This window comes from Taudactylus pleione, unplaced genomic scaffold, assembly GCF_031769625.1.
Source record: "Taudactylus pleione unplaced genomic scaffold, aTauple2 ptg000386l, whole genome shotgun sequence".
NCBI classification, from domain to species: Eukaryota; Metazoa; Chordata; class Amphibia; order Anura; family Myobatrachidae; genus Taudactylus; species Taudactylus pleione.
The window spans coordinates 8684592-8972949 of NW_028284787.1; the positions used below are offsets into that span (position 1 = coordinate 8684592).

The 288358-nt window shown below is 44.8% G+C and overlaps 3 protein-coding genes and 1 long non-coding RNA gene across 4 annotated transcripts; 1 reads left to right on the forward strand and 3 right to left on the reverse strand.

Annotated features, from left to right (window-relative positions):
* Window positions 1-552: 552 nt before the first annotated feature.
* On the reverse strand, window positions 553-19230 carry LOC148507723 (protein kinase C theta type-like). The gene is made up of 7 exons (XM_088445646.1): window positions 19172-19230; window positions 13562-13700; window positions 12070-12213; window positions 11636-11764; window positions 8779-8995; window positions 7916-8198; window positions 553-634 (listed from the first exon to the last, which is right to left on the reverse strand). Exons 2-5 carry the CDS (start codon window positions 13619-13621, stop codon window positions 8834-8836), a joined length of 495 nt encoding a protein of 164 aa, XP_088301772.1. The 5' UTR covers window positions 13622-13700; window positions 19172-19230; the 3' UTR covers window positions 553-634; window positions 7916-8198; window positions 8779-8833.
* Window positions 19231-25712: 6482 nt separating this feature from the next.
* LOC148507724 (uncharacterized) lies at window positions 25713-46288 on the reverse strand. Its single transcript, XR_015869667.1, has 3 exons — window positions 46244-46288; window positions 29309-29482; window positions 25713-25797 (listed from the first exon to the last, which is right to left on the reverse strand). It is a non-coding gene; the product is annotated as an uncharacterized LOC148507724 (long non-coding RNA).
* Window positions 46289-104090: 57802 nt separating this feature from the next.
* Window positions 104091-231434, forward strand: SACM1L (SAC1 like phosphatidylinositide phosphatase). Its single transcript, XM_088445703.1, has 20 exons — window positions 104091-104359; window positions 123254-123351; window positions 125360-125434; window positions 127124-127251; window positions 127488-127637; window positions 159838-159897; window positions 162637-162670; window positions 166089-166190; window positions 171855-171940; window positions 175240-175326; window positions 187411-187479; window positions 188284-188363; window positions 197275-197373; window positions 200534-200672; window positions 213203-213272; window positions 222181-222253; window positions 226893-226986; window positions 228397-228489; window positions 230612-230669; window positions 230806-231434. Exons 1-20 carry the CDS (start codon window positions 104331-104333, stop codon window positions 230940-230942), a joined length of 1761 nt encoding a protein of 586 aa, XP_088301829.1. The 5' UTR covers window positions 104091-104330; the 3' UTR covers window positions 230943-231434.
* Window positions 231435-261804: 30370 nt separating this feature from the next.
* On the reverse strand, window positions 261805-276206 carry SNRPD1 (small nuclear ribonucleoprotein D1 polypeptide). Its single transcript, XM_088445647.1, has 4 exons — window positions 276025-276206; window positions 273498-273574; window positions 264651-264842; window positions 261805-262021 (listed from the first exon to the last, which is right to left on the reverse strand). Exons 1-4 carry the CDS (start codon window positions 276036-276038, stop codon window positions 261945-261947), a joined length of 360 nt encoding a protein of 119 aa, XP_088301773.1. The 5' UTR covers window positions 276039-276206; the 3' UTR covers window positions 261805-261944.
* Window positions 276207-288358: the final 12152 nt, after the last annotated feature.

A 288358-nucleotide genomic window follows, 5' to 3' on the forward strand; every position in this document is an offset into this window, starting at 1 on the left:
ACTGGACACGTTCACCGGTACTTAGGTGGCCGCCTGGACTTAACTCAAGATAGTAGAAACTTACACGGTTATCCTAGGGCCACAAGATATTTTGCGACTGTTGAATCTCAGGAAAGGGTGAGATATACAAGGAGCAGCTTAAAGAGTTTATAAATACAGTATATAATGACTTATATTAAGCACAGTGTAACGGCCGTGAGGTGAAGCAGTGGTCTACCTGCTCTAGCCTGGTGGGAAATTAGAATGAAATAGAGAATATTACACATGTGAGAGGTTATGTTACCGTACTTATTGAACCATCCTAGTATTACAATCCATTCACTTTTATATCAATTTATTTTATTTATATCCGGCCTCCAAACCACCCCTTCCAGCCGGCCAGCACACACCACTGATGTTATTATCTCTTATCTATTAAATATATACTAAAGTGCTATAAAAATTAAAATATAAATGTAAATAAATAAATTTAAAAGTAAATAAGGTAAAACATATAAATAACAATCTATATAGAAAAAAACATTTTTCATAAAATATAACAAATATAATTCAGAAAATATAAAAATTCTTAGTATTCTATTGGTTACAATCTTCGATCTTCTACAGACTTGATAACTATGTTGTCTTCGATGTGCTGTATAATTACAAATGAATATCAGATCAGTATACCTATTACACATGTGCACTCTGGTAACATGTACAACTAGATACTGTATAACATTATATACATCTTTATTTACATTTGTACCCTTTGTTTATTCCCTGTTACTCACCAACAGCTGACACCATGCAGTAATATAGCCGGGTTATATAACAGAGTGTAATATTACGCCCCTGCAGAGCATATGCTGCCTTGTGACATCTCTTCTTGCACTAATGTGCACACTTATACAGTAATCACCTGGATCTGCACACCTAGGGGTGGTGCAACATGTTAGTGGGAGAAGTTGGGATAATCAGTGTTTGTAGCTAAATATTGGGGGCTACACTTGCAGGATATGATATGTAACTGAGACTGAAGGGAAGGAGATTAGGCATTTATAGGGGCATTCGCTGGTTAGTGTGTGGTCGCAGAGGCTCTTCTCTGTTAAAGGATCTTGGAAGGTGTCTGTAATAAGGAGTTGAAATACCAAATAACAGAACAATTTTTGTTCAAATCTCCTGCGCTCCTGGACTGCAGCCTAGTTCACGCTCTGGAGCACCACACCTTCAGATACACAGAAAAAGAAAAATGATCGATTCCACTGGCGCTGTCCTTTTGAAGGGATCACGTCTAGATGTGGCTCTTAAATTACACCAGACCCATAAAGAAAAGGAGACTAATTAGTCATAGATGATCCATAATTTAAATGTATAGGTGGAGGTGATGATCTCCACTCACCTAGTAACCAATAAATGCGTTCCCTGAAAGGTATCTTTATGTATTAAAGATGATAATCAGATAAACTTCTTTCCATAGGAGAAATACCACAATTGGAACCACGCTCACCTTAATTCAGATATAGACGTTCCTAGAAAGGTTTCTTTAGACTTCAGTATGAAGAAAGTTTACTATACACATGGGTATCCTTTTATGTAAATTTATTCCAAAAAGTCTTTAAAAACAATATAAAAATTCCAACATGATAACAAAACAGAAAAGTTCCTTAGGTTAAACCACTATCAGTCCATAGGGGTAGTTTCTCAGTCATGCATCTGTATCCCACCCGGAATGAGTCACAAAAACGAATGACTGGACCATATAAGTGTGGAAAATATGGGTCGATGTTTTCCCCCTGTGCATATGCCGCTTTTGGCGTGTGCATGCGCGAGACCCAGCCAGCGACGGGTGCTCCGTAACTACGGGTCTCGCACCAAAAAGGGGCGGCTGTCGACTGTGATTGACAGCTCACCCCGTTTTGGAGGCGGGCAGGGGGGATGTCTACACAAACGGAGGAGTTCCCGAAGGAACGCCTGCCGTTTGTGGAAGGCACCACTGACATCACCAGTTATGTCAGTGGTGAGCTTCCGGTTCTATTTAGAGCCGGAAGCTCACTGGGGCTTGCGGGAACGAGACCCTAATATATGACTGGTGATGCTTGTTTTAGGAGAAAGCGTAATATGGGAGACTAATGAATAGGGTGATGGTGCAATAATAGGAGGCATTGTATAGAGGGGTGGGGCCAAAAGGAAACATGGCCATGCCCCCCGCTCCACCCGCAAATGCTGGGTAAGCTGTTCAGCCCTTGCCACCCTATGCCGGCCACAGAACACACAGTGAATGTCATCATATGTTGCAGTTAGTAAATGAGCTTTTATTTTATACTTAAGTCTTATTAATTATTAAGGCATGGGGGCTGATTACTAAGATAAATCATACGATGTAGTCCATAGCAACCATGTAGTCATTTTCTATCATACATCTATCCACTAGACTGATGAACTGGTAATTTCTGTTGTTATAGCACATTGTCATATTTATATTATTTCATGACTGTCCAACACCCAGCCCACAAGGGGTCCTCATAGAGCCTGAAGTGTAATTAGAGGAAAAGGCATCTAATCATTATCATAATCCTTCCAAAGAATAAGGATTATAGTTAATAAAGTGAGAGTTTCTAAAAGTGGACATGTTGCCCACAGCAACCAATCAGATTCTACTTAACATTTAACTAGCACCTTCTAGAAGATAATACCTGGAATCTGATTGGTTGCTATCCTCAATTCTAAAAACTCTCACTTTAGTAAATATACCCCTAAGAGTGTGCACCAGTGGCGGTTCTTACCTTTTCCCAGCCGAGGGGGCTGCCCGGGCTCCTAATCTTGTATTGCACATGTGCAAAAGCCGGGCTCGGGGGAAAAAAAACGTGCATGCGCAGCTGTAGTATAAAAGCATCTGGGCTGTTATACTACACTGCCAGTGCCAACATGCAGGGCAGGTCTACACAGGGAGACTGTCTCCTGCTCCCTGCTGTGCCTGCCCTGCTATTGATTATCACACCAGTGAGTGGGCGGTGCCGGAGTCAGAGCAGAGATCACTGGTGGGGACTCACAGTGGCAGATTTTTACTGGGGGGGCTGCAGTCCCACTGCCCCTAGTTAGAATCCTCCACTGGTGTGCAAATTAGGGTGTGTAGTCCAGTATTTGTGTATATAAAGAAGATAGCCACTTCCTTCTGGTAGGTACCAGCACCCCTCCCATCTGCCCTTAGGTGTTTATAACCAGCACAGGTTCCTGCATTGCTAGCTATATATTACCAGGCATTGTAAAAATATACAATAATAATAATAATCTGTAACTAGAAAATATAAATGGAGTTTTGGTAAATGACTCTTAATGAAAGCAGGGGATTGGGTGCCGGTATACATGGCCGTAGCTAGGGAGGTGCGGTTGGTGCATCCGCACAGAGCGCACTTGCTCTGTGGGCGGAACCGGCCGCCTCCACCAACGATCATGGCTACTACTGCCCGCTACAACCATTAATAGTAGCTGTGTGCTTGGGTCTTTAACTGCCGGGCACACCGCTACTTATATACTTTACAGTGGACCGGGCAGCGTTGCAGCGCCCCCTCTCTGTTTCTGGTAGTATCACTTGTGGACTGAGAGAGACGTCATGACGTCTCCCAGTCAGTCCCAAGGTGGCCTGCGATGAGGAGCCGCTGGCCTGCTGCCATTCCCCCTACTGCGGCAGATACAGAGACTGCAGCTCCCTAATGCCTCCACCCCCGACTCGTTATAAAGCTAAGTGCTGCTTTATGTGCGGGGATGGGGGATTTTAATGACATACTGTGTGAGGGGGAGGGGGGATTTTTACTGTTTGGCCTAATGTGTAAGGCGGGGGAAATTTACTGTGTTGGCATAATGTGTAAGGGGTATTACTACTGTGGGCATAATGTGTAAGGGGCATTACTACTGTGGGCATAATGTGTAAGGGGCATTACTACTGAGGGCATATTGTGTAAGGAGCACTACTACTGTGGGCAAAATGTGTAATTGGCATTACTATTGTGCGGTCATAATTTGTAAGGGTTATTACTAACGTGTATAAGGGACACTATTATGTAGTGTAATGTGCATAAGGGGAACTACTATGTCTCGTAATGTGAATTGGGGGGTAGTATAGTGTGACCACACCCTTTTTTCGGATGCGGGAGGGAGCTGTATGCCTGCACACAGCGGGGGGCGTGGCTGGGCGTTGACTCTGCATGGGGGTGGGGCCAGGGGCATATCCGTGTGATCGCGCCATCATGGCCCTGCCCCCTCTTCAGAATGCCGAAAATAAAGGCATTGTAAAGCAGGGGGCGGAGCCACGATGACGCGATTTACCGCGAATGGCGTCATTGGGCCCCTTGCTGCAGGGGGGTTTCTAGTTGTAGTCGGGGGGCTTGCCTGCCTTTCCGGGGGTTGGGAGCAGCACCCGATAATCTTGAGGCTTCCGAACAAATCGGGAGGGTAGGCAAGTCTGCCCTGTTTACAACATGGGGGGGGCACCGATGTAAATTCTGGCACAGGGCACCAAAATGTCTAGCTACGGCTCTGCCGGTATACCATAGACGCCTACTCTCCCAGGAGTCGCGGGAGGCTCACGATTTTTGAGGTAAGCCCCGCACCCCCGGTAGAGTAGGCATATTTCTCCCGCATTCTTACCCACTTCCTAGTGAAGTGGGCAGAATAGGGAAAATTTCTGCGGCGATTGCGGGTCCCCGTGTAGGGGACAGGGTTTTGTGACGCGATTCTGCAAGAATCGCGTCATTTGGCTCCACCCCTATTTAAAGCTGTGTGAATCATGGCAACTTACCATGAGGGGGCGGGGCTTAATTACTTGGACCATCATGTCCCACCCCCTCCCATTGCCATCCAGCTGCTTCTCCTCCCAGGATTTCTCCCGGGGAGGTGAAAAAATTAGTCGGCAAGTATGCGGTATACCAAACCATTTGGAGTAATGCTGGAGGATGGGAAATAAATAAAACAAAGGGACATTACTCTGTACAAACACTGAACCCTTCTGTAGATAAGAACATGTATTAGTTCTGCGCGGTACTCTATGTGTAGCTAAGTATATAAGGCTGTGTTTTTTGGGAATGGTATTGAAATATCAACAGCTCTTTAGCCACCGGTTCAAATACCATCTCTGGAAGCCAAACATCAGGAGATCCCGACGCTACTAGGTAAGTAATCTAACCCTCCCCTACCCCCCCCAACCCTAACCCACCCTTAGTGGTGCCTAACCCTAACCTCGCCTAACCCTAAGTCCCCAACCAGTGGTGTCTAACCCTATCCCCCCCTCCTGGCACCCTAAACCTTAGTCTCCTGGGGGGGTGCCTAACCCTAACCCCCCCTCCCGCACGCTAACACTACCGGGGGGGGTGCCTAACTCTTATGCTGCCCATCCACTAGGCGATTCAATCAAGCGATTGAGCAATAACGACCGTCGCTATCGCTCAATCGCTTGGTAATTGCCCGCAAACCATGCAGTTTAATATCTAATACGACCAGCGATGCGTGTGCATGCTGGTTGTACTGGACATCTATCATTGGGCAAACATGCTGGTCAACCTGACGATAATGTCAGGTTCAGCATGTTACCAGATGATTGATGAGCTTGCACTGAACGACTGCTCGTTCAGTGTAGGCACATCACAGACATAGAAACGACAGCATGAACACAATGTCGTAATCGTGCTATTGTTTCTATGTTATGTAGTGATTGGGCAGCATTAGTTCCCCGGGGGGTGCCTAATAGTAACCACCCCTTCCCCGCATACCTTCATACTTATCCGCCGTCTGGACATTCAGGATTCCGGCGATCGGGATGCCGACACCGGTATCCTGATGGCCATTGGGATAGCGGCATCATGCCCGTGCGTCCGGATTGCGGCGGCAGTATTTCGACTGACCATATGCAGCACGCCTATATTGTGTGTGCAACTGCTGGTGTATCTGCATGCAAAATGCAGGGGGTAGCATGTGAGAATACATGGAAATGTGTATGAAGTCAGTGGTTTTGCTTTATTTAGCTTGTTATTTATTATAATGCCCACAGACACCATTTTAGAACAAAACAACAATGAAGTAGCAATGACCAGATGACAGTGGGGTCACTCTAACCCCAGAGATCTTACTTTTCTGGACACATGTCAGGACCTCCAATTTGCATATAAGAGAAAAAGTTGGTTGGTAGTAAGTGATATGTGAGAGAAAATCTGGTGGAATGGGGCGGAATGAGAGAGAATGGGGGTGTGAGATAAAAGCTGATAGGTGGCATATGATAGAACAGACTGTGGGGCATGTGAGGTAGGAGCTGGTGAGTAGGGTTTGGAATGTTAGAGAAGTTGGTGGGTAGGGTTGGCATGTTATAGAAAACTTGCCATTCAGGAGACATTTGGGAGCAAAGTTATTGGGTAGGACGTGTATATGATAGAAAAGCTGGTGGGCTGATTGTGGTATGTGATAGAAATGTACATGTTTATCAAGTCATTTGTTTTGCTTTAGTTACCTTGTTTTTTATGATAAAGCCTCCAACCGCAGAGTATTTGTGTGGCCAGTCACCATTTTAGAAGCAAAATAACAGTAAAGAAATAGTGCCCAGCAGAATAGAGGGTCCTGTGTGGGAAAAGCTCTTGTGCAGGAGTGTCATTTATGAGAAAAAGCTGGTTGGGCAAGGGTGGCATGTGTGAGAAGATCTGTATATTAGGCTGGCAATGTGCATATGAGGCTTGCAATGTGGTCCCTGTAACAGGCTGGATATTAGACTGAACATCTATGAAGCTGACAGAGTATGATACCTGTTATAGCCTTGGTATTGGTATATAAGTCTGGCATGGAATCAGGGCAGAGTGTGGTCCCTGTAATGTGCTGGGTATTAGGTACTGTACATAAATGAGGCTGGTATAGAATCAGGGCAGAGTGTGATCCATATAATATGCTAACTGTACAGTATGTACTATACATATATGAGGCTGGAATCTTGTCAGCATAAAGTGTGGTATGTATAATGTAATTGTATCAGTACTGTACATGTCAGGCTGGCAAAGTGTCAGGACAATGGGTCTCATTCAGACCCAGTCGCAAGCACCGATGTGCGCGCAACCGGGTCGATGGGTAGTCCTACACACACGCAGCGGCCGCACTGCGCAAGCCCCGGAGCGAGAGAGAAACTCTCTTGATCTGGAGCTCGCTACAAAAGGGGCGGCTGTAGATGTTGATCGACAGCTCGCTCCTCTTTGTAGGCGGGCCGGGGGGGGTTGTTTCCAAAACGGAAGCGTTCCTTAAGGAATGCCTACCATTTTGTGGGTGGCCACACTGACATCATCAGTGATGTCAGTGGGGAGCTTCCTGGTCGGTCGTTAAGCTGTTCAAAAATGAAGCAGCCACCCTCATTCAGAGAGAGCGATTGCTTCTTGCGACAGCCTCTGAATGAGGGCCAATGTGTGGTCTGTGTAATGTACATTGTGTGACTTGTGTGAGAACTTCTGTTGGGCAAGGTATGACAGGGGTGAGAAAATTTGGTAGGCAAGGGTTGGCATATGGGATAAACATTGGTGGGCAGAGGGTGTCATGGGCGATAAGACATGGTGGCTGTGGGAGCATGTGAGAGTACAGCTGGTAGGGAGTGTGTGGCATGTGACAGAAATCTGGTGAGCATGGGGGCATGTGAGGGAAAAGTTGGTGACCAGATGGAATATGAACAAAAAGCTGGTAGAGAGGACATGAAATGTGAGATAGAAGCTGGTAAGCAAAGGGTGACATATGATAGAAAAGTGTGGTGAGCAGAGAATGGCTAGTGATTGAATAAAAACAGGACTAGGGCTGGTACGGGCGGTGTTGGGCACTCCCTGGTCCTAATATACTATAGATGATCCTGCCCACTATGCCAATAAGTAAGGGTGTGTAGAGCTAGATAGTAAGAGAGAGACACCTCAAATTCCTGACTCACCATGATGTGATCCAGCCGTATTCGGAGAATGTAACTCAGGCCTCACTGACGGGCGCAGCACTGATGCGGGAGAAGAGGATCCCTGCCTTGTATACCGGCCTTGGATTTCTGTAAAAGAAAAAGAAAGGGCATTTCTGCGAGAGCAGCACCATTCATGTCCCTGACCAAACAATTCTCACCAAGTATCGAGTTCATCTGACGACCTCGGTGGAATCCTTGCTCCTTCTCTTCATGTGCATGACGGTGTTCCACTAGCTGGCTCTCACTGATGTTACCAGATGATCTGTGGACAGAACACACCTTATTACTTATCCTGTCCCTATTCCATCTCTGGTGATACACTCTACAACCATTTACATGCAGCCCTGGCTGTTACGCTCTACATGACATACAATAACCCAATCATCCACTGCACTGATCAGTTCCATTTTGGGTACATACCAGCTAGAGTACATTACTAGCGTCTTTCATGAGCGCTGTAATACATTCTCCAGCATTTGTTGCCCCTGGATCATGCACCATAAGGCCCCGTGAAAGAACTGATTTTGCATGGTTCTCTTGCTTCTTCTGCGGTGTCCATCCTCTGCTAACATCCCCTGATAGGCCTTTTCCCCTCCACCCTGCCCTCCATTTCCCCCATTTTATTATATCTCTTATGCGTAACTCAAGCTGTATATCAGTTTAGTTAATAATCTCAAGACTGCTATTGTTTCTCCATTTAGTCTTTACTATTGTACACCTTTCATCATGAATATTGATTATTACTGCTCCTTACTGTACATTATTGTTACTAGCTCTAGCTCCCTTTTTTTTTCTTTATCCTTGTTTACAAATAATAACACATAAATATATTATGTACATACATGCAGAGACCTCCATTGGTGTAACCAGCAGTGCTGCTGCCTGAGCACTGTGTACTTATAGGCAGGGTGGCTTTGGCAGGGTTCTCCAGGTGGAGTTGGCAAATGAGAACCCATGAAATACTGCCTGGTCCTTGGATGTTATTGGCTGTTTGCTGGCCTCTGCTGCTTCCAGACTTTCCAGGTGGTTCTTTCTGCATCCAGAGTGAGGAATGGTTGGCTACAGAAAGAAGAAATTAATGATTATTGCATCTTTCATTTCAATGTGTAAAGCTGCATACACACATAAAGATTTTCTGTTCAACCGTCCAACTAGTTGATTGGTTAGATTGAAAATCTGGTAACGTATGGGAGTAACTGATGATCAGTGATGACCACTTTATTTCCCCCATTCATTAACATAAACATAAAGGGCTCTATTTACTATAATCCGCATTGGTAATGCAGATTGTAGTATGATATTACTGACTGATGCATAGCACTTGCAAGTGGGTCGATGGTGGGGTACTGCGCTCACGCGGCGTGTGCATGTGCAAGCCCCGGAGCGAGAGAGAAATTCTCTCACTCTGGGACTCACTACAAAAGGGGCAGCTGTCGCTGTTGATCGACAGCTCGCCCCGTTTTGTAGGTGGGGCGGGGGGGTGGCTACACAAACGGAGGCGTTCCCGAAGGAACGCCTGTCGTTTGTGGGAGGCACCACTGACATCACCAGTGATGCCAGTGGAGAGCTTCCTGCTCTGTTAGAGCAGGAAGCTCTCTGGGGCTTGCGACGGACGAGACCCTACCACAAGGGCCTCGTCGCAAACCCCGATGGTCAAAAAAAAAAACGCCCTGATTCAGAGCGAACGCTCTTAAAGAGCGTCCGGCTCTGAATCAGACCGTGAATTCGCATTGCGAATTCAGGCAATATCACAGGGATTAACTTCAAATCCCTTGCAGGGATAGAGTTTGTGTGAAAGCTCTGTCCCTGCGAATCCCGTCCGCACACCAGTCACTGTTTTTTCGTAAAAAAAATAAAGTGACCAGTGCCCCGCTCATGCACCAACCGGCCGCCGCTGCTACCCCCCCCGGCGCTAAGCCCCGCCTTTCTCCCCCAAAGTGCAATATGAAGGCTTAGAAGAGCCCCATTAATAGTGGAAATGTTCCCTTTGCACAAAAGGAAATGCACCATGTCCACCCTTATCTCCTTTCCAAAATATCACTCTGAGAATGTAAATCTCAGACCTTACTGGTCTGGAAATATAGGAGTGCCGGTATACCTGCTCCCTGCTTCATAATGAGCTCCCTTATTCTGCCCAGCATCTTTGCTTGTGCTAACTTGTGGTCTTCCACAGATGCCGACATCTTGCCTTGATGGAAATGTTGGTGCACTGGTTGCTCATAGCTGATTTTACTCAGTGCAGCGTCTGTGTTATGTTTTGCCAATGATCCAGAGCAGGAAATCTCTTTGTGACCTGGACCAGCATTTATGAGAATGAAGTCTGCCAATTCATTAGGAAAGAGTGACACCACTCAGGCACAAGGCACTGTGGGGTTTATTTAGTAAATGAAATAAAGGCTTTTGTCCAGCATTATTTTTCTAATAACAATGCTGCAGACCCCATAGGTTTTAATAGGGACTGCACACAAAACTCTGTTTAAGAAATGATAGAAGCAAAGCTTCTCACTACAATAAAACACCATATAAGGATGGCATTATGTGCACCCTCAGGGGAGATAAGCAGGAAGAGACCAATCTCTTCCTGCTTTCTCCCATACTGCATTGCACCCCAGGCTACTTTGGGGCAGAAGGGTGAAAGATGGCAGTGGACTCTGTTATCTCCTCACTAGGTCTGTCCCGGCACCCAAAAATATAAATATGGAGATAAAAGACAAGAGAAAAGAGGTGATGCTGTTATGCCGCTTTTCACTTTCCTTTTTAAATAGAGCCCTGTGTGTCCTTATAAACTTATTATGAGGGTCAGGGTAATCCATAGTTGCCGACATTCAGCTCCCTCCTTCCGGGAGGGAGCTGAATGCCTGCACACAGCGGGGGGCGTGGCCGGGAACTGATGCCTAATGGGCGCGGGGCCAGGGGCGTGTCTACACGATTGCGTCATCGTGGCCCCGCCCCCTCTTCACAATGCCGAAAATAAAGGCATTCTGAAGCAGGGGGCGGAGCCATGATAACTCGATTTAGCGCTAATCGCGTCATCGGGACCCCCACTGCGGGGGTTTCTACTTGTAGTCGGGGGGGTCAGGCGGCAGCCGGGAGGCTTGCCTGCCTTTCCGGGGGGTCGGGAGCGGCACCCGATATTCGGGAGGCTCCCGACCAAATCGGGAGGGTAGGCAAGCCTGGGGTAATCACACCTGAAATTGGTCACAGATGTGAATTCAGCTATAGGAAAGTATTGTCAAAGTAATAAAAGTCCTTTCTTATATACTGTATGTCCACTTGTAGAAAGAAAACTCTTATAAATGTGTCTTGTCAGTAATTACTGTATAGACCTGATCACAAGAATATCTTATTTAAAAATTTCCATTTATAATTATGTAAAAGTAGCCAGGTGGCATATTAGTCACATTGTAGCCTCCTGGCACTGGGGTCATGAGCTAAATTTTCAGCCAAGGCCCTATATGCATGGAGTTTGTATGTTTTCCCCATGTTGGTGTGGGTTTCCTTCCAGACTCCAAAAACACATTGATAGGTTAATTGTCTTCTGATTGCAATGTACATGTGTGAGTGTATTAGAGAGAGCTGGTAGAAGTGACAGGTGCACATCTCCTTAGATCTATGTGACTGACACTTATACATCATCTGCTGATCTGCATTTAGTTACAGGCTGTCCAGGAGCTCATACAAGTTCTGTGTTATACTTACTGGAGCGGGTATGTACGGGGGGGCAATTTTAAGAGCTTCAATTGAGACCCAGTCAACATGCTGGAAAAATGGATGCTGGCGGATCTTTCCATGCACTCCGAGACGTCTGGTCGGATCTTTATCGCGCAGCTGAAAAAGTGATTTGTATTTAATTTAGTGACTTTAATACAGCAGAAGTGCTCAGCACAATCATTTTATACACATTTCTGCTGCCTGGCACAGAGGAATATAAAGTGATCTGTCCATGGCCACAGTATGATAACACTGAGATTCTATCTGGGGTCTGTAGCATGTCTCACATTGGGCCTGATGCAGAGGAGGATGCATTTCATACATCAGACAATTATGCTGTATATAATGTTGTATAACATTATCTATAGCCATTAGAATTGTATAAGTTACAGAAATACTTCTAAATGTAATATCTAGGTTACCTTTACAATGATGTCTCTGGCTGCTGCGCCTGGTGCTTTAAATAGCTTACGTTGGAAGGTAAGTCTGCTGGTGATCATTTGGGTTAGGATGACACCAAACGAATACCAGTCAGCACCAGCGTTGTAGTTCTTGCCAGACCGCATCTACCAGAAGAGAGCTAATAGTTATTATGGCTGTCACCAATCCCTCTCTAATTTACATTCTTTTATCTCACTGCCCCAGTCCATCACTCTATATAATAAGTGTTTATGTGGTGATAGAATACATGAAGGTAGAATAACAATACAATGTAATGCTCCAATTCAGAACACTGATGAGTGACTGTGCAAGTTTGTAATCATATTGGCCTGTGCTCGGTTATATGGGGAAGGTTGCATGTATACTATACAGGCATTACTATTACTCAGCTCCTTATTTCATTATTTATAAATGATGGATATTTCCCTGACCTGGGATATCAGAAATATAATAATAGTTACTGTCTTGTCTCCTACCCTTACTCACCTTTTCTTACTATTTACGTAGTAACATCTCAAGACAACGTTATAAATCACGTGACGATGATGGCCATCATTATAAAAAACTCCTTGTCATCCCCTCATAATGTGTAACTAGCACCAGTGCTATAGCCAGGACTTGGTACAGCTAAAGCAGAGGGACCACCAGGGGGTGTGGGGATTAGCTCTCTGCAGTGTTGGGTCACCAGTGATCTTGCAGATACAACTGTAACAACGTAATCACATGTGAGAGCCTGACGTCTCACTAAGAGATCTCTGACAATGGCTAATGGGCCTGATACAGAGATGTACACAATGCCAATGTTTCCATAAGTGGAGCGATTATTTGCCACTGCACAAGCATCACGGTACATTACCGTAGTCGGTATACAATCGGGAAGCCGGCTGCTGGAGTCCCGGCAGCCGGCTCCCCGACTGCTTTATCCCGCCGTGGGATAAATGACCGGCGTCTATATCTAGACGCCGCTCATTTCCCCGACGCCGGGAGACAGACGCCTGGCATCCCGATTGAGCGGATGTCGGGTACCGCGAGCGGACAGCCGTGGGTGGGGAGGGTTAGGGCACCCAGGGGGGGGACTTAGGGTTAGGCACCCCCCCGGGAGGATTAGGCAGCGGGGAAGGGGGGGGTTAGGGTTAGGCACAGGGGGGGAGGTTAGGGTTAGGCACCCCTAAGGAGGGTTAGGGGTTTAGGTTAGATTAGTTCATACTTACCTTACCACGATCGGGATTTCCAGCGCTGTCGGGCTTCCACTGCCGGGCTCTGCTGTTTTGTCAGCCTGCCGCTGCCGGGATTCGAATTCCCGGCCGTGCGGCAGCCGGGATATCATACCGATTCCCCGTAGTCACAAACTGTGCAGGTAATGTACAGGTGTTCTTAAAGTGTGCATTTTATAGCCATATTGCCTTATACCAGGCTCCTCTATGAAATGTGAGTAGTTACATGAGTAACAGTAGGAAATCCTGTGCACCTCACCTCAGGAGCGATGTAGCCAGGTGTTCCTGCGTATCCATTGGCTGTTCTGTCTCCCAGCATGTTTTCAATTGCAAGACCGAAGTCTGCAATCTTCAGATGACCCGTTTCAGCAACTAGAATGTTTTCAGGCTTGAGGTCTCTGTGAAGAAAAAAAAATCTTTGTATGCACTATGCAAATATTATTTTGATACATTAAATGATGTGTACATTCTAAATATTAGTAGTTTTGAATGTAGGTTTAGGAGCATTGACTAGAGTGCCAGCACCTTATATTGTCATTATGAAATTAGTGTCCATATGATCCCACTATTTTATGTACATTTATATGGGTTCAGCAGAATTCTTTTAACCATTTTGCAGCTAAGGACGAGTAGGACCCATCCTAAGCAATGTAAGGTTCAAATTGGGATGGGGAAGTTACCTAACAGTCCCCTCTTATAGTTGATGTTGCTTGGACCTGGAACGGAGTGGGGCTTGATGATGTCATCTTTTCGGCCCCGTGATGTCATTAATCATCATTACCCTTCCAGATTAAACATTGAAGAACTTTTTAAAAGCTAGAAAATAGGGGAAAGAGCATTCTGAGTGCTCTATCTGCTCTATCCTGGCATCCACAGATTAAGGGAGACCCTCATATGAAAGAAGAGAATCTCCCCTTTCAAATGATTTGATCCCTGAGAAGTTATTCTGTGGTGAATATCGGTGATCACCAGAGAACACATCTGAGCTCCAGAGATTATTATAAAGTCCAGGGATAGGGAGTCCCCTCTTTCAAATAATGTGGCCTCTTTGTGGTTATTATCTAGTGATCACCAGGCAATATCAACTTGCACTGCAGAAATACTAGTAGACCTGGCAGATAGGGAAGGGTACTTAAACATAATTAATTTCCCCCATCCAGTGGCGCTGAGAGGGGGGGCAGGTATTAATTACCTGGGCTTGTTGGAGGGTCCCGGGTCCGATGCTGCCCCCCTCTCTCTTATCTGTCAGCAGCCCAGCTGCAGTCTCCTCTCCTCTGCCATGCCCCCCTTGGCAACCTCATGTAAAAGAGGAATTTTCTTAGGGTAACCTCATGTAAAGGAGGAATTTCCCCTCTTTCAAAAATGTGCCCTCTTAGTAGTTTTTTACTTGGGATCACCTGACAATATCATCCTATGCTATAGAAATGCAAGAAGTCAGGGCTGGTGTGCTTCTAATCCCCAGATCTCCCACATGCTGGAATCAATTAATACAAAGGTCCCCTCATTTGATGCAATAGATTGTCTATGTATCAGAGTGCTATGCCTTGTTGAGCTGCCATATTATTCCTGCACATTTGGGCCTGAATTGTGTTGCCCGCAGCTCTGTATATGGCTGCATCTAGTGAATTATAGCAAACCGCATATGTACGCCACCATATTTGCCTATAATTCTTAGTCAGACAGACCTCTGCTGTTTCTCTCTGTATGTGGAACGGGGGGATGTACGGAAGAATAATGGGAGAGATAGAATGCCATGGGCATGTAGCCAGAGGTACCATCCTGTTCTGAGTCCTGCAGATGGATCTCTTGCATGGGATAGCGTAAGTACCAATACCAGAGATGACGGCTGTGACTGCGTATGGAAAATCAATGGGTGGCGCAATGTGCACACAGGATGACGTGCGCTTACTCGCAATAACATCCTGTTACCAAAATCTGTGCATTGGAATGTGGCCGCATACAGAGCTGCTTGTGACACAGAATCAGGCCCTTTATGTGTTTCATTCATACATGTAATAGAGAAAATGCATTACAGGTTGAGTCTCCCATATCCAAATATTCCGAAATACGGAATATTCCGAAATACGGAATAATTTTGGCATGACTGAGATAATGAAACCTTTGATTTTTGATGGTTCAATGTACACAAAGTTTGTCTAAGGCACAAATTATTATTAATATTGTATAAAATAACCTTCAGGCTCTGTGTATAGGGTGTATATGAAACATAAATGAAATTCATGTATGCACACACACTTTTTTTGAGCCACAAAATTATTGAAAATATTGTATAAAATTACCTGCAGGCTGTGTGTATAAGGTGTATATAACACATAAATGCATTCTGTGTGTATATTGGGGTCCCATTCCCAAGATATCTCATTATGATATGCAAAATATTCCAAAATATGGAATAATCCATTATCCAAAATACCCCTGGTCCCAAGCATTTTGGATATGGGAGACTCAACCTGTATCACTTTCTGTGCAGCTTCTGTTTTGGATACCTGTGTAGAATGCATTATGATGCTGGTCTGGAAAGGTGGATTAATGGTTGCAAAATAATGCATACATTTTATTTTGGTTCACACTGTTTTGCAATTACAATAAAAAAAACATTTTATGCCGTTATTGTCTTTTGCCTTGGTATGAGAAATAAGCAAACCAGGGGCGGATTGGGATAGAAAACCAGCCCGGGAAATTTCTGGAAGCAGCTGCTGCTGGAGCCCGAACGGGGAACGCTGCTGATCGGAGCTGGGCTCCGATCACACGGCAGCCGGCCCCGCAGCAATGTCAGACAGCCTGGCAGCAAGCCACATAAGGGAGGAAGGAGCCGGCCCAGCGGGAACTCTCCCGAGTTCCCGGCGGCCCGATCTGCCCCTGAAGCAAACTAATGCTATTTCCAGGAAAGTCAGAGTCTTCAGAAAAAACTAGGTATGATTTGTGTGTACACCATAAACAATGACTGATGTTAGATGTTGGAATGTGACCATTACAAAAGTGCCAAAACTGGATCAGCAGTAAAGGGGTTAAAAACCTGTGTGCGATTAATATTCTCCACAAAGGATTCCAATTATTGCTGCAAGCAAAGGTGGAAAAAAAAATCTGTTTTGACACTGAAAGTAAATTTAGTATAATGCCTCTGCCATGCCACAAGCCTAATTCACAGAATTTATTTTCCCCTCCACTTGGTCACATTTTCTCTTTTCTTCATTAACAGATCTATGGGCCCAGGTCCCATTTGTATAAAACACCATTACCATTAATGATGCATACACAGTATGTGAAATAAATTACATAAATGTGCTGTGATAATAGAACAGTGGCCGGTATGTCACTCTTGTATATCTTTTGCCTTTGGGCCGGCCTATCTTATACTACTTACACACTGAAAATGAAAACCCTGTGTAATTCACTTTTACCCGGTAATTTGCTAAACAACCCGGGATTTTTCCCTGTGTGAAAGGGTCATCCCGAGACTAAATTCCCAGGTCTCCGACCCTGGTTTTTTGCAGGGTCGTAGACTTGGGAATTAAGTCCCGGGTTGACCCTTTCACACAGGGAAATAACCCGGGTTGTTTAGCAAATTACCGGGTAAAAGTGAATTACCCAGAGAGCTTCTGGCTCTAATATAGCCGGAAGCTCTCCCACTGACATCACTGGTGATGTCAGTGGGGCCGCCCTCAAACGGTAGGCGTTCCTTCGGGAACACCTCTGTTTGGCCAGCCACCCCCCCTGCCCGCCTACCAAATGGGGCGAGCTGTCAAGCACCATCGACAGCTTGCCCCCTTTGGTGCGAAACCCGGAGCGACGGAGCAACTGTCGCTAGCCGGGTCTCGCGCATGCGCATGACGGAGCCGGCTCCGTCGTGCGCATGCCCAGTGGGCAAACATCGACCCTGTTGCGAGCGCTCAGCGCTTGCTAACGAGTTTGAATCAGGCTCTATGTTCTAACTCACAAACTTTTTACTGGATCTTAGAGCTGCTGTCAGCCTCTAATTTTACTGGCTAAGAGCTATTAGCTATTGCTATTTCCTCACTGAAGTTTGGTAGCAGTTTGGTATAGGAGAAGAAATATAACACTATTAGCTAATGTTAGGTAATATTCAGTTTCCTGTCTTGCAATGGATTGCCCAAGTTTGATGGCATAGAGAAAGCACAGCAGCTACCAGGCAGTAATCACAGTTACTGGTACTATAGCTGCTCCCAGACCAGGGGGGAGGTTTCTCTGCTGAGTTTTGCTGCAATTGTTGGCAGAGAACTAATCTGCTAGAAGAGTAAATAATGGATGTTATTATGAACGTCTCCTTAATATTAACTGCTGTCTGGTTCTCCTTCTCTTGTTATATGAACAACTCATGAAAGGTAAATTGGTAATATCCTAACAAGGTATTTCTGTACAAGTGTTTTAATCTTTTAATTTAATGTAAAGATGAAGGGGCTTGAATAATGTTTTATTACTCCTCCTCAGAGGTCCTCTCCAGTAGTGTTGGACATGTGCAGTAAGAGTGTGATATCCCTGTCGTCCTTAAGTAGACAGAAAGGATGTCCTATACTCAGCATGTAGACTGCTATGGAGTTACCCTGACAATGCCTGATGTGAGGGGGCCACAACATACTTGCCTACTTTTGAAAAGGCATTTCAGGAAGATTGTGAGAGCAGCACCTACAGTATGAGCGCGCAGTAAAGTGAGCGTGTACTGCTACATCTGAGAGGCGTGTCATAGAACTGACTTACACCCAAATGTAAATGCACCCAAAGCAGTTAGTAGGATCTACTTGTTGATGAAAACACACTGATACTTTTTAGAAAATGCATGTAGCCATAGGGATCATGGGGCCAGATTCAGACCCACTCGCGAGCGGCTGTCCGCTCGCAAGTGGGTCGATGTTCTGGACTGAGCATGCGCACTACGGAGGGAGCTCCGTCGTGCGCATGCGCCAGACGCGATGAGCGAAGGAAAGTCCTTCGCTCGTTGTGTCTGATCAAAGGGGGCGTGCTGTCGATGTTGATTGACAGCATGCCCCCTTTGGTAGGCGTGCCAGGGGCGTGCCTCCCATCAGAAGCCGGCCCACTGACATCACTAGTGATGTCAGTGGGAGTGATTTTGGCTCTGATAGAGCCAAAATCACTCCGGAGCTTGCGGTTGAAAACCTCAACCGCAGGCTCCGGCTCGCAGTTTCGATGGTCGCGATGGTCACGACCATCGCGGCCATCAAAATGCACGCTCGCATAGCCTGTGGGTGGTGACCCACAGCTATACGAGCGTCCAGGAGGACGCTCCATTTTCATGGAGGCCGGCCCTCATTCAGAGCGTGCGCTCTGCTCAGAGCGTACGGCTCTGAATGAGGGCCATTGTGTCTTATAACCAATGCAGGGAAATTATACTAATGATCACATTTGAATGTATATATCTCTGTTTTTATTTTAATATAACAGCTACATAATGGGGGTAAGGTGCAATCAGGGAGATTTCTAGACTCTTCAGGGAGACAGGGAGATTACTACTATTTCAGGGAGTCTCCCTGACAATGAGGGAGAGTAGGCAAGTATGGGCCACAAGTAATACATCCCCATATCAGGCAGCTGAGAAGCTTCTGGATAGAACCTCCGAATAATGTGAGTACAAATTTTTCAAAACTCTCCTCACCCACAAATCCCAGTAACAGAATAAATGACTTATGCAGAGAGATCCTATATGTGTTCTGAGAATACAGAGTGAGCATTACTGTGTAAGGGAAGCAGTGTGTAAGATGTAGGTGGAAATATCGGCAATGAATAAATGTATAACACGTAAATATTCTGCAAAATACAATCCATACTTCTATAACGTCATTATACTATTGTTATGTTGTAGCTATATACTTACCGATGGACTATGCCCTTGGAATGGAGGTATTGTACCCCACATACAATCTCCGCTCCATAGAACCTGGTAGAAAGAGAATAAATCAATGTGTCATTGTTAGGATGGTTACATATTGGCAACACATTTTCTGACAATGTCTCCAATATTTGTTTTATTTAATATCTCTTTGGTGATACCTATCACTAATCTAACTGTGGTCTCGATTCAGACCCGGTCGCTAAGAAGCGTTCGCTTGTAGCTGCCGATGGTTTGCATTGTGCGCGAAAGCATATGCATCGCAGTGCGCGTGTGCAAACCACTGCGAAAGATCGGGAAGGGTACGCTTGCCGAACATAGACAGCCCAGCAGAGTTGAGTGACAGGAGAAGCCGTTGTGGGTGGTAACAGGGGCTGGCCACTAGAAACAGGGGAGTGTAGATGTGAACGCAGGCGTGCCTGACTGAAATAACGCCGTTTCAGAGGCGTACATAGTTAAAAGGAAGCATCATTGTACACATCATCTGGCTGTTTTTTACCCTCAAGTGATCGCAGTGCTTGAGGTAGGGTATAGACTACCTCAAGCGCTGCGTTCGCTTTCGATGGTACCCAATGTACCGATGCTTGCATACACTTCCTGGAGATGGGATTGCATTAGGGGGCGTCTTAAGACAAGCTGGTGGGGACGTCTGCATACACGAAGTGATCGCATGCCAAGACATAGAGGGCGTGCTTATGCCTTGCCGTGCGATCGCCTGCCGTGCTGTCACTTAGCTGAATTTGCATACACTGGGAGCGAAAGAACGCATCCAGTGAGTGGATCTGAATGAGCTCCAGTGTTCATAAGATTGGCCAACTTGCATGCCCAAAGGCAAATAGCACATTTCTATGTGATAAGCTCCACCCAGCTCTATCCTAATTGGATGGGGTTATACCCATGTGTCCTTCTCCCTGCATCTGACAGCTGCCTCCTTTCCTATATAAAGCTGACTCGCCCCGCTGTTCTCTCTGACCTGCCTAATGGAGCCCAGCCTGAGATCTGGCAACAAGAGTGAGAGCAGAATCTCCTCCAAACACATGTGGTGAGTAATATATGTATACATTACTATAGGGACATTCCTCATCAAGTGACCAATGCAACTTACTTTACTGATTACTTTTATTCTCAGCACACATTTATTACTATAAGAGTGTGTCCCAAATATACATCTCATTTAGCTTCTGCTTTCTAAGTGTTTGACAATGTAAAAATGTGGCTAATATTGGCATTGGTGAGCATATGATTCTGAGTGGGACCCAGCCACATCCGTGTGTGCGTCTTTTGGTGGTCACCAATCGGTGACTTTATGCCAATGATGTTGCAAAGTCCTTCCCTGGTGTACTCTTGTGCCTACGAATGTGCAAGGACTGAGACACCCACTGTCAGCGCCCATAGTTGCTGAAATACCAATTGGTCGTACCACTGACACTGGCACCAGCCCTATGGCAGATGCAGTTTCCCCATCTGAGTACGGCCCCCTATATGAGCGGCTGAGCTGGCAATTTATTACTTTTAAGGCCCATCGACAGCCTGTCTGAATACTTATTTTGATATTATTCCTGGGAGTTTTTCTATATGTATAAGTGTAATTATTATTAATATAATTAAAAATATATTTATACTATCCAAGTGTTTTCCTGTGTGATACACCAGCGCCTGGCATAATTCTCCTGGTATAAGTGGTTGAGAGTCTGTGTACACATTTTCAATGACACGCCCATGGTACACAAACAACATGCCCATGACACACCCATGACATGCCCATGACACACCCACAACACATCATGACATGCCCATGGAACACCCATAATACACCCATGACACGCCCATGAGAAGGGCCATCTCTCTGTATGCTCTAAGCCACCTCCCTGTCACTGCCCAGGAACACCCACTACATTGTCAGCACATTTCTGAGGGAATCAGTATGATTTACCGCCAGCCGACAGCAGCAGGCCGACAGAGGAGGAAATCCCGATCGTCTAGAGAGGTAAGTATAACTAATCTAACCCTCTAACCCTCCTTTACCTTCCTGCCTAACCCTAACCTTCCCCACAGTGCCTAACCCTAACCTTCCCCACAGTGCCTAACCCTAACCTCCCCTTCTCCTAGCCTAACTCTAACCTCCCGGGGGGGTGCCTAACCCTAAGTCCTCCCCGGGAGCCCTAAACCTAACCCTCCCCCCCTGCGGCTGTCCGCGGCTGTAGCCAGGCATCCCTTCGATCAGAATGCCGGGCGTCGGTCTTTCGACGTAGGTAAAATGACGCGCGTCGAGATTTCGATGCCTGTCATTTAACCCTTGCCGGGATTAAGCAGTCGGGAAGCTGGCGGTCGGCATTGCGTCCGCCTGCTTCCCGACTGCTTCCTTTTCTGAGACTGTGTCTCCCGTGCGCCTCAATTGCAGCTCTGACCCTGTGCGCATGCTATATGGGCACATGCGCAGTGTGACATAGATTCATGCACAGCATAAAGAAATCGGCAGTGCGTGTGACTCAGAGTCAGACCCTTCATTTTCTCAGGCTGGGATCAAGATATTAAAAAAAAAAAAAAACATTTGTCTCAGAGCATATTATCATTTTCATGGTCACAGATGCAAACATTAAAAAGCAGATTTCCCAAAAACAATGTTTTAAAATCTCCAAAAACCTTGATGTTTTAAGATTGTAAACACAAAATTTCAAGGATCTCAATGCAATCTTATATTTTTAACCATGTTTGTTAATATTAGCACATGAACATGTCTGATGTTGCACTATATTGCATACAAGCCGACGTTGCACTCCCACCTTCCAGGAGGGAGCTGCCGGGCTTTCTTTGCGGGGGGCGGGTTGCGGCAAAAAGGGGGCGTGGCCCGGCGCTGACATGCATTTTGGGGCGGAGCATGGGGGCGTGTCATCGCGATCACGTCATCGCGGCTCCGCCCCCTCTTTACAATGCCGTTTTTAAAGGCACTGTGAGGCAGGGGGCGGGGCCGTGATGACGCGATTCAGCACGAATCGCGTCACTGGCCCCTCCGCTGCCGGGATTTTTATAGTAAGTGCAGGGGGGGGGCGGACGTGTCGCTGATCGCGGGAGGCTTGCCTGCTTTCCCGGGAGGTCGGGAGCGACACCTGATTTTCGGGAGGCTCCCGACCAAATCAGGAGGGTAGGCAAGTATGCTATATTGCAGTCACTTATCAAACATTTCTAAGAAACATTGACAATTTGTATGCAAATGCAGTGAGAACTGGAGCAAGGCCCTACCTGTCCTCCCCTCACAGCTCTCACTGGCTGCCACGGACTCAGCCTCTCACCCCCTCCAGCATTGTGAATAGAGGGAGGGAGGTGAGAATGAGAGGGAAGTAAGATATAGAGGGAGGAGGGAGAGAGAGGGAGGAGGAGAAGAGAGGGCCTGATTCAGACCCACTTGCAAGCGCTAAGCGCTCACAAGCGGGTTGATGGCCGGGCAGTGCACACGCTGCACGTGCACAAGCCCCGGAGCGAGAGAGAAATTCTCTCGCTCCGGGGCTCGCTACAAAAGGGGCGGCTGTCGATGTTGATCGACAGCTCGCCCCGTTTTGTAGGCGGGAGGGGTGTGGCTGGCCAAACGGAGGCGTTCCCGAAGGAATGCCGGCCATTTGGGGGAGGCCCTACTGACATCACAAGTGATGTCAGTAGTGAGCTTCCGGCTCTATTAGAGTCGGAAGCTCACTGGGGCTTGCGGCAGACGAGACCCCACCACAAAGGTCTCGTCGCAAGCCCTGATGGTCACGACCATCGCGACCATCACCTGGCTGCTCGCTAAAGCTGAGGGTGGTCACCCACAGCTTAGCGAGCGACCAGGAGGCCAGACACATAAAAAAAAGAATAACGCCCTTCAGATCTGTGAGCTGCCTCCGTCAGCGAGCCGGTCTGAATCAGGGCCAGAGTGTGGTGGGGGAAAGAGGGAGGTGGGAATGAGAGTGAGAGAAAATAGATATAGTGGTAGGAGGGGGGGAGAGAGGGAGGAGAAGAGAGAAAGTGGGGGGGAGAGAGAGAGATAGAAAGCAGAAGGGGAGTGGGAGAGGAGTGTAATAGAGAGAGTAAGGAGGGCAAGAGAGAGAGGGAAATGGAGGAGAGGGAGAGAGGAGGAGAAGAGAGAGAGGAGGGAGGCAGAGGGAGAAAGAGAGAGAGAGGAGAGAGCTGCCCTAGCCATGGTTATATTATTAGCAGTACCAACCAGATACATATAATTGGTGAAGGTGAGACTCAGGGCCTGATTCAGACCCGCTCGCGAGCGTAGGACGCTCGCAAGCGGGTCGATGGTGCCCTACTGCGCATGCGCACGACAGAGGGAGCTCCGTCGTGCGCATGTGCGAGACCCGGCTAGCTACGGGGTAGCCGTCGCTCCGGGTCTCGCACCAAAGGGGGCGTGCTGTCGATGTTGATGGACAGCACGCCCCCTTTGGTGGGCGTGCCGGGGGTGTTTCTGCCAGATGGAGGCGTTCCCATGGGAACGCCTACCATCTGAAGCCGGCCCCACTGACATCAGTAGTGATGTCAGTGGGAGTGATTTTGGCTCTGATAGAGCCAAAATCACTCCAGGGCTTGCGGCAGTGAGACCCTACCGCAGGGTCTCCGTCGCAAGCCCGATGGTCGCGATGGTCTTGACCATCGCAACCATCATCATGGACGCTCGCTATAGCTGTGGGTGGTCACCCACAGCTATGCGAGCGTCCAAGAGGCCGCTCCATTTTCAGGTAAGAGGGCCCTGATTCAGAGCAAGCGCTCTGGTCAGAGCGCTCGGCTCTGAATCAGGCCCTCAGTGCAAGCAGCCAAGCTCTACCCTGAGGTAGGCTGGGGTAAAACCGTATGTGGTTTAGGGGTTTACAAATTGCTAAACACTGGATGTGGATTGAGTTTCAAACCATGGAATACTAAATGCAACAGTTTGCTTCTAAAAACCACATCTGATGAGTGGTGGTTTGAAAACCACATACTAAACCACACCTTATTAACTGGAGTGATATCGGCCCGAAATGTAGTTTCAAGCAGAATCGGAATGACATATCGGTAGGATCGTTGAGTGTGTACAGATGTGTCTTCATACATATTAGTTCTATGTACTATGTAAGGCGCTGCGGAACACTTGTGGCGCCATATAAATAGAGGATAATAATATTAATACATCTAGCCTCCTTGCACATTAAACAGCCCTTTTAATCGCGCCATGCCGTAGCATACCTTGGTAGCGCCAAGCATCTTTTTGTGCAACTTTTTACCTTCAAATGCATCTTATTCCCACAGTGATTCTGCTGATTAAAATTATATGCAGCATGCCTATATTCTCTGTGCGTCTCCAGATGTATCTGCATGCAAAACACTACATTACAGTGTTACAGAGGCTGACACAAACGCTACATTACAACACTGTAATGCTGCATATCATTTTAATCAGCAGAAGCTGCTTGTGCTAGCTATTTGTATCACTATGTGAATAGGACGCATTTGAAGGTAAAAAGTTGCACGAAAGACGCTCAGCGCTACCGAGGCACACGATGCTCCTGCATTATTTGTGACGCGACTTGTAGAGCATGGAGGATAGATGTATGTGGACACATCTTTATGGCCAATCTGCATGCACCCGCGGTTGTCAATGGTATCTTATAGTCGGCCGTACTGTACGGCTAACTGGATGATATCGCATGTGACTCAGTGCAAGGTAATGAAGAACGGAACAAGGAATCATTCCATCCTTCATGACATCAATCTGATGTGTACCACGGATATGATATGTCATCCACCATATTATCCGGGTATGCAACACTCCAGTGTGAAAGACTTAGCTGTGATCGGTGACATGTTTGCACACTTTGATAAAACAGCTTTACAGTTATGTCACATCTGTTTTTCCCTGATAATATTACTGATATCCCAATTCTAAGATATAACAAAGATGTATGCTTTTAAACACTGTGGGGGCCTATTCATCAAACGATAAATGGCCCGGTAACCATGTGGAAATGCTAGTTTAGGTTACCGGGCCATTCATCATCAGGGGTCCGGTAGGACCACCTTATATTCAGCAAACTTCAAAAACTGAAAGTTTTCAGAGTTTGCTTTCGAGAACAAGCGCCATCTTCAGATGGTGCTTGTTCTTGGATCCCCGCTCCTTCCTATGGGAAGAAGTTCTGGGGATGTGAAGAGGGATCCGAGTGGATCCTCCACCACCTCCTCACTACCTCCCTGGTGGCTTTGCGCATGCGTGATCTCTGAGAAGAGGTACGTAATGCAGCTACTTCTGTAGCTGTGATACCAACCGAGGGGGCAGCTGTCCCCACACCGGAGCAATAATGAATTGCTCCTGTGTCAAGTTTCCCGCTGCTGCGAGTTGGATAGTTTAGTATCCCTCGCAGAGAGACCATTCCTTAATCATCGGGGCCCATACGGCCTCCGATGATGAATAGGCCGCTGTGTTATCTATTTCTATACATCAGAAGAAAACGTTCATTAAGTCCATCCTCTATCTAGTTGCTTTTACAATATATCATTCTATATCCTCACCTTGCATTGGGGATGTCAAGGCGGCCTTCCCTTGTGAGGAGCTGATGGAAATCCCCACCACATGCGTACTCCATGCCAAGAAGCACATGCTCCTGTTTATGGAAGAAGCAGTAGTATCATTACACATGTCGGGGAAGCCAGGAGGGAACAAATGGGATCTAAAGCAAAACATCTCAATGAATTAATAATTGCAGAAGGGCTACATAACTACATTAGCATTAGAAGCTATTATCTAAGGCATTGATCCCCTATCCTGTGTTGGACTGTAGGGCATGAAGGGCCCACTGGGGGAAGGCAGCGGTAGGGGCCCATACTTAAGGGTTGTGGCCAGCCAAAATGGATGCTTGGCCAGCCATTATAGAGGAGATAGCCTGCGGACAACATGGATACTACAGTGCATGGTCTGTTCATCCATGGTCCTGCTCTACCAGATAACTGACCCTATAATAAAGTAACAATGTATAATTCAAGTGCACTGTCTGAAACTTGACATTAGAAGGGGAGGGGGGCCCTCAGGCAGTGTGGCCCACTGGAGATTTCCCCTGTACCCCCGTGGGCCAGTCTGACCCTGTCTCTATCTATGGGCCACATAACACAGGCAAAGCCACTCTTTTCTTCATGCAGGAAGCAGGACAGATGCATGGATACCCGGTACAGAATTACTGCTGTCTCCCTGTAACTGTCCTTTTTTGCATTGTCCTGAGTCTGAGTTTGGCTTTCTGCAATCACCCACACAGCTGCAATGGGGCCTCTTATAAGTAATGTCAGTCAAACAGCAAGAATGAATGAGCTACACTGTGATATGCCACCAGACCATTACTGTCCTATAGTAGAGCATGGTCTCACAAGAGTATTACTGCATGGGAGCAGGGGCATAGGGAGGGCGGTTTCGGAGCTCCAGGTGCCTTAGTTACCAGAGGGTGCCCTGAAGTCGGACTCCGGAAGCAGCTGTCAAGTAGGTGACAGCTTTCCAGATGCTGTGATACAGAGCAGCAGCAGCAGCATCCTGTCCTGCCTTCCTGCTGCTCTAGTGAGAGACTCTGTGGTCAGAGGAGCTTGTACTGAGCCCTGATTGGTGAAGCTCAGCACATGTTCATCTGACCTCATCAGAGGGCGGGGCTACAGCAGAATGTCGATGAGGAAGAAGCTGCAGGGTCCACATTAAGGTGAGAGAGGTACCCCAGTTATGTCTATCACCCTCCCTGCCTGTATGTATGTGTAACCCTTCATGCCTGTATTTATGTATGTGTGTGTCCCTGCCTGCATGTGTGTCCCTGCCTGCATGGGACTTGCTTACTCTTCCGGAACCCGTGGGAGGCTCCCGAATTTTCAGGCAGTTCACCCCCCCGGAAGAGTAGGCACTAGTGGGCAGAATGGTAGGAACCTTACCGAGAATTCACAGTCTGTCAGGAGGGACGGGGCTTAAAGTCACAATTCTATGATAATTACATCATTTGGCCCTGCCCCCTATTCAAATGTGCACTAGTAGTCCGGACCCACCCCCCTCACTGCCCACCTTCATCTCCTTTCTGGCTTCTCCCAAAGAGGACAACTTAAAAGTAGGTAAGTTGGGAAGGATGGGGAAGATATACAGCATGTTTTTGCAGTGGGGGAGGAATGTGTTATAGCAGTGATGGTGGTATAATAAATAATACATCCAAACTAAATATTTAAACCAAGTAAACAGCCAGGTCCCAGCACTAAGTAAATGTGGCAGGAGATACAAAATAGCTGTGTACATGAATATAAAACTGCAGCACTGAGGGGTCTATTTACTAAGCAGTGTTAGGAGACAAGAGTGAAAAGTGATAAGAAAGTGATAAGGTACCAGCCAATCAGCTCCCAACTGTTATCTCACAGGCTGTTTGAAAAATGACAGTTGGGAGCTGATTGCCTGGCACCTTATCACTTTCTCATCACTTTTCACTGTCTCCTAACACTGCTTAGTAAATAGACCTCTTAGTCTGACCAGTGGCGGATACAGGGAGGGGGAAAGGGATAAGGGTGATCACACAGCCTGAAGCCCTGACCACTTATTTACACTGCCAGTGTCAGACAGTGCAGCTGGGCAGGCCTGCAGCACCGACAATGACAGACAGACGACTCAGATTTGCTGCTGATGGTGACACTGCTGCTGCTGGGCTGCCAGTGTAGCGTCTCTCTCTCTGGGCCTTCTCCTCTCGGCAACTCCTTTGCGCATGAGCTCAGAGATTTCTGACATGAATAGTAGGAATCTGAGGACACTGAAGTGTCCGTCTACTGGCGCCATCTTCAGCAGCAGAGCAGTGCAGGAGTAATGTGGCCGGATCATGGATGGAGTGTAGAGGGCGGGTTCTGTCCCTTTTTTGCAGACTGTCACTCTGACTGTGTGAGTGAAGCATATTTTTATGGGGGCCCGGGGACACACATACACACCATGTGGTGCAGTGCACATGTGTGTGGGGAGGTGGGCGGGGTCTGGAGCATATTAATATATAATTTTGTGGGGAGGGTGTCTGGAGCATATTATTGGGAGAGTTGGAACATGTTATTGGGGGTGGTGGGCGTGTGGAGCATATTATTACAAGGGGGTCTGGAGCATATTAATATAATTTTGTGGGGAGGGGATCTGGAGCATATTATTACTGCGGAGGTGGGGCTGGTGTGTGTGGAGCATATTATTACAAGTGGGGTCTGGAGCATATTATTACAAGGGGGGTGTGGAGCATATTATATTATGTCATGTGGGGATGGGGTCTGGATCAAATTATTGGGGGGGTGGGCGTATGTTGGGCATATTATTGGGTGTATCTGGAGCATATTATTACAAGGGGGGCTCTGGAGCATAGGATAATGGGGGGGATGCATTAAAGGCAAAAATTCTGTAAAATCCACGAAAATGCAGTTTTGGGAGTTTTACCGCATTCCCCAAATGTAATGTACTAAGCACTGGAATACGATGCATTCTGGTGCTTTGTCCTGATGGGTAATGCCACCATCAGGTGGCATTACCCAATATAAGCCTATGGCCTTCTTATTGGGAAGCTTCCCCTTGGGAGCGGATCCCTTCCATCACCCTCCGTGGCCTGGAGGGTGTTAAACCCGGAAGTTCCTCTGTCTGGAGCCATCACAAAAGACAGCTCTTATCAGGAGAGCTGTCCTTTGTGATATTCTTGGTACATACGGTGGTAATGAAACATGGTATGTACTCAAAGACATGAGGGATGTGCCACATCCCATAAGCGATGCTTTGTACAGCGCATCGTATGTTTGTTTTTTTCAAAACTTGTTACAAATGGGAGTAGTAGAACTGTAAGTAGGAGGAATAATGAATAGAGAGGGGAGGAGTAGGTATTATCTCTTAAATAGTCCCTCCTAAAAGAAAAGTCTAGATCCGCCACTGAGTCTGATGTGACAGACATATACTCAGGTACAACATTCAATTCTGTTGTCTATTTTCATTAACCTCTATATCACCAAGTGTTGTAGATACAGAATGCCAGGATTTCTGGAAATTATTAGATGAGATTTGCTTTCTAGGAAAGATAAGCCACAGCAGAGGAAATTGAGGATATATGGTATATGTGTATATATTGAGCAATAAAGCGATAATGACAGCAGTACCTTGGTCTGGAAAGCAAAGTACCCATGGATAAGGAAGGCACTTCCCGATGCAAGTTCTAATATCCTCCTCTCCACAAACACCATATCCTCCTCGCCCTCCGCTAGCAGCTCTCTCTTGCTCATGACTTTAACGGCCAAATGGTGACTGCCATAGGAATCTGCAGCCAGCAGGACCTAGAGGAAATATTACAGAGTCAGCCTCATAAGCAGCACAGGAACATAAAGGCAAATGCATTGCTGTATCACAGTGATTGTGTATTACCTGCTGGATTACTGAATAGGAAAAGACCAATAAGAAGCTTTTGTTCTGCAGTCACCTTCCCTCACCCATAATCCAATTTATCTGGGACCATGGATGGGAGGATAAGGGTCTGATCACCAGTTTAAGGTCTCCAAGTGGGCCCCGAGATAGGAATCTTAAAGTATACACCACCCTCCTCCCCCTCTCAGCACCTTAATTGTTGGAAGTAAAAGTTTGCAGATACTGATGAGAGGAGCATTTGCTAAGTGTGCATTAGACAAAGAATTGCACCTATTTTTCCACTTTGCAGAAAGAGACTTGAAATATTTGGGATATGCAGCTGGTCTAATGTGTGATTGGCTGACAGTGTAAGAGACAGCTCCTGATTGGCTACCCAGCTATTAACTATCCATCTGCACAGAAGCGCGCGCCAGCGCCACCGGACATACTGCAGGAATGGGATATGGTTGAAGTGAAGCCAGCGCCTTCTACCAGCCTGGTCCACACTGGAGCGCTGTATAAGGCCTAGCATTGCTTCCAGGTATATAAATTACATCCCCAATAGTGAGTGGTGGGTCAGCCCTTTTAAAGGGGGCAACTAATTTGCAGCCCACAAAAACGCTACATGAAGCGTCATGGCAAAAAACCTAATTGAAACAGCAAGTATACAAAGCTGAAAATAAAACAAACTGAAGAGACCGCAGCCAGCAAGGAAAGCAATCAGCATGGACATATCAATGGAACACCTGCAGTCAATCGCTTTAGGGGTCGACCTGGACCAACCACTGCACGCCCCTGAAATTATGAAGGACCTGAAGGGGCCAGGCCCGTCATACAACGCAGAGAAAATAGACACGCCTTCAAATTAAGCCGTACTACAGTGAGCGAGCGCCCTTGCAAATACAGATCCCAAATAAATTTCAGCATGACTCTGCAAGCTCTTACGTGCCTGAGCCCACGAAAAACAGAAAAAAACGCTCCCATTCCAGCCAACCCACCTACCTAAAATGCCGGCATGCTGAACTGCCAAACATAAGGAGGACACAGGGCGGGTTTCGGATAGCACCCCGCAAATATAATGAAATAACCCGCCTCCCAATTATGATAGGAGCAGTAGGCCGCCTCACCCGGCGCCCAAGCCCCAACCCCCCGGTGCAACAAGCACTGGCCAACAAATGGGCCCAGCTGCATCTGAACATGAGGAAGCAATGGGGAAGCAGCAACTGCTGATGACTGATCAATTGATGACCCAGGCGTGGAAGACTGGGATGCTAGCAAAGGGTCAAAAAATGCTGGCCCGAGATGACAGCGTATGGAGGGCAGCAATAGTAGCAGTTGGGTCAGAGGGTGTGTGGGGGGTGCGCCACAGCCACAGGAGACAATCCATCCGGCGTGGGTGTAACAAACCAGGCGAGTGGCAAAGGTGGGTACAGAGGAGCATGAAATGGACAGAGGGCGCCACCCAGGGTTCCGGAATGCATGGGGCGCTACCTAGTATGACGGCCGCCTGTTTTATCTTGGTTAGTTTGCACTATACCCTAAATAAGTTACGGATATTTTAGGAGACCTGAAATAATGGTGGTAGACAGAACATAATTAGAAGTACTCACATTAATATAGGTGCAATGTATATTTGCGAAGTAGGAGCATAGCTGAGAATGGAGCTTCCTATAGGAGTTTCCACTCCAGTGACAGCTGCTTGGGGCAGTAATTGTAGTAATAATCTGTGCACCCTGTGGGATCTCACCGTAGAACATATATTCTGAGCACTTCACTTAAATTTACAGAATACATCATACAATCTCCTCTATTGACTGATAATGATTCAAAGTAGATAAAAGTCAGATCCTAGGTGCTATACATAAATAAGGCAGTATCAAAGCAGCTACCCATTAATGTCAGATAGTGCATCACTAAAGCATTCTATTACACCAATAGGACCTCAATGCCCAGCAGAAAAAACTGCCACTGTTTGCTGTTTCAACTCTTCACTCCAGTATTCCCCCGCAGGCTTGCCATACCACACTAGCTCAGTTAGGTACAAGAAGTGTGTGTGAAGGGGGGGGGTGGGGCGCTACACTTTTCCCGAGTGCCATGGTCCCAACTCTGGTAACAACTGACGCAGTGTTGGGCAGCCGACCAGTTAGCTCTCTGGGTCATCAGAGCCAGGACTGCCTAGCTCTATGCCTGGGAGACTAAATAACTGCTGGCGTAACTGCGTACTGCGGTAGTGGGGAGCCCACCGCTACTGGTCATACACGTGACCTCTGCAATATATAAATATATATACACAGGAGGGGCCTGCCTGTGCCTCCCGCTTGGGAAAACCTAACAGCTCTTGTCTGTAAAGGGGACAGGGCTCAGAGGCAAATGCGGAATTTCTACAGATGGACTTTCAAATGCCTGATTTTTAACATGTTACCAGTAAGCGGGCATAATCAGCACTGAAAATCAGCTATAACAGACATCATATGAATGTACAGAATGAAATAATTCTGGCCTATACAACCAGTACAAGCAGACACGGTAAGTAATTATATGTAAAAGTAGAGCCATCCGGTCTGAGCTGAATCCTTTTATTTCATATGCGGGCTCCATTACCGATCATCTGAGCAAGTTGGGGAATCTGAGGGAGGGCAGAAAAAGAAACCGTGCACTGCCCTGGACATAGATGTACAGATTGGTCTCTTTTTGTACTTGATAGGGTATTATTCAGTATTAATAATGAATCCTATAGATGGGCTATATCATTGCACCCCGAACAGTACATGTTTTCCAGGTCACCCTGTCGGTGCACAACTATATTCATTACTGTCTTTCCAATTTATTTACTACTTGCTGCACCACTACATTCATTACATGTTTTTCAGATCTCCTAGTCGGTGCACCACATTATTCATTACTGGCTTTGCAATTTATTTACTACTGGCTGCACAACTATATTCATTGTTTTCCAGATGTCATAGTGACATATGTTAAAAGATCAACAGGAACTGAAGTTAGTTAATAGGTGACACTACCAAGAGGATACTAAGAATTTGTATGGCCCTTTACAATATGGGGCACTAATAGGGCAGACTGTGGTACCTGGGAGGGCCTCCTGCCGCGCCTAGAGCAGGCAGCAGCAGCACCCCCAGTATTAAAATGGCGGCCACACTCGGGTCCTCGCCCCCTTTGCGGCCCTAATCGCGGGCGCGCAAGAGCCCGCAGGCCGCTCATTGAATCAACCAGCGGGGCAGCCACCGCTGCCTGCCACTGGTTAAAAACTATAGAGACGGAGCCAGCGGCAACATGCTGAGCCGTGCTCTGTCTCACTGCTCAGTCGGGGCCGAAGCTTCCGGCCTCGGCTGTGCTAAGGCACGCGGCTGCGCCGAGCACCACGTGTAGGCACGATTGGAGGCGGCGTATACCACCGGCCGCCTCCGTACAGCAAATATAAAAGGGCAAGGCTGAGAGCTGCGGCCATAGCTGTTCTACTCGCTTCAGGCCCTTTCCGCAATAAGCGCGGCGGCCTGCAGGGGAGGGAGAGGAAGGAGAGTGATGGGCAGCACGGGAGGCCGCTGTGTTCGCCCCACATACAGCTGGCAGTGACACAGAGGAGCGATGGGGGACATTAGGAAGGCAAGAGGGAGAGACCAGGAACAGTGGGATAGAAGATTGAGGGAAAGCATGAAAGAATAAGGGAATAGAATCAAAGTATAGGGGAACAGAACAGGAGAAAGAGAAAAGCAAAGGAGATTTATATAGGAGATTCACAAAACATTATACTTCCCTGTCCTGGAAAAAAAAAACTGTAACAAAGAGGCAGATTTGCATACATCACCCCATTATATACTCTTAGACCTCTCCCCATGAAACATTCATTGGCTGCATAAGACCAGCTAAACTTAAAGGGGCAATATCCAACACGTTATTAAACTGTCAACACTCAAAACACTTGTGGTTTAATGTCCCTTAGGCTTAAATTGACAGCCTTCGATCTTACATCTCTCAGACCGATCGGTATGGAATACCGTTGGAGGCATATCTGGCGGTTCTAATCCCGACAGCAGAAGACCGGCAGTGAAGATCCCAACAGGTAAGTATTTTCTCTATTTGCCAACCTAACCCTCCCTTAGGGGTGCCTAACCTCCACCCCAAATGCCTAACCCCCCCTGTAAGTGCCTAAATCTAACCCTTCCTTCCCTGCAGCCTAAACCTAAATCTCCCGGGGTGGGGGGGGTCTAACCCTAACCTCCCCCTGGCGGTGCCTAACCCTAACTCCCCCTTCCCCTAGCCTAATCCTCCCAGGGGGGTGCCTAACCCTAAGTTCCCCCAGGAGCCCCTAACCTTACCCTCTCCCCCCGTGGCTGTCCGCGCCCGCCGTCCAGCTTACCTTCGATCGGCATGCCGGGCGTCAGACTCCCGCCGTAGGTAAATTGACAGGCGTCGGGATTTCTGCGCTTCTCGTTAGACCCGTGCCGGGATTAGACAGTCGGGATGACGACGGTCGGCATTTGGACTGTCGGCTTCCCGACTGCCACAGTTGTATGCCTCATTGTAGTACCAATTAAAATAATTAAATCATTTATATCAAATAAAATAAATGACAATAAATTACTACAAATATGCTCTTTGATAAAGCCTCCAATAGAGAAGCGAAACGCCATATATTTCCATATATTTTGTAGTAACAAGTTTCTAGCCTTTTTGTGAGCTTACACAGGCTCACAGGTGTTTGCTGCTATAAAGTATGTAATAATTCTATTGATGGATTAGCGCCCTGCTTATGCTGGCCATACACTATACAATTATCGGGGCGATCCTGCCGATATCCGCGGATCGCCCCAATAATTGTACTGTGTGTGGGGGCGACCAAGATCAAAATATCGATCGGTCTGGCATGCCGAATCGACCAGCATGTCGGACTGATGCGATATTTGCAAGTTTGTAGTCGGCCGCATCGGGCAGTGTATGCGGTCACTGCCCGAGCGACCAACTTTTCCCCCAGTTCTCTGCATGTGCATTGACTCACCTTCCTATCCCCAGGGACTGCAGAGCTATGCGCTGAGCCGACGAACTTCCGGGTAGCTGCTGTTCACTTCCGGCGTCATAGATTAGTTGAAGTCTAGGCAGTGAGTAGTTTGGTAAGACAGCGCTGTTCTGACATTGCAGTCCCGTGAGCCAATCAGCGGTCGCGCTGACTGTAGAGCGCCTGCTGATTGGCTCCGGCTACTGACAGTTCCCACGTGGAGTCACACCACGTGGGAACTGTCAGTTGCCGGAGCAAATCAGCGGGCGATCTACAGTGAGCGCGACCGCTGATTTGCTCACGGGACTGCAATGCCCCGTGAAGAGCCGAGAGCTGCCATTCGGGAGCTATCTGTATGTGTGACAACACACATACAGATAGCTGTGTTCCGTGGATCGGGTAAGGACGTTTTTTTGTTTTTAAACACCCATGGATTACTGCGGAGACCAGCGCTGGATGTAGGTGAGTATGAAATCTTTCTTTGCAGGCCCATTTTTTTTGGATATTCTACGTGGAGAAGGGGACAGAACATCTGGTATAGGTAAGTATCTGTGAATGGGTAGGTGTGCGTAATTACACGTGCCGCATGTCTGCTGGCACTTGTAGTTCCACAAGTGCAAAATGGCAGGCATGCTGGCACTTGTAGTTCCACTGTAAAGTACAATAGTGCTACATTATTTGGCCCCCCTATTACCCCCATACCCACCGCTCCACGGGTATGGGGATGAGCCCCAGGCTTCAGCGTAAGCATGTGGTGCTCGGGAGAGGGGGGACCCTTTTTTGGGGGGTACCCGACTCCCCCGAGATCTCCGGCTTGCGCTGACCGACTTGGGGTGTAATGCTTTGGACCTGGAGCCCCGGTGATTGGGTCTCCTGGCTGTGGCATTACACCCCGGTCGGTTGGGTCTGGTGCTGGCCTTAAATATAGGGGGTACCCCACGTCTTTTTTGCACCCTATATTTAAAACCAGCACTAGTCCCTGCAGCCTGGTGTTGGTTTCTAAAATATGGTGGAACCCTACACATTTTGTTCCCCGTATTTTTAGAAACCACCACTGGCTGGCAAGCCTGGGGCTGGTTTGCCTTTTGGGGGGGGACCTTATGTAATTTTTTTTGTTAATTTTTGCTACTTTTTTTACAGGTTCAACAAAAACGGGAATTATCGGGAAATATTCTAGGGACCCCCCTAAAGATGTGTAGACATTTATAACTACTGAACGAAGTCGTGGTTTATAATTGCCGCGGAAAGTGCATAAATGCGACTTTGAAGAAAGTGATGCAGAAGAGCATTTAGAATTTTTGGGGGGCGAAAATAACTATGCCCAGCAAATTTGGGGTACTTGAAAATGGGGGTCAGCATATTTTATAGTTGCTAAAGTGCAAATTCTTTTGTCTCTCCCCTGTGAGGGAACAAAAATATGACAGAGCCTGGCAGATTTTTGTTTGAAAAAATCTGTTGGTAGTGTTAAAATATCTGTCAGTGTATGGGCAAGATATCTGTTGCTTTTAAATTGGTCTGTTGGTCAGACAGATATTTTTATCTGTCAGTGTATGGGCAAGATATCTGTTGCTTTTAAATTGGTCTGTCGGTCAGACAGATATTTTTATCTGACAGTGTATGGCCAGCATTAGTGTTCTTCACATCTTATGCTGGGCATACACGGCAAGATCTGGCCGGCTGCCAGCCGCAGATGTCCGCGGCATACACAGTGAGAGAAATCTCACAGTGTATAGCCCGACATCTGCGCTCCGCCCCCGGGGGAGGAGACATTTCCCTGTTCCTTCCATAGGAAGGAACACAGGAAATGTCTGTCTGTCGGCCGCGCTGGGCATACACTGCCCGATGCGGTCGACAGTTACCGGGTAAATATCGCATCGGACGGGCATGCTGGACAATCCAGCATGCCCGACCGAGCAATATTTAACCCTCGGTCGCCCCCCCCACGCTATAATTATCGCGGCGATCCGCCGATACCGGGCGGATCGTCCCGATAATTGCAGTGTGTATGGCCAGCATTATATGGGCTAGTGTATACAATATAGAGTATTGATTACACTAGTATCATGGTGGGAATCGGTATGGGATGCCGGCAGTCGGGATCCCGGCTGTCATAATCCTGACACCGGCATCCAGACAGGGCTAGCATACAGACACTCACTACCCTAACCGTCCCTCTTTGGTGCCTAACCCTAACCTCCCCCCCAGTAACTGACCTAATCCCTTCCGCCCCGCACCCTAACCCTCCCACCTTAGTGCCTAACCCTTCCTCTAGTGCCTAACCCTCCCCCCCACCCCGCTACTTACCTTGTCATCACTTGGATTGTGATAAATGACAGGAAGCCGGAGGTGGTAACATCAGTGTCGGCATCGCGCCCACCGGGATACTGACTGTATCCCTCATGGCGAGTAGGCCCGGCAACAGGGGCGGTCCAGGGGTACTAGTGTACCGGGCCCCAAGATCCTAGGGGGCCCCGGAGTGTACCGCTGCCTGCGCTGCTGCAGTGATCAGCAGGGTGCAGGCATGTACGGGCTGTGCTGATCAGTGCAGCAGCAAATCCAGTGGTGAGCAGTGAGCAGGGCCACAGGGGGGCAGGGTGCCATCTTCCTAATTACCTGCTGCTGGCCGCACGCTACATACACATTTGCAGCAGGGCTGGCCCGGTCTGAGTCACTCACTGCTGGCCACGCTGGGGCTTGGAGAAGCTCAGCACTGGGGTGGGGGCGGGACTGCTGCTTAATGACTGCTTCTATCTACCAGCCAGTGATCTGAGGAGTCTGATGTAAACTGAACTATCTCCTCAGATCACTGGCTGAGAGAAAGAAGCAGTCATTAGGCAGCCCCGCCCCCACCCCCAGTGCTGAGCTTCTCCACTGTCTCCAGTCCCGCCCAGCAGCAGTCTGGACTCAGCACTGCAGAAGATAGACAGGAAGCTTCAGCAGGTAGGTGCAGCCTGGGGGGAGGGGAGAACACCAAATGTGGGATAGGGTTGGGAAGCATAGTGGGGGATGGGAGAGCACAGTGTGAGAGGGGGGATGAGAGAGCACAGTGATGGATGGGAGAGCACAGTGGGGGATGGGAGAGCACCACGCTTTGGGTATGGTGGCTCACTTCACTCGCCACAGGTTTATATTCCCCCCTATGTCCACATAGATAGCACGGAATTACGTTGGACAGTAACTGATGACATCAAGGTACAAATACTGTAATCTATCCACTTCAGATGGGGAGAGCACAGTGGGATGGGAGAGCACCGTGGGGGATAGGAAAGCACAGCGTGGGGCAGGGAATGGGAGAGCACAGTGGGGGATAGGAGAGCACAGTGTGGGGCGGGGAATGGGAGAGTACAGTGGGGGATAGGAGAGCACAGTGTGGGGCAGGGAATGGGAGAGCATAGTGGGGGATAGGAGAGCACAGTGTGGGGCGGGGCATAGGAGAGCACAGTGTGGGGCGGGGAATGGGAGAGTACAGTGGGATAGGAGAGCACAGTGTGGGGCAGGGAATGGGAGAGCATAGTGGGGGATAGGAGAGCACAGTGTGGGATGGGGATAGGTGGAGCACATTGAGGGATGAGCTATGCGAGAGTATAGTGTTAGATGGGGGAGCACATTGGTATATGGAAGCACAGTCTGGGATGGGGAGCTTATGTGTTATATATAAAATATGCTTATGCAAAGGAGCTAATACCAGTCCCCATGCTGCTTAGGTTAAGTACGTCGAGAATCAAGTAGCCGGCGGAGTCAAGCCAGCACCGAGAGTTAAGGGAGGATCCAGCACATGGGGAGCTGAGGAGTGGAGCTGACCCAAAGAAACCCAAGCAGAGATGCTCTGGCAGGTAGACATAGAAATAGGTAAGTGTGGGGCATGGAGAGACACTGTGGCTCAGAGGTTCCCCAGAGAAACTACATTTAGGTAAGGCACACTCTCAGGTGGCTAGCCTGTACCTGCCAGGCAACCTGGGATGGGATCCCCTAAAAAATGTGTGTCCCGGGCCCCATGATTTCTGTTGCCAGCCCTGATAGTGAGTATATTATAGACTGTCCATATCTGTATTCAATACTGTGTCAGCTGTTCTTACTGCACTGTTCAGCACTGAGGCCTATATTAGCTGGGTGCAGGGCTGGCTGGCCCCCTAAGGCTCCAGACGACATAGAATTAGCACCCCATGCACCCACTATAGCTAAGCCCCTGCAGTCGGGTGCTCCATAGAGTAGGACCATTCATTCCATTAGTGGTCTGCTCCCCAGGAATAGTACCCAGAGCTATTCAATTACAGAACCAAGAGCAGCCCAGACACCACAAATGATGCTCATTTCTGCTCACACCTCTGGGGAGAGCAAACATAAATAAGCATTAACTTCATTGCTGCTCGTGGGTTTGTAATTAAATAACTGCGAGCACTTTACCAGTGGAAACAGATTGCGCGACTCAATCCGAGACTAATTGAATTTGCCCCCATGTGTTTTTATTCCTTCCCATATGGATTACCACCCTCCCCCTGAATTTGATCAGACCAAGAAAGAATAAAGATGTTAAGTAACTATATATAATGGGAGCAGCATTTTTTTCTTCAGCGGCGGTAAAACCTAATTTCTACTGCAGGGTCCATAGGGGGTCCACAGGGTTGACCTTGGGGTATAGCTGGATCTGGATCCACGGGCGCCACGCAGTTAAAGCTTTGCTGCTCCCAGGAGCCACTTGGGTCCATCCTCCTCTATACCCCGCCCCCGAGCCCAGGCACCTCAGTTTTAGTTAGTGCGGCTGGAGTCGGGTCACCCTGGGCAGTGGGGCTGCATAAGCAGCCCCTAAGCTTTATTTTTTATTCTTTTTAAGAAAGATTTTATTTATTTATTTTTACTTTCTTCAGAGCGGCAGCATCAGACTGTCCATCTGAACGTCCACGCTGCCGCTCCAACAGCCCCGCTGGCGCTGCGACGCCAGTACTGATCTGGGGATTGCAGCGGGACCCCAGAGTCAGTACTAGCGTGGCTCCGGGACCTCCCACTGACTGCTGCTGGATGCACGGGGCCAGGTAAGCCGCTTGCAGCGCTTCGCGCTATGCGCGGGGGTAGAAATGCAGTCTTCAGCCGCTGGTCTCTGGGGACAGACCGGCGGCGCTAGTAGCAGCGGCGGGCTCCCCCTTCACAGGCATACCCCGCGTGACCACTGGACCACCATGGAGTAATTGCTGGAAGGGAACCAGCGTCCCTGGGGTTAATTGCTAGCCAGGGGAGGCAGCCTTCCCTGGTTTAGCGGCTCCTCCCCTCAGCCCAGCGCGCCTTCTCTCATGCGTGCTGGCATCGCTGGGCTGTTCCTCTTACGGCCACTCCTCCTCAGAGCTCTCTGGCGGCCATCTTCTCAGTGGCAATGCAGAGATCTCCCAGGCGGTGCGTGGACGGTCCCCCTGCGTACCTCTCCCCTGCAAAGGACAGTGTTTGCAGCGCTATAGCCCTCCCAGACACTGAATCTGGGAGGTTGATTGTAGCGAAAGGTGCTGTGAGTATAACTTCCTGCATGGTATGTGACTTTTGCTAGTGCTGCTGTTTGTGCCAATTTTCTGCTGACTGTCATCTTATACCTATCCCTTTCCTTCTCCTACGGCCCGCAGGTGCGTTGGGGAGGGGTGTTCTTTCTGTGTACCTCACTTATATAGATCTACATATTTGTGAGGTCCGTCACATACAGTGGTGTGCTACACAGTGCCATATTGTGGGCTGTTTGTGTTGCATACTTGGGAGTGTGCAGGTGTTATTCGCCTCACCTCTTTTCGGTGATACATAGTTATTGCAAAGTTATTGTGTCATGTCTGATGAGGAGAATGAGCGCTCCGTGGCTACTGTGTTTTCCTGCCGGCGCTGTTCGGCAGGGGTTGATGGGGTGGATTTGTCTCAGGTCTGTGCGGGCGGTGCCAGCTGGTACCCGGTCCCTCTAAACCCCCGGTGGCGCAGGATCCTCCTTGGGCGATGTTTACTCAAGTGCTGGCGTCGATAGCGGACCGGTTTGCGGTCCCGACTGCGGTCCCTTCTAGGGCGTTGCCCCAGCCTACCATCCCCCGTTCCCTGGGTGTTACGCATCTGGTGCAGTCTCCGCCCGGGTCTCAGACTGTGGGTCCTTATGCAGGATTGCCTGTGTACGTGCAGTCTCCCACGGTGACGCAGCAGTCAATGGTACCCTTTCAGGGGTATCCTCAGGCGGTACCCCCTCCCTGGGTGGATGTCCTCTCCAGCTCTGTTCAGAGCCTGGCGGCCTCGTCATTGGCTTTTCAGTCGATGTTACAGAGTGATTTGCCCCCAAAGGCGTCCAAGCGACCCGTTCCGGCTTCACTGGCAGTGCAGTTCATGGACACAGACGTGTCTTTGGATGACGGAGAGGTCCATGAGGACTCTGACTCAGATGCCGGGAGGTGAAGACTAAGTCCTCCATTAATGTGCCGGCATTGGTTAGGGCGGTGCGGGCCATCCTTCATATAGAGGAGGATGCGTCGGCTCCCAGGTCGAAGTATCCTAATTTTAAAAAGGCCAAAGTAGCTTCGACTGTTTTTCCCCTGTCCGACCAGTTGACGGATCATATGACGGGGGCCTGGCAGTTGCCCAGCAAGAGATTCCAACCGCATCCAACTATCCTTTTCCTGAGGCTCATTGCAGGAAATGGGAAACTCCGCCTGCGGTGGATTCCCATGTCACCTGCTTAATTAAAAGCGCTACGTTGCCTTTACCGTCTAACTCCTCCCTGAAGGATCCCATGGACAGGAAAGTGGAGACTTGTTTAAAGTCTATCTACTCTCTCTCTGGGGCAGTGGCCCGTCCATCCATGGCCATCTCTTGGGAGGCTAAGGCCATCGAGAGCTGGACCAATGCTTTGGAGGATACCTTTCCGGATGATGCTCTGGATATCCAGAGAGCATTGATAGGACAAATGAGAGATGCGGCTTCCTACATTGGGGAAGCATCGTTAGATGCAAGCCTGCTGACCTCTAGGGTGTCGGCTGCAGCTGTGTCGGCGCGTCGGTCTTTGTGGCTGCGGTCCTGGAGAGCTGACGCAGACTCCAAAAAGGGCCTGGAGGCTTTACCTTTTAATGGAGAGTTGCTTTTTGGTCCAGACTTGGACAAAATAGTGGATACTCTGGCTAAGTCTAAATCAGCCTTCCTCCCTTTGGCTTCAGCACCTGCCAAAGTACGAAGCTCCGCCTTTTGGTCCTTTCGGGTTCAGGGCAAGGCCAAAGGTCAGTCCTTCCCATGGCAGTCGGCGACCAAGACCGCCTCTAAGCCCAAGAAGCAGGCCTGGAGTGCCAGGCGACCTTCTTCCAAGCAGGAGGATAAACCTTCTGCCTGATGGGACGGGCCTCCCTCTGGGGGACCCCAGAGTGGGAGGCCGACTTCTTCAATTTGCCCAGTGCTGGAACAATACCACCACGGATGCCTGGGTTCGAGAAGTGGTCACCCAGGGGTACGCCCTGTCTTTTCGGCACAGACCGCCCCACCAGTTTTTCTGCACGAGTCCTTCTCAGGACAAAACCAAGGCTTTACAGATTCAGGAGGCTATAGAGTCCTTGCTGAAAGCAGGGGTCATTGTTCCCGTTCCTCATTCACAATGAGGGACAGGGTACTACTCTACTCTGTTTCTGGTGCAGAAACCCAATGGTTCTCATCACCCTATCCTCAAATTGGTCTCTGAACAAATTCCTCAGGGTTCCCAAATTCAGGATGGAAATGTTACGTTCCATCATTCTGGCGATGGAACCTGGGGATTACATGGTGTCCCTGGATATCCAGGATGCCTACCTCCATGTTCCGATAGCACCTTCGCACCAACGGTATCTGAGGTTCACTATCCTTCAGCATCATTATCAGTTCCGGGCGCTACCCTTTGGCCTCTCCACGGCACCGAGGGTATTCACAAAGGTTATGGCAGTCATGGCCGCACATCTTCGGAACCAGAATATACGGCTGCTGCCATATCTGGACGACCTCCTGTTGCTGGCGAGCTCCCCGAGGTACTGCTTCAACATCTCCACCTGACGATCGCCTGCCTGAAAGCGCACGGGTGGTTGATAAATTGGAGAAAGTCCTCCCTGATTCCATCACAGCGGATGGTTCATTTGGGAGCCCTGCTGGATTCTCGTCAGCAAAGGATCTTCCTGACTCCGGACAAGGTCTCCTCCCTACAGCTGCGGATACACAGTTGCCTGAGCAGTTGCCGTCTGTCGGTCCATTCGGCTATGAGAGTTCTGGGGTCCATGGTGTTGACATTCGACATGGTGGAATTTGCCCAGTTCCATTCACGGCCCCTGCAGGGGCTGATTCTATCGGAATGGAATGGGTTACCTCACCGGATCCGCTCTCAGATGCTGGTGTTGTCTTTGGAGGTTCGTCAGTCTTGGCTTGGTGGCTTCAGACAGCTCATCTGGTCGAGGGGCGCCCCTTTTGGATCCCGGACTGGGTACTGATCACGACGGATGCCAGTCTCGGGGGGTTGGGGGGCAGTGACCGGCTCGTTGTCACTTCAGGGTCGTTGGTCTGCGGAAGCAGCACTTCTCCCCATCAACATCCTGGAACTGCGGTATACAGGGTCCTGCAGTTGTCCGGCTCCGCTCTTCACGGAAGGGTGGTTCAGGTGCAGTCCAACAATGCCACCACGGTGGCGTATATCAACCACCAGGGAGGAACTCGCAGTCGGGCTGCGATGTCGGAGGTGTCTCACATCCTTGCTTGGGCTGAGTGCCACATTCCAGGGATCTCGGCGGTCTTCATCCCCGGAGTCCTCAGTTGGGAGGCGGACTTCCTCAGCCGTCACCACGTGCATCCCGGGGAATGGTCGCTTCACCCAGAGGTGTTTCAGCTACTCGTGGACAGATGGGGGCTGCCGGAGCTGGACTTGATGGCCTCCCGTCACAATCACAAGTTGCCCGTTTACGGGTCAAGGACAAGAGACGCAGGCGCATGTCTGGTGGACGCGCTGTCGGTGAAATGGATGTTTCACCTGGCGCATCTATTTCCTCCGATATCCCTGCTACCTCGGGTCCTGCGGAAATTCAAGCAGGACGGCGGCACGCTCATGCTGGTGGCTCCGGCGTGGCCCAGATGTCCTTGGTACTCCGATCTGAGGAGCCTCTCCATTGATGCTCCGTACCTTCTTCCTCAGCGTCCGGACCTATTGTCTCAAGGGCCCTGCCTTTACCCGGATCTGGGTCGGCTGTCTTTGACGTGGCTCTTGAGACAGCCGTCTTAAGGTCTCGGGGCTTCTCGGGTTCGGCTATTAGTACCATGCTCAGGGCACGCAAGCCTGCTTCCGCACGGATTTACCACAGGGTGTGGCGCACTTACTTTCAGTGGTGGTGTGAGTCCAGAAGCTATGACCCTCAGGTGTTCCGAGTTTCTAGGATCTTGGAATTTCTTCAATCAGGTTTGGACCTCGGCTTACGCCTTGCCTCTCTGAAGGTTCATGTGTCTGCTTTGTTCGTGTGGTTCCAACGACGGATTGCTACACTGCCAGATGTTCACACCTTTTTCCAAGGGATTCTCCGAATCCCGCCTCCCTTCGTGCCTTCTGTGGCTCCGTGGGACTTGGCGGTGGTTCTACGGGTCCTGCAGGGTCCTCCTTTAGAGCCTCTTGAGTCAGTGGAGCTCAAGTGGTTGATTTTAAAGACCGTTTTTCTCCTGGCAATTGCTTCTTCCAGGAGGGTGTCAGAGTTGGTGGGCGCTTTCTTGTCGCCCTCCTTCTCTGATTTTTCACCAGGACAGAGCAGTGCTCCGCACTCGTCCTGAGTTTTCACCTAAATTGGTTTCAAAGTTCCACATCAATCAGGAACTTGTTGTGCCAGCTTTTCAGTCACCTGATCTTTCCGCTGGTGAGGCTTCCTTAGATGTAGTCTGTGCGCTTAGAATCTATGTGGACCGGACTGCTTCTGTTAGGAAGTCTGATTCATTGTTTGTCCTCTTTGGTTTTCACAGGAGGGGTTGGCCTGCCAACAAACAAACGTTAGCATGTTGGCTTTGTTCCGTTATTTGTGAGGCTTATGCACAGGAGGGTTTACCTGTGCCAACCTCTGTTAAGGCTCATTCCACTCGTTCTGTGGGTCCCTCTTGGGCTGCTAGACGTGGCGCCTCTGCTGTTCAGCTGTGTAAGGCGGCCACCTGGTCTTCCATTCAGACGTTTTTGAGGTTCTATGCGTTTGACACCTTCGCCTCTCAGGATTCTCCTTTCTGCACAGGAGCGTCCCCGCCCTTAGTTGAACTGCTTTGGGACATCCCCAAGGTCAACCCTGTGGACCCCCTAAGGACCCTGAAGTAGAAAACAAGAGATATGGTAAGAACTTACCTTTGTTATCTCTGTTTCTACGAAGTCCATAGGGTCCACAGGGCACCCGCCCTGACACACCTGGCTTCATATGGGCTGTGTGGCTGGTCACTGGTTTTCTGTCTCCCATTTCTGTGAGTATGGTTTCTTGTGTGTTCCAGTCTTCCTTCTCTCTGTTTAGTCTCCTCCTCCGGCCTTGGCTGCTTACCAACTGAGGTGCCTGGGCTCGGGGGCGGGGTATAGAGGAGGATGGACCCAAGTGCATCCTGGGAGCAGCAAAGCTTTAACTGCGTGGTGCCCGTGGATCCAGATCCAGCTATACCCCAAGGTCAACCCTGTGGACCCTATGGACTTCGTAGAAACAGAGATAACAAAGGTAAGTTCTTACCATATCTCTTGTTTTTTAGTCACAGGGAAGATTTATTTCTTTAGGATCAGGTGAATCAATTCTTTAAAATCAGGGAAAATATTAAGGGGCCTAGTCATCATCACTTAATTTTCACAAAAGCAGGTGAGAATGCACATTTTCATCTGCAATTGTAAATATTAAGTTATCAGGTCATTCATCAAGCAGGTTAAGCAGGAGATATTGCAGATATCTCCTACTTACCTTCCTCTAGCGGAATGGCCCGCTGTCCCCATACACTAGTACAGGGACAGACTTCATCAAGCTCCGAAAATATTATATTTTCGGAGCTTGACTGCGGGATCATTCACCTTCTTCAGATGGCGAATGCTGCTGCTTCGGCATCGCAACCCGCTCCTTCCCTATAGGAAGGTCTGGTTTGCGAAGAGGGATCCTTTTGGATCCCTCCCCCCCTATCCAGCTCCTACCGCCAATCGTCGGGGAGCTTGTGCGCATGCGTGACCTGTAGAACAGGGTTGCCTACCTTTAATATTCTCTTCCCGGGAGAAGCCCGGGTAAGAGAAGCAGCAGGGGGCCGACGGGGGCGGGGCTTGACGATTCGCGTCATTAAGCCCCGCCCCCTAGCGGTTAAATTGCCGCGATTGGGCACAATTTACATAGGGGGCGGGGCCAAATGCTGTGATTCATGCAGAATCACAGCTTAAGCCCCGCCCCCTTCACAGAGACCCGCGATTGCCGTGGGTATTCTCCTAATTCTGCCCACTTCACTAGGAAGTGGGCAGAATGCGGGAGAAATGCCTACCCTTCCGGGGGTGCGGGGGGTTTCCCGAAAAATCGGGAGCCTCCCGCGAAAACCGGGAGGGTAGGCATGTATGCTGTAGAATATCATTACATGGAATGTTTATACAAAATCAAAACTGACAGATTGAATGGAATTGTGCTGCAGCTTTGCTCATTTCTAATAGCATCCAAACTCAGACATACAGTAACTCCCCTGTGACTATTGGAACTTCATTGCTTACCTTTCCAAAACTACCCTGGCCTAACTGGTGGTAAAATGTAAGTCTCTGGATGGTTTCAGAGGCTCTATGGCAGGATGACTGAGCACTTCTGGTTCCTAATGGAGACATAAAAGAACATGTCAATATCTACCATATATTATAGATCATTAACTGAGGGGTTTATTACAGCAAAAAATCACATAAAGACCTGGGCATTCAAGTGACATGAAGATTTGTATTCCTGTATCCTACTACCTACTGAGTGCCAAGTGCAGTAAAAATATTAATTAATACTATTCATAGAGGCATATTCAATTGGGTGTGAGAATAGCAAAAAAATGCACCTGCAAGGTTTTTCCTGCAGGTGCTGTTTTTTTGCTATTCAAATATAGTAGGTGCAGATTTTTTCTATTTTTACTCGCTGGGAGATTATAGTTCTCGCACCTCCCGAGCAAGTGTGATTTTTTCTTAAAATTGATAATTTTAGGAAGAATCAGCGGGACTTGCTCTGGCACCCCGGCGGACCCCCCATGTGGACTAATTAAGCAATTGGAAGTTTCTAATTAGTTTAATTAGTCAGTAATTACTCACCTTCCGAAGTGCTGTCTTGTTCATCCAGCATCGGCTCCCGGACTACTGCAGCAGCGGTGTATGTCAGTGTGAGTGTGTATGAGTGAGTGTGTGTGACCCACGGTATATGTGTGTGTCCCAGGGTCCGTGTGGCCCCCCCAAAATGGGTGCTGGGAGAACTACATCTCCCAGCAGCCCTTGCCCCTCCCTCCAGCCCCTGGAGCCTCCCAGCAGCCCCCTCTCCAGTGAGAAGACAGAGGGGAGGCCACTAGGAGCCATGGAGACCACCACGGCACAGAGTTTTCAGAGCTGAAAACCCAGAAATTACTTTTTTTTAATTGGATACTGCAGGTATCGGGAGAGAGCATACCCGTGGTATTCCAAAATTGGGCGCAAGGTGTTTTACCTCGCTAAACCTCGCATCCAATTGAATATGCCTCATAGTAATAATATACACATACATATCAAAACTCTTGCATACATATCAAAACTCTTTATTTTGTTTAAAGATTGCCCTTTGTGAAATACAGGACTGCCTACAACATTTATGTTTCCATATGTGGTCACATGACAGTGCTTCTAGTGTAAGCCAATCATAAGTCAGCGTCTGATCATAAGTGCCGCACACTCTCATATACACGTGCCCAGCTCTTGAGGGAGATGCAGACTTTATTAAAGAGGTTATCAGGGCAGCTGACAGTAAAAAAAAGCCTAGTCTTCTCTTGTCAGCAAGAAAAATATATTAATCGCAGTTGCAGCAGGACCCATTGCAGTGCCACAATAATAATGAGGAAGTCAGAGTGGGACTGTGGGACAGTCACTGAAAAGCGGGACTGTCCCGCCGAAAGTAGGACAGTAGGGAAGTATGCCCGAGCTGTGCCAGAGCCAGGCACTTCAACCATCAAGTAAATATCTGGTATATTTATAAACATGTACTACTGCCATATACTATATCAGTGATACAGTATACTGTATTTGCAGTGATAACTTAAATAAATAAGAGTTTAGATTTATGTTTTGTATAAACTTGTCATTCACAATTCTGAAATGTAAAGTGCAATGAAAAGATAATAAATATAAAGTGACCAGGGCCGGATTTACAATGAAGAAACCTAGGCACCCACCTAGGGCCAGTTGGGTTCTAAGGGGCCCGTGCCGCCTCCCCCTCTGAAATCCAGCCCTGGGGATAACCTGCTGCAGCTGGCACCGGACAGAGGAGAAGTCACACACTTACACAGTAAGTATATCAGCAGTAGCATGGTCCTTCAGCTGGCAGCCCGAGGACACAGTAAGTTACTAAGCCAGTCTCCTCTGCTGCGGCTCTCCTCCCTCCCCCCATTGTAGCCAGCCTTCCTCTCCGCAGAATGCCCAGCCCACTCCGAACCTCCCGTCTCCCTCAGCCGGCGCTGCAGTCACAGTGGTGTTGCCTCCCTCCACCATTGTAGCCGCCACCCCCCTCCACCGCTGCATGCGCTGATTGTCAGCCTACTACCACCAACCCCCCCTCCACTGCAGCCTGTGCTTCTGTAGCCAGCCAGTGTGAGTGCTGCCAGCCCCCCCTCCCCTGCACAGTGTAGCCAGCATAATCCGATTTCCCCCCCCTCCCTCCGGACAACTCTACCTCCCCTGTGCTCTACCGTGGGAGACTTCCCAGTCTGGGGATGTTTAACTTTAGCTCTGTTAGACAATGCTGCTATCTATATATTTATTTATTTGCTGAGTCACTACTTATTGTGAAGGAGTTTTACTCTTGTGTTCCCCCACCTCCCCTCTCCCTCTGTTCTTCCCCCTATCCTTCTGTCTCACCATGTTCTTTCCCCTCTCCTCCCATCTCCCTCTGTTTATCCCACTCTCCTCCCACCTCACCCTATTTTTCCCCCCTTTCCTCCTATCTTCCTCTGTCCAGTCATCCCCCTGTCCTACCGTCTTGTTTATCACCCAGTGTGTGTATATATTTATATAATTATATATATATATATATATATATATATATACACATACAATCCTGTCAAACATACAGTATATGTGTGTATACACAGTTGGCTACATATATATTTATTACAGGATTATATATATATTTGGATATATATATATATATATATATATATATATAGTAACACTGTAGTAACTGTGCATATATTAACGTAGGTGTCGCTGGAGCAAGATGCATCACTTTATATAAATATATATATATATATGCTGAAAAATAAGAAGACGTGCGCCTAATAGTGTAGTATTTAAATAAAAAGCTGATAGTGCTCAATATAATAAATGTGCGTACCAAACAATAACTTTAAATAGAGCTTATCTGATGTCCAGGTCAACTTCCTATGGTCAGGAAACAAAACTGCCAATAGATTCCGGATATCAATCCAAGGACGGGTACCCTCTTATAAGGACCTTTAAATAAAAGGGCTCACGCCAAGCCCATAAACAAGATATAGTGTAGTATTTTCTTTAACTATTAGAGTGGAAAAATAATAATAATTTCTGCGTACCAGATAGAGCAAAATGTAATGCATATAACACAAGGCTTCTTCATGTGCTGTAAACTGCCAGAAGTCACCTTCTAATTCATATATCCGGGGTAGCCAGCCTTGAATCATACAAGGAGATAAACCTCCGTAAATAATTTTATTATCCAGACAAACATCAATAACAGAAATAAAAAATGTAGAATTTGCTTATCTTAAGTATAAAGCAGAATAGAGTCCACTCTGTTGGAAGTACAGGAGAACCAGTTCTGGCCCAACGCGTTTCGTCCTAATTGGACTTCCTCAAGGGTAGTGCCCAGATGGTGGAGTGCCTCCTTATATACCCCTTAATAGGGGTGTGCCCAAATTTCACATAGGAATCATTAGAAACGCCGTCTGCGCGTGTTCCGTTTCGCGGCGGCTATCTTGATGATGTCATCAACCTGCGTCATCTATCCCATTCACTAATAAACAACACACCGCTTCTATCCATAGTATTTATTTCAATAGACCTGCGGCACCTGCATATCTGCCTTAGATCCACATAAACCTTAGGCTTCTAAGTCCTTATTTGATCCAATAAATTGTAATCCGTACACCGGAAGTGTGGCAACACACTTCCGGTTTAGGCGCCATCTTGGTAGAGGATGGTGTATTATCCTCTTGTCCCGGACTCGCGACCGCGCACTTTCGGGTTTCATCGCCATACTAGTGGAGGCTTGATGAATACCTAAGCCCCGGCCATCTTGCGTGGGGTAGGGATTAACTCCACTTACAGTATGACAAATAGCGGCACTCGTTCAGCCTTATAAATTGCTCATGGCGGCCATTTTAATGGTGTGTAAATCCCAAAACGGCAACTATATAACATCATCCACCATTATTAGGTGAAATACATAAATGAAAAACCGGCAGCCATCTTTTTTAACAATATCACTAAATAATAACATCAAACTGCATATAACCAGTACAGAGCATACCTACATGTTAAAAAGCTCAATTAAAAACTTTTACTGTAGGATAAAAACAATCACAAGGATAAAAAATAGATTAAAACCGTAATGTTAATAAAAGGAAGAGATGCAAATAAAAAGGATAATTAAAAATTGGAAAAAAGGGGGATGATTTAAAATATTGAATAAACGAGGATAAGTTCAAAAGTCATGAGTAATATAGGTGTAGTCACATTATAGAAATGGAGCTAGTTCATAATAATCATTTAGACCGTTAGGCAACATAGTATTAAGCTCAAATATCCAATACATTTCTCTCTGTGATAATTTAACAGCTAAATCCCCTCCCCTAGGTCCCAAGCTAACCAACTCAATTCCTTTAAATGTGAAGAATTCTGGGTTGGAGTCATGATGTAACTTAAAATGTCTTGAAATAGAGTGACTTTCCACCTTGTTTTTAATATTCCTCACATGCTCTTGAATACGGAGTTTTAAATTCCTCTTTGTCTTGCCAACGTATTTTAAACCGCATGTGCATTCTAATAGATAAATTACCGAACACGTATTATAATTGATAAAATGTTTGATTGAAAAAGTAGCAGAACCATTAAAATTCGAGAACATCTTTCTATTAGGATGAAGGTATTTACACATATTACATCTCCCACATTTAAAAGAACCCACACATTTGTTGAAGAAATTACTTTGTTGATCTTTTTCCTTTAACAGACTGGGTGCTAACATATCTTTCAAATTTTTTTTGCTTTCCTGAATTAAATTGTAAAGTTCTCAGGCAGAATACCCTTCAAAATCGGGTCTAATTTTAAAATATCCCAGTGTTTATTCATCACCTGTTTGATTCTTTTGTCATCAGTGTTAAATTGTGTTACAAAGGGAACCAAATCCCCTTTCTCTTTTTTAACTTTATATTGCATCAAATCCTTTCTTTGAAGTATCTCAGTTTTATTCCTAGCTTGGATGATTAGATTTTTTTAAAGTTATTGTTTGGTACGCACATTTATTATATTGAGCACTATCAAGCACTATCAGCTTTTTATTTAAATACTACACTATTAGGCGCACGTCTTCTTATTTTTCAGCACCTTTGTCTCTCCGTTTGCCATACGGATTTTTAGAAGATTGCAGCCACCTGTCATCATCAGGAGTGTTGCTTCACATTCACAAGTGCCACAAAGAATTTATTAATGACAATTTTGTTATAAGACTATTCACAGAAGGTTTTAAAAAGGTTGTGCGCTAGTATCCCTCCTTTTTTTGCAACACATATATATATATATATATATCTCCATGGTTCCTATTCAAAGAATGAGGTGGCACTCCCAAGCGATGAGAAACAAGAACTGTATTTAAATCATTGTAGTGATATCAAATATATCATGATATAACTGATGTCACTACAATGATTTAAATACAGTTCTTGTTTCACATCGCTTGGGAGTGCCACCTCATTCTTTGAATAGGAACAATGGAGATTACATTCGTTTTAAGGAAGGCACCCCACTTATGACCTTTTTTCCAGAGTCCCAGGCCTTTTGGAATATATATATATATATATATATATACACGTGTATATAATATGATGTATGTATCTTGCTCCAGCGACACCTACTGTTACATATGCACAGGATTGTTTGAGGAAGTGGAGTCCCAAACCAGTATCTTGCCTAGGGCCCCATGAGGTCTAAATCCAGCTCTGAAAGTCACTTAATGCTGAGAACTGTCCTTACTAAATCAATGTGAGTGGATCTAAATTTATTTCCAATGTTTAGTACTGTTAAATAAGAACGTTTCCTGTATTTACAAGTGAAATGGAATACGTCCACTCGGCCTGAGATTGTTCCCAACAATAAAATAGAGGAATTTTACTTTGGGAAACAAAAATGACAGTGCTGGCCCGAAGCAGTAACATACATAACCTAGCAATGGCTAAAAGCAGCCTTTATGTCTCACAAGGAGCAACCTTAAAAAAAAAATAATGTTAAAGAGACCTGTTTACTAACACATCACTCATTTCCTGATTTGCTCTGTGCTGCTAGGGACCCTGTTGCTTACACTATATAAGTCTGTGGCTTCCTGCTGCCTCCATTATCCCTCCTCTCATCATGACACTCCCACACAGCACTGGCCATACCCATAAGGTGCCTACACACTTGGCGATGTGATGCCGATCCGACAATATGTACGATTTCCCTTAAAACTCCCCTGGCAGTTCCCCGGCAGTCCTGCTCACAATTTGGTGTATGTACAAAAGATACATCGTGCATCCTTTCTTTTTTTTCAGTGCATCGTGTTCCAGATTGTCAGATCTGCCCTACAGCACGGCAAATCTGACGATGCAATGTGCGACCAGCGGGGACACGCATCACATCGTGATCGTGAGTGGGGACTCACTATTTGAGCATATTTTACACGATCTGTCGTTCTGATGCGTCGGAATCGGCCAAATCTGGTAAAATATCTCCAAGTGTGTAGGCACCTATACTGTGTCTCACAATAGGCCATTGATTATTTTTAGCCCCAGGTGGCCCTTAATCTTACCCAGAATACAACTTAAATACAGTAGACACAGAAAGGTCACCCCAGTGATTATGAGATTGTCTAGGACTGCATTTTTCTTACAAAAATCGGGGTATACATGATATATATACATACATATATGAGAATTATACATCAAAGGGATCATTAGTGTAATTTCCCTGCATTGGTTATAAGGCACAATGGCCCTCATTCAGACCCACTCGCAAGCGGGCGCACGTACGTTAGGCGTACGTACAAAAATATTTAAATTCAATGGCTCGCTCGTATTTTCGTTCGCATCTAAAATTCCTCCCAAAACTCTGACGACCCCTCCTCTAACTAACGAGCGTATGAAATAGCGAGCGTACATCCCCGAAATGGCTTGAAAGGAACGCACGCACAAGTATAAACAGGAAGTGGCCTTGTCAGATGTCGATTACCTGCTCCTTTATTCTGCCTACCTCCATCAATCGTATCATGCCAATCAATGTATCAATTAGCTTAATTGTTTGTTTTTTTCAACACAATGCAAGAAACTTTACTCTTGTCCGTGTTTGTGTTTACCCGCAGAATACGTACGGATGAAACATTCGCTTTTATTGTTCAAAAAACATGTGAACCACAATTAAACAATTGTACTATTGCTGTGGATCCCCGCATATTTCCCTGGGTTCATTTCTTTATTTAAATTTGCTTACGCATGTCACTGCATCAAGCCTATCATAACTCTCCAGAGATTTCTGGCCCTGTCGAACACATGACTCATACACTAACCAATAAAATTGCTCCTGTTAATTTCCAAAATACATTAGCCAATCAGAAAATTTTTACACACTTTATCAAAAATGATTTTTAAGAAAAACACCATTGCCATCATGAGAGCCTCCGCATTCACCAGGCGCGAGCTGCTGGTGCTTACGGAGGTCATGGATCGCCGGATCACCAGCCAGCCTCAACCCATGACCAACCGGCAGAAGCGCTCCGCGTATGCGGAGGCACGGTCCCGCCTGCGGTCCTTCGGCTCACGCCGCAACATTGGGCAGCTGGAGCGCAGGTGGTCCGACCTGCAACGGCGAACGCCCCGCTTGCTGGCATGCTTTCGCATGCAGATCCTGGCAAGTAAGTGTTATGTATTGTGGTTTTAATGTTTGTGTTTGTGGGGCAAACTGCGTGTGCATGTTTTCCTGTCTGTTCTATTTATTATTTGTACTCATATCTGCGTGTGCATGTTTTCCTGTCTGTTCTATTTTTTATTTGTACTCATATCTGCGTGTGCATGTTTTCCTGTCTGTTCTATTTATTATTTGTACTCATATCTGCGTGTGCATGTTTTCCTGTCTGTTCTATTTATTATTTGTACTCATATCTGCGTGTGCATGTTTTCCTGTCTGTTCTATTTATTATTTGTACTCATATCTGCGTGTGCATGTTTTCCTGTCTGTTCTATTTATTATTTGTACTCATATCTGCGTGTGCATGTTTTCCTGTCTGTTCTATTTATTATTTGTACTCATATCTGCGTGTGCATGTTTCCCCTCTATTTCTGATTTATTAATTCTACTGCTATTTGGCTTATTTGTTGTTGTTTTTTTTTTTTTTTTAGTTTGGTTGCCCGGATTTGTCCATAAACTAAACGCAATTTCTTTGACATATTTTAGGGGGACAGCCAAGACTCCGCCGTCACCGTCCGTCCAGACGGCGTTCCCGGCCACTATCCCCAACCCCCAGCCAACACTCCACCCCAAATCTTTCCCCTATTCCCCACTCCTCCCCATCCTTCCCAGACCCTCTCCCGGAAATGTCGGGCCTCCTTCCCCTCCGTCCCACTTCCCCCTCTCCTCCACCCACCCCTCTTCCAATTACCCCCTCCCCGGAGTCCATCATAACTCCTCCCCATTCTTTGGGTAATGACGGATCCTCCGAGGAGGATCATGGAGGTTTTCCCGGAGCTCCCGTTTTGTCTCCCGGTATGTTTTTTTTTTTTTTTTTTTTAAAGCACAAACTGTTTGTATGTAATCATGTGTCGTGCCTTTCTTCGTGTTTTTGTGGCTTGACTTTTGGTGATTGTGAAGGTTTGCCTTTACCTCTTCCTGGTGATTTAAACATACACATATCATACCTGTGGGAATTTGTACCTAGGCCTTGTATTTTTGCCAGCCCCCCCTTTTTTTTTTTTGGTTTGGGTTTAGGAGTGATTTGGTTGTGTTTTTTTTTTTTTATGTGGATTCCCTATTGTTGTATTAACCCACACACTTTTCTCACCCACAGAGGAACAGAGGCGTCGGCAAGAGGTGGCGGATGTTGTGGGGCAGATGCGCCAACATGTCATCGGCATTCTGGTGGCCCTCGACCGGCTGTCTGGCCTCCTTCGGCAGTAGTTTTTTTATTTTTGTTATATTTTCCAATTAAATTTATTAAGACAAATATACGTTGTGGCTCATTTTTAAAAACCCAAACCAAGATAGTTTAGCATGACATAAGTAGACTGTTCCTGCAAGGATTTCCCTTTTTTAAAAGTTAGATTGTGTTTTGTCTTTGTATGTCAAACAGACACAAGAAACACATAACAGTAACAATGTCATTTCCCTTTTTGGGTGTAGTGTCAATTACATATTTCTAAATTTTCCAGGTTCCTACTTGGTGCGCAAGCTGCTTAGGCCAATCTTACAAATCCCAAGGTTGGGCCAGGCTTCCTTTTGGTGTGGATTGGGAAGCTGAAAACATATTTCAGTTTAGCTCAACTGGCGTCAGTACTGGTTTACCCCTTAGTCAAATGTAACTTGTGTTAACCTGGTTACACTTGCTGTTAACGTCCCAAAAAAGGAAGACCATTTCACTCTCCAAACATTTATTCACAACATAACAGAGAAAACAAAGTGGTCACTCCCAAAAAAAAAACACAGTGATAAATTCAAATACAACACATACCAAGAAATAATTAAATAAAAACACAAAATCAAGAACTGGTTGACGAAGGACCATGCCAACATGATTCCACAAACATGGCGTTGCGATATGGGTTCCAGAATATATGCCCACAAGGACCAGATCCAGGTTTGGTAAGGGTAGCAGGAAGTAGTGAGCGTTGGAGTGCCAAAGATTATGTGAACAAACAGAAGATGGTGAGAAAAATAAAAATAAATTAGATGTTCGCAAACAAACACAAACACATTAGGTATAAACACTGGAGTTTTGTTCAAACTTACCTAAAAAATCTGGCCACCACATCATCGCGTATGGCCCCCCCACATACTGACCTTCGACCAACCTCGGGGGGGCCATCCTCAGGTAAGGCATCCTCTGGCTGCATTGGGACACCACTCCTTATGGCAATGTTGTGAAATATCCCACACAGGACCACAATTTTAGACACCATATCCGGCACATACATGAGCTCGCCACCAGAGCGGTGGAGGCATCTGAATCGGCCTTTTAAAAGGCCGATACAGCGCTCCACCACTTGCCTGGTGGCTGTAAGTGCGGAATTATACGCACTTTGTGGCCCTGGTGTGGGAGCCAAATAAGGAGTGAGCAGCCAGGACATGCAAGGGTATCTACTGTCTCCTGTGAACAAAAATAGACCACATCAGGAACACTGTGTATCAAGCTTAACATTGTTATGTACTAAAGGTCTCCACTTACCCAGAAGCCACGCATCACCAGCTTGTAGGTTGGTTAATTTCTGCCATATCCCTGATTGCCGGATGACGAAGGAGTCATGAGCACTTCCGGGTAATTTAGCATTCAGGGACAGGATCTGGAGGGAGGCATCACATACCACCATTACATTCAGGGAGTGATAGTGTTTCCTGTTTCTAAATATTGCCTCCAGCCGTGCTGGAGGCTGAAGTGGTATGTGAGTACCATCCACAACCCCTATGATGTGTGGGAAGCCAGCTATTTGGTAAAAATTGGCCTTGGCCACACTAAGGGCACCCATATCCAAAGGCATTTTAATAAAATGATGGAGGTGCTTGAAAAGTGCCTCCATCACTGCCCTCAGGATCCGGGAAAAGGAGGATTGGGAGATGCCCGCCACTATTCCCACCGTTGTTTGAAACGATCCTGAGGCACAGAAATGTAACACCGCCATAAATTGCGTCAGTGGTGGTATTGCTGTTGGACTGTCAATTTGCCGCTCAAGATCACTTTCTATTAATGAGAGAGTGTCTATGATGATTTTGGGAGGTAGACGGTAGCGTCTTAAAACCTCATCATCGGGCATTCCAAAAAGGGTGACACGTGTTCGAAATATCTGGGGCCTTGCATGCCTACGATGCCTACGCCTGGGACGAGTTTGAGGTTGGTCGTCTTCCGGGAGCAGGGCCAGAACAATTCGCCCCAGATCTACCTGAAATTCAAAGTTTACAATGTAAGGCTTTTGAGCGACCCCAAAAGTAACAAAAAACAACTTAGCTTTCTGATACCATCCATAGCTGCTTACATGCCGGGGTATTGTCATGATACGTATAAACTGTAAAAAAGCCAAAAATGAGACATCAAAAATTTAGAGGGTGAATTTTTGTTTTTCAAATTGTTGCAAGCCAACACAGAAAATAGCCGAAACACACATTTGGCCATCGATGAAAACGACATTGCACACCGTACGTCAAATAGGGTTCAAATGGACCCCAAAAAGGGAAAAGCAAAACTGGTTTACATGATGAATAAGCCGCCAAAAATGCGTTAATTAGTTCGCAAATGCAAGTCACTACACCAACAGTCAAAAATGCGGTAATTAATTCGCAAATGCAAGTCACTACACCAACAGTCAAAAATGCGGTAATTAATTCGCAAATGCAAGTCACTACACCAACAGTCAAAAATGCGGTAATTAATTCGCAAATGCAAGTCACTACACCAACAGTCAAAAATGCGGTAATTAATTTGCAAATGCAAGACAAAAAATGGACTTACCCAACTCGAATATATAAGATTTCCAAAAAAAGGTCTTTGGGTCCGAAAGCCAAAACAAACTAAAAAAGATGAAATTAGTGTTAAAAAAATTAGCTAACCGAAAAACAGAAGTAGACACCAATTGGCCACAAATTAGACTGCACAAAACTTACCAAATCAGGAAAGGATGTGGAAAAAAGGAAAAAAATGCGAACGGAAAAACAAAAGAACTGTAGCAAAACCAAACAAAAAACCAACTCTGCCAAATCCTCCAACCGCAAACAACCAAATCCAAACAACTTAACCGCCAACAATCCAACAACCCCACCTCGACTCCACACACACCAAGCCATAAATAGTGTTTATTTTCCCGCACAAATTAAGGATGAATCATAGGGACGCACAATCAATGATGCGGCCGCAAACAAAGGACGCATGTATAAATACGTCACGAAATCACATTGAATTTCTGGTTGATTTCATTCTGGAAGCAGAGACATGGCTTCAGACCAGGGAAACAATGGCCAAAAATCCGGCGGTAAGGCCTTCATGCATTTTGTCTCCATGATTATTTTAAAACAAATATATTGGTCAAGTTGTGAAGTGGCTAAATCTGCATATTTACCCAAATAGGTGAGGAGGATGACATGGAAGAGACTGCTGGCCCCAGTCAACCCGCCAAAGCTGCCAAAAAAAAAAGGCAGCCACATTTCACAAGCAAGGAGATGGAGGTTTTGATCCAGAAGTGCGTTGACATCCTGCCCCAGGCAGCCAGGAATATGAGCCAAAGCCAGAAGTGGAGAATGTGGGAGGAGGTCGCCGTTGCTGTCAATAGGGTGGGTGATTATGTCCGTCTAGCCCGGGATGTCAAACGGCGGTAAGTAAACACTTTCCCATCCTATAAACAAACCCCATTGTAAAAAAAAGGATAATGGTTCCAATTTCATTCCACAGATGGGCAGACTTCAAATATCGTCTCAAGCAAAAACTTGCCGACAGGGCTAGGCATGCAAGGGGGACAGGTGGGGGTCCCACCCCTGTGTCATTGGAGTTGACAGACTTAGAAGAGCTGGCACAGGGGTGTGTGCAGGCTGTGGAGGTGTTTGGCGTGTCCAACATGGATACGGACATGCCAGACTTTGCGGCTCCTCATGTTGGCCAAGGTAAGTCTTGTGATGTCACCAACTCTGAAATGCTATTGTGCCAATATGTAGATTCTAATGTGAGTCTTTTCGCAATTTTCCTAACAGAGACAGAGGCGGATGAGTCTGCTCCAGAGGGGAGCCTTGGCCGCAGAATTTCTGCTGGCTCTGCAGGGGAGGAACCAGTACATCCGGCTGAGGACCCTGCAGAAGCCAGTCCAGGGCGTGCCCCCTCGCAGGCAGTGGGCCTCCTCACAGAACTCAATTTTAAATCGGATTTCCATACGGAGATTCTGCAGAGGATGGACGCCAGTCTGATACGGGTGGCTGAGGCCCTGGAGCAAAATGCTGCGGCCAACGTGACCATTGGTCAGGCCCTGGCGGAAAATACCAGGGCCAACATCCGCATCGCCGATGCCCTGGAGCAGCTCGTTCGCCAGCACATGGTGGAGCCGACCTCCCTTCCTGCCGGAACATCCGGATCCTCCACCTCTGGCACAACATCAGCCAATCCTCCAAATGTGCCTAGCCCTGTGCCTAGTCCAGAGGCCACAACATCTGCCTCTGGACAGGCCAGCCCGATGGCATCCCGGACCCGGTCTGGCGCCCACCCTCACCCAGCCAAACGGGCGAGAAAACGGTGACAGCAATGGCGACTTTTCCCACACTCCTTCTGTGCTTGGCTCATATTCCTTTCTGGTCAAAACTTCCCTCTCCTTTCTTGTGAAATGTTTTTAAATTTTGTATTTACGCTTATGTTAGCAGTTATGGTTTTTTTTTTTTAACAAATATCTTTGCCACAAAAAAAGGCAACAAAATATTAGGCCAATTTGTTTGTGTTTAAACAATAAATTAAAAACAAAAAAATGAGATTGTATTGTGACATTATTGTACAAATGGGTTACATTTAATCCTGGCCCTAAAGGCAAAAACTGACCCTCTTAAAAAAAAAAAAAGGCCTCTTTAAGGAACGTTTAAAAAATCACATAGCGATGCAAATTCCACAGTAAACCAAAAAAAAGGGGAGCTAATTAAAAGATGATGACATTATTGTTACAATAGGCCATAACCAACAAATTGTGGCCAAAATAAAACCCCAAAAATGTACGCTAATTGATTGTGTAATCATGACATTAGCAGCTCTGATTTCCACCTGCGTACGCTTTTGTGCTATCCCAATAAACTGCTTTCCAAACACATACCAAGCCGGTTTTCAATCCAACACTAATTACTTTACTGACCAGCCGCGATTAATCGCAGCACCATCGTTGAGTCCCGGGACGGAGGAGAAGGCCATCGCCAATGTGGTCGAGTAATCCTGACCCTAAGCTGTGCGAGCATTTTGAAGGGAAAGCGGATGTTCCAGTGATGTATGAGACGGTCCGAACACATTTGACGTTCGCATCTGCTAATGTATGTACGCCCCAAAAACGCCTCGCCACGCCTGCGTTTTTTCATGTCCACCCCCGTCAACACCCAAAAACGCCCTGTTCTGTCAATCACATTTGACATGTCACTTCCTGTACGCTATTTTAGGAACGAGAGAAAAAAAACTCGCAATCTGCCGTACGCACATGCGCAGTGTAACACCGACGCATGCGCGGTTAGTCAACATCGGAACGCAACGAGCGTACTGTTGTTAACGTGCGGCTCTGAATGAGGGCCAATGATCCCTATGGCTACATGCATTTTTTATATGGCTACATGCATTTTTTATATGGCTACATGCATTTTTTTAAAACTATCAGTGTTTTCATCAACAAGTAGATCTTACTAACTGCTTTGTGGCTCAGTTACATTTCAAAAGTAGGGCCCATCAGTGGTTACCATCGATAGCACACAAACCATCTATAGTGAACCATTGATGGTTTGCACCCTTTTGATGGCCACCGCTGCTGGGAGATGCCGAGCCATAATCCAATCAAAAATGGGGGCGGCACTTAGTTGGCCGCCAGTGGGCTAGGCCGAGCTCTGTTCTGTAAAAAAATGTATAAAAACATTGGCTCCCAGTAGTCCATCGATGGCAGAGAACCATCGATGGTTGATGGCCATCCCTATTCAAAACAGCAGTTCCATGGGAATCGGTATGATTTACCGCCGGAACCCTGGCCAAATCCCGACAGCGGCAGCCCGACAAGGATGAAATTCCCGATCGTCCCTAGGTAAGTAGTCACTAACCTAATTCTACCCCCTAACTCTAACCCTCCCTTAGGGGTGCCTAACCCTAACCCTAATCCCCCCTCTAAGTGCCTAAACATAACCCCCCCTTCCCCGCCGCCTAAACCTAAGTCTCCTGGGGGGGTGCCTTACCCTAAGTCCCCCCCGGGGGTGCCTAACCCTCCCTTCCCCTAGCCTAACCCTAACCTCCTGGGGGTGTGCCTAACCCTAAATCCCCCCGGGAGCCCTAAACCTAACTCCCCTACCCCCGCGGCTGTCCGCGCTCGGTTCCCAGCATCACTTCGGTCGGGATTCCGGGCGCCGGTCTCCTGGCATCGGTAAAATGACAGGCATCTAGATTTAGACGCCTGTCATTTAACCCTCGCCGGGATTAAGCAGTCGGGAAGCCGGCTGTCGGGATTAGGTACGCCGGTTTCCCGACTGCATACCGCTCCAAGGCACAGACAGATAGCACAGTCATTGTATTACATATTAGCGATACTTGTGGAGAAGATACAGGAGCTGATCCTGAGTTGGGAGCAAAGCAAGTAACTGTGCACCTTGGTAAAACCATGCTGCACTGCATGTTAGGCAGATTTAAATGTGCATAGATTTAAATGTGCATGTGCATGGGCGTGTACACACTCAAATCTAAATTGCAGTGTAAATAATATAAAGCTGTCCAGTATTTTTGGGCTACATGCAATACAAGCCAGTATTTACCCTGCATGCATCCAAATATACTAATGTATTCCCACCCCTTGCATTGCAACATGGTTTGTTCAAGATACAAAGATACTTGCTTTTTTTTTTTTCTTTACTCCCAACTCAGAATCATTAAATATTGGGATTTATAAGCATTCTCAGATTGACCAGCAAGGCAAATAACAGTAATTTAGATTTTGATGCAGGTAATTTAGCATTTTGCAAATAAATTCTAATAAATGTATTTTTAAATATTAGTAGATGATATAGAGGCCTCAGCACTTCTCTAATGTGGTACAGCGACCAAAAGACATTCACAGTGTTTATATGAATATAGTTTGTATGTGTGAGTTTCTCTTACTTCTTCTCTCTGCATCTGCGTCATGTACTTTGCTCATCTTCCTCTCAGCTCCGCTCTCACTCTTCTCGTCCGAGCTAGATGGTAACTTTCTCCATTTCTTCTTATCCTTTCTCTTGATGGATCCCTTCTCCTCTTCCTCATCAGATGAGCTGGAAACCATCCTCTTTCTGGCTTCTCCAGCCCCGCTCCTCTCCTCCTTTGAACTAGATGGTAACTTTCTCCATCTCTTCTTAGTCTTCCTCATGATGGATCCCTTCACATCTTCCTCATCAGAGGAGCTGAAAACAATCCGTCTCTTCATTGCCTCTCGAGCCCCACTCCTCTCCTCCTCTGAGCTAGATAACTTTCTCCATCTCTTCTTATTCCTCCTCATGATGGACCCCTTCACATCTTCCTCATCAGATGAGTTGGAAACCATCCTTCTCTTCATGGCAGCTTTCTCCATCTCTGCATCCACAGCTGACATCCAACTGTCATTGATCCACCAGGGGTTTGAAAGTAAACAGCTCAGCTGTCCTGGCGGTAGCCGCATGCCTCAAAAACAACATGTGGCAGTTACCTGCCCATATCACTGTGCTGTATATGGTGTATGCTGGATGTGTCTATGTGCATGTAACATCCATTGTGAGGCATGGGTGAAATGACCACTGGATAACTTGGGGGTTTCCTAATTTATGGTGTGGAAGTAATTATATCAATGTAGACTTTTCACATTAAAATGTAACTATACAAGAACATATGAAAAGATGTTTATTTGTTTTTATTTATAACAATAGCAACTAGTTATTGGAAGAATAAACAAACAGGTGTCAGTACAAATAATGTTATATAGCAGCAGGGGTGTTTCAAGAGAGGAGGGGCCCATGTGCACTCTCCATCTGGGGCCCCCTCCTCTACGGTGGTCGGCAGGGCACTGAGCACAGCGTTGCAGCGGTAGACTCTGGTCACTAGTCTCTACCCAGAGTCTACAGCGAATGAGCCGGTCACCAGGCAAATGGCGCGGCAGCCATTATCCTGGTGCTTTTAATATTACACATGCTCAAAATGCCGGGATAATAGCCACATTGACCAATTTCCACATGGTTTTTGCAGCACTGACACCGGCGCCGATGTGGGACTCCGGAGTGGTAAGTATAATATAGGGTCAGGTGTGCGGTGTAGGCCCCCTTGGACTCAGAGGCCCGTGTGCACTGCACCCATTATAAATATGCCCCAAAATAGCAGGTAAGCTCAGTAGGTAATTCTTATAGCTTAGGGAGGAATTCATTTAACCACAAAAAGATACTTTTCGGCTAAAAAGCGGCTTATCATGCAAATTCGTACTTATCGCGCAATCCTATTAGCCATGACTTTTTATAGGTGTGAATTCTCCATATCACTTGCAGCAAAAAGTGTTTCACCACCTCCTGAGTAGTAAAATTTGTACAAAACCCCTATTTTTAGCTAAATTATGGGGACCACTAGGACACATTAATGACTAATTAGACAAAAATAATTATGGCGACCCCTTAATGACTAGACAAAAATACTTTTTTAATTAGCTTCATTTGGCCAATAATTACATCATTTTTGGGGTGAAAAGAGCAAGGTGCAGGAAGATGGGTTAATTGATGAGGGACAGGTATATGGGGATGCTGTATGAATAGGACAGGTATATGGGGGTGCTGTATGAATAGGACAGGTATATGGGGGTGATGTATGAATAGGACAGGTATATGGGGGTGCTGTATGAATAGAACAGGTATATGGGGGTGCTGTATGAATAGGACAGGTATATGGGGGTGCTGTATGAATAGGACAGGTATATGGGGGTGATGTATGAATAGGACAGGTATATGGGGGTGCTGTATGAATAGGACAGGTATATGGGGGTGATGTGTGAATAGGACAGGTATATGGGGGTGCTGTATGAATAGGACAGGTATATGGGGGTGATGTATGAATAGGACAGGTATATGGGATGCTGTATGAATAGGACAGGTATATGGGGGTGATGTATGAATAGGACAGGTATATGGGATGCTGTATGAATAGGACAGGTATATGGGGTGATGTACAGGGCCGCATTATAGGCAGGGCGACAGGGGCGGTCGTCCCTGGGCCCCCACACATAGGGGGCCCCCACACCCTGTCCCCTGCCACTATTACTGAGACCGGCGGAGTACAGCATTTAGCTGTCTCCGCTGCGGTCCTCTGTCACTTCAACCGGGCAGCGCTCGCTGAGCACTTGGGCTCAGAGCGCGGCGCTGCTCTGGCCGGCTGGCAGGCTGTGCAGTGGGGCTGTACAGCAATGCAGACATGACATCAGAGGTCACGCTGCGCAACCCCACGCCAGCCCACCCCTCAACAGCCGCGTCTGGAGCCCACGGAGATGAATCGAAGATAGGAGCTGCAGGTGCTGCCTTGGGTTACTGGCTGCTGTTGCTGTGTTATTGCCTCGGCCAGGAGGGTGAGTCAGTTAATGTTTTTTTTTCTTAAAATGTGGTGCTGCTGGTGGGCTGGTTGTGGGGTTGGGGGGGGGCACACTGTGTGTGTGTGTCTATATATATATATATATATATATATACACTCGGATCACTGATAGGGGGCCCCACAAGTTTGTTGCCCAGGGGCCCCCACAGACCTTAATCCGGCCCTGGTGATGTATGAATAGGACAGGTATATGGGGGTGCTGTATGAATGGGGCAGGTGTTTTTAACATTGCAGAATTGTGTTAGAGACGTATTTTGATTGTTTTTTTTAGTTAAAGTGTCTTTAAATGACACAGATATATACTTACAGGCATTTTTATGCACTTCCAATTTAAAAAAACACTTGCTTTCTATCATTATTTGAATATATGAGAAATATGTATAATACAGCCATTTGACACAATTTAAGAACCCCAAATACTTTTATTAGGACCACTAATACACTCCTATTTTGTTATCCTATATCACTTTGCCTTTTTTGGGGGGTACAGGCAGAATGACGCTTTGCGCTTTTGGAATTCAACTGCGCAAAAAGTGATAATCGGAATTCGCATGTGAAGGGTGCGAGAATGTAGTGTGCGAAAAGTTAGTGCATTATTATGGCTAATTGAATTCCCCCCTAAGTCTGTAAAAGGCCCTCGGTCATGGAATTTTCACCGCTCACTCAGGGGCCTATTCATCATAACTTAAAAATGGAGTTCTAACTAATTACCGGAGGAATTCATAATTCCTCCTCTGCATAAGTATCTATAACACAGTCTGTGTCAGAGCAGGAGCAGGAGGAGGGACCAGGGAGTGATGGAGGGAGCCGAGGAGGACCTGCTCACGCTGAAAGCAAGTATAACCCGCTATACGCCATCTGAGAGTGGCGTATAGCAACACCACCAAGTTATGAAATTACATAATTTTTGGAATTTGATGAATAGCCTAATTTCTACATCCCCACTAAGGGAGGTTTAGGGTTAAGGGAGGGGAGAGGGGAGGGTTAGGATACTTACCAGCCCCATTCAGGAATTAGGTCCGTCGGGCATCTGCTGTCGGTATTTCATCCGGTGGCTATTCAGCCGCCAGCATTAAATACTGATTCCCTTACTACTAGTCATTGCACACGGCTGATCATGGATATGGAGGATGAGTATGGAGGAGTACGCATATTGTCATCTTTCACATTTATTCAACTTCTACAATCAGCACTGGTGAGTACTGTTTGGTCATCGCCTTTTGGAAATAAAATGTTCTTGTTTAGAGTGAGCAATGTGCCTGGAATAATACTTGGGCACATATAAGTAGGGAGCAGATTGATACTAAGGGATCTATTCATCATCACTTAATTTTCACAAAACCAAGTGAAAATTAACATTTTCACCTGCAATTGTAAAAATTAAGCTTTCGGTCATTCATCAAGAAGGTAAAGCAGGAGATATCACAGGTATCTCCTAGTTACCTTCCTTTTGCAGAATGGCCCGTTATCCCCATACACTAGTATGGGGACAGAGGCCCTGATTCAGAGCCGGACGCTCTGACAGAGCGCTCGCTCTGAATCAGGGCCAGCCCTCTTACTGTTTGGAGCGGCCAGGTGACCACCCACAGCTATAGCGAGCGGCCAAAATGATGGTCGCGATGGTCAAGGCCATCGCGACCATCGGGCTTGCAACGAGACCCTTGCATTAGGGTCTCGCTGCCGCAAGCCCTGGAGTGCTTTTGGCTCTATCTATCCCATGGGAACGCCTCCGTCTGGGCAGCCACGCCCCCAGCACGCCCACCGAAGGGGGCGTGCTGTCAATCACCATCGACAGCACGCCCCCTTTGGTGCGAGACCCATAACAACAGCTTGGCCGTTGTTATTCGGGTCTCGTGCATGCGCACGATGGAGCCGCCTCCGTCGTGCGCATGCGCACTTGGGCAACATCGACCTGCTTGCAAGCGCTCGCGAGCGGGTCTGAATCAGGCCCAGAATTCGTCAAGCTCCGAAAATATAATATTTTCAGAGCTTGACTGCGGGAGCATTCGCCATCTTCAGATCGAACACTACCACCATATATAATGGGCGTAAGTATATATATACATGCGCCGTGGATTTCAGAAATTTTTGCGCATACACAGTTGCAAAAAATTGGTCAACTAAGTAAACATCAGGACCAGTATGTGGAAATACAATTGGCATTACATTATCGATTAATGATATGACAAAAAAACATACAAAATGACAAATCCCTATACAAAATACTAAGACAAAAAGATAAAAAAACATAAACGTGGCACTAAAGATTACTGAAATTAATCATATTAACCACAAATTTTATGTTCTAAAAACCGCTAAGAAATGTAGGGTTTAGTGACATGTATTTTAACTTATCCAAAAACAATTTCATTTAAAAAAATTTAAATATGTAATATTTGTAAAAAATGTTTTTTTCAGACATCGGACCACCACGATCAGGAACTTCGCAACCATTGTGACTTTTCGTTTACCAGTTGCTGCAGCCACCAGGTACACTCTAGAGGGCTGAGTGGGGGTTAATTTACTTTTCCCCAGCGGCTGCTAATCTCTGCATCCACTGGGTAAGGGGTCCTGCTGTGCTGACCAATCAGCAGTGATCTGCAGCACAGCAGACACTGGGGGAGGGTGCAGGAAACCAGAGGGAATAGAAGGTCCCTCTGAGAGCAGCAGCTGCGGGAAGATTCTCTTCCTGCAGCCGCCCACAGTGTGTATCTGACTGGTCGCATCTTTTGTGACCAGATCAAATAACAGACAGCCTGGTGTGGGCGCAAACAATGCGACCATGCCAGACAAGTGGTTAAGCATTCATAATAGGGATACTATGACAATTACACAAAGTGGGCAGGCAGAAGGTATATACCGTAAGAAGGGTTATTGAGAAGTAATTCTAGTCATAAAAGAATTGATTACTGATTAAAAAAGAAACAAATTTGAGTACTGCTGAAGTGACACTACAAGTCCCAGCAACTACAGGTGACAAGGTACATACCTCCCAACTGTCCCGCTTTGGTCTGGACAGTCTCGTGTTTCTGGGACTGTCCCACCATCCCTACCGCGGGCTGCAGTGTCCTGCGGTGTGGGGGGAAGTTGGGGAGAGCACACGTAGCTGCTCTGCATAACAGAGCAACGGTTGAGTAGATGGCATCTATACTGTGCAGGCAGAGTCTCTGGGGGCAGCCCAGCATCTCTGGGAGTGCTGGGCATGCCCTCAGAGTGACAAAGTGGAGGTGAGCATTGAGGCCCCGCCCACCTGCAATAAGCCTCGTCCCTCTATACTAGGCCCACACCCCCTTTTAGGCTCTTTTAATGTTGGGAGGTATGAAGGTATGCTGGGACACACGTAGACTCTTAGTTATACAGGACACCCCCACTCATGTAGAACCCCAGCCTGCTCACCTCTGGAAGATGATCTCCAGGAGCAGCACTAACTGTAGCTACATGGGGAGGAGCAGACGAATAGGAGGAACATGGGATGCTCATGCCGGGAAGTGCACTGAATCTGTGTCAGGGCAGCCCCATATCTGAGCCCTGGCCGTAGATGACCCCATGAATATGACACTGCCACCCAGAAAAGTTACTTTCATCTTGCAGCTCCCAGTACAGGTCATCTTATCTGGGAGGTGAAGCTATTTTATTCCTGGTTGGGAGGGAAGAAAGGGGAGGAGGCAGCAGGGCAGAATGGGAGTCGGGCTGGCTGCGAAGTGACAGCTTGGGATGACCATCGGTGTATGACCATCGATGGTACAATCTGTTGTTATCGTTGTTGGTATAAAACCATTCAAAGGGAAACCATTGATGGTTTCATCCACCGATGGTCATCCTTGTCTCTTTCAGAGACATCCTTCATTCTTATGGTAGGCGGTATCAACAACACCCTAGGTATCTGCCTAAGGTAGAGATGCGAAAGTGTTCAAAGAAGAAAGAAAGACTCTGGTGGTGCACTCTTAAAGAAAAAGAATAATATAAAACAACATTTCTTTATTTAATCTAGTTAAAATATTGTGTGCTTTGCACATCTAGGACAGGGTAAACACAAAATAACACAATACACAATTTAGCTACCGGTAGATACATCACAGAAATCCATTCATAATTTCCAGAGTCTATTGAACATCTGGATGGAATATAGAATCATCATTTGGTATATATCGAGTTCCCATGTACAACTCCTATGGAGCGGTTCGTGCACAGACCTGCTCCATACTGCAGAAGAAACTCCAAAACACCTCCATTGATTACTGATATCATCTCTATTAGAGGATTATTTTCTTGATAGATGTCCTAAAAAATATTTTTGCCCAAAACCCATATGGGCCATAATACTCCTAGACAGGCCCAGTGACAAGGGGGTCCAGGGGTACTAGTGTACCGGGCCCCGAGGTCCTAGGGGGCCCCGAAGTGTACCGCTGCCTGTGCTGCTGCAGTGATCAGCAGGGTGCAGGCATGTACGGGCTGTGCTGATCAGTGCAGCAGCAAATCCAGTGGTGAGCACTGAGCAGGGACAGGGTGCCAACTTCCTAATTACCTGCTGCTGACCGCACGCTACATACACATTTGCAGCAGGGCCAACCCGGTCTGAGTCACTCACTGCTGGCAACGCTGGGGCTTGGAGAAGCTCAGCACTGGGGTGGGGGCGGGCAGGGCCGGTTCCATGGTTACGCATGGTACGCGGCCGCGTAATGCGCCACATGGTGAAGTGCGCCGCGGCCGCGACCATGCAGAATTACCGCGTGCAGACTGTGTCTCTGTGACACAGCTGCACCGCGCGTGTAGCGCTGACCAGACGGAGTTCGGTCAGCGCTACACAGTGCCAAACACACAGCCGCCGGTGCCGGCAGCTGTGTGTTTGCTTCAGCAGCTGATGAGAGTCTGTCAGACTCTCATCGGCTGCTGCTGCTTCCACTGCGGGAGCCATCTTCCGGCTTCCGCAGTGGGTAATGGGAGAGACTTCATGACGTCATGAAGTCTCTCCCATAATGCAAAGCGGCCCTGGAGAATGGTCGGGAGTAGCTGATAGCGGCGGCGGGAGCAGGAGCGGGGGGTTCAGGTAAGTGTTTTTTTATTTTTTCTTTATGACGTGTGTCTCTACTGGGGGGGGCTACAAGGGGGATTACTACTGGGGGCACTACAAGGGAGGATTACTACTGGGGGCACTAGAAGGGAGGATTACTACTGGGGGCACTTGAAGGGGGATTACTACTGGGGGCACTTGAAGGGGGGATTACTACTGGGGGCACTTGAAGGGGGGATTACTACTGGGGGCAGTTTAAGGGGGGATTACTACTGGGGGCACTTGAAGGGGGATTACTACAGGGGGCACTAGAAGAGAGGATTACTACTGGGGGCAGTTGAAGGGGGATTACTACAGGGGGCACTAGAAGGGAGGATTACTACTTGGGCACTTGAAGGGGGGATTACTACTGGGGGCACTTGAAGGGGGGATTACTACTGGTGGCACTAGAAGGGAGGATTACTACTGGTGGCACTAGAAGGGAGGATTACTACTGCGGGCACTAGAAGGGAGGATTACATGACGTCATGAAGTCTCTTCCATAATGCAAAGCGGCCCTGGAGAATGGTCGGGAGTAGCTGATAGCGGCGGCGGGAGCAGGAGCGGGGGGTTCAGGTAAGTGTTTTTTTCTTTTATCTTTATTACTTGTGTCTCTACTGGGGGGGCTACAAGGGGGGATTACTACTGGGGGCACTACAAGGGAGGATTACTACTGGGGGCACTAGAAGGGAGGATTACTACTGGGGGCATTTGAAGGGGATTACTACTGGGGGCACTTGAAGGGGGGATTACTACTGGGGGTACTTGAAGGGGGGATTACTACTGGGGGCAGTTGAAGGGGGGATTACTACTGGGGGCACTTGAAGGGGGATTACTACAGGGGGCACTAGAAGGGAGGATTACTACTGGGGGCAGTTGAAGGGGGATTACTACAGGGGGCACTAGAAGGGAGGATTACTACTGGGGGCACTTGAAGGGGGGATCACTAATGGGGACACTAGAAGGGAGGATTACTACTGGGGGCACTGCATAGGGGGACTACTACTGGGGGCACTATATAAGCTTACTAATGGTGGCACAAGGGGCACTGCACAGGGGGGACCACTACCGCGGGCACTGCATAGGGGGGTGCCAAAAAACCTACTCGCTTACCAAAAAAATTTGGGCTGGGGGCGGGACTGCTGCCTAATTACTGCTTCTATCTACCAGCCAGTGATCTGAGGAGTCTGATGTAAGCTGCACTGTCTCCTCCGATCACTGGCTGAGAGAAAGAAGCAGTCATTAGGCAAACCCCGCCCCCACCCCAGTGCTCTGCCTCTCCACTGTCTCCAGTCCCGCCCAGCAGAAGCAGCAGTCTGGACTCAGCAGAAGACAGACAGGCAGCTCCAGCGTTTAAGTGCAGCCTGGGGAGAGGAGGGGAACACATAATGTGGTTGGGGGTTGGGAAGCATAGTAGGGGATCGGAAAGCACAGTGTGAGAGGGGGGATGGGAGAGCACAGTGTAGGATGGGGTTGGGAAGCATAGTGGGGGATGGGAGAGCACAGTGTGAGAGGGGGGATGGGAGAGCACAGTGTAGGATGGGAGTTGGGATAGCACAGTGTAGGATGGGGTTGGGATAGCACAGTAGGGGATGGGAGAGCACAGTGTGAGAGGGGGGATGAGAGACCACAGTGTAGGATGGGGTTGGGATAGCACAGTGGGGAATGGGAGAGGGAAAGGTATAGAACCCCTTCAGTATTTGTACCTGGTAGTGATGTGAAGGTGGTAGTGCATTTCCCTGACCATACAGTCCACCAAAGAAAGAAACTTGTCCCCTCACGGGCTCACTTTGCTCCCCACACTTCGGGTACTGTGGCTCGCTTGGCTCGCCACAGGTTTATATTCCCCCCTATGTCCACGTAGATAGCACGGAATGACGTTGGACAGCAACTGATGACATCGGTACAATTACTGGGATCTATCCGATGGGGAGGGCACAGTGGGATAGGAGAGCACAGTGTGGGGTTGGGGAATGGGAGAGCACAGTGTGGGGTTGGGGAATGGGAGAGCACAGTGGGTGATAGGAGAGCACAGTGTGGGGCGGGGAATGGGAGAGTACAGTTGGGGATAGGAGAGCACAGTGTGGGGCGGGGAATGGGAGAGTACAGTAGGGGATAGGAGAGCACAGTGTGGGGCGGGGAATGGGAGAGTACAGTGGGGGATAGGAGAGCACAGTGTGGGGTGGGGAATGGGAGAGCACAGTGGGTGATAGGAAAGCACAGTGTGGTGTTGGGGAATAGGAGAGTACAGTGGGGGACAGGAGAGCACAGTGTGGGGTGGGGAATGGGAGAGCACAGTGGGGGATAGGAGAGCACAGTGTGGGGTGGGGAATGGGAGAGCACAGTGGGGGATAGGAGAGCACAGTGTGGTATGGGGATAGGAGAGCACAGTGGGGGATAGGAGAGCACAGTGTGGGATGGGGGATGGGAGAGCACAGTGGGGGATAGGAGAGCACAGTGTGGGGCGGGGAATGGGAGAGCACAGTGGGGGATAGGAGAGCACAGTGTGGGGTGGGGAATGGGAGAGCACAGTGGGGGATAGGAGAGCACAGTGTGGGATGGGGATAGGAGAGCACATTGAGTGATGAGCTATGAGAGAGTATAGTGTTAGTATAGCATTAGATGGGGGAGCACATTGGGATATGGAAGCACAGTCTGGGATGTGGAGCTTATGTGTTATATGTGTATGTATATATGCTCTAATGTGCTCTAATATATATATATATATATTAGAGCACAAAATATATATATACATATATATAATATATATATGTATGTGCAAAGGAGCTAATACCAGTCCCCATCCTGCTTAGGTTAAGTACGTTGAGAATCAAGTAGCCGGCGGAGAAAAGCCAGCACCGAGAGGAAAGAGAGGATCCAGCACATGGGGAGCTGAGGAGTGGAGCTGACCCAAAGAGAAGACACCCAAGCACAGATGCTCTGGCAGGTAGACATAGAAATAGGTAAGTGTGGGGCATGGAGAGACACTGTGGCTCAGAGGTTCCCCAGAGAAACTACATTTAGGTAAGGCACACTCTCAGGCGGCTAGCCTGTACCTGCCAGGCAACCTGGGATAGGGGGCCCCTAAAAAATGTGTGTACTGGGCCCCATGATTTCTGTTGCTGGCCCTGCTCCTAGATATGTATATTTTATTATTAGATACCTTATATAGGATAAATAATATTTGGCTCTGTCAGGTATAGATATATACCAAAAGATGATTCTATATTCCATCCAGATGTTCACTAGACTGGAAATTATGAATGGATTTCTATGATGTAGCTAGATTGTGTATTGTGTTATTTTGTGTTTACCCTGTCCTAGATGTGTAAAGCACGTGATATTTTAACTAGATTAAATAAAGATATATTGTTTTTTATTATTATTTTTCTTTAAGAGTGCACCACCAGAGTCTTTACTTTCTTCTTCTGTGAAGACTTTGGTAACTGCTTATTGACTCTGGTGCACCACCAACATTATGAAAACTAGGTAACGCTAATGCGTCTATATATTTGGTCTATTTGTTGGTTGAATTTAGATCACAGGTTCTCACTCTCGGTCCTCAGGACCCCAAACAGTGCATGTTTTCCAGGTCTCCTCACAGGTTCGCAAGTGAAATAATTATCTTCACCTGTGGATCTTTTAAAATGTGTCAGTGAGCAATGAATACACCTGTGCACCTGCTGGGTGACCTGGAAAACATGAACTGGGTGGGGTCCTGAGGACCAAGTTTGAGAACCTTTGGTTTAGATTATTTCTGATTGTAGTTACTCTTGTGCGGACTCACAATTTTTCTTGCTGTTTAAGGCAGAGATGCGCTAAGCATTGGAGAGTGATAAAGTAGAGAATGATAAAGTACAAACCAATCAGCTCCTAACTGTCCTTTTTCAAACACATTCTGTAATTTGACAGTTAGGAGCTGATTGATTGGTACTTTATCTCTTTCCATGGCAGTGGCGTCTCTTCCAGCGGTGTCACCTGGTGCGGGGAGGGATGCTGTGCTTGTGGCGTAGCCATGCGCCGCCAAAAAGGGGGTGTGTCCTTGCGGACAGGGGGCGCAGCCACAGGACAAAAGGGTGTGGCCTCACGGTCTGAACCCCGTAGTCCCGACTCCTGTGCTTTTTACTGGGGGGCCCAGGGGGGTGCAGGAGGTGCGGACTGCTCTGTGTGCAGTGTCGGCTCCCTCACAGTGTCAGGAGCTGAGTGCTGCACTTAGTGACAGGAGCTGGGTGCTGCACTGTAGTATTAAGTGCAGCACCCAGCTCCTGTCACTGAGAGGGAGTATGCACCTTGGTGTCACCCCTTGGCGGGTGACACCCGGGTGCAGCCTGCACCCCCTTGTAATGCCACTGCTCCAAGGCATAGTGCATCTCCCCCCCAGGTGCCGTGTCTTGCCGTGTTCTTGCCAGTAGCAGTGAAGATGTTTCATGTAGAATAGCTGTTGTTGGTACACTTTCTGTTTAAAAAGACACAGTATTTATTTTATTATTTATTAACAATGTCTTATATAGAGCAGCATTTTCCGTTGCGCTTTACAATTGGAAACAACATTAATAGAACAAAACTTGGTAGTAACAAACAGACATAAAGGTAAGAGGGCCCTGCTCGCAAGCTTACAATCTATAGGGAAATAGGTGTTGATACACAAGGATAGGCGCTACATATTGCAAATTGCAAATTGGTTCTAGCCAGGTTCTTGGTAGGCCATATGATCCAGTCACACAGGAATGCTGGCCTAGGGTTAGGAGGATGTGAGAGTGAAGAAATAGGTTATGTGTGGACTGTAAGAAGGGATTTAGGGCCTGATTCAGAGCCGCTCGTAAGCGGCCGCTCGTTCGTTCCGAGCGATGTTTGCACAACTGCGCATGCGTACGGATCGTAATACGCATGCGTGAACCAGTCAGTGCGGCCGAAAATCGGTTGTTCGCTAAATAGCGAATGCCTGCTATTTTGAGTGACAGGAGGAGGCGTATGTGGGTGGTAACAGGGGAAGGTGCTTGAAAACGGGGAGTGGAGATCCAAACGCAGGCGTGCTTAAAGGTCAAAATGGGCGTTTTATTGGTGTGCATAATTAATACAGCAGCGTCATTGACCACGTCACTGGGTTATTTTATAGTCAGTACTGCTCGCAAGGTTGCGGTAGGAAAAACCAACCACAAGAATAGCGAGCTGGTTGATGTACTCGATTAATCTAATAAATAGCGGACATGACGTAGGATGCGAGCGGCCAGGGGGCGTAGTTTTCCAAAAAACTACCGCATGTTTTGTACGCTCGTTCAGACCTAGAGGCGTGAACAGACCGCAAAGAGCGAACGGTTCATTTGAATAGCCACCCCTTTTTTCTGAACGATCGAGCGCAAATAGCGTCCGGCTCTGAATCAGGCCCTTAATTAGATAGGGAAGCTATGAAGGTTATGTGGGCAGTTCTGGAATCTGAAAAGCTTGTCTGAAGAGGTCAGTTTTCAGGGAATACATGAATGTTTGGAGACTAGAGGAAAGTCTTATTGTGTGTGGAGGGGCATTCTACAGGGTGGATACAGCCCGAAAAAGTCCTGTAACCGTGCACGGGAACAAGTAATGCGTGTGGATGAGGGAAGCAGATCTTGTGCAGAGCAAAGATGACGGGTTGGGAGATATTTTGAGATGAGTGAAGAGATGTATGTTAGTGTGGTTTGGTTAATAGCTTTATGTGTAAGTAAAAGTATTTTATATTGAATACGGTAGAAAACCGGTAACCAATGGAGGGACTGACAGAGTGGAGCAACAAACGATGAACGTTTGGCGAGAAAGATCAGCCTCGCAGTTGTATTCAAAATGGATTGTAGCGGCAAGAGTCTGTTTTTGGTAAGACCAGTAAGGAGACTATTGCAATAGTCAATGCAGGAAATAATGAGTGCATGGATTAGAGTTTTTGCAGTGTCTTTTGAAAGCTATGGTTGAATTTTGGATGTTTTTTAGATGTATGTAACATGATTTTGAGACAGATTGAATGTAGGGAACACTGGACAGTTCAGACTCAAAGATGATACCTAGGCAGCGGGCTTATGACATTTGCAATATATGCATATTATTTAGAGGTAAATACATTGAACCAAGTAATTAGATTGATATATTATGCTTAGGTGATAACTGTGTAGAGTATACTAAGATTAAGGTTAATATTTGTTAAAGGCTAATCCCCGTTATGGTGCATACACACATTCAGATCTGTCAGATGAACGAAGAACTACGAACGATTTGAATGATTTTACCAACGATTTCATGAACTACGAAGTACGAATTATTTTTTACAGTATTAAAATGAATGAAAATCGACCAAATCTGACTGCAAACACATCAGATGTCAGATATCGTTATCTGACAAACGGGAACACGCATCGTTCATCGTTGCAGGGACACGTGTCAGATTTTCTTTCATATATGAAAGATTGAACGATTTTTAAAATCGTTATTGTAAAAATCTGAAGGAAAAACTGACCGTGTGTATGTACCATTACAATATAAAATGGTAAGGATCTCTCCCCGGAACCATTACTGTTAACGCCAAGTCACTGATAGTGAGACGAAAGATGTTTAATTAAAGAGGGATTTCCATGAAGGCTGGGCTTGATTAGACAAGTGTGTGGACATATACAGTCTCTAAAACCATCATCTGAACTTTTGAAGGTCTGTATGATATCAACAATCTTTTGTATGTAGTGCTTTAACTGCATGGTGGATGATAGATATGATTTAGGGTTACCTGGGACATAGGCGTATTTATAATGGGTGCAGGGTGTGAGGTGCATGTATCCAGGAGGGCACTGCACACCCTGCACCCGAAGTATGCCGCACACTGCCCACAATTGGCATTGTGTATTTGTACCTGTATGGATCATGGCTGCTTGTGTGAAGTCCGAGCAGTGGCCGCGGCACTGGTGTAGCCAGCTGCAGCCACCGCTCTGTCAGTGAATGAGACAGTGTACACTGGCAGTGTCTCCTCACTCCCTGCAGTGTCTGTCTGCTATGACATCTTGCACTGGCCCTGGGGGCCCGCTGCTCAGTTGAGCGGGTCCACTGCACACAGGCCCACTCAGGCTTTAATGTGCCTCTATATAAGGGTATACCCATAAGAAAAAAAATGGATAAATATGGGGTTCTTCATGAATACCATGTTTTAAATATCTACATTAAACAGCATGTATTAAGTAAATAAATATTTTATGACTACCATTTTCCTGTGTTGTGGGTTCTATTTTTAAGGACAGCATGACTTTAGCAACAAAATGAGTGTAACAAAAAAGGAAAGCAGGATGGTTAATACTTTAAGAGCATGAATTACACACTATATATATATATATATATATATATATATATATATAATTTCACAAGGTCCTTCAAGGTTTCTAGATGAGAATTTGTTAAATCAGGTTGAGAATGCACAGGTGAGCCTGACTGATGAGGATGCAGACATAGAGCTGTTTGAGCAGGAGGAATTTGCACAGCTCCTCACTGAATCAGCATTAAGGAGGCCATACATCTGCAACAGATCGTTGCGATGCAGGGATGTGTTTGGAAATTTCTGATCACCCATCGAAAACTTCCGATCGCCCACCATCGATGTTCTGTGATCCGTCGTCGGATCGCAGACATTTGTCATGTTAAATGTTGGCGATGTGACGATTGCGATAATTTTTTGATGGATTTCTACGATGCCGGGTTGCGGCATCGCGGGATTGTGGCAATCCATCATAGATGGATGGGGCCCATTAGATCTGTATCACAAATTGTTGCGTTTAAGCAAAAAAAGAGGTTGATCTAGTCCTTCAAGGACAATTTTTGTCTGACTACTACCGGCAGAAGAAAATTCCAAGGGGCTTTCGGGTTCACAATGTACCCACGATAGGACGCACCAATCCTGAGTTCTGTAGTAAATGCTGCGGTATTTTTTTAATAAGTGCTCCTGGGATTTGCTTCTGCTGGTAGTAGAAGAAGTGGGAGTGGAATTAAAGAAAACAAGGGCCGACCTAGAGTACGTACGCTCTTCTTCGTTAAATGTTTTAACAGAAGACAAATCCAATAAATGGTTAGAGAAATTGGGACTAGGGCCCGTATTCAATTTGAGGCGAGTTTTCACGTGTTTTTGTCGGAAACCTTTCGCCGATTACGTCATTTTCGCCTGTTTTGATTTTACTCGTTATTGAATTTGGAAGACTTTTCGCCTAGGCAGAAAGTCAATGCAATGTAATAGGCAGATAAGTTTTGCCTATGATTAGCAGGCGGAAAAAAGTGCAGAATTGGGGTTTTGGGGTGCAATGTTGCGGGAACCACCGTGCAACCTTCAGACAGTCCCCCAAAGGTAAACTGTGTCAATATTTTTTTTTAAAAAGACTTAAGAACACTCCAAAAAATCACTTTGAATTTGGGGGCGAAAAAAAAAAGTTGGGGGACAAAGTTAAAAACTAGTGAACTTGACTCTGGGGGGGGGGGGGGGCCCCGAGTATGCCCCAGTTGTTTTTTTCATTTCAGGGGCTTGTGGTAGGTGGATTTTTCACAATTTTTTTCAAGTTAACTTTAGCAACTTTAAAATATGCTGACCCCATTTTCAAGTATGCCAAATTTGCTGGGATAAGTTATTTTCTGCAAAAAAAACTCCTGAATACTATTCTGCACCACTTATACAAAAACGCTATTTAGCAGCTATTGAGCCTGTTTAAAAACGCCAAATACCTTCAGCAAGCCAAATTGGGGGGTATCATAGGGAACCCCCATGTCAGAGTATCTTTTGGGGGGTGTCAGGCTGATTTCCCCAAATCTGTCAGTACTTTCCGCTTGTTTACGTTTCGCCGGGTCCCTTTTTCGCCTACTTTCAAATTGAATACGGCGATATGCGGGCGCACGCGCGATTCTTATCTGCCTGCAAAACACGCGATGTAGGCGAAAAGTCCGGGAGACGAAAAAGTATCTCGGCTCAGCTAAAATTGAATACGGGCCTAAGTGTTGACCGCTATAAAAAGGACTTAATAGTGTTTAAAAGAAACAAGTTAGAAATTGTCCATCAAGACTATAAAAATCATATGGTCTACAGATGGTTAACAGGGGATAGGTCCCAATTCCCAAGACATCCTATTAAATTAAATGGAAGGCGACTTAGTCTACACTGTTGATTCCTCCTATTCTTCTTCTGATATTGAGACTAATGAGAGATTGCCACCAACTGGATCCCAGGGAGAGCCTTTTTTAGGTGTAACACAATTGACACACCACCCTGGTGATAACAGGGACGACAGAGATTCCACACGCGGAGGAGGGGTTACAAAAAGAGGCCGAAAAAAGCGTTGATTGATAATGTGTATAATCTTTAATCTTACACACTCACAGAATATGAGACTTCAATTTTGGCACTCGGAATTACATTTGTTCCTACATTTACTAGGAATGATTTTGAGTTCCAAATTGATCATTATAAATTGGGTCGCAAGTTAAGGTTGAAATAATTTTTTCATGAGCAATCTGATTCCCAGAATAGAGAGGTTTGAATCTTAGAAATCCAAGCACTTTCGACCCACAGTCATCCAGTCTGAGTGTCAAGACATTTTTCAGAATGTTTGAACAGGATTACAATACTTTGACACATAACCATCGGGTGTATCATAACTTGAATACACATCAACGCCTTGCACTAAAATCCCTACGCACAATGACAACATTGTGATACACTTAGTACAATGCTGACATTTTGCAACAATTAAGCTAAACTGATACTGTACTTATACCAAATTGGACTATAACCCGATGTATGAAAGATTAAAAGCAAAATTGATGCTCTACAGGCTATGGGAACAACACGTATGTGGCTTGATGAGTCTTTGGCTAGGTTGTTGGCAGTGGAGCACCCAGTGTGCCCCATTTTCTACAGCATCCCAAAGATTCACAAGTCTTTCAAACAGCTGCCTGGGCGACCGATAGTTGCAAGAAATTCGGTTCTACAACCCATAGTACAATATGTGTATTTCTTATTACAGCCCTTGGTGACCAAGTCTAAGAGCTATATAAGAGATTTTTAAATGAAGTTGAAGAACATAAAATCACTTCCATCTGGTGTACTCTTGGCTATTATGGACGCCTCCTTGCTCTACAAGGAAATACCACACAAAGAGGGTGTACAGGTGGTAAGAGATACTCTATTACAATATGACTTGTTGGTCCACCGCACACCCTGCACCCATTATAAATATGCCCCTAAATAGAGGGTAAGCACAGTAGGTAAATCTTATAGCTTAGGGAGGAATTCAATTAGCCACAAAAAGATACTTTTCGGCTAAAAAGCGGCTAATCATGCAAATTCGTACTTATCACGCAATCCTATTAGCCATGACTTATTACAGGTGTGAATTCTCCATATCATTTGCAGCAAAAAGTGTTTCACCACCTCCTGAGTAGTAAAATTTGTGCAAAACCCCTATTTTTAGCTAAACCTATGGTGACCACTAGGACACATTAATGACTAATTAGGCAAAAATAAGTTTTTAATTAGCTTCATTTGGCCAATAATGACATCATTTTTGGGGTGAACAGTGCAAAGTACAGGAAGATGGGTTAATTGATGAGGGACAGGTATATGGGAGTGCTGTATGAATAGGACAGGTATATGGGGGGCTGTATGAATAGGACAGGTATATGGGGGTGATGTATGAATAGGACAGGTATATGGGGGTGCTGTATGAATAGGACAGGTATATGGGGGTGATGTATGAATAGGACAGGTATATGGGGGTGCTGTATGAATAGGACAGGTATATGGGGATGATGCATGAATAGAACAGGTATATGGGGTGCTGTATGAATAGGACAGGTATATGGGGGTGATGTATGAATAGGACAGGTATATGGGGGTGATGTATGAATAGGACAGGTATATGGGGGTGATGTATGAATAGGACAGGTATATGGGGATGATGTATGAATGGGACAGGTATATGGGGGTGCTGTATGAATAGGACAGGTATATGGGGGTGATGTATGAATAGGACAGGTATATGGGGGTGCTGTATGAATAGGACAGGTATATGGGGGTGAAATATGAATGGGACAGGTATATGGGGGTGCTGTATGAATGGGACAGGTGTTTTCAAGATTGCAGATGGGTGTTAGAGACTTATTTTGATTGTTTTTTGTTAAAGTGTCTTTAAATGACACAGATATATACTTCCAGGCATTTTTATGCACCTCCAATTTAAAAAGAACATTTATTTTGCCAAAAAAAACACTTGCTTTCTATCATTATTTGAATGTTTGAGAAATATGTATAATACAGCCATTTGACACAATTTAAGAACCCCAACTACTTTTATTAGGACCACTAATACACTCCTATTTTGTTATCCTATATCACTTTTTGGGGGTAGAGGCAGAATGCCGCTTTGCACTTTTGGAATTCAACTGCCCAAAACGTGGATGTGAAGGGTGCGAAAATGTAGTGTGCAAAAAGTTAGCGCATTATCGTGGCTAATTGTATTCCCCTCTAAAGGTGCATACACACGGAACGATCTGTACCACCAACGACATGAAGGATATCTTTCAGTGAAGTCATCCTGCCACATCTCTGAACATGCAAAGTTGACGATATCGTCCAGATTGGCCTGCATGTACGGACGATCATAGATATCGTTATCGTTCATGTGGGAACGCGCATCGTTGTTCGTTCACTGCATAAAAATGAACGATATGAACGATAAATTAAATCGTTAAATTATATCGTTATCGTTCAAATCGTAATGATATATCTGTCTGTGTGTACGCACCTTAAGTCTGTAAAAGGCACCCAGTCATGGAAGTTTCACCTCTCACTCAGGGGCCTATTTATCATAACTTAAAAATCGAGTTCTACCTAATTACCGGAGGCATTCATCATTCCTTCTCTCCATAAATATCTATTCTGAAAAGCTGTCATTTGTGCGATGACTTTTCCCTGTCTGTTCCTACCTTATCGCAGATGGAATCAGTGCTGCGCATGTGCCGTTACATTCACAAAAGCGGCACATGTGCAGCACTGACTACAGCTGCTGTAATTCTGTGTCTCCCCCAACCTCCCCCCTTGCTATTTTGGAAATAAAATACCCTTGCTTAGAGTGAGCAATGTGCCTGGAATAATACTTGGGCACATATAAGTAGGGAGTAGATTGATACTAAGGGATCTATTCATCATCACTTAATTTTCACAAAACCAGGTGAAAATTAACATTTTCACCTGCAATTGTAAAAAAAAAAAAAGTTATCGGGCCATTCATCAAGAAGGTAAAGCAGGAGATATCACAGGTATCTCCTACTTACCTTCCTTTTGCAGAATGGCCCGCTGTCCCCATACACTAGTACGGGGACAAAATTCATAAGACAAAAAGATAAAAAAACATAAACGTGGCACTAAAGATTACTAAATATTCATATTAACCACAAATTTTATGTTCTAAAAACTGCTAAGAAATTTAGGGTTTAGTGACATGTATTTACCTTATCCAAAACAATTTCATTTTAAACAATAAAAACATGTAATGTTTGTTAAAAAAAATTTTTTTCAGACATCGGACCACCACGATCAGGAACATCGCGACCATTGCAACTTTTCTTTTCACAGTTGCTGCAGCCACCAGGTACACTCTAGAGGGCTGAGTGGGGGTTAATTTACTTTTCCCCAGCGGCTGCTAATCTCTGCATCCACTGGGTAAGGGGTCCTGCTGTGCTGACCAATCAGCAGTGATCTGCAGCACAGCAGACACTGGGGGAGGGTGCAGGAAAGCAGAGGGAATAGAAGGTCCCTCTGAGAGCAGCAGCTGCGGGAAGATTCTCTTCCTGCAGCCGCCCACACTGTGTATCTGACTGGTCGCATCTTTTGTGACCAGATCAAATAACAGACAGCCTGGTGTGGGCGCAAACAATGCGACCATGCCAGACAAGTGGTTAAGCATTCATAATAGGGATACTATGACAATTACACAAAGTGGGCAGGCAGAAGGTATATACCGTAAGAAGGGTTATTGAGAAGTAATTCTAGTCATAAAAGAATTGATTACTGATTAAAAAAGAAACAAATTTGAGTACTGCTGAAGTGACACTACAAGTCCCAGCAACTACAGGTGACAAGGTACATACCTCCCAACTGTCCCGCTTTGGTCTGGACAGTCTCGTGTTTCTGGGACTGTCCCACCATCCCTACCGCGGGCTGCAGTGTCCTGCGGTGTGGGGGGAAGTTGGGGAGAGCACACGTAGCTGCTCTGCATAACAGAGCAACGGTTGAGTAGATGGCATCTATACTGTGCAGGCAGAGTCTCTGGGGGCAGCCCAGCATCTCTGGGAGTGCTGGGCATGCCCTCAGAGTGACAAAGTGGAGGTGAGCATTGAGGCCCCGCCCACCTGCACTAAGCCTCGTCCCTCTATACTAGGCCCACACCCCCTTTTAGGCTCTTTTAATGTTGGGAGGTATGAAGGTATGCTGGGACACACGTAGACTCTTAGTTATACAGGACACCCCCACTCATGTAGAACCCCAGCCTGCTCACCTCTGGAAGATGATCTCCAGGAGCAGCACTAACTGTAGCTACATGGGGAGGAGCAGACGAATAGGAGGAACATGGGATGCTCATGCCGGGAAGTGCACTGAATCTGTGTCAGGGCAGCCCCATATCTGAGCCCTGGCCGTAGATGACCCCATGAATATGACACTGCCACCCAGAAAAGTTACTTTCATCTTGCAGCTCCCAGTACAGGTCATCTTATCTGGGAGGTGAAGCTATTTTATTCCTGGTTGGGAGGGAAGAAAGGGGAGGAGGCAGCAGGGCAGAATGGGAGTCGGGCTGGCTGCGCAGTGACAGCTTGGGATGACCATCGGTGTATGACCATCGATGGTACAATCTGTTGTTATCATCAATGGTATAAAACCATTCAAAGGGAAACCATTGATGGTTTCATCCACCGATGGTCATCCTTGTCTCTTTCAGAGACATCCTTCATTCTTATGGTAGGTAGTATCAACAGCACCCTAGGTATCTGCCTAAGGTAGAGATGCGAAAGTGTTCAAAGAAGAAAGGAAGAAAAACTCTGGTGGTGCACTCTTAAAGAAAAAGAATAATATAAAACAACATTTCTTTATTTAATCTAGTTAAAATATTGTGTGCTTTGCACATCTAGGACAGGGTAAACACAAAATAACACAATACACAATTTAGCTACCGCTAGATACATCACAGAAATCCATTCATAATTTCCAGACCTGCTCCATACTGCAGAAGAAACTCCAAAACACCTCCATTGATTACTGATATCATCTCTATTAGAGGATTATTTTCTTGATAGATGTCCTAAAAAATATTTTTGCCCAAAACCCATATAGGCCATAATACTCCTAGACAGGCCCAGTGACAGGGGGGTCCAGGGGTACTAGTGTAACGGGCCCCGAGATCCTAGGGGGCCCCGGAGTGTACCGCTGCCTGTGCTGCTGCAGTGATCAGCAGGGTGCAGGCATGTACAGGCTGTGCTGATCAGTGCAGCAGCAAATCCAGTGGTGAGCACTGAGCAGGGCCACGGGGGGCAGGGTGCCATCTTCCTAATTACCTGCTGCTGGCCGCACATTACATACACATTTGCAGCAGGGCTGGCCCGGTCTGAGTCTCTCACTGCTGGCCACGCTGGGGCTTGGAGAAGCTCAGCACTGTGGTGGGGGCGGGACTGCTGCCTAATGACTGCTTCTATCTACCAGCCAGTGATCTGAGGAGTTTGATGTAAGCTGAACTGTCTCCTCAGATCACTGGCTGATAGATAGAAGCAGTCATTAGGCAGCCCCGCCCCCACTCTAGTGCTGAGCTTCTCCACTGTCTCCAGTCCCGCCCAGCAGCAGCAGCAGTCTGGACTCAGCAGAAGATAGACAGGAAGCTCCAGCGTTTAAGTGCAGTCTGGGGAGAGGGGGGGAACACAAAACGTGGGATAGGGTTGGGAAGCATAGTGGGGGATCGGAGAGCACAGTGTGAGAGGGGGGATGGGAGAGCACAGTGTAGGATGTGGTTGGGATAGCACAGTGGGGGATGGGAGAGCACAGTGTAGGATGGGGTTGGGATAGCACAGTGGGGGATGGGAGAGCACAGTGTGAGAGGGGGGATGGGAGAGTACAGTGTAGGATGGGGTTGGGATAGCACAGTGGGGGATGGGAGAGCACAGTGTGAGAGGGGGGATGGGAGAGTACAGTGTAGGATGGGGTTGGGATAGCACGGTGGAGGATGGGAGAGCACAGTGTGAGAGGGGGGACGGGAGAGCACAGTGTAGGATGGGGTTGGGATAACACAGTGGGGGATGGGAGAGCACAGTGTAGAGGGGGGATGGGAGAGTACAGTGTAGGATGGGGTTGGGATAGCACAGTGTTAGAGGGGGGACGGGAGAGCACAGTGTAGGATGGGGTTGGGATAGCACAGTGGGGGATGGGAGAGCACAGTGTGAGAGGTGGGATGGGAGAGTACAGTGTAGGATGGGGGTTGCATACCCTCCAACATTTCATAGTGAAAACCTGGTACAGGGGCGTGGCCATGTTCAAAAGGTGGCGTGGTTACATTTAAAGGGGCGTGTCCACGGGGCTGTACATGGGGGCTGGCACTGGCTGGGTTCTGACTTCTGATCACCGGTGCTGGAGTGATTACGTCAGCGTCAGTGCTGACTGCACTACAGACCACCAGGGAGGACGGAGTGGCGTCGCCTGTCACTCAGCAGTGCTGCGGGAGCCCTGTGTCCCAGCAGCGCTGCTAAAGAATTCAGGAGATTGTGCCCCACCGGTACAAAACGGTACAGCCCCTGTTGCCGGTACAGACCTTTTAAAAACGGTACTGTACCGGCTAAATCGGTATAATTGGAGGCTATGGGGTTGGGATAGCACAGTGGGAGATGGGAGAGCACAGTGGGGGATGGGAGAGCACAGTGTGGGGCAGGGAATGCTAGAGCACAGTGGGGGATAGGAGAGCACAGTGTGGGGCAGGGAATGCTAGAGCACAGTGGGGGATAGGAGAGCACAGTGTGGGGCGGGGAATGGGAGAGTACAGTGGGGGATGGGAGAGCACAGTGTGGGGCAGGAAATGGGAGAGCACAGTGGGGGATAGGAGAGCACAGCGTGGGATGGGGATAGTGGAGCACATTGAGTGATGAGCTATGAGAGAGTATAGTGTTAGATGGGGGAGCATATTGGGATATGGAAGACAGAGTCTGGGATGGGGAGCTTATGTGTAATATATATACTTCTGCATATATACTTCTGTATGTGTGTGTATATATATATATATATATAATATAATATAATATAATATGCTTGTGCAAAGAAGCTAATACCAGTCCCCATGCTGCTTAGGTTAAGTACGTCGAGAATCAAATAGCCGGCGGAGAGAAGCCAGCACCGAGAGGAAAGAGAGGATCCAGCACATGGGGAGCTGAGGAGTGGCGCTGACCCAAAGAGAAGACACCCAAGCAGAGATGCTGTGGCAGGTAGACAGAATAAGGTAAGTGTGGGGCATGGAGAGACACTGTGGCTCAGAGGTTCCCCAGAGAAACTACATTTAGGTAAGGCACACTCTCAGGCGGCTAGCCTGTACCTGCCAGGCAACCTGGGATAGGGGGCCCCTAAAAAATGTGTGTACCGGGCCCCATGATTTCTGTTGCCGGCCCTGCTCCTAGATATGTATATTTTATTATTAGATACCTTATATAGGATAAATAATATTTGGCTCTGTCAGGTATAGATATATACCAAAAGATGATTCTATATTCCATCCAGATGTTCAATAGACTGGAAATTATGAATGGATTTCTATGATGTAGCTAGATTGTGTATTGTGTTATTTTGTGTTTACCCTGTCCTAGATGTGTAAAGCACGTGATATTTTAACTAGATTAAATAAAGATATATTGTTTTATATTATTATTTTTCTTTAAGAGTGCACCACCAGAGTCTTTTCTTTCTTCTTCTTCTTTGAAGACTTTGGTAACTGCTTATTGACTCTGGTGCACCACCAACATTATGAAAACTAGGTAACGCTAATGCGTCTATATATTTGGTCTATTTGTTGGTTGAGTTTAGATCACAGGTTCTCAAGCTCGGACCTCAGGATCCCAAACAGTGCATGTTTTCCAGGTCTTCTCACAGAATCGCAAGTGAAATAATTATCTTCACCTGTGGATCTTTTAAAATGTGTTAGTGAGCAATGAATACACCTGTGCACCTGCTGGGTGACCTGGAAAACATGAACTGGGTGGGGTCCTGAGGACCGAGTTTGAGAATCTGTGGTTTAGATTATTTCTGATTGTAGTTGCTCTTGTGCGGACTCACAACTTTTCTTGCTGTTTAAGGCAGAGATGCGCTAAGCCTTGCAGAGTGATAAAGTGAAGAATGATAAAGTACCAACCAATCAGCTCCTGTCCTTTTTCAAACACATTCTGTAAATTGACAGGAGCTGATTGATTGGTACTTTATCTCTTTTCAAGGCAGTGGCGTCTCTCCCCGCGGTGTCACCTGGTGCGGGGAGGAATGCTGTGCTTGTGGCGTAGCCGTGCGCCGTCAATAAGGGGGTGTGGCCTTGCGGACAGGGGGCGAGGTCACACGAGAAGAGGCCTGAACCCCGTAGTCCCGACTCCTGTGCTTTTTACTGGGAGGCCCGGGAGGGTGCAGGAGGTGCAGACTGCCCTGTGTGCTGTGACGGCTCCCTCATAGTGTCAGGAGCCAAGTGCTGCACTTAATACTACAGTGCAGGACCCGGCTCCTGTCTCTGAGGTGCATTCTGCACCTTGGTGTCACCCCTCGGCAGGTGACACCAAGGTGCAGCCCACGCCCCCCTTGTGATGCCACTGCTCCAAGGCATAGTGCATCTCCCCCCCCCCCAGGTGCCATGTCTTGCCGTGCTCTTGCCAGTAGCATTGAAGATGTTTCATGTAGAATAGCTGTTGTTGGTACACATTCTGTTTAAAAGGACACAGTATTTATTATTTATTAACAGTATCTTATATAGCGCAGTATTTTCCGTTGCGCTTTACAATTGGAAACAACATTAATAGTAAATAACAAAACTTGGTAGTGACAAACAGACATAAAGGTAAGAGGGCCCTGCTCGCAAACTTACAATTTATAGGGAAATAGGTGTTGATACACAAGGATAGGCGCTACATATTGCAAATTGGTTCTAGCCAGATTGCAGAGGTTCTTGGTAGGCCATATGATCCAGTCACACAGGAATGCTGGCCTAGGGTTAGGAGGATGTGAGAGTGAAGAAATATGGGAGGTTATGTGTGGACTGTAAGAAGGGATGTAATTAGATAGGGAAGCTATGAAGGTTATGTGGGCAGTTCTGGAATCTGATAAGCTTGTCTGAAGAGGTGAGTTTTCAGGGAATACATGACTGTTTGGAGACTAGAGGTAAGTCTCATTGTGTGTGTGTGTGTGGGGGGGCATTCTGCAGGGTGTATGCAGTCCGAAAAAAGTCCTATAACTGTGTATGGGAACAAGTAATGCGTGTGGATGAGGGAAGCAGATCTTGTGCAGAGCAGAGATGACGGGTTGGGATATATTTTGAGATGAGTGAAGAGATGTATGTTAGTGTGGTTTGGTTAATAGCTTTATGTGTAAGTAAAAGTATTTTATATTGAATACGGTAGAAAACCGGTAACCGATGGAGGGACTGACAGAGCGGAGCAACAAACGATGAACGTTTGGCGAGGAAGATCAGCCTAGCAGCTGTATTCAAAATGGATTGTAGCGGTAAGAGTCTGTTTTTGGCAAGACCAGTAAGGAGACAATTGCAATAGTCAATGCAGGAAATAATGAGTGCATAGATTAGAGATTTTGCAGTGTCTTTTGAAAGCTATGGTAGAATTTTGGATGTTTTTTAGATGTATGTAACATGATTTTGAGACAGATTGAATGTGGGAAACATTGGACAGTTCAGACTCAAAGATGACACCTAGGCAGCGGGGAATCGGTATGAATTACCGCCGGATGCAAATCCCGACAGAGGCTGCCCGACATGGGTGAAAATCCTGATCGTCCCCAGGTAAGTATTTACTAACCTAACCTCCCCCCTAACCCTAACCTTCCTTAGGGGTGCCTAAACCTAACCTTCCCCCCAGTGCCTAACCCTAATCCCCCCTCTAAGTGCCTAAACCTGCTACACTGCATCTTCCCAGTGATATCTTAGGGAAGACAGTGCTACGCAGTGACAGTAAATACTCTAGCACAGTGCCGGAGCCTTTGCTCTCTAGTACGTGTGTGCCATATTCCCGAAGAGGAGGATGGATCCGCTTGCTGTAGCGAGCTAAAATTCCTGTTTGGGGGGAGGGCCGGAGCCACCATTAGGCAGCTTTAGGCAGCTGCCTAGGGGTGCCGGCCACTGGAGGGTGTCACACACCGCCCATAATTGGCATTGTGTATTTGTACCTATATAGATCATGGCTGCTTGTGTGAAGTCCAAGCAGTGGCCGCGGCACTGGTGTAGCCAGCCGTAGCCACCGCTCTGTCAGTGACTGAGACAGTGTGCACTGGCAGTGTCTCCTCACTCCCTGCAGTGTCTGTCTGCTATGACCGGAGCTGGGCACATGATGCTTGTGTCAGCGCTGCGGCTGACGTGCCTCTTGTTGATTGTGAAAGCAAGGCATGCCAATCATGAAGCAATCACCCGCCCCTTTGCTCTATACTTCCCCTCTGCTCCTCCTCTTCCCTCTCTCAGAGAGGCGAGGAGCAAGAATGGTTGCTCCCCGGGCAGAGAGCCTGGGAGTTGGAATGAACGAGTCTTCACTATGAGTAGTAAGTGTAATAATGCTGCTGCTGTGGACTGTCAGTATCATATTATATATATTAAAATAAATGTACAGTATGTTGTGTGTGTGTCAGTAATTGTTATGTACTGATACAACATACATTTCTTGTTTTATATATTTATATAGATATATATATATATATATATATATATAAAACGAAGTCCAGCACAAACTGCACAAAGGACGAAATGCGTTGAGGACTGTGGGTGTACCCCGATAGCCAATACCAGCGAGTATCAGATAAGCTAATTTGAAGCTTTTTTAATGCAAATATGAATTTTTATTAGGGATGTGCAAGCTCGGATAGGTTCGAGTTTGCATGCCGAGTTCGGATTTTTCCCTCCAAAAAAACGTAACTCAGAAAGAGGCAAAACGTCATCTTGCATGGACAAACATCATCATTCCTGGACTTTTGTCCACCCTCTTATTTTTCATATATATATATATATATATATATATATATATATATATATATATAGATATAGATATATATATATAACAGCACATGTATTTTGAGTGTCAGTAAGTGTAATGGGGAGAGGGGGGCATAGGCTGCAGTACTGCCTCGGGTGCCAGGAAATCTTGCACTGGCCCTGGGGGGCTGCTCAGTTGAGGGGGTCCACTGCACACAGGTCCACTCGGGCTTTAATGTGCCTCTATATAAGGGTATACCCATAAGAAAAAAATTGAGAAATATGGGGTTCTTCACGAATACCATGTTTTAAATATCTACATTAAACAGGATATATTTTGTAAATACATATAACTACCATTTTCCTGTCTTATGGGTTCTATTTTTAAGGACAGCATGACTTTAGCAACATAGATAGTGTAACAAAAAAAGGACGGTTAATACTTTAATTGCATGAATTACACATGATATATATAGTTTTAAACCAAACTGACTGTTGGGTGTGCTCTCACGTGCCTCAAGGACAGCATAATGTAGGGTTAGTGCCATTCCCATTAAATGTCTATGAGGTCTTAGAATTGCGAAGAGGGGATGCATTAGATGAAAAATTTCTTATGTCCAAACCACCTCATTTTAAACTTTTTTACATTTTAAACTCCACCAGTACCAAGTAGATAGATCACTTTTATGTTTGAACATCACCAACTTCAATAAACCAGGAATTTGGGAGGTGACTGGGAATAACCAGCCGATGACCTTCTCACTAAGACCTAAGCCTGACTGAGGCAGCGCACGGTCTGACTCACTTGGGAAAGCAAGGTATGTGCAAATTGGTGAGAGCATACTGGTGCGCACTGGGTTTATCTTCTCAAGCGGAAAAGAGAGCAATGTCCTGTCTGACCTGCTTGAGGAAAAACATTGGGAAAATGATCCCTACCGAGCCATCCCACATTCCTCCGACTGACGGACCTTTTCAGGTAATACAAATTGATTTCATCCAATTACCACCCTGCAGGAATCTCAAGTATGTATTAGTGTGCACTGATGTGTTTTCTAATTGGGTTGAGGCATACCCAGCTGCCACTAATACTGCTGCGTTTACTGCCAAGAAAATTGTTCAGCAGTTTGTATGCAGATACGGTATCCCTAGAATTATTGAGAGTTATAGGGGTACTCATTTCACAGGTGATGTTTTTCAAAATATGTGTAAGCTGATGGGTATTAATAGTAGACTTCATACCCCCTACCGACCGCAAGCCAGTGCCAAGGTGGAGAGGATGAACGGGACTATTAAAAACAAATTAAGTAAAATCATGTTGGAAACTGGACTGGGTTGGCCAGAAGCACTACCACTTGTCCTTCATAGTATCAGGACAACTCCTAGACCCCCTCTCAATCTGTCCCCCATTGAAATAATGTTTGGTAGACAACCTCATTTGATTAGAAGTCCGCAGGAAGATTTGAAAGGTAACAACGAGGTAACTGTAAGGTATCTTATAACAATGAGTAAACAGTTAAAACAGCAACAGCAGAAACTGAAATTGCTGTCACATGATATGATTGGTGGGAAGGTCCGTACCAGGTGTTGCTGATGAGTACAACTTCATTGAAGGTGGCGGAGAGAGATACCTGGGTCCATTCCACTCACTGCAAGAAGGTCAACCAACCAGTGGAGAAACAAGGCGGAATCGAGGCAGATAACGTAGACCTGTCAGTTGCGAGTCTGTTCCGGGAAGGTTAAAGGTTACAGTGAGATACCTGAGCTAAAGAAATTTGTAGATCAGTGTTTACAGCAATGGATTGGTCTGCTATGGTTATCTTTGTGTTTTCTCCCAGAGTTCTCATTATCTTGGGTTGTTTCGGGATCTCTGGTTTCTGTGACGGAGGACAGAGGAGGAGAGGGGAACTGATGGTGATATCAATGGAGTGGAGTCGGGAGGAGCAATACAGTCACAAGGGCAGTATCTAACCAAACCCAGTACAGTAATTGTTAAGAGATCTGCTATTCTGGATACTCGGAGACAGTGTGAAGGTCTATCGTCTGAGGATTATTGTATGTGTGAGTTCTGTGGGTCCAAAGTCAACGAGAGATGCATCCAACAGTGCCAACCTAAGTATAACCAGTATTGGGGTGGGTATCCTCTAGAGGATTATCATTCCATGGTGGGCAAAATTTTGAACCAAACCGACTGTTGGGTGTGCGCTCACGTGCCCCAAGACAGCATAATGTAGGATTAGTGCCATTCCCATTAAATGTCTCTGAAATTTTAGAATTACAAAAAGGGCAGACACTGGATGGAAAATTTCTTAACACCAAACCACCCCATTTTAAACTCCACCAGTACCAGGTAGATAAAACACTTTTATGTTTAAACATCATCAACTCCAATGAACCAGGAAGTCGGGAAGTAACACCAAATAAATGGTTGGCAGAATACCAGAAGGATACTGTGCTAGGGTTATACAACCAGAAACATGTATTAGCCAGATGGGAGAACCTGAGATAGGATCATTTGTGAGGGAAATGTGTTGGATGATCATGATGCATTCTATTCCTTATGTTCTCCCCGATGATGTATATTTTATATGTGGAAGGAAAGCGTATAAGTAGCTCTCTCCGAGTTCCGAAGGTTTGTGTTACTTGGGAAGAGTAGTTCCAGAAGTTATGACCCTTACACATGGTGAAATGCTTGGTATTCATAAAAACACACCATCACCATATCTTCACACACAGTATGAATACAGAGACAAAAGAAATATGATACCTGGTGACGTGCATAAAGCCAGTGGCGTCACAAGGAGGGGTGCGGGTCGCACCCGGGTGTCACCTGCCGAGGGGTGACACCAAGGTGCAGGCTCCCCCTCAGTGACAGGAGCCGAGTGCTGCACTGTAACATCACGTGCAGCACTCGGCTCCTGTCACAGAGATTGAGCCTGCACTGCCCGCATCTCCGGCACTCCCTATTGATAACAAAATACTGGCGGTATCTGGATGCAAAGCCACGCCCCCTTTCCCAGAGGCCACACCTCAGACGAGGCCACGCCCCTTTTCAGCGGAGCGCACGGCTCAGACGCACTCAAGGCATCCCTCCCCGCACCAGGTGTCACTGCGGGGAGGGACACCACTGCATAAAGCCATACAGTTAATTAGTGAGACAACTGGCTTTCAAGTTCTGGTAGCATTGGATCCCACCAGGATCGCTCGGGGTACACTAAATTTTAAATATATCCAAGATCTTGCTAAATTAATAGATATCACCGAAATGTATGATGACACATTTAGGTATACAGGTAAGGAGTTGCAAGCTTACAAGAAAGAACTCGTGCAACTATAATACAAAATGTTGAAGAAACAACTGAGGCCCTTTGGATGACTATAGAAACAGGGAACAAGGACATAATTCACACTGCGGTGATCTATAGACCACCTGGACAGGGTCGGGAACTGGATAAGTACCTATTGCAGGAAATTACTAGATTGGCTTTAAAAGGAGAGGTCATAATCATGGGTGACTTTAATTTACCTGATGTAAACTGGGAGGTGTCTGCTGCAAGTTCTTCTAGAAGTGGCCACTTTCTAAATTCTCTGCAGGGAGCATCTCTCAAACAATTAGTGAGGGAGCCCACTCGCAAAATGCTATTCTGGACATGATACTCACAAACTGTGACAGAATATCGGATGTAAATGTGGGTGAGAACCTAGGATCCAGTGATCACCAAGCAGTATGGTTTAGTATAAAGACAGGGTCCAATTCATGCCATACACAAACAAAAGTGTTAGATTTTAGGAAGGCTGACTTTGCAGAGATGGAAAGATGTGTTACTGAGTCAGTGGCAGTTTGGAAGAACTTGGAAGAAGTGCAGGAGAGGTGGGTAAAAATAAAAAATGCAATACTGAAGGCTCTGTATTAAAAGGGTTAGGAAAAGTACCAGGAAAAGGAAACCAGTGTGGTTTACAAAACAGGTATCAACTAGTGTGAAATTAAAAAAGATGGCTTTTAGGAAATATAAGCAGACCCAAAATAATAACGACAAAGAGGTGTATCTTGCCAGAAGGAAGGAGGCTAAGAAGGTGGTTAGGCGTGCAAAGGCAGAAGCTGAGGAAAAAATGGCCCAGTCAGTAGATAAAGGGAGCAAAACTTTTTTTAAGTATATAAGTGAAAGGAAGAAGTCAAATGGAGGAATAATAAGACTTAAGACAGAGAGTGAGTACATGATCGAGGGAGACAAAGAAATAGCAGATCATCTAAATAATTATTTTTATTCAGTTTTCACTACAGAAAAAGAGGGGAAGGGGCCACAGTTAAGTTGCAGAGGCATTCATAAAAATTAAGTACATAAAATTTAATTTACAGAAGAGAGGGTCCTAACATAACTCTCTAAACTGAAAGTGGACAAATCAATGGGGCCATATGGGATACATCCAAGGATACTAAAAGAGCTTAAAGGGGTCCTGGTAACACCATTAACAGCATTATTCAACCAGTCGCTAGTATCAGGAGTGATTCCAGAGGACTGGAAAAGATCAAATGTAATACCACTGTACAAAACTGGCAGCAAAGAAGAAGCAAGTAACTACAGACCAGTAAGCCTTACATCCAGGGTTGGACTGGCCCACAAGGGTACAGGGGAAATCCCCAGTGAGCCCCACTACCTGAGGGCCCTACCTCTTCTTCTAATGCCAAGTTTCAGACACTTGAATTATACATTGTTAATCTATTACAGAGTCAGTTACCTGGTAGAGCAAGAACATGGATGAACAGACCATGCACTTTTCTATCATGGTTGTGTGTAGGCCATGTCCTCTACAATGGTTGGCCAATTCTCTGTGGTGGCTGGCCACACATTTTAAGCATAGGCCCCTACCAATGCCTTCCCCCCGGTGGGCCCTTCATGCCCCAGTCCGACACTGCTTACATCAGTAGTGGGAAAAATTATGGAAACACTATTAAAAGAAAGAGTGATGGAATATCTCAAATCCAACAATTTACAGGATGACAAACAGCATGGATTTACTCAGGGAAGATCATGCCAAACAAATCTAATTGATTTTTTTGACTGGGTGACCAAAGTAATAGATCAAGGGGGGGCCGTAGATGTAGCTTATCTAGACTTTAGTAAGGCTTTTGACATGGTCCCACATCGCAGAATGATAAACAAACTGGAAAGCTTGGGATTGGATTCTATGACTGTCGAATGGATAAGATTTTGGTTGCAGGATAGGAAACAGAGAGTTGTAGTAGATGGAGCGAATTCACAGGAGGGAAAGGTAACCAGTGGAGTACCCCAGGGATCAGTACTTGGGCTAATGCTTTTTAATATCTATGTTGGTGATATTGCAAATAATATTAAAGAGAAAGTATGCCTTTTTGCAGATGACACAAGAGTATGCAACCGGGTAGACACACCAGGAGGGGTAAAACAAATGACTGAGGATCTGGGTAGACTAGAGGAATGGGCAAGAACATGGCAACTACAGTTTAATGTAAAAAAATGCTAAATCATGCACTTGGGTCCCAATAACCTAATGGCTAAATATAGTATCAAGGACACTATAATAGAAAATACAGAGGAGGAAAGGGATTTAGGAGTCACCATTTCAGAAAACTTGAAGGCAGGCAAGCAATGCACCAAAGCAATGAGGGAGGCAAATCAGATGCTTGGTTGCATAGGGAGAGGAATCAGTAGCAGGAAAAACGAAGTGATAATGCCACTGTATAGGTCCTTGGTACGGCCTCATCTAGAATACTGTGTTCAGTTCTGGAGGTCATATCTCCAGAAGGATATAAACACATTAGAGACGGTACAAAGAAGGGCAACTAAAATGCTGCATGGCCTACAGCACAGAACTTACCTAGAAAGACTAAAATATCTTAATATGTATAGTTTGGAGCAGAGAAGGGAAAGGGACATGATAAAAACTTTCAAATACATGAAGGGTTTTAACAAGGGACAGGAGGGAAGCATTCTTCAAAGGAAGAGATGTACAAGAACACGAGGACATGCACTGAAACTAGAGGGAGGTAGGCTCAGATGAAATTTGAGGAAAAATTACTTCACAGAAAGGGTAGTGGATAAGTGGAATAGCCTCCCATCAGAGGTGGTTGGAGCTAAAACAGTGGAACAATTTAAACACGCATAAATGGGATAGGCATAAGAATATCCTTGAGAGACGTAAGGAGTAAATAGGGTTGAAGTTTCCTAAAGGATACATGAAAAGGGGCAGACTAGATGGGCCAAGTGGTTCTTATCTGCCGTCAAATTCTATGTTTCTATGTAACATAGATTAGTGTTAAATTATTTAACAGCTGTCACTGGAGGGTATTGCGTAACTTTGGCCACCCAATTTGGTGTAAAATGTTGCACTTACATTACAAACGATACCAGCAATCCCAAGGAGGTGATAAACCGGAAGATGGATGAAATTCTGCAGCTGAAATGGGAATTTCGAAAGAATCAAGGCTTCAGTGGCTGAAGTAGAGGAAAAGGTAGAGGAATGGGTTTCTTGGTTGAACCCTGTGAAATGGTTCTCAGGTCTAGGAGAGTGGGTCCAGGAAATGATTGCGAGTATAGGTAAACTCCTGATCCTCATACTGGTTGTCATCATAGTAATTGGCTTATGTGTCAGGTGTGTTCCTACTGTGTTGAAATGTGGAAAATGTAAAGATAAGGTGAACCAAAAGAATGAAATTATGATGGTGGTCAGTAGTAACAATATGAATACCGAGGTAAATGTAGGACTGCATTCCAACCCTGAACTAGCAGGTACCATCATATGATGTATAACATTTAGAAATGCATGAAATGTGTTATTAAAATGTTATTTTAAAACATCTTAAATAATGTAAGTCCCTATTCCCCCTCAAGACTTCCATTATAGGACTGGTGCATCCCCACATCTTTCCCATGATCTTCCAAAATGCGCGGTGTGCGTATAAGGGTAGTTTTATGTCCCCTCCTAGAGACACATTATTGATGGATTAAGAACCACCTTGTGCCGTCCCATAATATAACATTAAATATGTCATAATGTAAGCCTAAATTAATTTTAAAATCAGAGTGTGATAGCATTTTGTTTGCTATCAAAGGGTGGACTGTCGAAGCCGGATAATTGGCTGAGACAGGATCGGTTTAAAATTAAATCTGCACAACACCATTTTGCAAATGGCAATGAGACGCCATTTTGTGACTGGCCGCCCAGCGCCATTTTAGTGAATCTCGCCCATTATAAGTACATACGGCGATGCTATTATTTAGCGTCGTGCGATTCCCATGCAATGGAAAGAAGTTAAAAGTCCTCACCATACAAATACAGTCACTAAAACATATAAAATGATTAACCCTGCAAAACACGTACCATGGTGTACTCCACAAACACGTAGTCGCACAACACTAACTAGCATCTTTTCCCAAAACCCCAATACTTACACGCTGCACACTTACATAGGTTCCCTAGCATTAAAGTGTAATATTCCACGTTTATTCAGTATTATTAATGTTGTGAGATAAATGTAATTTGATATCTAAGGTTTAGTACATGGTAAGCAGACCGTGTTTGGTGTTGTACTGATCCACTGTGTCTTTGCAGATTTCCGGTACCATTGGTGAGAAGATCGTAACATGTGTCTGCAAACTATGGACCAAAGAGAGTTAAACATTAAAATATACTCTGTAATGTAACCAGCTTAGATTTATTATGCAGCGGGAAACAGAACACAAAGAGCTGTTGGAGGCTGGATTGTGTCCATACGAATTGACCTATGAACTGTACTGTAACAGAAGAACCAATTGAATCATGCCAAACTGTTCTATTGTATTGCCTATCTCTGCTAGAGTATATATGTGGGCTCTCTAAACCTGGATGCCAGTCTGCTTGCTTTGCTGTTGACGGAGGTTTCTACTTTGATGCCGGTATCTGGGTCCAGAGCGCGTGCGTATGTAACAACTGTACCTTGGGTCTGTATAATTTATTTGCGCTAATTGTATTTAGATCACAGCGTGTAACCATCTGTTTTTATATTGAATAATAACTTTTTGTACTTTGGAACCACACTCAAAGTCTGAAAACATTTATTTCTTGTGCGACTCATAACGCTAAATAGCGACAGTTTTAGAAGATATAGACAGGCAGGAATCGATACTGGTCAGTATCGACCAGGTTGGCCTGCATGTTCGGTCGATAGACGATATCTTTATCATCCATACGTGCCGTGCATTGCAGGTCATTGGTGGGTTGGAGGCACCGAAAAATGAACGATAATATGAGATATGGTAAGAACTTACCTTTGTTTTCTCTTTTTCTACGAAGTCCATAGGGTTCCACAGGATACCTTGGGGTATAGGTGATGACGTCAGGCATCGGGCACCATAGAGTTAAGTCTTCAGCCTTCCAGGATGCACTAGGGTCCCCCTCCTATACCCCGCCCCCGAGCCAAGGCATCTCAATTACGTAAAAAAGCCATAGGCCGGAGAAGGAAGAGAGAGAAAAAAGATCTGGACACACACAAGAATCACATTTTCACCAGAGGGAGACAGAAAAACCTGTGACCAGAGCAAAGCCCATCTACAGCACAGGTGCGACAGGGCGGGAGTCCTGTGGAACCCTATGGACTTTGTAGAAATAGAGATAACAAAGGTAAGTTCTTACCATATCTCATATTTTCTACTTCAGGGTCCATAGGGTATCCACAGGATACCTTGGGGATGTCCCAAAGCAGTATCCTTCAAGGGTGGGGACGCTCCTGTGCTGAAAGGAGAATCCGCCGCCCGAAGGAAGCATCCTGAGAGGCAAAGGTGTCAAACGCGTAGTACCTCACAAAGTTATGGACAGAGGACCACGCGGCAGCCTTGCAGATCTGGACTGCAGAGGCACCACATCGAGCTGCCCACGAAGGACCCACAGACCTAGTGGAATGAGCCCTCACCGAGGATGGAACCGGCAGTCCTTCATGAAGGTAAGCTTCTGAAATCGCCATACGGATCCAACCTGCCATAGTTTGCTTTGAAGCAGGCCAACCCTTCTTAGGGAAGCCATAGAGGACAAACAAGGCGTCCGACTTCCTACACGAAGAAGTAGGTCAACATAAATCCTTAAGGCCCGCACAACGTCCAAAGTGGCCTCACCCACTGAAAGGTCAGGTTAGTTAAAAGCCGGCACAACGATTTCCTCATTGATATGAAAACGGGAAACAACTTTGGGAAGAAATTCAGGACAAGTGCGCAGCACCACCCTGTTCCCATGAAAAATCAAGAAAGGGGGTCTACAAGAGAGAGCCCCTAAATCAGAAAACGTCTGGCCGAAGCGATGGCCAGAAGGAAAATTGTTTTAGCTGTCAGCCATTTAAGATCCACTGAGCCCAGTGGTTCAAACGGCGGTCCCTGGAGAGCCCTCAGGACCACAGCTAAATCCCATGGCGCCACCGGTGGAACAAATGGCGGCTGAATTCGAAGAACACCTTGCATAAAGGTGCGCACATCAGGGATTGTAGCAATCCTACGATGGAACCAGACAGACAGGGCAGATACCTGCACCTTCAAAGAAGCAAGGCGAAGCCCATGGTCTAGTCCCGCCTGTAGGAAGGCTAGCACTCTAGACAGACGGAACTTCCGAGGTGCATAACCTCTCGGTCGACACCATTGGAAGAACGTATGCCACACATGATGGTATATTCTTGCCGAAGACGGTTTTCAAGCTCTCAGCATAGTGCGTACTACAGAGCTGGAAAACCCCCGGACCTTAACATGGCCGTCTCAACAGCCACGCCGTCAAAGACAGCCGAGTCAGGTCCGGGTGAAGACAAGGACCCTGTGACAGTAGGTCCGGTCATAGCGGCAACCGCAGAGGAATGTCCACGGACAGACCCTGAAGGTCTGAGAACCAGTGCCGTCTGGGCCACGCAGGAGCTATCAACAGGAGCGTCCCTCCTTCCTATTTGAATTTCCGGATTACCCGTGGAAGAAGGGAAAACGGAGGAAAGAGATAAGCAAACCGGAACGTCCACCGGACGGACAGAGCATCCACCAGAGACGCCTTTTCGTCTCTTGTGCGAGACCCGTACACCGGCACCTTGTTGTTGTGCCGTGACGCTATGAGGTCGATCTCTGGAAGACCCCACCTGTCCACCAGAAGTTGAAAGACGTCCTGGTGCAGAGACCATTCCCCCGGATGAACGTCCTGGCGACTGAGAAAGTCGGCCTCCCAGTTGAGGACTCCCGGGATGAATACCGCTGATATGGCCGGGAGATTGCACTCCGCCCAGACCAGAATGCGGGACACCTCTACGAGTGCCGCCCGACTTCGGGTTCCTCCTTGCCGATATATGTAGGCCACGGTGGTGTCGTTGTCCGACTGGACCTGCACGGGATAACCCCTGGAGGACCCGATGGGCCTGCTGGAGAACATTGAAAACGGCGCGGAGTTCCAAGATGTTTATCGGAAGCTCCTTTTCCGCCTGAGTCCATCTGCCCTGGAACAAGTGTGGACCCGTGACTGCTCCTCAGCCCCGCAGACTGGCGTCCGTTGTCAACAGGACCCAGTTCGCCACCCAAAACGGACGACCCTTGTTGAGATGGGTCGTCTGCAACCACCAGGCAAGGGACAGGTGAACCTCCGGAGTGAGCACCATCGTCTGGGATTTGAGACTCTGAGGTAGTCCATTCGATTTGGACAGGATCAATTGCTGCAGAGGTCTGGAGTGAAACTGGGCATATTCCACCATGTCGAATATGGACACCATGGAGCCCAGTAACCTCATTGCCGAATGAAGAGACACACGGCGACTCTGCAGACAGCTGCGCACCCTCAACTGCAAGGCAGAGATCTTTTCCCCCGTCACAAAGATCCTCTGCTGACTGGAGTCCAACAAGGCTCTGAGGTGCAGAATCCTCTGAGACGGGATCAGGGTGGACTTTTGCCAGTTTATAAACCAGCCGTGCCGTTGCAGTACTGCAATCGTCAGATCCAAATGGTGTAGAAGGAGCTCCTGCTACCAACAGGTCGTCTAGGTACGGCAACATGCGGACTCCCTGCAGCCGCAGGGAAGCCGCCATGACCACCATAACCTTGGTGAACACGAGTGGTGCTGTCGCCAGGCCAAAAGGTAACGCCCGGAACTGGAAGTGATCGTTGCGGATTGCAAACCCGAGGAACTGTTGATGGCGCGAAAGAATAGGGACATGCAGGTAAGCGTCCTGTATGTCCAACGACACCATGTAATCCCCAGGTTCCAGCGCCAGAATGATGGACCGTAGGGTCTCCATCCGAAACCTCGCTACCCGCAAGGACTTGTTGAGTGCTTTGAGGTTGAGGATCGGACGGTACGACCCATTGGGTTTCTGCACCAAAAACAGATTGGAATAGAAACTAAGGCCCCTCTGGGAGAAAGGAACAGGCACTATAATTCCAGCCTGGAGCATAGTGTGCAAAACCTTTCGCAGTTCCGTGGCTTTGTTCCGGTCTGATGGAAGACCCGTGGTGAAGAATCGGGATGGACCCGGTCTGTGCCGAAAGGAGAGGGCATACCCGTGGGAAACCACCTGTCTGTCGTGGTTACCGACCAACACTGGGCAAACCGTAGCAGGCGGCCTCCCACTTTGGGATCCCCTAAAGGGAGGCCCGGACCGTCAGGCCGCAGGTTTGTCATCGGACTTAGGGGCCGGACGTCTGGTACTCCAGGCTTGGCCGATTTCTTGGGGCCAGCCTGTCGGGGAAAGGACTGTGCTTTAGGCCTACCCTGGGCCCTGTAAGGCCGACGTACCTGAACTGGAAGGAACTGCAGCAGACGGGAGACATGCCGATTTAGCTGCCGCCAGCGTGGCTACAATTTTGTCCAGATCCGGACCAAATAGGACTTCTCCATTAAAAGGCAAAGCTTCCAAGCCCTTTTTGGAATCAGCGTCCGCCTTCCAAGATCGCAACCATAAGGTGCGACGAGCCGCCACCGCTGCCGAAGAAATCCGAGAAGTCAGTACTGATATCTAAAGCCGCTTCATTAATGTAAGTGGCCGAATCCCGGAGATTGCCTATCAACTCGGTCTGTTCAGCCGAACAGTCGGAATCGAAAGACGCCTCTAAACTATCTGCCCAGGGCTCCATAGCTCTGGCTACCCAACAAATGGCCATAGCCGGCCTGGCTACCCCCCCCGCGAGGGAATAAACGGACTTTAGGCAGATTTCCACCTTACGGTCCATGGCATCCTTTAAGGAGGACATGGAGGGCATGGGCAACGTGGCACTTCGGACCAGGCGTGTCACATGGGAATCCACCTGTGGCGGGGATTCCCACTTAGCAAAATAATTGTCCGCAAACGAATAAGCCACTGCTAAACATCTTTGAGGCTGATACCGTTTGCCAGGATGTTTCCACGCCTCCTCTAAGTGGTCCAACAATTGACCCGAACTGTGGCGTCACCCTTAACATCCTTGAAAAAGGCATATTTGGATTTTGATAAAAGGTTCGTCATCCTCAATAACTAAAGCTGTGCGGACTGCACGAATAAGGCCAGGAATATAAACCTTAGACTTCGCGTCCGACTCTTTAGTACGGAGAGGTTCTTGGTCCGAAAGATCCAGAATCTCCCTATCATCGGTCGTCCCCCTCATAAGGAGTGGACAGAGACGCCACTGGCCGCTTAAGCAACGCAGACTCCCCTTGTAACACGTCTGACAAATGCTGCACAGAACTTGTCAGAGAATTAACCCACACAGGCTCCTGAGAGACCTGAGGAGGGGAAATAGGGAGACTGTGGGGTACCATCAGTTGTCTCGGGAACCCCTGCATTGGTGACGACACCACTGACTGCTGGGACAATCCCTTCTGAGGGAACGCAGGTTGCGGAGCTAACTGGCCCACTAGGGTTGTAAGCGCTTTAGCAAAACAAGCCCAGGGCGGGTCCTGAACCGGAGCCGTGACAGTAATTAGCCGCGTCAATAAGAAACACTGCCGACATAGCCCCTCCGCGCTACCCTCCCCCTCCGCTATAGGTACCTTACACGTAGTACACAGAAGCTGGAGAGGAAAATCACTCTCAGACATGATGGCAAATATGTGACCCCTCTCACTGATACGTGTTAGTATAGTGGGAGAACCGCCCTGCAATCACCGCAAGGGCTTTAGCAGAAGAAGAGCAGGGACAGTGAAAAGGCTGACCGTAGAAAGTGAAAGTACAGGCAGCAGACGCTAGCAGCAGTCACATACAATGCAAAGAAATCAATACCTGCACTATCAGCGCTGATCCTCAACTACACAGACAGAGTCTGGTAGGACACAGCGCTGCATACACAGACCTGTTCCAACGGAGGAGAGGTATGCCGGGGGACCCAGACCACGATGCCACCGATCAGCAGCGTCCACGATGCTTCAGGAAAGATGGCCACCGAGGAGCAGAGAGGAGTCCGGCCTGGGGGAGGAGCCCTGCCACAGGGCCAATCGGGAAGTACAGAGAGGCTGTGTGCAGCGGGGGAGGCGCCGGCTGTGTACAGGGAAGGCGCGCTCCCCTGGCATGCAATTAACACCTGGGACGCCACAGCGCTACCGCTCAGCTGCGGTCCGCTGTCCCAGGGGTGTAGTGGAAGCGCAGGTCCGTAACCTGGCTCCATGCTGCAGCCAGTCCCAGGGAGCCCCCTGCCTGGGGACTCCGGACCATGTTCCAGCGGGGACCCATCGCGTGACCCCGCTGCTTACCTGCTGTCCCCCTTAAATCCAGCCATGGTCCCAAACATCTGGGGTCACCGCTAGTTGTGACCCCAGATGCCTACCAGCATCCCCGGATCAAGAATGACTGTCCATGCTGTACTTCTAGATGTGCAGCCACAGCTGCCTTGTAGAAAACTTCAGGGGCTATCCTTAGCCCCCCTCTAAACAGGTGCATCCGACTCCGAGCCCGGCACCAACAAAACTGAGATGCCTTGGCTCGGGGGCGGGGTATAGGAGGGGGACCCTAGTGCATCCTGGGAGGCTGAAAACTTAACTCTATGGTGCCCGACGTCATCACCTATACCCCAAGGTATCCTGTGGATACCCTATGGACCCTGAAGTAGAAAACGATATGATCAATATCGTTCATATCATGCATTTTCATCGTACCGTGTGTACACACCATAAGCATGTAATACTACATCGGTTGGAGGGTCTGCAAATACAATCGGACGCTACACTTGACACTTAATTGAATATATATTCACTATATGGGCGTGTGTTGAAGTTTCTCTGCAGCATACTGGGGTTATGGAACACGAGCTGCTTTACTTCTAGTCGACTTAATTGTCCGCTGGTCACTTTTCCATTTTTTGATCGCATATTTTAGAATCTTGAGGCCAGCAGCGCGCCAGCTGCTGTACATGTATGTCCTTCAGCGGCTGGGGCACTGCAGTAAGTGACTGTGCCGGCCCGGCCGCCGTAGTGCTGTAGATGTTACGTAGGAGGAAGTGGCTGTACAGCATAATGTGACTTGCGCTGTGTATACAGGGCCTGGTGCTGCTGCTACAGCCATAGAGAGACAGAGCACAGGCCGGGTTTATGTCTGACTTTCAGTGCTGCTGAGTTACACACATCACTCCCAGCCTGCGGCCATGGCGCTGGTCTATGAGAACCTCAAACTGTGAGTAATCCTGCAGAGTCTCCTGTATTGCTGGTGTCACCTGTACCTCAGAGTGTATGTCAGGGTGTACATTTAATGCTCATTGCTTGATGCTTTTTTTTATTTTACCTAAATCCGTTCCTCCAGCTGACCTCCAGGAGATCGATACATGGGAAGCTGGTTTCCCTATTTGCTGCTTAAAATATTGTTTCTCTTTATCAGCCAGCTCTTTTACAGTGTACTGGTATATGCATCATGTGCTGCCACACCTTATTACTCTACGTGGTATGTTTGCTCTATTTACCCTTTTGTACAGCAGCATTTGTAATCTGGTGACATATGCACTAACACACATACACATCTTTCTACTCTAAAGCCACATTCTTATCTGTTCAGAGTCAGACTGACTGCTCACAGCTTTTATTTTCTAAGTGTCAGGATTTTGATTACTATACCCACTCTCCAATGTTAAACTTTTGTGCCTATTTGCATAGGTCACCATTTTGACACATTTCACCTACTGTAGTATACCTTTAATGCTGTAACACACACCCATGCCTCAAGCCCTTTCCAAAGTACTGTCCAAGGGTGGCAAATGATGATACAAATCAATTAAGTGAATGTAATCAAAATTATTTGTTTGTGATCATCTTTATTGTAATAAAACAAGGTAGAAATAAAGCAATAATGTATGTATTTTCCTGTTCCTATAAATAAACCCATAAAGAATAAAATCGCATTCTACTATGTAAAAAAAAAAAATTGGCAGCACACAACACAGGATTTGCCTTTAGAGGGGTATTCAATATGAAACGTAAACTTCGCTGTTGAAGTTTACGCTTCATATCGGAGCTTTAACCTGGGATAAAGTATCGGGCGCTCGCCCGCTTATCCCCGTATTCAATATGAAACCTACGAAAACGGGAGCCTGCGAAGTGGGATTTGCATTAAACTACGAAATTTTCCTTAAAAAAATTGTAGGACCCCCCCTAAAGCTGTAAAAACATGGGGGATCACTATGGGTACCCCCGCTTTAGCCTGCAAATGGAAGTCGGGGATTTAAATAGCCGTAGCAGGTGTTTTTTTCCCGACATTGAAGAAGTGTCACAGAAGAGCACTTAGGTTATTTTTTTCGTTTTTTTAAGTGGTCCCATCAAATTTGGGTTACATGAAAATGGGTACTAGCATATTTTTATGTCCCTAAAGTAAGTTTTTAAAAATTCTGTATCTATGCACCTGCCGCTAATAGCCTATTCTAGAAAACACCTGCCGCATACTTGCAGAATAGCCCTGAACCTATTTCCCTATTTTTAAACACTTTTTTCCCATATTTTTTTTTTTTCACCCCAATTTTTAAATTAATTTTTTGGGGTGTCCCTATATATATATTTTTTTTACACAGTTCTTTTTAAAATGTCATTCTCAGGGGTGCAGGCATTTTTTTTTAAGCCTGCACCCCAAACCCCAATTCTGCACTTTTTTTCGCCACCCATTAAGTGGTGAAAAGTTATCCCCATTTTTTTACAAAGAATTTTCGAACCTGCGAAAAGTCTTTAAAATTGAATACAGTGTAAAACTAAAACCTGCGATAATGACGTCATAGGTGCGATATTAACGCAGAAAACTGACTTATCGCTCCATATTGAATTCCCCTATTAGAGAGGTCTGTATCATTGACCTCCTTATAGCAACTTTTTACCACTATAATGCCATAATCTTGTTCTTCTATAACCTCACACCTGACTGTCATGCATTGTGTGAACATTCTGCATTTTGCATATTTCACAGACTAACTGAATAATGTTTGAATGGCTCATCCAACCTCATATTTGGAAACCATAATATTAGTATACGTTAGGAAATCATATTGCTTGAAAGAGTGAACTCCACTTCAAATGAGGGTGCACCAGAGTGGGTACTTTCAGCATGGTCGGCGATAGGGCACTTTAAGTGTCCTCACCATATCACTGGAAAACATAATGTTTTCGCATTACAGGATTTTATTGTCGGGTGGTCGAGGGGGACTTGTCTTTAGCATTTCTAATGTACATGCTGCAGACAAGTCAGACTGGTCCTTAGCATTCTAGAAGTTAATTGGCATCTATGGTTATCTACTATTCTTTCCACAGTGCAGGCAGCTACTTATTTAGGCCCTCTTAACACTATTAATAACCTTTGCCATAGTGCCATGTACTTTATTTGAAGCTTAGATTCATTATGTGAAACATAATTAATTTGATATGCTCAGGATGGGATGTAGTCAGCAACCAGTCTGACGGGATGCCGAATGGTATTAATACCAGCGCCGGACTACCGACAACAGTCAGGATCTCTGCTCCAGTATACCGACCGCCGGCATTCCGAAGGTAAGTATCAGGGGTTAGGGGATGATTAAGTTAGGGGTTAGGCACTAAGGGGGGAAGGTTAGGTTTAGGATGGGAGGGGGAAGTTAGGTTTAGGCACTAGGACGGTAGGTTAGGTTCAGGCATCGGGGATGTAGGGTAAGAGTTAGTGGTAGAGAATTTATCTTTTACTGTTGGGATTCTTCTGTCTGTATTTTGGCAGCCGGCATCCCAACAGCCAGGATCCTGTACCCAACCCGCTTAGGATAGCAATTTGCCTTATAATTCTTTCAATCGAGTTTGAAATGCTTTTCTTAAATATCTTAAAACAAAAGATTTGTACATATATATTCCCATTTGTTAAGACTTATTCTGTTACTAATGTTCCTAAGTTTAGCATGTTGTTGCATGACATCCAGAGTAGTCATGTAGCATAGATTAAACACCGAAAACCTTGCATACTGATATGATTAAGTGTGCAGCTACAGAAACACTGCCTTGCATTCTGCCGTCTCACCATATCTGCACCATCACTTCCTGAAAAAGTGTCAATAGATCAGTGGAGAAAGTAACTTTCTCAGCCTTCCTATTGTTGTTCCTATCTTACAATGAGCACATGACATTTTGATGGTACAAAGGGAAAAATAACTTGGGAATGCAAACACTATTATGCCTCACTGCAACTTTTTAAAGTTACAAAATATGACTTGTGCAGGAAAACTTTTTTTTTGCGCTAGAGTTATGCACACCTATACTGCCACCTGGGAGCATACAATATGTAAATTTTTTTTTCTTCTGTGCTCTATATCGCATGGAAGGAGCATGTCCTCCAGACGGGATTTAGTCAGCATCCCGGTTGACTGGATGCCGACGGCATCCCGACAGCAGTCGGGATTCTGGCGCCAGAATACCGACTGTCTGCATCCCGAAGGCCAGTATCAGGGGTTAGAGGGAGGGTTAGGAACTTAGGGGAGAGGGTTAGGTTTAGGGGGCGGGTTAAGGTTAGGCACTAGGAACGGAGGGTTAAGGTTGGGGGAAGGTTAGCATACCAACCAACAAGTGTCCGGTATGTTAACACTATCGGGATTCTGACCACCGTTATTCCAACTGCCGGGAACCCATATCCAACCCCTCCAGAAATAATACACATGGAGAAGGGGTAGGGTTAAAACTGAAGCATTCTACTAAATCTAGAATTAATTTTTTCTTCTATTCAGAACACCCTCCCAATATAAAAAATTTTTTGGGGGGGAGCGACGTTGGCCATGATGTGCTGATGTTCTGATCATTTGCCTGCACCCTGCAACCACCAGAGATGTGCGGGAAAATTTTGTGATGTTGGGTTGCTGTATTAAGTAGTAATGTGGTCATGTATTTTAGGCACCCTTTTCAAAGTTAATAAATTATGTTCTCGTTTAAATATTTTCTTAGGGGGGAATGCAGTTTTTATCGCAGCTTTAGCTAATGGGCGCCTGTTCGGAAGTTAGTGCAGCAGGTGCACACATTTTTGCTCACAGCCTTCTGAGGTGGCGAGCGATGTGCAATGTCTGTGGTTTGGGTTCTCTAACCAGTACTTTAGAATGGTTTAGCTACTAAAGCAGAGCTTTTGGGGATGACCAGCTAAATAATGGGCGCCCAAAACAATTGAATTGTTTCGTCAGGCGCTCATTAATTATCGCCACCGAAAAACAATTGAATCTACCCCTAAAGCACACATCCACTAAAAGACCTCAAAACGACTGCACGATTACGACATTGTAATCGTGCAGTTGTTTGTGATGTGCCTACACTGAACGAGCAGTCGTTCATTGTAGGCACATCAATCATCTGTAAACATGTTGAACCTGACGTTATCGTCAGGTTGTACAACATATTTGTACAATGATAGATGTCTAAATGACCAGCGGGAGCGCGCATCACTGGTCGTTTTAGACTTTTTTTTTTAAACAATCTGCAAACTATTTTCAAACGATGATTGAACGATATCGTTATCGTTCAATCGCTCAATTTAATCATCTAGTGAATGTGTCCCTTTAGTGTACCCAAATTATTTTGTGTTATTGAGATCATTATGGTTATTGTTTTAGAACTGGGAATAAATATTCTAGTAGGATGTTCCAAATGGGGGAAAACTAAAATTGCATATTTATTCTGCAATCTCTGGCTATGCTATGGCAGTGCTGGTAGTGTTCACTCTAAGTTCGGCAGCAGGCAGGGCACTGAACCTTTAGATAGGACACTTCTGCGCGCGCCGCCAAAGTATAGTGTCTTTATGATGCGTCCCCTTTTCGTCACTCCTGGGGTCCTACTCGGCACTTACGGACATGCCGGGCAGCCCCCAAGCGCTGCAGTCACTGTGAACGGCATCCCTTCACCGGTGTTGATCACTGCGCTGCCGTTTTCACAACCTACGGGACACTGCAACCCGCGGGTGGAGACAGAACCCGCAGGCTGTCTCAGTGGGGCGACACGCTGGAGAGCAGGGTGTTTTCTACCCTTCAGAAACAGGGCAGGGTGTGGCGCCCCGCTGAAACAGCCTAGCGGGAACGCTAGCCAGAATGAGCAGATGAAAAGGGAAACTATGATTTAATACAATTTTTGCTGTGTGCCAAAAAACTATTGTCTGAGTATTTGATTTATTGCACATTTATTGCTCTTTAGAATTATTTTTGTTTAGTTCATGCAAAGGTGCTTTATTCCAACAGAACAGTTGATTGTGCCAGGATATATTAAGCACTAGTAATCCTAATTACCATACAAAAACAAACTTGTTGCAGGACCTTCAAACTTGTGTATAAAACGACCCAGTTCATCATTGGGTTAAAATACAATTACATCAGAAATTAAAGTGTACTTACTATAGGGTTGTCTCTGTGGGGTAAGACACTTTCCTTTGCACAGCAGACGTGTCGGAAGTTATGGTAAAGGACAATGTCGTCAGCAGGGGAAACTTACTGAAGTGCATTAATCAAAACAAAGAACAGTCCTGAGTTTTACAAATGGAAAGCACACTGATTGACAAAACCATTGCTTTATACATTTTCCAAACGACATGATCCTCTAGGAGTAATATAGAGTACTGACCCAAGTACGTTGCCGTCGTGGTTCGAGTATAGCTCCCCACCAAAAACCACACTTGCCATTTTCTTAATTCTCCCCTTCAGGAGGTAAGCATTGAAACACTGGAATTCAATTAGAGGCGAAATTGGACGATTTCGCCGTTGTCGAAATCTGCTGTCTGATTTCGCCGTTGTCGAAATCTGCTGTCTGATTTCGCCAACGACGATAAAAAAAGGCTGATTTTCACCTAAAAAGTGGTTACAACTTTTTTCCTGCCTAGGGTGGGTGAAAAAAATGTGAAAAACCCCTATTTTGGGGTAAAAATGTGGGGATTTCTTTCAGAACCCTTTGGACAGCCCACCCTAATGATACTTTAGTGAAAGTTTTTTTTTCGTAAGTTGCGTACTTTGGCGAAAAACGACCGCTGAAATTTTGGTCAAATTGTATTTTTTTAAAAAAAATGCATTTAACGTATTGGGTCTGGTATATTGGAGGGCCATCAGGATGCGTCAAGTGTTTTATTCATCACACACGGTTGGCGCAGGTAGTTTCTACTTCAGGGTCCATAGGGTATCCACAGGATACCTTGGGGTATAGGTGTGACGTCAGTCGCAGGGCACCAAAGAGTTAAGCTTTCAGCCTCCCAGGATGCACTAGGTCCCCCTCCTATACCCCGCCCCCGGGCCAAGGCACCTCAGTTTAGTTTGGTGCCCGGCCGGAGTCGGGTGCACCTGTTGGAGTGGGGGCTAGAAGAGCCCCTGAAGCTTATTCTTCATGCAGCTGTGGCTGCACAACTGGATGAACAGCATGGACAGTCAGTCATGACGTCCATGCTGTCTTCCCTACACCCCGCCGGTACCAGAACGCCGGTACTGATCCGGGGATGCTGGTGGGCGTCTGGGGGTCACAGCTAGCGGTGACCCCAGATGCTCCGGACCATGGCCGGATTCAAGGGGGACAGAGGTAAGCAGCGGGGTCCCGCGGTGGGTCCCCGCTGATCACATGGTCCTAAGTCCCCAGGCAGGGGGCTCCCTGGGGACTGGCTGCAGCGTGGAGCCAGGCGACCAACCTGCGCTTCCACTACCCCCTGGGACAGCGGACCGCAGCAGAGCGGTAGCGCTGCGGCGTCCCAGGGGTTAAATGCATGCCAGGGGAGCGCGCCTTCCCTGTCTCACAGCCGGCGCCTCCCCCGCTGCACACAGCCCTCTCTGCATGCTGCCGACTGGTCCTGTGGCAGCGCTCCTCCCCCAGGCCAGCCTCCTCTCTGCTCCTCGGCGGCCATCTTCTCCAGAACGCATGGTGAACGCTGCTGGAAGCGCTGGACGGAAGCATCGTGGTCTGGGTCCCCCCGCATACCTCTCCTCCGCTGTGGTCAGGTCTGTGTATGCAGCGCTGTGTCCTACCAGGCCCTGTGTCTGTGTAGTTGAGTGATCAGCGCTGTTAGTGCAGGAATTGTTATTTTTCTGCATTGTATGTGACTGTGCTAGCGCTGCTGCCTGTAATCTTTTCTTCTCTAAACTGTCAGCTTTATTACTGTCCCTGTTCTTTCTGCTAAAGCCCTTGCGGTGCGGTGCTGCAGGGTGGTTTCTCGCCTATTTAATACTTAATTGGTGAGAGAGGTCACATACGTGGTGCCATCATGTCTGAAAGTGATTTTCCCCTCCGGCTACAGTGTACCACGTGCAAAGTACCGTTAGCGGAGGGGGAGGGTTAGCGGAGGGCCTTTGCTGGCAGTGTTTGTCCATGGCGCGGCCTATTACGGTTACAGCACCGGTACAGGAGCCGCCCTGGGCTTGTTTCGCTCAGGCGTTAACAGCTTTAGTGGGCCAGTTAGCTCCGCAGCCCGCGTTTACTCCGATGGGTTTGTCCCAGCAATCTGTGGTGTCGTCACCCATGCAGGGGTTCCCACGACAATTGGTGGTACCCCACAGTCTCCCTATTTCCCCGCTCCCGGGTTCTCAGGAGCCAGCGTGGGTTAACTCCCTGACGAGTTCTGTACAGCACTTGTCGGATGTGTTGCAAGGGGAGTCTGTGATGCGGTCTCATAAAAGGCCGGTGGCGTCTCTGTCCGCTCCTTATGAGGATGACGAAGGGACGTCTGATGATGGGGAGATTCTAGATCCTTACGATCAGGAACCTCTCCATACTAAGGACGCTGATGCTAAGTCCAAAGTATATATTCCTGGACTTATTCGGGCGGTCCGCACAGCCTTGGTGATTGAGGACGAAGTTCCCCCAGCGGCTAAATCTAAGTATGCCTTTTTCAAAGATGTGAAGGGCGATGCCACAGTCTTTCCTCTTTCGGGTCAGTTGGTGGACCATTTAGAGGAGGCGTGGAAACAACCTGGCAAAAGATACCAGCCGCAGAGACGCCTGGCGGTGGCTTATCCGTTCGCGGATAATTATTTTGCGAAGTGGGAATCCCCTCCACAGGTGGTTTCTCACGTGACCCGTCTTGTCCATAGTGCCACATTGCCGATGCCATCCATGTCCTCCCTTAAGGATGCTACGGACCGCAAGGTAGAAATCTGCCTGAAGTCCGCTTATTCCCTTGCAGGGGGGGCAGCACGGCCGGCTATGGCCATTTGCTGGGTTGCCAGAGCGATGGAGCGCTGGGCGGATTCATTAGAGGCTTCTTTTGAATCCGACTGTCCGGCCGATCATGCGGAGTTGATTGGCATTCTCCGTGATTCGGCCACCTACATCAACGAGGCGGCTCTAGACATTAGTACTCTGGTGTCTAGAATTTCTTCAGCAGCGGTAGCTGCTCGTCGCACCTTGTGGCTGCGATCCTGGAAGGCGGACGCAGATTCCAAGAAAGGTCTGGAAGCGTTGCCGTTTACCGGAGAAGTTCTCTTCGGTCCGGATCTGGATAAGATTGTGGCCACGCTGGCGGCAGCCAAATCTGCCTGTCTCCCGTCGGCCGCTGCTCCTTCTGGTTCGGGACCATCGTCCTTTCGGTCATCTAGGGCCCAGGGCAGGCCCAAACCACAGTCGTTTCCTCGACAGGCTGGCCCTAAGAAATCGGTCAAGCCCCGGAAGCAGGCATGGAGTACCAGACGTCCGGCCCCCAAGCCAGATGACAAGCCTGCGGCCTGACGGTCCGGGCCTCCCTTTGGGGGATCCCAGGGTGGGAGGCCGCCTGCTACAGTTCGCCCAGTGTTGGTCGACCACTACGACAGACACTTGGGTTCTGGAGGTGGTTTCCCACGGATACGCCCTCTCCTTCCGGCACAGACCCCCGGCTCGCTTCTTCACCACGGGTCTCCCATCAGACCGGAACAAGGCTACGGAGCTGCGGAAGGTATTGCACACTATGCTCCAGGCTGGAGTTATAGTGGCGGTTCCATTCTCCCAGAGGGGCCAGGGTTTCTATTCAAATCTATTTTTGGTACAGAAACCCAATGGGTCATATCGTCCGATTCTCAACCTCAAAGCACTCAACAAGTCTTTGCGGGTCCCGAAGTTTCGGATGGAGACCCTACGGTCCATCATTCTGGCGCTGGAACCTGGGGACTACTTGGTGTCATTGGACATACAGGACGCTTACCTGCATGTCCCTATTCTTTGGCGCCATCAACAGTTCCTCAGGTTTGCAATCAGCAGCGACCACTTCCAGTTTCGGGCGTTACCTTTTGGCCTGGCAACAGCACCACGTGTTTTCACCAAGGTGATGGCGGTCATGGCGGCTTCTCTGCGGCTGCAGGGAGTCCGCATGTTGCCGTATTTGGACGACCTGTTATTGGTGGCAGGATCTCCAGAGCTCCTGTTACGCCACTTGGACCTGACCATTGCACTGCTGCAACGGCACGGCTGGCTAATCAACTGGCAGAAGTCCACTCTAATCCCGTCTCGGAGGATTCTGCATCTTGGAGCCTTATTGGACTCGGGACAGCAAAGGATCTTCGTGACGGAGGACAAGATCTCTGCTTTACAGTCAAGGGTGCGCAGTTGTCTGCACAGCCGCCGGGTGTCCTTACACTCGGCGATGAGGTTACTGGGCTCCATGGTGTCGGTGTTCGACATGGTGGAATACGCCCAGTTTCACTCCAGACCTCTGCAGCACCTGATCCTGTCCAAGTGGAACGGGCTGACTCAGTGTCTGAAGTCCCAGACGATTGTGCTCACCCAGGAGGTTCGCCTGTCCCTTACGTGGTGGTTACAGACGACCCACCTCAACAAGGGACGTCCGTTCTGGGTTCCAAATTGGGTCCTGTTGACAACGGACGCCAGTCTTCGGGGCTGGGGAGCAGTTTTGGGTCCACACTTGTTCCAGGGCAGGTGGACGCCGACAGAAGCGGAGCTTCCAATAAATATCTTGGAACTCCGTGCGGTCTTCAATGCTCTCCAGCAGGCACAGCGGTTTCTCCAGGGTCGCCCGGTGCAGGTCCAGTCGGACAACGCTACCACCGTGGCCTACATAAACAGGCAAGGAGGAACTCGCAGTCGGGCGGCTCTCGTAGAGGTCTCTCGGATCCTGGTTTGGGCGGAGCGCAATCTTCCGGCCATATCAGCGGTCTTCATCCCGGGAGTGCTCAATTGGGAGGCGGACTTTCTAAGTCGCCAGGACGTTCATCCGGGGGAATGGTCCCTGCACCCGGACGTTTTTCAACTACTGGTGGACAGGTGGGGTCTTCCAGAAATCGACCTCATGGCGTCCCGGCACAACAACAAGTTGCCGGTGTACGGGTCTCGCACAAGAGACGAAGGGGCGTCTCTGGTGGATGCTCTGTCCGTCCGGTGGACGTTCCGGTTCGCATACCTGTTCCCTCCGGTCTCCCTTCTTCCACGGGTAATCCGGAAATTCAAACAGGAAGGAGGGACGCTCCTGTTGATAGCTCCCGCGTGGCCCAGACGGCACTGGTTCTCAGACCTTCAGGGTCTGTCCGTGGACATTCCTCTGCGGTTGCCGCTACGACCGGACCTTCTGTCTCAGGGTCCTTGCCTTCACCCGGACCTGACTCGGCTGTCTTTGACGGCGTGGCTGTTGAGACGGCCATGCTGAGGTCCCGGGGGTTTTCCAGCTCTGTGGTGCGTACCATGTTACGAGCTCGGAAACCGTCTTCCGCGAGGATATACCATCGCGTGTGGCATACGTTCTTCCAGTGGTGTTGACCGAGAGGTTATGCACCGCGGGAGTTTCGTCTGTCTCGGATTCTCGCCTTCCTGCAAGCGGGACTAGATCATGGGCTTCGCCTTGCTTCTTTGAAGGTACAAGTTTCGGCCCTATCTGTCTGGTTTCACCGTAGGATTGCTACAATCCCGGATGTGCGCACCTTTATGCAGGGTGTTCTCCGCATTCAGCCGCCCTTTGTTCCACCTGTGGCGCCTTGGGATTTGGCTGTGGTCCTGAGGGCTCTCCAAGGACCGCCGTTTGAACCACTGGGCTCAGTGGATCTTAAATGGCTAACAGCTAAGACTGTTTTCCTTCTGGCCATTGCTTCGGCCAGACGTGTTTCTGAGTTAGGGGCTCTTTCTTGTAGACCCCCTTTCTTGGTTTTTTATGGGAACAGGGCAGTGCTCCGCACTCGGCCCGAGTTTCTTCCCAAAGTTGTTTCCCAGTTTCATATTAACGAGGAAATAGTTGTTCCGGCCTTTAACTCACCGGGTCTTTCCGTGGGTGAGGCCTCTTTGGATGTTGTGCGGGCCTTAAGGACTTATGTTGACCGCACTTCTTCGTTTAGGAAGTCGGACGCTTTGTTTGTCCTCTTTGGCTTCCGTAAAAAGGGTTGGCCTGCTTCAAAGCAAACTTTGGCAGCCTGGATCCGTATGGCTATTTCTGAAGCTTATCTTCATGAAGGCCTACCGGTCCCTTCTTCTCTGAAGGCTCATTCCACTAGGTCTGTGGGTCCTTCGTGGGCAGCTCGACGTGGTGCCTCGGCAGTTCAGATCTGCAAGGCTGCTACGTGGTCTTCTGTCCATACCTTCGTGAGGTATTACAGGTTTGACACCTTCGCCTCTCAGGATGCTTCCTTCGGGCGGCGGATTCTCCTTTCTGCACAGGAGCGTCCCCACCCTTAAAGGATACTGCTTTGGGACATCCCCAAGGTATCCTGTGGATACCCTATGGACCCTGAAGTAGAAAATATGAGATATGGTAAGAACTTACCCTTGTTATCTCTATTTCTACGAAGTCCATAGGGTTCCACAGGACTCCCGCCCTGTCGCACCTGTGCTGCAGATGGGCTTTGCTCTGGTCACCGGTTTTCCGTCTCCCTCTGGTGAGAATGTGATTCTTGTATGTGTCCAGATCTTTGTTCTCTCTCTTCCTTCTCCTCCTCCGGCCTATGGCTTGGTAACTAACTGAGGTGCCTTGGCCCGGGGCGGGGTATAGGAGGGGGACCTAGTGCATCCTGGGAGGCTGAAAGCTTAACTCTTTGGTGCCCTGCGACTGACGTCACACCTATACCCCAAGGTATCCTGTGGAACCCTATGGACTTCGTAGAAATAGAGATAACAAGGGTAAGTTCTTACCATATCTCATATTTTTTTTTTAAAACCGCTAAGAAATTGCCTGCGCTAGCCACGTGCGATGTTTAAAACACTTGACGCATCCTTACGACCCTCCGAAATACCATACCCAATACATTAAACGCATTTGCCATGGAAAAAAAAAAAATTACCAAAATTTCAGTGGTCGTTTTTCGCCAAAGTACGCAATTTACGAAAAAACTTCTTGCCGAAGTATCATTAGTAGGGCTGTCCAAGGGGGTCTGAAAGAAATTCCCACACTTTTACCCAAAAATAGGGATTTTGCTAATTTTTTCCAGTTTCTTAAACTGGAGAAAGGTTTTCTCCATTTTTCGATGAAAAATTGGCGATAAATTATCACGGGTGTGATAATATCGCCAGTAATTGAATCCGGCCCTATAATGCATATTACCCTTGTGTATTAAACCAAACACTTGCTTAACCTTACATACACAGCCAAAGAGGGTAATGAAATCGAAAGGTGGGGTCTGGACTTCTTTTGCACCATCAATTTATCTTCTCCACTTTTCACCATGTCTGACTTTTTTTGTATGCTAGGCCCTATGTTTCTAGATTTGTAGCTTTAATGTCATGCTCCTTACTCGCCTCCATTACATAATTCATGTATTGGAACATTTTCACATTTTATATATAATTATACAAATTGCTTAAAAATTACTTTCTGATGCAGCAGTTGGTAGTTAAAGATTCAGACCGATATGCTCTTTTAATTATCGACTAACAAGCTTATTGCTCCGAAACGTTAACTATCAACTGCTGCATCAGTCTGTAATTTCTCTAGTAGTCTGAGTGCCGTCCACCCGCCTGATATGTATTTGTGTGTGTGTGTGTGTATATATATATATGTATATACAGTCAGGTCCATAAATATTGGGACATTGACAGAATTTTCATATTTTGGCATCTGTTCACCACCACAATGGCTTTGAAATGAAACAAACAAGATGTGTTTTAACTGCAGACTTTCAGATTTAATTTGAGGGTAATTACATCCAAATCAGGTGAACGGTGTAGGAATTACAACGGTTTCTATATGTGCCTCCCACTTTTTAAGGGGCCAAAAGTAATGGGACAAACTAAACAATCCTAAATCTAACTTTCACTTTTTAATACTTTGTTGCAAATCCTTTGCAGGCAATTACAGCCTGAAGTCTGGAACGCATAGACATCACCAGACGCTGGGTTTCATCCCTGTGATGCTCTGCCAGGCCTGTACTGCAAATGTCTTCAGTTCCTGCTTGTTTTTGGGGCATTTTCCCTTCAGTTTTGTCTTCATCAAGTGAAATGCATGCTCAGTCGGATTCAGGTCAGGGGATTGACTTGGTCATTGCATAACATTCCACTTTTGAGCCTTAAAAAAACTCTTTAGTTGCTTTTGCAGTATGCTTCGGGTCATTGTCCATCTGCACTGTGAAGCGCCGTCCAATGAGTTCTGAAGCCTTTGACTGAATATGAGCATATAATACTGCCCGAAACACTTCAGAATTCATTCTGCTGCTTTTGTCAGCAGTCACATCAACAATAAATACAAGGGAACCAGTTCCATTGGCAGCCATACATGCCCACGCCATGACATTACAACCACCATGCTTCACTGATGAGGTGGTATGTTTTGGATCATGAGCATTTCCTTTCCTTTCCTTCTCCATACTCTTCTCTTCCCATCACTGTGGTACAGGTTGAGTCTCCCATATCCAAAATGCTTGGGACCAGGGGTATTTTGGATATCGGAATATTCCATATTTTGGAATATTTGCATTCCATATTGAAATGTCTTAAGAATAGGGCCCAAATCTAAACACAGTTAGCATTTATGTGTTATATACACCTTATAAACACATTTAGAAGGTAATTTTATACAATATTTTCAATAATTTTGTGGCTCAAACAAAGATGGTGTACATACATGAAATTCATTTATATTTCATATACACCTTATACACACAGCCTATAGGTAGTTTTATACTTTGTCTAAGGCACAAAATTATTTAAAAAAAAGTTTGTGTCCATTGAACCATCTAAAAGCAAAGGTTTCACTATCTCATTCATGCTAATAATATTCCGTATTTCGGAAAATGTGGATATGGGAGACTCAACCTGTACAAGTTGATCTTTGTCTCATCTGTCCATAGGATGTTGTTCCAGAATTGTAATGGCTTTTTTAGATGTTGTTTGGCAAACTCTAATCTGGTCTTTCTGTTTTTGTGGCTCACCAATGGTTTACATCTTGTGGTGAACCCTCTATATTCACTCTTGTGAAGTCTTCTCTTGATTGTTGACTTTGACACATATACACCTACCTCCTGGAGAGTGTTCTTGATTTGGCCAACTGTTGTGAAGGGGTTTTTCTTCACCAGGGAAATAATTCTTTTGTCATCCACCACAGTTGTTTTCCGTGGTCTTCCGGGTCTTTTGGTGTTGCTGAGCTCTCCGGTGCGTTCTTTCTTTTTAAGAATGTTCCAAACAGTTGATTTGGCCACACCTAATGTTTTTGCTATCTCTCTGATGGGTTTGTTTTGATTTTTCAGCCTAATGATGGCTTGCTTCACTGATAGTGACAGCTCTTTGGATCTCATATTGAGAGTCGACAGCAACTGATTCCAAATGCAAATGTCACACCTAGAATCAACTCCAGACCTTTTACCTGCTTATTTGATTATGAAATAACGAGGGAATAGCCCACACCTGTCCATGAAATAGCTTTTGAGTTGATAGTCCCATTACTTTTGGCCCCTTAAAAAGTGGGAGGCACATATAGAAACCGTTGTAATTACTACACCGTTCACCTGATATGGATGTAATTACCCTCAAATTAAATCGGAAAGTCTGCAGTTAAAGCACATCTTGTTTGGTTCATTTCAAAGCCATTGTGGTGGTGAATAGAGGCCAAAATATGAAAATTCTGTCAATGTCCCAATATTTATGGACCTGACTGTGTGTATGTATATATATATATATATATATATGTATATATATATATATATATATATATTTGTGGGCATTCTAGCACCCTGCACGTAATCAAAATTTTATACATGGATTTTCATACATCACAGCCCTCCTTACTTATTACATGCAGGGGTCTAGAATGAACTCTATGGAGGGGATTCAATTAGACACGAAAATGTATTTCACACACTTCGCCTGAATGTGTCACTTTTCGCAGCTATCACGTATGCGGGTTTTCGGGCAATCCTATTACAAAAGACTAGATGCGGCATTCGCTCCCCAAAAATATGGCTAAAAGTGCGCATGAAAATGGGGAAATGTACCTGTACCCCCCCAAAAAAGGTAAACTAAATTTGGGTAATAGTTTAGAAGGACATTATTGGGCAAAATCAAAGTGTTTGGGGTTTTTAAATTGTGTGAAATTACTGTTTATATGCATTTTTCTTTAAAAGTGGAAAAATGTTAGAAAACAAATTTTTTTGGGTGCCAAAATAGATGCTGCAATTAAATTTGGGGTACATATAACTGGGTGCAAGTATATTTTTGTATTGTGTGGTTTTTTTTAGGGTACGTTTAAAAATTAAAAATACACCTGCTGCAGCCACCTGCAATTCCCAAAACACTTGTCCCATCCGTACAGCCCCCAGAATACATACCACACTACTTTTTAAACCCATTTTTGCTAATTTTTTAAACTTTGACCCCAAAGATGAGATGTCATTATTAGTGGGAATTAAGTTAAATAAAATTAGTAATTAGGGGGGGATGTCCATGGGGTTCTGAATCAAGTCCCCACATTTTTTGCCCAAAATAGGGGTTTTGCACACTTTTTTTTTTTCACCTGCTCTGAGATGGTGAAAACTTTTAGCTGTGAAATTTTGCATATGCGAAAAGCCGCAGCTAATAGGATAGTACAATACGCATTTTTGCTGAAAAGTTCGCACAAGTGTAAACTTTGCGTCAAAACGCGGCTTTTCACTGCTAATTGAATCTGTCCATATATAGTAGTCTCTGAGTGCTGTCCACATGCCTGCTGTGGTATTTCTCTGTCTATATCTCTATGATCCCTAAGCATGTAGTGTATTGTTCTAAGTATCTATCTATATACATATTACAGTATATGTATGTTCTCTATCTTTAAGTTGGCTGCCTATGTATCAATTTCATCTCTGCATATTCATTTGTATAGTCTTCTTATATCTTATAGATATATTGCTAATATACTCAGCTGGTAAATAAAACGCACTTATGTTGGTACAGTATTCGGTTTTCTCTTTTCAGTATCACTTTGATATATGTCCTGCTTTTTATTTGACCCACTCTGTAGCCCTAGATGTTGGACCTACTGGGTATTTACCCGTTTGTGTGTACCCTGACTGCTGCTGTTTCGTGTATTTGCCCTTTCATGTACTCTGGATGTCTGCCCTGTTGTCTCTCTCTACATAGATCACGTTGCGAGGCCTAGGAAAACCATGACACTCTTCCAGATCACCTGACAGAGGAAATATAGCATTGTTATCTCATCTCTCTCATATATTGCCTATATAAGTAAAGAAAATAATTACGCACCTATCAGTCCCCCAAAAATCAATTTAAAATTTGCAATAGTCCCATAAAAATGAGTTATTATTTGTGAAATAATTCTGCATATAAATGTAGGTACATTTACCCCAGCCCCCAACCCCTCATGTCAAAGGTTTTCTTCTCCTATAATGTTGTATGTACTGGTCTTCATATACAACACACTTATGAGGTTATGCAGACATACAAACTAAGCAGTGTTGGCATTATAGGTTATGATCTGAAGGAAAAGCTTAATGGACAATTTGTAGGTTTTGGATTTTTTTTATCTTGCTATTTTTATTGTTATTAATAACATATCCAATAAAGAAATATTAATAACAACAACAACTGGTTTAAAGCCCTGTATCAATGTGTCTGTTGGATACCTTTTAGATTGGAGTCCCAAAAAACTGGATCTCAAATACTGAGTGGAATTCAATTGATTACATGGTCCGGATCTCCCGTCTAAAGTAACAGGAGATTGCGGGCTGCTATTTAATTGATGCCATTTTTCGTGCTAATCGCGCCCATAGAGGTCAGGTTTAGCCATGTAAAGTAGTTAAACCCGACCAAAGTGCTGGGCGCGACCGCGAAAAGTGCTGTTTGGGCACCCAAACAGGTCACTTTTCGCATGTTTCAGCTCTCATCCCCCTGGGGCTGCGAGCTGAAATGTAGCGCTGGCAGCTGATCACGCCCGACATGAGCAAGAATTGAATAGCTCCGTCGGGCGCGATAGGGGCTGGAATCAATTGAATTCCGCCCATTGAGTGTTATAAACACCTCATACTTCACAGTTTAAACGTTACACCAAAATACTCTTATCTGCCCATGCCATATACATTTTTTATCAAGGCTATTCACAATTTGTGCTCTGAAAATCAAGTCTGTCCTATGAAATGTTGTTATTTTGCTGTGAATTATGTATTGTGGTGTTCTCCAACAGATGCCACAGCTGGGATCCTGTTTTGGCTTGGATTAAGGTGATAGCAGAGCATTTTATTTAGCACTGTGCATGGGAGCACTTATTGGTTGTAATGTTACCAGCCATAGTAAGTGCAGAGGAGGGTAGGGGCCAGAGTACAAATAGGCAGCTTGTACAATATGTCGGTCATGTGCAGTGTAATTCTAACCTATTAGCTGATTATAGCTTGGCCATTATTTGGTATGGCAAATGTAAATGTAACTAGTGGCTCTTTTCAAAGCTACCACGTCTTTGCCGGTTTCAGCCGCTGGATTTAAAAGGGACATCGAATTAAATACAAAACCAGGCATGTTTTGTGTCTAATATTATTGCCCCTTCAAACCCAACGGCCAAAAGGGTCAAAGACATGGTGGCTTTGAAAGCATTATTTAGCAAATGTACCCCCCTGTCTCTTACAATATGTTTCACACTTCGTATATTGTATTCTTAATCACTCTCTCCATAAAAAGTAATTTAGATATACTGTCCCCCCACACACGCATACATATTTTGTGCAGGTTGCCTCCCTCACCCTGGTCACCCCCAATTATACTGAAAACTAGTCATCAATGGCACAGCCTTTATTTAAATTGCACTTACCTTGATCAATTTCACGAGCACTTCATCTGGGTTTTTTTTTTACATGCCACTCGTGACTTTCCTGCTGCAGTTATGGTGGACAAATATCAAGTCACACTGCACTTTCCTTACTATGAGAGGCACAGTGACAGAGACTCCTAACCATCTTTAAGAGGCAAGGCATGGTATGGATGACAGAAACATTGCAGACATGCATTGTGTCTCAGTGTGCCTTGCTGGAAGCAATTATTATATGTGTCCAGCCAGTAAGTGGGTAATATCTGCAAGAGTCTTTAAAAATATCTGTGTCCAGCCAGATTACGCTGCCCCAATCCAACTACTTCATACTGCCACCCGGCTGGCAAAATATTCTGAGGAGAACACTGCACTGCCCTGAATTTGTTACTATGGAGTCTAAAACTTTTGTTTAGGAAAATATTTAGCATTCTGTGAAATACTTTTTAGACAAGTTAATTTAATGTTTAATCTCAGCCATATATGTCCCATATTGCATTTGTATTGTTACAAAATTGTAGCTAACGCCGGGTACACACTATGCAATCTGTCTCACGGTATATCGTTCCGACGCGGATCGGCGGTTGTTCACTACATCGACTCATCTGCTGTGCTGCACAGCAAATAAGACGATACAATGAACGATGCCATTCTGCTAAATGCAGCATGGAATGATATATTGCATGGTAGCACACAGGATTGTGTACTGTGTACTGTCGACACGACATGTATCGTCCCATTGCGTCATGCCATCGCTGCGTACACACATCGTATAGTGTGTAGCCATCTTTAGTTGCATTTCTTGATATGTTTCTGTAATAATTTAAGGTTTGTGTAGATTGGTATTATTTGTATATGTTTTCCAGCGTAATGTTTGCTATTTACTGTACTAAAGGTTTGGATGTTTTATAACACACACATGTATTTTATCTTTGTTCTAAAATGTATCTTTAGACATACAACACCAGAAAAGTTTTTTGTGGAAGCATGTGATGACGGAGTTGATGATGTTCTTACGATCGATAGAGTGTCAACAGAAGTTGCTCTTGCAGGTATTATTTTCCCTATAATATCCAGTACAGTTCTTTAATTTAAATTTCTTAACTGACACTTGCATGAATGTTGCAGTCTGGTTTTGTGCCACTGTATAATAGCGCCTTACCCTAATTTTGCTTTACGTCAAGTGCATTTATGTTACACTAGATGGTTAACTGGTTTATATAACCAAACTGAATAATCCTAATCAAACCTTGTATACCCACCCTGGCTTTATCTCCACCAAAAAGTGTTGAGGGGGATAGCCACACGAAGTACTTTCTATAGTGGTTACATTTGTACTTAGCAAGCAATTTATTTTTCTAATTTAGAGGTTGATTCAATCAGATCAAAGTATTGTCGAAATGCCATTGCAATGAGGTGGAAACGCTGACAACCGTACCACATCTCACCCCCATCTCACTTCGGACTCGCAGATTTTTGTATGCAGCACTAAGGAGCAAAGTGACTAGCCCCCTAGAGTCCTAAGAAATACTTAATTTTCAAAGTATCAGTTATCTTAATAGTGAGATGCTCATCTCTTTGCAGTTATGGTTGCTGGGCCAATTTTCAGCCTATATATGAGCATAAAAGTGCCACATGATCACGATGTCTCCAGAGCTGGTTCCCCAAGAGAGATGGGAATAAGGCTGAGGATGCATTATCCCAAAGCTTTCCCCTAATGTGTTTTATGATTATTGCTCTTGACACACAGGAGACAATTTGCAGATATCGAGAAGTGAAGTGAAATTGTGCAGTGAAATAAACAGAATTATATACTAAAGGGGAATTAAATTTGGTGTCAGAAGACCTGTGTTGAAAATCATGCATCCATTTCAGAGGTGGAAGCAAAAATTAGCCATATTAAGCTCTATATCCATACACAATACTCACTGCAGGTTTTCGGCACATTACACCCATTAAAATGGGGTGTAAGGCAACCTAATTGAATTGACCACTAAAATTATAGCACGTACACATAACAAGTGTTATGCAGTCTCTCTGCAGTTATGACAGAGAATATTCACTGGCCACCAGAGTGCTACTAAACAAAACAACTGCAGGGCTTACCCAGTTCTGTAATATTTTCCTTTAGCTATAATTACTTACACATGTACAGTATATATAAAAATTCTTAGGGGGTCCTGTTATAGACTCCTGTTCTCCTCTTTGGAATAATTTTGCTTTTCCTAAATTTGTGGGATTGAAGGTAGTTCTTTATGGTTGTCTTATCTATTGGTCAACTATATCATGAAGGGGCTCTCTACACACTATTGCCTACTTATCCTCCACCTATGGTCTTGCTCTTGAAGAGGTCTCCATCTGACCTTCTTTATGGGCCCTAAGGTTTCTTTATATTTGTTTCTTTTATACCTCCGCCAGCAGACACTTCTCTTACTTTTATAGTTTGCTAGTACTACTGACTGATTTTATAGTATCCGTGATTTCAGACACGTATTGTTTTACTCTATTTGCATAATTTATTCAGACTAACTTTTTTGTTATTGCACATTTACTGTCTGTATGTTTTTACCATGCTCACATGCTCTTGAGCTCTGAACTTTGTACTTCATTGTTCTTTTGATTTTTCTCTGTTGTTGTTGTTCCTGTTTTAAAGGAAACGTTAAAAATACTTGATTAAAAAAAAAAGCCTATGCTATACAGCCTATTAAATCATTGAGGTCCATACTCCTTCCACTATCTAACACCACTGCGGTCAATGCACATTGCTCCTGAAGCACTCTGTGCTGCTGCAAACTGTTGTTCAAATGATATTTCATGGTTTCTTTCCTAGAGAATTTAAAAGCAGCATTCGTGCCTCTAGTAGACTTCACGGTAACTGCATAGAAGAGTGTGTATGTACATTGACTACTATTGGTATATAGGTGCTATTGAAAGTATTATAATCTTAACTAGAGTACAGGAAAATGTTGTTGGGGAAATGTACTGTATATGGAGTTTTGATGTGCTTATTTATAGTGGCATTATTGGAATATTTATTTTTTAATGCGTACTCTCTTTCAGCAAAGAAGGACATCCCTCCATCAGCGATCACAAGACCTATATGTGGTATATTAGGCACAATTCGGCTAGTTGCCGGTGAGTCAAATTATTACAGTTTTTAGTGTTGTAATGTTTCGTTTTACTGACTTGTTAATAATTGCTGTATAATAAATTTTTAGTGTCCACTCTAGGTCCGCTCCCGGCAGGCTGCTTAGAAAACACCCGGCAGGCTGTTTTAGCGGGGAGCTGCCAAAAGGGGCAGGGCGCATTCTGCCCTTATGAAATTGGGCAGGGTGCGGCGCCCCGTTAAAACGGCCTGGCGGGAACGCTTCATTTTGATGGGGATATCACAATCTTAAAAACATTAATGGCTTATACAGATAAATCCCTTTTTTACATTTATATCTAAATCTGAATGGCTTGACTTTAGTGGCCAATGAAGCCAATGCAGAGTTGGATGCAATTTGGCCGTATTTGCATCACCATTGCATGCATAGTGAAATATGCGGATAGTCACTTGTGTGCACAACTGTGCAAATTTTTACAACCGCACTGCCCCTATATGAATTCTTCATTAAGTAGAGATGTGGCTAAGTTGCTAGTAGATGTGTATGCTTTGTTTTCCGGAATCTGCACTGTGCAAAAATACACCGTATCCAATCACAAAACTCACTTGTGTTCTTTTAACTATTCACCAGCTCCTCTGTATCTCCATACATGGAACTTGGCTGTCAGTAACAGCTTTGTGTTCTAGTAATGTGGCCAGGAACTATCATACTGAGTTACATCTCTTCCAGTTTTCCAAGAAATTGTCCTCATAGGATCTGGACACACACAAATCATATCCATTCATCCTGCATTACAGCAATGTTGAAGCCACACAAACCTTTCATGCAACTGCAATTGTCATAGAAATTTGATATTGAAACTACAATTGCTGCACTTCTATTATTAAAAAACTTATTCACTAAAGATATGGATGGAGCAATTAAATTGTTGCTCCGATCGGCCGCGGAAGCCCACATTTCTGCTCGCGGCATTGTGTGGTGGCAAATTTCTCCATCTGACGCCCATTATTTACTGCCACCCAAATAGCGACTGGATTGCCGCCACTGTGTTATCAGGTTAATACTGTGATGCATTGGGGTAGATATCTGTAGGAAACTGCGTTTTCCCATGTGTTTAACTGTCACCTGCCCCGCTATTGCAGAAATGTTTTTTGAACATCGCCATGCTCTGTCTTTAGAATCTAGAAGCGCATGCAAACCGTGTTCTAAAGAATAAGTGCAATACTGATTTAATTGTATGCTTTTTTTAAGGGCGCAGTGCTTTGGCAGCCTCAAAAAATTACCTTGGTGAACATTCCCCAAGTATTTTTCTAAAAACCTGAACCGATGCATGGATTTGATGTATCTCTAATTTCAGCTACTTAGCAATTTGTATTGTCTTAAGGCACCACTACAATTACGTGATTGTCCTCACAAACCCCACATTCTAATACTGCTATATGAAGGGAAACAGAACATACCCAAATGTACACTGCTCCTTTTTAAAGAGTATTATGTTTTTGTAGTTCCATGTCCAGGGCATCTTTAGGGAGTGTTCCCAGAAACCCTGAACCACATGTATGTGAACAATTTCACTACACTGTAGAAATCCTGTGTTTACCCCTTCATGTAGTTCGTTTATTTCATTATTTTGTATATAGTTTCAGATGCAATTCCCAGTTTTAATAATTTTATACGGTAAAAACATTGAATGATTCTCTCCAATTTAATTTACCAGGAATGTACCTGATTGTGATTACTCGAAAGAAGAAAATAGGAGATCTTCTTAATCATTCCATTTGGAAAGCCACAGATTTTGACATCATTTCCTATAAAAAGACAATTTTACATTTAACTGATACTCAGGTGAGTTTTTGTAGACAATGTGTTAGATATCTATCTATCTATCTATCTATCTATCTATCTATCTATCTATCTATCTATCTCATTTGAAATACGCATGCTTTAATGGTTTGACTTGAATAGAAATTAGTGCAACTCAAGAAACAGAGGGTACATCAGCTCCAGAGGTTTTTCGGGTTGAATTTCAAACTAAGCGCCTGTGTTCTAGAAGATAAATACTAACAGTGGCTGTTACTCAGTTGCAGGATAATAAAGCCTTCCTTGCCATGATCAGCCATAGTCTCAGTGTTGATGGATTTTACTTTTCCACATCTTATGATCTGACCCATACTCTTCAGAGATTATCCAACACAAGTCCTGAATTCCAAGAGATGAGCCTACTGGAAAGGGTAAGAGAAATAACATGTATTTATAAAGATATATGTAAATGAATATATCCTTCTACTTTAAGATTTAATATATAAAAATGCACCGTGGTTGCACTACAATTTGTTAGGCAATAAAAATATTCCAATTCACATTTATAATGGGAATTTTGTCCAAAGAGGGGAGCATTGTGTGAACTTGTACATATTGAGTCTCCCATATCCAAAATGCTTGGGACCAGGAGTATTTTGGATAACAGAATATTCTGTTTCTACTTCAGGGTCCATAGGGTATCCACAGGATACCTTGGGGTATAGGTGTGACGTCAGTCGCAGGGCACCAAAGAGTTAAGCTTTCAGCCTCCCAGGATGCACTAGGTCCCCCTCCTATACCCCGCCCCCGAGCCAAGGCATCTCAATTTAGTTTGGTGCCCGGCCGGAGTCGGGTGCACCTGTTGGAGTGGGGGCTAGAAGAGCCCCTGAAGCTTTTTCTTCATGCAGCTGTGGCTGCACATCTGGATGAACAGCATGGACAGTCAGTCCTGACGTCCATGCTGTCTTCCCTACACCCCGCCGGTACCAGAACGCCGGTACTGATCCGGGGATGCTGGTGGGCATCTGGGGTCACAGGTAGCGGTGACCCCAGATGTTCCGGACCATGGCCGGATTCAAGGGGGACAGAGGTAAGCAGCGGGGTCCCGCGGTGGGTCCCCGCTGATCACATGGTCCTAAGTCCCCAGGCAGGGGGCTCCCTGGGGACTGGCTGCAGCGTGGAGCCAGGCGACCAACCTGCGCTTCCACTACCCCCTGGGACAGCGGACTGCAGCAGAGCGGTAGCGCTGCGGCGTCCCAGGGGTTAAATGCATGGAGCGCTGGGCGGATTCATTAGAGGCTTCTTTTGATTCCGACTGTCCGGCCGAACAGGCGGAGTTGATTGGCAATCTCCGTGATTCGGCTACCTACATCAACGAGGCGGCTCTAGACATTAGTACTCTGGTGTCTAGGATTTCTTCAGCAGCGGTAGCTGCTCGTCGCACCTTGTGGCTGCGATCCTGGAAGGCGGACGCAGATTCCAAGAAGGGTCTGGAAGCGTTGCCGTTTACCGGAGAAGTTCTCTTCGGTCCGAATCTGGATAAGATTGTGGCCACGCTGGCCGCAGCCAAATCGGCTTGTCTCCCGTCGGCCGCTGCTCCTTCTGGTTCTGGACCATCGTCCTTTCGGTCATCTAGGGCCCAGGGCAGGCCCAAACCACAGTCGTTTCCTCGTCAGGCTGGCCCTAGGAAATCGGTCAAGCCCCGGAAGCAGGCATGGAGTACCAGACGTCCGGCCCCCAAGCCAGATGACAAGCCTGCGGCCTGACGGTCTGGGCCTCCCTTTGGGGGATCCCAGGGTGGGAGGCCGCCTGCGGCAGTTCGCCCAGTGTTGGTCGGTCACTACGACAGACACTTGGGTTCTGGAGGTGGTCTCCCACGGGTACGCCCTCTCCTTCCGGCACAGACCCCCGGCTCGATTCTTCACCACGGGTCTACCATCAGACCGGAACAAGGCTACGGAGCTGCGGAAGGTATTGCACACTATGCTCCAGGCTGGAGTTATAGTGCCTGTTCCATTCTCCCAGAGGGGCCAGGGTTTCTTTTCAAATCTTTTTTTGGTACAGAAACCCAATGGGTCGTATCGTCCGATTCTCAACCTCAAAGCACTCAACAAGTCTTTGCGGGTACCGAAGTTTCGGATGGAGACCCTACGGTCCATCATTCTGGCGCTGGAACCCGGGGACTACATGGTGTCATTGGACATACAGGACGCTTACCTGCATGTCCCTATTCTTTTGCGCCATCAACAGTTCCTCAGGTTTGCAATCCGCAGCGACCACTTCCAGTTTCGGGCGTTACCTTTTGGCCTGGCGACAGCACCGCGTGTTTTCACCAAGGTGATGGCGGTCATGGCGGCTTCTCTGCGGCTGCAGGGAGTCCGCATGTTGCCGTACTTGGACGACCTGTTATTGGTGGCGGGATCTCCAGAGCTCCTGTTACGCCACTTGGACCTGACCATTGCCCTGCTGCAACGGCACGGCTGGCTAATCAGCTGGCAGAAGTACACTCTAATCCCGTCTCGGAGGATTCTGCATCTTGGAGCCTTATTGGACTCGGGACAGCAAAAGATCTTCGTGACGGAGGAAAAGATCTCTGCTTTACAGTCAAGGGTGCGCAGTTGTCTGCACAGCCGCCGGGTGTCTCTGCACTCGGCGATGAGGTTACTGGACTCCATGGTGTCGGTGTTCGACATGGTGGAATATGCCCAGTTTCACTCCAGACCTCTGCAGCACCTGATCCTGTCAAAGTGGAACGGGCTGCCTCAGTCTCTGAAGTCCCAGACGATTGTGTTCACCCCGGAGGTTCGCCTGTCCCTTGCTTGGTGGTTACAGACGACCCACCTCAGCGAGGGACGTCCGTTCTGGGTTCCAAATTGGGTCCTGTTGACAGTGGACGCCAGTCTTCGGGGCTGGGGAGCAGTTTCGGGTCCACATCTGTTCCAGGGCAGGTGGACGCCGACAGAAGCGGAGCTTCCAATCAATATCTTGGAACTCCGTGCGGTCTTCAATGCTCTCCAGCAGGCACATCGGTTTCTCCAGGGTCACCCGGTACAGGTCCAGTCGGACAACGCTACCACCGTGGCCTACATAAACAGGCAAGGAGGAACCCGAAGCCGGGCGGCTCTCGTAGAGGTGTCTCGGATCCTGGTTTGGGCGGAGCGCAATCTTCCGGCCATATCAGCGGTCTTCATCCCGGGAGTGCTCAATTGGGAGGCGGACTTTCTAAGTCGCCAGGACGTTCATCCGGGGGAATGGTCCCTGCACCCGGACGTTTTTCAACTACTGGTGGACAGATGGGGTCTTCCAGAGATCGACCTCATGGCGTCCCGGCACAACAACAAGTTGCCGGTGTACGGGTCTCGCACAAGAGACGAAGGGGCGTCTCTGGTGGATGCTCTGTCCGTCCGGTGGACGTTCCGGTTCACATACCTGTTCCCTCCGGTCTCCCTTCTTCGACGGGTAATCCGGAAATTCAAACAGGAAGGAGGGACGCTCCTGTTGATAGCTCCCGCGTGGCCCAGACGGCACTGGTTCTCAGACCTTCAGGGTCTGTCCGTGGACGGTCTTCTGCGGTTGCTGCTACGACCGGACCTTCTGTCTCAGGGTCCTTGTCGTCACCCGGACCTGACTCTGCTGTCTTTGACGGCGTGGCTGTTGAGACGGCCATGCTGAGGTCCCGGGGGTTTTCCAGCTCTGTGGTGCGTACCATGTTGCGAGCTCGGAAACCGTCTTCCGCGAGGATATACCATCGCGTGTGGCATACGTTCTTCCAGTGGTGTCGACCGAGAGGTTATGCACCGCGGGAGTTTCGTCTGTCTCGGATTCTCGCCTTCCTGCAAGCGGGACTAGATCATGGGCTTCGCCTTGCTTCTTTGAAGGTACAGGTTTCGGCCCTGTCTGTCTGGTTTCACCGTAGGATTGCTACAATCCCGGATGTGCGCACCTTTATGCAAGGTGTTGTCCGCATTCAGCCGCCCTTTGTTCCACCTGTGGCGCCTTGGGATTTGGCTGTGGTCCTGAGGGCTCTCCAAGGACCGCCGTTTGAACCACTGGGATCAGTGGATCTTAAATGGCTAACAGCTAAGACTGTTTTCCTTCTGGCTATTGCTTCGGCCAGACGTGTTTCTGAGTTAGGGGCTCTTTCTTGTAGACCCCCTTTCTTGGTTTTTCATGGGAACAGGGCAGTACTCCGCACTCGGCCCGAGTTTCTTCCCAAAGTTGTTTCCCAGTTTCATGTTAACAAGGAAATCGTTGTTCCGGCCTTTAACTCACCGGGTCTTTCCGTGGGTGAGGCCTCTTTGGATGTTGTGCAGGCCTTAAGGACTTATGTTGACCGCACTTCTTCGTTTAGGAAGTCGGACGCTTTGTTTGTCCTCTATTGCTTCCGTAAAAAGGGTTGGCCTGCTTCAAAGCAAACTTTGGCAGCCTGGATCCGTATGGCTATTTCTGAAGCTTATCTTCATGAAGGCCTACCGGTTCCTCCTTCTCTGAAGGCTCATTCCACTAGGTCTGTGGGTCCTTCGTGGGCAGCTCGACGTGGTGCCTCTGCAGTCCAGATCTGCAAGGCTGCTACGTGGTCTTCTGTCCATACCTTCGTGAGGTATTACAGGTTTGACACCTTCGCCTCTCAGGATGCTTCCTTCGGGCGGTGGATTCTCCTTTCTGCACAGGAGCGTCCCCACCCTTAAAGGATACTGCTTTGGGACATCCCCAAGGTATCCTGTGGATACCCTATGGACCCTGAAGTAGAAAATATGAGATATGGTAAGAACTTACCCTTGTTACCTCTATTTCTACGAAGTCCATAGGGTTCCACAGGACTCCCGCCCTGTCGCACCTGTGCTGCAGATGGGCTTTGTTCTGGTCACCGGTTTTTCCGTCTCCCTCTGGTGAGAATGTGATTCTTGTATGTGTCCAGATCTTTGTTCTCTCTCTTCCTTCTCCTCCTCCGGCCTATGGCTTGGTAACTAACTGAGATGCCTTGGCTCGGGGGCGGGGTATAGGAGGGGGACCTAGTGCATCCTTGGTAGGCTGAAAGCTTAACTCTTTGGTGCCCTGCGACTGACGTCACACCTATACCCCAAGGTATCCTGTGGAACCCTATGGACTTCGTAGAAATAGAGATAACAAGGGTAAGTTCTTACCATATCTCATATTATTTTGGAACAATTGCATACCATAATTAGATATTTTGGGAAGACCCAAATCTAAACACAGAATGCATTTATGTTTCATACACACCTTATATACAGTCAGAAGGTAATTTTATATAATTTTCAATAATTTTGTGGCTCAAACAGTTTGTGTACATACATGAAATGTATTTGTTTCATATACACCTTACCTTATATACACAGTGTAAAGGTGAGTTTTATACAATATCTTTTTTAATTTTGTGCTTTAAACCATTTGTGTACATTAAACCATCAAAAAACAAAGGTTTTACTATCTCAGTCATGGTAAAAAAAAATTTCAATTTATATTTCGGAATGTTTGTATATGGGAGACTCAACCTGTACCTCATTCAGCCAAAGTCGTGGGCAGTAATGGTCAGGAACAACTAACTAACAGACACCATGGTCACAGCAACACTACATTCCCTTGTACTACTTCTACTGCAGATATTCCCCTCACAGGCCAAGTATCTCATTCTTCAAGTTCTGGATCAAGTTCAACACAGTCCTGTAATGTAATAGTAGCAGTGTCACCATGTCCTATCTACTTGATTTTTCGACTCTCACGTGTGCAATGCGGCTTTAGTGAAGTACTTGGACTAGTTTAAATGTTTGTTTTATTTATAACCTACTTCATTGTCTGTCAAAAAGCCTAGACCCAAACAGTTAAATACAATGCTATGATAATCATTTGTGCTCCATTAACACCAGGTGTACTCTGTGCCAAAGTGCTAGCCAGGTGTTAGTAGATGCGAATTCATAATGCAATGCTGATGGAAAAACAATAAAAATAAAACCGTTTAAAAACGCAGTGATATCTACTGTGCCACCAATGCTTATGCTCTTTAGTGACAGTTTAGGGAATTGGCTGGTGTTTGATACCAGAGTCCGCATGAAGTGGTGCCTTGCTCGATGTTGAGGAGTTTTCTACTAACTATGCTTATTCCTACCTTCTCCTCTGGCATTGGTCACACTCTTCAGATTTTCTTGCGGCGTCTTCTCCGCCGTACTGTCTGTCCGACCGGAAGTTTGCCAATGACATCCCTTCCGGAGGATAGCGTCACCAATCCGAGTAGCCAACGCGTTTCGTGCAGTTGCACTTTGTCAAGGATACATGTGGTTTTTGTTTGTCCATGTTTAAAGGAAGGTCTCTCAATAAACTTTAGTATAGTGATTAAAAACAGGAAGTCCGGGAGGGCGTGGCTTGACAGCCATCTCGGTGAGACGTGCTTCTGGGGAGCTCCAGTATCTGGGGCTTTGTTTGGATTATTTTCAGCACCCCGCACCTCCTGCCTGGCCGAGCCTCGGACTTGTGCCTTCCATCCCTGCTGAGCCAACCCACCAGTTGCGACACACGTGAACGGGGCCCTACCCGGCATCTGTCGGCAAGTGACGTGCACCTCCTTACCTATGTCCGGTCCCTGGAGATCACCTCTGTGCTTCCCACTCGTCCTGGCCACTGGTTAGAGGAGCTGCTGCCTCACTCTGCCGGGCGGCAGTGTTTACGCTGTCAAGCGGCTTCAGCAGGGCGTCTTGCTCTAGACTCTAGAAGCCACACACTATCTCTCTCCCTCCCCGGATTCTGTTGCCTGCTGTCGTGTTCTGGTCCCCGAGCAGGAGAACACTGATCAGCCCCATACGTTGTCCTATGGGAGCTGTGTGGATTCCAGGCCTGTTGGAGCTGCGCTGCAGGCACTGATCCGCCCCGCTACACTTCCCTGGGTTTGCCTGCGTATTTCATGTGGTGCTTCTCCCCGGCCCCTACAGTGCAAAGACCCCTATAGTGCAGACATTGCTAATTTCTGCATTGTTTGAGGAGCCCTCTGTCCTGGTGAAGTCCTTCTCCCCTGTGGTGCCAATTTTTCTCTAGACTCTGGCAGTCCTCTGCGGATGGAACTTTGAATACATATATATGTGGCTCTAGCACCCTCTTGTAGCTGTAACATACACCATGGGCTCTATATTCATTTTAGTTTCTGTTCTATCTAATTCTTACTGCTGCAATATTGTCCTAAGCTGCCAGGACATTCCCTTTGCACTATACCAAGATGGGGTCAGCCTCTGGGCTCCACCGTTGTTTAAGGCCTATGGCTGCCTAGGCTGCTTTTTCTGGGGAATGTGTCCTGCGACAGTGTGAATATCCCTATTTACCCAAACAGTCTACGTCTCAATACGATCACTTATTTAAATATTCCCGCAAGTGGACTTGCCAATGCCTCTAGGTTCTAGAGCAGTATTGTCAAACTCTGGCCTTTCAGCTTTTGTGAGGCTACATATCCCAGCATGCCCTGCCACAGTTTTAGCATACCCTAATAGCAAAACTGTGGCACTGCATGCTGGTATGTATAGTTCAACTGCAGCTGGAGGGACCGAGTTTGACACCACTGTTCTAGAAGAAAGAATAAAAAGGGATACTCCAAGGCAACCACCCCCAAATCATCGGGTTCCTCTCTCCACCCTGACCTACGCCAATTTCTGCAAACTTCATCCTCGTCTTCCGAGGTTATGGATACAACATCCCAACCTATATCGCCGGGCTCACCATCATCATTGGCCTTGTCACGGGCAGATGAATCTGCAGATACAAACCCTCCGGAGCCCTCTGATCTTTGTACCATTATGCAGCTCCTTAAGTCTTTACCAACTAAGCAGGAGCTACTGTCTAAAAGGGACTTTGAGCTACTTGAAGTTAGACTCCAAGAGACAGTTCGTAAAGTAGTGGCTGTTCTTCAGGCAGATCTCTCCCAGCTGACAACCAGAGTGGTGTCTCTAGAGGAGTCTAAGGAGTCTATGGCCGAGTATTTACAAAGCCTGTGTGATACTGTCCAAGCTCATGCTAAGGGTATGCTCCTTTTACAGCAAAAGATGGATGACTTGGATAATAGGGGCCGCCGCAACAACCTAGGGGTTTGATGTATTCCCGAAGATTTGCCCACACAAGGACTGATAGATGTGCTGACAAGTTTTCTAATGAAATTTTGGGTATTGAACCCAGTGCACTTGTCACATTCGATAGGGCGCATAGAGCCTTAAAGCCTTGTGAAGTTTCTACCGATAAACAAAGGGATGTTATTTGTAGATTGCATTATTACACCCAAAAGGAAGAGATCCTGCGGAAACTGCGCAACGTGGAGGGAGTGGACTTTAATGGCAATCGTATCCAGGTTTTTCAAGACCTCTCTTGGCACACTCTCCAACAGCGCAGTTGACTACGGCCCCTTGCTGAAGTCCTACGTTCCAATGATCAGAAATATAAGTGGCTCTTTCCATTCTGCCTCCAGTCAACACATAATGGCAAGTCTGCTGTGTTTCGGGACCTACCTGACCTTGATTGTTTTTGCTCTTGTCTACGCCTGCTTTGCCAGGTTGGGAGGATTCCTATATAGTTTCTCAGTTCCTGGAGATCGCTTCCCAGGATGGGGCCTTCCAACCGGTGGGGAACGCTAGACGGCGTCATAAGGACATGATGGGATCCTAGTGGTTTTCTACTTCTCATTTCACACCTTAGTGGAGTTGAGTGAAGATCTAACCAGTTTTTCAGCTGTTCTTTGACTGACTGGACATTTTCAGTAAGGTTTTGGTACTAAGGTACCTTTTTTTTTTTTTTTTTAACAAAATTCACTTTTATGTTTGTGTGTGTGTGTATGTGCGTATACATATATATGCATATATTATGTTACCAATTACCTATAAGCTGTTTATAGATTCAGATGCTGAATGTGACTTTTTTTTCTCCTTTCATATTTGAGAGCTGTTTCGATACCTCTTCGAGGGTTATGCTATATCTAGGTTTTTGTGATTGTGTTTCTATTGAAATATTATAATATCTCAGACTGTTTGTTGTTTACTGTATTTTTTTAGATACAATGTCTTATATTTAATGCTGTTTACTTATGTATATTTTTGACTTGATAAGATATATATGCGATATGTTTTTTAGTGCTGTTGCTGGCACTGCCCCCCCCAGTGCCCCTATACCGCTGTCATTTTTCCTGCTCATGGAGAGGGTGATTTTCTCTCTTTCCATGATAGTCAGGAGCGTTATTGTTTTGTTTGTAATTTGTATGATGTTTCTATGTGTTTTTTTTTCCTCTGGGTGCTGGACTTGAGAACTGGACAGTCCACTAACATTTATCTCATATTCGATTTCATTATCATGGGTTGTATAGTAAGTCTCTCTCTCTGTCTGCTCCGATGACCTTAAGTCTTAAGATACTTTCAATAAACTTCAAGGGTTTGAATATTCCAGAGAAAAGATCTCGCCTTTTTCGGGAACTCCAGGCAGACAGAGCAGATGTGGCCTTTATCCTGGAAACTCATTTTCAGGAGGGCAGAGCTCCCCCTCTCCGTAATCATGATTACCCACAGACATTTTTTAGTGATAATTCTTTGGGCAAGACTCTATGAATAACTATTCTTTTCGATCGTCTCCTTCCCTAGTCTAATGGTGAAACTCATGTTCTTATTGAGGGTAGAGGATTGTTGATTAATTGAATGATCCACAATCAGATTTTCACTTTGTCAACATTTATGCCCCAAATTTAAATCAACCTATGTTTTTAGAGGGTATATTTGAACAAATTTATGCTTTAAAATCGGGTATGGTAAATTGTGGGAGGTGATATCAACTGGGTCCTGATCCTTCCCTAGACTCGTCCTCCGCATCCTCAAGTCGCCCTGACAGATGGCATCGTAGAGTTTGTCGCTTGCTTCACGAGCATCAATTAGTGATACTTGGAGACTCAGACATCCTGTGGATCGAGATTACACCTTTTTTTTTTTTCTCACCCCTCACAATGCCTATTCCAGGATTATTTATTTATAGAACATAGACATCTTCATATGATTGAGGATGTGGAGATCGGGAATCTCACATGGTCAGATCATGCGTCCATACCCCTTACAGTTAAAATTTCTCACCCCCCTGCCTGTTATACGTTCGTGGAGGCTAAGTGAGCTTCTTCATGATTCGTATTGTAGAGACCAACTGAAGCAGTGTATTGGGTATATCTCTTTGAATGAAAGCCCAGATATATCGGCTATTACGCTGTGGGAGGCACATAAATGTGTCCTGAGAGGTAAGCTGATTCAGTTGAGCTCTTATATGAGAAACCAGAAGGAAGGTGTTGCTTTTACAGAAGATTCAAAAACTTGAATTACTTCATAAATCTTCCTTGTCTGGAGATGCTCTTGCCGAGCTCACTGAAGCTAGACGATCCTTGAATAAGCTCATGTCGGATAAAATTAAATTAGAATATTGTAAATGTAGGAGATGTTTTTTTCAATGGGGCAACAAGCCCATTAAGATGTTGGCACGGGCACTGCGCGCACAACGAGCCTCCACGCATATTCAGACGATAGTGGATGATTCTGGCCGACTTTGTAATATAACTTCTGAGATTGCAAAAGCTTTCCACTCCTATTATTCTAGGCAAAATAATTTGGCAGAGAGCTCCTTGAACCCTGTTAATAGAACAGGTGCAAAGTAAAAAGGTACAGCATGTAATAGGATTGGCGCTAGTTGATGTCTTGCTTCAGCTAAAATTTCCCACAAATCAATGGGAATAAAATTCCATTTTTATTACACAAAACATCAATTGAGAACCATTACAATTGATAATTTACAGACATGGGAGTGTGGTGCCCAAAAATAAACCCTTCTCACCAAGAAATGATACTGCGGTGGGCTGGTGCTAGAAATCAGCGTGTAGTCCCGGGCTCAATAGCTCGACACCGCCGCAGTAAGCTTTTTGAAGTACAAGGTGGGCTCTGGTTCCATACACTCCCCCAGGTCTCACATGCAAATAAGTCCTGCAACGCGTTTCTAATCCACCGGGATTCTTCCTCAGGCATTAGTGAGCATGTGAAGAGAAATGGTTCCTATTTATACCTTCCCAGGTCCACTGATTGGAGAGTCTTTTCCCGCTTCTCAGTGTTGCACTAACCCCGTTAAGTCACTTCCGGTCGCGGCAGGAAGTTACTTTTGTGTTCCACCATTTCCAGGAACCGGAACTCCATGCGTTCCATCTGGCGGCCATCTTGTTTTTTACGAACCACCTCATATGGTAGAGAATGAGCATCGGGCTTCGATTGCGGCCATTTTGTTGTGGTTTTTTTAAATGGTGTATCTTTATGCGCATTTGTGGGTAAAGGTATTATATTCTGCCGAAATCAACTATACCGTACTTAGTATTCCGGTAACGTCCATCCCTCAGTCAGCAGAATATATGAGGAGAAGTGTCCCAAGATTTATTATATGAAAGATAAAGAAGAGAGAGATCATTAATAACACATTTTGGTGGTTCTTAAAAGAGAATAAGCACAAAATGAGATAAAAACTTTATACAGCCAATAAAACTCTATACAAACAATACAGAATGTTCACTAATCTACAAACCACTTCAACTCAAAGTCAAGATTTAGACCTTTGGGTGATAAAGTATCTAAGTTGAAGATCCATCTAATTTCATTTGTGGCTAAACGTTTATCTTCATTTTTTGATCTCCAATGTGGTTTGATTAGTTGGATACCTAAAAAGCTTTTGTTATGATTTTCGTTTTTATTATGCACAGACAAAAAGTGCTCTGAAGAGGAGTGTGTTTTTAGGCCTTTTCTGACATTATATACATGTTCAGCCATACGTATTCGAAGGGTCCTTGAAGTTCTACCTACATAAAAAAGCCCACATGTACATTCCAGTAGATACACTACATTTTTGGAATGACTGGATGAATTATCTAATTTTGTAGGATTTTCCTTTTACTATAAAGTATGTAATTTTCTTTTCCTATATTTTTTGACACTAGTTTTGCACATCAAACATGTATGGAAACCCACATTTCTCACTGTGGATTTTTTTCCGAAAGGGTGCTTTTAACTAGTTTGTCCTTCAAGGATGGAGCCTTTCTATAAATATATGTTGGCTTTTGGGGCAATACTTCCCCTAGAATTGGATCATTCTTCAAGATCATTCTTCAAAATGTTCCTTTTTTTTTTTGTATGATCTTCTCAATTTGTTTATAATGTCCTCCGTATTGTGTTATGAATGCCCATTCATAACCACTATTTTTACTTTCATTAATTTTAGTTTTTTCTTGTAGAAGGTCTTCTCAAGTTCACTTAGTTTTTTTCTTTGCATTCCCAAGAGAGGTATTTGAATAACGTTTTACTTTAAACCTTTGACTCATTTCTTCTATTTGGATATTTAAAGTGCTTTCTTCTGTGCAATTTCGCTTAAGTCTTTTAAATTGACCAAGTGGTATGTTTTCTAACCATTGTGAATGGTGCTCACTATAGGAGTTGGAATCGGTACATTTTTTTTGTGCGTTTTTAGTGTAAATATTACCATTTTCTAAGTAGATAACCAAGTCTAAAAAACTACTGTCTGGTTGATGGTAAAAACTAGATTAATAGTAAAAGAGTTGCTATTTAAAACATCACAAAAAGTACTTAAAAAATATCATCAATAAAATGCCACCAGGCTACCAGGTTTGCCCCTTTTTGTTTTCTATGGGATCAATGGTTATGGTTTCCCAATACGCCATAAACAAATTTACGTAACTATGGGCAAACCTGGTGCCCATGGCTGTACCTAAAATTTGTAGATAAACGTTCCCATTGAAGTAAAAATAGTTATTGTTTAAAGTGAAGGAAATTGCTTCTAAAATAAAATCTTTCAAGTCATTTTGATTACTTTGTTCCAAAAAATATTTGACAGCTAGTATACCCTTTTCTTCCTCAATTATGGTGTACAAGGTACTAACGTCAGCAGTTGCTAGAAAACATATATCATCTAATTTCCTTAGAGTGTCTCCAATATCTTTAACACATGCATTAGTTGTCACTACAGCCGACAAATTTGAAGTTAAGCGGTTTGTTTCCGATATTATCGGGCGACCGGGAGGTTTTGTCATTTGCTTATGCATTTTTGGCAAAACATAAATTGTTGCAATATTAGGATTTTCAATATTAATGAAATCCATTTCATTTTTGTTCAGTACACCCTTATCAAAGTATTTTTCCATCAGAATAGACAATTTTTTTATCAATTCCCTTTTTTTTTAATAGAACAGGTGCAGCAGCAATTGTGGAGTATCTCGGGTATATTGACTTCCCTAGGATAAGTGAGGCAGAGGCACTTGATCTAGACAGGCCTTTTACACAGGAGCAGTTGGGTGAGGCGATCAGGACTTCTCCATCTGGAAAATGTCATGGACTCTTACTGATGAGCTGATGCCCATGATGCTTCAAGCTTTCAATGCGATTAATGATAAAGAATACTTCTCAGTCCTTGGAAGCTCATATCACTATTATACCTATAGAGGGGAAAGATCCATCCTGCTGTCCTAGTTCTAGGCCATTTCCATTTTAAATGTGGATTTAAAACTATATGCAAAACTTATTGCAAACAGGCTTAAGCTTCTCTTACCAGCCTTAACTCACACTGACCAAGTGGGTTTTGTTTTGGGTCGAGAGGCCCTGGATAACACCACCAAACTGCTTAATTTGATTCATATAGCTTCCCAGTCTAATGTACCTACTATTCTTTTTGTCAACTGATGCCGAAAAGGCTTTTAACCATGTCAACTGGGGATTTATGCAAGGCTTGTTGGAGCACATGGGTTTGAAATTCACCTCTTTACATAGGATACTAGTGTTATATAAGAATCCCTCTGCCAGGGTTAAAGTCAATGGAGATTTTTCAAATCCTGTTCAGTTTTCGAACGGAACCAGGGTTGTCCACTGGTATTCGTATTATGCATGGAGGCTCTGGCAAGAGCCATACGGGCTAACCTCAATATTACTGGTTTGCGGGTTGCAAATTCAGAATGCAAACTCTCTCTCTTCGCAGATGACCTTTTGGCGATTATTACCTTTTATTTATTTATTTATTTATTATTACTACGTTTTCCCTCCCTAACCTAATGCAGGAATTTCAAACATTTGGTGATTTTGTCTTTTTTTTTTTTTAAATTAATTATTCAAAATCAGTGGCACTAAATATCAATGTATCCCCAACGGTTACTGGGTTACAACAGGCTTTCTCATTTAAATGGCACCCATCATATTTGAAATATCTTGGTGTTCTTCTCCCCAGAAACCTTTCCAAAAGTCACTCGCTTAATTTAATTTCTATTCTATGATGCAGAAATGTTGAGTAAGATATGATTGGTCTCGGCCGAACTCCTCAAAGCAATGGATATCCATTGAGGGCTCCTTTTTACAGTGTTCACTATCTACCTTGCCTTGGTTATCCAGTTTGCCTAGGGTTTCACATCCAACTGTAGGCCTGACTCTTGCTGTATGGAGGGGTCTAGGTTACGTTTCCTTGTCCTACTCCCCTTTAACTCCTTTATTTAACAATCCCAAATTCCCTCTTGGTAACTCGAACCAGACCTTTAAATTTTGGACCAGGGCAGGTATTTCACGAGTTTTACAGCTATATGGCTCCTCCGGAATATTACCCTTTACTGACGTCCAGGCTAAATGGTCCCTCCCTAATAACGAGATATGGCGGTATCTCCAGATTAAACATTTCCTTTTGTCAAATGATCTTTGTTCGGCGGGACCTCGAGACTTAATGCCTTTCGAGAAGCTTGTGTTGTCTCAGTCCCTGTCATGGATATCTGTACTCCTCAGTGGAGGTCTGTTTGAGAAGTCATAGAGAAGCTCCACCAATATCCTTACCCTTGAGACCCACTTTAAAGTCTTGTCCAGATGGTATAGATGTCCATCCACCTTAGTCAAAATGTACTCTGGGGTGTCAGCATGTTGTTGGCGATGTGGGGCAGATTTGGGGACCCCCCTCCACATATGGTGGTCCTGTCCTGTCTTAAGGGTTTTTTGGGATGAGGTAATTTCGTTAGCTCCTGACTTATTGGGCTCAGATTTTCCTGGCCCAGAGTTTTGGCTTCTAAACCTTCATAATTCACCATTATCTGTATACAAAAAAATGGTTATTGACTTATTTTAATAGTGCAGCCAAGGCTGTTATTCCTGTGCGCTGGAAATCTAACTCCATGCGCCCAGCGTGTATTCACCGGCGGTGACCGGGTCACCGCACATTTCCCCACCCGCAGGACACTGCGACCCGCGGGTGAAGATGGCACCCGCAGGCTGTGAGGGCAGGGCACTTTTTGCCTTCCTTCTTGCCCTCCTTCCCTCCTATTTTTTTTTTTTTTTTTGGGGGGGGGGGGTTCGACTTCTTGTGTCCTAGTCCCCAGAGGCACCCCCTCTCTTTATCCTTCTTAGGTCTTTTCTTTTTCTTCCTTGCTTAGTTTTCTATTACTTTATGACTCTAGCATATTTTTTATTTTATTTTTTTTTCTTTTCTTTTCTCTTTCCCCTTTCTTTGCCCTGTCTAATATATTATAGTTATGCTTAGGTCTTCAATTTTATGTGATATTCTCTTTTTTTGAAGATATTTTTGCCTGTGTGACCTATACTTTATATTTTATATTCTATATATTGTTTTTGCTATATTTTTTTTTTCATATGTCAATATATTCAAAAAATGTTTCAATAAAATTTTACTTGCAAAAAAACAACAACTGATCTCTATATGAGGCGGCAAGCACGTTTATGCACATGTTTGTGCTCAATTCAGCATTGCATATGTCCTACTTAAATGAGTTTGTCAATGAGTATATGTCAATGTAAGTTATGCTGTAATAACTATAAGATATGAAATTATGAAAATATAAATGTATAAAAAGTGAATATAAATAACTATAGGTGTATGTATTATTAGCCTACTTGTTCTTTTGTCATGTGGAAGGGAATTGAACTACCAGTAAAATTTATCTAAAAACATGGTGGGAAGTGTGTGTGTGTGTGTTTATATCTATCTATCTATCTATCTATCTATCTATCTATCTATCTATCTATCTATCTATCTATCTATCTATCAATATAAGAGAAATATAAATAACCTTAAAAGTCTAAAATCCTGATGGTTTGTATCTCATAAGAAGGTGTTTAATCACTGTCTATGTTGAGACCTTTTGGTGTTAACGTCATTAAATTGTAAATCCACTTTGTTTCGGTAAGTTTCAATCCTGTTACTATGTCTTCTCTCCAATATGGGGATACTTTTTTGTATAATGGTCGCCTTCAGTCCATCTGGTTCCTTCTTATGGGACTTTTATATTGTATATGTGTTCCGCTAGTCGTATTTTGAACTTTCTTTTTGTTTGTCTGATGTTTAGGAGTCTGCACGGACACTCTAGGATATTGATTACTCCCCCTGTTTCGCATGACACGTTGTTTTATTTTAAATGATTTGTTCATTTGATTTGTAGGTTGTTATTGGTTTGGTGCTTCTATGTTTTTTTTCTGGTTTTTGCAACCCACACACTTGAGACATTTTAAAAAAAAATACTCCTTCTTCTGCTCGTGTGTAGATTTTTACCATGGTGGTTGGGATAGGATTGTTTTCAGATCTTAATCTAACTTTAATATATGCCTTTGGTGGCACAGTAGATATCACTGCATTTTTAAACTGTTTTATTTTTTTTATTGTTTTTCATCAGTATTGCATTACGAAGCTTAATCAGTATTTTTAACATCTACCTATATATTTAATATCTGCTTACTGATCACACTTGGTTTTTATATATTTAAAAAAACAAAAAAAACACCTTCATCCTGAGCACTCTGACGTTAATACTAAAAAGCAGCACTCTTAGTTCGTCATACCTAATCCAAACTATTAATGTCTCCTTTGAGCTCCCCATATATAATGAACAGCAATTTTCAGAATGTGTGCTCTGACGAATAAAAATAAAATAAAAGTATTCAGATTTCCCTAAAGATGTTGTGCACCAAGGTTACAGGCAGTCCTCAGATTGCAGAGATTTTCAAATCAAATCAATTCCTCCCATGAGCCTCCTGTGGTGCCCTAAACAACAGACAGCCTGTAGTAAGCAGGAGTAAAATAAAGATGCTGCTGCTCTCTCAGCAATTAGATAGCATAACAGGCTGTAATTGCCACAAGGGTGCTGCAGCACCTTACAAAGTACATAAACAAATGAGCAAAGAAGAAAACAGCAGTTTACAGTACAAAACAATGCAGGACACCGACATTGCTGCAGTAGCGATCATAACACTGAAATAAGCAGCAGGGTATTGGCAACCAAGTGTTAGGTGCCCTTGTGGGGAGTTTGGAGTAGACGATCGAATGAGTGCGGGAAGGAGAAGCACATCAGGGAAGAGGGCCCTGCTCATGAGAGTTTACATTCTAAAGGGGAGGGCACACAGACAAGGGTGGCAGATGGTGTAGACAGTGAGGAAGAAGCATGTAGCAGCGGGTTAGGATGAGTGCTGGAATGCTTTGATGAAGTTGTGTGTCTTGAGAACCCCTTTGAACATTTATAGAGAGGAGGAGGGAGAGCATTCCAGAGGTAGGTAGCAGCACGGGTAAAATCTTGGAGGCAGGAGTGGGAGGAAGTAATCAGTTGGCAAGTGAGGTGGCATGCATTTGTTGATTGAAGTGGGCGGGTTAGAAGTGTGAAGTGAGATAAGATCCGAGATGTAAATGGGATAGGATTGAGTGAGGGCTTTGTAAGTGAGTGTAAGAACCTTGAATTGGGTTCTGAAGGGGAAGGGGAGGCAGATGTAGAACGTTCGAAGAGGAAGATGATTAGAAGATTAGACCATGCCTCATATCAGTCATGCTGTACCAACATCAGTTATAAGGTGGTGGGGCTGGCAGAAACATGGTCAAAAATTGAGGTGCGTAATGTGATCAGATTTCTGCATCTAAAGGGCACCTCAGGAGCTGAAATTTAGTGCCAACTTGTCAAGGTGTACGGTGATAACGTCATATCGCTGAAACAGGTTTGGGTTTGCTGTACTGCCTTTGATAACAGCAGGACAGACTGGCAAGATGAGCAGGGATCCGGCCGAGCAAGCACGACTGTTTTGTGCTGCATTGAAGGCCTGATTTAGGAGGACAGACCCATTCGAGTTAGTGATATTGCTGACAAACTCAACATATCACTTGGTACTGGGCACAACATCAGTCATGAGCAACTGAGGTACAGGAAAAAGTGTTCATGCTTGAGAAACTCACAGAAGTTCACAAACCCAACAAGATTATCTCTCATGCAATTGACGCTGTACCATAAGGAGGGAGTGCAGTTCCTGCAGTGGATGCATCATGTGACACCAGTGATGAAGCAAGCATCCATGACATGGAAACATGCATTGTACTCTCCTTCAAAGAAGTTAAAACAACTCCATAAACAAGGTCATGGTGACCGTGTTTTGGCATCACAAGGACGTGCTTCTTGTTGATTTTCTCACCAAGGAAGGTACTGTGATTGCTGCCCACTATTATGACTCATTGAGTCGGTTGTGGATGGCAATTTGTCAAAAACATCCTGGGTTGCTGCGAACAGGTGTTTTATTGCTGCACGATAATACGAGGCCACACTCAGCCAACCGCGTGTGTGAGCTGCTATGGCGCTAACATTGGGAGGTACTGGACCATTCTCCCTACAGTCCTGACCTGGCACTGAGTGATTTCCATCTCTTTGGATCATTGAAGAAGCAACTGGGTGGAAGGCGATTTGCAACCGACAGTGAAGTACAGCAAGCATGTCCCGGCTTCAGGTGCTTGACACTGATTTTTTTTCTATGCCGGGATAGATGACTTGGTGTATGGGGACCATGTAGAAAAATAATTTGTATGAAGGCAATACTATTGATTATACGTATATGTACGAGTTAAATAAATTTACACAATGAGAGGTGCTGTTAACTTATTTATTGAACCACCGTCATACTGTAAGTTTGTCATTTACAGAATATTTGCATCTTACTAGCACTCTTAAAACAAGATCATTTACCTGGATGTCCCGACTATGTGCACATAATAATAATAGCTGAAGAAAGCAAGACTTGTGCTATGAAATATGGCCTAAAATGTAAAATATAATTTCTTGGATCTTTGTTCCTAATGTATGATTCATAATATACTTAAAATCAAAAAGGCTTAGAACTATAAAAACCACCTACAAGGGATCATCTAACTCGAAGTAACCACAAAATAGGAAAGATTTACACTTACTGCAAAAATTTAATTAAAAAACCTAGAATAATTAGGCACATGCGACATGACTGATTTTGTACTTGGATACCCGTATCTGACACATAGTATACAGTGTTCTCCCCAGAAATTTTTTCCCAGCAGGGTGGCATCAAGAAGTAGCCGGGTGGGGGTCTTCGCAATAATATGTTTTAAATCATTTATATTAATTCTCATCTTCTTCTTAAAAGCCCAGTCGTCTGCAGCTTTTTCATAATCAATGTCTGTAGGATCTGGTCCCTCTAGTGAAATCAGCATCAGGTTATTTAGTGCTGGCAACACAGAATTTTTTTTTATACAGCTCCCACATACTGTCCCCACAGATTGTTCTTTCAGCTCCTACACAGATAGAGAGTGGACGCAGGACTACTCTCCTTAATGTATTGAGGCGACTGAACAGCGCGCCTTTGCTTTTATACAGGGGGACACCACCCTGTACTGTGATGGGCCCGAGCTGCACTCCCTGGCTTTCTCCCCTGCCTCAATGCTCCGCATCCCCGTACAACCTACTGCCCGGCACTCCCCAGCCCCCCCCCCCCACCAGCCCCAATGCGCCACGTCCCATCGCCCAGAACCCTCACCAATGTGTCCTTATTGCCGGCGGACACAGATGCCAGACGGACTGGGAGCCATCCATGGCAACAAGGATTCATTGAGGGTGACCGGGTAACAGGAGACGTGACGCATGCAGCAGAGATTACTATACGCACTAGTTACTTCAATCAGGTTATACGTTATTTTGTAATACAGTAACGTATAACCTGACCATTATCTGATTGTCTTTCAACAACAAAAAAATAAACAATTGTATTTGTTAGTGCAAAAGATGCTGTGCTATGTTTTGTTATTTCATTTTATTTATAGGGTACCACAAGTGGTCCGCAGCGCTGTACATACCTCAACAGTAGGACAGTACAGGGTACACAGAACATTACATTACAGTACAGTAACCAAAATATAAACCGAGCACAAGTAACAATTCTCCATACACAATACAGCTGGGAAGCTGAAGGCTGTCATTGAAGTGCTAGAGAAAAGGGCTGTGAGACAGTAGGGAGGATGACCCTGTTCCTAGGAGCTTACAATTTAGGGGACACTGACATATGACATGAGGCATGAGTGTGAAGATGGAGAGTAGGCAAGGTAGAGATGGCTGAGGCAGGAGGGTGAGCGACCTGGTGACACGGTTATGTGGTGGAAGGGTATGCTTTGATGAACAGGTGGGTTTTCAGTGCATGTTTGAAGCTCTGCAAGGTTGGGGAGAGCCTGATTGAGCGAGGGAGCTCATTCCAGTGAAGGGGGGCTGCACAGGCAAAATCTTGGATACGAGCGTGAGATGAAGTAACCAGGGTAGAGGAGAGGCAACAGTCATTGACAGACCGGAGTGAGAGGGAGTAAGGAGATGAGGTTGGAGATGTAGGGAGCAGTAGAGTTACACTACCGTTGAAAAGTTTGGGGTCACCCAGACAATTTCATGTTTTACACGAAAACTGACTCTTATTTATCTAATGAGTTGCAAATGAATAGAATATATAGTCAAGACATTGAAGGACAAAATTTAAAATAAATATTATTTCTAACCTTGCCAAACTTTGCTTTCTTCAAAGAATGCTCCTTTTGCAGCAATTACAGCATTGCAGACCTTTGGCATTCTAGCTGTTAATTTGTTGAGGTAACCTGAAGAAATTTCACCCCACGCTTCCTGAAGCACCTCCCACAAGTTGGATTGGCTTGATGGGCACTTTTTGCGTACCATATGATCAAGCTGCTCCCACAACAGATCAATGGAGTTGAGATCTGGTGACTGCGCTGGCCACGCCATTACAGACCGAATACCAACTGCCTGCTTCTTCCCTAAATAGTTCTTGCATAATTTGGAGGTGTGCTTTGGGTCATTGCCCTGTTGGAGGAGGAAATTGGCTCCAATCAAGCGCTGTCCACAGAGTATGGCATGGCACTGCAAAATGGAGTGATAGCCTTCCTTACTCAAAATCCCTTTTACCTTGTACAAATCTCCCACTTTACCAGCACCAAAGCAGCCCCAGACCATCGCATTACCTCTACCACGCTTGACAGATGGCGTCAGGCACTCTTTCAGCATCTTTTCACTTGTTCTGCGTCTCACAAATGTTCTTCTGTGTGATTCAAACACCTTAAACTTCGATTTGTCTGTCCATCACACTTTTTTCCAATCTTCCTCTGTCCAATGTCTGTGTTTTTTTGCCCATATTAATCTTTTCCTTTTATTGGCCAGTCTCAGATATGGCTTTTTCTTTGCCACTCTGCCTAGAAGGCCAGCATCCCGGAGTCGCCTCTTCACTGTAGACGTTGACACTGGTGTTTTGTGGGTACCATTTAATGAAGCTGCCAGTTGAGGACTTGTGTGGCGTCTATTTCTCAAACTAGAGACTCTAATGTACTTGTCGTCTTGCACAGTTGTACACCGGGGCCTCCCACTTCTTTCTACTATGGTTAGAGCCTGTTTGTGCTGTTCTCTGAAGGGATTAGTACACACCGTTGTAGGAAATGTTCAGTTTCTCGCATGGAATAGCCTTCATTTCTAAGAACAAGAATAGACTGTCGAGTTTCACATGAAAGTTCTCTTTTTCTGGTCATTTGGAGAGTATAATCGAACCCACAAATGTGATGCTCCAGATACTCAACTAGCTCAAAGGAAGGCAAGTTTTATAGCTTCTCTAACGAGCAAACTCGTTTTCAGCTGTGCTAACATAATTGCACAAGGGTTTTATAATGATCCATTAGTCTTCTAACGCGCTTAACAAACACGATGTACCATTAGAACACTGCAGTGATGGTTGCTGGAAATGGGCCTCTATACACATATGTAAATATTCCTTTAAAAAACAGACGTTTGCAGCTTGTATAGTCATTTACCACATTAACAATGTATAGAGTGTATTTCTGATTAATTTAATGTTATCTTCTTTGAAAAAAAACAGTGATTTTCTTTCAAAAATTTGGAAATTTTCTAAGTGACCCCAAACTTTTGAACGGTAGTGTAGATGTGAAGGTGAGGAGGCAGCCTTGAGGGCTGGATGCAGCCTTGGACTGTGGAGGCAGCCTTGAGGGCTGGAGGCAGCCTTTGGACGGTGGAGGCAGCCTTTGGACTGTGGAGGCAGCCTTGAGGGCTGGATGCAGCCTTTGGGCTGTTGAGGCAGCCTTGAGGGCTGGTAAGTTTCTGGTGTAATATGCCCAAGGGCATGGAGGTGCGACCAGTGTCGCCGGGTTGACACTGGCGATGGTACGCCGGACTGTGCACTTTGGACGCAAACAATATGCTGCAACCACAGATCCTAACAGTAGGAAGGAGCAAACGCTAGCCTGGCGTTCACCCTGCACAGCATTGGCAGCGCAGCAGCTTGTGACACGTGGGAGGCCAGTGAGGAGAAGGTTGCAGTAGTCGAGCCGAAAAATGATTAGTGAATGAATAATTAGTTTGGTGTCATTCTGGGAGAGGAAAAGCCTAATGCGAGCGATGTTGCCTAGCTGGAACAGATAGGACTGAGCCAGAGATTGAATGTTGGGGGCGAAGGAGAGGGTGGAGTCAAGGGTGACACCCAACCAGCGAAGTTGGGGGACAGGGGAGATGATGGTGTTGTCAACAGTGATAGTGAGATTGGTTGGAGTGGAGACTCTGTTAGGGGAAAGATCATAAGTTTGGTTTTGTCCATGTTGAGCTTCAGAGAGCGCTCGGACATCAAGGAAGAGGTGGCAGAGAGTCAGCTGGATACTTAAGAGAGGACAGAAGGGGAGAGTTCAGGAGACGAGAGCTATAGTTGCGTGGTTTTGGAGACCGAAGGAACTGATGAGTTCTCCTAGTGTAGAGGTGTACAGGGAGAAGAGCGGGGGGTCCAGGACAGAACCCTGCAGGACACCAATGGGAAGGGGGGGAGGTGGAGCCAGAGGCAGACACAGAAAAGGAGCGGTTGCTGAGGAAAGAGGTGAACCAGGCATGGACGGTGTTAGAGATGCCAAAGGTCTTAAGGGTGCCGAGGAGGAGAGGATGTTGCATGTGTCGAACTCTGTAGAGAGGTCCAGGAGGATAAGCAGAGAGAAGTGGCCCCTGGCTTTGGGTGCAAGCAGGTCATTGGTGACTTTGGCCAAGGCAGTTTCAGTGGAGTAAAGTGGACGACAACCAGATTGGAGAGGATCAAGGATGGAGTTGTCAGAGAGATAGCTGGTGAGGACAGAATAAGGTAAGCATGCTAACCCTCCCTCCCTGCAGCCTAACCCTAACCCTGTCCCTCCCCCAAGTGCCTAACTCCTAATCCTCAACATAACCTTCCCCCTAACCCTAATACTTACCGTCGGAATTCTGGTGCTGGTACTTCCCGAATCAAATATGTGCCACACAGCTAACTATGATCAAGCACACAACTATAAAATGCTGCTGGTTTTTAGCTAACATTTAGCTATTCTGTACTCTCTCCATTATTGTCTGCGAAAATGCTGTTGTGTGAAGCTGTTAAAGCTCAGATTATATGTTCTTTCAAAAGCTTTCAACACCTTCTGAACTAATTTTAAAACGTATCTTTTTTGTTTTGTTTTTTAATGTTTTTTTTTTTTAAAGTCACAAATATTTTATTTTCAGTTTTTCTAGCTTTAATAACTCACTAATTAAAATAATAAATTCATAAATGTTTTAATTATCCTTCATTAACTTACTCTTATTTAAATCCTTTTGTAGTCTTCTATTTTTATATTTGGTTCCAGAAGGTATGTATTTGCAAAAGCAAATAAAATATTTTTTTTTTTTCTCATTTAAAATAAAAAAAAATGTTTTTACACCAAGAGTATACATTTGCAATGAGAAATCTACTAATGTACGGTTTTGTGGCAATTTTATCTGCATCTTGGTAACAATGAGATTTACTAAAGGCTAGACCACACAAAATGTTTTCTAACCTCATAGTTCAAGCCCAGTTTAATAAGTTGCATTTTGCAAAACCACACTTCAAACTGGCAGAAACAGTTTGTTTTTGGGGTTTTTTTTTTTAGACATGGTCCTAATAAGTCAAATAGCTAAAACCACATGTTGTTTACCTATTCAGTTAGCTTTTAATTTAACATTTTATATAAGGCTAGGGATGACTAGCCAACTATTAGTAGTCTGGGCTCCTACTTGTACTCTTGGCAAGTGGCTAAAAGGGCACATACATCGACAATCAGAAAACAACGATTTAACTGTTTGATCAGGGAAAGCCAACATGTTGGACAACCTGATTTACCGATTCCGACTATATTTTAGTTGCAATCCGTGATTGGTGTACCCCATGCATCTGCAAAACGGGGAATTGCCCTAATCCATTGCAGATGTATAGGACCTTTACAAGTAATAATGTAGAGATGGAGTGCAAGCAATTATAGCACTTCTCGCAGCACATGATTGTTACTAAATCTTTGGTTGGTAAAGTAAAGGCCCCCATACATCTGCAATGTACTGGGGCAGTTTACCGATCCCCAGACGCATCTGTGAAATCCATGTTAAATTTCCCTGATTTGCCGATCCCGACCAAAATAAGATAATGATCGCAAATCTGAGATATTTAACATGAAGAATTCCCCAACGGATTGGCGATCATAAATGGATGCCAATCTGCCTTTCCAACCGGGAAAACGTCTTACTGATGTAAGGGGCCCTTAATCCATATGGGTCGGGGACGGGTGGGCTTGATCAATATTGTTTTTATTTATTTTGTCTCCTCCCGCGAGGACCTGGCTCTGAATAAGCTGGGGTCTATGTAATGTAATGTGGTGCAATTTATGTAGCAAATGGGTCCCAACGCTGGCATCCCGACAGGGTTAGAATACCAACTTTGTTGTCAGTATACTAACCCTCCCTCCCCGGTGCCTGACCCTAACTTACCCTGACAGTAGTGCCTAAACCTAACCCTCCCCCCTTAGTGCCTAACCTTAATCCCTAACGCTAACCCCCTCCCCTCCCCCCCCCCCCAAACCTTGCTACTTACCTTCATGATTCTGGTGGTCGTGATGCCGGCGCCAGAGTCTACGTGGTCGGGATATTGACCGCTTTCCATAGCAAACACCTAGGGGGAAAATGTAAGTGTGCTTGTATAAAAACTAATCAACTCTAGGAGGAATCATTAGAAGAAAAACTAACTGGAAAAAGGTTCTAGGTGTTTATGAAGCCATATAGATACTGTGTAATAATAATCAATTGGTCTTTATAAGTACTTCAGCTTGATTGTGGACCATGACTATCTTAAAAAAAAAAAAATACATCTACGTATGCTCTGTGAAAGGGTCATGAAGCTTGTAAACCAGATTATATGATAGATTTACAAATGGGAAATCTGTTGCCTTTACATTATGCTGCCTACTACATTTCTCCATGCCTTCTAGTTGATTTATGCACTGCAAAAGTAACGTGCAGTGAGCTGTCTCTGAGGAGAAATCATTATCTGTTTTACTGCAGGCACTATATATAACTTCACATAATATGTACTGTCTTGCATTTCTTGAACTTCTGTAATTCATGTGTACAGGTTTCGAGTTAGCAGTCTGAAATTGATCTTAATATCAAAGTCTTGCAACGATCCATCAAAATGGATAGCACAAGAATGCTGAGGCATAGGATTTATTTTTTTTTCCCTCCAATATATGGTCACCAGTATCATGGATGTTGCAATTTCACAAAAAGTTTCCCCCTTAGATCAATTAGTTCTGCACTTAGGCTACTGATTAATATAATTTAGTGTAAAACAATCTTCTTTTGTTTGACACACATACTTATTAGGCATTTTCAGCCCTACTGGCTGTATGCCACCATTGTCCCAAGTGCATTACTTGCAGTATGTTGACAAATATCAAACATATATTTAGCTTTACATTTTTTAGTATATTTTGTACATTTACCTTTCCATATTAGATACATCTTTCCAATAATTTTCTTTTATGAAATACAACTATTTTCCAATTATTTTTTCTTCTTCTTGGGTAGTTATTTTGGACGCTTTGCGAGTTTTGTGTCTTCCAGACCCTAGAGCTAAATAACATTTGGGCTACACTGGAGCAGAAATAATCAGTCCTGGTGGAACCTATGCAGGTTACAGAAGATTGTGTTGAAATACCAAAAATGTCATCCCAATCAAGGAATCACTTATCTAGGTTCAATATTCCTTATTTGCATCCAGGCTTTTCTTTTAGCCTGTGTATGCTTAGCTCACGTATTCCACATTGACTGGTTCATAAACAAAAACTGGGCCATTTATTAGCACACTGCTTATGACATACTAATATAAAATTCAAATAGTGGGGAGACTTTTTATATCAATATGTATTGGACACACTGACTGGCTCTCATACATTATTTTAATAAAAATATGGTTATATTAGATTGTGTAATTATTTTTATACCACGTAATCCTGGACCTGGACTGCACCATTTATGTGAAAGAAGCCACCACAGCTCACTGCACAGGAGGACACCATCTGTCCATTCTGGTTGGTTAGAGTCGAATAAATCTATTATTCTCAATTGAATTGAAAAAGTAGAAAACATTTATTTAGTTTAACTGTTCTAGAAGCATAAACATTTACAAAGGTTCTTGTAAATCCACTATGTATATCCATGTGTTAATAGGCATACGGAATGTTTCTAACCTAATAAAATATTATTATTATTATTATCCATTATTTATATGGCGCCACAAGTGTTCCGCAGCTCTTAACATGGTACATAGACCTAATAGGTGAAGAGGAAACAAGTAACTTACAGTACATTACAGTGCAGGACAAGGCCACGATTTATATACATTGCTGCAATAGCGATTAAAGAACTCACAATAAGCAGCCGGGAGTTGGCAGTCACGTGTTAGGGGCCCTTATGGGGAGTAAAGAGTAGAAGAAAATGTAAAGAGAAGCACATGAGGGAAGAGGTCCCTGCTCTTGAGAGCTTACATTCTAAAGGGGAGGGGCAGACAGACAAGCGTGACACACAAGGGGAAGATAGAGAGTAAAGAGCATGAGGTGGGTTAGGATGAGTGCTGGAAGGCCTTGATGAAGTAGTGGGTCTTGAGAGCCCGTTTGAAGATTTGTAGAGAGGTGGAGAGTCTGATGGGGAGAGGAAGAGCATTCCAAAAGTAGGGAGCAGCACGGGCAAAATCTTTGATGTGGGAGGAAGTAATCAGTTGGCAAGAGAGGCGGCATGCATTTGTTGAGCGAAGTGGACGGGCGGGAGTGTGAAGGGAGAGAAGGTCAGGTCTGTATGCGGGAGAGCATTTGGTGAGGGCTTTGTAGGCGAGTGTAAGAACCTTGAATTGGCATCTGAAGGGGAAGGGGAGCCAGTGTAACGCTTGTAGGAGAGGGGAAGCAGATGTAGAACGTCTGGAGAGGAAGATGAGCTGAGCAGCAGCATTGAGAACCGATTGTAGTGGAGAGAGGTGAGAGACTGGAAGGCCAGCTAGGAGAAGGTTACAGTAGTCCAATCTAGAGATGACCAGTGAGTAGATGAGGATTTTAGTGGCATCCTGGGTGAGGAAGGGTCTAATCCTGGAGATATTCTTTAGGTGGAAACGGCAGGACTGCGAGAGGTGCTGAATGTGTGGTTTAAAGGAGAGGGTGGAGTCTAGGATAACTCCAAGACAGCGCACTTTGGGGCTAGAGGAGATAGTTGTGCCATCAATGGATAATGAAATTGTGGGGAGTGATGTAGTGGAAGAGGGTGGGAAGATGATCAGCTCAGTCTTAGACAAGTTAAGTCTAAGAAAGCGCTGGGACATCCATGAAGAGACAGCAGAGAGACAGTTGGAGATACGGGTAAGGAGCGAGGGGGAGCGCTCAGGGGTGGAAAGGTAAATTTGAGTGTCATCAGCATAGAGATGATATTGGAGGTCAAAGGAGTTAATGAGTTCACCTAAAGAGGACGTATATAGGGAGAAAAGGAGAGGTCCAAGAACAGAACCTTGAAATATTAAGCACGCTATCTCACTGCTCATAGCATTACATACAGCCATAATATTTAATTTCTAACTTAAATATTGTAAAGCACCCTATATCTCACTAGCTTTACATACCACAATAGATTGTCATTGTTTATTTCTAAAGTGCCACTAGGGGAATACAAGTGACAATAAAGCTGGCTAGACGATTTGTTGTTTAAGGACAAATCCGAACAACAAATTGTCCAGTGTGTACACACTATTGCGCGCTCCCAAGTGTTGTTAGTCGTATCTTCAGATCTGTTTTCAGTGCAGGCCAGTCTGAAGAACTGACTGCCAACACCACGGTTCTGGATGTGGTGGGGGAACGACCTATCGGATGGTTGTACACCAGATTGTGCAGTGTGTACGGACTGCCCGATGTATCGTCCAGTTGCATCTGCCATCGCTGGGTACACACATCGTCTAGTATGTACCCAGCTTAAGTTACATAAGTACAGACCAATACAAACAAATTAACTGTATTACATAAATATATAATTAGTGTTATGGTAGCATAATTATGCAGAGAAGACCAAAGGGGAGAGGTTCCTGCTAGAATAAGCTTACAATCTAAAGGGGATATGGGTGGACACCATAGTGGAAAAGGGCACAGACTGTTATGTAGCTGGGTGTAAGATAGAATAAAATAAGAGTTCTAAGGAAATGAATAAAGGTTGGAAGATAGTCTAATAGAGCCTGGGAGGGCATCCCGGAAGGTGGAAGCAGCCCAAGAAATATCCTGATTGCAAGAGTGGGAAGTGATAGTCATTGAGGAGGCAAGGCAACAGTCAATCGAGTGGAACGAGTAAGGGAGGAGGTCATGAAGGCCAGAAAGGAGTAGATTACCATAACCTAGGCTAGAAACTATGCCTTTTAGTAGCTTCCAGGGGAGGAAGGACCTGATTCTGTATCTATAGAGTAGGTGGAAACCGCAGTATTTGTAGAGAGACTGGATGGGGGGGGCATTCAGAAAGTGTTGTGCCATCCAGGAGGAAATTGCTGAAAGAAGGTGGCAAGACAACAAGACTGCGAGAGAGATTGGGGGGAAAAAAGTAAATGTGTTTTCATTAGCATAGAGGTGGTATAGGAGGCCAAAGGGACTGATGATCTTACTGAGAAAAGGTGTATACTTGGTATAGATATGGAGGAGAAGAGAATGGAGTTGCAGAACCTGATGGAATGTATTGTTTGAAGGAGGAGCGGGTGATGAGCTATATCAGATGCTGTTGTGAGGTTAAGGAGCATAAGAATGATTAGCAACACCCCACTGTGAATGTTTTAGTAATACCCAACTACCATGTGGTGATTTGTCAGTGATTTGTATTATGATCTGAAGATACAGTATATATTTTCTATAAGTGGTTTGGAAGAATTCTACTTATGGTAGCCACTGTTAAAGCACCAATCTCTAGGGAAGGGTTTCCACCAAACGAGTGGGCATATCCATCATGCCAGTGGTGTGACTATCATTTCAGACAGCATCTTAGTGACCATTATACAATACTACAAACATAGGGATGGCTATACAATAATGACATTGTGACTGCGGTACGCTACATGTAGCATCTGAGTGATGGCCTTAAAATACATAAAGCATCCTACAAGTCACCAAGCAATGCAAAATGTCTCCTATTTACATATCCATTACACTAATTACCTGCCTGAGGTACCTGAATCTAGCCACCTTTTCTCTTGTTTCAACCACGTGTCATCTCCTGCTTCTTGTCACCTATCAATGGATCAGTCTGCAGGATTCCTGCTTTCACGCCATGAACAGCGTTACAGTCATACAAAGCATATCAAGAGTTATTTGATGAATATAAAGTATCTAGCATTCATACTTTTAGTTTCTTTTATGGAACTAGATATCTCTTTGTGTTCTTGTGATTTGTCCTCTTCTGTTTTAAGGTGTGTTTGACTAGAGTCAAAGCATCTTATTGTATTCCTCTTTCATAGCAGCACATTTTACTATATCTCAGAAATGTGTTTATATTGGGTAAAGTAGTGACCTGTTCACTGTTACATTTGTCTGTGTTAATGACCACGTGGCTGCATGTGATATGAGTAATAGTGTAGTCAAGCTGGAAGCCATAGAGTTATATGGTGGAAGGAGCTGGGTTCCCAAGACTACAGAGTAGTAATGCCTCCCAGTTTAGGTGGGACATTATGTTTTAGGGCTTCTTCACGATCGGGACCGCTTTGTCCAGATTCAGTGGGGAGGTGTATTCCCTTTACTCCAGAGCATCGGTCAATGGTTGCTGTAAATTGTCTTCAGGGGAAAGGGAGGACAGTGCATTGGAAAATCTGTTCACGCCCTGTGACGTGGCAGAACATACATGTCCCGGTCCTCAATGATAAATGTTGAAAGGTAGGGACTTATTCCAGTTTGCTGATGTAACTAAAATAACTATAATTCTTACTGAATAGAAAATGACAAATGTCCTTTTATGAATGAAGCTGGGCAATGTACAGGCATAAAACAAGCTATGTAATTAATCAATTGCAGTTCTATCTTAAATTTATTAAACTTGTTCCCACTTCACTTTATTCAGAAGAGTGCATGGATGTGAAGTTTGAAGGAAAGGTTGGAGTTGAAACACTTGTAGGCAGCAAACTAGTGGGGTATTTCTCAAATACAGACTGCTTTGCACATTGCAGTGCTTTACTTTGGTCCAATGAGTAATCTTTTTCAAAGTGGCACAATTTCAGGACTAGTTCACCACAGTTCTTAAGCCTAATCAAATACACTCTCTAATAATTAAGGAAGGCCCTATATAATGAGACTTATCCAAGTTTCCCATGTCCAAGCTGTAGAACATTGGCCCTCATTCAGAGCCGTACGCTCTGAGCAGAGCGCACGCTCTGAATGAGGGCCGGGCTCCATTTTCATGGAGCGTCCTCCTGGACGCTCGTATAGCTGTGTGTCACCACCCACAGGCTATACGAGCGTGCATTGTGATGGCCGCGATGGTCGAGACCATCGCGACCATCGAAATTGCGAGTCGGAGCCTGCGGTTGAGGTTTTCAACCGCAAGCTCCGGAGTGATTTTGGCTCTATCAGAGCCAAAATCACTCCCACTGACATCACTAGTGATGTCAGTGGGCCGGCCTCTGACGGGAGGCGTTCCCGTGGGAACGCCCCCGTCAGGGAGGCACGCCCCTGGCACGCCCACCAAAGGGGGCGTGCTGTCAATCAACTTTGACAGCACGCCCCCTTTGATCGGACACAACGAGCGAAGGACTTTCCTTCGCTCGTCGCGTCTGGCGCATGCGCACGGCGGAGCTCCCTCCGTCGTGCGCATGCTCAGTCCATAACATCGACCCACTTGCGAGCGGACAGCCGCTCGCGAGTGGGTCTGAATCAGGCCCATTATCCATGTTCTTTTTTTCCCTGGTAAGATTTAAGATCCATGCTACAGGTTATATTTGTGATTAACATTACATAGCTTCTTTGTTCAAGACATGGCATTGTTCTTAATGTTACAAGGCATGGTCTTCAGGGAAATAATCACAAAATTGGTCAGGGGTGAGTAGTCCTGCCTTGTCACTTAGAACTGGTTAATCCTAATAAGTTTCTCTTGCTGTGTCAGGTTGTTGAAAATTGTCCTGCTTAATTTCTGACCAGTTACAATCTAAAAAATAACCATTATACTTTAGATTGTAGTTTTAACACTTTTTATTTGTTTACCCATATATACACTGCACAGTTATCAGGCAACTTTTGCTACAAAGTAATATACACATCTACGGTAGCCAGTCTAAGTGGTGGTGTAATGATTCAGTTAAATTAATTGGGTGTATTATTGTTAGTCAGTATATACATTAAAAAATGTGGTACTTCCGTATCTTTGCGGCCCCCTGGTTATGCTACGTAAGTAGCGTAACCAGGAAATACTATTCGGCCCCTTGCGGGCTTGCTATGCTCGCCATGCTGCGGGCACGGTGGCTCGCTTTGGTCGCCACATGGATTTATTCCCCCCTCCATGCCCACTTGGATGGTAGGGAATGACGTTGGTCATTGGCTCATCTTTACGCTAATGTCCGACGTCATTCCCTACCATCCAAGTGGGCATGGAGGGGGAATAAATCCATATGGCGAGCCACCATGCCCGCAGCGTGGCGAGCGCAGCTAGCCCGCAAGGGGCCGAATAGTATTTCCTGGATACGCTACTTAGTATCTTCACTATTCAGTGAAGATACGTAAGTAGCGTAACCAGGGGGCCACAAAGATACGGAAGTACCAAAAATTTTCTTGGACAAATTGGTGTAGAAACTAGTTAATATGAATATTAGACCTCCCTGTTAAATCCATTCAATGGGTTGTGAAATTATTGTTTTATATAGCTTTATGCAACTATTAATATGTTTATTGACAAAACTAACATTCCATTTGTATGTTTTTCAGGCTGATCAGAGATTTGTTTGGAATGGCCATTTACTCAGAGAATTTGCTGCTCAACCTGAGGTAATGAGAAAATAAACAATATTTTCTATAATTATTATCATTTATTTATATGGTCCCACAAGTGTTCAGCAGCGCCTTACAAAGTACAAAATCAATTAAGTTGACCAGTGACTTACAGTACAATAGATGACAAGGACATGAATAATATACATTGCTACATTAGCGACCATAACACCCAGGTAATCAACAGAGCAAAGCAACTAAAGCTGCCCATCCACTAGGCGATGCCGGAGACGACGTCACGATTACGACGCGGGGTGAACTGCATACACTGAACGTTCAGACGTTCAGTGTATGCAGATCAATCATCCCCGAACACGGCGGTCGTCAGGTTGACCGTCATGTTTGGGCGATGATTGATGTTAAAAACAACCAGCGGGCGCGCGCATCGCTGGTCGTTTTCAACCTTTTACTGCCCGATTTGCGGGCGATTATCAAGCGATGGAGCGATAATGACCGCTGTTATCACTCCATCGCTAGGTTTAATCGCCTACTGGACGGGCAGCATAAGTGGTACAGTAGGTGCCCTAGTGGGGAGTAAGAAGTAGATGAAAGTAGAGAAGGAGAAGCACAAGAGGGGATCATAAACTAAAGCATATTAGCTCCATTGATAGAATAAAAAAAATATAATTATGGACATTTATTAGTGTTCTGGCTAATTAGGTGTGCTGGGACACTTAATGCATCCATAAGCAGAGGTCAGTGAATCTTCCACATCAATAGTTTTTCTATTTTTTTTCAAAAAGTTTGTTTTCTACTGAAACTATTAATACATTTTTATTTTTATCTGGATCAAAGAAAAGTTGTTAATGTAGATCATCACAGAGACCTATTTAATGTAAATTTATTTTAGTATAACATTTATTATTCAACTTTTCTTAAATATTTCACTTGCAAGCAAGCAAGTTTGGACACTTTAATGCACCAGTTGTAAGCTTTTGCTTACGGAGGAATTCAACTACATTTGATGGCCATATTCAATACGAGGCAAAGTCTGAGGTCAGACTTTTCGCCATCATCGCCCTTTTAGGAGGGGATAAAGTATCGGGCGCGTGCCCGCTTATCCCCGTATTCTATTAGGAATCGGTGAAAACGGGACCCGGCGGAAAGGTAAGTATCGAAAACTCGTGTCAGTTTTGGAGAAATCATCCTGTCACCCCCCCCAAAAGATGGTCTGACATGGGGGATCACTATGATTACCCCCAATTTGGCCTGCAGGTGCATAAATGCTGCTTTGAGGAAGTGGCGAAGAATAGAACTTGGCTTTATTTTTTGGAAGAAATAACTAGTCCCATCAAATTTGGGGTACATGAAAATGGGTGCAAACATATTTTTTAAGTCCCTAAAGTGATTTTAAAAATTTCTTCAAAAATTCACCTGCCGCAAGCAGCCGCATTCTAGAAAACACCTGCCGCATACTTAGGAACCCCTCCGGAGTCGATTTTGCTAGTTTAGAAGTTTGTCCCACGATATTTTTTTTTTCGCCCCGAAAATGAAAGTATTTTTTTCGGGTGCCCTGAGGAACTTTTTTTTATTTTATTTTTTAACACTGATTACTTTAAGGGGGCATTCCAAAGGCTGCAGGCTTATTATTCTGCACCCCTAAAACCCCAATTCTGCATTTTTGTACGCCACCTAAACAGTGGTGAAAACTTATCCCAGTTTTTTTTACAAAGACTTCTCGCACTTGCGAAAAGTCTTTGAAATTGAATATGGGGATAAGTGTAAATGTCGAAAATTACGTCATCAGCGATAAATTATCACCGATAACGGACTTTTCGCTCCAATTTGAATTTGGCCCTAAATGTTGATTTGGGACTGTGAGTATATGGATTCCAGATCAGATCTGATCATCTGTTAATTTTATTCATTAGAACTATTATGCATTTGGAAGAGCCTTAAAACACCATCAAAGATATGTTTTGCTACATATACAGCACACTGCAGTACTGCCAGAGATAATGCTTTACTGAACTGTAGCAAATTATAATTAATTCAAGATCACTATATGTATTTTTGTTGAACAATTTTTCCAAGATTAAGCTGTTCATTCTCACGTTCCTTGAGTGTTTTATTTATTCTATATATTTTTTTATTTTTATTATTATGTGCACGTACTATATTTAAGGAAATGTATTTGAATGATTGTCATATGGTAATTAAAAAGGGATATTGAATCTCTATATTATTGTGTGTCTCAATAGCACCACCTTATACATATATATCGTCGCTTTTTGTTGTGAGAGGATTGGCAAATTCCTTTTGTATAGGTGTGCAGCACTTGACACTTAGTTTTTATACATCATTGCTGGCGCCAGGTCGCTATTTCTTTGTTGAAGTTCAAATTAATGACTGTAAATTTAATCTAATAGTGGTTAACATGTGTCCATATTTTTATGACGTAAAGATCATTTTAGAAACCTGTTGTATTACTGGGTTAAATTCAGCATTAAAATAAGGCGCTAAAATTGTTTGCAAAATTCAGTGTAGCCGCTCTGATCTATTTTCTTTGAGTTTGGGTTTCACCGCTTGTTCATGTTTTAACATACAAACATAAAAATAACCCATACTGAGAAAGATAGCACACACATTTGTAAAGGACTGGCATAAACTTTTTTATATAAAGCATATTGTATATGCTAGAATGTCGACCCTTAAATGCAAAGAATGAAATATGAGCTCATCCTGTGATGGTTTTGATAATTAAGCACTTTATTTTATTTTTTACTTTATTTACAGATTCATAAATTTGCTATTCCAGTCATTCATGGATGTATCCTTTTACATTTTCCTATGGGCGTTAATTATGATTAAATGCCATGAACTTTATATAACTTGTTAACTGTTTTAGTGGAGCTTATGCTACAGTGTAAGCAGGTGGGGTTTTAATTGTCAAAATAATTAAGCAAGCATTCTTATGCAAAGTTTAATACTAATACGTCATGTACAATATCTTGAACTAGCAATGGGAGTGTAAGGACTTATCATGTGGTACAAAAAGAATTGGAAACCAGTATAGAAAAGATCTCCAATACAATTCTAGGATGCAAAATATTGCCCCTGAGGAAAAATACTGCTGTCCTTTTGGCCCTTGATTTATTTATCTCTCACTGTCATACTGTCACGAATCAGGGTCCACTAACGGTATATGTGGTGCTGCCACATCATTGAGCTTCGCACATTTCCAGTAACCCAGCTCTCAGCAGCACATATGTAAGTGAACAAGCCGGCTGCATGGGTGCTACGGTGTTGGATTTCCCCGTGTGACTCTCCAGACCATGTGCTGCAGCTGAGGTCACATGATCCTGGCAGCTAATGGACTTCCACTGCTGCCTATATAAACCACTTCAGGAGAACAGCATATTGCCAGAGCAACATCTTCATGAGATAGTTCCTGTTCCCCAGGCTTCAGTCATTCCTGTCCTGTTCCTGTTTTTGCTATTGTGCTTCTGTGTCTGACCATCTACAGTTTTGCCACCTGTTATCCATATCCTGCTGAGCGGACTCCTGTTATCTACCAGCGATCCTCTGTCTGCAGCCCTCAGCAGTCTGCTGCTTCCTGGCCTGCACCCACTGTTTCCATCTGTTAAGGTTCTTACAGGAGGGAGGTTCTCCTGCATCATTATATTTGGTGCATATATTTATTGTTTCATTATAAATTATCTCGCTCCCTCCGTTTGGCTGGGGTTCGGTTTCTCCTGTTCTGAGTTTGTACACTGCGGTTGATACTGAGTGTAACGGGCCGGTTCCAGGGCTGAGGTGGGCTGCGGTTCGCCTGGCTGGTTCAGTTGATACAGGGTGCCTTATATATCCACTTCTAGTTTGAGTTCCCGGTTTGCCATTGACGTCCGAGCTTGTCGGCTGTAGTCCATATCTACTCCATGAACAGACCACTTATCAAGTCTACTAGTTTCACACACACTCGTGCTTCAGCTGGTCCCAAGTCCCAAAACACATACCATGTTGCCTTACCTGGAAACTAAATTGGCCAAGCTGAATTCACAGGTTTTTTTCTCTTAAGTAGACAAGCAATAGTTAAGGCACTATGAGGGGAAATGTAAGGAGAGGTAGTAAGTGTCAGTAGCGCTATTTGACACATCTAAGATAGGTATGTATGAAAGCACATAATGTAGGGAAAATCACTTTTTTCTACGTTATCTGCCAACATGTAATGATTTGGAAAATCATTCAGATGTTATGTGAAAAAAAAGATTAGCCACAAAAGTGCGCTTATCGTTTTTTAATATCGCCAAGATTACCTGCCACTGTGTATAATAGAAACCAAATAGACCAGGTGCAAATTATAACACAATTAATATATTGTGTCACATCAAAGCAGCTCCTAATGCAGTAGACTATACTACTAAAATAAAAATAAAAAAAAGATAAATTAACCACCAAAAAGAGCGCAAACAATAATGAATTACAAAAATGTCAAAACATATAACATTAATTTATTATCCACAGCAATATCATTCAGTTACACATAAAACCACATTAAAAAAACATTGGGCCTTGCTGATCGCATATTCCAGATTATCGAGAGGCTGCACGTGTACAGGACCCATTCTGCGAGTGTGCAGAATGGGTCCTGCGTAGTCGCACGCAGCCCTTTGAATTCCTCTGCCTGATAGATAAGCAGAGACATTTAAGGGGTGGGGTCAGCCGGCGTTCCCGATGGTCGCGATGGTGATCCCAGCCTGCGACCTCCATCACAGTGCTGTGATCGCCAATGCAGCAGGGAGTATCAAACACCACCTGCTTCATTTGCATAATAGCAAGGACGTAATTGCAAAGCTGCATGCGTGCTTTGTTTTAACCCTTCAGCAACTGTCTTGACTAATTTAATAACAATTTTAATAGTAGTTCAATAAATAAGGTGAATATTATTGTTGAGTGTCCTGTGACAACGTTAATATTTGCCTTATTTATTGAACTTCTTGCTATTAAAATCCATACAAACCCTAACGTTGTATATATTCCAAACATACACTCGTTTGTACACAGATGCTTTTCTTCTTACAATCACCATTACGGAGTCCTCACACCATACCTCCTGTAGAATATGAAGGAGTATAGTGGGCACTCTGGTACACTATGAAACCTGGAAAGACTGAGGCATTAGATATCTATATCTCATAATCAAAGCAAATATGGGGAAAAACAAAGTTGAATTTTATATGATACTCCTGTACACTAAGGCCCTGATTCAGAGCCGGACGCTCTGAAAGAGTGCTCGCTCTGAATCAGGGCGTTTTTTTCTTTTTCTTTTTTGGAGCGGCCTCCTGTGACCACCCACAGCTATTGCGAGCGGCCAGGATGATGGTCGCGATGGTCAAGACCATCAGGCTTGCAACGAGACCCTTGTGGTAGGGTCTCGTGGCCGCAAGCCCCAGAGAGCTTCTGGCTCTAATAGAGCCGGAAGCTCTCCCACTGACATCACTGGTGATGTCAGTGGGGCCGCCCACAAACGGCAGGCGTTCGCATGGGAACGCCTTTATTTGTGAAGCCACGCCTCCAAAACGGTGCGAGCTGTAAATCAAAATCGACAGTCGCCCCCTTTTGGTGTGAGACCCGGAGCGCCCGTCGCTAGCCGGGTCTCGCGCATGCGCACGTCGGAGCCGGCTCTGGCATGCGCGAGCGGGTCTGAATCAGGCCCTAAGTACCTAGGAATATTCCTTACTAAGCATTACCATGTCATTTTGTAGGCAAATGTTCTCACATTATTTGCAAAATGTTATTTCACCTTGTTACTTGGAACATACATAATCCATTGTTTACGCCACATAAACTTGCTCAAGATGAATGTCCTAATGAGGTTATTTTATTACTCACTATTTTAATACCCCAGCACATCTTTAAATTAGAGCTAGGTGTTTCGGTTCTACTCTTTTACGTTTGGTTCTGAAAAACAGCATATATTTGATATTGAGATATTTGATTTATTAATGGCTTGGGACTTGGTGAATCCATCTCCCCTTCCCTTCCTATAGAAACATGAAAAGAAATAACAAAAGGGTTCCCCTACATCAGACATCTGTGCATTGACTGAAAATTAGGTAATTGTTTAAACTTTACAAATGAACAAAAGGAAAATGTTAAGACCTGGATAAAATGAAATGTCTGATAATGAAAAAGTATATATACACCAGGTGATAATGTGATAGTGTTTTCCTTAACTGTATTTCCAGTTATTGCTATACATTCCTGTTCCGTTAATGGAAAATATTTTGATTGGATTCTTGTCTCTAGAAGAAGCTGTTTCCGAGCAGGTGTACGATACTATGTTAGAGGTACAGTAAGTCCATGATCTCTAAAGGCAAAATTATTTATGTAGTCTACATCCATGTCGACTTTAAAGTTGCAGAGCTCAGATCCTAATTAATGCTTTGTCCTTTTGTTGCCAGATATCTATTTTTGCTACTCATTTATTTTTGCCAATCTACTGTCTTCCCAATACATTACATAAAATCTGGTTTGTCACACTATTCCACATTATGCTGCTTAAGTTTTGAGAATGTCCTACAGTATTTGATATATGGAGGCTTGGTCCTCGATCGTTAATGTAAAATGTTACTAATCCTAAAAAGTAAGATCTGACTATCTGTCCTTTCCACCCACAACTTTAAAATTGGGCATTGTGTTGTAGCTCATTACTCACTAAGTCACATGACTTTTGTTACATAATTCTTAACTATCCCAAAAATAAGTGTCACTAGCTATGTGTTACACTGTAAAGTGTGTCTAGTACTCAGCATCGAATGGCTATTTGATCTGTCATATGCTGTAAGCATAACCACATACAGCCAGTTGAGTGGAGGGTCATACTGTATGTCTGGTGTACACCAAATGAAGTAAATGTTCTATGGTGCGGTAACCTTCTACCTGGAATGCTAATACGATAGTATGTGTGTGTATTTGTATATATTTGAACTATATAGCTTTGAATGACAATGTTTGTTTGCCTGATTGTAATAAACCCCGCTACTACTGAACCAATTGTAAAGCGTTCTTCACCATTGTGTAGGTAATTTTCCCAGGCAGGTTTTAGGCTAAGCTGTAGCGCACGCAGGGGGGAAGTTTCCGAGCACACAGATCCCCCCCCCCCCCCCCTCCCTTCTACAGACGAACCAATTTCCAATTTTTTTCTTTTAAAGACTGAGACAACCTTGTCTCTGTTGCTGCAGAGTCAGCGGCCCGCCTGCGGCTGCGATTGAAGCTGCCGCACATGTGCAACAGCTTCTCCAGTAGAGACCTCTGATTGGATGAGCTCTCTGCGCTGGATGCATATGATATAGATGACCGTGGGAGCTGAAGCGCATGTGTAGCAGCAACTTCACCCGCATACCATCTGCTAGGGTAGCTGTGGCGGTGAGCCTCCTCCTCAGCCTTGGGTTTATGTAAGTACTATATGCTGTGGGGATGTAGCGAATATACCTACAGCCGGCATCTCGGCTGACGAAATCCCGAAGCCGGAATACAGACGGTAGTTGGTATGCCGACGCCAGAATCCCAACAGCCGGGATGCCGAAAGTAAGTATAGCGGGGCTTGTTAGGACTTGGCAGGTGGGAGGGGGGTTGAGATTAGCTTTAGGCATCACAGGGGGGGTTAGGCTAGGGGGGGGGGGTTAGACACTAATGGGGGAGGGTTAGGTTTATGCACCAAGGGAGGAGGGTTAGGTTTAGGCATTATTGGGGAGGGTTATAGCGCGTGGTGGGGAGGGTTGCATTGCTTTGGGAAAGTCTCTAAATAATTTTCAGCCCTGTGCTCCGAAGAGGAGCTTTTTCTGTGAGCAGTGAGAGGAGTCCAGAACCTGCAGTAAAGAGGACAGCTGATACCTGAGTTGACCCATTACAAAGCGCTGGTGTACCTGTTGTTCAGGGACCTGTTATGTGCGGTGATCGGTGAAGCTCCCTGTCTTCTGTAGAGGCTGCAGCACTGTACTCAGTGACAAGAATACCAGAGGGCAGACACTGAATAGAACAAAAGGGTCGGCTCAGTACAAGTCCCTAGAGGTGGTTCCTGTGCTCAGTACAAGGGAGCTGGTGTCCAAGTGGCAGAGATCACCAGAGTGCAACCCACTGAGGGAGGAAGTCGGCTGTCTAGGGAGAGACAGATCACTGACTCCCACACGAGCTGAGCTGGGTACTGAAGTTAGTGTTTATATATGACAGAGATATCTGATTATGCTGCTATAACATTTATATATTGGGTAATGTGCCCACTAGTGTAAATTATGACCAGAAACAGATACATTGTTTCATTTTGTTGAGAAATATAGAGTGACTTAAAATATCCTTATGTTACTTTAGTGAAAACATTATGGGATATATTCAGTAAGGCGCCGGTATTAAGCTCCATGTTCCACGCTCTGAGCTATTCAATTTGGAATTTTCCATGCGCGGTAACACATATAGTCAGCATTAAATGCAGAATATATAAGTTTCCCAGTGCGTTAAATCTAAGAGGGTGCATTTTAGAGATGCTGTCACCATCCTGGCGGTCGGGATGCTGGCGCTCAAATACCGGCTGGAATCCTGACAGCAGTTGGAATCCCGGCTCCAGAATCCCAACCACTGGCGACTTGACTACGTATTAGGGAGATGGTTATGTTAGGGGTTAGGCACTAGGGGTGGTTTAGGGTTAGACTGTGGTGAGGAGGGTTAGGGTTAGGCTACTTACTTGTTGGTGCTCTGACCGCCAACATCCCGTACACAACCCACATTTTAACACAGACTTTCCCCCTGAGCTGCTGAGGCTGCAAGGAAAAGTGCTCCCTCTAGAGCTTAACACGCGGGAGATACAGGACCTAATTGAATAGGTCTGAGCTGACAGCCGCGGGGTAAACTGAAATGCCCACATCTATTATAATGAACAAATGTAGTTGATTAATGAGGTCATGAATTATAACAGGAGTTTGTACATCTGTTCCATTCATTACACTGTAAATGGCATCCGCATACTGTATTTCCTAGTAATGGCAAATTCTTATTGCTAAACCCTTAAAAACTTTATATGTTAGGCTTGCAGGTTGCACTTTTGTAATACAATATGTTTTCAAATTTTCGTTGTTGCTATTTTTTTCTTTTTTTTGCAAAAAATAATAGAAAACTTGCCAATTTTGTTATTGAACATTGATCTAACATCCCTGTTTTCTGTTAACAAATTATGTGAACCTCCAGAGATATTTAGCGGTATATAATCGGTCCTTTTCATTAATTCAATGACATGACATCCAGGTATTAGCTCACGTGGCCACTTTTACAAACATCTGATGATGATGATCCTACTATTGTGAAGTACAGGTTGAGTCTCCCATATCCAAATATTCCAAAATACGGAATATTCCGAAATACGGAATAATTTTGGCATGACTGAGATAATGAAACCTTTGATTTTTGATGGTTTAATGTACACAAACTTTGTCTAAAGGCACAAATTATTTAAATTATTATATAAAATTACCTTCAGGCTGGGTGTAGAAGGTGTATATGAAACATAACTGCATTTCATGTATGTACACAAAGTTTGCTTGAGCCACAAAATCATTAAAAATATTGTATAAAATTACCTACAGGCTGTGTGTATAAGGTGTATATAACACATAGATGTATTCTGTGTGTATATTGGGGTCCCATTCCCAAGATATTTCATTATGATATGCAAATATTCCAAAATACGGAATATTCCGTTATCCAAAATACCCCTGGTCCCAAGCATTTTGGATATGGGAGACTCAACCTGTATTATGAACATCATAGTTTGGTGCTAGCAGAATGAGCCTGCGCACTGAGCTCTCTTGTGGTGGCGAGCCGCTAACAACTTATAGGTACCCTCACCTATACAGTAAGCATAAACAAATAAAACAAACACATGTCTTCCAGGGTCCAATTAGCGACCTCCGAAGCCCAAGTGAGGCGCTGCGCCCAGTGTTGTAGTGTTAACAGGAGCACCCCGATGGGTGTTCTGCTCCTACATCCCGTGGAAGCTAAAGAACCTGCTGGATATGCGTCTGGTACCTCCTGCATTGAATGTGGATGTGATTTGTGCTAGTGTCGCTTGTCTGTTACCATTGGCAATTCTGGACAGACTCCACTGGTCATGGTCATGATCATTAAGCACCCATGGTTGGCCACTGCGCTGTCCACAGTGGGTGGTAATGCCTTCCATGATGTATTCCCGGTACACACGTGACACCGTAGATCGAGGAATGTTGGATGTCCTCACAACTTCAGAAATGGAATGTCCCATCCGTTGGGCACCCACTATCATGCCCAATTCGAACTCTGATAATTCACGTTGCCTTACCACAAGCAGCTTAACCGGTGTTCAAACTGACTCACAAGATGTCAGATTACAACTGATGCAGGTCTGGGCATTTTCAAGAAATCCCAGTACAGTGACGCCACCTACCTGCACATACTGCTATCCCATGACTTTTGGCAGTGTAAAATTAATATGTGCCACTTTAGTAATTCCAAAGAGAAAACCGGAATGGGCGATCCTCTGCACTAGTCCTATTTGCCCCTTATTACATATAATACAGTGGTTATCTATATTGAGAAATTTAGTACAATATTTTGAGAAAGGGGGTGCTACCACTAGCAACTAAACAATAATACATATTTTAAGGAAATCAACACGCAGTGTTTAGTTTTTTAAATACATACAATGTATTCTGTCTATTTATTCCCCTTCTTTCTTGTATTTTATGTCACTATTTCGCTGTTTTGTTTTTTTATTGAATAATAAAGGTTTAAATTTACCAAGTGCAACACCTAGAACGACTGCTGTTCTTTTTCTTTCCTAATTTCCCCCTTCCTAATAAAATATTTTATGTACCCCTTTTTTCAATAAACTTAATATTTGTCTCCATTAAGTAGAAGTGTCTCTTATTCAAATATAATATAACCCTTAATTTATAATTTTAACATTTGTGGCCTATTGCTATTTAATTGTTCCCCATATTTCCACTGGCTAGTTGGTAATACTTACCCTTGCTCATCTTTTCCTGATCCAACGTAATCCAATAAAAATATAACGAAACTATTAAAACTACAGTGCCGCTCACTAAAGCTGGTACAATTTAGTTAATATCTAACACGCAACCAGTTGGAAACAATCTTTCATTATTCAGCCTGATTGGCTGTCTGTCTATAAAGTAGACAGGTTTGACAAATCTTAACTTATTTGTGACGGAAAGCTCTAGCAAGCAGTCCATCTGTTTTGTTTTTTGTTTTTTTTAAATCCTTTGGACTTAAAGTGTTTGAGCATATGCCGGCCTCCATCCACAAAGGTATGGGTCTAATGCTAAGTAGCACTGCTTTATTAAGAAGGGGGAGGTTTTTGTGGGGTGTCTTATTTTTGGCAGAATGACAGGCTGTGATTTCAAATAATTGCCTTTTTTATTATTGATTTAAAACCTTTTGATTAAAAGTGTATTCAGTCAGGTCGAGTTTGGAAATGGCGGATTTTATGTGATTTTAGCAGCTATTTTTTACTTTGATAAATCCGGCAACTTTAAAATGCTGAAAATCGCATTACAAATTGGAGCTTCTAAATTTCACCCTAGAAGTTCAAAGGAGTATAAGCCAATACTGCACGTGTATCCTCTTTGTACATTTTATATTTCATATGTTCCACTCATTCTTTGTCTGATTAGATAATACATGGACTATTGTGTATTATCTAACTAGGAAAGTTTGTCTGTTCTCTGTACCGATTTTTGAAACCATAACTGTAATTTAATAATTGGTGTTATTTGTGATGATTGACCCAGGTAAATCATTGATTTGTGATTTATATAGTAAGGAAGTACTTTCGTTTTGGCTTTGTCTTTGTCAGCAGCTTTAGAATTAAAAATACTAAAGTTGAACTTAACTTTTTTTTCCCCTCTAACCTCAGTTACTGCATAATATTCTGTTTTTATACATAATGTGTTCTATATATATTTTAGGTATTGATTCTGAAGGCCATGCTGCAAACTTTGTTGAAACCGAGCAAATTGTGTACTGTAATGGAGGAAAAGCTTCATTCGTTCAAGTAAGTCTTGTATAAATGCTGTTCTGTACACTCATTAGTCTTTGTAAGAAGCAGCGAGGAGCAAAATAAAAATGCAAAATACATGTAGATATCTTTTTCAGTCTTCCTATAAAAAGATAGAAAAAAAATGTTAACCTTTACTATCCCTATTTATGTTTCCAGTAGCCATATTTGAGTCATGCTCTAAATATCCTGTGGGTGATGCAGTGACCTTTTCATATAAATCATTTCATTAGGAAATTCATTCCACTCTAGGTGATTTACATATTGTTCTCAGTGGACCAAGATACGATTCTTGGATACAAAGACGTTAATCAAGCCAAACAAACAAATCTCCATTAAAAAGATATTTATTACAATATACAATGCATTGCAAAAGTATCTACCCCCCCCCACCCTTTGCATTTTTCATGCTTTGTTGCCTCACAACCTGGAATTAAAACGGATTGTTTGAAGGTGTGCATCATTTCATTCACAGAACATAAACGAAAATACAGTGAGTTGACAAGTCACGCCTGACATTAGTTAGTGCAATTGAGTTATATAAGTTAACTCACATCTGTGTTTATCCACTCTAACTTAATTGCAGTATTATGACATATAACAAATGAGGAGATCGTAATAGTAATGGCTTTTACTGGTATAAGATGCAAAAATTAATAAGATAACAGTACAACAAATAACAGATATAGTGCATACAAAACAGATTACATATAATGTGTGCCTTAAAACCCATTTCTTCCATAATCAGGTTAGAAGTGTGGGACGCCACACCTCTAGAGACTGTTACATCTTTTTCATTTGTCGATTATTAAGGATAATACAATTATTTTTTAAGGCACACATTATATGTAATCTGTTTGTATGCACTATATCTGTTATTTGTTGTACTGTTATCTTAATTTTTGCATCTTTTACCAGTAAAAGCCATTACTATCTCCTCATTTGTTATACGTCATAATACTGCATTTAAGTTAGAGTTAACTTATATAACTAAATTGCACTAACTAATGGCAGGTGCGACTCGTCAACTCACTGTATTTTCGTTTGTCTGTTAATGATTTGGGTATCCTTGGATTGAGTTGCTGCCCAAAACATTGAGGAAGCGTGGAGGTTTAGCAACGTATGAAATTATTCACAGAACATGCCTACAACTGTGAAGTTGTGTTTTTTTTTTAATATTGTGAATCAAACAACATTTAGGACAACATAACAGAAAACTTCAGCGTGCATAACTATTCACCCCCCTAAAGTCAGTAATTTGTCGAGCCACCTTTTGTGGTAATTACAGCTGCAGGTCGCTTTGGATAAGTGTCTATGAGCTTGCCACATCTTGCCCATAGGCAAAACTGCTCCAGCTCCTTCATGTTGGATGGTTTCTGCTTGTGAACAGCAATCTTCAAGTCTGACTACAGACTCTCAATTGGATTGAGATCTGGGCTTTGACTAGTCCATTCCAACACATTTAAATGTTTCCCCTTAAACTACTCAAATGTTGCTTTAGCAGTATGCTTCGGGTCATTGTCCTGCTGGAAGGTGAACCTCCGTCCCAGTCTCAAATCACAGGCAGACTGAAACAGGTTTTTCTCAAGAATATCCCTGTATTTAGCACCATCCATCTTTCCCTCGACTCGAATCAGTTTCCCAGTCCCTGCTGCTGAAAAACATCCCACAGCATGATGCTGCCACCACCATGTTTCACTGTGGGGATGGTGTTCTTGGGGTGATGGGATGTGTTGGGTTTGCGCCAGACATAGCGTTTTCCTTGGTGGCCGAAAAGTTAAATTTTAGTCTCATGTGACCAGAGCACCTTCCTCCATACATTTGGGGAGTCGCCCACATGCCTTTTGGCAAACTCAAATCGTGTCTTCTTATTTTTATCACAAAGTAATGGCTTTTTTCTGGCCACTTTTCCAGAAAAGGGGGGGGGGGGGTTGTGTGTGTAATAAAAATATGTATATATACACGTGGGGAGGTGGAGCTGAGACCGGAAAGAGTGGACGGGGCGCTGCTAGGCAATGTGATCACTGGTGTCCCGCTGGCGGCCTGGATACATAGCAGCTTACTGAAGTGAGTGGGGCTGGCTGCCCGATCACTGCTGGCCACAGTGATCGGGTCACAGGCTGCTGCTCCTGTGGAAGTGCGCCGGGAGGGGGGTGCCGTCGGTGCCTGATCACTGTGGTAAGCAGTGATCGGGACACAAAGGAGGTGTAGAGGGACCAGCAGGTCCCTCTGAGATGGGCGGCTGCTGGAAGTCAACTTCCAGCAAGCCGCCCACTGGGCATTTCGGATATGGTCGTATCTGATACGGCCGTGCCAGGCAAGTGGTTACATTCAAATAATTATTTTTTGGCAGTTATAACAATAATTAATTAACAGAGAAATTACATAATATATATTACAGTAGCACCATTGCAGGGTTTTGTCTCTTTATTTTGTGATTTTCTGTCTGTAGAGACCAATATTGGCGCAGAGATAATTGTATATGAGCACTCTTGAATGTTGGTGCTACTGTACATGAACTGATCATTTTAAAGATATTTGTTTGGAGACATATGGTCTTTTTTCCAGGCCTTCAAATATTACGTTTTGTTTTGCAGTGACTCTTACAAAAATTACAAAAATAATTGTATACAGAAATTTTATTTTTAAATCACTGTAAATAAAAAATTCAATTCAAGTTAATGTAACTTCATATTCAATTTTATGTGTTACTTAAATAAAGAACCTAATTACAGAACACAGTCCTTGGTATGGAGTAGTTTATCTTGGGTTACCCACCCCAGAAATAGCCGCCGCACAATGCAGTCAGCATTGCATTTCACTTCCTCAACGTTGCAGGGACGGGCTCCGTTTGGAGTGTGCATATTCTGTCAGTACACAATATCTTATTGCAGCGAATAGTGGCAAAAAATTATAATAATTATTGGCTCTAGGACCAGATTTATTAACTGTGCTCCATAGAGTTTAATAGCTGTAGGTCTACTTAATATTATAAATACAGGTGGTGCCTGTAATTTTTACAAAGTTATAATTCATTAACTCACAGTCCACTCTGTAAAATGCTTATTCACTATCAGATGATAGTATATCCGGTCTGTGTTCTTCATCTTATTGTCATGTATTTTCTCTCCTTGGGATCAACCTGGCCTGTTATAGATTACTTTAGAAAAAGGGAATTGGTATTTAGCAAATCTTAACATAACATAAAAGTTCTCCCTGCCTAGAATTATTTTTTAATAATCTATAATAGTGTGAAAAAATTAACAAATTGCCATGTGTTTGTTTCTTTTCATTAGACTCGTGGATCAATTCCATTTTTTTGGTCACAAAGACCAAATCTGAAATACAAACCAAAGCCGCAAATCAACAATGCAGTAAACCATGTAAATATATATCTATTTGATTTGTGTTTTGTTTCCTGTGACTATACTGTGCCCTGTCTCCTACACACTTGGCTGTAACCATACAAATATAATTTCTCCTCTTTTAGAAGTGTATTAATTATACTGTACATACTGACCCTGCTGATGCATAGCTGAGATGTGAATGTCTGCTTTCAACTAATGCCTTCACAAACTTGTTGGATGTAGAGTATGAACAGTGTTTACAACACATGCCCCTGTATGCATTAAAGGATGTGTTTATACATGCATTTTAACATGCTTTTAAAGATTATTGAATACTTATTAAGCATGTTGAAGCGTGGCAGAACATGCAGAAATTCAACAAGAGTTTAAATAACCAAAATACAAGTAAAAATACAAATAGTCTTTCCTTTTTCATCCATCTGGGGGATGCAATAACCTCTGGGTTATGTATAGGTAACTGTGGAGTCTAGCACTAACTAATTAAGACTGGCTTCCACCCCTCTTCCACTAGAACCTCAGTCTTGTTTTTAGTGCCTTGGAGTAAGGCACTAGCTAGGTCCTAGCTTTTTAGTTAGGTTTACTTTCTTTAATTCTTTATTGGTCTGGGTTCTTAGTTCCTGGCAACAGGTGACAAGCACTAGCAGAGTGAAAGTTAGGTAGAATAGAGGTTTCTGTGAACCCGGTATCCCACTCTAAAGACTGCCTCTGGGAGAGTCGCCATACTACGGTCCCTGGGTCTCTTTCCATACCAGACACACTTCTGAGGGGGCCGCTGGCAAAAAGGTAAGCTGGATAAAATTTACATGTAAAAACCTTGTTTGCTGTATTTATGCTTCCCGGCACGCCGCTTTAGCAGAGCGGCCAGTAGTTATTTCTCAGGTCACGGGAGGTAAAAGTCCTTACCTTCCCTCCCGTATCAACACCAAAACCGGAATCTCCTAGGTTTCATTCCTTTCGGACCCAAGGCAGGGACAGCTTTCAGGCCTTTTGGGGTACACCTAGGGCTCCCCGCAGAGGTGCCTTCAGGGGGCGTGGTGTCCCCGGCACCCATCGCTCTGCTGCTAAGTCGGCAGGTCAATCCACATGAGTGTCGCGGGACTGGGACACGACCTCTGGAAACCCGGATTTCTGCATAAGTGGACTGGTAACCAGGGGTTACATTTTAGGTTTGGAGGGCCCTGTTCCAGAAGATTCTTTTTCACTCCTCTCCCTGTGGATTGTTGCAGAAAGGCAGTTCTCAGATAGGCAATTTCTGTGCTTTCCGATTCCGGAGTAATTGTTCTGGTACTACAGCAAGGCCTGGAGTTTTACTCCAGTCTTTTCTTGGTAGACAAACCAGACTGGTTTTCTACTTCAGGGTCCATAGGGTATCCACAGGATACCTTGGGGTATAGGTGTGACGTCAGTCGCAGGGCACCAAAGAGTTAAGCTTTCAGCCTCCCAGGATGCACTGGGCCCCCCTCCTATACCCCGCCCCCGAGCCAAGGCACCTCAGTTTAGTTTGGTGCCCGGCCGGAGTCGGGTGCACCTGTTGGAGTGGGGGCTAGAAGAGCCCCTGAAGCTTTTTCTTCATGCAGCTGTGGCTGCACATCTGGATGAACAGCATGGACAGTCAGTCCTGACGTCCATGCTGTCTTCCCTACACCCCGCCGGTACCAGAACGCCGGTACTGATCCGGGGATGCTGGTGGGCATCTGGGGTCACAGCTAGCGGTGACCCCAGATGTTCCGGACCATGGCCGGATTCAAGGGGGACAGAGGTAAGCAGCGGGGTCCCGCGGTGGGTCCCCGCTGATCACATGGTCCTAAGTCCCCAGGCAGGGGGCTCCCTGGGGACTGGCTGCAGCGTGGAGTCAGGCGACCAACCTGCGCTTCCACTATCCCCTGGGACAGCGGACCGCAGCAGAGCGGTAGCGCTGCGGCGTCCCAGGGGTTAAATGCATGCCAGGGGAGCGCGCCTTCCCTGTCTCACAGCCGGCGCCTCCCCCGCTGCACACAGCCCTCTCTGCACTGTGCTGACTGGCCCTGTGTCAGCGCTCCTCCCCCAGGCCAGCCTCCTCTCTGCTCCTCGGCGGCCATCTTCTCAACGCATGGTGAACGCTGCTGGAAGCACTGGACGGAAGCATCGTGGTCTGGGTCCCCCCGCATACCTCTCCTCCGCTGTGGTCAGGTCTGTGTATGCAGCGCTGTGTCCTACCAGGCCCTGTGTCTGTGTAGTTGAGTGATCAGCGCTGTTAGTGCAGGAATTGATTTTCTTTGCATTGTATGTGACTGTGCTAGCGCTGCCTGTAACTTTTCTTCTCTAAACTGTCAGCTTTATTACTGTCCCTGTTCTTTCTGCTAAGCCCTTGCGGTGCGGTGCTGCAGGGTGGTCTCTCGCCTATTTAATATATAATTGGTGAGAGGGGTCACATACGTGGTGCCATCATGTCTGAAAGTGATTTTCCCCTCCGGCTACAGTGTACCACGTGTAAAGTACCGTTAGCGGAGGGGGAGGGTAGCGCGGAGGGCCTTTGCCGGCAGTGTTTGTCCATGGCGCGGCCTCTTACGGTTACAGCACCGGTACAGGAGCCGCCCTGGGCTTGTTTCGCTCAGGCGCTAACAGCTTTAGTGGGCCAGTTAGCTCCGCAGCCCGCGTTTACTCCGATGGGTTTGTCCCAGCAGTCTGTGGTGTCGTCACCCATGCAGGGTTTCCCACGACAATTGGTGGTACCCCACAGTCTCCCTATTTCCCCGCTCCCGGTTTCTCAGGAGCCAGCGTGGGTTAACTCCCTGATGAGTTCTGTACAGCACTTGTCGGATGTATTGCAAGGGGAGTCTGTGATGCGGCCTCATAAAGGCCGGTGGCGTCTCTGTCCGCTCCTTATGAGGATGACGAAGGGACGTCTGATGATGGGGAGATTCTGGATCCTTACGATCAGGAACCTCTCCATACTAAGGACGCTGATGCTAAGTCCAAAGTATATATTCCTGGACTTATTCGGGCAGTCCGCACAGCCTTGGTGATTGAGGACGAAGTTCCCCCAGCGGCTAAGTCTAAATATGCCTTTTTCAAAGATGTGAAGGGCGATGCCACAGTCTTTCCTCTTTCGGGTCAGTTGGTGGACCATTTAGAGGAGGCGTGGAAACAGCCTGGCAAAAGATACCAGCAGCAGAGACGCCTGGCGGTGGCTTATCCGTTCGCGGATAATTATTTTGCTAAGTGGGAATCCCCTCCACAGGTGGATTCTCACGTGACCAGTCTTGTCCGTAGTGCCACATTGCCGATGCCATCCATGTCCTCCCTTAAGGATGCTACGGACCGCAAGGTGGAAATCTGCCTGAAGTCCGCTTATTCCCTTGCGGGGGGGGGCAGCACGGCCGGCTATGGCCATCTGCTGGGTTGCCAGAGCGATGGAGCGCTGGGCGGATTCATTAGAGGCTTCTTTTGATTCCGACTGTCCGGCCGAACAGGCGGAGTTGATTGGCAATCTCCGTGATTCGGCCACTTACATCAACGAGGCGGCTCTAGACATTAGTACTCTGGTGTCTAGGATTTCTTCAGCAGCGGTAGCTGCTCGTCGCACCTTGTGGCTGCGATCCTGGAAGGCGGACGCAGATTCCAAGAAGGGTCTGGAAGCCTTGCCGTTTACCGGAGAAGTTCTCTTCGGTCCGGATCTGGATAAGATTGTGGCCACGCTGGCGGCAGCCAAATCGGCTTGTCTCCCGTCGGCCGCTGCTCTTTCTGGTTCTGGACCATCGTCCTTTCGGTCATCTAGGGCCCAGGGCAGGCCCAAACCACAGTCGTTTCCTCGTCAGGCTGGCCCTAGGAAATCGGTCAAGCCCCGGAAGCAGGCATGGCGTACCAGACGTCCGGCCCCCAAGCCAGATGACAAGCCTGCGGCCTGACGGTCCGGGCCTCCCTTTGGGGTATCCCAGGGTGGGAGGCCGCCTGCTGCAGTTCGCCCAGTGTTGGTCGGTCACTACGACAGACACTTGGGTTCTGGAGGTGGTCTCCCACGGGTACGCCCTCTCCTTCCGGCACAGACCCCCGGCTCGATTCTTCACCACGGGTCTACCATCAGACCGGAACAAGGCTACGGAGCTGCCGAAGGTATTGCACACTATGCTCCAGGCTGGAGTTATAGTGCCTGTTCCATTCTCCCAGAGGGGCCAGGGTTTCTATTCAAATCTTTTTTTGATACAGAAACCCAATGGGTCGTATCGTCCGATTCTCAACCTCAAAGCACTCAACAAGTCTTTGCGGGTACCGAAGTTTCGGATGGAGACCCTACGGTCCATCATTCTGGCGCTGGAACCGGGGGACTACATGGTGTCATTGGACATACAGGACGCTTACCTGCATGTCCCTATTCTTTTGCGCCATCAACAGTTCCTCAGGTTTGCAATCCGCAGCGACCACTTCCAGTTTCGGGCATTACCTTTTGGCCTGGCGACAGCACCACGTGTCTTCACCAAGGTGATGGCGGTCATGGCGGCTTCTCTGCGGCTGCAGGGAGTCCGCATGTTGCCGTACTTGGACGACCTGTTATTGGTGGCGGGATCTCCAGAGCTCCTGTTACGCCACTTACACCTGACCATTGCCCTGCTGCAACGGCACGGCTGGCTAATCAACTGGCAGAAGTCCACTCTAATCCCGTCTCGGAGGATTCTGCATCTTGGAGCCTTATTGGACTCGGGACAGCAAAAGATCTTCGTGACGGAGGAAAAGATCTCTGCTTTGCAGTCAAGGGTGCGCAGTTGTCTGCACAGCCGCCAGGTGTCTCTACACTCGGCGATGAGGTTACTGGGCTCCATGGTGTCGGTGTTCGACATGGTGGAATATGCCCAGTTTCACTCCAGACCTCTGCAGCACCTGATCCTGTCAAAGTGGAACGGGCTGCCTCAGTCGCTGAAGTCCCAGACGATTGTGTTCACCCCGGAGGTTCGCCTGTCCCTTGCTTGGTGGTTACAGACGACCCACCTCAGCGAGGGACGTCTGTTCTGGATTCCAAATTGGGTCCTGTTGACTACGGACGCCAGTCTTCGGGGCTGGGGAGCAGTTTCGGGTCCACATCTGTTCCAGGGCAGGTGGACTCCGACAGAAGCTGAGCTTCCAATCAATATCTTGGAACTCCGTGCAGTCTTCAATGCTCTCCAGCAGGCACATCGGTTTCTCCAGGGTCATCCGGTACAGGTCCAGTCGGACAACGCTACCACCGTGGCCTACATAAACAGGCAAGGAGGAACCCGAAGCCGGGCGGCTCTCGTGGAGGTGTCTCGGATCCTGGCTTGGGCAGAGCGCAATCTTCCGGCCATATCAGCGGTCTTCATCCCGGGAGTGCTCAATTGGGAGGCGGACTTTCTAAGTCGCCAGGACGTTCATCCGGGGGAATGGTCCCTGCACCCGGACGTTTTTCAACTACTGGTGGACAGATGGGGTCTTCCAGAGATCGACCTCATGGCGTCCCGCCACAACAACAAGTTGCCGGTGTACGGGTCTCGCACAAGAGACGAAGGGGCATCTCTGGTGGATGCTCTGTCCGTCCGGTGGACGTTCCGGTTCGCATATCTGTTCCCTCCGGTCTCCCTTCTTCCACGGGTAATCCGGAAATTCAAACAGGAAGGAGGGACGCTCCTGTTGATAGCTCCCGAGTGGCCCAGACGGCACTGGTTCTCAGAGCTTCAGGGTCTGTCCGTGGACAGTCCTCTGCGGTTGCCGCTACGACCGGACCTCTTGTCTCAGGGTCCTTGTCGTCACCCGGACCTGCCTCGGCTGTCTTTGACGGCGTGGCTGTTGAGACGGCTATGCTGAGGTCCCGGGGGTTTTCCAGCTCTGTGGTGCGTACCATGTTGCGAGCTCGGAAACAGTCTTCCGCGAGGATATACCCTCGCGTGTGGCATACGTTCTTCCAGTGGTGTCGACCGAGAGGTTATGCACCGCGGGAGTTTCGTCTGTCTCGGATTCTCGCCTTCCTGCAAGCGGGACTAGATCATGGGCTTCGCCTTGCTTCTTTGAAGGTACAGGTTTCAGCCCTGCCTGTCTGGTTTCACCGTAGGATTGCTACAATCCCGGATGTGCGCACCTTTATGCAAGGTGTTGTCCGCATTCAGCCGCCCTTTGTTCCACCTGTGGCGCCTTGGGATTTGGCTGTGGTCCTGAGGGCTCTCCAAGGACCGCCGTTTGAACCACTGGGCTCAGTGGATCTTAAATGGCTAACAGCTAAGACTGTTTTCCTTCTGGCCATTGCTTCGGCCAGACGTGTTTCTGAGTTAGGGGCTCTTTCTTGTAGACCCCCTTTCTTGGTTTTTCATGGGAACAGGGCAGTGCTCCGCACTCGGCCCGAGTTTCTTCCCAAAGTTGTTTCCCAGTTTCATGTTAACGAGGAAATCGTTGTTCCGGCCTTTAACTCACCGGGTCTTTCCGTGGGTGAGGCCTCTTTGGATGTTGTGCGGGCTTTAAGGACTTATGTTGACCGCACTTCTTCGTTTAGGAAGTCGGACGCTTTGTTTGTCCACTATGGCTTCCGTAAAAAGGGTTGGCCTGCTTCAAAGCAAACTTTGGCAGCCTGGATCCGTATGGCTATTTCTGAAGCTTATCTTCATGAAGGCCTGCTGGTTCCTCCTTCTGTGAAGGCTCATTCCACTAGGTCTGTGGGTCCTTCGTGGGCAGCTCGACGTGGTGCCTCTGCAGTCCAGATCTGCAAGGCTGCTACGTGGTCCTCTGTCCATACCTTCGTGAGGTATTACAGGTTTGACACCTTCGCCTCTCAGGATGCTTCCTTCGGGCGGCGGATTCTCCTTTCAGCACAGGAGCGTCCCCACCCTTAAAGGATACTGCTTTGGGACATCCCCAAGGTATCCTGTGGATACCCTATGGACCCTGAAGTAGAAAATATGAGATATGGTGTTAACTTACCCTTGTTATCTCTATTTCTACGAAGTCCATAGGGTTCCACAGGACTCCCGCCCTGTCGCACCTGTGCTGCAGATGGGCTTTGCTCTGGTCTCCGGTTTTCCGTCTCCCTCTGGTGAGAATGTGATTCTTGTATGTGTCCAGATCTTTGTTCTCTCTCTTCCTTCTCCTCCTCCGGCCTATGGCTTGGTAACTAACTGAGGTGCCTTGGCTCGGGGGCGGGGTATAGGAGGGGGACCCAGTGCATCCTGGGAGGCTGAAAGCTTAACTCTTTGGTGCCCTGCGACTGACGTCACACCTATACCCCAAGGTATCCTGTGGAACCCTATGGACTTCGTAGAAATAGAGATAACAAGGGTAAGTTCTTACCATATCTCATATTATTTTATACCATTCTCAACCTCAAGAGGTTACATTTTTATCTCCACTTGGAAAAATTCAAGATGAAGTCCGTAAGGTCAGTCATTTGTTCCATGGAGGAAGGGGAATTTCTGGCCTCCATAGATATCATGGATTGCTACATCGATGGGTAAAGTTAGACCCTCGATTAAACAGACAGATGTTCAGATAATCTCTGCAGACCTTTCAGTCACTCCTATGGATCATTGTCACCACAGATGCCAGCCTAACAGGCTGGGGCAGGTGATTCTAGACATGCACCCACAGGTCTTTGGTCCATTCAGGAAACTTCTCTTTCAATCAACATACTGGAATTAAGGGCAATTTGTTATGCATGGCAGGGGCGTATCTACATATTGGCTGGGATGGCACTTGCCAGGGGCACCAGCCAATGGGGGGGCGCCATCCAGCGCTATCGCACACACAGCCTTCGGCTGGTTAGCTCTTCTATCATTTCAGGGAAATGTGAAACAATGTAACTGCAGCGTGACAGGACACGCTGTCCTGGAGCTGAGCAGGCTAAGCCCGTCCTCCCTCCTCCTTGACTGCTCTGTGTATCGTGTGTGTGTACTGCTGCTGCGGGGCTCACTGAATTAGCAGACAAGCAAGAGGCAGCGTCTGCTCTCTGTCAGTAACAGGCAGCAACTTGGCTGGCAGCAAAGTGTTAAAAACATAACTTACTTGAAGTTGTCTCATGCTCCGTCCTATCTGTCACCTGTTCACCACACCCCACGCTCATTGGATGAGGTCCAATGGCGGGGGTGGGACAAACTTTAAATGACAGGCTACTGGACTAATGATTGCCTGTGTAGGGTTAGGTGACTGGACTTCTGCTTTGTGACTGTGTACACAGGAAGGGAAGTAGAAAGGAATTGTGCGTTCCACCTGCACATGGGTTATTCTACTTCCCTATGCTGAGTCTGCATGCTGCATCTGATTAGACAAGCAGCCTGCCAGCCAGGGAGCCCAGCAGCCAGCACCAGCCAGGGAGCCCAGCAGCCAGCACCAGCCAGGGAGCCCAGCAGCCTGCTTACCAGTGACAGGGAGCAGCAGTATTTCAGCCCACCAGAGACCTGCCAGCAATCTGCAACCCAAGTAAGTGGAGTGGGTAGCCCCTCATAGCTTTGTCCATATAGGGCGGTATTCAATGGTTACACACCTCGCAGCCCCAGTGGGGTACGAGTTGAAATGTGCGAAAAGTGACCTGTTTGGGCGCCCAAACATCACTTTGGTCGGGGGAAGCTGCTTTACGCGGCTAAACCCGACCACGTTGGGCGCGATCAGTGTGAAAAACTGCAACAATTGAATAGTGCCCCGCGATCTCCCGTCACTTTAGACGGGAGATTGGGCGCGCTATAACAATTAAATACCGCCATTGTGTAGTAAGGGGGATGAGCAGGAGGGTAACTGGGTAAGAAGTTTGTGCAGTAGTTCATTTCCTGTGTGCCTGTTATTCATAGCAGCTCCAGATAGCTTCATAAAGAGTTTTAGTTCTTTCAAAACTGATTACTTTTGTTTTTATTTACAAATATTTAAGTTTTATAATTCAAAAGTATCATTATTCCTATAAAAAGGAGGGGGGGGCGCCGGTCCCTAACTTTGCCAGGGGCGCTCGGACCCCTAGATACACCCCTGATGCATGGTTCAGGCTAAATCTCATCTAAGGAGCCTACCAGTGCGAATCCAATCAGGCAATGCAACGGCAGTTGCTTATATAAACAAGCAGGGTGGCACACGCAGCTGGCTAGCATTGATGGAGGTTTCTCACATCCTTTATTAGGCAGAAATTTGGATTCCAGCTATTTCGGCAGTTTACACTCCAGCGGTGGACAACTGGGAGGTGTACTTCTTAAGTCGCCACAGTGTGCATCCAGGGGAATGGGAATTACACCAGTAGGTGTTTGCAGAAATAGTTTCCAGATGATGGTCTCCAGACATATATCCTAATGGCTTTTCGTCTCAACCAGAAACTTCCAAGGTACGGATCTTGGTACTCAGGTATCTCTGCTGGATGCCATGACTGCACCTTGGGTGTTCCGGCTGAGATACATCTATCCTCTTATGGTAATGTTACCAAGGGTATTTCAGCAGATTCGATTAGTGGCACGGCTGGTCATTCTGGTGGTTCCAGACAGGCCGTCCTGTCAATTGTATAGAGTTTTTCGGAAAATGTTGGCAGACGTTACGTATAGTCTGCCCCTGCGTCCAGATCTGTTACTTGAGGGTCCATGCTTCACCATTATTTGCTTTACTTGGCTTTGACTGCATGGTTCTTGAATCCAACATCTTGAGGGCCAAAGGGTTTTCAGAATCTGTTGTGAAAACCATGATACAGGCAAACCAGTCACTTCCCAGATTTATCATCGGATATGGAAGATATATATTTCTTGGTGTGAACAACACAAGCTTATTCCTGAAAGGTTCAGAGTATCTCGTCTTTTGTCTTTTTTGCAAGATGGATTGGTTAAGAGTCTTAGATGGTCCTCCCTTAAGGGACAAATTTCGACCCTGTTGATCCTGTTTCAAAGGAAATTGGCCTCCATTCCTGAAGTTCAATCCTTCTTGCAGGGGGTTCTTCATATACAGCCTCCTTATGTCCTGTCAGTTACTCCTTAGGACTTGAATTTTGTTTTGGAGGCACTTCAAAAGGCTCTTTTTGAGCCATTGGCATCTGTAGAATTGGTATACCCAACATTGAAGGTTTATTTTTCTTTTGGCCATTGCTTCAGCCAGAAGAGTTTCTGAGTTAGCAGCTCTTTCTTGTATATCTCCACTTCTCATTTTTCATGAGGTTTGGGTGGTGTTGCACACTAAGCCTTCCTTTCTCCCGAAAGTGGTATCTGCTTTCCACATTAACCAGGATATCGTCCTTCTTCCAGCCTTTTGCAAGGCTTCAGTGACTAGTGAAGCTTCTTCCTTAGCACTGTTGAATGTGGTACGTGCGTTATGCATATACTTGGAGCACACTGCATCTTTGAGGCGTACAGATTCTTTGTTGGCATTGATTGTTGCACCAAAAAGAGGCTGGCCAGCCTCAAAAGGATCCATCGCTAAATGGGTTACTTCTACCATGCAGCGGGCATATTTGTCTTAAAATGTGACGATTCCGGCTTCAATTCGGCCCCATTTGACTTGTGCTGTCGGGGTTTCTTGGGCTGTGCGGCTTGGTGCCTCGTTTGAGCAGCTGTGCAGAGCAGCTACCTGGTCATCCGTACATACTTTTAAAGCGAGGGGCGGTTCCGAAACTCCCCTCCTTAAATTGGCTTGCTTTGGTAGATCCCAGAGGTAATGGCATCCCCCAGATGGGTGAAAAACAAAATACGATTTTTACTTACCGTAAAATCTCTTCCTTCCATCTTGGGGATGCTGGGATCCCTCCCTTGTTTGGCTTCATACTAGTTACCTGTTGGGTTTCTGGTTTTTCTCAGTTCTTCCATGGGTCCTTCTCTGGCTTTGTTAAACATACACTGGGGTTCTAGTGGAAGGGGAGGGGGTTATATAGGGGGTGGGAGCCAGTCTTAGTTAGTGGCTGACTCCACAGCTCACTATACATAACCCAGAGGTAATGGCATCCCCCAGACTCCAAGGAAGTGATTTTATGGTGAGTGAAAATTTTATTTTTAGTGTCATATTTGTTTATATGAGAACATTAAGAACACATGCAAAAAGCACATTTCAAGTATCAGTGGGTATTGAAAAGCATTTTAATTAATGCTAAAAACATGTATACAGATGTGACTCTAAACATCATTGTTCAAATTACACCATACCTGTTTACTGGAATGAGATTGAAATGCCAGTGGCTGTGTAGCCGACGGTTCAAGTCCCGACAGCGCTAGCCCGATGCGTAGGAATTCTCGACAGCGGAGGTAAGTAATCTAACCCTCCCTCCCTAACCCTGACCTCCCCTCTTAGTGTCTTACCCTAACCTTACCCGTTAGTACATAAACTTAACCTCCCCGCACCCTAAACCTAACCCTCCCGGGGGAAACCCTAACCCTCCCCAGGGGGGTGCCTAACCCTACCGCCGCAGCCCCCCCCTTCCCATCCCCCCTTCCCATCCCCAGCTACACCGCTACTTACCTCCTGTGCTGGACGATCAGTCTGGCGTCAGGATTAACATAGGCGTCGGTATTTCGGGATTGTAGTGTCGGCGTCTCATAACTACATCCCCTGTTTACCCTGTTACAGGTACAGTAGTGTTTCACTTGCATTGCTGTATATTGTTTTCCTGAATGCTACTTGTTCCATTTCCATGTGCTTGCCATGTTTGCTGCATGCCAAAATCAAATCAATTACTTTAATCTGCATTAATATAAACTTCAGCAAGTACTGATCTATATGTTTGTTATAATATTGTACCTTTATTATGATAGGAAATAAACCAGTGTTTTTCTCACTGATGACCTCTAAAGTAAGTTTCTCACACTTTAGTCCATTTGATTATGCTCCATAGAATGTTGTGCCTATATGGCTAAAAATATAAATCTTATTAGCTAAATAACATTCCGTTTTTAGAGGGGGAGCTGAAGAATTAGGTTTCAAGATGTGTGATGATTTCTGAATTACAGTGATCACATACATGATTTAACAGTCATTGGTCAACAGGATAATTCACTGAACCTAATCCTAGTTCTATTGGATCAGACTGCAATGGAACCAGGTTACTGTAACTAATGTGTATTTCCTGATTCAGTCATTCAGTTTGTGCTGATTATTCCTTTTTAAAATATAATTTTAAAATCTAAATGAGTGTTAGCATCTTGCGTTGTGTTAAAGTGTGCGGTGTCTTTGTTTTATTTACAGATGGATGGCTTTCAGCGCCATTTTGACTCCCAGATAATTAGTTATGGAAAGCAAGTTGTAATTAATTTGGTATGTCTAATTTCATTTAATGTGCTAACATTTGGAAATGTCTGAAGATGTTATTCAAAACTAGTAAATACAAATTCTTATGCTTATAATGGAAGATTTAACATGTTTAAACTAAGAATACAAAATGTAGAATTTCATATTTGTGTTAATACATGTTGGCCTTTTATCTGCCACTGTTAGTGTACATGCTTAGGCAGAAGATTATCCACTAGTCCCTGTGTAACAATCCATTTTAGCTATGATTTGTTTAAATACCATTTATTGTGTCTACAATTTGGTCAGTAAATGAGTAGTCAATCTTTGGATAATTTTTGGGGGGAATTCAGTTGTCTTCTCACGCCCTATATCCTGCCTACAGTGACAGGACAATATTCATCTGTTTGTGCCGGCAGGCGCGAGTTAATAAGCACCTATTACTTATCACACACGTCGCGCCCAAATGCACCAGGTTTAGAAGCGTAAAGTGACTAAAACTGTGGAAACTACTGGGTGCGGTGTGTTTGGGTGCCTAAAAGCCCAACTTTTTATAGATATCTGCTTGCCACATCATTAGGGTGTGAGCAGAAATAATGGGCGCACACAGCACTTGCGTCCATCACCACAAACAATTGAATTCCTCCCATCACTTTAGACAGGAACTGTGGGCAGCACAAAACAACTGAATCCCACCTCTCAACCCCCTTTAACTTTAAGTAATTTGAGGAAGCTTGGTATGGATCCGGTATCTATCACACTGAGAAAATAGGATCCGCTATGTATAATAATTTTATATTAACTGATTTTAAATATTTGTTATTATTACAGGTTAACCAGAAAGGATCAGAAAAACCACTTGAACAAACATTTTCCCAAATGATAAATGGCCTTGGAAATGGTTTGGTTAGGTAAATAGTTCTTCACTATTTTTATTCATTTTGTTGTTTTAGTGAAGGCAGTTGCTTCTGTCCTATCAAAAACATAATGCATGAAAGTCCAGTGTTTACAAAGTAGGCTACTAGGTGACTATTGAATATATAGATCTTTTAGTCACTAATCTGTAGCTAATATTTAGCTTGTTTTCTACTCATAGTTTAGCAAATTGTGCATATAATAAAAGAAGTCCAAAGCATTAATGCTACTCCCAAAATTGAAGAGCCAAGTGCAAAGCAAATGAGCGCATGTATTCTGCCCAACTGTACCTGTTTTCTCAATTTGAAATGGTGTCTAAGTGGAAGCCATTAGTGTCTGGAGAATATCTAGTATCTGGAAAATGCACAGTAATTTGAGAGTGATCAAAAAGCTGTAATGTACTACCTTGCTGAAATTGGAGTGCTTCCAGAGGACATCCGAGAGAGCAGAGATTTTATCCTACCAGACAGCCTTCTGTTTTCAGGCATCAAGGTTCAGTATTAATGACCGTTGCATCCTGCACTGACACACAAGCAGAGTAAACACTTATGTTCCGTCGCCAACTAATATGTGAAATGATAACTGTACCACCTTGATACATATACATGTAAAGAAAAGTGCTTCAAGAGAAATTAAAAAAAAAAAAAAAAATGCATCTGTTTGGCAAAGATAGATTTATTTAATTTACAATGATCATTGCTTAAATCCCAGTGTAATGGAGCGTACACACGGTCAGATTTGTCAGATGAACGACTGAACGATTTGAACGATTTTACCAAAGTTTTGAACGATTGAACGATTTTTGACTGCATTAAAATGAATGGAATCGTCCAAGTCTGACTGCAAACCCATCAGATGTCAGATATCGTTATCTGACAAACGGGAACGCGCATCGTTGATCGTCCATCGTTCAGGCATGTCAGATATGAACGATTTTCCTTCAGATATGAACGACTGAACGATTTTTAAATCGTTATCGTTCATATCTGAAGGAAAAATCTGACTGTGTGTATGCACCATAAGAGATACTTCTTTGTATATTTTCCAGAAGATTTGCTTTTCTCCCGTATGTCACATTAGAACTTAGGGACAGATTTCCCTTAAATCGTTTCTTTAATATTAATGGAATAGGTCTACTGAAGGTAGTGATATGGAGTTCTCTTCCTAGCCAGGAAAGTAAAGCAGATTGAAGGGGGGGGAATCCTAAGGTTGTTAATTTAAACCCTCTCATTCACCATTTTAGTCACAATAAAATAGTGAACTTATTTTATTTCTCATGGTGTGAAGGATACAGGTGTTTTGCAGGTACTGTAGATACAAATCTGTTTATTTAAATGTTAACTACATAGTCAGTATTTTGATTCTTTGCTTATATCCTGGGTGCATGATAAATATCAGGTGTTAATGTTTAGTTGACATGTTTGTAGTAGTATAAAGTTAGAAAAGTATGTTGCTGTTTATATGTTCTTTGTAAAATATGGTTTGTGGTTTGTTAGTGTAGTTTTATGTCTTTGTATTTGTTTACTTTATCCTCACTTAACCATAGTTTTAATGTTTCAGATGTTCTATTATAAAAATCAGTGTCCAGCTCATGTAGTGCAGTTTAGTAGTACTGGCAATGGACTAAGAACATGGGAGGAAAATTAGCTTACCGAACAACCTATAGGGGTTGATTCCATTAGCCTCGAATTACTCGAGGCTGAGAGTAAGTGCAGCAGTGTTTTTAATGCACTTAAACCACACTGTTATGATGGAGCAGTTGGTCTTTAAGATCAGGCAAATTATATAATTTGATTATACTGTGACCATTTTCTGGGTATTAATTATAGGATTGTGCAGCCAATAACTTCTTTCCAATATATGTTTTGAAAATAGTACCAAATTTTCTTCCTTGGCAGCTGCAACCAATTAATTACCTGTTCACAGACTACACTGTGAGCGCCAGTGTCAGCCAAAGTTCCTACCAGTTGGATCCTGGCCAGGTTTTAGGGGGGTGTTAGGGTCCCAGTCGGACCTCCCGTTGGTGTACACTTGGCAGAACTTTGACCCAGGGAGTCTGTTATGAGCCTTCCATTGGATGGATTTAGATGAAAACTTCATAGAGGGGTGGCAATTGGTCTGGGATACCTAATGGAGTGGTTGGGGTTGGACCTCACGGCGGAGTGTGCCGGAAAGAACTTTGACCCAGGGCATCTGTTCTGGGCCTTCGACTGGACTTGGACGACCTCACGTAATAAATAAAATATTTAAACCCAGGGTGTGTGGCCTGACTGTCTGCCAGCACAGACGTGCATTGCTGGAGCTCCTGCTGATTTCACCACAAAGGAGCCCTTTATGCCCTTTATTGGTGGCCAGCTCTACCTCCATACCTGCCTAAAGGTGCCTGCTGCCCCCCTGCTCAGCTATCTGTGCCCCCTGAGACCCTGGTGGCCTCCGGCACTTTACGGCCTACCTGCCGCCCAGAAGCTGCGGCCTCGAGTTTGGAGCCCCGGCGGGGGCCCGCTTGTCCAGCCACCAAGGACGCCGCTTCGCTCCCTACCTGCCCGATGGTGCCCACCGTCCTCTCACGCAGCCCTCAATGCTCCCTGAGAACCCAGTGACCTCCGGAGCTCCGCGGCCTACCTGCCGCCCAAAAGCCGCGGCCTTGAGTTTGCAGCCCCGGCGGGGACCCGGGTGACGTCACTGCCGCGGATGCAGCTCGGCTTCCCCCGGATAGAGGACACATCACAATCGGCCTCCGCTTCTCCCTATTGACCTGTTGAGCCGGATCCCTCCCTCTCCAGGGCCGCTGACCATCGTGTTTGTTGCAGTTCTTCTTGAGAGGCCACAGACGCCATCTTGGGTTTGGGCCCCACATTCCCAGCACACCTGCACGCAGCCTGCTCTGCCTTCACCACCCTGCCACACAATCTACATGGCCTATTTACTTCACTGCTATACTCCTGCTAGTGGCTGAATATTTCGCTCCTCAGTATCTCCCTACCAGCAGGGTATTAACACCCCTCGCTGTCTAGTTTTTTTCAGTGATATCAGTCACTCATCCCTATGAGACCTCCACAGCCCATGTTTACCTAATATTGTATTGACCGCAACAGAAACCATTTGCCTTTTCATATCTGTCTATATTTACTATCCGAAGAAGCCATTATGCCCAACAAATGAAACATGTTGTCCACTCCTGCACCTCCAATCAAATTTGTATTGCAGAAAAACTCCAATTCATTGTCTACTGGGAAATCTCTGCTGACAACCAAGGTTGTCCCCTCTCCAAGCCCTGACGTCAACCTTGATCTTTCTACTGATGCTCCACTTACAGTCTGTACACTTCATCAAATGCTTCAGGCATTCCGCACGGACCTTACCTCTGACTTTCAAGTCTCTATTAAACAACACACCGGTGAAGTGACTGGTATTGGAGACCGTACGAACAACTTGGAGACTAAGATGCAAGAACTAGTTTCCTCTCATAATGATCTTCTAACATCTCATAATTCGGTCGTCATGGAGTTAGTTGCTGTCAAAGACAAATTGGCGGATTTGGAGGATAGCTCCAGGATAAACGATATTCAAAATCAGAGGCGTCCCGGAATAGGTGTCTAACACAGACCTCCAGGACTTTGCTTTGAACATCTTCCAGAAATTATTGCCCTCTGTGGAGGTTCGCGATTTGATGATCGATCGCATCCACCGTCTATCTAAGCCCAGCTCAGCTCCAACAGGCTCTCCCAGAGATGTCCTCCTGCAGCTTTACTTCTTTCATATCAAAGAAGATATAATGAGGGCTGCTCGGGAGGCAGGGGATGCCGAAGTTCTTAATAATCAATTATTTCCTGACTTCTCAGTCCACACCATTAATAAACTGAGAACATTCCAACCTCTCACGAAAGCACTTCGGGATAACGACATTCAATACAGATGGGATTTCCCGGTAAAGCTTCTGGTGCGAAAGGATGGCTCAACGTTCATTATCTCCTCATTGGAAGCTGGTGCCAATTTGCTAGCAGAATAGGAAATTTCTGTTTCGGTTCCCACATCCTCCCAAGCCCCTCTTCTTCAATCGGAATGGTCTCGAGTGGGATGAAGTCGTATTATTCTGCCTGTTTGGACTTCTTCGGAACCACTTGGTCTCCTACTGGCTGAATCTAGATCTGTTATGCGGACCATCTCGGCACTCCTCAGCTATTCGCTACAATCAAGGTCCTTTCTCAAAAACATTGTTTCTTTCATATTTCTGGATCTCTTTAGTGGACGTTCCATGCTGCACCTCTTAGTTACGAGTGCTTCCGGTGTAAGGTCTGTTGTATCCTTGCAATTTATGTTTATTGTTTCGCTTAAAGTAAGTGGTTTACTGTTCAATTACCATAGCCTTGCCCCCTTCTCCTACCTTTTTCCTCGCTACAGTATGTATTGAGATTATTTCTCTGTATTTAGGTAAGGGAAGGGATGGTAAATGTGATGTATTGTTATATGTTTATTATATGTTCTGTAATAGGTCTTAAGGATGGGGAATGACTCAGTCCGCCCCCACATGTTAACCATTTTGCCTAATTTTTTTTTTCACGGCAACTACTGTGGACCGATATACTGGGCCTTTTAGGTTCTTTTTTTTTCCCCCTTTTGGTTTTGTTTCTCATTTCTCCCTTTTTTTTTTTTTTATTTCTATGTGTAATTTTTTTCCCCTTCTTTGATTGTTATGTGACCTGTACATTTAAGACATTCTCATTTTCCCACTTCCTTAATATAACCAATGGTTAAAATCCTTTCGCTAAATGACAAGGGACTTAATTCTCCACAGAAGAGACGCTTGGCTCTTTCTACTTTCCATCACCATAAGGCTAATATTGTGGCTTTCCAGGAGACGCATTTCTCTTCCTCAGCCCCCCCCCCCCCCTATATTTAACGACCATAGATACCCTGTATACTACACTGCTAATAGTCCACTTAAACGTAATGGGGTTGCCATATTGTTTCATGCCAATACCCCATTTGTGTTACATAGGAAGATAGAAGATGGGAACGGTAAGTTCCTCATTCTTATTGGAAAAATTGAGGAGACACTTGTCACTTTGGTTTCCCCTTTCCCCATTAATATGTGTTGGCCATAGAACCCCTTGCCCAAAAAATCCGCCAGTCGTCTAAGTTCTCAGGGCTCTCCATTTATGACACCTCTCACAATTATTCGCAGACGATGTTTTGTTGTTTGTAACTGACCCGGAGATCTCGTTGCTACCTCTCCACACTATTTTAGACAGCTACAGCGCAGCTTCTTATTATAAACTAAATGTTATGAAAACTGAAGCTTTACCCATTAATATTCCTCCTCCATCTCTATGTTCCTTGAAGAGACGTTTTCCTTTTATTTGGAAGAATTCTTCCCCATCTTATTTGGGAATTTACATACCGTCCTCTATTAATGCTGCTGTTAATGAAAATTATGTTCCCCTCCTGACACAACAGTCTTCTTTAACCACTGCCTGGATGAACCACGAGATCTCATGGTTAGGCCATATAGCGGCGTTCAAAATGCTGTTACCAAAATTGATGTATTTATTCTGTGCTATTCCGTATGCTATACCATGTAAATTATTGTATCAGATGCGCCGCTTGATGATTTATGTGTGGAAGGGTAAAGCCCCTAGAATGACTTTATAGTCGTATTGTTCGCTCTAATCCCCAGGGAGGCCTCAACCTCCCTGATCTGACCAGATATCAGGAGGCAGCCCTTCTCTCTCAAATATGCGATTGGTTCCTTCCCCCTTCTGTCAAATCCTGGGTAGACCTAGAGCAATGCTCTCCTCTGACGTTTTCCCCTTCCTGGCCTTCTATGGATGCCCCAATGACTTCGACCACGACTTCCCCAATTCCCTAAAGCAATCCTCGCTACTTTAAAAGTCTGGGATCTTAACCTCCCAGCTCATTTTGAATTTACCCTGCCCACTAGAACTATTTCTCTTCAGGCATTGGACAAAGTGTTGCCCAGCCTTAATATGTCCTATTGGTTGAGCCTAGGTATTAAGGACCTCATTCCGAGTTGGTCGAAGCGGCCGCACGGTCGTACAGGAAAAGGGGCCGGATATTCAAATTATTCCCTCGCAAGTTGCGTCCCTAAGTTCGGATCGGTAGTTGGCCGACCAAGGGGAGGAAGTGGTCGGAAGACAAAAAAATACGCCCCCTTCTCGTACGCATTGCACGTCATCTCCGGGCATATAAGGATTAATCGAGACCATCGGGAACCATCGGAACTGGTTGTAGAGCTTAAGGTTGACCTTACCCTCTCTTAAGCTGTACGATCATGTCAGTGTAAAAACCTCCCATGTCACATGTGCCATGACGCTACTTTGTTAATTATGCACTCCCATAAAACGTTATTCGCATAATGAGGCACGCCTGCGTTCAGATCTCCACTCCCTCGTTTTCAAGCACCTTCCCCTGTTACCACCCACAAACGCCTCCATCTGTCACTCAAACTACCGACCTGGCTGTGTTCAAGGAGAGAGAAATTTCTAATCGTAGCGGCTAGTTTGCGCACGCGTATTGCGAACTTTACGCATGCGCAGTATAGTGAACATCGGCGTACGACCGTGCGGCCGCAACGACTGACTCTGAATGAGGTCCAAAGTCCCTAGCAGACTTTTTTTTTCTCCGTCCTCTATTTTGCCATATATAGACCTTTGCGCTATCAACCCATTAGGACCCTCAGCCTGGTTTTACTACCACCAACTTACACATTGGTATGCCCTGATGAATACAGGTCCCATTGGATTCCAAATCCCGCCAAACCAAATTCTGAGTAAACTCACTAAACCCTCCTCTAGCGGGGCTATATCTTACTGGTATTCCATATTGTCTCCCACAGCTCTGACAGTCAAATCCCCTGCCCAACTCCGGTGGGAAACAGACCTCCAACATGTTTTTACCCTCTCACAATGGGGGACTATCCATCTCTCTTCTTTCTCAATATCTAAATGTACTAACCATATTGAAATGTATGTAAAACTCCTAAATAGACTATACTTGACCCCCTCTAGGTTGCATAAAATTTGGCCCACAGTTTCAAAGTTCTGCTGGCACCTCTGGCAATCTGAAGGTTCTATCTTTCATATCTTCTGGGATTGCCCTTTTTTATGCCCCTTCTGGGAAGAAGGATTTACTCTTATCAACGATGTTCTAGGTCTCACCCTGACTTTGGACCCCTCCCTCGCTCTTCTCCACTGGTACCCAGCCTCCATCCCTAAATCCGACCGCTATGTTCTTGGCCATATTCTGATATCTGCTAAAGCCACTATAGCTCAGCACTGGAAATCCCATTCCCCTCCCCCATTTGCCAAAGTTATAACGACAACGCAATTCCTTTTTGAAATGGAGACGAGAGAGGTTGGTGTGGGTACATCCCTATCCTTACCTTCTCCAAACCCCCGGAGTCCTTCTCCTTTCAGTTTGAATGAACTTCCACAGGCGGACCAAAATACTTCGCTTATTATTTATTCCTGTATTTACGGTTTTAAGGTTTTCTTTAATGTCCACGGATGTACTGTCACCCCTTTATAAGTTATTTTACACATTATACCACACAGTAATGCCCTTTACAGGTTATGCAACTTAGTAGTGCCCCATAGAACATATTATTCCACACAATAGTAGTGTCCCTTACACATTATGCTATACAGTAATGCCCCTTATAACATTATGCCTTACAGTAATGCCCCTTACACATTATGTAACTCACCGCCCCATGTCCCAGTAGCAGCCTCTCGCTTCCCCGTGTGCCATCTGCTTACACCCGGGCCCCTCTCGGCGGCCCTGACTGTACTGACCCAAATTGTGTGCGTGACTGGGTGCAGGCGGAGCGGCAGGCCACAGAGACAGCTCAGGCACCATAGCAGTTGCACCCATGGTAGTTGCATGTTAGCAAACAGTGGTGTCCTTTTTTGGGATTAATGGAATGGGGTTTTAGGGGATGACAATCTAAACAAATAAAGACTGCGTTTGTACTTCTGGGGTCCAGTCTTGAACTCAGGCAACGCCGGCTATCCCAGTTAGTTAAACAGTAATAAGTAGTAATTTTGGAAGATAATATCCCTTAGTAGTCCATTCCTTTCTGCAATATGACAATTTTTAATTTCAAATGTTACACACTGGAATACATAAACATAGAGAAAGTAGAGAGCATAGTTTATATAATACAATGCTGGAAATGATGCACTATAGTGTAAATGAGCTGTTTTATATAAAGCACAGAAGCTATGATCTACTCATGAAAGACACATACCCAGAAGTGCCACCTTACCAACTGGAGCAACTGTGTGCAGTGGTAGGGTGCCAATGGCTGTTTTTGTAAACTGATAAAATACTCTGGCAGCTAAAGAGATGGCAAGACTCTGAGCAGGATTTAGCAGAGTGTGAGTACTTTAGAACTAAAAATATACTTGCCATACATGCAATGATAATGATATTCAGCAATTGCTGTATGTAGACAGCTATGTGTGATGATAACCTATTCATGTTATTGGATTTAGTAATTTTGCTCACCTCCTAAAAACCATTTAGACTAGAGGGACTTAACTTAACATAGACTATACTAAATGGGAAGAGTCCAGGGATCTGTTTTTTTAGTTGATCGTGCAGCTTCAGGGTATATTCACATTCTGTTCTCAGAGCAGGTGTGTCTGTGTGTACTAATTATGCTTCTAGTAAAATTCAAACTTGCGTTTTTCTTTTAATTAGTATTTCATAAAGTGACAAACTGTATTGTAAATCATTTAACGAAAAAGTGATGATAGGAGTAAAATTATTGTTTCTGAATATGATCTAAAAATATTTATTTTAATTAACTGTCCGTATTTTAATTACATAAAATTGCTATTTCCTTACTATCTGTTAAATTTTCTTTTTTTTTCTATTTTATAGATATTTTGCATTTGATTTCCACAAAGAATGCAGCAGAATGCGTTGGGATCGCCTACAGATTTTGGTGGATCAGCTAACTGAAACCCAAGAAGATTTTGGGTGAGTTATTTACAAAATAATTACAATTAAATTAAACCTTTATTTGATGTTCTCACTTCAGTTCACCTCTGTGGACTTTTTTGTTCTTTATTCGGTCAGTGTGCAGAAGATACCATTCGTTAGATGCTCCATCTTGCAGGGTGTGTCTGAGTCGCTAAGGCACTAAGATTTTGTTGCAGTCTAAAGGCCCCCAGACATTAGGCGTCCGATCTCGTGTCCTGTGATCGAATTGGAAATACCGATCCGCTGGTCGGAAATGCCGACAGGCGGCCATTGATGATTTGCGATCCATCGCAGGATCGGTGAAATTCTACATGTTGAATTTCACCGATGTGTCAATCATGATAATTTTTTTATTGGGTTCCGCATATTTGTGAAATCCAACATGTTAGATTGCACAGATGCTGCGATGCCGGGTTGCAGGAACGCAGCGATCCATCACTGATGTATGGGGGCCTTAAGGCTGGCTAACTCTAAAACCTGAACTGTTGGGTAGCCTTGAGGACTGTGTTTAGGAAGCTCAGCTTTCATCCAACTAATTGGTTTGAATGAAAATCTGGTAATGTATGGGAGCAATAAGTCATTTGCTCCTAAACCCTGGAAAATGGACAAAAAGTGTCATTCAGACAAGTTGTTTAAATCAAACAGATTAACAAACTTGTCTGAATGGAATCAGTATGATTTACCGCCGGCCATCTGCCGACAGCGGCAGCCCAGCAGAGGTGAAAATCCTGATTGTTCTTTTTGGTAAGTATCGCTAACCTAATTCCCTACCCTAACCCTCCTTTAGGGGTGTCTAAACCTATGCGAGCGGGCAGGAAGCCGTTCAAAAAAAATAGCCCGGTCCTGATTCAGAGTGAGCGCTCGGTCAGAGCGTCCGGCTCTGAATCAGGGCCTTAATCCCAAAAACAACATTTCCACTGCATTTCAGCCCTGCCACAAAAGGATCATATGACATCATGTCAGTGATTCTCTCGTTAACACAGGTGAGAGTGTTGACAAGGACAAGGCTGGAGATCACTCTGTCATGATGATTGAGTTAGAATAACAGACTGGAAGCTTTAAAAGGAGGGTGGAGCTTGAAATCATTGCTCGTCCTCTGTTAACCATGGTTACCTGCAAGGAAACACTTGCAGTCGCCATTGCTTTGCACAAAAAGGGCTTCACAGGCAAGGATATTGCTGCTAGTAAGATTGCACCTAAATCAACCATTTATCGGATCATCAAGAACTTCAAGGAGAGAGGTTCAATAGTTGTGAAGAAGGCTTAAGGGCACCCAAGAACACCCAGCAAGCGCCAGGACCATCTTCTAAAGTTGATTCAGCTGTGGGATTGGGATACCACCAGTGCAGAATTTGTTCAGGAATGGCAGCATACAGATGTGAGTGCATCTTCACGCACAGTGAGGCGAAGACTTTTTAAGGTTGGCCTGGTGTCGAGAAGGGCAGCAAAGAAGCCACTTCTCTCCAGGAAAAACATCAGGGACAGACTGATATTCTGCAGGTACAGGGATTTCAGATTGTTTGGGGCATCTGGTAAAACGCTTGTCCGGAGAAAAAAAGGTGAGCGCTACCATTAGTCCTGTGTCATGCCAACAGTAAAGCATCCTGAGATCATTCATGTGTGAGGTTGTTTCTCAGCCAAGGGAGTGGGATCACTCACAATTTCGCCTAATGAATGGTACCAAAACATCCTCCAAGAGCAACTTCTTCCAATAGTTTGGTGACGAACAATGCCTTTTCCAGCATGATTGAATACCTTGCCCTAAAGCAAAAGTGATAACCAAGTGGCTTGGGGAACAAAACATTGACATTTAAGGTCCATGGCCAGGAAATTCCCCAGACCTTAATCCCATTGAGAACTTGTGGTCAATCCTCAATAGGGGCTGGACAAACAAAAAGCCACGAATTCTGACAATTCCAAGCAGTGATTAGGCAAGAATGGGTGGCCATCAGTCAGTATGTGGCCAAGAAGTTGATTGACATCATGCCAGGGCGAGTTGCAGATGTCTTGAAAAAGAAGGGTCATCACTGCAAATATTGACTCTTTGCATAAACTTAATGTAATTGTCAATAAAAGCCTTTGACACTTATGAAATGCTTGTAATTTTACTTCAGTATACCATAGTAGCATCTGAAAAAAAGGTCTAAAAACACTGAAGCAGCAAACTTTGTGAAAACCAATACTTGTGTCATTCTCAATACTTTTTTGCCATGGCTGTAAGTTTCTTGAAAACCTCCAAATTAAAGCTATGTCTTCAGTTGCACCTCATACAGTCTGAGTTTCCTTCTAGAGCACTATACTCAGATTTCAGTGAGTGTGAAGGTCTTCTTGCACAAAAGCAAGTTCCTTTTTCCATTTGTAAGAAAAAGCGATGGGCTTTGCTGGAGGAAGCATCTTTATAATCCTTTAGATTTTCCATGAGCTGTAAAATTACTGAATATAAAGCAAGCACAGCATTTACCGCTGTGGTTCGTACAGTCCATCGTGTTGAACATATACTGTAGGTCTGGAGACAAACGCATCTTTACCTCCTTATCCTAAATTATCTGCTATTCTTTCAAACATAGCTGTTCGCTTTGGGGAAACTTTTAGGATAATGTCAAGATCATTAATAACATTTAGATAATTCCGCATGAGGGGGATATCTGAAACTGTGTCTTGTAGGGCTAGATTAATGGAATGAGCACTGCAGTGAATATACAGAGCTAAAAGTTGCACCTCCAGTATTCTAGCTTGGGCGCCTTTAATGGAACCTTTATATTAGTTCAGTGTTCATTGTCTGTTTTGTAGCTGGTGACGTGTATGAATATCAAAACTGCTTCATTGTAGACATACCAAATCACATAAGCAGTCTAGAGGAGCGAGCGCTAGGGCTCAGAATATAGCACAACTTCACCTCTAGACTTAAATGTATTTAAATATACCCATTTCTGTACCCATGATTTAAGGAGGAACAAGTTACATTGTGTTACCTATTCTGCATTCCAGTCACTCAACTAGATCATTTCTCCTGTGTTTCTTCGAAAATCAGGGCCTTTATAGAACTGAAGCTTTTTCAGTTAAATGTAGTAAATTTAGGAAGGTGAATACTCTTTTTAAATTTTAATATATAAATTATATAGAGGTATATCTGTTTCTATGTTTTTATTTACATTAGCTATTTCATGGTGGACTCTGAAGGGAAAGTGTTAATGCAGCAAGATGGAATATTCCGAAGCAATTGCATGGATTGTTTGGATCGCACAAATGTTATCCAAAGTCTGTTGGCACACCGGTCTCTCCAAGCTCAGTTACAGGTATGACACTTATTGAATTAATTTATTGAAAAAGTGGTGATTCATGTCGCCAAAAAGTCCACACATCTACCAAAAAACATATATAGGTGCACACAGCTGTTAGTATGCTTCATAAAATATACTTGGACTAGTCAAAGAAAAATTGATATTTCAGTTATGCTAGTATCGAATATAGAAAGTTATGAGAAAAGAGTGCTTTTTGCCACACTCATTTTAGGGCATTGACCTGATTCACCCGCTACCATTTGCATGCGTTGTCCTTGTGCTATATAAGCTCTATGAATAGTGTGAAAATGTACTTCTTGAAAATTTGCAGATGGGAGATATTTTAAAGTGAACTCCATTTTAGTTAACGATTCCACAGAAGTAAGTGGGTCTAGAAAATCTCTAGACCAAATACTTGTGATAATGGAGCCCATAGTTGACTTTTGTCAACAGTGAGGAGGTCCCAATAAAGATATTTAGTTCTACACGAGATGGAAGTAACAAATGATAATAAGGACAGCAGAACATTGTTATCATTTATTATGCAAATAGCAGGAGAAAAGGAGGTGACATAGTGTCTTGCCTTCAAATACATAAAGTGTGAGTTAGGTAGTCCAAATTTATCTTTAAAGCATGAAAAGAAAGAAAAACTCCTCCAAGGTTGAACAGAGTATTTTTTATTTATTTATTTTTTAAACATTTGGTTTAAGCCAGGCAAACCTGTTTACTACTATGGGGCATATTCAATTCCAGGTGAAAAGTCCCGTACTTTTCGCATGCCGGACTTTTCACTGACATCGCTGGTTTTCAATGCGAGAATGTATCTCATGAGTGCCCTCTCTTCCCCGTATTCAATTAGAAATCGTCGAAAACGAGACCCAGCGAAACTCTTAATATGCTAAAAGTACTGTCAGTTTTGGGGAAATCAGGCTGACACCTCCCAAAAGATGCACTAACATTGGGTATCACTATGGATACCCCCGAATAGCCCTGCTGAAGGTATTTGGGGTACTTAAATGCTCTCAATAGCTATTTAGCGTCTTTGCATAAGTGGTGAAGAATAGCATTTAGCAGGTTTTTTTGTGAAAATAAGTAGTCCCAGCAAATTTGGGGTACATGAAAATAGGTGCTAGCATATTTTTAAGTTGCTATAGTGAAGTTTTAAAAATTGTAAAATAACCACCTGCCGCAAGCACCTGCAAACTTACAAACACCTGGGGCATACATGGGGGCCCCCCTAGAGTCTATTTCGCTAGTTTTTATTTTTATCTCCCAACTTTGTTCTTTTTCTTTAACTTTTTTGCCGCAGTTTACCTTTTGGAGGCCTGTCCCAAGGGTGCAGGGTGGTTCCCGCAGCTTTGCACCCCAAAACCCCAATTGTGCACTTTTTTTTTTACACCTATTCATAGGCAAAACTTTTTCGCAGGTCCCATTGCATTGAGTATCCGCATCGGCGAAAAGTCTTAGGAATTGAATATGGAGGAAACTTTTCGCATAGCGAAATTACATAATTTGCGATACTTTTCCGCAGAAACTGACTTTTCGCACCTAATTGAATATGGCCCTATGTCTGATATATGATTCATTCATTCAAATAAATAAATGTGGTTTACAAACAAAAGAGCAATGATGACAACATGTAAGCTTATATATTGTGCACATATCTATTGCTTTATTTAACCCACTCTGTTGAAGCGCCTAAATAATTAAATCCAATATGATTGTCTAAAAATGGAACTGAAAAATGTCCCTTTTGGAGACTGAAGTTGTACCTGTTCAGTAGCAGGAACTTTTTAGACTACACCCGTAGAAGATCCTGGTTTGTGGTGCAATGTGCTCTTTGATTGCCTCAGTTTAAAATAGTTTAGTTCAAGAACAATTCAATCGATAAATGACAAAGGAAATTGTATAATCATTAAAGTGAATAATCTTCCCCTATTTTGACAAATTGTTGGCCTTTTTTTTTTTTTTTTTTCCAGCATATTGAGTACTTTGTGTTGATTAGCGGAAATACATTTACGCTTTTATATGATCACACCTGAGTCACTTCTTTTACCGTTTATATTTTGTAATCGTGTTCTGTATGTATTTTCATATATCCATTTCAGTGATAGGTGTGTTACATCTGTTTTTTCACACCCTCTGTAAAAGCCAAGGAGAAGTTCCTGTTCCAGTCATTAAAAGTATTGGGTGGGTTAAAAAAAATGTTTTTTCTCTTTCGTCTTATTTGGGGGACACTGGAAACGATGGATTTAAGTGGGAAGGCTAAGGAGTAGGCACTAAATAGTTAATTATATGGTTGCTGAAACTAACATCCCTATTAATCCCTCCCATCTTCACCACCTGCAAGAGAGGCACAAAGATGTTAGGAGGCTTTTGTTTGTTGTCTTTTGTGTGAGGTTTTATTGGGATGTACTGTACCTTGCTGGGGGGAGAGTATTCAGACTCAACAATGGTGCAGCAGCTTCTCTTAGACATCCGACTTTAATGTCCAGGGGGATAGGCCTGTGGTGGTAACCACAAAAATTCAATTGGCCAGAAGCTTGTCCACATTTTTAACATGTCTCTGTTGGAAACTAGAAGTGGGTTTTTGCCCACTTCTGCTTTTGGCCAGTCCTATTTCTCACGGTGATGGTAACGCAGAGAGTATTGCTAGTGTGTAGCCTTTCACTTGGTTAGATTTGGAGGCTTCTCTGCCTCTCAGGGTTACTGAGACATGTTCCAGTATGGTACACAGTATTCCATATACGACGGCTTGCTGGATAATGTGGGAGTTCAGGATCTGATTATGACTATTCGCCAGTCTTTACAAATCTTGAAAGAAGTCCCTACTGTTGCTGGGACTTCCTCTGCTTTCTTCATATGGAAGAATAATCATGCTCTTTTCCTGCGTTTTCACATTTTGATGTCCTGGGAGAGGCCTGGTTAAAGCTGGACAAAAAGCATAAGCTTCAGCCGGGTTTTAAATTAATGTATCCTTGCAGGTTGATACAGTCTTGAGGGGGGGTGGGGGTGTTGCCCATGATGGATCCCCCTACTGCTAGATTGGCAACAGCCATCCCTACTTAAATACGGCAGGGATTCAATGGTCCGTAGGATGGAGGCCATATTGAAATCCTTATTTATGCTTTCAAAGACAGCTCTGCGGCCGGTCCTGTCTGTGGCTTAGGCAAAAAAGGCCATAGAGGCATGGATTGATAAATTGGCAGAGGGTATACAGTCTAGAATAGATTCATCAGACCTTCCCATGGTGGGTAATGCTAAAAAAGCTTTCATCTACAGTGCATCCGGAAAGTATTCACTACGCTTCACTTTTTCCACATTTTGTTATGTTACAGCCTTATTCCAAATTCCTCCTGGACCTCTGACCTGAAAACTGCAGACCCAAGGCAAACGCCCCCAAAACGAATAAACTGGAACTGTTGTAACCAGGGTCCAAACCTAAATGGAGGACTGGCACCATCTTGTCAGACCAGAAAGAAAAGAAGCTGTATCCAAACATATATGGTCCATATAGAGTGCATCCGGGACGTATTCACAACGCTTCACTTTTTCCACATTTTGTTATGTTACAGCCTTATTCCAAAATGGAATAAATTCATTTTTGTCCTCAAAATTCTACACACAATACCCCATATCCCATTATAATTATAATAAAACACTAAGAAATCACGTGTACATAAGTATTCACAACCTTTGCTCATTACATGCACCTTTGGCAGAAATTACAGCCTCAAGTCTTTTTTAATATGATGCCACAAGCTTCGCCCATTCCTCTTTGCAGCAACTCTCATGCTCCATCAGGTTAGTTGGGAAGCGTCGGTGCACAGCCATTTTCAGATCTCTCCAGAGATGTTCAATTGGATTCAAGGCTGGGCCACTCAAGGACTTTCACAGAGTTGTCCTGAAGCCACTCTTTTGATATCTTGGCTGTGTGCTTAGGGTCGTTGTCCTGCTGAAAGATGTACCGTCGCCCCAGTCTGAGGTCAAGAGTGCTCTGGAGCAGGTTTTCATCCAGGATGTCTCTGTACATTGCTGCATTCATCTTTCCCTCTATCCTGATTATTCTCCCAGTTCCTGCCGCTGAAAAACATCCCCACGGGGCGTGGCCACGGAGAGCATGCTGTAACACGCACTTGGCTGAGCTCTCCGGACCACTAGATCTGTTTCCTATATCCTGATCACTCCCCCGGGATCTAAAACCGGCGTGGGGCCAGTGGAAAGTGTGGTGACGGCAGTGAGCGGCGATTGCGGGGACAGGACGGCTGACTTTAGCTGCTCCAGCTAAACTGGAAAAGTTTTCCAGAATACTTCCTGCCCAATCCACTTCTGCTGCACAGGGAAACAAATCCCCTCCTACATCCACTGCAGAATCAGTAACCTCAGTTGAGCAGTCTGACGCTGCGCTTCAACGTGTTCTTGAGGCGGTGACGGCCTATGAGACTAGGTTGTCAGAGAAGATCGGGAAGGTACAGTCTGATCTCTCAATTATACACCATGACCTACAGTGTGTGCGTAAGAGAGTTGGTGAGGTGGAGACTCGCACTTCCACTTTGGAAGACAGAATGACACCATTAAGCATCCGTGCTGACTCTATGGATTCCCAGCTTGTCTCTGTACAGAGGAAAATGTCCGACATGGAGGGACGCCTAAGGCGTAATAATGTCCGTTTTGTGGGGTTGCCAGAGAAGGAGGAGGGAATCAATCCTGAAAAATTTCTGGAAAAATGGCTGTCTGATACGTTCGGATCTACCTCTTTCTCATCTTATTTCACAATTAAGAGAGCTCATTGGGTGCCATTTAGGCCCCCACCATGTGGGGCGCAACCACGTATTCTAATAGCGAAGTTTTTACATTTCCGTGACCGAGACTTTGTTCTTAGACTGGCCCGCACTAGCGGCCCTTTACAGTGGAACGGGACCCGTGTTTCCGTATTTCGCTATGGAAGTACAAAAAGAAAGGGCCCAAATTCTTCTGATTAAAAGGCGGTTTTTTGATCTTAATATTTCATACGCCATGTTATACCCATCCAAGCTTCGCGTAATTGCTGATGGTGAGACCAAATTCTTCACGACTCCGAGGGAAGCAGCACTGTGGATGGACCGCCGCAGACCAGCCAGGGAAGCACTGGCTAATGACTGATATCCTGGTATTCTATTTTGAGCTACACCAATTATATGTGGTTACAAGATTATTGTATAATGCACTCCCGCTACAGTGTCTATGGTTCATGCTATAACGGTATTGATATGATGTAGACGAATCGTTATACTTAAATAAGGGCCTGATTTATCCACAATTGGGTACTGTGTTTCGGTGATTGTACCATTCTGTCCCATATGGGTAAATTGATATGTGTTTTTTTTTTTTTTTTTTGTTCTCTGCCAGTTAGACGCCGGTTGATACATACTGTATTTTCTTCAAGACGTGTTTATATTCCCGGGGGAAAACTCCCTGTTCGGAGGCTTCCATGTGTTTTGTTCTTTAGTCATTATATATTTTGCTCCATCTATTTTTTTTTTTGATAAGTAAGGTAATATACTCGATTGGTATTGCCTAGTTTAGTTTAGTAGTGTGGGATAGGGGTGTTCAGGTACAAGGCATGCCTACGTTGGGTCTGGTATACAGGGTGGGGGTTTTATAGGGGATGGGCTCATGCTAGTTGTATGGGATAGATTGCTTATTTTTTTCTTTTCAAATATAGTGGCTTCTCTCTATTTTTGTGTGGTGTCATATACATGTTCTTCATATGATTTCATGGATGCTTAAATATTTTCATAACTACCTGAATTACAGCTTCACACAATGTTAATGTTCTCGCTTGGAACATGAGGGGCTTGAATGATAAGGTTAAGAGATCGCTAGTGTTCAGACAGGTGAAAAAATATGCTTCAGATATAATTTGTCTAACGGAGACTCATTTGACGGGTGGGAAATTGTTGTCATTAAAGAAGCCTTGGATAGGATGGACATATCACTCCTCATATACTTCAGCGTCACGAGGTGTGTCTATTTTAGTGTGGAAATCTGTCCAGTTCCTTTTGGAAAAGGTGCAGTGTGATGCATGGGGTAGATACGTGTTCTTAAAATGTAAAATTAATTCTATATCCTTATTATAATTATTGGCGGTATATATCCCACCACCGTACTCCCATGATTTTCTCAAAAAGGTCGCCGAATTGTTGGCCGTATTCCCGGGAACACCTGCTCTATGCGTGGGGGACTTTAATAACATACTAGACCCTCTATTAGATAGACATAGAATGTCTGCTCCAGCTACACAAGGGAGGGGAGCAGGTTTCTCAAATATGGTTGGGGGAATGGGCCTACTTGATGCCTGGAGGATAAGGTATCCCTCTGAGAGACAATATTCCTGCTTATCATACACACATTCAGCATTTACCAGGATTGATCTGGCTTTAGTTACACTGGATTTGTTGCCAAGAATCCACAAGATAACATATGAGACCAGGGGGATTGCTGACCACTCCCCAATAACAATCAGTTTAGACTTAGAGGGTCAGAAGGGCCAACAATTTTGGTAATTTAACCAGTTTTGGCTGTCACGCATGGGCTCTAGAGCGGAGTTGGAGGCGGAGTGGAAAGAATTTTTTGAATTAAACAGTGGTACTGCATCTGTTGCAGTTATATGGGACACCTTTAAGTCATTTCTCAGAGGCTCTCTTATTCGAAGAGTTGCTGGTTTGAAGTCTTCCTATAAAAAAGTTGAAATGGATCTGGAGGCTACATGTAAATCATTGGAGTTAGCCTATATTGCTGACGGATCAGAATTAAATAAAAAAGCATGGTGGGATGCCCAAAAATTGTGGAAGGATTGTTTAATGGACAAGGCCCAATATAAGTTACTTTTTAATTCACATTTGCAATATGCATCAGGTGATAGACCCGGTTCGTATCTAGCTAACTTGACCCGAATTGAACAACAGTCACCTAATACAGTGATAAAATTAGTTGGGTCAGATAATGTTGAATATGTGCGCACCCCAGATATTGTGGAGGAATTCTTTAAATACTACCGTGACCTTTACAAATCTAGGTTGGTCTATACCCAATCGGAGGTGTGCAAATTTCTGTCTACTGTATCACTCCCGACACTCTCCCCGGAGGAAGTAGAGGTAGCCCTAAAATCATTTACAAATGGTAAAGCCCCTGGCTTAGATGGGGTCCTCCTGGAGTTATACAAAAAACATAACAAAACATTTCTACCTCAACTATTGGAGCTATGTAATCAAATTTACGTAAATAATATGCTGCCAAATTCTATGTCTGAGGCACTGATAGTTGTCTTACCTAAATCAGGTAAAGATCCTACCAGGACACTCATACAGACCTACATCTCTCCTTACTACAGATGTAAAAATCCTGGCAAAAATATTGACCTCTAGGATTAACCGGGTCATAACCCAATTGATTCATCCTGATCAGACAGGTTTAATGCCCGGTAAGTCCACGGCAGTAAATTTACGGTGGTTATTCACGCATTTATAGATAAAACGTGGGGACCCACAAACCTCTTATCGTGTCACTGGATGCCGTCAAGGTATTCGATTGAATGGGTATTTCTTTCGGAGACCATGGAATGTTTTGGTATTGGCCCGGGTTTTATTAAGTGGATAAAGCTTTTATATACGGACCCTGTGGCGAGGGGGTCGGTGAACGGATTTATTTCCACATCCTTTTTACTGTATAGGGGAACGAGGCAGGGATGCCCCCTGTCACCCATCCTGTTCGCTATGGCCATTGAGCCCTTGGCTTGCATGATTAGAACTCACGCTGACATACATGGGTTTCAGCTAGGATCAAGGGAAGATAAAGTTGCGCTATATGTGGACGACATACTACTTTTTATGACAGTTTGATACCTCTATGCCTAAGGCTCTAAAAGTTATTGATTTATTTGGAAAATATTCTGGTTTATTAAATAATTGGGATAAATCATGCATCCTTCCCTTCAGGGGGACCTGCCCTGATGTTCCTGTTATAAATCTTCCTCTAAAATGGGTGAATTAATTTAAATATTTAGGAATATGTATCTCTAATACCCCTCAACAATTTCTGTCACTGAATTTACTGCCGCAAATTGTATATCTGAAGTCTCGTGTCCCAATATGGAGTAAACTGCCACTAACTTTAACGGGAAGAGTAAACCTTGTCAAAATGGTTCTCCAACCTAAAATCCTGTACATTCTATATCATTCTCCGGTGTATGTCCCTCAGAATTTTTTTAAACAGATTGATGGCCTTTTATCCTCTCTACTGTGGGCCAATAAAAGAGTCAGGATGAAATTAGATACTTTAACTAGGCCTCGTGAGTCTGGTGGCTTGGCATTACCCTTTTTTAAATTTTATTATTTTGCTGCACAATTGACACATGTCTGGGAATGAATTAATAGCAAAAATGATAATTCCTTCCCTTGTCTTGACTCACTACAAGACAGGCCTATCTCCACTGCGACTATTGTTAAGTGATAATATACATATAGTTAAAATGCCATTAATTAGGCAGGCCATCACTATATGGAGACTGGTTTCACATCTATTACAAGCGGAGGGCATAGATCCAGATACTCCTCTTGCTCATGCTAATTGTCTCAGGGAGCTCTCTGCTCTTCAGGTTGGCGAGGCCTGGGGCCAGTGGGGTATAGTGTCTATTGGGCAGATATTTCAGGTAGAAACTCTAAAGTCATTTCATCAGTTGCGTCTAGAGTTTGACGTTCCCAACCATTTCTTTTTTAGACGCCTTCAGCTTAGACATGCTATCAATGCCCAGCTCTCTGAAGTTCCTCTATCTTTACAGGAGTCTCCCATTAAAACCATATTGCAATCTGCTGGTTCTGGCGCTTAATATCTGTGATTTACTCTAACTTATTGAACAAGCATCATAAGTCTGAGTTAATATCTTTAAAACAGCAATGGTAAAATGATGTTGGAGTAATGGAGGAGGATGACTGGAGAGCAGCTCTTGCAAGCCCTCGCTTTGCCACAACGTCTATTAGATACTTTATAATACACAGAGTATATATGACACCCGTCCGACTATTGAGAATAGGGGGCAGGACGGACTCAAAATGTCCTAAATGTATTTTAATCTGAGGGGAACTTTTGGCACTTAATATGGTCATGTCCTATGGTAAATTTCTTTTGCCAAGGCGTACTCTGTGTTATACCTCAAGATATCCTTACCCCTACAACATGCATTTAGGCTGTGATTGAAGCAGACACAATCGATAAACATGCCATACTATACACTACTAATCTCTGTACGCTTGCCAAAGTCTGCATAGCAAGGGAGTGGATGGCAACTTCTGAACCAAACCTGGAAACATGGTTAATTCTGGTTGGGGTGGTTGCTGCACATGAAAAGTATGTTTATACCGCCAGAAACGCAGTGCAGAAATATTATGCTATCTGGGAAAGATGGCTTGATTCCCCACATGGTTGCTCAAGGATGGATGTGCCTAGCCTGTTTAATGCCTAGTTCCAAGGAGTTACATTACCAAAGTATTGGAATATTGTTGCGTGAAAAGATATCGCTATATATTTATATGTCAAAATAATCTACTTGTTGCTTACAATTCATGCGAAGGAAGTTATACAATATACATGTTGCATAGATGATGTGAAGTGAGTACATAAAACAGAAAATAAATGTGTGTGTGTGTGTGTGTGTGTGTGGTCTATTTTTTTTTTTTTATTATTATTATTATCATTATTATTATTATTATTGTTTTAGTTACAATGTAAATTTACTGTGTATTGAAAAATGAATAAAAAATTATTGGATTTAAAAAAAAAAGAAAAACATCCCCACAGCATAATGCTGCCACCACCATGCTTCACTGTAGGGATGGTATTGGCCTGGTGATGAGCAGTGCCTGGTTTTCACCAAACATAACGCCTGGCATTCACGCCAAAGAGTTGTTTTTGTTTTTTTTTGTTTATTTCTCATGGTCTGAGAGTCCTTCAGGTGCATTTTGGCAAACTCCAGGCGGACTACCATATGCTTTTTACTAAGGAGTGGCTTCCGTCTGGCCACTCTACCATACAGGCCTGACTAGTGGATTGCTGCAGAGATGGTTGTCCTTCTGGAAGGTTCTCCTCTCTCCACAGAGGAATGCTGTAGCTCTGACAGAGTGTCCATCGGGTTCTTGGACACCTCTCTGACTAGGGCCCTTCTCCCTCGATCGCTCAGTGTAGACGGCCGGCCAACTCTAGAAAGAGTCCTGGTGGTTCCAAACTTCTTCCATTTACGGATGATGGAGGCCACTGTGCTCATTGGGACCTTCAAAGCAGCAAATATTTTTATGTACCCTTCCCCAGATTTGTGCCTCGAGACAATCCTGTCTCGGAGGTCTAAAGACAATTCTTTGAACTTCATGATTGGTTTGTGCTCTGACATGCACTTTCAAGTGTGGGACCTTATATAGACAGGTGTATGCTTTTCAAAATCATGTCCAATCAACTGAATTTACCACAGGTGGACTCCATTTAAGCTGTAGGAACATCTCAAGGATGATCTGTGGAAACAGAATGCACCTGAGCTCAGTTTTGAGCTTCATGGCAAAGGCTGTGAATACTTATGTACATGTGATTTCTTTGTTTGTTGTTTTTTTTTAATTTGCGAAAATCTCAAATAAAACTTTTTACACGTTGTCATTATGGGGTATTGTGTGTAGAATTTTGAGGACAAAAATGAATTTATTCCATTTTGTAATAAGGCTGTAACATAACAAATGTGGAAAAAGTGAAGCGTTGTGAACATCCTGGATGCACTGTATATGGGCCATACGTGTTTGGATACAGCTTCTTTTCCTTCTGGTCTGATAAGATGGTGCCAGTCCTCCATTTAGGTTTGGACCCTGGTCACAACAGTTCCAGTTTATTCGTTTGGGGGCATTTGCCTTCCGTCTGCAGTTTCAGGTCAGTGGTCCAGGAGGAATTTGCTCTTTCAGTCAATATTCTGGAACTGCGGCAGTGTTTAAGGATTTGATTCAGGCAGAGCACCACTTACAGGGGTGTCTTCTTAAGATACAATCATAAAATTCAATGGCAGTGGCGTACAATTACCTTCAAAGTGGCACTAGAAGTTATCAAGCGATGTCTGAGACCTCCTGAATAATGAGATGGACAGAAAAGTATATCCCAGTTATCTCAGTGGTATTTATTTCTGAATTGGAAAATTGGGAGACAGACTTTCAGGAGATGTTCAGTTTGATTGTGGATCGCTGGGGGGTTCCAGAGATGGATCTGATGTGCTCCAGGTTAAGCAAAAAGATTCTGTTATGTTAAGTTCAGAGAATCTCAGACGACCTTAGTGGGCTCCTTGACAGCACCTTGGTCATTTCAACTGGTTTATCTGTTTACCAATATGTTATACATGCTGGTGGATCCCCTAAAAACTTTCCCATCAGGTAAGATCTGCTCACTCGGCTATCGTTTCGGCACACAAGTCTGCAATGTCTGGCTTTAAAGACGTGGCGTTTGAAAGCCAGATCTAGAGAGTTCTTAAAGGCAGTGTAAAGACTGCCTTTGAGAGCTCTCTATTCTAGGGGTGGGCAATAAGCAGCCCCACAGCTTTGTAGAACTACACATACCAGCATGCCCTGCCACAGTTTTGCTATTTGCCTTTGCTTAAACTGTTGCAAGGCATGCTGGGATGTGTAGTTAACAATAGCTGGAGGGGAGTTTATTGGCCACCCCTGTTCTTGTCTATAGACTATGATTAGGGCTTGGAACTCTTGGTCAGCAACCATCTAGCATAAGGTCTAAAATATGTATATTGGCTGGTGTGAACACCTTGGAGGTTGCTGGCCTCTGTTCAGATTATTTCATAGAGGCAGAGCTAGACCAGGGTCTAAGTCTTGCTTCTTTTGAAGGGCCTTGGTTGAGCAGTTGTGCATGGTGCTGCCTGGAAGTTTGTGCACACCTATACAAAATGTTACCAGTTCTGGGCGCCAAGTTTTGCTCATGTCATTGCAGGAGCGAACCCTTCCCTCTTAGACTTTCTTTGGGAAGTCCCATTGTTTCCAGTGTCCCCCAGATAGGATGAAATAGGATATCAGATTTTACATTCATTTTAAGATCAAATCCTCTGAGTCTATGTTTTGCGAGGTGCATGGTTGTGTTCTCCATCAGGCTTTGTAAGAGTAAAAACTGACATGCAAGTGGAGGTGGGAAGGTTTAACAGTGAGGAGAGTTTCAGACTCAATAGAATTAACTACTCAGCTTTCCCACTTAAACCTACTGTTTCTAGTGTACCCCAGATAGACTCTGAGGCATTAATTTTACGGTGAGTATAAAATCTTTTGTTTTTTTTATTTTAAAAAGTGTTCATAGATGAAAAAATAATTTGTCAGTGTACTTTGTACAGTACTTCGTTGAAATTTAAATTTCAGGACAATTGTAACATGTAACTTAATGAAGATACTTTTGTAAAACCAATAAATTATGGTGCAAATTTTTTTTAGCAGGTATTGAAATATGATCCATTTTATATTATAATAATATCTTCATTCGTAATTTAGAGACTGGGTGTGCTTCATATTGGACAAAAAATAGAAGAGCAAATACAATTTGAAAAGATCTATAAAAATGGTAAGTTTTCCTGCAAATATTTGTCACTGTACATTGCATGAGACATATTTTAATATTATATCCTACAACTAATGAAAAAAAAAAAACAGAGCTAAATAAGTAAATAATAAAAAGTATGGCTTGGTAGTAAAATTAATACATATTTCTTCTTTCTCTACTAGGGGGCACTGGTATAACACTGTGTATAGCATGGAGAGGAGCGTCTGGGCACCAAATGGTTAATAAAAAAAATACCCACAAGCCCAGGCTCCCTCTCCTCTATACCCCGTCCCCAGCCACTGGACCACAGTTTGAGTTCGGTGGCGGCAGGAGCTGGGCACCATTTTTCGGGGGGCTACTTTAGGTAGTACCCTGCAGTTATTTTATTTATTTTTACGTCTATTTAACTTGAGTGGGTAATGTAAGGAGTCCTATAGGACGCCCCCACTGCCGACTGGGTTTCCAGACCATCCGGAGCCGCAGCCAGCGCTCAGTGGGGATCAGGTAAGGCGACTCCCTGCATGCTGGTAGCTGTGTGTTCACGGCTTTTACCGCCGGGGTAGGAGACCGGCAACGGTACTGGCAGTGGGGTCTCCCGCGCTTCCCACTAGACCACCAGGGTGTTTTATGGAGCAGGCCTTATTAGCAGCAGCGGACATTATCCCTGGGGTCCGGCCATACGTTGGGAGGTAGACACTCCCTGTTAGCCCCTCCCCCAACACTGGGGCGCATTTTTCTCTGCGACCAGTAAGCCCCAGGGCAGGATCCTCCCTCTCTCCTTCTGAATGCTGAGCGACCATTTTATCACTTAGCTGCAGCAGGTGACTTCAGCCATTAATTCCAGTCAGGAACTGGCTTGGGCATCCAAGTTAACAGAGGTAATGTCACAGTTTGTAGACCGAATGGCATGCTGTCCCTGCCGCTGTGTCTCAGGTCCCCATGACGGAGCCACCTTGGAAACAATCATTTGCTCAGTCAGTCCAGGGCTAGCTCAGGTGTCCACATCTTTTCAACAGATGCTAGATAAAGATAGGGCCCCCAGACGCAGGCCTGCTGCATGATTAGAGTTCTACACCTTTATCTTGGGAAGGTTCAGACTCCAAAGTATTTTCAGATGGTGAAGCTACTGCTTTCATTATCTGACGTGGAGACTTCTTCGGTCCCAGAAGTGGCTTTGTCCCTAATAGATGTGGAAGCTCTTATCAGAAGTCTATTCTTCTAGTTGAGGACTCAGAGCAGCCTCCCAGATCCAAAGCACCTGTGTTTAAGAGGCAAAAGAAAACAGTAACGGAATTTCCATCTTCAACACATCTAGAAAACCTCCTAGCGGAGACATGGTGTCACCCCAATAGACACTTTCAGGTGTCTAAGCACATTGCTACATTTTACCCTCTCCCAGCAGCGGATAGTGTTAAGTGGGAATCTCCTCCCCCTGTGGACGCCTATATTACTTGTCTCATTAAGTCGTCTCTCCTTTCTATCCCTAACATGGCATCTCTTAAAGATCCTACAGGTAGGAAGCTACAAAATATTCTGAAGTCCATTTATATTAATGCGGGTGCTCTGGCTCCTCCAGCCCTAGCATTGGCTTGGATGACTAAAGCGATCGGCAGCTGGGCAGATGCTTTAGAGAACGTGCTCACCTCAGGCACTCATAGGGGAGACCTGGTGTCTTTGGCAGATTCCTATCTCTCTGAAGCGGCCATTGATTCAGGGATTTTAGAATCCAAGGTATCTGCTTTGGCATTTGCAGCCAGAAGAGCGCTCTGGTTGTGCACCTGGAGGGCCGACACAGAATCCAAGAAGGCTCTGGAAGCACTTCCCTATTCAGGAGATGTTTTGTTCGGTTCAGAATTGAACAATATAGTGGCCACTCTGGCGGTTCTTTTCCACTGGCCTTCCCACACAGCCAGAACAGGTAGAAGCTCTCAAGGAGTCTGTTCGCTCTCTCCAGGCCTAAGGAGTCATTATCTCTGTTACCCCGTCTCAAAGAGGGTTAGGCTTTTACGCCAATCTGTTTCTGGTACAAAAGCCAGACTGCTCATTTCGACCCATTCTCAATTTAAAGCATCTGAGCAAGTTCGTCCGGACAGATTCTGCATAGAGTCCCTGTTGTCCATCATCCTAGCCTTGGAGCCAGGGTACTTTATGGCGTTGTTGGATATCCAGGATGCCTATTTGCATATACCCAGTCAAGAAGCCATGCAGGAAGTTGGCAAAATTCTCATTTCTTCTTTCGGGGTCCACAGAAATTACCTTGGGGATATGTGGTTGGAGTTATCCAGGCACCAAACAGTTAACCAGCTGTTAGCTCCCAGGATGTACTGGGTCCTCCTCCATATATACCCCGCCCCTGGCTACAGGCAGTAGTATGTTTGTTTGGTGCACAGGAGTGCACCAAACAAGTTTTATTTTTATTTTATTTTTTAGTAAGCAGCACGACGCTGACCAGCCAGGCGTCTGGATGACTCCTGTGCCGATGCTCCATCTTCCCCCGCCGGCGCCACAACACCAGTGAGGGAACTGGTGATTTTGGCGGGTATCAGCTGAGCCCAGGACTGCAGCCGGGAACATCGGGGACGCAGGTAAGGTGATTCCCTGTGGCCGCTGATGGCGGGGAACCACGTGGCAGTCCGTGCCTCCGGCGGTGGAGACTGACCGGAGGACGCTGTAGTGAGGAGCAAGGTAAACTGCCTCCCACACTAGACCACCGTGATATGAGTGATCCTGACAGACGGGGGCTAAACAAATGGCGGTGGCCATGTCAGTGTGCCGTGTGGATCCAGACAGCAGAGGGGAGGTATGCTCTCACCGGCGGCCCCTCCCCCAACCCAGATGCTGGTCCAGATTCGACGTTTCCCATGTCTTGGTTGCTCCTCCCTCTATATGAGTCAGCCAGAGACCACTCGCCTACCAGCTTCTGGGCAGGAACCCCCTTGGGCTTCTCTTTCCCAGATCATGGCGCAGGTTTCAGATCGGTTGGCAGCTCCTAGGCCGGCCCTGATGATGGGGTACCTTCAGCAGCTGCAACCTACTATGTTTATGCCCCCTATTCATCCGTCTTGGATGGACATGTATGTTCACTCAGGTCAGAGTATGGCTTCGTCATCAGCAGCTTCTCAACAAGTGCTGCAAGCAGCTTAACCGGTACAGGCAAAAGCCAGAAGGCGGTCGGCCTCATCCTATCACTCCATCCAGCCTGCAGATTCTGGTACATCTTCTGATGAGTGTGGGGATATCCACGGCTCCTCTCAGGAATCTCTCTGGAGAGGAGGACCATTTTCCGACAGCAGATGTCCCCTCCCTGATTAGGGCGGTCAAAGCTGTGCTAAACATCGATAATGAGGAGCCAGTACATAGGAAGGCTCCAGTATTTAAACGCCAGAAAGTTATGAAAGCTGAATTTTCCAAATCTGTGCTCCTCTCGAAACTTATGGGGGAAGCATGAAGGTTGTGGACGATGCTTAGGGCACGGAAACCTTCCTCTGTCCGCATGTATTACAGAATTTGGCACTCGTATTTTCAGTGGTGTGAACATAGAAAATATGATCCTGAAGTGTTTAGGGTCTCTCGAGTACTTTCTTTTCTTCAGGCTGGATTAAATCAGGGTCTCCGTCTGGCCACCCTGACTGTTCATTCATCTGCACTCTGTCTGTTTCAGCGAAGGATCACCCCATTGCCTGATGTTCGGACATTTTTTCAGGGTGTTCTGAGGGTTCAGCCTCCCTTTGTCCCTCGGTAGCTCCATAGGATTTGACCTTGGTTCTCGTGGCTCTACAGGTTCCCCATTCGAACCCCTGAAATCAGTAGACCTTAAGTGGTTGACAGCAAAACCAGTGTTTCTCCTTGCTATCGCCTCTGCCCGCAGGGTCTCTGATTTGGCAGCTTTCTTGTCTCTCTCCCTTTTTGGTTTTTAATCAGGATAGAGCTGTTCTTCGTAAAAGGCAGGTTACCTGCCTAAGGTTGTATCCCATTTTCATGTGAATGAACAAATTGTGCATCCAGCTTTTCAGGCTTCAGGCCTCTCTGTAGGTGAAGCTTCTCTGGATGTTTTACGCGCCCTACGTATTTACGTGGATCGCACCAACTCCATTAGGAAAACAGATTCTCTCTCTTTGTATTTTATGGTTGTCATAAGCGAGGCTGGCCAGCTAAAAAACAGACTCTGGCCAGATGGCTTCATATGACAATTTCTCAAGCATACACACAGGCTGATCTCTCTGTTCCAAACACAGTGACAGCATATTCTACTCGATCTGTGGGACCATCGTGGGCGCTTCGTCGTGGTGCCTCTGCTGAACAATTGTGGAAGGTAGCCATTTGGGTCTTCCTTTCACACCTTTGTCAAATTTTTTGCATTTGACACATTTGCCTCTTAGGATGCTTTTTTTGGGCATCGGATTCTCCTTTCTACTGCGACACAGGAGCGTCCCCACCCTTAAGGGAATTGCTTTGGGACATCCCCAAGGTAATTTCTGTGGACTCTCTGGATCCCGAAGAAGAAAATAAGAGTTATGGTATAACATACCTTTTTGTTAACTTTTTTTTTATTTCCTTCAAGGTCCATAGGGTCCACAGAACACCCACCCTAACGCACCTGGTGTTATTGGGTAAACTTTTTCTTTAGTATTTATGTGATTCCCTTTTCTTAGTGAGTGGTTTTAGAGTACAAGGGTCCTTCCTTCTCTTCTCTTTCCTTCTCCTGCTTTGGGCTTGTTAACAAACTACTGCCTGTAGCCAGGGGCAGGGTATATATATGGAGAAGGACCCAGTGCATCCTGGAAGCTGACCGCTTGTTAATGGTGCCTGGATCACTCCAACCACATACCCCCAAGGTAATTTCTGTGGACCATATGGACCTCAAAGAAAGAGATAAAGGTAAGTTATAACATAACTCTAAGTTTTCCAGCACTGACCGCAGTCTTCATCCCGGGGGTTCAGAATTTGGAGGCGGACTTCTTAAGCCATCTTGACGTTCATGCAGACGAGTGGAAGCTGTATCCAGACTTCTTCTAACTACTAGTTCGCCGTTGGGGCCTGCCGGAGATGGACTTGTTGGTGTCTCGTCACAATCATCAGCTTCCGAGATACTGATCACGTACCAGGGATCCAGAAGCTCGCCTAGTAGATGCCCTGGCTGTTTCTTGGAACTTCCCTCTGATTTACATTTTCCCTCCGGTATCGATAATTCCTCGGGTTCTCTGCAAGTTCGAACTGGAGGGAGGCACGATGATCCTGCTGGCACCAAATTGGACTCAGTGGGTGTGGTACGCAGGTCTGCTGAGCCTCTCCATAGACGCACCACTGCGGCCAGATCTTCTGTCTCAGGGTCCATGTTTCCATCCAGATCTAACCCGTCTCGTTTTGAAGGATGGCCCTGGAGACATCCGTCCTAAGAGCAAACGGATTCTTCAGGAAGGTCATTCGGGACCATGTTGCAGGCTAGGAAAGCTGCCTTCTGCACATCCCTATCACCGGGTTTGGCAGACCTATTTTCTAGGTGTACGACTAGGGGTTTTAACCCCAGATCTTTCCGCCTGTCCAGTATCCTTTTCTTTCTACAGACAGGTCTTGATTTGGGCCTCTGGCTTTCGTCTTTGAAGGTACAGGTTTCGGCCTGTATGTTCTCTTCCAAAGGGGCGGTACACCTCTCAAACATTAACGCAGGTGTCCTAAGGCGAGCTCAGGGAGGACAGAAACCTCCCATGGAGCAGAAGGGCTAGACCGAGAGCTACCTGGTTGATCCTGCCAGTAGCATATGCTTGTCTCAAAGATTAAGCCATGCACGTGTAAGTACACACGGCCGGTACAGTGAAACTGCGAATGGCTCATTAAATTAGTTATGGTTCCTTTACAGGAATTCACATAGCTCCAAACATGACAAAACACACACATAAGTCATTGTACCTGTGCATATATTGCTTTCTTCATTCGTTTTGATCTACATTGCCTGACAGCTCTCTGACGTGTAAACCTTTTTCCAGGGAGTTCTCCACATTCAGCCACCATTCGTGGCTCCCTGGGACCTGTCTCTCCGAGTTCTCCAGTCAGCTCCCTTTGAGCCGTTACAGATTGTTGATTTTGCGCTAGGTCACATGGAAAAGCTTTTCTCCTAGCTGTCGCGTCGGCCCGGAGGGTGTCCGATTTCAGCACCCTATCATGTCGCTCCCCTTACTTATTTTCCATTTGGACAGGGCTGTTCTGCGACATTTCCTGGGCTACCTTCCAAAGGTGGTGTCATGCTTCCACATAAATCAAGAAATTGTGGTACTTGCTTTCCAGACTTAAGATTCTTCTCAGCCTGAAGCTTGCTTGGATGTAGTGAGGGCTCTCCGTCTTATATGATGATCATAAGAGAGGGCTGGCAAGCTACTAAGCAGAACTTTGCCCGCTGGCTCCGCCTCACCATTCGTCAGGCTTACTCCGTGGCGAACCTTCCTACCCCTGCTGTGGTGACGGCCCATTCCACCCGGTCAGTGGGGACTTCTTGGTCTCCTGATCTGTGGGGCTTCTGCAGAACAGCTCTGTAAGGCTGCCACGTGTTCGTCTGCTCATATTTTCATCCGCTTTTATGCCTTTGATACTTTTGCGTCCCAGTGTCATCCCTGTGCCCCCAGTGGAGGAAGAAGAAAAGGACATTTATGTGGCTTACCTGTTAAGTCTCTCTTCGACTCCATAGGGGGCACAGGGCGCCCACCCTGACGCACCTGCCTGCCGGGGTGTCTTTTCTTGGTGACCTGTCCTGCTGTACTTTCCATGGTTAGTATGGTTGTGTGTGTTTTGGACTTCCTTCTCCTCTGCCTGGCTCCGGCCGTGGGCTTGCAAGCTAAACTGAGATACATTGGCTGGGGGTAGGGTATAGTGGAGAGGAAGCCTGGGCTTGTGGGTATTTTCAATTAACTATTTGGTGCCAAGACTCTTCTCTCCAGGCTATACCCAGTGTCATCCCTGTGCCCCCTATGGAATCGAAGAAAGAGACTTAACAGGTAAGCAACAAAAGTCTCAATATAAATAATACAAAATACATAAAAACTCAATAAAAAACATTAAGTTTTTATGAGTACATGCAGCTAGACAGCCATGATTACAACCTGTAAAATGTCCCCAAGATGAATATATAGGCCCTTAATTACGGAATAATCAGCCTTGAGTAGAAGGGCATTTGGTGAAATTGGTAATGCATCTCTAACGGTTTATAGGACTATACAGATTGATTTGTTTAATCAGTCCCTTAGCGAGAGATCCTCGCTCTATATATATATATATATATATATATATATCTGTTGGTTGTTCCTAAACTTAAATCTGAATTATTTCCAATCACAGCTAAAAGTACAAACATTGGATCATTTTATAAATAACTGGAAGATTTTAGGAACATCTGCATCAAAGCACAAAAAAGACCCACCAAAGCTTCCAATTTATCAAAAGGAAATGAGCCTTTAAGAAACTTACCCAGGATATCTCCATTATCATAAAAAAGACTGATGAGGGAGGGGTCTGTTAGTACAAGACAAGAGCGAGTATATGAAAAAAGTTTACAATGTTCTAAACAGACCCTATCCTCTCTTACCTTATGAAAGTTTTTTGGACCAAACACTCAATTATGGGGTCATATCCATGCAGAAAGGGTGTATCCTGTTCATCCTTTATCCCACTATTTCCACTTTTTATCACCTAGCCAAAGTTCAGAAATCCCTCATGTCACCTCCTGGGCGTCATATTGTTTCCAGTATTCTCTAAATTCTAATCTATCTGCTTATGTTGACTTGTTTCTTCAATCTTCTGTTGCCTCAGTGAAGTCTCATCTGAAAGATCGCATTAATTTTCTCAATAAAATACAATCATCTGTTGGAAAGACAAATATGTTTTCCTAACGTTAGATGTCATATCTAATTCAATCCATTTCGGACAGACTTTCGCATGATTGGGACCTCAGGAGGCAACACACGACTGTATTTCCTTCATCCTTGCACATAATTATTTTCTTTTTTCCAACACTTTATTTACGGGTGATGGAGACGGCCATGGGGACCAGGTTTGTGCCCAGTTATGCCAACCTATACATGGGCTAGTTCGGAACCTACATGTATGGGGAGGCGGTGCACCTGGTCTTCTATGGCCATTATATAGACAATCTCTGCGGTGCTTTGGAGAAATTCCCATCCAAATACTACAATTTGTTATTCTCTGAACATTAACACTTTTATTTTTTTCCTATATGTACACTTACGATATGAATCTCATAGACTTCCTGGATAAGACCCTTCAGGCCACTGGAACTTTCATTCATTACATCAAATCGGTAGACACCCAATTCTATCTTCACTTTAGCAGCGCACATTTTAGGCAATGGAAAATTAACATCTCTAAAGATCAATTAATGCGCATACACAGAAATTGTTCTTGTGTTGAATCCTTTCATGATCAAGGAGAGGATTTCCTTAATCACTTTAACAAAAGCTTTCAAAGACGTGTCAGAAATGGATAGACAACCATGATCACAACCTGTAAAATGTCCCCTGACTGCGTATACCCTATTGTATATGAAAACCAAATGTTTTTATTGATTGTTGATTTATGTATTATTAATATTTAAGTATGGCTCGGGAGTAAAAGTAATACATATTTTTCATTTATTTATTTACTGTACCTCTGTTTTTTCCATTAGCTGTATATTATATAAGCTAAGATTTGGAGGCTGAGGGTATCAGCCTCCAAATCTTTACAGCTGCTTTAATCTCATTGACAGTGCCATAATTGGATCATATAGTAGTTGATTTGAGGTATATTAATAATGTACATACTACCAAATTTAAATTGTGCTTTCTATATACTTGTGTCATGCATTTAATTGTTAAAAAACATCTGATATTTTGGTATAAATGAGTTTGGATTGATCTTTTACTATGTTACATTGTATTTACAGCTTGGGCTGACAATGCAAATGCTTGTGCAAAGCAGTATGCTGGAACAGGTGCTTTGAAGACAGACTTTACAAGGCAAGTGGAAATATTGCTGTATAAGTGAAATACGGAAGCAGTAGTCACATAGTAGACTAAGAGAGAAAAAATTGTAATACACCCTGCCACTGTAAAAGTGACTAATATACTTTTATGAAACTTGAAGGATTATAGTATACACAGCAATATTATCTACCATACTATCCGAATAACCGCATACTGCTATAAATATTGATAGACGTATGACTGACATGATGGAGGCATACTGACAGAGCACATCATTATTTGGTGGCAAGTGTGTGCTACTTCACATTCTTAGATGTCTAGTTGATTATATAGTCCCATTCTCTTACAGGTACTGTGCAATACACAGGCCATTAATTGGTTGGGACTTAATAACTCGCTCTAGTAGGTGATCACTGATTTATGCTGGAGGTTACTCTTTCTTGATTGACTTGAGTGGGCTTACCACCTGTTACTGACTCTTATCAGTGCTTAGTGGGCAGGAAACTCGCTGCCACTAGGTTCCTACACATGCACCTGGAACCACTTGCTCCAACAGGCTCCTACACTGGAACCTATAACCACTTCTTCCAGGCTCCTATCACTAGTACCTGGAACTGCTAACTACTTCATATGTCTGGTTACGCTGCTGCAACACCTCCTGGTTGGTGTCAGCTAATACCCCACTGCCACTTCCTATGGGCTAGTACTAAGCTTGGTAGCAGGCAAAGGGCTTGAACTTGGAGACACTGTGTTCACTCTCAAGACAAAAGGACAATAGCTAAGCATGTAGCCCTTTACTGGTCACAGGATACAAGTAGACACAGTGTCTTGAATCAAGATAATGGCTATTCACTCCAGTCAATGTCCTGAAAAGGATAATCCCTTAGCTAAAGGTTCGGCAGGTCCTGGGCAACGAGAATCTTTCGCACTTAAATTGTGCATCTTATTCGCACAAATAAAACAGCTGGAGAAAACTACTGTGCTAAATTACACTGATCATCTTTGTGTAATATTTGTACATCTGTGTGCGAATGAGGGGGGAATTCAATTAGAGGCGAAATTGTACGATTTTACCGTCATTGGCGAAATCGTCTGACCATTTTGCGGCCGATATCACCAACGACGGCGAAAAAGCAGCCGATTTTCGTCTACAAACTGGAGAAAACTTTTCCTAGGACATGTGAAAATACCCAATTTTGGGGTAAAAATGTGGGGATTTCTTTAATAACACTTTGGACAGCCCACATAATGATACTTTAGCAAAAATTGTTTCGGAAGTTGCGTACTTTGGATAAAAACTACAGCTGAAATTTCAGTACATTTTTTATTTTTTTTCGCGTGAAAAATGTGTTTAACTTATTAGGTCTGGTATTTTGGAGGGCCGTAAGGATGCGTCAAGTGTTTTATTCATCGCACGTGGCTGGCGCAAGTAGTTTTTTAAAACTACAAAAAATCGCCTGCGCCAACCACGTGCAATGTTTAAAACAATTGATGCATCCTTATGGCCCTCCGAAATACCAGACCCAATACATTAAACGCATTTGTCACGAAAGAAAAAAAAAAATTTTTACTGAAATTTCAGCGGCCGTTCTTCGCCAAAGTACGCAACTTACGAAAAAAAATTAGCCAAAGTATTATTAGTGGTGTTGTCCAAAAGGTTCTGAAAGAAATCCCCACACTTTTACCCAAAAATAGGGATTTTTCCCCATTTCTCCAAATGGAGAAAAGTTTTCTCCATTTTTCAATGAAAAATTGTCGATAAATTCTCGCGGGTGCGATAATGTTGCCGGTAATTGAATCCATCCCTGAGCCTGAATTTGTATACAATGCCACGCCAAGTTCCGTTGTGCTTTATCTGTGACTTTGTGCATGTTTAAAACTGATTCCTGTGCGGTTAAAGTCTCAACCCAGTGTCTGTAGTACACTTCAAGTGGTATTTTGCTGCGTCTGCATTGTGAATAACACGCAAAATTTAAAGAAATAGATGGTACACTGCACCTCTCGGAGTGGAATGGTCGCACAATGCGCCCCGTGTCGTACAGGGTATTGACACTAGGTGTATGAGAACAAATCTGTATCTTACTGAGCTACAACAGCTTTTATACAGTAAAAGCACATAGCACAGCAGGGAACCAGGTCCAGGCTTCTTTAGAATAGTTTACAAATCTATATGTTTTAGAAATATTCACATTTATGGTCCGGAAACAAAGCATTCCTAATTTAGGGTACAACCCAATTGACATCAATCTGTTAATTGTGTTTATCTTTTTCCATATTTACCTCTTATCACACAGAATATCCAGTCATCTGGAAGCAAACTAGATTATTTTGCAATTATTTTGATTTAAACACAATCTTATTTAACACATAACTGTCTCCTTACTTATGGAAGACATCTCTAAAAAGCTCCAATATACAGGAATACCAATAGACACCACTGGACCCAGTACAAAGGCTTACCGTATATACTCGAGTATAAGTCGACCCGAATATAAGCCGAGGTACCTAATTTTACCACAAAAAACTGGGAAAACTTATTGACTCGAGTATAAGCCTAGGGTGGGACATGCAGCAGCTACTGGTAGTAATCCCCCCCCCCCTGGTACTGCCCCCAGTAGTAATATCCCCCCCCCCCGGGTACTGCCCCCTGTAGTAATACCCCCTGGTAGTGCCCCCAGAAGTAATCCCCCTGGTAGTGCCCCCAGTGGTAATCCCCCCCCCTGGTAGTGCCCCCAGTGGTAATCATCCCCCTGGTACTGCCCCAGTAGTAATATTCCTCCCCTGGTACTGCCCCCAGTAGTAATATTCCCCCCCTGGTAGTGCCCCCAGTAGTAATACCCCCCCTGGTACTGCCCCCTGTAGTAATACCCCCTGGTAGTGCCCCCAGTGGTAATCCCCCTGGTAGTGCCCCCAGTGGTAATCCCCCCCCCTGGTAGTGCCCCCAGTGGTAATCCCTCCCCTGGTACTGCCCCCAGTAGTAATATTCCTCCCCTGGTACTGCCCCCGGTAGTAATATTCCTCCCCTGGTACTGCCCCCGGTAGTAATATTCCTCCCCTGGTACTGCCCCCGGTAGTAATATTCCTCCCCTGGTAGTGCCCCAGTAGTAATCCCCCCCCCCCGGTAGTGCCCCAGTAGTAATCCCCCCCCCCCCCTGGTAGTGCCCCAGTAGTAATCCCCCCCCCTGGTAGTGCCCCCAGTGGTAATCCCCCTGGTAGTGCCCCCAGTGGTAATCCCCCCCCCTGGTAGTGCCCCCAGTGGTAATCCCTCCCCTGGTACTGCCCCCAGTAGTAATATTCCTCCCCTGGTACTGCCCCCGGTAGTAATATTCCTCCCCTGGTACTGCCCCCGGTAGTAATATTCCTCCCCTGGTACTGCCCCCGGTAGTAATATTCCTCCCCTGGTAGTGCCCCAGTAGTAATCCCCCCCCCCCGGTAGTGCCCCAGTAGTAATCCCCCCCCCCCCCTGGTAGTGCCCCAGTAGTAATCCCCCCCCCCTGGTAGTGCCCCAGTAGTAATCCCCCCCCCTGGTACTGCCCCCAGTAGTAATATTCCCCCTCTGGTAGTGCCCCCAGTAGCAATACCCCCCTGGTACTGCCCCCAGTAGTAATATTCCCCCTCTGGTAGTGCCACCAGTAATAATACCCCCCCGGTAGTGCCCCCAGTAGCAATACCCCCCCTGGTAGTGCCCCCAGTAGCAATACCCCCCCTGGTAGTGCCCCCAGTAGCAATACCCCCCCCTGGTAGTGCCTCCAGTAGTAATAATCCCCCCTGGTACTGCCCCCAGTTCCCCCCCCCCCCCCCCCCAGTAGAGAGAGATGTAATTTAAAAAAGAAAAAAAAAAGAAAACTTACCTGAAACCCTGGTCCCGACGCTGCTACTGGCTCCTCCGGCCGCCTTGCATTATGGGAGAGACGTCGTCATGACAGAGACACAGTCTGCACCGCGGCCCGCATGGTACGCTACTCAGCTGCGTACCATGCGGGCATGACTCGAGTATAAGCCGAGGGGAGGCTTTTTCAGCACAAAAAATGTGCTGAAAAACTCTGCTTATACTCGAGTATATACGGTAATTAACATGTTATTAGCTGTGTCAGAGTGTCACAATAGACTTCCCTTACAGGACACTCTGCCAGTAAATATACTTTCCAAGGGAAACATGGACTCTTTCAAAAATACTATTTCTAAAAGTACACATTTACAAAATAAGTATATACAATTTTACAATTTTAGCGCACAGCACTAAAGGCCGGTACACACTAGCTGATGCCTAGTGTGTACCCATCTCATAAGCGACGGCACCTGTTAGGGTGGCGGCATCGGCAAGTGCATACACGCTAACAATGTTGCCTGTCGGACCTTATTGCAGATGTTCAAGTATACTTTGCACGTTCGCTGTATATATTCTGTCCACATTAGGTGCATAGCGCTGATGTCTTCTCTTGAAAGTGCCGCAGCACAACAGTTTATGCAGTGCAGGCCATCTTAGCAATGTGGTTCGGGTCCCTGGCCACAGCGGTTGCTATAATACAATTCAGAGACTATTCGCTGGTCCCTAAATTACAATGTGAGGTTAGTGTACGGTATTCTCAGAACCCATTTCTTGTTATACAGTAAAAAGCCTATTTTCTGGTGACTAGTATTTTAGAGATATAATTGTTTATATCTTTCACAGAACTGGAAAACGAACACAGTGGGGACTTATAATGGATGGCTGGAACTCCCTCATACGATATTACAAGAACAATTTTTCTGATGGATTTAGACAAGTAGGATTTTTTTTTTTTTGCTGGTAAATTGTAATAGTTGAATGAACAATATTGATTGATATCTGTCAAAAACAGATCACTATCTATAGAGTATTGCAAGTGCTATGTTTAAGGCATAAGATCTGAAGAATATGCAGTCAGATTCTCAACATTCATAATGTATAACAATATTTATATTGGGAATGGATGCATATTTCAGCAGTCTGCTATGGTCTCATCCGTGGGAGACTTTAGTAATCCATGGCATCATGTGTTGTAGCTATAATGACAAGGCGATATCTGATTGACAGAATTATGTAGTATGGAAAATAGAACAATCGACTATGGCAATGAGATACAGCAAGGTAATTTGACCAACGTCATGAATATGGTGTACATAGTATACACGTTATAGATGAATTCATGCAGAATTGAATAATAGATATAGTGTCAAAAATAACAATCTTAAAATCCTCACTAAGCCCGTTGGGCCCTAGAGAATTCAGTCTATGGGGGTAATTCAATGGAAAAGTTATCTAATCTGACGAGAGATCGGGGGGCGATATTCAATTAAAAAAAAAAAAAAAGTTTGTGCCTATGTCTTTTCGGTCAATGTGTGCCCAAATAGACCAGGTTTAGCCATGTAAAACGGCTAAACTCGTCTAAAGTCCTGGTTATCTGTGCGCCTGCAGCATCGCCTTGGATGAGAACAATTGAATTTCTTCGTCAAGTGCCCATTAGTAACAGTCGCTGGTGCAAGCATTTTAATCGCTCCCTAAATATCCTTATGAGCTCTCTCTGAAGGAGAATCCTATGCCTATCGCCTCTTCACCAGAAAGAGCCCCCAGATCCCTGTCCCATCAGAGCTGCTGCTCTGACAAGTCTCCCTCACACTGCTGTCCAGGAGCTGGAGAATAGCACAGGGAAATGAATCGGCATGACCCCATGGAGGTCAAAAGTGTCCTTACCAGGAAAACTTCTACCACGAAGGTTATTTACTAACACACCGTATTGCCAGCTGTTGACCTACTAGTTATTACTGCGCAGTATTCATATTTATTTGGATAACTTCTTTGATAATAGATGTTGCTGATGTAATCATAGTATGTTGTTTGAAGTCGGTAATAATGTTTGATAGGTCATTGATGACATCTCAACAAATATAATTGTCATACAACTGTATTAATGATACAAATAGAAAATTGTTTAGGTGGGTACAATTAAGATTGCATGCATCCTGAACAGCCTAAGTTACTGTGTTATTTTTTTTTAGTTTTAGACATTTTCACTTAAATTGTTTTTCAGTTACTATACTGGTTTTTTTTCGTTTTTTTTTGGGCAGTGCCTTTTCCTCAGTCTTGGTGTTTCATTATTTATTTTGCATATAAATGTGCATATCTACATGTATAAATGCGTATTTATTTTTTGCAGGATTCAATTGACTTGTTTCTTGGAAATTATTCTGTTGAAGAAGCGTATTCTACAAGTCCTTTACAAGTTCAAAAAGATTGGAAATTTTTAGCAGTAAGTTTGTAACCTTGGCCTATGATGGCTAAAACGAAGTGTTCTATTTGCCTATTAAGTCCCACTCATTATTACAAGTTACAACTGCAGATCCCATGCCTGGGACCCATGCTTTTCAGGAGATCCTTACCCCTGCAGGTACTTGTGATGGGCACTTCATTCTTGCTGACAGTCTGGATACCTTTGAAAGTAATTGTAGGCATTGAATAGTTGATAGTGGGGTCAACAATGTCTTCAGTTTACTTTCAATCTTCGCCTGGATGTCAGAAGAAGAGTAGTTAGGTTAGTGTTAGCAGCAGGAATAACCCATGCATTGTGGAGTCCTGAATGAATATAAAAGAATATGCACATATTAAACTATTTATGAAGAAAAGGAAAACATCCTAGATGTACGTTTTTGGACCTAATTGGATCGAGCCCTTAATGTCTAAATGCAACACTTTCAGGAACCACAACTCTGAGTTAATTAAAAAAGAAAAAATCCCACTTAATGAGAAGATTTAATCTAAGATCTTGGAGTAAAACACAATAATCGGGTGCACACCTCCTTCCGCAGTCATTGTACAAATTACTGTGTATGACATTGCATAATGTAATTGCAGCAAAGTTAAGAGACAATGATCATGTAATAAAAAAACTAAAATTAGAACGGGAATATAATATTTACATTTTTCCATGTTGAAATCAACAAATTTCAACGTGACATTACTGAAATTTCCAGAATCCCCATAGTGGAAGCATACTAGTGATAAATTGCATCAGTTTGGAGCAAATCAAAAGTGTTCACTTGAACCAAACACAGAATCTGCCCCAGTATATTTACAATAAACAAAGCAACATTTTGTATCTGGAACAAACCATTTTGCACTGTAAGGGGTGAAAATAAGTTTTTTCTGGTTTTTTGTTGCATGCAGGGTAAATACTGGCTGCTGTTGCATGTAGCCCACAAATGCTGGGCAGCTTTATTTGTACATAGCAATTTAGATTTTAATTTGGACACACCCCTCTCACATCTAAATATTCTACCCATATGAAATCTGCCCCTCCTGCAGTACCAAGGTGCAAATTACTTGCTCTTTTTTTTTTTTTGCTTTGCTCCCAACTCTGAGTCAGCCCCATTGTCACCAGATTGAATCATTGGCTGAACAGAGACTTATACAGACTTGACAATTCAGACAAAAACTGCTGTGAGTTCCTGCATATAGATATATGGTGGCCAATTGGGTTCCTTAAAACTCTTCCCTTTATTTAGTTAAAGTATTGCTGAGCTCATTCTAGACCAGCTTCTCTATATGGTTATGACAAAGATACTGGCACTAAAGGCACACATCCACTGAAAGACATGAAAACGACTGCACGATTATGACATTGTAATCGTGCAGTCGTTTGTCAGTCTGTGATGTGCCTACACTGAACGAGCAGTCATTCAGTGAAGGCACATCAATCATCTGCAAACATGCTGAACATGACTATATTGTCAGGTTGTACAACATATTTGTACGATGATGTCTAAATAACCAGCGGGAGCGCGCATCACTGGTCGTTTTAGACATTTTTTTTAAACAATCTGCAAACTATTTTCAAACGATGATTGAACAATATCATTATCGTTCAATCACTCAATTTAATCATCTAGTGGATGTGTGCCTTTACTGAAATGTTGACCTGGTCCCACATGTCCTAGGTCTCTGTTCTTTGCAGTCATCAATTGAAATTGAACAATTGTAATTTCATAACCCCTGCTGCCATGTATTCAGCTATATTATGGTGAACATTTGATTCCATTGGTAAATGTTGCAGTGCTCACATTAGTTAGACCAGTGGATCTCAAACACGTTCCTCAGGATCCCACACTGGTCACTTTTTCCAGTTTACCCAGCAGGAGCACAGGTGTATTCATTAGTCAATGACACATTTTAAAAGATCCACAGGTGGAGATAATTATTTCACTTGTGATTCTGTGAGGAGTCCTGAGGACCGAGTTTGAGAACCTGTGAGTTAGACTATCTGCTTCTTTTGGTACATGGTAGATCTATTGCTTTTGCCTGTTTTATGGTAGATGTAAAAACATTTTAGTTGTTGTTAAGATGATCCAAAGTTATGTAATGTATTTTCATTTCAGTTGCCAATCATCATGGTGGTTGCTTTTTCAATGTGCATTATTTGCTTACTTATGGCTGGTAAGTATACTACGCCATATATGTTTTTCTGACTGTCTTATCTGGCCATTTTTCTTTACTTTGTAAATTATTTAAGTTATAGAAATTAACTATATATACATGACGTATTAAGTATATATTGTTCTGCTTCTTAAAGGTGACACATGGACGGAGACCTTGGCGTATGTACTTTTCTGGGGTACTGCTAGTATTGGGACAGGAACCATTATTCTTTACAATGGCAAAGACTTTGTTGATTCTCCAAAACTAGTGCAAAAAGAAAAGATGGACTGAACTTTAAATGGTCGGAAACCTCTTGACAGTGATTGTTCCCCAAGTCATCCTTGGAGTCTCTACTAATTTGCTTTAGTCATATCTTCCTACTGTTGAAGTGGATATGAACCATGAATAATAATAATAATGAATATTTATGCCATCGGCATGAAGACACATGTACAACGCTACATGACATGGAGCACAATATACTCTTACAGAATGATCTGCTTCTTCATGTACATTTCCATTGATTTGCAGCATATTTCAGACTTCTCCACCATTATAGGAGAACATCATAATGAAGCATTCTACATTCACTAATTATAATGAAGACTTGCATTCTGAGTCACATGCCTTACTACTGTCTATAATTCACTGAAAATATATTTTTTTTCAATTCCTAGTTTAAGATGATTTGCATGATTATTAAAATAGCTATTCAATCTTCCTTTCTCTAATGTGTTTTAGCAAGACTTTTTTTCCTTTACTTTGTATGCCTTAACATATAATTCATGATAATAAATTGTTTTAATATTGAAATATTGCTAGAATATTGTTGTTTAAATCATTAATAAGAAACCACATCATGCTATATGTAGATTTGTATTAACATGGATGTATATAAAGCCAGCATTCACAGTTGAGAATGAATTCAGTAAGAAATCAAGAGTGAGTATTGACAGATAGTTAAAGCTGTAAAAAGGCCCTGCACGTATGGGGAAATAGGATTTCATATATGTGGTTAAATGCCACTCATAGAATATTGGTGCAGTCAGGTAGCAATGTGAAAAGTGTCTAGTGGGGCTATGTGAGTCAGGAGTCAGCAGCGGGTGTAAATATAGAAGTAGAATACATTAAAGAATGAGTTAAGTGTACAAAGTGGTTGTAGTCAGGTATATTAACCTAATAAGGTTAAGAAGATGGAGAAGGATTTTCAAACGCTTCTGTAAATACTGATTTTTATGTAAAGCTTGAAGCCTGTTTTTGTGACCAGATGGTTTACTCCCCTGGCTGGTACAGATAGTGTGGCGGTTACTCTGTTCCTTGAGCAAGAAGAAATTACCAATAGGTTGGGGTACAGGTGCTGAAATGGGTTGTTTATTCCAAGCTGCTACTAAATAAGGGCTAGTCGGGCCCATGCATATATGGACACAAAAAACAGAAATGGATAGTAGCGCTTCGATGATAATGTAACTATGAATACTCATTTGTTACCATAACAATGTGTTACTTTAATAAAATAAAATCCACTAAAATCAATTGTAATGCAAATATAATTGCAAACCAATGTATCACCCTGATGTGAGTCCACACAAACACAATGCCTGCTCCTATATTACTCTCGGATATGTGGATAACCATAGATGGCAATGGATAACACTTGCACAGGTAGAAAATAGGACTGTCCTGTGCTCATTTGCACCTTCTCACGATCATCAGCTCGTTAACTTATACATTAAGAACAATACTAAAAACAAATGTTGGAGGCAGACCTATTTGTACATTTTACACAAACATATATAAAAAGTCAACTTTTGGTAATTATTGAGCTTGGTATTTAAGATGAATTACCTTATTTTGCTACTCTCCGGGTCCCGATCCTGGTCACATCATGTAATCACTATCACGTGATCTCGGGAAGGGCTCTGTATTTATAGTCTGCGTCTCCAAGTTGTTATGGAGACACATCCTACTTCTTTATTATTGGTCTAGGTGGCCACTACCAGCATCATTGATGCCGAGTTATACGCTCATATCCCGTGATCACTACCGACGTCATTGATGCTAAGTTGCACACTTACATCGCGGGAATGCTGTTAAGCTCATTCCGATCACATGATATTGCGCTTATAGTATTCTTTTTGAACGGCCTATTATAACTATGAATCCTGGGTAATGTAGTTTTAAAATATTTTGTTTGAAATCAGAACAAATCATCAAAAAAACATTTATATATACTTCTAATTTTTGGTCTTTAAGATATAATATAACTTTATAAAACATTTATAGACCTTTTTATGTCTGGATATATAATTTTGTTTCATTAATTCAATAAACTGATAAGTTCTCAGAAGACAAAGTTTATAGATAAAGGTTTCTATAAGGGATTCCTAATAATGTAATGAAAAACAAATCCTATACGTGGCGTGTGTGTATACACACATATACATATATGCACAAATCTCATGCTATATGGTCCCATGAATAAACTACATATTTTATAATTTGCTACAGTATTATACTAAATGCTGACATATAGTTGACAAGAAATCAAGTTCTCCTTAGAGACCATGTATATAACCACATGCATATTAATTCATATATGCATGTCCACATAATCTGTATTTTAACAGAAACATGTGGACCTGCATATATGTTCATAAACCTCCCATACGCATACATGATGGATGGAGAAATAGAGTATTCTATCAACTTTATCTCCTGTTCTTTTTATCGCGTATCTATATCACCACATTCAGCTCAACTGCTTCGTTGAGACCTTCTGGATATATGGAATTCATCTGAAACATCCAGAAGACTTCCTGTCTACAAAAATTTTGGAATCTATGCCCCCCTCTTTTTGTCAGTGGAATAAATTAAATTCCAACCACTTAGAGACTACTCGGATCTCCATTATGAGCTTCACAGAAGTGTCTAGATACACTATGGGATCGCACTTTCTTACTAATGTTACTGCAATGTTCTAGAAATCGGATTTTCAACTTTCTAGTAGTTCTACCGATGTACATGTAGTTGCACTCACATGAAAGCATGTATATAATGAAATTTGTGTTACAGTTAATGAAGCTCCTAATTTCATAGTTTGTTTTCTTAGTCATCACGGATGTTGCTTTATTTATTACGTGGTTACATGTCAGATATTTATTGCCCCCACATTTATAAAAACCTTTTGGTTTAGTTTGTAACCATGAGGTACTCTGAACACTCTTTTATATTCTCCATATGTTTTAGGAAATGGTTCTAATAGAGTTTTAAGCGATTTATTTTTTCTGAAGATAAAGACGGGTTTATTTGGAATAAGATCATTCAATATATAATCCTGTTTTAAAATGTTATAGTTCTTCCTTACAATATTTTTAATTTCTGAACAATGATTATTATATGTTGACATAAACGCTATTTCCCTATTTTCAGGAGCATCATTGGGGACTATCCTTTTAGTTCTATGTTCTAAAAGTGCATTCCTATCCAGGGTTTTCACCTCAAGAGCTCTCTTGAGGATAGTGTCTGGATAGCCTCATTGTTGAAAGGAATCCATCATTCCAATCGCCTGTTTTTCAAATATCTCTAGCTCTGAACAAATTTGCCTCAATCTGAAGTAACTGTCCCTGAGGGATGTTCATTTTTACATGGGGGGTAATGGGCACTACTAAAATGTAAATATGCATCCCTCCCAACATCTTTCAAATAATTTGAGGAGCAGATTCTATTAGCTTTAATTTCTAGGGTCAAATCCAGAAAGTTGGTCTGTTTTCTTTGATATTCATGTGTAAATTTCAAATTATAAGTGTTAGAATTCAGAAAAGTGACAAATTCCAGTGCAGAGGAGTGGTCCTCATCCCAAATAATAATGAAATCATCAATGTAACGGCCATAGAGGACCAGGTGTGCGCCAAAAACCGCCTCCCCACACTAGGTGCTCCTCCATCTCATCCATGTATAGGTTGGCGTAACTCAGCGCAAACCTGGACCCCATCACCTGTAAATAATACGCGTCTAGAAACAAGAAATAATTGTGATGAAGAAAGTAAGTAATTGAATCCAGGATGAAATTTCTATGTCTTTCTGTAAAATCATTATCTGTAACTAATCTGGTTGAGATTGCTTTTAAACCCAGATCATAAGGAATATTTGAGTAGAGACTTTGAACATCAAGGGTTAAGAAAACACATGAGTCTTTCCATTCAATATCCTGGATCAACTGTAAATAGTGAGTGGTGTCTTTAATATGTGATTTTAAAGTGGACACCAGTGGTTGTAAAAGAGAATCAACATAAAATGATGAATGAGATGATAAAGAATTAATTCTTGAAATAATTGGATGCCACGGGGGAGGAAGTGAGGGATTTGTGTATTTTTGGTAAGAGATAAACTGAAGGGAACTGTACCAAATGATATAAAATATGTAGTTTATTCATGGGACCATATAGCATGAGATTTGTGTATACAGGTTGAGTCTCCCATATCCAAATATTCCAAAATACGGAATATATCGAAATACGAATGAAATCTTTGATTTTTGATAGTTCAATGTACACAAACTTTGTCTAAGGCACAAAATTGTTAAAAATATAGTATAAAATAACCTTCAGGCTGTGTGTATAAGGTGTATATGAAACATAAATTAATTTCATGTATGTACACAAACTTTGCTTGAGCCACAAAATTATTGAAAATATTGTATAAAATAACCTGCAGGCTGTGTGTATAAGGTGTATATAACACAAATGCATTCTGTGTGTATACTGGGGTCCCATTCCCAAGATTTTTCACTATGATATGCACGTATTCCAAAATACGGAATATTCCGTTATCCATTTTGGATATGGGAGACTCAACCTGTATATGTGTGTATATACACACATGTATTTGATTTGTTTTTAATTACATTATTATGAATCCCTTATAGAAACCTTTATCTATAAACTGTCTTCTGAGAACTTATCCATTTAGTATTGAATTAATGAAATAAAATAAAATTATATATCCCGACATAAAAATGTCCATAAATGTTTTATAAAGTTATATTATATCTTAAACACCAAAAATTTGAAGTATATATAAATGTTTTCTTGATGATTTGTTGATTTCAAACAAATGTTTCAAAACTACATTACCCAGGATTCATAGCTATAAAAGGCCGCTTCTGATAGGCTCAAAAAGAATACTATAAGCGTAATATCACGTGATCGGAATAAGCTTAACAGCATTCCTGTGATATAAGCATGCAACTTGGCATCAATGACGCTGGTAGTGATCACGGGATATGAGCGTGTAACTCGGCATCAATGATGCTGGTAGTGGTCACGTGATATAAACACGTGACCACCTAGACCAATAATAAAGAAGTGGCATGCATCTCCATAACAACTTGGAGACGCAGACTATAGATACAGAGCCCTTCCCGAGATCACGTGATAGTGATTACATCACGTTACCAGGATCGGGACCCGGAGAGTAGCAAAATAAGGTAATTCATCTTAAATACCAAGCGCGATAATTACCAAAAGTTGACTTTTTATATGTTTGTGTAAAATGACAAATAGGTCTGCCGCCAACATTTGTTTTTAGTATTGTTCTTAATGTATACATTAACGAGCTGATGATCGTGATCAGGTGCAAATTAGCACTTGTATTAGGTGTATATAAAGGCCACACTGGAGACACACTTCAAACCTTTGAAAAAGCTGTCATTTGGTACAGCGAAACACGTTAGGATATTACCAGGACATCATCCTCACCTGTTTAGTGACTCCACAAAAGCGTTATTAAAACTACCCTGGACCAATTTACCGGATTTAACACAAAACTGGGATTTTTTTTTTTAACTATCCTTGTTTCTCCATATCCTGGATCCAAAATAGAGGAACTTTGGAGGGCTCCAAGTGCAGCATAAGGATCGTATATATCAATAGGAGATTCCCCCTGTGTAAGGAATTGGTAAATATATTCTGGACAGTCCTACCTACGACTGATACAAGAGTTATTTGCTGTAATCTGAAAAACAGGACAGTCCTATTTTCTACCTGTGCAAGTGTTATCCAATATCCGGGAGTAATATAGGAGCAGGCATTGTGTTTGTGTGGACTCACATCAGGGTGATACATTGGTTTGCAATTATATTTGCATTATAATTGATTATAGTGGATTTTATTTTATTAAAGTAACATGTTGTTAATGTAACTAAGAATACTCATTTGTGACCATATTATCGAAACGCTACTATCCATTTCTGTTTTCTGTTCCTTGAGCAACCTGAGGCGTACTTCACCACCAGGCTCCTACACCGGCAACTGGAACGGCTTACTTCTGGGTATATGTGGTCATGCTGCTGTTACAACTTCTATTTGGTTTTGGCTGTTTCCCCACTGGCCACTTAATATAGACCAGTGCTGTGCATGGTAGTGGGCAGAGGGTTTGAGCTTGCAGACACTGGGCTCAACCTCAGGACAGCCTGAGAGCAGATAAGCATTTTGCACTTATCTGGTCGTCATAGGATATAAGCATATGAAGCCTTTGTAGTTAAAGTTACTAGGAATATCACAGTATACATATGTTCTTGGAAGTTCAGAGATTATACACACACAATAATGTTCAAAATGGTATATACATATAAGACTAGATCACGTTGATCTTATCAATAAACAAGGTCTTCCAAAAGGTAACTTCAGGTGACCGCAATCTGTCAGTTGAGTTCATCCTCAATATTTGTCACACAGAATCAAATGATCTATTTGTATTTACACCGCATTTTTTTTTCATTAGAGTAATGAGGTTTCCCCTATCCCCTATTCAAGCTAAAAAAAAAAGTTGATTAGTTGCTGCATTCAAAACACATTGTAGGGTTGAAAATCTGGTTTGTAGAAATGAAGAAAGGGAATTGCCAATGGGAGTGATTGAGTGCATGGGGTATATTTACTAAAGTGAGAGTTCTTAGAAGTGGAGATATTGCCCATGTCAACCAATCAGATTCTACTTAACATTTAATTAGCACATTCTAGAAGATAATGGCTAGAATCTGATTGGTTGCTATGGGCAACATCTCAACTTGTATACCCCAATGTGTTTGCAGCATCATGCGTGAGATGTGTGTATTTTCCAGAAATGTTTCTTGGATGTATTATCAGGATTTGGATACTGTCAAGATGGTGGGAATAAAGGACTATTCTGTGCAAGCATAATAACTATTCAGTGAGTTTGAGTGATTGATATTTCTATGGACAACATGAAAGCACCCAGTTATGCAGCTACAGCTGACTGATGAGAATGTTATAATCTGTTTTTGAAAAATTGTGTTTGAGGTGATTGGAGGCTCATCGAAGATAAAATTGCATAAATACATTCAGTAACGTGACACATACGGAGTGTGGAGAGGGTAAATTTAAGTGTCATCTGCACAGATATAATACTGAAATCCAAAAGTTTAAGGGGTCAATCCAATTAGGTGCGAATTGCGAGTAGCAGACTTCACATTGAAGAGCGCTCCCGAGAATTCTCCAATCCAATAAAAAATCCCTATTTGCACTACTCGCAGCAGAAGGGTGCGATTTGACTGCTAAATGAGATTTGAGAGAAGTGCATGAAAAAGTGGGAAGACCATCCTGGACCCCCCAAAATGGATAATTTATTTAGCCGGATCCTATAGAAGAATGTTTGTTGGCATTAGGATGGTACTGTAGGTTGGCTGATTTGTTGTCTTTTTCTTTTTTTTAAATAATGCAAGAAAATGATGAAAAAATTTATTTATTTTTTTTTTTTATCTCAAACTAATTAAACGAAGAATGCCCAAAAAAAAAAATAAAGTTGGGAAAAAAGGTGATTTTGGGGTACTTTGAGGGCACCTTGAAAAATTGCAAAAAAAATTAAAAATATTGTATTTAAATATTGTTTAATTAAATTTGGGGTGCCTAAACTAAAGAAAAAGTTGATTTTGGAAAGTACAGCCGGACCGGTCAAAGAACTTTCCAGTAGCAGAGCTATCTGGCTTTGAAAAAGGACAGAGAAGTTGAAAAGCTGTACCTTCAAGGTTAAGAGCTGTAGGCCCAAATCTAGATTGAGACTGGCTAGATCCTGATGGAAGCAGGGGCCCTGAGACAGAAGATCCGGGCGTAGTGGAGGATCAGAGGGGCATCTATGGAGAGGCCCAGTAGATCTGCATGCCACACCCGCCAGAGCCACCAGGATTAGAGTGCCTTCCAGTTTGAACCTGTGAAGGACCCGAGGAATCATTGAGGTCTGAGCGAAGATATGGAAGGTCAAAGGAACCGCTAGTGCTTGTAGCAGGAGAGCTTCCGGATCCCTGTGCAATGGCTCGGAAGCTGATTGTGTCAATGTCCAGAAGGCCCCAGTGCCGGACTAATAGCTGGAAGACGTCCGGATGTAAGGCCCACTTGCCTGCATGGACGTCTTGACAACTTAGGAAGTTCTCTTCCCAATTTTCAACGCCTGGGATGAAGACTGCAGACAGTGCTGGAGGATACCACTGAGCACAGCAAAGAATTCTGCCGAATTCTTGCATGACTTCTTGACTGTGAGTGCCGCCCCCGTGGAGATTCATGTAGGCCACCGCGGCAGCGGCAGACTATCTTCACTGGACGTCCCAGAGGAGGTGATGTGCTTGATACAAAGCACTGTACGCGACAAAGTTCAAGCTGGCTCTTTTGATGCGTCCAACAGCCCTGAAAGATTGGCTGACAAATTACAGCCCCCACCCCCCAAGGCCTGCATCTGTGGTGAGTAGGACCCAATCCTGGATTCCCCCCCCCAAAAAAGGGGGAGGGGGCCCCTGTCCAGATGAGAACGCTGGAGCCACCATAGTAGGGAGAGACATACCTCCTGGGGAAGAATTAGAGTCTGAGCCCTGAGGTTCGGGTGTGACTCGATCCAACGTTTCCGAATGATTCTCTGGAGAGGCCGGCAGTGAAACTGACCATACTCCACCATGTCGAATATCGAAACAAACGAGTGCAGAATTTGCATGCACGAGTGAATGGATAATCTCCGCTAACTGAGAAAGGTGCGAATTCTGGCTTGTAATGACAAGCTCTTGTCCATAGGGAGGAAGACTCTGAGCACTGGAATGCAACAAGGCGCCAAGGTGGAGCACCTCCTGGGGTGGAGATAGCGTGGATTTCTTCCAATTGATTATCCATCCGTGTTACTGAAGAAGCTCTAACGTCAGATGGCTGTGATCTCTGAGAACTGCTGGAGACTGCTAAGAGAAGCAAGTAAAATTCTGATGCCCTTGCTGCGCAAATACCATGACTGCCATGACCTACGAGGGGCTGTGGACAGGCCAACGGGTAACGTTGAAATTTATAGTGGTTGGTTTGGATAGCAAACTTGAGAAAATGCTGGTAATTGGCTAGTATAGAGAGATGCAAATAAGCATTTTGTATATCCAACAATGCCATAGAGTCTCACGGTTCCAATGCTAGCATGAAGGACTGAAGGGACTCCATTCGGGAGGAAATTTGCTTAGGTGTTTCAAATTGAGAATGGGTCGAAAGGTGCCGTCCGGCTTGTGAACCAAAAATAGACTGGCGTAAAAGCCTAACCCTATGTGGAACGGGGAAAGGAATAACGACCCCTGAGGCCAAGAGAGCAAAGAGACTCGAGAGCTCCCCCTTTTCTGGCTGTGTGTGAAGACCGGTGGAAAAAAACCTGTAAGGTGGATGCAGTTGAAAGGTGAGAGCATTGAGACACGACACCTCTGACCCAAGCGTCTGTTGTGGTCTGCATCCACACTGCTGAAAAGCAAAGAAGCCTGCCTCCTACTCAGAGGACCCTCGGGAGGAGGTCCGCCCCATCATGTGTGGCAGCTTGTCCAATGGCTTGGCAGTCGGACATCTAGTGGACCAGGGTTGCTTACTTATGGGCTTGGAACTTTTAGGGACCGAACCCTGGCTTCTGTGAAAAGATTGACCTCTGGCTTTGTCTTGTGGGCGAAAGGAACAAGAGAAAGAAGTCCTAGGCCTCGGTGTGGCAACAGATCCAATTCCAGACTAATAGGGAAGGGCTTCCAGGGCCTGTTTAGATCCTGTGTCTGCCTTCCTGGAGCGCAGCCAAAGTGCTCTTCTGGTTGCAGTTGCAGAAGCCAAAATTTTAGAAGTTAAAATGACTAAATATATGGTTGTTTGATAGAGATAAGAAGCTGCCTATCTAACATACGCAACCATGGAGGCCAGAACACCTACGTGCGTGCCAGAGGTAGGTCTTTCCTCAAAAGCATCTGCCCAGCAGCCGACAGCTTTTGCTACTCAAACTGCTGCAAGGGCTCGACGAGCCAGAGCACCTGCATTGACAAATTGACTTTGAAAGATCCTACAGATAAGAAGCTGAAAACATTTTGAGATGCCGTGTTAGGGATAGGCAGGAGCAATGATCTAATAAGATGTGTAATATGGGCATCCACTGGGGGAGGAGACTCCCACTTTGCCCTATCTGCTGCGGGGAGAGGTTAAGCAATACGCTTAGAAACCAGAAAGCATCTACTAGGATAAGGGAAGTGCCTGTCTCCTCCGTCTGATATAACCAGAGAAATGCCCATGTAATATTCCCTGGTGGTCTAGTGAGCAGTGCGGTCAGACCGGGAGCCCCACTGTCAGCACCGCTGGAGGTCTCCTGCTCCTGTGGTGCATGCAGGGAGACGCCTTACTTTCTCCCCAGTGAGTTGTGGCTCCAGGTGTGGAGACCGCGGCCGAAGTCACTGACCCAGTGCTGTGGAGGCATCCTATAGGATGCCTTACACTGCCCACTCTAGAGTAGTAAAACACTATAAAAATAAAAGTAAATAAAATACAGGGGGACATTAACACATCCCCCCTGAAAATGGTGCCCTGCCTTGGCACCAAAACTAAAAACTGAGGTCCCAGTGGCTGGAGACGATGTATAGAGAAAAGGAGCCTGGGCTTGTAGGTAAATTTCATTAACTGTTTGGTGCCCAGACCCTCCTCTCCAGGATATACCCAGAGTCATCCCTGTGCCCCATAGTGGAGAAAGAAGAAATAAGAATTGTCATTTGGAGAGCCAGAGATTGTGGGAACCTGACCAAACATAAAATCCCTGCCCAGAGAAAAGATTCAATGGTGACAATCTAGCTAGAAGAAGCCATGTGTTATAGTGGACATTTGTGTGAAATAAGCTTTAAGTAGTCTTCCTTAAAATATTTGCCTGGGTGTTAAATATACATGCATTAAGGTGTGAAATACACTGAAAGGTAGCCAGTGACATTGTGCAAGTGTTTCTACCAATTACCTTCAGTTACATACCCAGAGGTGATCGGAAATGTAATGGAAGCCCCAGCATTGTACCTTTGTTTAGGTTTAAAATGAGACACAAAAACTACCTGATTTAAATAATATAATACCAACAATCGTAGTATTAAGATTTAAAATCAATTTAGTGGGAAATATCCAGAAGTTTTAGATTACCTTATACCTCACTAAATTAATAAAACCATGAAAAATCTGGGGCGTGGCCTGACAGAGTGAGAGGACGCATATTTGGGAGCTCTCCCTGTAACCCGCTCCCTTTTGCCTGAATCCTGGGCTATTTGGATTCCCCCTCAACGGGAACTTACCTTCCTACAACACCGCTCCTGTGTTGGAAGACTCTGGAGCCTGCTTTGTGCCCTTTTCCAGCGAGGCCTAGCACCACTGCTGAAGGCGGGGACTGGAGTCCGGGACCGGAAGTTCCGTGGACCTCCGCCGACTATTACAAAGAGGCCCCCACACTGGCTTACAGTACTGCCGCCTAGAAGAGCTCTCCCCCGGGTGAAGCGGGGAGTTACCTCCATAAGGTACAAGGGCTGTCTCCTTCCTCTGCCAGGTGCCTGATCGCCTGTCACTCCCGCGGCCGCCGGCTTCGATCTTTGACCCCTGGCCTAGAAAAGCTCTACTCCCTGCACTTCTCTGCTCAGCGACCTAGGTGGGTGACCTGACGGCTGGTCAGAGGTCTATACTCTGCCTCTGGCCTCTCCATTAGAGGTTTGGGCATCACAGTACTAAATAGTGCTCTCATAGTTACTTGAGCTGCAGCACCATTTGCATACTAGCTATAGCTGGCTTTGTAGATTTATCTACTCACTGCCATTCCAGCCTCTCCTCCCTTTCACTCTGCTTATGGATACCCAGTTAATCATCTTGTTGTGACTAAAGAATAATAACTTCCTGCTTTCCCTGCCAGTTCTATTTGGATGTGGGTGCATACGTTTCTTCATGGTTTCCAACAGGGATACCCTGCTGCCATCGTGTGGCTAAAGTGATTACTCTACATGGAACCGCCTGCATCCCAATATGCCCTCATGGCTCTGATTTCTCTATAATGTGACTGTCATCCCACCACCTTAGTGATTGCACACCAGATATCGCACTCCCACCTCTATAGTGTTTATCCAGACGTTCATTCTTAATTTGGATTTATAGTCAGACACCATGGCTCCGAAGAAAAACAACAAATTGGCCAAAGGTATCCCTTCGGTGAGCTTTTTCAAGACCCAATCTACGGCCCCCCACAATCGAGTGGTTCCACACAATCTTCACGCTCACGATTATCTCAGGATAAGCCTGCTTCTCCTCCTTCAGCTTCGTCCCTGCCTGTCTCTTCAGATAACGCATCTATGGATGAGCCTATCACAGTGAGGCGGATGTTACAACTTCTTGGTGACCACAATAAAGATATCTCAGCTGAATTGACCTCAACTGTTGGGGAGCTGAAAATGACGTCGCTGAGCTAGGAGGTCGCACGGATCTTCTTGAGAATAAGATGTGAGAGGTGGTTGCGTCCCACAATGACCTAACATCTGCCCACGAATCTTCCCAAGCGGAACTTTCTGCACTTCGAGATAAACTGGCTGAGCTGGAAGACAGAGCAAGCAGGAACAACTTCAAAATTTGTGGGATCCCAGAATCGGTTCGGTTTTCCGAACATTCTGAGTTTGTTATGGCTCTATTTCAGAAATTACTCCCGGACTTACCTCCCACACAATTCCATTTAGACCACATTCACCGTCTCCCTAAAGCTCGTAACGCTCCCGATGCATCTCTGTGAGACACTATCATGAGGATGCACTACTTCCATTTGAAGGAATGTCTACTTCGAGTATCTAGAGATGCTGGATTCTCTTCTGCTGCACTTGGTAATTTTACAAATATTTGGAAATCTTTCCCCAGCTAAATTAACTAGAAGATCATTCCTCTGCATCACATCAGCTCTAAGGCAAGCCCAAATCCCATACCGATGGCGGTTCTACAAAAGTGGTAGGACCCTTGGAAGATGGTATGAAAGCGTTGAACCTTTGGCGGATCCCATATACCATCAAGTCTGCTGATCCCACCCCTGCGATTAGATCGGACTGGTCCTTGGTGGGCAATAACTGTTTACTGTCTTGCTATCAGAACCTCCTCTCTTCAGCTTAGTTCTTTGCTTCACAGTTTATGGAGTGTCCCTCCTAGTGATCCCTGGATATTTGCTTGAGGCCCTATAAATTACCTGATGCCTTACAGTTCCAATGGCCCTCATACAAACGGCGAAGTTCTGGATCACCGTAACTATATCTGTTTTCAATTGATTTCTGTATTTTTATTTGTACTGCTGTTTTACTATGTTCATATCTCACAATATTTGAGTAATGTTTCCTCATGTTAATTCTGGCTTTACAAGTCTAATTTTTTTTTCAGTTTCAGTTATTTCTGGTGTGCTATCTACTATTGTTAAATGTTATCTGTTATTTTGTTCCCAGGTGGTGGGAACTATGTCACTACCCCCGTTGTTCTACCATTCTTGCCACTCTGACTCCTGCCGTTGAGTCATTTCTGTTTATACCCCTTTTTTCTCTACCTCTCCATTATGTCTACAGGCAATGTGATGTCTATTTTTTCTATATTTATCTATGTCAGTGTTGACCGACCCAGTATAGACAGGATGTTTATGTTCCACTTCCGCACCTATCCAGATCTGTTTAGATGGTGAATTTTATGTCTGTCAACACTAAGGGTCTAAACCCTCCTCAGAAACGTAGAATTGCCCTGTGCTATTTCAGAACCCACAAAATGGATGTCATAGCGATTCAAGAAACCCATTTTGCTAAAGATGCCTCCCCTTCCTTCTCCGACCCTTATTACCCGACTGGCTCTTTCGCATCTGGCCTCGCTAGAAAAAAGGGAGTGGCAATCCTTTTTAATCGTCATTGTAGTAAATGCTCTGGGTAGATATCTTATTTTGATAGGGGAGCTGGAGGGTAAAGTTGTTACTATAACATCTGTATATGCCCCAAATACTGGCCAATACTCTTTCATTATAAATTTTTTTAGAATTACTCAAGTGTGTTCTGGTCAGGTTATTCTTCTCGGGGACTTTAACTTGGTCCTGGACCCTCGGTTGGATAAATCTAACAATGCTGGTGGTGGAGCTTATGCTGATCCTGCTGGTGTTTGGGAGCCTTTGGTCGGCTGGTCCTGGAGTAAACACCCAACAATCCATGATTACACTTTTCTCTCTCGAGTGCATGGATCATATTCCAGGATCGACCTTGCTTTTATAGATAAGTGGTCACTACAACAAGTTCAAAGCTCTAATATCCTCCCCATAACCTGGTCTTTCCCTTTCCTCCCTTACCGAACAGTCTTTAGACCTTCTAGACTCACCATGGATAGAGAGGTGGGGATGCCATCAAGTCCTTGAAACATAAAGCGCCTGGACCTGCTGGCTTCTCTAACAACTTTTATATAGCATACCGGACAGACCTTATTTCGGCAGTGGAGCAGGTATTTGAGGCGGGGACCACTTTGAAGCTCGATTTACCATCCTCAAACCAGGCAAGGGACCCTTCACATGCCCAGAATTATAGACTGAATACGGATATCAAATTATATGCAAAATTGGTAGCTAATAGATTGAATCCGCTGCTCCCTAGTTTAATCAATCCAGATCAGGTAGGCTTTGTAATGGGTCAACAAGCTCCAGCCAACACACCTTCGAAGAGCCCTTAACATTATTGAGCATTTCACACAAATAGGAGACACGCTTCTGGCACTTTCATTTGATGCTGAAAAGGCCTTCGATAGGCTGCACTGGGGTTATGTGAGAGCTATACGTCTCAAATTTGGCTTTAGAGGTCGGTTCCTAGATACCATTCTTGCACTCTATAGTTCACCTGGAGCACGTGTACTTAGTCGTGATTGGTCGACGGTCCTTAACCCTAAACCTTGGGTAAAATTGGAAAGCGATACTGGATAAATTTCCCCTCTATGACCTACTCTGGATCCCACCCAGTTCTAGAATCTCATTCAAATATATGTCCAAGGCTACACTAGCTTCTCTTAAAGCGTGGGACAGCTTATCTGCCATCTCTCAACCTTTCTATTCGTGGTTTATCGTATTTAATCCCAAACGTAACCTTACTTCCCTGGCACGTAATGGTATTCGTACCCTCCGTGACCTTTTTATGAATAACACTCTCCTTTCATTTGTTCAAATTCAAGCTAGCTTCTCTAGCCCTTCTAGAGATTTTTATAAATTTCTCCAAGTTAGACACTGGATTCAATCTTTTCCGTCCTTGGTAGGCTCGACTGGTATAGTCCCTTCCCATGTTTTTTTTCTCGTGTGTCTTCAATGGCTCGCAAAGGGGGTACATCTTTTTGGTACTCTCGAATACTTACAGCAGTAGAACCGGACAAGTCACTAGCCATTTTGAAATGGGAACATCACCTAAATATAAGTCTAGACTCGCATGTTTGGTCCCAACTTTTCTTTTTTATTCATAAAATGTCTAGATGTATTTCACATATTGAAATGTTTATGAAACTGTTCTATCATATTTACTTGAACCCGGATAGACTGCACAAAATGTTCTTCCTAATCTAATTTATCGAGCATGTGGACAAGTTGGCGAGATTTTCCATATTTTTTGGAATTGTCCAGCTATACAGCCTCTCTGGTTGGAGGTAGATCTGATTTTGGAGGTTACTGGGTTGCGATTGTCTTTGTCACCCTCCACTGCTCTCTTACATATATTTCAGGATGATGTCCCAGTATATCATAGATACTTTATCAGTCATGTTCTTATTGCCACCAGGGCAGCCATTGCTCAGTTCTGGATAAACCTCCTCCCCTTTCTTAAATTAAGTCCAAAATAAATTATAGCTTTCTGATGGAAACTTTGTGTCTGGGCTTGGCCATTAAAGATGTAGAATGTTCCCTACTGCCTGTGTATGTCATACACTGATTTTGATAGGGTGTTGTATTTAATATGCTGTTTTGATCTTTTTGTATGCTAATTGCCTGTTCCCATCCCCCCCTCTGTACTTTTTTCCCATTTGTATTTCTGTACGCCCCCTCTTTTTGTTTACAAAAATGAAAAAATGCAATAACAATTGTTTAAAAAAAAAAAAAAAAAAAACACACAACCCATGAAAAATCACATGATCCAACAGCTTCATTTTCAGTTGTCCTCAGGATGATCTTTCGTCAGGCCTGGAAAAATTTAAGATAAACCAAGGTCCTGAAGGTATTTAGGATACAGCTAAAACCGGGAGAGTACCACTGCAGTTTTCTCAATAGAATTAAGGGAGTACACAAACTTCCTTATTACTTTAATACCAGAATATACAGTATATTGTATAATAAAGCAGGGCATGCTAGGTCTTGCAGCTTCACACCACCTGTAGAGCCACAGGTTAACCAGGGCAGACGGAACTAGTTAAACATGTAAACCAAAATATGTTCATAATGTCTTCTAATTGAAATCAAAGAACTTTTCAAGTGTTAATGCATAGTGAATGAACTCATATGGAGCAAGAAAAAAAATACTGTAATTGGATTTTGGGGGTCAATAGAAAAATGAGTTTCCATTTTCAGACCTGTTAATGTGTTGTCTGTGTTAAAGAGTATAATGCATAAAGTTATTAATGACAGTGGATGTGAAGCCTACACACTATGCAATGTCATTTGTTCAGCCGAAGAATTACATATCATGAAGGCCCTTGCAGATATATTGGTACATCTGGCTGTGTGTACAAGCGACATGCTGACCACCCATACATTTGCTGCAGGGACCGCCGCACTGACAATTATACTGGGCGGATAAAATTAAATGCGCGCCTAGTTGTGATGTCAGCCCAGACATATTCAGCGGCAGATTGGCAAGTCTTTATTGGCTTACAAATAGGCCTCACGGTGGGCGGGCAAGTTGGCCAAATGAGCACCCAGCATAAGTCAATCAAGTTATTAATAGAGAGGTATATCCAGCAGTACTCAACTAGGAGTAATGCTTGCAGGGCTTTTATACATTTGAAGTGTGTAAGTAGACAACAATTAGATAAAGGTCTGCAACTATTTTGGCTCTAATAGTCATATGGTGGAATACTATCAAACATAGAATAAACTAGCAGAACACAGGAGGAAGAGCTTTAACACCTTCGCTGCTGATGGTTCTTTCATCCATGTGCTGAGGCCATTTTCCGATGTTAGCGCTCATCACATTCCAACGTCAATATATCGGATTTATTTTTTTATTGCAGTACCCACTCAAATTAGACCTTTGATTTTTTTTTTTTCAAAACACTTCGTAATTTCAGAAAAACAAAATTTTGGTTCTTACCTGCTAAGTTTGTTTCTCTGATGCTATGCGAGACATCGGAAAGACTGGAATATAGCTGGTGCTGGAGGAGTCTGGGCACTAAAGGAGTTGACTTTTAGTGTAGCATCCCCTATACCCTGCCCAGGGCAGTTAATGTCTGGCAGAGGCCCAAAAGGCAGAAGAGAGAAGGAGAAGAAACCAGGTACACAAAAACACATTCACACATGACGGTCAGGAGATCTAGAACAACACAAAACCCAAATACAACCCAGGAGAATCAGGAGCAAATGGGAGGGCATCCAGTACCCCCAATGGAATCAAAGAAACAGATTAAGCAGGTAGGAACCAAAATCTTGTTTTCTCACGCAGCCATGGGGGACACTGGGGATGTCCCAAAACTGTCCAATAAGGGAGGAAACACTCCTAAGCTGAATGGAGTACCCTTCATCCAAAACCAGCGTCTTTGGAGGCAAAGAAGTCAAACCGGTAGAAACAAAATAAAAAAAGTGTGCACAGAGGACCAAAATGCAAGTCTGTTCTGCCGAGCTACCCAAGAGGTCCCGACCGACCAGGTCCAATGGGCGGCAACCAAATAAGGTACCAGAAGGCTAGCCAACGTGCAAGCCTTACATTACTTCTTGTATCCATCAAACAATGGTTTGCTTGGAAGCGGGCCAACCTCTCGACAACCGGATAGATGACAAAGAGAAACTACAAAAGTCCTTAGATCTATCCGCATGCAAATGCAGAGGTCGCTCACAACATCTTAGTACTTAAGAGACGTCTGGAAATCACAGATATCCTTAAAAAAAGGATGAAATTTGGAGACCACCTTCAGCAGGGAAGAGTGAATAGTTTGTAAAACTGCCCAGTCTGGATGAAATATCAGGAACGTAGCTCTATGAAAGGAACTCAGTTCCACTTAAGCCATTTTGAGGCCCACCGACACCAAAGGCTCAAAGGGAGAATGTTGTAGAACCCGGAGAACTAAGACATAATCCCAGGGCTCGACCATAGGCAAATGGGCTAAATATGGAGTTCCCCCCGCCGAAAGGTATGGATAGCTGGAATAGTTGCCAAGCATCTCTGAAAATAAACTGAAAGTGTAAAAACCTGGACGTTCAGGGATGACAGACGAAGGCCCAAATCTAAACATATCTAAGAAAAACAAAATTTTAGCCACATGGAAAATTTCCGGTTTTCATTTCCGCCGAGCATACCACAAAAAGTAGGTTCTCCAGACTCTCTGCTAAGCAGCCCTAGCCCGATTTGGATTTCAACCACATAGCATGGTACAGATGACAGCATCCGAAAAACCACCGGCCCTCAATAGGGCTGTCTAGAACATCCACCCCATCAAAGCCAGATGTTCTACATCCTTGTGGAGGCAAGGGCATTGGGAGAGAAGGTCCGAACTGAGAGGAAGCTGCCTCTAAGTAGTTATTGACAAGCTTGTGAGATCGGCATATTAAACTCTGCAGGACCAGTTTAGAGCTACAAGAATGAAGGTCCCTCCACCCTGTTACAATTTGAGAATCACCTTAAGTAGAAGGGACATCGGGGAAGATATCAGTGGGAAGGTCCAAGGAACCAACATCCACAGGAAAAGCACCCAGGTCTCGAGTCCTGGAACTGTAGCAGGGAAGTTTGTGGTTGAGTTGTGAGGTCTATGGATGGACGACCCCAACTGTGCACCAGGTGATGGAATACTTTCTGAAGAGACCAATCTCACGCAGAGACCGTGACCAAGCCTGAGGGGTGAAACGCGCCTTGGGTCCACAGGGACGCCGGCTTTGCGCAAACCAGCATATCTTCATTACAATATAGAAGGAACAGGTTATTTACTTTCTTTCTCTCTAGTGAGGTTGATCCTCACCAAGGGAATCATTCCCCCATACCTCAATATAGGAGATCTAGACTATCCCTCCTAGTACCTCCAGTTAGGCATCCGTTTCTGAAGTATTCACTGCCTGAGGCACATAGTCAGGGTCATAGTGGACTGGAACGGAAGAGGTTCCTCTTCCTTTTCCTCATATACATTTTTCTCTCTCCTTATATGGAAATAATTGAGATAATATTTGTATGAAACATTTTCAATGACTTAGTTGAATTATAATTGGATGGAGATCTGATATGGTATATGATATACACTAAAGGAAGTGAGTGGCAATTAACTCACTAAGAATTTACAAGTTTATATTATAGATCATTTCACCCAGATTTTAGGTCTCCCAAGGGACACCAATTCTTACACATTCCAGTTAGAATGTCTAAAATATACAATTGTACAGTCATCTTTATTATATCTTACTGTCTGTAATCTCATCAGCTCCATATCTTGGGGCCGACAGCAGATGCAGGGAATCTTATTCATCACACACATTGGAATAAGGGACTCTCATTGATTATTCAATGGCTACGGGCAAATAATCAATAGCAGATCTCTATTCCTATTTCATGTGTGTGCTTTTCATGACTGACTATACACTATTCTTTCAGAATCTGTGAGACATGCAGGACTTTATCAACTTTATATTTTTATATACTTGTGTTGATGTCTTCAACTTGTTCTATAAAGATCACATATCCATTATTGCATGTTTCCTGACTTATCTGCAAAATTTTTTATTTTTTCAGAGATTAATGTAACAGGTGTGGTCTGCCTCCATACAGCATACATAAATAATCTGTTTATTTAAGGAACACATACTGTATACAATATACAGCTGTTGAATAATATTTATCAGTTTAAGTCCTTGAGTGTCAAGGAAGATTTGTTTCTTTTCTTTTCCATTTGGATATTATATTCTTCTATGTGGGGTCTATAAGATCCAGACACAACTGGACTGTGTTCAATTGTTTAATAATTATTTTCAATGCATGTCTCTGGGGCTCTCTGTCCAAATATATGTTTTCTATGAAATTCTTTAGAAAGATTTGTATTAAAAGTTATAGTCTAAACTGGATATATAAGTATAAGAGTGTCCCCAAACAGAGTTTTTTCTCTCTTTTTTCCTACTGCAAAACCCCCAAGGTATTAGGCTGTTATATATGTAACAGCTTACATTACATGCCTTTTTTTTATACTGCACAGCTCATTTTGAATAGTCTATCAAAGAAAAAATATTTTAATAATTGCAGTACCAAATAGGTGATTCATTTGTTACAATGTACTTACAATAGCAATATCAATGTTGGATGCAACAATTAAGCTTTTAAAAACATTTTTTTCCTTACACTGTCACAATTAATGGAACCCCCCCCCCCCCCCCCCCACAGCAGTCTCTCCCTCTGCACCCATAAAACACCTCCTGTGTGCTGTCTGCTCCTCCACCCATGTTAGTGTACCTGCTTGTTGTCTTTCTGCCCTGCAGGTGGCCCGATTTGCTTGTCAAAACCAGGATGGTTAATAAATTATAAAAAAAAAGCAATGTAATTCCAGACAAAAAACCTGTTTTACATGTCCCATTAAGGCTTCTTGGACATGATCTGAAATTTCACAAAACCTACTGAATTTGAGCCACTCCAAAAAAAGCAATGAAATTATGATCATTAAAGGCTGACACCTTAATGGATGTGTTCCTTACACAATACAGATATGGTATGCAATCACACCCTGCAGATTCAGCATTCTCACAGAATGAGATTGTCACTCACAAAATGGAGCTGCTAATTCACAGAATTGTGTGCTCATTGGAATACACACATGCAGTCTATGCAACTGATGTCTAAGCAGAAAATACAGCTGTGCAGATGGGATAAAAGTGGTGCGGATGGGGGGAGGAGACAGAGCAGCGTGCATAGGTGAGACAAAAGGCGTGTAAAGGAGGGGAGGTTAAGCAGTACACATAGGAGGGGGGGGTAGCCAAAGTGATGCAGACGGGTGAAAAACCATGGTGCGGATAAGGTAAAGGAACAAAGTAATGCAGATGGGTAGAGAGTGGCATGAACATGGGAAGATGGAGCAATGCAGATGGGTAAAGACAGATTGGTGCAGATGAAAGAACACAAACTAGCACAGTCCGGAGACCACACAGCAGTAGGGATTAGGGGGGGGGGGGGGGGGGGGGGGGAGACAGATTGGTGTGGATAGTGAGGAAGACAGTGGTGGGGGGGAGACAAGAGTTGCACGGTTGGTGGGACCAGAATAGTGCAGATGGAGGAAGAAAGTGCCACAGATGAGAGAAAACCAGCAACATGGCTGTGGAGACGGCGCGGATGCAGGGCGGTGCGGCTGGGGAAAAACAGATTGGTGCGGATGAGGGAACACAGACTAGCACAGTCCGGAGACCACACAGCAGTAGGGATTGGGGAATATATAGCAGCATGGAGGCATATAGGGGAAGAAAGTGTACATGCATAGACAGAGTATGATAGTTTTAAAAATAAAGGAGCTGAATGTGTATTCTAAATTAAATATTCAATGTATGCAGTGAGAAGGATGTTGGAAGCCAGCGAGATTGTTGTGGTGACTGAATGGGAAGATTGTGGGCACTGAGTGGGACATGGGAGCCACATAACTGCTCAGACCTCAGTTGCATAGACTGCATGTGTGTATTCCAATGAGCACACAACTCTGAATTAGCAGCTCCCCCATTTTGTGAGTGACAGCAATCTCATTCTGTGAGAGTGGTGAATCTGCAGTTAACCACATGATGTGATGGCATACCCTATCTGCATTGCGCAAGGAACACATCCATTAAGGATCAGCTTTAATGATCATAATTTCATTGCTTTTTTTAGTTTGAGTGGCACAAGTTCAGTAGGTTTTGTGAATTTCAGATCATGTCTAAGAATCCTTAATGGGACATGTAAAACCTTAAGGTTTTTTTGTCTATGGAAACTAAATAAATAAATTATATATATATATATATATATATATTTTACACACATCCATACAGTAACTTGCAAAAGTATTCACCCCCCCCCCCAGGTTGTAATCAGACTATTTTGTGCAGATCCATCACATAAAATTCAAATTTGCTGAAGTGAAATGAGAAAAATATATATATATAAAAAAAAAAAATCAATCAATATAAATAAAATTCTGAAAATTGGCATGTGCATATGTAATCACCCCCTTTGCTATAAAGCCCCTCAAAAGTTCTGGTGCAACCAATTACCTTCAGAAGTCACATAATTAGTGAAATCAAGTCCACCTGTGTGAAATCTAAGTGATGATCTGTCAGTATAAACACACCTTTTCGGAAAGGCCCCAGAGGCTGCAACACCAATAAGCAAGAGCCATCACACCATGAAGACCAAGGAGCTCTCCAAACAAGTCAGGGATAAAGTTGTTGAGAAATACAATTCTGGGTTGGGTTATAAAGAAAAAAAAAAAAATTTCCAAATATTTGATGATCCCCTGGAGCACCAACAAATCCATCATCAAATGGAAAGAACATGGTACCACAACAAACCTGCCAAGAGAGGGCCGCCCACCAAAACTCACAGACCGGGCAAGGAGGGCATTAATCAGAGAGGCAGCACAGAGACCAAAAGATAACCTTGAAGGAGCTGCAGAGTTCAACAGCAGAGACTGGTGTATCTGTGCATGTGACCACAATAAGCCGTACACTCCATAGAGCTGGGCTTTATAGAAAAGTGTCCAGAAAAAAGCCATTACTCAGTGATAAAAATAAGACACGATTTGAGTTTGCCATAAGGCATGTGGGCGACTCCCTAGAAGTATGGAGGAAGGTGGTCTGTTCAGATGAGACAATTGAACTTTTCGGCCACCAAGGAAAACGCTATATCTGGCGCAAACCCAACACATCCCATCACCCAAAGAACACCATCCCCACAGTGAAACATGGTGGTGGCAGCATAATGCTGTGGGGATTTTTTTCAGCAGCAGGGACTGGGAAACTGATCCGAGTCGTTACATGGTGCTAAATACAGGGATATTCTTGAGCAAAACCGGTTTCAGTCTGCCTGTGATTTGAGACTAGGACGGAGGTTCACCTTGCAGCAGGACAATGACACGAAGCATACTGCTTAAGTAACACTCGAGTGGTTTAAAGGGAAAATATATAAATGTGTTGGAATGGCCTAGTCAAAGCCCAGATTTCAATCCAAGTGAGAATCTGTGGTCAGACTTGAAGATTGCTGTTCACAAGCGGAAACCATCCAACATGAAGGAGCTGAAGCAGTTTTGCCTTGAGGAATGGGCAAAAATCCCAGGGGCAAGATCTGGCAAGCTCATAGAGACTTGCAGCTGTAATTGCCGCAAAAGGTGGCTCGACAAAGTACTGACTTTAGGGGGGTGAATAGTTATGCACGCTGAAGCTTTCTGTTATGTTGTCCTAAATGTTGTTTGCTTCACTATTAAAAAAAAAAAAAAAACACACACACACACACACATCGTTGCAGGCATGTTCTGTGAATGAAATGCACACCTTCAAACAATCCATTTTAAATTCCAGGTTGTAAGGCAACAAAACCTGAAATCTTCAGAGGGGTGAATACTTTTGCAAGGCACTATACATACATACATATGTACATACACACAGTCAGGTGCATAAATATTGGGACATTGACAGAATTTTCATATTTTGGCCTCTATTCACCACAACGGCTTTGAAATGAAACAAGATGTGCTTTAACTGCAGACTTTCAGATTTAATTTGAGGGTCATTACATCCAAATCAGGTGAACGGTGTAGGAATTACAACGGTTTCTATATGTGCCTCCCACTTTTTAAGGGGCCAAAAGTAATGGGACTATCAACTCAAAAGCTATTTCATGGACAGGTGTGGGCTATTCCCTCGTTATTTCATTATCAATTAAGCAGGTAAAAGGTCTGGAGTTGATTCTAGGTGTGACATTTGCATTTGGAATCAGTTGCTGTCAACTCTCAAATCCAAAGAGCTGTCACTATCAGTGAAGCAAGCCATCATTAGGCTGAAAAATCAAACACAAACCCTTCAGAGATAGCAAAAATATTAAGTGTGGCCAAATCAACTGTTTGGAACATTCTTAAAAAGAAAGAACGCACCGGAACACAATTGATGGTTTAGCCATCGATTGAGGTCTGCACTATGCTTTCCGTAATCGATAGTTACCATTGAAGGGTCCACAGGTGACTACCATCGATGCCACAAAACCCATCTATGGTGAACCATCGATGGTTTCCGTTATCAGCTCCCACTTGTCCATCAATGGCGGAGAATCATTGGCTCTCTGCCATCGGTGGCAAAACCATCTACAGTTAACCGATGATTGCTAACTATCAATGGCCATCCCTACTGCACATACGCAGATTGTGGTCATCAAGCTGCCATCGATGGAAGAAAAACAAACATTAGGGATGGCCATAGATGGGCCATCAGTTACCATCAATGGCACAAAATCTATGGTGAACCATCGATGGTCACCTCTGCTGCAGGCACACCGGGCCGCACGCCAATGAAAAATGAAGGCGGGGCTTGGTGGATGCCAGAGAAAAAAAAAAAAAAAAAAAAAAATTGGCTCCTGCTCATCAAAAGTAGTTGACATAGGCATCGATGGCCATCCCTAACCCATATTTTTCTGTGCACAGAGGGGAATCGACAGGCAGCCCTGGGTATTAGGAGGGGGGCCAGCAGGCAGTGTTACTGTTCCCGGCGACTGCTCTCTATGCAGCGGGCGGGTTTCACAAATGGGGAGGGACATATGAGGGGGGGGGGGGGGTTTACATTTAGACTGCCCAATCTCTGTGTCCAGCAGTGATCGGGAAACACTAGGGGCAGTGCCGCTGGTGCCGAGAGACCGGGAAAGATAATCTTCCAGCAGCCTCCCACTAGGCGTTTGACTGGTCTAATCAGATGCAACCATGTCAGGGAAAGCCCAGCCTGGTGTGGTCGCATCTGATGAAACAATGCCAGGCAAGTGGTTAAAGTGACTGCATATAGAGGGAAATTTAGGTATTTTCCGGTTATTCAGCCACTAATCTACTACCCAAATGTATTCAGCCCATAACAAATTACAGGCTAGCCAGAAAAATATGAGATATGGTACGAACTTACCTTGGTTATCTCTATTTCTACGAAGTCCATAGGGTTCCACAGGATACCTTGGGGGTATAGGTGATGACGTCAGGCATCGGGCACCATAGAGTTAAGCTTTCAGCCTCCCAGGATGCACTAGGGTCCCCCTCCTATACTCCGCCCCCGAGCCAAGGCATCTCAGTTACGTACCAAGCCATAGGCCGGAGGAGAAGGAAGAGAAAAAAGATCTGAACACACACAAGAATCACATTCTCATCAAAGGGAGATGGAAAAACCGGTGACCAGAGTAAAGCCCATCTGCAGCACAGGTGCGACAGGACAGGAGTCCTGTGGAACCCTATGGACTTCGTAGAAATAGAGATAACAAAAAGTAAGTTCTTACCATATCTCATATTTTCTACATCTGGATCCATAGGGTGTCCACAGGATACCTTGGGGATGTCCCAAAGCAGTATCCTTCAAGGGTGGGGACGCTCCTGTGCTGAAAGGAGAATCCGCAACCGAAGGAAGCATCCTGAGAGACAAAGGTGTAGTACCTCACAAAGGTGTGGACAGAGGACCACGTGGCAGCCTTGCAGATCTGGACTACAGATGCACCACGTCGAGCTGCCCACGAAGGAGCCACAGACCTACTGGAATGAGCCCTCACAGAGGATGGAACCGGAAGGCCTTCATGAATATAAGCTTCTGAAATTACCATACGAATCCAACCTGCCAGTTTGCTTTGAAGCAGGCCAACCCTTTTTACGGAAGCCATAGAGGACAAACAAGACGTCCGACTTCCTAAACGAAGAAGTGCGGTGAACATAAATCCTTAAGGCCCGCACAACGTCCAAAGTGGCCTCACCCACTGAAAGATCAGGTGAGTTAAAAGCCGGCACAACGATGTCCTCGTTGATATGGAAACTTGAAACAACCTTGGGAAGAAATTCAGGACGAGTGCGCAGCACTGCCCTGTTCCCATGAAAAATCAGGAAAAGGGCTCTCTCCTGTAGATCCCCTAAGTCAGAAACACGTCTGGCCGAAGCAAAGGCCAGAAGGAAAAATGTTTTAGCGGTCAGCCATTTAAGGTCCACTGAGCCCAGTGGTTCAAACGGCGGTCCCTGGAGAGCCCTCCGGACCACAGCTAAATCCCAAAGGCGCCACCGATGGAACAAAGGGTGGCTGAATTCGAGGAACACCTTGCATAAAGGTGCGCACATCAGGGAATGCAGCAATCCTACGATGGAACCAGACGGACAGGGCAGACACCTGCACCTTCAGAGAAGCAAGGCGAAGCCCATGGTCTAGTCCCGCCTGTAGGAAAGCTAACACTCTAGACAGACGGAACTCCCGAGGGGCATAACATCTCGGTCGACACCACTGGAAGAACATATGCCACACACGATGGTATATCCTTGCAGAAGATGGTTTCCGAGCTCTTAGCATAGTTCGTACTAGAGCTGGAAAACCCCCTGGACCTTAACATGGCCGTCTCAAAAGCCACGCCGTCAAAGACAGCAGAGTCAGGTCCAGGTGAAGACAAGGACCCTGTGACAGTAGGTCCGGTCGTAGCGGCAACCGCAGAGGAATGTCCATGGACAGACCCTGAAGGTCTGAGAACCAGTGCCGCCTGGACCACGCGGGAGCTATCAACAGGAGAGTCCCTCCTTCCTGTTTGAATTTCCGAATTACCCGTGGAAGAAGGGAAAACGGAGGAAAGAGATAAGCAAACCAGAGCGTCCACCAGAGACGCCTTTTCGTCTCTTGTGCGAGACCCGTACACCGGCAACTTGTTGTTGTGCCGTGACGCCATGAGGTCGATCTCTGGAAGACCCCACCTGTCCACCAGAAGTTGAAAGACGTCCTGGTGCAGAGACCACTCCCCCGGATAAACGTCCTGGCGACTGAGAAAGTCCGCCTCCCAGTTGAGAACTCCCGGGATGAATACTGCGGATATGGCCAGGAGATTGAGCTCCACCCAGACCAGGATGCGGGACACCTCTACGAGTGCCGCCCGACTTCGGGTTCCTCCTTGCAGATTTATGTAGGCCACGGTGGTGGCGTTGTCCGACTGGACCTGCACGGGGTGACCTTGGAGAACCTGCTGTGCCTGCTGGAGAGCATTGAAGACGGCGCGGAGTTCCAAGATGTTTATCGGAAGCTCCTGCCATGGAACAAGTGTGGACCCGTGACCGCTCCACAGCCCCGAAGGCTGGCGTCCGTTGTCAATAGGACCCAGTTCGCCAGCCAAAAAGGACGACCCTTGTTGAGATGGGTCGTCTGCAACCACCAGGCAAGGTACAGGCGAACCTCCGGAGTGAGCACCATCATCTGGGATTTGAGACTCTGAGGCAGTCCATTCCATTTGGACAGGATCAATTGCTGCAGAGGTCTGGAGTGAAACTGGGCATATTCCACCATGTCGAATACTGACACCATGGAGCCCAGTAACCTCATCGCCGAGTGTAGAGACACACGGCGACTCTGCAGACAACTGCACACCCTCAACTGCAAGGCAGAGATCTTTTCCCCTGTCACAAAGATCCTCTGCTGACTGGAGTCCAATAAGGCTCCGAGGTGCAGAATCCTCTGAGACGGGATCAGGGTGGACTTTTGCCAGTTTATCAACCAGCCGTGCCGTTGCAGTACTGCAATCGTCAGATCAAAGTGGCGTAGAAGGAGCTCTGGAGACCCTGCTACCAACAAAAGGTCGTCTAGGAACGGCAACATGCGGACTCCTTGCAGCCGCAGGAACGTCGCCATGACCGCCATAACCTTTGTGAACACAAGTGGTGCTGTCGCCAGGCCAAAAGGTAACGCCCGGAACAGAAAGTGATCGTTGCGGATTGCAAACCTGAGGAACTGTTGGTGCCGCAAAAGAATAGGGACATGCAGGTAAGCGCCCTGTATGTCCAACGACACCATGTAATCGCCAGGTTCCAGCGCCAGAATGATGGACCGTAGTGTCTCCATCGGAAAGCGCGGCACCCGCAAGGACTTGAGGTTGAGAATCGGACGGTACGACCCATTGGGTTTCTGCACCAAAAATAGATTGGAATAGAAACCCTGGCCCCTCTGGGAGAATGGAACAGGCACTATAACTCCAGCCTGGAGACACAGAGCCTGGTAGGACACAGCGCTGCATACACAGACCTGTTCCAACGGAGGAGAGGTATGCCGGGGGACCCAGACCACGATGCCACCGATCAGCAGCTTCCAGCAGCGTTCACCATGCTTCTGCAAAGATGGCCACCGAGGAGGCCAGCCTGGGGGAGGAGCGCTGCCACAGGGCCAATCGGCAGGTGCAGAGAGGGCGGTGTGCAGCAGGGGAGGCGCGCTCCCCTGGCATGCAATTAACCCCTGGGACGCCGCAGCGCTACCGCTCAGCTGCGGACCGCTGTCCCAGGGGGGTAGAGGAAGCGAAGGTTGGTTACCTGGCTCCAGGCTGCAGCCAGTCCCCAGGGAGCCCCCTGCCTGGGGACTCAGGACCATGTTTCAGCGGGGACCCACTGCGGGACCCCGCTGCTTACCTGCTGCCCCCTTGAAGCCGGCCATGGTCCAACACATCTGGGGTCACCGCTAGCTGTGATCCCAGATGCTTACCAGCATCCCCGGATCAGTACCAGCGGGGGTGTAGGGAAGACAGCGTGGACGTCAGTAGTGACTGTCCATGCTGTACTTCCAGATGGGCAGCCACAGCTGCCTTGAAGAAAACTTCAGGGGCTATTCTTAGCCCCTCTAAACAGGTGCTCCGACTCGGGCACCAACGAAACTGAGATGCCTTGGCTCGGGGGCGGGGTATAGGAGGGAGACCCTAGTGCATCCTGGGAGGCTGAAAACTTAACTCTATGGTGCCTGATGTCATCACCTATACCCCCAAGGTATCCTGTGGATACCCTATGGACCCTGAAGTAGAAAACACTGTTCCAGAGCAGAGTAGAGGTTGTGCATTAAAATTGCACTCCCAGGCCTTGATGAATTCATGCATGAAGTAGTTACATGAAATACATTTTCTATAGAAGAAAAATGTGATCGCTAAATTCCAGTACACACAGGAATTCAATGGAAGGTGTCAGTGTTAAAACATGAATATATCCGCACTATTCGCAGTTGTCGCAATCTGTAAGGACATAATGGAACAATTATATCATAATACAATGGCAATGTAAGCTGATCAAACACAAAGCATATATAGCCTACATTCCAGAAAGTGAATATTGCTGATAAGTAAAGGTGCAACCACTAAAAATAGATATATTTAATTCTGTAGGGTCGAGAGTCATAGAATAGGGTTTCCAACATAAAAGTAATTGCATCAAGCTCACAATTACATTGGTCATATCTCCGCACATGCCTCTTAAATGCCCCACAAATCCACCCAGAACAGACAACTCCATATAGTTTATATGCCCATCAAATTCGCTACATGGCCTAACACCACCAAATGTGCCACCTTAAAAGTCCAAAAATTACAGTAATAATGATCTTTAACCATCAAGTGTCAATGGGTACAACAGAAAAATTATACAAAATCGGTGAAATTAAGCAATAGTCTCATAGAAAGGCATATGAATCTAAGAGAAGCTGCAGGGGTTGTATGAGCAGGGGGAGGAAGTAAATGTTATTGAGCTGAGGAATTGGAGAAGTTAAAATGAGAGCATCAAGTCAAGGTCACAATGCTACAGCTGCAATTGTGCAATACCAGCCAATGGCATGCTGGGAGCTCTAGCTCAGCATCAGTTGGAGGACCACAGGCTGATTAAAAGATGGATGATACCCAGCATGGTGAGATGTAGTAGTCTGCCCTGCACAGACTGCATCTTATGGAGCAGAAGGGAGAGTAGTCTCCTCTTTCTCTAATTTAACGAGCAGCGTTTGCATTTAATTGGCAGCAGAAGACAGTGCTACTGATTGACTGGACACCTCATGTGACCTAGTTTTTTTTATTTTCTCATCATCACGTGAAAGACATGCCACAGAAGTCTACTCATACATTGTTGCTTGAGTCATGGCAAATAGCCCTTTTGACGCACCAGGTGCCAGATGACACGGCCGGACTGTTTTTCATTCAAAATATATGCAAAAATAAAGCAAATAAAAGTGACAAAGCTGAAGTGTTAGTGTACGCGACATTTGTACATGTGTGCTACAGAGTCTGAATCTGTGTAAAAAAAAAAAAAGTCTCTGATGCGGATACAGTTATCACTCCAAGTTCTGTTGTGCTTGACCTGCAACTGAGTCTATAAAACCAATTTCTGTGTGGTTAAAGTCGTGGCCTAGTGTCTCTGGTACATTGTGTGCAAAACATCAAGAAATATACGGTACACTACTCCTCTCGGAGCGTCTCGGTCTCGCTGGGCAGCTCACACCATATGACGTACTTGGTGTATGAAGACATTTGTATAGCGTGTAAGAACACTCTATATATTATGCCTTTATCACTACACTGGACTAGGCCTTGCGTGGAGTAATGGTACTCTAATTTTGTCATGGTCTGATTAAAAAAGAAGAATCTAGCTCAGTTTCTCAAACCAAAGTGACTTGGTCTCTATACATACCCAGTAAAATGAAAACTTGAAATCGCAAGATGTACACTTTTAAGTTTTATTCAAAAGACAAAAATGTTTCATAAACCCCAATATGGATGAGAACACACAAGAGCCTTAAAAATTTAACAAAATCTGTACAAAATGATATTTCGTCCATATGATTACTGCTTTTCTTCTTAAGCTATCGTCTTGGTCCTCCTCTTCCTCTGCCACGTCCTCTGCCTCGACCACGGCCTCTTCCTCTGCCACGGCCAGCAACTGTGTAGGAAAATATAAATAAGGACCTTATAGCATGATTATAATTTATGAAATGTACACAGTGTAAATGCAATGAGATGCATTTAAGAAGGGTAAACGTGCATCTATATGTACATCTAGAATAAGACAATTTCTTGTCCAATACAATGGAAATGAAACTTACTGCAAGCTCCAGAGCATAAGAAGCCTAACACACACTATCATGTGACCACTGCACATGAAAAGTAGCAAGGGAGAAGAGACAACACATTTTCATGCTAGTTAGCTCATACCCAATTAAATCAGGGATGTGGCGCATGTGGTTTCCCAAACTAATTGTTCAGGGAGCACTAAAGGTCCCCATACATCAGCAATTGATTGCAGCAATCGTGCAATTGCTTGTGTATAAAAATCTTTCCCTTTTTCAATTGCACGATTGCTGCAATCAATTGCTGATGTATGGGGCCTTAACAGTGCATATTTTCAAGGTTTCCTCACAGAATCACAAGTGAAATTAGCTACACCTGTGAATCTTTTAAAATGTGTCAGCCAGTAACAAATACACCTGTGCACCAGCTAGGAAAAATGGAACCCATGCACTGTAAAGCTGGCCACACACTAGACCAACTTACAGCCAACCATCCATCTAGTTGATTGGTTGGAATAAAAATATGGTAAGGTATGAAAGCAAATGACAATCAACAATTTGCCTGCAAATGCTGGAAAATGGACAAAAACTGTTTGTAAAATGCTTGTCTGAACGACCATTTTCATCTGTTTTCTGGCATTTAGGAGCAACTTGCTGATCATTTACTCCCATATGTTACCAGATTTTCATGCCAACCAGCCAACCAGTTGGATGAAAGTTGGTCTAGCGTGTGGCCAGCTTTAGTGCTCCCTGAGGAATGAGTTTGGGAAACACTGGACTAGATAATCTGCTCAAGATGAAAACTGTAGAAAGTTTATCCAACAAGTGGTTAGACAGACATCAGGTGTTGCATACTACTTTGGGGCTATTTTGCAGATTTACATCCTACAAATTCCCCGCAAAAAAAAAAAAAAAAAACTCAACAGAATGCTCCCCAGATTATATTAAACATTTTTTAAACAAGCAAATAACCTATATAAAAATGAATATATTTAAAATACTAAGGGGAAAAATCAATTAGTCGAGGGATTTACCACTTGTTTAGTGCTGGGCTTAGTGCAGACAGTAATTGAATAGCACCAAGCTCTTAACCCAGGGGCTAAAACCCCACGGTAAGTTCTGTGGCCAACTGGATTCCTCCCCCCCCCCCAAGAGTTGAAAAATGTGAACTCTAATGTTTATCATATCTACATATGTGCACAAAGCTCTCACTCCTCGGCAACAGGCCGCTGTTAGGAGGGAGGTGCTTCTCTGAGTGACAGATTGCAGAGTTGCTGTGCAGAAATGCGCTGCGTGGATTGATTGAATTACACACAGGAACAGCACCACAAATACTGCATTTACAGCTTTTGGACAGAGGATTAATTTAAACAAATCCTAAATATCTGTAAGAAGCTTCAGATATTTGCTGCCTTTCAAGAAAAAAAAAAAAAAAAAAAAAAAAAAACACCCACACAATATTCAGAAGAGTATGGGTCATATTCAATCAGGGAGTGAAAAGCCCGTGCTGGACTTTTCGCTCCACATCGGAGCTTTTCTGGGGATAAAGTATCGGGTGCTTGCCCGCTTTATCCCCGAATTCAATTTGAAGCCTGCGAAAGGGTATCGAGAAAATTAGGGGAATTTTTGTGAATTCATCCTGGGACCCCTCTAATGATGTCCTGACATGGGGGAACACTGGGTACTCCCGTTAATCCCGCTGAAGGCAATTAGGGTTTTTAAATAGCCGCGGTCTTTTTGTGCAACTATGAAGAATAGCGGGTTTTTTTTTTTTAATTAGTTATTCCTATCAAATTTGGGGTACATTAAAACAGGGGTAAGCATATTTTTAAGTCCGTAAAATTAATTTTAAAAATTCTGCAAAAATGCACCTGCCGCTACTCTACGCAAATGAAGAAAACACTTGCCGCATACTTCTGGACCTCACCAGAATTAAATAGTTCGTTTGGCATTTTTTTATCCCCAAATTTAAAGTTATTTGTTCGGGGTGTCCCGTTTGTTCTCTCCAACTATTGATTTTTTTTTTTTTTTTTTTAATGATAATTTTTTTAAGCCTGCACCCCTAAACCCCAATTCTGCACTTTTTTCGCCATGTTCAACATGGTGAAAAGTTGTTCTTTTTTTTAAAGACTTCTCGAACCTGCGAAGAGTCTTTGAAATTGAATACGTGGATAATTGAAATAGGCGAAAATGAAGTCATCGGCGATAAATTATTGCTTTAAATTGAATACGAACATATGCCTATGAAATCCCCAGGGAGCAGACACATCACTGAGCCACAAGTTACTAGTAAACTGCAAGGCTTTATTCACATGATTATTAATACAACCCATAAAGTAGCTGTCTCAACGCAAAATATAACACCTTCCACAAATACAACATACACAACAACCAGACTCGCGTAACATCCAATTTGTTGGACCTATACAGTCACTACAGCAGCCCACAATAAAGAGACAGTCTCAGGGTTAAGAAAGAAAAATGATACAAATTGGAACTTACCAGCCTCTCTCTTCTTGGATTTAACTTTTGGTTCAACGTCAACAAGTAATGTGTCAAGGGGTAAGCTGTCTGGCAGGATGAAGTAACGGATATTATTCCCCCGAATACTTAATGTCTCTAACTGGACTGGCTCTCTATTCTTCACAGTCATTTTTACAGCCTTCAGATGTGTATTCATGCTCACATCAACCCCTGGAATCAAAAAAAGGCATACAGTTGTAAAAAGGAAATCGGCTTTAAATAAAAAAAAAAAACACATACACCTGATCACATTAAATAGATCCAGTCATATTCTATGTTCTGTATTTTGGAACTTTAGCATTATTATTAAAAAAAAAAAAAAAAAATCATCCTCAGGTGTAAGAGGGGAATTCAATTGTTTTGGGCACCCGACGGACCTGTTCAATTGTTGTTCTGATTGGGCGCCCATTATTTCTGCCGTCACTTCATGTCAATTGATTTATTGTGTGCTGTAACTTCATACATATCAAAACTAGGGTGGGAAAACATTTTCCAAACACACACTGTTTTGATAAAAAACAAAAAAACAAAATGCTTTTGGAGTCCTTGAGCCCTTTCAGTTATCTTAGGGGTCAAACCCAATGTTTGCGCAGGATTCGAAGTGCTATTGCCACAACATCAAAACCCTGGCAACGGCACCACATCTCGCACCCATCACGGCCTGCTCCGACCCAGAATTTGCGTAATTCTGCTCAGAACCCTATGGGGCTGAGAGCGCTTTTATGCGAATTCAGGCTGCAGTCAGGAGTGGCTGCGGTCGCGATGACTCGCACCCACGAGATCGCAGACAATTTGATTGAACCTATAATGTGTTCAAGATGGCAATTATTGAATCCAAATTGCTGACATCAATAAAGGGGAATTGCATTGCCACTTTAGCAAATGCACACCTGAAATAAATCACAAAAAAAAAAAAAGAAAAAAAACACAGATCACTAGTATTTAATGAATAAAACAGAAAATAATTCTCTCATTTTTGTTTTTCATGGTATTAGGATTTAAGAGAGCGGTACAATTGTGGATAACAGCTGGGAAGAACAACTGGTACAGCGGGACTTCGCTACCACAATTCTCAATATTCCCTCGCACCTTAAAGCGTGCAGGAAAAACACTAGCCCGGGTTAGTACGGGGAAACAGCTGTTTGGACTCTTAAAACCAGGACTTTTCATCCATTTCTGTTTGCCATCTGGTGCAAGCAGAAAACTGTGCACCCGCAGTATTCGCTCCAGATCTGAGAGACAATTGAATGGCTCAGTTGAGCGCAAAAAAACTGAATCGCTCCATATGAGTATGCAAACAAGTAGTAACAGACAAATATGGAACAGCAATATTGGGAGAGATTCAACTGTTTTTTGGGCACCCAAACATAATGGTGCCCATCGGAGCAATTCAATTATCCCTCAATTAGGGTGAGAGTACGGGTCCAGAAGCACCAGGTATCCATGCAAAGCAAGTAAACCCATGTTAAGTTTTGATTTGGGCACCAAAAGTGCCTACTAGCGCACATTTCTTCTCACTACCTCGAGAGGCAGCTATTCGGAATATGTTTTTTAGATGCTTTGGGACATACACAAATTCTGCAGATTAGGAAGCTTGAATCCACACCTTAAAGATGGCGGACTCATTTTCATAAAGTGTGCCCCTGTGAATCAATTGTAAATTGGCCATTCGTGAAGGTTGCGGCAATTTAGTGCTTTACTTCTATAGTGCGGGACCTGGGAAAAGTGCATGAAAGAGTGGGAAAAATATCCTGATCCCTAAATTAAGATAGCAAAACAGCATTAGAAGGCTGTTACTTACTAGAAGCAAGGTATTGTATATACTTAAAAAGGGGTCAAATGGTTTATTATCAGTGATCGCGCTGAGCAAAAGAAAATGTGGGTCCCAGGGATCCCTCACGTTAAAAAATTGGGCTAAGGGCAGGCAGCAGTTGGGACAGTGCCGGTGGTGGGGGCAGTTAAAAAGCTTGGGAAGTGCTGGGGACAGGTAGCAGTTGGGGTAGAGCTGGGGGTATAGGGGGTGTAAAGGCAGGCAGTGCTAGGTTTAAGGAGGGAGGTCTCAGGATGCAATTGAAAACAGATAAAAAAAAAAATTATATGAAGCGCTGTTCAAACCTATATGCATTATATATGTACAAACAACTTTACACCCCCCTCTCCCCTCCAAACAGCAGTAGGGGGTGGGCGTTCCTGAAGATCACCACCACTGCTGCAGCTGCCTAGTAGAAGGGAGGGGGGAGAGGGGACACTGGGTTAGGGGAGATGCAACTATGGCAGGGAGCTCAGACAGAGATCAGCGCTGATCAGTCTGTCAGTGTGCCTGGCCCAGCGGCTAGATTTTCGGCAGCCACCAGGCTCAGGAGACAATGCCTGCCCCTCCGCTTCCTCCACAGACACAGAATAAGGCAGCTGCCCGGCCAGCTATACTGACTGATTGCCCTTACACTGGGAAGCAGCAGAAGGGCCGCAACAGTCTCCTGAGCCTGGTGGCTGCCAGGCTAATAGAGCCTGGCCATGGTCTCCGTTACAGCTAGCCATACCCTTCCTTGTGAACAGCCAGAGAATACCATAGTATGGTGCTTGATCTGTGCGCCTCCTCCAATTGCTCTGCTCCACCATACTCAAAGGAATAACAAACCTCAGAGATTCAAGTGCCGGTCTGACAAGAAATGGAAAATGCTGTTCCACAGACAATACTGGGGAGTGGCTAGACTCTTTTCTCAGCCATTGAGGGTAGAGGCTGCCGGCGGCGATTGGCTGGGGAGATGCAGTTGGCAGCAATTGCCTGGGGAATCACAGCGCGTCCTACAGGACTAGCTTTTTTTTTTTTTTAAACTGGGTCCCTCTCTCTATAGCCCTTAAAAATGCATGCCCCCAAAGAGTAATGAAAAGAGCCGCGTATTAAAAGACGGCCCTAGTATGCCCCAAGTGTTTTTTTTTATTGCAGGTACTTGCGGCAGTTGGATTTTATGATTTGTGCAACTTTTAAATATGCTGACCCCCATTTTCAAGTACCCCAAATTTTCTGCAAAATGAAACAAAAAAACATCCCGAATACTATTCTGCACCACATATACAAAAACGCTATTTAGCAGCTATTGAGTCAGTTTAAAAACACCAAATACCTTCAGCAAGCCAAGTCGGGGGTAACCATAGCTAACCCCCATGTCAGAGCATCTTTTTGGGGGTGTCAGGCTGATTTCCCCAAATCTGACAGTACTTTCCGCCTGTTCAAGTTTCACTGGGTCCCGTTTTCACGTACTTTCAAATTGAAAAGGGGGGGGGGGGGGGTAAAGCGGGCACGTGCGCGATACTTTTCTGTCTACAAAACACGCGATGTAGGCAAACAGTCTGGGAGACGGAAAAGTATTGCGGGTCCGCTCTAATTGAGTACGGCTCAAATGCCTGTAATCAAACAACCAAACACAAATCAATAAATGTTCTCATGCTAGCACTCAAAAAAAAAAAAAAAAAAAAAAAAAAAAAAAAAGGATGGAAGATTGATCATCTAAACCATAAAATTGCGTAAAGTTCTATCACATTCATTTGTCGCCCAAATTACTTATTAAATTAAGTCGGTTTCATAAAAGTCCTCTACTACTTTCCACATGTTTTCTATCCAGTGCACAAAGAAGATTGATTTTACTTCCAAAGGTTACAACGCAACCATTAAGACATGGCTCTACAAATCCCGGGCACAAGGTCGCCATGACGACTAAGATTTTAGTCCTGGCGACTGGGATTTCCAAGTCATGACGTCTCCCCCATAGTCCTGAAGAGCGGCAGCGGACGCGAAATCGCGACCTAAGGTAAGTATTCCGGGGGGGGTTTTGTGGGGCACTATCTCAAGGGGCTTACTACTAGGTTGAGGGACACTGAAAGGGCATGTGTGGTGGTCTATACAAGCTGTCATATATTTTGGTAATGGACGATGGTCTGGCTCCTAAACTTTTAAGATGGCTCCTAGATTTTACAAAAATTTGTCAAGCTCTGCATTAAAATAAAGCAAAGGAAAAAAAAAAAAAGTGTAAATAGAAAGCACAAGCCAGAGAAAAGTTGTGAGAAGATGGAAGACTTAAGGGTGGAACATTTTAAAGCGACCTCAGTATTAGTTTGCAGACATGAATTGCGTTTTCTCTACCATCATTTTTAAGGGTGTCTCTAAACTAGGGGTGTGCAATAAGCAGCTGCCAGCTGTTTTATAACTATATATCCCAGAATGCCCTGCCACAGTTTAGCTATTTGACCATGCTAAAACAGTTGCAAGGCATGCTGGGATGTGTAGTTCAACAGCTGGAAGGCCTCTTATTGCCCACCCGCTAGTCTATACTCCTTATCGGACAGTCGGACAAAATGTAGTCCAATACAAGAGAACAAAGTACAGACAAGGCTGACAAAAAAAGATGCAGACATAAGAGCTTACATCAGGGTTGGCCAGACTGATACACTAGAGTACCATAAGAGGAGCCCTCTAAACCCAAAAAGGGCTGCATGTTACCCTTAAGATCAGGTAAAGAGTAGAGGCTGCGAGTTCTCAGCAGAGCATAAAGTAAAAAATAAGTTGGGCCAACAGGGTATGGAGTGGAGAAAAGTAGTGTGAATTAGGGCACAACCGAGTCTGCCAGTTACCCATTACTGGCTTAGAATCTAGAAAGGGCAAAGCAGAAACCATAGAACTAATTGGACAGAATCAGTCATGGGACTGGAGCTGGTAGAGAATGCAGGAGTAGTACAAGTTATAGTGATTGTGAGGAATATAGCGATATGGCACATAGCGCAAATTATAGTTTTAATGTCATAACAGATTGGTAATTAAAAGCCATAGAATAACTGGGTTTTCTAAATGTGAGGGCAGGAGAGCTGACTCATTATTGACTGCCCTTACTAGGTCATGTATTCTTTGAGTCCTGTTACAAGTTAATGAAAGGCAGGGAAGATGGAAACTAACCCTTTGACATGCAAATGGCACCTAGCTCTGTATGTTCCTGAAAGGGCCTATTCTCACATTTCGGAGCCACAGCTCAATTTTAAGAATTGTTAAATGTAACATATGACTGTCACATGATAATTATTCTTGGAAGTGTACAAGGCAGGAAACATCTTGGTTAAAGTATTGCCCAGGTAATGAAATTAACAGGGACAGGCTAAGTTCCCTGTTAATGAAATTAGGAAATACAACACAGATTTGTCTATTTTAGAGCCTATCTGTGTTTCCTTTCAATTCTAATAATGTTGTCACCAGGGCATGTGTATTGTTAAGCCTTGGTGTCTGCATGTATAGACAGTCAGCACCATAGGGGGTAAAACAAATAGAAACCAGGTTGATGAGATATGGCACATCAATGATCAGTCATATTTGGATGGTTTATGTGACAAAAGTGATGCATCAGTGATAGCTGGAAGCTTGGAAAATTATATACATATAACTGGACTCCATATCCAGGTTGTGTGCGATTCCCAGATCACTGAGACATACAGTTTTGAAGATACGAGATCTCTCAGGAATGCACTATGACAACCACAACATATTTACACTTGTATAACAGATAAAATATGGACCACTATGATGAATACCCCATATTATAGGTAGTCCATCCACAGGGGAAGTTATTAGGTTTTTTCTGTTATAAACTTAGCTGGGAGGTTCCTGCCCTCCAATTATCTAATCTGCTAATCAGAACGGACTGATGACATCACCTGAGGTGTGATACTATTCTGATAATAGGGATTGAAGCCCTGTGTTCTGTGTTATAACTGGGGGATCAATTTGTCGCATTGAAGTTGAACCTGCAGTCTCTGTATTTCTTACCATTCCTCCTGGGCAGAACGCTAAGTGTTTTCTAACGCAGCGTGTTTTCTAACAGCGTGTTTTCCGTAAGTCTACCTCTACCATTTTATATTGCTGTATGTACCTGTGTAACCATTCTTTTCTCTGTAACATTTTTTTAAGCATTGTACTACCTTTTGTGTAAATAAAGTATTCTTTTTTAGTTTATTTCAAATATGCTCCGAACCCTAGTCTTTGAAGAGATTATTAGTGACGCTACACATATTGTTAAGTACGGGAAGCAGAGGGTTGGTCACTTAACTGTGTGGTCTGGGATGCAGAGTCTGCGCAATTGTGGAGAGGTTAAGCGACAGATTAACTGTGTGGGAATCTTGTTGCTGAGCCGGTGCAATTATTGGGATAATAGAGGACCGGTGCCCTCTTTAAATTGTTCCCATCGGTGGTGGCAGTTTCGTAAGTAAGGTATTTGTATCACGGTGCTCTGTCTATAGCAGAGGTGCACCCCCCCACGTCAGGGATACTGGGTACGGATCCCTGACAGTGATGGTGAATCTATCTATACTTAGTGCAGGATTAGAATAGCAGACAACAAATGGGGTATGCAAATCCCACGTAACCAGAAAGGAAGAGTAAAAGGGCATGTGACAATCTATGTAGTCTGGCTGAGTATATAAAGTGAATGAAATAAAATAAACAAACGACCAGTTATAAAATGATATACTGGTCATTATTATTTTGAGTGAAAAGAGAAAGCTTGAAAGACTGAAGGTTAGGAGAGAGTCTGGTCAAGCAGGGTAGGGAGTTCCATATGTAGGCAGCAACACAGGACAAATCTTGAGGGAGGGCGTGAGAGTGGTTACCAGAGAGGCATGCGTCAGAGGCAGGTATCTTGTGATGCCAGATATATGAAAAGTTGTTGAGGGCAAAAAAAACAAAAAACCATTGAACTGTATTCTGGAGAGGACAGGAAGCAACTCAGCAGAGTGATGCTGCAAATGTGGAGCAGTGAGAGGAAGATCAGTGTTGCTGCAACATTTAGAGGTAAGGCAGGTGAGGGAAGGGTGAGGCCTGGAGTATCATGGAGTATTTATGGATCCAGGTATGCCTATGTTATATGGGGTGGGGCTGTAATTGTGGTGTATTTAACTTTTGGCAGATGTAAAAATTATCTTTATTTTCATTTCTTTTGTGCAGTTAGTCTGTGGAGGTGACCTCCATTTAGATGTGCGTTACTTATGCCCGTATTTACACCACGTGTTCCCAAATAGCGCCTTCGGGTACTTGTTGAAATAGCCATATCGGTTTTGGGGATTTTTATATATCCTTGCTATGCATATCAGGCTGTGTTTCTTCATATTCGCTGATATGTTAATTTGGCTTCCATACTGCTTTGTCAGTCATGTATGGCATAACTATTGTATACCTTTCATTTTTGGGCAGGTGTAATTCTTTAAAATATTACACAATTTAAAAAAAAAAAAAAGGAGGAAAGAACGAATGGATAAAGGGTTTTGTTTATGGCCAAGCAGCCATTTTCCCAGGGCTGAAATACAGAAATAGCAAATAATTTCAATTAAATAAATGGTGGAGGAAAGTGCGTGAGTAGGAGGACAGATAACAAGCTGTAATACTACATGTCCTTCCTGTGCACAGTACTTCACCTCCAGGCTGTAGGTACAAATGAGGAGCACAGTGAAAATATGGCAGCAGCCCAGAAGGCCTGAACTATTATATAGTATTACAGATTTACAAAAAATAAAAAAGTCCCACTTTTTTTTTTTTTTTTTTTTTTTAAGCACTGATTTCAGATTCACCCAGATTTAGGCAAATAAGATAACATTAGGCAATAAACATGCAGGTAGTTCATAGAAATTACACATACAATTCTAACACCATGGGGCAAATACAGGTACACATTTAAACACAGGGGTCTATTTAGTAACAATGTTGATAAAGTATACCAAAATATATTTTTTGCTGTTTTCCCCATTACACTTCACATCTCCAAATTCACAGTGTATTAATAATCATGTTGGACAGTCCATGCATTATTGGACTGTCCTGGCAAAGATGACTCCTTAAAAATAACATCTTTTTCAAGGGTATGCGTTCGGCATACTGGCTGTCGGGATGCCGACACTTACATTACCGGCGCCGGTTAGGGTAGAGAGAGGGGGGAGGGCTAGCATACCGACCAACAAGTGTCGGTATGTTAACCCTGTCGGGATCCCAGCATCGGAATTCTGACTGCCAGGGTCCCGACTGTCTGTATTTCATACTGATTCCATCTCAAGTTCAAAAGACGTGTTCCATCAACAGCGCATGAGCCAAAGGAGGAAGGAAGCAATGAGAAGGTGAGTGAAACAGACAAGAAAAATGAGGGATTACTGAAAGACAAAACAGTGGCAAATAGGGAGTAGTATATCAGCACATATTTAAAATATATAGGGGGCAATTCAATTGTATTTAGCACAGCTCTAGTGTAATGGGCACCCGACAGAGCAATTCAATTGTTGCTTCGTTCAGGCTCCAATAACCATGGGATCAAACATTTCTGCTTGCACCCTCCTGAGGTGGTGAGCAGAAATGTGAGACAAGTCTGGCTTGGGTGCGCTAATCAGTGCTATAGACTGGTTTAGCCATACTACCCGGCTAAAGCCTGTTTGGGCGACAAGAGCAATAAAAACATAACAGACAACTGAGTATCGCCCGGTCTATGTAAACGAGGGATAAGGCGCAACAACAATTGAATAGTGTCAGAAACACACAGAAACTTTTCCTAGCCTTACGACATTTACCAGATGTACAACACATTTAACCTAACCATGCTGATACTTCCAAATAAATGAAATAAACACACAAGCACTTATTCAGATCAAAATTTTGATCACTGGGATCAAACAGACCTGACAGAAAGGAAGGCAGGTGATAACTACAACATACACAGCACATATATGTGCCATTATACCACTAACAGTACCATGAGATATCACTTATACAAGTTACAATGCTCCAGAGTATTAGAGACACATTCCTACCTGTGATGGTGCCATGGACCTGAGTCCCATTCTTCAGCTCTACAGTCACCGTTTCATGGCTCAATTTCATCAAAAACCTGAAAGACAAAAAGGTGCAGATAATATAATATTATCACTATTCTGGCCGGGTACAGCCAGCACCCCCCGTGTGCGCCGGGGAGCCTACACAGCCAGCAGCCCCCGCCCCCCTTTGTGGCCCGGGAAGCGTACACTACACCCTCTTCCCCGCTGTGTGCCGGAGAGCCTACATCTCGTGCATCCCCCCCTATACCGGGAAGCATACACAGCCTGCATCCCCCCCCCCCTATACCGGGAAGCATACACAGCCTGCATCCCCCCCCCCCTATACCGGGAAGCATACACAGCCTGCATCCCCCCCCCCTATACCGGGAAGCATACACAGCCTGCATCCCCCCCCCTATACCGGGAAGCATACACAGCCTGCATCCCCCCCCCCTATACCGGGAAGCATACACAGCCTGCATCCCCCCCCCTATACCGGGAAGCATACACAGCCTGCATCCCCCCCCCTATACCGGGAAGCATACACAGCCTGCATCCCCCCCCTATACCGGGAAGCATACACAGCCTGCATCCCCCCCCTATACCGGGAAGCATACACAGCCTGCATCCCCCCCCCTATACCGGGAAGCATACACAGCCTGCATCCCCCCCCCTATACCGGGAAGCATACACAGCCTGCATCCCCCCCCTATACCGGGAAGCATACACAGCCTGCATCCCCCCCCTATACCGGGAAGCATACACAGCCTGCATCCCCCCCCTATACCGGGAAGCATACACAGCCTGCATCCCCCCCCTATACCGGGAAGCATACACAGCCTGCATCCCCCCCCTATACCGGGAAGCATACACAGCCTGCATCCCCCCCCTATACCGGGAAGCATACACAGCCTGCATCCCCCCCCTATACCGGGAAGCATACACAGCCTGCATCCCCCCCCTATACCGGGAAGCATACACAGCCTGCATCCCCCCCCTATACCGGGAAGCATACACAGCCTGCATCCCCCCCCTATACCGGGAAGCATACACAGCCTGCATCCCCCCCCTATACCGGGAAGCATACACAGCCTGCATCCCCCCCCTATACCGGGAAGCATACACAGCCTGCATCCCCCCCCTATACCGGGAAGCATACACAGCCTGCATCCCCCCCCCTATACCGGGAAGCATACACAGCCTGCATCCCCCCCCTATACCGGGAAGCATACACAGCCTGCATCCCCCCCCTATACCGGGAAGCATACACAGCCTGCATCCCCCCCCTATACCGGGAAGCATACACAGCCTGCATCCCCCCCCTATACCGGGAAGCATACACAGCCTGCATCCCCCCCCTATACCGGGAAGCATACACAGCCTGCATCCCCCCCCTATACCGGGAAGCATACACAGCCTGCATCCCCCCCCTATACCGGGAAGCATACACAGCCTGCATCCCCCCCCTATACCGGGAAGCATACACAGCCTGCATCCCCCCCCTATACCGGGAAGCATACACAGCCTGCATCCCCCCCCTATACCGGGAAGCATACACAGCCTGCATCCCCCCCCTATACCGGGAAGCATACACAGCCTGCATCCCCCCCCTATACCGGGAAGCATACACAGCCTGCATCCCCCCCCTATACCGGGAAGCATACACAGCCTGCATCCCCCCCCTATACCGGGAAGCATACACAGCCTGCATCCCCCCCCTATACCGGGAAGCATACACAGCCTGCATCCCCCCCCTATACCGGGAAGCATACACAGCCTGCATCCCCCCCCTATACCGGGAAGCATACACAGCCTGCATCCCCCCCCTATACCGGGAAGCATACACAGCCTGCATCCCCCCCTATACCGGGAAGCATACACAGCCTGCATCCCCCCCTATACCGGGAAGCATACACAGCCTGCATCCCCCCCTATACCGGGAAGCATACACAGCCTGCATCCCCCCCTATACCGGGAAGCATACACAGCCTGCATCCCCCCCTATACCGGGAAGCATACACAGCCTGCATCCCCCCCTATACCGGGAAGCATACACAGCCTGCATCCCCCCCTATACCGGGAAGCATACACAGCCTGCATCCCCCCCTATACCGGGAAGCATACACAGCCTGCATCCCCCCCTATACCGGGAAGCATACACAGCCTGCATCCCCCCCTATACCGGGAAGCATACACAGCCTGCATCCCCCCCTATACCGGGAAGCATACACAGCCTGCATCCCCCCCTATACCGGGAAGCATACACAGCCTGCATCCCCCCCTATACCGGGAAGCATACACAGCCTGCATCCCCCCTATACCGGGAAGCATACACAGCCTGCATCCCCCCCTATACCGGGAAGCATACACAGCCTGCATCCCCCCCTATACCGGGAAGCATACACAGCCTGCATCCCCCCCTATACCGGGAAGCATACACTGCCTGCATCCCAGACATCTCTCCTGCAGCTTTGTTCCCGCCGCAAACACAATCCGCAGCCATCTAGCCCCCGCACCGTCTCACCTGACCAACTTCATGTCTGCCGGTGGCCGCTGCAAGCACAACCACCCTCACACAGGAACAGACGTAGGGACAGCAGGACCGATGCGGTATATATTCATGTACTAACAACTGCTACTGGAAGACGCCTGACTGGAAGCCGCTGTGACCCGGATGTTGCGGCACAGAGTGGCGGAAGTCAGCGCTGTGCACCGTGGGATAGAATTGTGTCTTCGGCTCAGACGCCATTTTTCTGCAGACCTGATTACTCGGGCGTCCGGAAGCTAATATTATTATTATGGAATGAGATAGATCCTCTTCTTCCATATTATTATGGTTAGGGCTAAAGTGAAAAAAAAAAATCAGCTATACAGACCGTAATGGTGGTGGTACTGCTAGCTGCACATACGGCGCGTACTGATGGCTCCTCCTTATTTCATTGGAAATATACCATACTTGTATGGATCCGTATACATTTTTTTTCCAAGGAGTGACTGTGGATGAGTAATATATTTACCTACTCTCCAACATGACCCATTCCATTAGGTACAAAACACACTGGTCCTGGACTTCTCACCTAATTTATGATTGCAGTCACCTGTGTTGAACTAGGTAATTGATGAGACAGGTGTTTCACCACAGGTGGCTGCAATTATACATTAAGAGGGAAGTCCAGGAGCAGAGCATTTTGCACCTTATGGAACGGGTCATGTTGAATTATTTAGCAAGCTTGCTTTTCATAAATGATGTAGGAACTACAGGTTCTGCATGTTGGGTATCCCAGCTATGTAGTGTAACAATAGCCTACTGCAGGAGAGCTCACAGAAATATTAGGGTAATTAGTGCTGAATTATTCTAAAGGGTCTACGGCTTGACCCTTCTGTAGAGTTTGCCCCGTTAATTATTGCTAACTTCAGATGTAGTTATTCCTCTGACCAGCTCCGGTAACTGATGCTGTGTGTGGGCTCAGTGTCAGAAACTTAGGAGGAGATTTTAGAAAATGTGAAAGACACTTCCAATGTGCCCGGCGTGTAAATTAAGGCCCCCATACATCAGAGATTGATTGCAGCAATCATGCAATTTGCAATCGATTGTCTATAAAAATCTTTCCATTTTTCAATCGATTGCAGAATTGCCACAATCGATTGAAAAAGTGAAAGATTTTTATACACAATCGATTGCAAACTGCACAATTGCTGCAATCAATCTCTGATGTATGGGGGTCTTTACAGAGACAGCAGTTCTAGCAACCACTGTTCCTGCTATTAATGGGGAGAGGCCGACCTGCTTGTGTCCCTGGGGCAGCACAGACGGTGTAATGGTTAGCGTTACTGCCTCACAGCACTGAGGTCGTAGGTTCAATTCCCACCACGGCCCTAACTGTGTGGAGTTTGTATATTCTCCCTGTGTTTGCGTGGGTTTCCTCCCACACTCCAAAAAATATACTGGTAGGTTAATTGGCTCCCCACAAAAATTATCCGTAGTGTGTATGTGTGTGAGCATGTGTTAGGGAATATAGGGCCTGATTCAGACCCACTCGCGAGCGGCTGTCCACTCGCAAGTGGTTCGATGTTATGGACTGAGCATGCTCCGTCGTGCGCATGCGCCAGACGCGACGAGCGAAGGAAAGTCCTTTGCTCGTTGTGTCCGATCAAAGGGGGCGTGCTGTCAATGTTGATTGACAGCACGCCCCCTTTGGGGGGCGTGCCTCCCTGACGGGGGCGTTCCCACGGGAACGCCTCCCGTCAAAAGCCGGCCCACTGACATCACTAGTGATGTCAGTGGGAGTGATTTTGGCTCTGATGGAGCCAAAATCATTCCGGAGCTTGCGGTTGAAAACCTCAACCGCAGGCTCCGGCTCGCAATTGCGATGGTCACGACCATCGCGGCCATCACAATGCACGCTCGTATAGCCTGTGGGTGGTGACCCACAGCTATACGAGCGTCCAGGAGGACGCTCCATTTTCATGGAGCCCGACCCTCATTCAGAGCGTGCGCTCTGCTCAGAGCGTACGGCTCTGAATGAGGGCCATAGACTGTAAGCTCCACTGGGGCAGGGACTGATGTGAATGGCCAAATATTCTCTAAAGCACTGTGGAATATATGTGCGCTATATAAATAACTGGTAATAATAATAATACCCACAAAACAGACTCGGAGGCAAAGTTTTGGGATACAAATCTGGTCACAGCTTTATTTGTTTTACCACATTAAAATCATTGTAGGGTACCAAAATAAGCAGTGGGCAAGGCTAGCTTACATTATCCACCTGATAATGTACTGTGGCGTGTCCTTACCAGGTAGGCGCCACGACCCGCATATCAGGCTTGCCTGGCACTCATCCCACAGGCCCAACTGTCCAGTGCCGGAGACGGATGTGCAGCCATTCAACGAGATGAATCTGCAAGCCTCGGCTGGCACACCCCTCCCCCAATTTCCTATGTCTTGGCGCACCGCTTCCCATTCGCTGCCCGCCGATTGTGACAAATGCAGTATTACCATTCAATATTTCAACACAACATGAACACTGCAAAACACACTTCCCTAAAGAAAACTCCCCTTTGAGAATGTACTTTAGCTTGCCAGTGAGCCTTATGACTCCCAAGTTTAAACACAAAAGAAAATAAACACCATTATTTTTTTTTAGTTTTTTTGTTATAAAAGAAACACTTTTACAAAAACTAAAAGAAAAAAAAAAACAACCTTTTTTTAAAGAAAACTGCATACAGTGGCGCTTGAAAGTTTGTGAACTCTTCAGAATTTTCTATATTTCTGCTGAAATTTGGCATAAAACTAGCTCAGATTTTTACACAAATTCTAATAGTAGATAAAGAGAACCACATCAAACAAATGAGACAAAAAATGTAGACGTGCTACTTTTTCAATTGATGAAAATGATCCAATATCACATATCTGAGAGGTGAAAGGTGGAGCAGCAATAACTACTTCTCCTTTCTCCAAATATGACACTTCTCATTTAAACCAAAAAGCTTTATTTTGGACTCCTCTGTCCACAAAACATTGTTTCAGTAGTCTTCTGGCTTGTCCAGGTGAACTACAGACGGGCAGCAATGTTCTTTTTGGAGAGCAGCGGCTTTCTCCTTGCAATCCTGCCATTGTTGTTCAGTGTCCGCCTGATGGTGGACTCATGAACATTAACATTAGCTAATGTGAGAAAGGCCTTCAGTTGCTTAGAGGTTACCTTGGGTTCCTTTGTGACCTTGCAAACTATTAGATGCCTTGCTCTTGGCGTGATCTTTGTTGGTCTCATAATAATGGTCTGTAATTTCCTCTATTTGTACACAATCTGTCTGACTGTTGATTAGTGGAGTCCAAGTTTTGTAATCTTTTCCAGTCTGATGAGCATCAACAACTCTTCTTCTGAGGTCCTCAGAAATTTCCTTTGTTCGTGGCATGATACACTTCCACAAACATGTGTTGTGAACATCAGACTTCGATAGATCCCTCCTTTTAAAAAAGACAGGTTGTCTACACACCTGATTGTCATCCCAGAGATTGAAAATACCTAACTCTAATTTCACCTCAAAAAATCTGCTAAGCCTAAAGGCCCCCATAAATCAGAGATTTATGGCAGCAATCGTGCAATTTGTAATCAATTGTGTATAAAAATCTTTCCCATTTTCAATCGATTGTAGATTACAGATTTGCCACAATCGATTGAAAAACGGAAAGATTTTTATACACAATCAATCTCTGATGTATGGGGGCCTTAAAGGTTCACACAGTTTTAGCACAGATATGTGTATTGGATCACTTTCCTCAAAAAGAAAATGAGCATCTCAAAATTTTGTGTCTCATTTGTTTGATTTGGTTCTCTTTACTTTTGGGACTTGTGTGAAAATCTGAGGTAGTTTTAGACCAAATTTCAACAGAAATATAGAATTGTGAAAGGTTCACAAACTTTCAAGCACCACTGTAGATTACTGCAGACATATAGGGTGGGTGGGAACTTTTTCCTACTGCTGCTTTGGAAATGACCTGGCCCCTTCTGCCATATACCTTTGTGCCAATGGGTGCATTTAGTGTCCACTGTGCTGTACCAGAGAATACTTCTGCTATTCACCATTAATGGGTGTACTTAATTGTTCACTGTGCTGTATAGATTACTTCTGCTAATCACCCATGTACTAGTGCGGCCGGCGGTCCAAATTTCCGACAGGGATGGCCCGGCAGAGCTGAAGATTCCGACAGCAGCTAAGGTGAGTACAAACTAACCTAACACTCTCTTATGGGTGCCTAACCCTAACCTCCCCCCCAAGGACCAAACCCCCAACTAAGTACCTAAACCTAACCCCCCCATCCCTGCTGCCTAAGCCTAAATTTCCCGGGGGGTGCCTAACCCTAACCTCCCGGTGGTGCCTAACCCCCCTTCCCCTAGCCTAACCCTCCCGGGGGCTGCCTAGCCCTAAGTCCCCCCCCTCTCGCGGCTGTCCACGCCCGGCTTTCCTTTGATCGGGATGCCGGGTTTCGAGCTCCCGGCGTAGGTAAAATGACAGGCATCGGGATTTTGATGCATCTCATTAGACCCTTGCCGGATTAGACAGTCAGGATTTAGACCGTCGGGATCCCGACTGCAAATCGTACCAGTGGATGTACTTTCTATTGACTGTGCTGTACAAGAGATTACTTCTGCTATTCACCCTTGTGCCAGTGGGTGTACCTACTGTTCACTGTGCTGTACCAGAGATTACTTCTGTTATGCACCCTTGTGCCAGTGGGTGAATGTACTGTACACTGCTGTACTAGAGATTACTTCTGCTATGCACCTTTCTGCCAGAGGGTGTACCTTCTGTTCACTGTGCTCTAGCAGATATTATTTCTGCTATGCACCCTTGTGCCAGTGGGTGCACGTACTGTCTACCATGCTGTACAATGCATTTCTTATGCTGTCCATTCTACTGTGCCAAATAGTACATCCGCTTACCATCTACTTACCACTGTTGTCCAGTCTGCTTTGCTGAAGTCTGGCGTGCTGGGTCTGCAAGAGCATTGTAGCTGTTGGTCCTCGCTGGTCAGGAAGAGCATTACTAATCTAATCCAGAGTGCTGCCATCTTACTGTATTTACAGTATATCTATTTCAGCAGCATGCTGTAAATGTGGAGGACAGGTAGTAAGCTACAGCTTTATTGAAATCAGTGAGTGCTGGACCTTGCATTATATATATATATATATATATATATATTGTGTGGCAGTATCACCAGAGTTGGCACTGGTGAGCAGCAGATTCTATGTAGGGCAGGAGAGATCCACCCACACAGAGAAGAAAAGGATTCTGGGAAGTTGTGTAAGAGTGCCTTGTAGATAGAGCTCAGGTGTGGGCTGATGTGAAGGCAGACCAGTCAGTCTGCTGTGGGAAACAGTCCATGTGGGATTGTGGCAGCAGAGAGCCCAGTGAAGCTGAGCGAGCCATTGGGGGCCAGGAGGCCTGTGTCTGGACCTTGCAGGAGGCAAGGAGGGACATTGAGGCACCTGGGCTGCAGGCTGAGGAAGCCAGGGCCGACTGTATACCTGGAGGATACAGGGAAGGCACAGAGACTGTGAGAGACTTTGTTAGCAGATTAGCTGCACCCACGGTAGAGAGGGTTGAAGAAGTGAGTTGCCCTGATTGGGCTAGGCGTTTTTTATTTTTGTTTCCCGATTATGCTGACATTAAAGTACCATTTCCATTTATTTTACCTGGAAAAGCTGCATGGGTCCTCATTTGAGCACTAAACACTGCACCACTGACACCCATCTACTGATATAAATACCCCAAGTCATCACAAAATATATAAACACATACAGTATTTATACACACATACTGTATGTATTACACTTAAACACACACATAAAATATATAACACGCTCAGATATAACTATTATATAAATATGAGAGATATATATATATATTACACACACACTATATATATATATATATATATATATATATATAATTATATATATATATATATATATATATATACACCAATGGTATATTTTATATATATCATATAAATAATATGATATATCTAATATAAACTAATAGTGATGCAAGTTGTACATCTATCAATGCTATATAAATATAATGCAACAGGATCACAGTGTCAACCTAGCAGCCAGTCAGTGGCTTGGCTCTTCCCTTCACTGTCTGCACCACATACTGTAGACTGAGATTTTGTGGTGTATTGGTGAAACCGGGCGCTCCTGTTGAGGGTAAGCGGGCCGTGAATGGTAATGGGTTTTCCCTAGTGAAAACCAAAGTCTGAATTATGTGTCTAAAGGTAGGTATTACCATGTATTTAGGCGCTCCTCAACATAAATGCTGTGACGGAGTCGACCGTATAGATGACATAGGTCAGTGTAGACATAAAAAAATTTATTCATGAATACAAGGTGATGCATGGAATATAAATGCATACAGTCAAGACGTGCTGTAGATTCAAAAGGAATGAGAATTCACAGAATCAGTTGATAAATACTGGGTGAGGCAGAAAAATGGTATCTGCCATGGACATTAGACATATGCAATAGGTGAATTATATATATTGTGGATGAATCAAGGCATGAAACATAAGACAAATGACAGGTCTGGTGAGTTCTGATTGCAGCAGGAAATGTGACTCCTGTTTTTAAAATAAGCACTATCGTGCAATGTACAAATAAATGGTAATAATTGTACACTTGGTAGTAGGCAAAAAAGTACAGGATATCATACCCGGTGGGTGATGGGGAGCCAGCGGGTGTTCAATTGCAGGGTGCCCAGGTTGCCCTGCAAGGCTCCTTACGCTTTACCCAAACGGAAATCAGATCCTGTGGAAAAAGTCCAGAGTCCTTGGAAGTGATTACCGGTGTAGCTTGCCGACGCGTTTCGAGATACTGGGTCTCTTCTTGAAGGCTGAAGAAGAGACCCAGTCTTATGTTTGTCTTATGTTTCATGCCTTGATTCATCCACAATATATATAATTCACCTATAGCATATGTCTAGTGTCCATGGCAGATACCATTTTTCTGCCTCTCCCAGTATTTATCAACTGATTCTGTGAATTCTCATTCCTTTTGAATCTACAGCACGTCTTGACTGTATGCATTTATATTCCATGCATCACCTTGTATTCATGAATAAATTTTATTTTATGTCTACACTGACCTATGTCATCTATACGGTCGACTCCGTCACAGCATTTATGTTGAGGAGCGCCTAAATACATGGTAATACCTACCTTTAGACACATACTGTAGACTGCCCGTGGTCACCTGACGTTATCCCTCCCTCCCTCTGAATCTCTGCCTGCCACCCAGAGCCTGGAACGGGCACAGAGAGAGCCTCGCGAGATGACATCATCATCATCTCGTGAGAGTACCAGCGGCACGGCTGCATTGCAAGATAAGTGAGTTACAGTGCACTGTCTCTGACATTGACACACAAACAGTGCTCCACTACCCCAACCCCCCCTACACGTCCCCCCCCCCCATCCAACTGCCACCCGCCGCCACCCCAGGTGGTTTTAGTACTGTAGAAAAGGAGAATTGGGGAAAAAAAAAAGTTGAGAAAAAAACAAACGACGGTGATGTGCCGCGGGCGGCCCGAGCCCCCTGCCATGCCCAGGCCTGGGTAATCTACCCGCTCCCCCCTCTCGGCGCCCCTGGCAGTAACTAGGGGTGTGTGAGCATTGCCGTTGCCCAGGATGCAGGGCCCTGTGGATGGCACCATTGTTGCCCCACTGCACCTGCATTTGGCTTACAGGGTGCCTTGAGCAGCACCCAGCAGTGCTCTACATCTAGGTGATGGCGGCCACATCCTGGCGTGACATCATGTCACATGTTTGATTTGCCCATATGTATAAGGTTCAATCATATTGCAACTATCTAAATATTCAATTAATTGCTATTTTCAAAGAGTGAGAAATAATAATGACACAGCGATAGGAAGTGACCAGATGTAGAAGTCACAGTAAGGCTTTATTGGTGTTATTGCCTTCGAAAGTTGTTGTTACAGGGGGACCAGGTGTTATAGGGAGACCAGGAGTTTCACTTAAATCCAAATCTTTCTGCCTCTCGTATAGCACAAAGGATCTTTACCTTCATCTGCACATAGGTCTTATACGGAGGCAAGTATAGACAATTTAAACTGCAGAGAAAATGTGTTACAGAGGTTGAGATTAATCATCTGCACTCGTATACAAAGGTAAAGTTGGTCACACACGCCAGAAGGCTGCAATTACACTCACATAGCATGTATAAAACTAAATACATATATGTGCACATATACCGTGTTATACGTATCTATGTGACAGCACCACCCCTATCTCTATGCTTGTTAAAATGGTTATCATTATTTGGGCACATTTGCACCAGCGCCATCATCAGGGGGGTACAGCAGTGGCGTACCTACCTCATTAGGCACCTGGTGCGGGGAGCAGTGATGGGTGAGTTTGCAGCAGGCGCGACTCAGCCGCGCATCGGGAGAAGGGGCGTGGCCTCGTGGTCTGAGTCCTGTTTTTGTCACACGGGGGGTGACGGAGGTGTGGGTTGCCCCCTTGGACCAGACTGTCTGAACTGCCGGCTCCCTCACTGCTTCAGGAGCTGAGTGCTTCACGTAATTCTACAGTGCAGCCCCGGCTCCTGTCACTGAGGGGGAGTCTGCACCTTGGTGTCACCCCTCAGCGGGTGCGGCCCGCACCTCCCTTGTGATGCTACTGGGGTACAGAAAGTACAACTGTAAGGGGCCCAAATGACGTAGGGGACCCACAAGTAGCTGACTTTTTTTTTCTTCTAATAAAATTGTATAGTGCTGCTGTACCATGTACCCTACCAAAGAACAGTACAAGTGCAGTCATCTCTAGAAATGCCTATGTACTTCCCTACTGATAGACAGCATGCAACTAGTTTCAGATAATCTAGATTATAAACTCTCATGAGTGAGTGCTTACTACTTTACATGTCCTGTCTGCTTCACTCTGTCTACACCACTTGTACCCGTTATGTTTTGTGCTGCAGCTTTAATTTTTATTCTGCTACCTTTGTACATGTGTAGAGAAAGGGGGAGCTTTTTAACTTTTGACTCCAGTTTTTCTAGGATATTTTTGCACTGATGTATTAAAGGTGTTGCCTATGGCCCTGTGATATTTTATTAAGGATCTGGTGTTGGCCCGTATGTTCTGATTTATTGTCAGAACATATAACTGAGAGTGAGAGACTCAGGTCCGCGGGCTTCGTAGAATGACATGTCAGAGGGTGGGGTGGTCCCAATTATTATATCTTTGCAGTGCATCAGCAGAGCAGAGAGAGGCAGGAATATGGCTATTGTTCATACCTACTGTATCTAAAACTGGTGTTAAATGTAAAAATGATTTTAAGAAAAAGGAGCATGAGTCAAGAAGGCAGCATTCCTAATTATTTGCTGCTTCTGATCTTATAAACCCATATACATAGAAGATCCTTTTACATAGGGATCAATGATGCCAGATTAATGCAATCGATGATGGGTTTTCAGTGCAGTGAAATCGGCGTTACACAGGTGTTCACGTGGGTGAAAAGGGATGTGGAACATGAAGGGGGTGGATAAAGGAGTAGGGGAAAGGGGGTAGGGACCCTGCCTGTATCATTTGTGCTGGGCCCCACAATTACTGATGCAGCCCTGCCTATAGCTGGTGCAAGAGATCCATGTAACAACAGATGGCTCTCTGTGTACGCACCTTCTGCATAGCCTGTGGTTCTGTCTACATGCCCGCACTAAGCTTAGTCTACGTGCAAATGCCACAATGGTGCCCAATTATGCCCATTCAGTGAAAATGCAAGTTAGATGCGCATGACTTGGAAACACCCGTAATGTGATCTAGTGCTCATGCATACCCAGTTGGTATAATGGGGGTCATTCAGACCCGCTCGTGAGCGGCAGTATGCTCACAAGCGGGTCGATGTTCCCCCACTGTGCATGCGCATGACGGAGAGAGCTCTGTCGTGCGCATGCGCGAGACCCGGCAAGCGACGGGCTCTCCATCGCTCCGGGCCTCGCACCAAAGGGGGCGTGCTGTCAATGTTGATTGACAGCACGCCCCCTTTGGTGGGCGTGCCGGGGGCGTGCCTGCCAGACGGAGGCGTTCCCATGGGAACGCCTACCGTCTGAAGCCGGCCCCACTGACATCACTAGTGATGTCAGTGGGAGTGATTTTGGCTCTGATAGAGCCAAAATCACTCCTGGGCTTGCGGCAGCGAGACCCTACTGCAGGGTCTCCGTCGCAAGTCCGATGGTCGCGATGGTCAAGACCATTGCGACCATCATCATGGACGCTCGCATAAGCTGTGGGTGGTAACCCACAGCTATGCGAGCGTCCAAGAGGCCGCTCCATTTTCAGGGAGGAGGGCCCTGATTCAGAGCGAGCGCTCTGGTCAGAGCATTCAGCTCTGTATCAGGCCCTATATTCCTACATGTCCAGTTGGTATAGTATTCCTACATGCCCAGCTGGTATAGTGTACCTGCCTGTCCAGCTGGTATAGTGCTCACATATGCCCAGCTGGTATAGTGCTCCTGCATTCCCAGCTGGTACAGTGCTCCTGCATGCCCAGCTGGCATAGAGCTCATGCATGCCCAGCTGTTATAGTGTTCCTGCCTTTCCAGCTGGTATAGTGCTCACACATGCCCAGCTGGAATAGTGCTCACGCATGCCCATTACACGACTGCTGTTGGCTGGCTTCTCCCCCGGGGCCAGTTACTAATATTCCACTTAAGACTGAAGATCCACCCATGGAGGAGGAACCAGCCAGCAGCAGTAGTGTAAAGTAGGTGTGGGTATGTGGGCAGGCAGGCAGGCTGGGCTGAATGAGGAGCATGTTTGCCTTTGTGTCGGATCACCTTGATGTGTTTTAGGCTGCCTTCTAACTTCTACCTCTCTGGTAGTCCAGCACTGAAGCATGACGCTGTTGCAGACCGCCTCGTGCAGCGTGTACAGCCACGTCATACTCTGAGGCTGAAAGATGCTACAGTAGCCCTATTTCTCCAGTAGTGAATGTGATACAGTGCCACTTCCAGCAGCCTGAATCCTGTTCATTTCAGTGACGTGCCGCATTGTAGCCGTGTCACTATTAGTGTCTCCCAAGAGCTCTCCAGTGGCTACAATAGACCCACTTCTACATCCCTTTTATATTTAAATATGAGATTAATTCATAATAGAAGGCTTCCATATTAGTAAATCTACTAAAAATGTCTCACCCAAAATGGGAGTCTCAGTTAGTAGAAGGCTCCCATAGAAGCAGAGACAGACAAATCCCACCCCTGTATCCAGGAAGATAAAAACAAGAATAAAGAGAAAAGACCAGGCACTGTTAGAGGGGAAGAAAAGAGAACCTGGTAAGTTTTTTTTTTTTTCTGAAAACTGAATTCAACATTATTAAAATAATTGAAATAAGATAATTTTTTTTTTTTAAATCGTTTATTAGAATTAGTAGAGAGAAATAACAAAACAGATCGGTGTTATAATTGATACATTATCCTATAACAATGTATAAAGTCATATCTAGAAAATACACCGATGACATCATAATAGAAAAAATTTCTTCCATTAATTTGTAATTGAAAAAATGTAGTCTTTAGTATTCGTAGGAACATTGGTAAGATGTGGTAAGAAGTATAAGTTCAGTCAAAGAGTATTTGGGGTGAAGGAAAAGTATAGAAATTAATAAGGAAGAAGGGGGAGTTTGTAAGCGAGCCGGGACTGCACGATGTTAAATGAAAAATGAAAACATCGGGAGCAGAAACTAGGGATGCGATTCATGAGAGACCTGGAAGAGGAATGGCTTGAGAAGAGTACCAGGGAGACCAAATTGAATGAAATTTACGCACTGAGTTGTTCAATAGACTGGTAGTATATTCCATTTTAGATACAAACCCAATTCTATTTAAAAGTTCTGATTCAGTTGGAGTACTACTTTTTTTCCAGTTACGTGCCAATTGGCATTCAGGAGATGTGGAGAATTAATTTGTTAGTGTCTTTGGAAATCTGATCAACTGGGACACAGAGTAGAATGTTAGCAGGGGAAAGAGAGAAAGGTAGGGTAACAACCGATGTTATGAGTGAGCGAACCATATTCCAAAATGGGATTATCTTTGGGCATGACCACCAAATATGAAAAAATGTGCCAACATGACCACACTGCCTCCAACACAGGTTAGAGGTGTTGGGATACATATGATGTAGGCGTTCTGGGACTAAATACCACCTGGTGAGAACTTTATATGAGTTTTCTTTGATTGCCACACTAATGGAGCATTTAGAAATGGTGAGATGTATTGTTTCCCAGGTGTTATCGCCTAGTGGGTATCCTAAATCTGCTTCCCATGCAAGATTGTGTGTCGAGGGC

Coding starts and splice junctions, on each gene's coding strand:
- LOC148507723 (XM_088445646.1), bottom strand. CDS start 13,621: ATGCTGGGAGACAGAACAGCCAATGGATACGCAGGAACACCTGGCTAC. Junction 11,765..12,069: donor CCAGAGACATCATTGTAAAG/GTAACCTAGATA, acceptor TCACTTTTTCAG/CTGCGCGATAAAGATCCGAC. Junction 8,996..11,635: donor CCCCGTACATACCCGCTCCA/GTAAGTATAACA, acceptor TTCTTTCTGTAG/CCAACCATTCCTCACTCTGG.
- SACM1L (XM_088445703.1), top strand. CDS start 104,331: ATGGCGCTGGTCTATGAGAACCTCAAACT. Junction 222,254..226,892: donor TTGAAGACAGACTTTACAAG/GCAAGTGGAAAT, acceptor TATCTTTCACAG/AACTGGAAAACGAACACAGT. Junction 228,490..230,611: donor AAGATTGGAAATTTTTAGCA/GTAAGTTTGTAA, acceptor TTTTCATTTCAG/TTGCCAATCATCATGGTGGT.
- SNRPD1 (XM_088445647.1), bottom strand. Junction 264,843..273,497: donor GGTCCATGGCACCATCACAG/GTAGGAATGTGT, acceptor TTTTGATTCCAG/GGGTTGATGTGAGCATGAAT. Junction 262,022..264,650: donor ATCCAAGAAGAGAGAGGCTG/GTAAGTTCCAAT, acceptor TTTCCTACACAG/TTGCTGGCCGTGGCAGAGGA.